This window comes from Pan troglodytes, chromosome 10 (assembly GCF_028858775.2).
Source record: "Pan troglodytes isolate AG18354 chromosome 10, NHGRI_mPanTro3-v2.0_pri, whole genome shotgun sequence".
In the NCBI taxonomy this organism is placed as follows: domain Eukaryota; kingdom Metazoa; phylum Chordata; class Mammalia; order Primates; family Hominidae; genus Pan; species Pan troglodytes.
This window is the reverse complement of record NC_072408.2, coordinates 47061046-47349403: the sequence shown is the minus strand read 5'-3', so window position 1 is coordinate 47349403 and position 288358 is coordinate 47061046. Positions and strand designations below refer to the sequence as shown.

The 288358-nt window shown below is 44.0% G+C and overlaps 7 protein-coding genes, 3 non-coding genes and 2 pseudogenes across 30 annotated transcripts; 4 read left to right on the top strand and 8 right to left on the bottom strand.

Moving 5' to 3' along the window:
* The first annotated feature begins 4569 nt into the window (after positions 1–4569).
* Positions 4570–6741, top strand: LOC466971 (olfactory receptor 8S1). The gene is given in 2 exon segments (XM_054664309.1): positions 4570–5341; positions 5343–6741. Coding segments are annotated over 2 exon segments (930 nt in total). The 5' UTR covers positions 4570–4703; the 3' UTR covers positions 5635–6741.
* Positions 6742–41369: 34628 nt separating this feature from the next.
* LOC466972 (olfactory receptor 8S1) lies at positions 41370–44443 on the top strand. Its single transcript, XM_522372.5, has 2 exons — positions 41370–42142; positions 44281–44443. Exons 1-2 carry the CDS (start codon positions 41370–41372, stop codon positions 44441–44443), a joined length of 936 nt encoding a protein of 311 aa, XP_522372.5.
* Positions 44444–49184: 4741 nt separating this feature from the next.
* On the bottom strand, positions 49185–51561 carry LALBA (lactalbumin alpha). Its single transcript, XM_016924811.4, has 4 exons — positions 51403–51561; positions 50592–50750; positions 50027–50102; positions 49185–49512 (listed from the first exon to the last, which is right to left on the bottom strand). Exons 1-4 carry the CDS (start codon positions 51533–51535, stop codon positions 49452–49454), a joined length of 429 nt encoding a protein of 142 aa, XP_016780300.1. The 5' UTR covers positions 51536–51561; the 3' UTR covers positions 49185–49451.
* Positions 51562–112292: 60731 nt separating this feature from the next.
* LOC100610826 (olfactory receptor 11A1-like) lies at positions 112293–113312 on the top strand (annotated as a pseudogene).
* A 24620-nt stretch (positions 113313–137932) lies between these two features.
* Positions 137933–166723, bottom strand: KANSL2 (KAT8 regulatory NSL complex subunit 2). Of its 8 annotated transcripts, XR_010148321.1 has the most exons (12): positions 166630–166672; positions 166301–166508; positions 165825–166084; positions 164115–164293; positions 163500–163614; positions 156293–156460; positions 153598–153760; positions 152197–152293; positions 147070–147164; positions 144966–145117; positions 139459–139578; positions 137933–138693 (listed from the first exon to the last, which is right to left on the bottom strand). XR_010148321.1 is itself a non-coding variant. In XM_054664306.2 (11 exons), the coding sequence occupies exons 3-11, from the start codon at positions 166073–166075 to the stop codon at positions 138562–138564; spliced, it is 1479 nt and encodes a 492-aa protein (XP_054520281.1). In that variant the 5' UTR covers positions 166076–166084; positions 166301–166508; positions 166630–166686; the 3' UTR covers positions 137933–138561. The 8 variants fall into 8 exon arrangements, 3 of the variants coding, with proteins under 3 accessions (XP_054520281.1, XP_054520280.1, XP_054520282.1); XR_010148318.1 differs by lacking the exons at positions 147070–147164; positions 166301–166508 and adding an exon at positions 143138–144483 and having other exon boundaries at positions 144864–145117; positions 166630–166712; XR_010148317.1 differs by lacking the exons at positions 147070–147164; positions 166301–166508 and adding an exon at positions 144419–144483 and having other exon boundaries at positions 144864–145117; positions 166630–166712.
* Positions 138962–139047, bottom strand: MIR1291 (microRNA mir-1291). The gene has a single exon (NR_035642.1). It is a non-coding gene; the product is annotated as a microRNA mir-1291 (primary transcript).
* Positions 141157–141291, bottom strand: LOC112205144 (small nucleolar RNA SNORA2/SNORA34 family). Its single transcript, XR_002938997.1, has one exon. It is a non-coding gene; the product is annotated as a small nucleolar RNA SNORA2/SNORA34 family (small nucleolar RNA).
* Positions 151961–152097, bottom strand: LOC112205143 (small nucleolar RNA SNORA2/SNORA34 family). The gene has a single exon (XR_002938996.1). It is a non-coding gene; the product is annotated as a small nucleolar RNA SNORA2/SNORA34 family (small nucleolar RNA).
* A 6208-nt stretch (positions 166724–172931) lies between the features above and the next one.
* CCNT1 (cyclin T1) lies at positions 172932–210137 on the bottom strand. Of its 11 annotated transcripts, XM_063784730.1 has the most exons (10): positions 210045–210137; positions 201022–202179; positions 198945–199026; positions 190242–190370; positions 185497–185557; positions 184249–184311; positions 182595–182640; positions 180465–180628; positions 180225–180295; positions 172932–178909 (listed from the first exon to the last, which is right to left on the bottom strand). In XM_063784730.1, exons 2-10 carry the CDS (start codon positions 201177–201179, stop codon positions 177506–177508), a joined length of 2178 nt encoding a protein of 725 aa, XP_063640800.1. In that variant the 5' UTR covers positions 201180–202179; positions 210045–210137; the 3' UTR covers positions 172932–177505.
* Positions 210138–210221: 84 nt separating this feature from the next.
* SPMIP11 (sperm microtubule inner protein 11) lies at positions 210222–248540 on the top strand. 2 transcript variants are annotated; one of them, XM_001160160.5, is made up of 4 exons: positions 210222–210368; positions 241971–242093; positions 247601–247745; positions 248357–248540. In XM_001160160.5, exons 1-4 carry the CDS (start codon positions 210290–210292, stop codon positions 248403–248405), a joined length of 396 nt encoding a protein of 131 aa, XP_001160160.1. In that variant the 5' UTR covers positions 210222–210289; the 3' UTR covers positions 248406–248540. The 2 variants fall into 2 exon arrangements, with proteins under 2 accessions (XP_001160160.1, XP_016779009.1); XM_016923520.3 differs by lacking the exon at positions 210222–210368 and adding an exon at positions 238188–238396.
* Positions 248541–248943: 403 nt separating this feature from the next.
* On the bottom strand, positions 248944–271831 carry ADCY6 (adenylate cyclase 6). 3 transcript variants are annotated; one of them, XM_016923516.3, is made up of 22 exons: positions 271638–271831; positions 265321–266188; positions 260864–261013; positions 260371–260492; positions 260166–260277; positions 259860–259987; positions 259184–259342; positions 258965–259106; positions 258719–258847; positions 258429–258454; positions 258059–258206; positions 257713–257810; positions 257447–257534; positions 257158–257274; positions 256696–256854; positions 256225–256403; positions 255269–255304; positions 255056–255185; positions 254471–254734; positions 253527–253731; positions 251685–251809; positions 248944–251464 (listed from the first exon to the last, which is right to left on the bottom strand). In XM_016923516.3, exons 2-22 carry the CDS (start codon positions 266182–266184, stop codon positions 251339–251341), a joined length of 3507 nt encoding a protein of 1168 aa, XP_016779005.1. In that variant the 5' UTR covers positions 266185–266188; positions 271638–271831; the 3' UTR covers positions 248944–251338. The 3 variants fall into 3 exon arrangements, with proteins under 3 accessions (XP_016779005.1, XP_016779008.1, XP_016779007.1); XM_016923519.4 differs by lacking the exon at positions 271638–271831 and adding an exon at positions 270444–270461; XM_016923518.4 differs by lacking the exon at positions 271638–271831 and adding an exon at positions 269746–269768.
* An 11593-nt stretch (positions 271832–283424) lies between these two features.
* LOC466974 (adipose-secreted signaling protein-like) lies at positions 283425–284325 on the bottom strand (annotated as a pseudogene).
* Positions 284326–288358: the final 4033 nt, after the last annotated feature.

The window sequence follows — 288358 nt, the reverse complement described above, 5'->3', positions numbered from 1 at the left end:
AGGAAGAGGCGCTCCTCACTTCCCAGACTGGGTAGCCGGGCAGAGGGGCTCCTCACATCCCAGACGATGGGCGGCCAGGCAGAGACACTCCTCACTTCCCAGACGGGGTGGGGGCTGGGCAGAGGCTGCAATCTCTGCACTTTGGGAGGCCAAGGCAGGAGGCTGGGAGGTGGAGATTGTAGCGAGCCGAGATCACGCCACTGCACTCCAGCCTGGGCAACATTGAGCACTGAGTGAACAAGACTCCATCTGCAATCCCGGCACCTCAGGAGGCCGAGGCTGGCAGATCACTCCCGGTTAGGAGCTGGAGACCAGCCCGGCCAACACAGCGAAACCCCGTCTCCATCAAAAAAATACGAAAACCAGTCAGGCGTGGCAGCACGCGCCTGCAATCGCAGGCACTGGGCAGGTTGAGGCAGGAGAATCAGGCAGGGAGGTTGCAGTGAGCAGAGATGGCGGCAGTACAGTCCAGCTTTGGCTCAGCATCAGAGGGAGACCATGGAAAGAGAGGGAGAGGGAGACCGTGGAAAGAGAGGGAGAGGGAGACGTGGGGAGAGGGAGAGGGAGAGGGAGAGCTTTTCTTTTATTTTTCTAAGATACTTTTGTTACAAAGAGTATAAAATATGTATGTGCAGTTTAATAATAATTTAAAATGAGCAACCTCAGACTCTGACATTTGTGAAGCAGTCTCTCATTAAGGTTTAAATTACACCTCCTAATAATGTTCATCATTTATTAATTTGCTTATTGGCTATTTAGAAATCCTCTTTTGTAAAAGGACCATTTAACTGTTTTTCCTATTTAAATTTGTATTTGAAATTTTATTACTTATTTGTAGTACTTCTTTTCATATTCTACGTATACCCCCATAACACACATATATACTATATTTATCTGCACTCAATCTTTGGTTTGCTTTTTCATTGTCTTAATGTTGTCTGTCAATGAACAGAAATAATTTTTATTTTATTCAGTCCAATTAATTAGTCTCCTGTTTTAAAAAATAACCCACAAAAGAGTAGATAATAACAATTGCTCATGATGGTTTATTAAAGCAAAAACCACTATAACACTTTCAATATACATTATTCAACTGCGACATACACATATACACATGATCAAAGAGGTATGCATACATTTTTCTATATGGGGATATACATTTTATATATGGGGATATATGTTTTATATATAAGTATGCACTTTATATATTTATATATATAAATCTTATCAAATTTCAAGGAACTCTTAAATATACACATACATACATATATAAATTCTTAGATACATCTATGAATAAATGTTCTAATCAATAGATGAATAAAAATTAAAAACTTTAAATTCCTTACCAACAAGGAAAGCAAATGTTTTAAAAAATTGATTGATTATTCTAAATATCCTTAAGTTATATTTGTTTTGCTTAGTTAATAAGTTGAGCCGGGTGCAGTGGCTCATGCTTGTGATGCCAGCACTTTGGGAGGCCAAGTTGAGTCCAGGAGTTCGAGACCAGCCTGAGCAATGTGGCAAAACCCTGTCTTTACTAAAAACACAAAAAATTAGTTGGGTGTGATGGCGCATGCCTACAGTCCCAGCTACTCAGGAGGCTGAGGTGGGAGAATCACCTGAGCACTGGAAGTCAAGGCTGCAGTGAGCCGTGTTTGCACCACTGTACTCTAACCTGGGAAATGGGAGTGAGAGCCTCTCTCAAAAATAAATTGGCAAGGGACAGTAGGAAATAATCTTTTGCCAGATAGTCTAGTTTGAATAAAAACATTATACCTCATTGTAAATAAATACATACAAATTTTCATTTATACTACAGTCTGTTACTACTTATGACTCTAATAAACTATTAAACCAATACTTCCCTAAATATCCCTATTCTGACCAATCAAACTGTAACAGGTTCCTGTGTAGCCATCAAAATGGATCGATCAAAGAAAATATATTTGAACAGACTTTATGCAAATGAATGTTTGTGAGCTTGTGAACTTTTTTCTTTTTAACTATTTGATCAAAAAATCATTTTTCACAACAAATTTGCCTGAAGGTGATTTCACCTGAGAAGTCCCAGAGAGACTAGGCTTTAGAATGTCAGTTGAAAACTATTTCTTTCCTGCTTGGGGAACAAAACACCATTTTCAACTCCCACTAGATTCTAAGGATTTATATTTAATGATTATAGGCCATTGCATCAATCTAGATGTTCCAAAGGCCACACCTAGGAGATCCCCATTGGTCCTTATAACAATCAATGTTATTAAAGTTCTTTCTTACTAAATCTGACTTCGTATTGTGACTATAGAACATAAAAGCTGTTCTCCTGTCCAACAAAGGCAATCACCTGAACCGGCAACCTTAACATAGCTGCACTGCAGATTGGTTAAACCAAACTATACTGCATATAAATGAGACATTGGTTTCAGAAACAGGAAAACTAAAGGATATTTTAGAACCTTTGAAAAAAGGACCTGCCCTATGGCTATTTAACTTATTAGTGTAGAATTCACTAAAGCATTTTATCATCAATAGGACTTTATAAACTCAACCATGAAACAATATTTTAAAAGTAACCTTCTCCAGTTCATTGTTATTTTTAGCAGAGGCAGCTAAATAAAAATCCTGCAGCCAAGTTGGAGAGAAGATTGCCGTACTGGACAGGATGTACAGGCAATCTGTATTTGGGGCATGGGAAGGATTTTGAGGCTGAGTTTCTAGATAAAGATTTAATTAGTAAAGATTCAGATGTCCCCCTTGGCTGGGCTTTGAACTCATCAGGAATAGCCAGGACCAGGAAACTGATGGGGACATCATAATGAGTCCTATGGGTGACCCAAGGTCAGACTTAGGATGTAAGGCCAAATGTGGGAGTTATGAGTAAACATTCAGTGTTCAAGGAAATAGAGCACTGTTGTAACCCAGACCTGAAGACTCATGAAATACATACTTGAGGGCCATGAGGGAGAACACATTCTGGCCATAAGGGAGAAATCTGGCCATAAGGGAGAAATGATCAGAGAATAGTGGGACAGGACATCCCCCTGTAAGGTAGGGATTACCAGCAGCAGGCATTTCCAGCAGAAACTAGATGCTCAGAGTCCAACTTTGCAGTCCTACAAGATGAATTCCCAACTTTTTTCCTATTGTCTGAGACAGTGGTCCAGAATCTGCAGTACTGCACAGAATCCTGGCTGTTGCTACACCCTATATACCCACTCATGTATTCCTGTATCATGAAATCCTTTCAAGTCTTCCTCTTGCTTACTTGTCCAGAGATTCCAGGCATTCCTGGGATACACATCTTCCCTAGTAATTATATCGAAGATTCCCCTAGGTGTCTACATGAGTCCCAACCAACTTCTCTCCCACTTGTCATGTCTGGAGTCTGCTAGCAATACCTATTAGGAGGAATTACATGCCCTCCTTTCTGAATGACAGCATCCACAGTAACTGCAAAGTGGCTTATCTCTTAAAAAAAAAAAAAAAGCCTCCACACCAAAATAATTCCTCACCTCCTGTTTTTCTTCTAATTGAGGTAATGAGCAGGAGTGGGCTTCTACCAGTAATGATTTCAATGTGATTTTCTTACTAAAGGCACAAAGTAAGAATAACAACAGCAGCATTAGCAGAAACAACTTTGATTTTTGATAGTGCTTCACCCTATAGGAGAATTTATCTGAGTTTTATCTAGACTTACAAACTTAATAAATAATTTTAATAATAACAAATGTCAATGAACAGTTAGGAGTAGGTAGTTTGAAGCGCCTTATATATAATCTCATACTTAATCCTCAAAATCTTACATAGTACTATTATATGCATTTTATATGCTAAGAAATTGAGATACAGAGCTTTGTGTATATTGTACAAGTCATATAGCTAATTAATAGTACAGCTGGAATGTGAAAGTAGTCTGACACAGGAGTCCACTTAGCCATTGATCTGTGTGGCTCAATTATACTCTAAGCATCAGCTTTTCAGAACTACCCATGTTTTACTGAACATGACTTGATTTTTCCTCAGTCTTGAGCGTTCGAACACATTCTTCATGCCAATTAATTGTCTCTTTGATGTTTATTTTCCTAGGTCAATCATATGCTTGCTTTCTCTCTCTTTTTTTTTTTTTTTTTGAGACAGAGTTTCGCTCTTGTTGCCCATACTGGAGTACAATGGCACAATCTCAGCTCACCACAACCTCCACCTCCCAGGTTCAAGTGATTCTCCTGCCTCAGCCTCCCAAGTAGCTGGGATTACAGGCGTGAGCCACCACGCTCAGCTAATTTTGTATTTTTAGTAGAGACGGGGTTTCTCCATGTTGGTCAGGCTGGTCTCGAACTCCGGACCTCAGGTGACCCACCCCTCGGCCTCCCAAAGTGCTGGGATTACAGGCATGAGCCACCGCGCCCGGCCAATCATATGCTTTCTTTAAAAATGTGTTCAAATTTCTTCAATGTATTATCATTACTGACCCCTATATAAATCAAAATTTGAGCTCTCTTCATATTAATTACACTGTTACAATTTCTTGTTTTCACATCCATGTTCTTCAGTGGACCATTTAAAGAGCAAAGACTACACCTCAATCACCTTTATGTTCCATGTGACCGATATGAAAAGAGAATCAGTACCATGAGAAAACTGTCTGGAGTAATCTTGACTTGGCTGCTATGATTTTCCGAGTTATTTCTAGGGAGTAGCCTTTGTAAATGGCCTTGGGGAACCACAGCACCATCACCGAGTTCCTCCTCCTTGGGCTGTCTGCCGACCCCAACATCCGGGCTCTGCTCTTTGTGCTGTTCCTGGGGATTTACCTCCTGACCATAATGGAAAACCTGATGCTGCTGCTCGTGATCAGGGCTGATTCTTGTCTCCATACGCCCATGTATTTCTTCCTGAGTCACCTCTCTTTTGTTGATCTCTGCTTCTCTTCAGTCATTGTGCCCAAGATGCTGGAGAACCTCCTGTCACAGAGGAAAACCATTTCATTAGAGGGCTGCCTGGCTCAGGTCTTCTTTGTGTTTGTCACTGCAGGGACTGAAGCCTGCCTTCTCTCAGGGATGGCCTATGACCGCCATGCTGCCATCTGCCGCCCACTACTTTATGGACAGATCATGGGTAAACAGCTGTATATGCACCTTGTGTGGGGCTCATGGGGACTGGGCTTTCTGGACGCACTCATCAATGTCCTCCTAGCTGTAAACATGGTCTTTTGTGAAGCCAAAATCATTCACCACTACAGCTATGAGATGCCATCCCTCCTCCCTCTGTCCTGCTCTGATATCTCCAGAAGCCTCATCCCCTTGCTCTGCTCCACTCTCCTACATGGGCTGGGAAACTTCCTTTTGGTCCTACACCCGTATAATCTCTACCATCCTAAGCATCAGCTCTACTTCGGGCAGAAGCAAGGCCTTCTCCACCTGCTCTGCCCACCTCACTGCAGTGACACTTTACTATGGCTCAGGTTTGCTCCGCCATCTCATGCCAAACTCAGGTTCCCCCATAGAGTTGATCTTCTCTGTGCAGTATACTGTAGTCACTCCCATGCTGAATTCCCTCATCTATAGCCTGAAAAATAAGGAAGTGAAGGTAGCTCTGAAAAGAACTTTGGAAAAATATTTGCAATATACCAGACGTTGAGTTAAAAAACAAACATTGTTGGCCCAGCACTGTGGCTCATGCCTGCAGCAGGAGGATTGCTTGAGCTCAGGAGTTCGAGATTAGCTTGGCCAACATGGTGAAACCCTGTCTCCAAAAAAAAAAAAAAAAATAGGCCGGGCATGGTGGTGTGCACCTGTAATTCCAGTTACTTGGAAGGCTGAGGGAGGAGGATCACTTGAGCGTGGGAGGTCAAGGCTGCAGTGAGCTGAGATTGCACCACTGCACTCCAGCCTGGGCAACAGAGCAAGACCCTGTCTCAAAAAAAAAAGATTGTGGAAAATTTGGGTCAAGCTGCATACAACATGACACTGGATAAGTTTATAGTAGTAAGTATTCCTGGCTACCCTCAGTGTCTGATACTGCAAGCTGTAAATTAGAAGTGCATGAGAGAATGGTACAAAGTTATTACAAGTAGGACGGTTAACTTTAATCCCTCTTAGTGACAAAGCAAATTATTAAATTATTACCTCAATAAAGTTTTGTTATGAACATATTCATTCATTTTTCTCATTCTAAAACATTCATCTTGGGCTTTGCATTTAGTAAAATCATTAGCGTCGCAAATCTATCATTATTTTTAATTTACTTTGGTGAACACACTAAAAGTCATGGCATTTAATAAGAACACAGTGTCATGGATGCGTGGGAGAGAAAAGTCACTAGATAAGACTTGATGGGAAGAAAGAGAAAGATTTCCAACCGTGTGGCCATAGAAGACATAAACACCTAAGAGAACTTCAGAGAGGGAATCAACATACTGAGGCAGAACTTGGACTCAGATAAAATTCCCAAGAACTTCACTGTGTGTGCAGCTTGGTGGCCAGCTCTCCGGTGCAAAAGATTGCAAGGAGGCTCTGCGGCTCTAGAAACTTCATTCCTCACATGGTCTTCATTCACTGTATACAGGATTTATATTTTTTCCAATTAGCTGATCTTATCAGTGTGTCTTTTCCTTGTAGAGTGCAGGCTATGTACCCTAGACAAATAATCTTGTTTTGACCTCATCTCAAGTGAATCCTGAAACTATCTTTGTCTCATCTTTCATTGTTTAGTGTCAGGTGGTTTGCCGGTTCTAAGGGCACTGAATAACTCTCACGTAATAAACATTTTTTCCTATAAAACAAATGCTTCTGATTTGTTTAAGCTATATTTTACAATTGTCTAACTTACTGTAGTTAACTGAAAAGGTGCAAAAACTATCTACAAATTATTGAATTTATTGAATATTAACTTGCACTTTTCTCAAGCTTCTTTCACAAACTCTCTTCGTTCTAATTGTCAGTTTTAAAAGCTTCTCATGAAAAAAACGTATCTGTTACAAGGGGGAAAGAAGCCTCCGGGACAGCAGTGATTTGCCTCAGCTGCACAAAGGCCAGGCCAGATGGAAGAGACCAGCCTTCACCGAAGGCCGCAGGGAGCCCGGACACCCGGAGCTGAGCATTCCGGTCACGCCTCAACCCCAAGGGGCCTGCGCATGCTCCGCGCTGCGCGCGGCGCCCACGGCCCTGCCCTGATACGCAGGAGCCCCGGGATAGAGAAACCCAGATGAAAACACAAGCCCAGTGAGATGTTGGCCTCCTCATCTGCTACCCTCGCCGTCACCTCTGCGCACCAAGCCTTCTGTCCCGGAGAAGAAGCCGTATTTGGTCTCCTTCGATGGGCGAGACCGGGGCCACGCGGGCACCGTGATCCCGCCACTGCCTCCCGGGGACCCGCCGCTCATCCTGGAGCGGCTCAGGGCCGTTTAGCAGCTTCCGCAGGTGCTGCCTGGCCCCCGTAGACACCAAGCCAGCTTATCAAAATTAAGGCAGAAGGCCCAGCATTCGGTGTCCACACACCTGGACAAGCAGGAATGGAATCCTACAATGCGCAAAAACTGATTGCGAAGTGGCCTGAGGCAGAGTGTTTTTCAGTCAGGGACGTTGAAAGCTGGAGTTGACGGGGTTCTTTATCAGATGGTGGATCCAGAACTAAACCACATCCCCAGGCCACCAGTGGAATGAGCAATTCACGAGATCCTGGGCGCCCAGAAGACAGCAATGGTGCCAGTGCCCCCTCCAGAGCCCAAAGACCAGTACCCTCCAGCCTTCCATCTCAGGGCGCTTCCCAAGAATATGTCCCACCCGTTTTGAAAGCTCCATTTGAGTTAATGGTGAAGAAGTAGCTTCGGTTACATGGTTACATAAGAGTGCAACTTCAGAATGAAGATAGGCCGAGGTCTCACTGATTTCGGTATTTCAGCCTTGACTGTGGGCAGTGTCCAGTTTGAACGGGGAGAGAGTTTGACGTTGGGGAAGTTGACTGTGTTGTCCCCTTCGTTGTGCCGCCATTTGACCAGCCTGTCCAAAGGTACAACGCCCAGTAGACACTACAGGGAGATAGAGAGACACTGCAGCAACCTGAGGTTGTTCTGAGACAAACTTTTATACTTGAACATGGAGACTGCACATGGATTTTGGGTTTGTGCTCTGTAATACACAAAAGCTACAATTAAAGAACATAACCAGTCCCAAAGATAATTTCAAAGAATAACGGCAATTTAAGAGGTAGCTGGAAGTGGGGATTTGACAGTGCTTATTTGACGTTATTTCTCAGAGTTGCAAACTAAAATGTACAAACCGTTAGCATCAGATATCTTGATGGTTGAAGGTTGTTATGACCTTCCTGTACATGAATCTTTTACGTTCCCTTTCCCTTGTAAGAGGTGACAAAACATGGAACCCTAGAATGTGTGAGGAAGCTTGGACATTAGGTATAAGGAAAAACATTTGCAAGCTGTCTGTCCAGGGCCTCTTCCTGTCCTGCAAGGGCTAGTGAGTCTTGGGTGTGTTTAGTTTATTCTCATGTTTGTGTTATTTGGAAAAGTGAATGGTCAATAAATGGCTTCAGATTTATAATAAAATCATTTGATACTAAAAAAATTTCACTAGGAATTTATCCTGAGTAAATCATCATGAATATGCACAAATGTATTTTTACAAAGATGTTTATTTCAATACTATTTATAGAGGTTAAAATTTTTGTAGCAATCGCCGGGCACGGTGGCTCACACCTGTAATCCCAGCACTTTGGGAGACCGAGGTAGGCAGATCACCTGAGGTCGGGTTCAAGACCAGCCTGACCAACACGGAGAAACCCCTTCTCTACTAAAAATACAAAATTAACCAGTCATGCTGATGCATGCCTGTAGTCCTAGCTATTCGGGAGACTGAGGCAGGAGAATCGCTTGAACCTGGGAGGCGGAGGTTGCGGTGAGCCGAGGTCATGTCATTGCACTTGGCAACAAGAGGGAAACTCCAATGCAAAAAAAAAAAAAAATTGTAGCAATCTAGATGTCGAACATGTGGTTTTTGTTACATATATTCTACTACATCCAGAGAAATATTTCATTACACAGAAACATTCATGATATACACTGTTAAGTTTTTAAAAAGTATATCACAACTCAACATGTAAAGTACAATCTGATTTACGTTTTTATAACTATATTTATTTCTGTCTGTATAACTATGTCATTGTAAATTTATCTATCTACCTATCCATGTTTATATCTGTCATTATTGATATTGCCACAGAAAAAATAGACACCTCCAAATATTCATTTCTTAATAATGTACAAAATAAAAAATACCCTCATCTGGCCATTGATATTTCACAAATGGTGTCTCCTCTCAACTGATACTCCAGAATACCCTAAACGCACTATGTCTTCCAAACACAACAATTCAAGGCCTGATTTGCTTTCTTTGGCCTAAGATGAGGCATCAGTTAAAACCCCAAGGTCAAGCTTCCTATGGTGAAGGAGAGTAGAAATAACTGAACCCTGGACTTGAAGTTGGTTATAGTCAGCGCACAGATGTCACAAGAGGATAGTGATTGAGAGAAAGATACCAACAGACCCAAATTCCCTTTAGCATAAGTAAAAGACATTAGATCATAACTGCATGAAGACATGTCTACAATTCTAGAGGCTCAGCAATGGTCTCCCCATTGCAGGGGCAATGCCCTTGAACTTCAATGCTCACATAACCCCACTGCTTACTATACCACCCTTCAGTAAAAAGACCCCATCTAGTCCTTAAGGAAACTCTTCTTGTAATTCTCTCAAGGGTTTTTATGTTGTGGCCTCCAGAAATATGAGGAGAACTTGACTGTATATTGACCCTCCCAAGAAGTATAAATAACTGTTGACAATCCTAGCATATACCTGAGTGCTTATTAATGAGAGATTGAATTTATAGGGAATTTCTGAGCATTAATTTCCCAGATACACCATCACCTTAAGAGGCCTGAAGGCTCCTCCTATAAGACAGATGACAAAAGGGTGCAAATATACTAGAGACAAAACCACGCAAAGTAATAGTTCATGCTGAGGTTTTTCAATATTATTCTAGCTTCATTGCATTATTTGCTGTTTTACTATTAAAGCCTTTGCAAACTATAAAATTTCTTCTGTTCTTTTATCCTCATAAAACATATCACACTTAAAAAGTATGTACTAAACATGTACATTCCAGTTAAAGAATGATTACAAATGAATGTACATGTACCCACTACCCAGCTTTAAGAATTATTCATTTTATTCCAGGCATGGTGGCTCACGCCTGTAATCCCAGCACTTTGGGAGGCCAAGGCGGGCAGATCACGAGGTCAGGAGATCGCGACCATCCTGGCTAACATGGTGAAACCCCGTCTGTACCAAAAATACAAAAAATTAGCCAGGTGTTGTGGCGGGCACCTGTAGTCCCAGCTACTTGGGAGGCTGAGGCAGGAAAATGGCGTGAACCCAGGAGGCAGAGCTTGCAGTGAGCCAAGATCTCTCCACTGCACTCCAACCTGGGCGACAGAGCGAGACTCCATCTCAAAAAAAAAAAAGTTATTCATTTTACCACCCCTCCTCTACTACCCAAAACTAATCACTACCCTGGATTTGTTCATCATTCCCCTTGCTTTGTCGGGGATCAGAACATGATACTCCAAAATGTGGCACTTTAGCATACTGAGTATTTTAAGCAGAAGGAAACAGAAAACCCCAGAATCAGGAAGATCACTCTCTGAACTTCTCCCACCTTTCTTCTTTGAAGAAGGTAATTAGAAAAATTCTCTGACCTATGTCCCCTGAAAGTAGGTCATAAGACCCTCACTCCAGAGGAGTCTTGCCAAGAAGAATCTGAAGCCGTTAACTACCATTAGATCACACCCCTTTGTCCTCCAATCATTCTTCTGTGTGACTGTCCATAAGAATACACAGTTTTCCCTGGGTTTTGGGGTCTTCATTTCTGAAGACTCCAATGTCACATAAAAGTTATATTAAATAAATTTGTATGCTCTTATCTTGTTATTCCATCTTTTGTTATAGGGGTATCAGCCAAGAACCTTGTGATAGATGAGAAAAGGATATTACTTTTTCTCTCTTACAATTTTCTTTAAATAATTTAGTTTTATCTGGTTCTGAAGTTTAGATAAATAAAATTATATTATATGTATTATTGTGACTTGCTTCTTTTCACTCACAGGAAATTATCACCAGACCTAACTATGCTAATTATCAAGAAGACCTAACTATGCTAAATACCTATGCACCCAGATTCATAAAGCAAATATCCTTTTGCTTTAAATTTGCATAAAGCAAATTCTTAGAGACCTGCAAAGAGACTTAGATAACTGCACAATAATAGTGGGAGACTTCAACCGTCCATTGATAGTATTAGACAGATCATCAAGGCAGAAAACTAATAAAAAGATATTCAGGACCAGAACTTGACACTTGATCAATTGGACCTAATACACATCTGCAAAACTCTCCACACAAAAGCAACAGAATATACATTCTTCTCATCGCCACATGACACATACTCTAAAATTGACCATAAAATCAGACATAAAACAATCCTCAGCAAATGAGAAAGAACCAAAATCATACCAACCACAATCTTTCTATAAAAAAAGAAATCAGTACTAAGAAGATTGCTCAAAACCATACAATTATGTGGAAATTAAACAAACTGCTCCTGAATGACCTTTAGGTAAACAATAATATTAAGGCAGAAATCAAGAAATTTTTTGAAACTAATGAGAACAAAGATACAACATACCAGAATATCTGGGGCACAGTTAAACAATGTTAAGAGTGAAGTTTATGGTGCTAAACACCCACATCAAAAAGTAGAAAGATCTCAAATTAAAACCTAACATCACACCTAGAGGAACTAGAGGAACAAGAGCAAACAAACCACAAAGCTAGAGGAAGGCAAGATCAGAGCTGAACTGAAGGAAATTGAGATGAAAAAAGCATACAAAAGATCAATAAATCCAGGAGATTGTTTTTTGAAAGAATAAATAAAATAGATAGACTACTAGATAGAATAATAAAGAAAAAAAGACAAGAGCCAAGTAAACACAATCAGAGATGACAAAGGGCACATTACCACCAACCCCACACAAAAAATATATATATAAAAAAGACTGCTATGAACACTTCTATGCACACAAGCAAAAAACCTAGGAAAAACAGATATGTTCCTGGATGCATATACCCTCCCAAGACTGAACCAGGAAGAAATTAAATCCCTGAACAGATGAATAATAAATTGCAAAATTGAATGAGTAATAAAAAGCCTATGAACCAGAAAAATCCCAGGATGAGGCAGATTGAAAGCTGAATTCTACCAGATGTATAAAGAAGAGCTGGTATGATTCCTACTGAAGCTAATGCAAAAAAAAAAAGAGGAAGAGGGACTCCTCTCTAATTCATTCTATGAGGCCAACATTATTCTTATGCCAAAACCTGGCAAAGACACAACAACAACAAAACTTCAGGCCACTATCCTTGATGAACATAGATGCAAAAACCCTCAACAAAATACTGTCAAACCAAATCCAGCAGCACATCAAAAAGCTAATCCACCATGATCAGATAAGTTTTATCACTGTGATGCAAGGTTGGTTCAATATATATAAATCAATAAATGTGATTCATCACATAAACAAAACTAGAAACAAAAACCACATGATCATCTCAATGGATGATCCATCTCATCCATGGATTTCTCAATCCATCTCACTGGATTCAGAAAAGGCTTTTAATAAAATTCAACATCCTTTCATGTTAAAAACCCTCAGCAAACTAGGCTTTGAAGGAACATACTTCAGAATAATAACAGTCATTTATGAAAACCCATAATGAACATCATACTAAATAGGCAAAAGCTGGAAGCAAAACCAGAACAAGACAAGGATGTCTTCTCTCATCACTTCTATTCAACATAGTTCTGGAAGTCTGAGCCAGAGCAATCAGGCAACAACAAAAGGCATCCAAATATGAAGAGAAAAATCAAACTTTCCCTGTTTGCAGATGATATGATTCTACACCTAGAAAACCCCATAGTCTGTGCCCAAAATCTCCTTGATATGATAAATAACTTTAGCAAATTTCAGGACACAAAATCAATGTACAAAAACCAGTAGCATTCCTGTACATCAACAATATCCAAGCTGAGAGCCTAATCAAGAATGCAATCTCATTCACAATAGCCACACACAAAAAAAAAATTCCTAGGAGTACAGCTAACCAGGGAGAAGAAAGATATTTACAAGAATTATAAAACACTGCTTAGAGAAATCAGAGATGACACAAACAAATGGAAAAACATTCAATGCTCATGGATAGGAAGGATCAATGTTGTTAAAATAGCCATACTGCCCAAAACAATTTACAGATTCAGTGCTATTCCTATCAAACTACCAAGGACATTCTTCACAGAAATTGAAAAAACTATTTAAAAATTCATATGAAGCCAAAAAAGAGTTTGAATAGGCAAGGCAATCCTAAGCAAAAGAATAAAGCTGGAAGCATCACATTACCCAACTACAAACTATACTACAGAGCTGCAGTAACCAAAACAGCATGGTACAGATACAAAAACAGACACATAGATCAATGGACCATAATAGAGAGCCCAGAAATAATGCCACACACCCACAACCATCTAATCTTCAACAAAGTTGACAAAAAGAAGCAATGAGGAAAGAACTCCCTACTCAATAAATGGTGCTGGGATAACTGGCTAGCTATATGTGAAAGATTGAAACTGAACCACTTGCTTACACCACATACAAAAATCAATTCAAGATGGATTAAAGAGTTAAATGTAGAATCCAAAATTATAAACACTCTGGAAGATAACCTAGGATATACCATTCTGGATGTAGGCCTTGGCAAAGATTACATGACAAAGATGCCAAAAGCAATTGCAACAAAACCAAAAATTGACAAATGGGGCCTAACTAAGTGAAAGAACTTCTGCACAGCAAAAGAAACTATCAACAGAGTACAGAGACAACCTAAGAATGGGCGAATATTTTTGCAAACTATGCAGCCAACAAAGGTCTAATATCCAGACTCTATAAGGAACTTAACCCTTTTCCCACTTAGAAACAAAACATGCAACTCGCTGCTGACGCTCATTTAATTTTACATAAACATGCTTTTTGAGACTGAAGCAAATCTGACTGACTTTTAATGTGAAAATAAAATATAAAAACTGTTCTTGGAGTTATTTATAAACAGAACTAACATCAGAATTGTCTGAATTATCAGAATCGCCTATTTTGGAAAAATCTGTTTCATCAAATGAATCTTTGGTCAACAACTGTTAGAGAACAATATTAACATCACACACAGGAATGCTATGTTTTCTAGGATTTGACATTTGCAGCAATTGAGAACTACTATGTTTCATGAATGGAAATACCACTACTAAAAACAGAATGCTTTAAAAGAACAATGTCTTTTGTTTCCAAAGTTGATATACTAAAGCAATGCAAAAATAATAATAAAAGCAAGATATTTGTGGCAAAGTTATCTTGGGGTAAACACTGCAGCCACAAGCACAGCAGGTGAGTATTCTCAGGGCAAACAGGAAAAGGGTGAAACAAATTAACAAGCAAAAAACAACCCCATTAAAAAGAAGGCAAAGCACATGAATAGACACTTTTAAAAGAAAATGACACACGGCCAACAAGCATATGAAAAAATGCTCAACATCACTAATCATTAGAGAAATGCAAATCAAAACTACAATGAGATACCATCTCACACCAGTCATAATGGCTATTAATAAAAAGTCAAAAAATAAAAGATGCTTGTCAGGTTACAGAGAAAAGGGAAGGCTTATACACTGCTGATGGCAATGTAAATTACTTCAGCCATTGTGGAAACAGGCGTGACAATTTCTCAAAGAACTTAAAGCAGAATTGTCATTCAACCCAGCAATCCCATTATTGGATATATACCCGAAGGAATATAAATTATTCTACCATAAAGACACATACATGCATATGTTTCTCACAGCACTATTCACAATAGCAAAGATATGGAATCAACCTGGGTGCCCATCAACAGTAGACTGCATTTTTTAAATCTGGTACATATACACCCTGGAATACTACACAGCCATAAAAAGGAATGAGATCATGTCTTTTGTAGCAACATGGATAGAGCTGGAGGACATTATCCTAAGCGAACTAATGCAGGAACAGAAAACCAAATACTGCATGTTCTTCCTTATAAGTGGGAGCTAAATGATGAGAACACATGGACTCAAAGAAGGGAACAACAGACACCAGGGCCTACTTGAGAGCAGAGGGAGGGAGGGAGGAGGGATAATACTGAAAAACTACCTATTTGGTGACAAAATAATCATACACCAAAGCCCCATGACATGCAATTTATCCATATAACAAACCTGCACGTGTACCCCTGAACCTAAAATAAAAGTAAAAAAAAAAAAAAGATAATGCACCACAATCAAGTGGGATTTATACTAGGGATGCAAGGATGGTTCAAAATATGAAAATCAATAAATGTGATAATATTATATCAACAGAATGAAGGGCAAAAGCCATATGATCATCTCAATAGATGGAGAAAAGAATTTTATAAAATTAAATATCACTTCATGATAAAAACTCTCAATAAACTAGACTTAGAAGAAACATACCTCAAAATAATCAAGGCCATATATGACAAACACAGAGCCAACATCAAACTGAATGGGGAAAAACTGACAGACTTTCCTCTAAGAACTGGAAAAAGACAAGGATGCCCATTTTCACCACTCCTATTCAACATAGCACTGTAAGACTCCTGGCCATAGAAATCAGGCAAGAGAAAGAAGTAAAAGGCATCCACACTGGAAAAGAGGAAGTCAAATTGTCAAATTGTTTCTTAGTTGATGACATGATCTTATACCTAGAAAAACCTAAAGACTCCACTAAAAAACTCTTAGATTTGATAAATGAATTAAAGTTTCAGGATACAAAATAAATGTACAAAAATTAATAGCATTTCTATAGAATGATAGTAATTTAACTAGGAAACAAATCAAGAAAGCAATCCCATTTACAATAGCTACAAAAGTAAAACAAAATACCTATAGTGACAAATTAAACCGAGGAAGCGAAAGATCTCTACAAGAGAAACAACAAAGCACTGATGAAAGAAATTGTACACGACACAAACAAATGGAAAAACATCCCATGATCACAAATCAGAAGAATTAATATCATCAAAATGACCATACTGCCCAAAGCAATCTACAGATTCAATGCAATCCCTATCGAAATGCCAACATCATTCTTCACAGAATTAGAAAAAGCAATTGTGAAATTCATATGGAACCAAGTAGAGCCCAAACAGCCGAAGAATCTGGAGGATAAAGAACAAAGCAGCCCACATCACATTACCTGACTTCAAAATATATTACAACACTATAGTAACCAAACAGCATGGTATTGGTATAAAAATAGACACATAGACCAATGGAACAGAATAGAGAACCCAGAAATAAAGCCACAAATTTACAGCCAACTGATTTTTGACAAAGCCAGCTAGAACTTACATTATGGAAAGGACACCATTTTCAATAAAAAGTGCTGAAAAAATTAGATAACCACATGCAGAAGAATGAAACTGGACCTATATCTCTCACCATATACAAAAATCAACTCAAAATAGATTAAAGACTTAAATTAAAAGACTGAAACTAGGCCAGGCACAGTGGCTCATTCTTGTAATCCCAGCACTTTGGGAGGCCGAGGCAGGCATATCACTTGAGCTCAGGAGTTCGAGACCAGCCTGGGCAACATGGCAAAATGTTGTCTCTACAAAAAGTATAAAAATTAGCCAAGCATGGTGGTGTATGTCTGTAATCCCAGCTATTCAGGGGGCTGAGGCAGGAGGATCGCTTGAGCCCGGGTGGTCAAGGCTGTAGTGAGCTGCAGTGGTGCCACTGCACTCACCCTGGGTGACAGAGCAAGACCTTGTCTCAAAAAAAAAAAAAAAGAAAGAAAGAAAACCTAGGAAAAACTCTTCTGGGCATTGGTCTAGGCAAAGAATTCATGACTAAGACCTCAAAAGCACAAGCAACAAAAACAAAAATAAATAAATGAAATTTAATTAAACTAAAAAGCTTCTGCAAAGCAAAAGAAATAACCAACACATGAACAGACAACCTGCAGAATGCAAGAAAGTATTTGCAAACTATGCATTCAACAGGGCATTAATATTCAGAATGTACAAGGAATGCAAACAACAACAAAAAAACAAATAATCCTATTTAAAAGTGGGCAAATGGCCAGGTGCAGTGGCTCATGCCTGCAATCCTAACACATCTGGACGTTGAGGCAGGAGGATCGCTTGAGCCAGGAGTTCAAGACCAGCCTGGGCAATGTAGCAAGACCCCATCTCTATTAAAATTAAAAAGTTAGCTGGGCATGGTGGTGTGAGTCTGTGGTTCCAGCTACTGGGGAGGCTGAGGTGGGAGGATCACTTGAGCCCAGGAGGTTGAGGGTGCAGTGAGCTATGATTGCACTACTGCACTCCAGTCTGGGTGACAGAGCAAGACTCTATCTCAAAAAAAAAAAAAAAAGTGAAAGAAGGATGTAAATAGATATTTTGCAAAAGAAGACATATAAATGGCCAACAAGTATAGGAAAAAATGCTCAACGTCACTCATCATCAGAGAAATACAAATTAAAATTGCAATAAGATATCATCTTACACCAGTCAGAATGGCTAGAATTCAAAGGACAAAAAATAACTGATGTTGGTGAGGATGCAGAGAAAAGGGAATGCTTATACACTGTTGATGGGAATGTAAATTAGTACAACCTCTATGAAAAGCAGTATGGAGATGATAGATATGTTAATTAGCTCCATTACGGTGATTATTTCACAATGTATACATATATCAAAATATCAGTTTGCATATCTTAAATATATACAATTTTTGTTCATCAATTATACCTCATAAAAGCTGGGGGGAAGGATGTATTGGTGTATTTAATGAAATATTGAAAAGACATTTATTTTTCCTATTTAAGAATGAGGATATACAAGGAGGCTGCATGCCTTCAGACGACCCCTCAGCGCCGTCACTGTGCCTAGGTATCTGCGTTTACATCTCAGCCCCATAGGAATGACCCCACAAAAACACTGAATCTCATTTGAAAAGAATTACAAGTGTTTGGGGTAGGGATAAGTGTCAGAAGGGAGAGGAAATAAGGCAGGCAATCACTGACTCCCTTCTGATCCAGTGATACCATACTATATGTGATACAAGTGGTTTGGGAATAGAATTCAGTAGACATTTCAGAAGGGTCAGGCTTCTCTACTTAACTCTGACTTATTACAATAGCCCTAGAACTCAAGTGGTGGAACAATCAATAGTTTAAGTTAAGTATCCTTTCCCTTTACACAGAAAGTATCCATCAAACTCCAAAGGAAAGGAAAATGGTGGAAAGGCTAAATTAGCATGACTAGCAATCGTGGGAGTTCTCTTGCTGCCACCATTCTTAAGCCTTGGCCTCACCTCTGTTCCCACTCAGGTTGGTCCCTAAAGAGTACATGAAAAGAGAAATGAGAAGTGGACTTGGGCAGAAAAATGAGCATAGCTAAATGAGCTAAATGGTAAGCATCATGTTTTCATTCCCCAAAACATGTCCTCTCTCTTTCTTATCATCATAAGGTTAGTTGGGACCCAGAAAAATGGCAAGTCCCTTGAGAACTTCCCTGCAAAATATGGTGCAACCACTATGAACAAGAAATGGAAGAATGAATTGTACAGGTATAAGAGGTAAGAGTTCCTTTCCTGAGTTCCCCTTAGCCTTAGAATGACAGGGGAAGGCAGTGACTCTACTAGTAGGGCAAGAATGTCAGCTTACAGGCCGGGCGTGGTGGCTCCTACCTGTAATCCCAGCACTTTGGGAGGCTGAGGAGGGCAGATCATGAGGTCAGGAGTTCAAGATCAGCCTGGCGTGTATGGCGAAACCCCGTCTCTACTAAGAATACAAAAATTAGCCGGGCATGGTAACGCACACCTGTAGTCCCAGCTACTCGGGAAGCTGAGGCAGAAGAATCGCTTGAACCCGGGAGGTGGAGGTTGCAGTGAGCTAAGATTGCGCCACTGCACTCCAGCCTAGGTGACAGAGGGAGATTCCATCTCAAAAAAAAAAAAAAAAAAAAAAAAAAAAAGAATGTCAGCTTACGAGAGAGTTAGCAGCCCATTATAGTATACTATAAGACACATATTGCAGCTGTAAGATTAATGATAACCGTAAGGCCCACTCAAACATCTCACAGGACCTACACTATATATGATGATGCAACTTGTCCTAGTAATACTCTGGCCAGAGTTGGAAATCCCCAGGCCACCTTGCATCATACTGCTAAGTGACATATAGTGTAGGCCATGTGTGATATTTGAGTGGGCCTTATGGTTATTGTTAATCTTGTAGCCACAGTATGTCTCTAATAGTATACTACACCCACAAAGGGTCTTATGACCAGAACAAAAGGAAATTGACTTAGCAAATATGCCTTGGACAGCCTTGCCAGCAACTGGATAAGGATCATCTACGCCATGCTAGATTACCAGGAGAGAGAGGGCCACACCTGAGGGCCAGAGGGGATGAGTCACATGTGGAGCAGGAAATCAGCATAGAACCAAGGCAGGCCACCAGTGAGTAGATGCCTGTGGTCACCAACACCACAGTTACTCTAGGGTCAGCATAACATCAACCCCCAATAAGAGACAAGAAGGGGGAAATCTTAATGTATAGTTATGAAACCTTAAATGACTGAGAAATCACAGAATTTTTCACTGAGTTCATACTTAACATGACTGAATTAAATTTTTGCTTCAGACATAAACAGAAGCTTGAAAGATAAATTAATACAGTTTGAGGATTCCTAATCCAAAATTCTCCAAAATTCAAAACTTTTTGAGCACCAACATGAAGCTCAAAGGAAATGCTCATTGGAGCATCTGAATTTTGGAATTTAAGATTAGGGATGCTCAGCTGGCAAGTGTGATGAAAATATTCCAAAATCTGAAAAACTGTGAAATCCAAAACATTTCCCTCCCAAGCATTTTGGATGAGAGATACTCATCCAAAATGTGTATCTCCAAAATGTGTTTAAAAGAAAATCATATTTTGCATACCTGAGTCTGTGGGCTAAAAAATTACAATACACCACTGATCAAGAAAATGCAAGTTAGACCAGGCACGGTGGCTCACACCTGTAATCCCAGCACTTTGGGAGGCTGAGGAGGGTGGATCACTTTAGGTCAGGAGTTTGAGACCAGGCTGGACAAAATGGTGAAACACTGTCTTTACTAAAAGTACAAAAAACTAGCCAGGCTTGGTGGCAGGCACCTGTAATCCCAGCTACTTGGAGGTTGAGCCATAAGAATCACTTGAACCTGGGAAGTGAAGGTTGCAGTAAGCTGAGATCACACCATTGCACTCCAGCCTGGGCGACAAGAGCAAAACTCCATCTCAAAAACAAAAAAAAAGAAAAAAGAAAATGCAAGTTTGTGTTGACATTACCTTTACTCCCTGAGACATCTGTGTCTTTGGACAGGAGACAAAAATGATGAACTACCTAGTGTCTTTACAGATTTTCAGACAGAGTTCGAATTTTATCATTTTGTTGCTTGACTTCCACAATAATCAAGCTATAGATTATGAATTTTAAAAGTGTTACAATGCAGTCCTGCAAAGATAACGGCCTGGTCACACACACAAACCATCGAGGTGCTAAGGCAGCTGACTAAGCCTGTCTTGTATAATAGAATTCACCAGATATTGTGGGGAGAAGATGGAGAAGGCCTTGCTCTTACAGTTAGCTGAGCTCATTACCCATCGCTGATTCCTGATCTGAGGGTGAAGCAGGTCCTGGCATGACCTTATAGAGAGAGGACAGCTGGAACCCATGCCAGGTCTCACTGGACACCTTGTGTGAGACATCCTTTGGCTGTGACATTTCTCCTTACTTGAAGTTACTTCTGTGTTATATCCTTTTCCCAAAGTAACCATAGGTTGGTAAGCATCATTATTTGGGGTCCTGTGAGGGACCAGAAGTGTTTTTGGACTTTGCTATTAAATAAAAATTAGGTGTTTTGGACTTAGCCATTACACTCTGCCTAACTGCTGCCATTAGTTCAGCCAGCCAGCATCATATGCAGGATTAGAAATTTGTCTCCCCAACTCATTTTTAGCTAAAACTATAACTAAGGCATTATTTAGATAGAAAAGGGGTGGTTCTGATAAAGAGGATGAAAATGAATCATTGACACCATGTGGTTGGTTGCCCACTTGCCCTTAGTTTGAAGTAGCACATGCTTTGAAATCACTTGCTGATAATAAACCTTCCCAGTGAGATCTGAAAATTATAAAACTGAAACCTCAGGAGCTAGTAAAATGGATTGGCAGGAAATTTCAATCCGGTGGCAGGTCCACTAAAATTCAGTTCCACGGTTGCTGCATTAGCAAAGATAAAAGGAAACCCAAAGATCTCCTTTGGTTGAGCTTCACCCTCTCTGGCCAGGAGACGGCGCTCCAACCAAAGGAAGCTGGGCAACCATAACCTGACACCGGGCGGTACCTATGAGACTAATTACTACTAAAAAGATATTTAGTTAAGTTGAAATGTATTTCTAATATGTAGGCAATTTTAATTTTGATGTAGTTGTTTAATTTTTCTGTAATTAATGGGCCATTGAAAATTGCATTCTTGTTAATTGTTGGAATTTTCTTACTGGCCTACATGGTAAGTTTTGGTTATTCCTCAGCCATTATATATATATATGCCACCTTTTTATGGCAAAAATTACTTTTTGGTTGTAAAGATGTTTATTCTGTGTTCTTTGCTAATAAAGATTTGTTATCGGCCGGGCACGGTGGCTCACACCTGTAATACTAGCACTTTGGGAGGCCAAGGGGAGCAGATCACGAGGTCATGAGATCGAGACCAACCTGGCCAACATGGTGAAACCCCATCTCTACTAAAATACAAAAAAAAAAAAAAAATTAGCTGGGCGTGGTGGCTCTTGCCTGTAGTCCCAACTACTCAGGAGGCTGAGGCAGGAGACTCACCTGAACCTGGAGGTGGAGGTTGCAGTGAGCCAAGATCATGGCATTGCACTCCAGCCTGGTGACAGAGCAAGACTCTGTCTCAAAAAAAAAAAAAAAAAAAAGACATTTCAAATGCGGCAAGCTGACTGATAATGGAAGAAGGGCAAAAGGAAACATGAAAGTAAGGGGTTGTTAAGTGAAATAATTGAGACATTTTGTAGTGTTAAAAGCAGCTTCCCTTTGAGCCCTTGTTGAAATGGCTCCTGAGGGTTTTAGATCAAGGTGCAGTGTTCCTGTCCTTGAACACTGCTGAGTAGGGAAGAATGTTTGCCAGCTCTTAAGGGAATATTTGGGCTTACACTGGATCTTCAGTTGTCCGCTACCTTTGCAGGGACAGTTCATGGGGCAGCTGCTAGTTCACTAGACTGGATCAAGGGAAGGACGTGTCATACATACCCAGATATGTCTGAGCTCCTGGTTCTGATGTGTTTCACATACAGATTGGTGGTTTCTAATCAAGAGAGTGAGCACATGCTAGTATGACCCTGTAGGGGGAAGAATATTGGAGCTCCCTCCAGGGCCCTCTCCAGGATTCCTTGATGGGAGGCAGCTTTTGGCTGTGATGCATATCCTTACTTTAATGCTGTTGCTACATTTGTATCATTTTTCCTGTAAATCATAGATTTGTAAGCAATGTCATTTTGGGTCCCTGGAGTCTTCTTTATCAATGGAGTCCTGTCTAACTGTCATCATTAGTACAAAAAAACCTCTTACCCTCAGGAAGTCTGCAGTTTATTGGGAGCTGAATAGCAAGTGTGGGGTCAGCAAGGAGGCCCAGAAGGTTAGCAGGGAGGGTTTCTCATGAGCCAAGGGGAGAAACTGTAGGTTAGTCATTCAGACTGCAATGAAGTCTAAATGAGCTAGGGTTATTTTGCCCTAAGCCCATAACCAAAGAGCTTGCTGGGGATTTTGAGAAAGGCGGACATTAGAAGATATCTGGGTTTGAGGAAATTTTTTCTGGAGGGAGAATAAATCATAAGTACTCAAGGACTTGAATGAAGTCTCATAAAACTTCGAAGTGAAAATAATAGATTTTTCTATTAAATAATATAATTAGTATTTAATGGAATAAGCTAATGATATGCAAAATCAACTGAAGATGCAGCATGACTGACCATTAATATATCTAATATTATCTATATCTAACATGAACATGTCCCACCATACTCTCTAATCCCAAGTCCAAGGCTTTCCTGAGCTAAGCTGCAGCTACAGCAATCGGAAGGTGGAAGTGGTAAAGCCCCAGGTCCCATGGGAGTCCTGTCTGCAGCAGCGTGTGTGACCTTTTTTTTTTTTTAATTTTTGTAAGTTTCTTTATTACAAAAATATGTGCCTCTAGTTTTAAGAAAAACCCAACCATAAAATAGGTATAAAGTAAAAAGTTAAAGTCCCCCCCAAAAACCTTGACCATTCACTTAACTGCTTTTCTCGAAAAATACCCATACTTCCAAGATTGCTTGTGTAGCCTTACAGATGTTTTTATGCATCTATATGCAAGTATTTTTGTTTTAAATACAAATTGCAGCATACTATATGAAGTTTTTAACTTGTTTTGAAATATTCTGGTCATCTTTCCTTGTCAGTATATATAAATCTAATTCATCTTTTCATAGTTGCATAGTATTCCACTGAGTATGTCTTAGGCACTTCCCTTCTGTAGAAATTTAGGTTAACTCCAGCTTTTTACTCTTGCAAACCACACTGCAATGAGCATCACTATACAGAACATCATTATACACTAATATCAGTATTATCTATAAGATAAATTCCTTAGACAGAAAAAGATGGTGTCAAGCAGCAGCGTAGGCAGAATCCTTTTTCCCAAATCTCTTCAGCCAATTCTGGGTATTGTCTTTTTAGTCTTCACCAATGTGGTAGAAGAAAATGGCATCTCATTTTTATTTGCATCTCGTTTTTTTTGTTTTTGTTTTTTTTTTGGAGTGGGGGACGGAGTCTCGCTCTGTCACGCAGGCTGATGCGCAGTGGTGCAATCTCGGCTCACTGTAACATCTGCTTCCCGGGTTCAAACGATTCTCCTGCCCCAGCCTCCCGAGTGGCTGGGATTACAGACGCCCGCAAACGCTCTGGCTAATTTTTGTATTTTTAGTAGAGATGAGGTTTCGCCCTGTTGGCCAGGCTGGTCTCTAACCCCTGACCTCAGGTGATCCACCCACTTCGGCCTCCCAAAGTGCTGGGATTACAGGCATGAGCCATCATGCCCAGCCTATTTGCATCTCTTTATGTAAGAATGAAGATGAGTATGTTTACTGGCCATCTACATGTTTTCCTCTCTGAAATGTGCTGCCCATTTTCCTATTGGGTTATCCATCTCTCTTCTTGACAATTTTTGTAAGTTTTCTACCAACCTTTGGTCCAATGTGCTGTAAATATTTGGCCCAATTAACTGCTAAATTTGATTTGTAGTGTTTTCAGCCCTACAGAAACTTTTTGATTTTTTTTTCCTCTTGAGACAGTCTCAGTCTGTTGCGCAGGCTGGAGTGTGCAATGATACGATCTCAGTTCACTGCAACCTCCGCTTCCCGGGTTCAAGCCATTCTTCTGCCTCAGCTTCCCAAGTAGCTGAGATTACAGGCATGTGCCACGATGCCTAATTTTTGTATTTTTTGGTAGAGATGAAGATTTGCCATGTTGGCCAGGCTGCTCTCGAACTCCTGACCTCAAATGATCCACCCACCTCAGCCTCCCAAAGTGCTGGGATTACAAGCGCGACTCACTGCGCCCGGCCCTTTTTGATTTTTATCCAATTAAATTTATCTATCTTTTCCAAGTTGGAGTTTCAGGTCATACCAGGGAAGCTCTTCGCCAGACAATAACTTGGGGAAATTTTTTTTTATGTAACTTCTAAATCATTACTTAAATGATGTCAATAATACTTATATACCAGCACCTATAGAGGCAGCTCCCTTCCAATATCAATATCAATTTTTTTTTTTCTTTTTTGAGATGGAGTCTTACTCCGTCACCCAGGCTGGAGTGCAATGGTACGATCTTAGCTCACCGCAACCTCTGCCTCCTGGGCTCAATGATCCTTCCACCTCAGCCTCCCAAGTAGCTGGGACCACAGATGCGTACCACCATGCCTGGCTAAGTTCTTCTATTTTTGGTAGGGACAGGGTTTCACCATGTTGCCCAGTCTGGTCTAGAACTTCTGAGCTCAAGCTATCCACCCACCTCAACCTCCCAAAGTTAGGGGATTACAGGTGTGAGCCACCGTGCCCGGCAATATAAATTACTTAACAAAAATAAGCCAACTACTCTTTCTCTAAAACTTTCCTATAATCAACTGATGAGCAAGCTCTGTGCCAATTAAATATTGCTTACAACTACTATAATAAAGGTTTAATTTTTTCCCTTAAATTTCTTTTTAAAATATAGAAGTTGAGAAACAGTAACTACCAATAGGTTTAATTTCTAACAAACCCCTCAATCCTTAAACTATCAACAGCATAAATGTAAAATAAAGTCCAACAACTAGATTTTCCCTATTGTAGCTATAATTTAGTCATCTCTACAAAAGTCAATGAATACTTTCTGTACACTTGTAATTTTGCAATATCAGAAAACTGCTTTATGGTGCTATCAACAAAGTATTCTGTTCTTTTCCATTTTAAGAAACTGAAACAAACAAAAGCGTTCTACCTCAAATCAAAATTATAAAATAAGCCTTTCAAGTTAGCATATCAATTCAAACCACTACTTGAAGCTAAATTAAATGGTTAATCTAGCCACCCTCTCTCTGGCGTGTGTGACCCTTTCTATCCGGGGGCTGAACATGGATGTTCCAGGAACATTAGCACTCGGGTGATGGATATACAGCTGAAAGGTTGGTATTGCCCCATGTAAATGCACCTCTCTATCTGACTCCCAAGCATCTAAGGAAGAACTAAAACAGAGGAAGTTTTCCCTGTCTTGAGGATGGGAAAGCATAAGACTGGAGTGCAGAGGTGGGTGCCTGGAAGTGGGACTGGCAACTTATCTGGTGCTACACTACAGGCGGAGATTCCCTTCTCTCATGAGACTGTTACCACTTAAAGAACTGAAATAGCCAGTCTTTTGCCACAATGAGCAAACGAAACAATAGTACAAACAGGCAATGAAAGACAACCATCAAGAGGAATAATCAGAACAACCCCATTAAAAAATGTTGAAGGAGATACACATGGACCAAAACAACTACCATGGAAAAAAATACATATATATATATATAATTTTTTTGAGATGAAGTTTCACTCTTGTTGCCCAGGCTGGAGTGCAATGGCATGATCTTGGCTCACTGCAACCTCCATCTCCTGGGTTCAAGTGATTCTCCTGCCTCAGCCTCCTGAGTAGCTGGGATTACAGGCACCCACCACCATGCCCAGCTAATTTTTTGTATTTTTAGTAGAGATGAGGTTTACCTATGTTGGCCAGGCTGGTCTCAAACTCCTGACTTCAGGCAATCCATCTGCCTAGGTCTCCCAAAGTGCTGGGATTACTGCGCCTGGCCTGAAAAAAAAATATATGAAGAGGAATTACAGATTCAAATACAGCACAATAAAAGGCATCCTGGAACCAGGAGCTCTGATTTTATTATCTTAAAACTCAGACTTCCGGTTTCCACTCAAAAACGCAGAGGGCTAGGCCAGGCATGGTGGCTCACGCCTGTAATCCCAGCAAATTGGGAGGCAGAGGCAGGCGGATCACCTGAGGTCAGGAGATTAAGACCAGCCTGGCCAACATGGTAAAACCCCATCCCTACTAAAAATACAAAAATTAGCCAGGTGTGGTGGCATGCACCTGCGACCCAAGCTACTCAGGAGGCTGAGGCAGGAGAATCCCTTGAGCCTGGGAGATGGAAGTTGCAGTGAGCTGAGATCGTGCCACTGAACTCCAACCTAGGTGACAGAGCAAGACTCTGTCTCAAAAAAAAAAAAAAAAAAAAAAAAAAGTAGAGGGCTGGAAAGATGTCACTCCCACTCTTATTTAAAAAAAAAAAAAAAAGCTGAACAAACTGAAAATCAGCAACTTTTCTTGGACCATAAGAGAACTGAGGTCACAGGGCAGATGGCCATACAGAAATCAATCTGGAGAGGCAGGTTCCTGCAAGGAGACACTGAACCTGAGCATTTGCTTACCTAGGACAGAAGCTGCTGGGTGTTATGTAAAGAAGTAGGAAGATTAAACTGGAAATTTTGACAAATTGCTGGTGACTGAGTGTATGGTAGTATGAGACTTTGAAGTTCCTGAGGGTCACAATCATAGAGGGGTTCCCAACTTTTTCCAGCCTTTTCCTCCAGGAGCTCCATGAGGCTCTCAAGAAAATCTCTCCCCATAGTTCTAGCTGGGGTAGGAGAACAGAAGCCACTGTTAAAGCCTCCCAGACCCGGTTCTCTTGTCTCCCGTATAGAACAAAAGGCTAAACCAGAAGCAGGTAATTCATCAAAGCCCCTACTCTGAGGGTACTGGCGCAATCCCACTGTAGCCAGGAAAACAGATTCAAAACCTTACCCTGAGGAAACTGGTGAATATGTAAAGGCAAAGTTACTAGGATAAGCCCAAACAATTCTGAGAAAAAAAGAACAAAATTGGAGGATTCACATTATCCAATTCTAAGAATTACTATACAGTTATGGTAATCAAGACTGTTGTACCACACATACACAATGGAGTCTATTCAGCCATTAAAAAGACTGAGATCCAGTCATTTGTAACAGCATGGATGGAACTGGAGATCATTATGTAACGTGAAATAACCCAGGCACAGAAAAACAAACATTGCATGTTGTCATTTATTTGTAGGATCTAAAAATCAAAACAATTGAACTCATGAACATAGAGTAGAAGGATGGCTACCAGAGGCTGGGAAGGGTAATATAGGAAATATAGGAAAGCTTATTTCTTTTTCTTTTTAATTTTATTTTCTTATTTCTCTGATTTCTGCCTCAAAAGTATTGCCACGTGGTTACAGGTTATGTTCCCAAGGACATGAAACAAGACGGAGTCCTGTACCCAGTTTGTTACTGATCGTTTTGCTGGGCTGGCTTGAACAGCAGGCTTATGGGGTCCTGGGCCTGCTTCCTAAACTAAGATACTCTTTCTTTGACAGAACCAACGAGAAAGACATGCAAAGCACACCAGATAGTCTACAGCTTACAACCAACCTCACAAATTCTTTGTCATTAATTATAAATTTACAAAGAATATAAACAATGATTCTTTTTTTTTCTTGCCGTTGTATACTGGATTTATTTATTTTTTCTTTTTTTATTATACTTTAAGTTTTAGGGTACATGTGCACAATGTGCAGGTTTGTTACATATGTATACATGTGCCATGTTGGTGTGCTACACCCATTAACTCGTCATTTACATTAGGTATATCTCCTAATGCTATCCCTCCCCCCTCCCCCCACCCCAAGACAGGTCCCGGTGTGTGATGTTCCCCAACCTATGTCCATGTGTTCTCATTGTTCAATTCCCACCTATGAGTGAGAACATGAGGTGTTTAGGTTTCTGTCCTTGCAATAGTTTGCTCAGAATTATTATTTCCAGTTTCATCCATGTCCTTACAAATGACATGAACTCATCAGTTTTTATGGCTGCATAGTATTCCATGGTGTATATGTGCCACATTTTCTTAATCCAGTCTATCATTATTGGACATTTGGGTTGGTTCCAAGTCTTTGCTATTGTGAATAGTGCCGCAATAAACATACATGTGCATGTGTCTTTATAGCAGCATGATTTATAGTCCTTTGGGTATATACCCAGTAATGGGATGGCTGGGTCAAACGGTATTTCTAGTTCTAGATCCCTGAGGAATCGCCACACTGACTTCCACAAGGGTTGAACTAGTTTACAGTCCCACCAACAGTGTAAAAGTGTTCCTGTTTCTCCACATCCTCTCCAGCACCTGTTGTTTCCTGACTTTTTAATGATTGCCATTCTAACTGGTGTGAGATGGTCTCTCATTGTGGTTTTGATTTGCATTTCTCTGATGGCCAGTGATGGTGAGCATTTTTTCATGTGTTTTTTGGCTGCATAAATCTCTTCTTTTGAGAAGTGTCTGTTCGTGTCCTTCACCCACTTTTTGATGGGTTTGTTTGTTTTTTTCTCGTAAATTTGTTTGAGTTCATTGTAGATTCTGGATATTAGCCCTTTGTCAGATGAGTAGGTTGCAAAAATTTTCTCCCATTCTGTAGGTTGCCTGTTCACTCTGATGGTAGTCTCTTCTGCTGTGCAGAAGCTCTTTAGTTGAATTAGATCCCATTTGTCAATTTTGGCTTTTGTTGCCGTTGCTTTTGGTGTTTTAGTCATGAAGTCCTTGCCCATGCTTATGGCCTGAATGGTATTGCCTAGGTCTTCTTCTAGGGTTTTTATGATTTTAGGTCTAACATTTAAGTCTTTAATCCATCGTGAATTATTTTTTGTATAAGGTGTAAGGAAGGGATCCAGTTTCAGCTTTCTACATATGGCTAGCCAGTTTTCCCAGCACCATTTATTAAATAGGGAATCCTTTCCCCATTGCTTGTTTTTCTCAGGTTTGTCAAAGATCAGATGGTTGTAGATGTGTGGTATTATTTGTGCGGGCTCTGTTCTGTTCCATTGGTCTATATCTCTGCTTTGGTACCAGTACCATGCTGTTTTGGTTACTGTAGCTTTGTATATAGTTTGAAGTCAGGTAGTGTGATGCCTCCAGCTTTGTTCTTTTTGCTTAGGATTGTCTTGACAATGCAGGCTCTTTTTTGGTTCCATATGAACTTTAAAGTAGTTTTTTCCAATTCTGTGAAGAAAGTCATTTGTAGCTTGATAGGGATGGCATAGAATCTATAAATTACCTTGGGCAGTATGGCCATTTTCACGATATTGATTCTTCCTATCCATGAGCATGGAATGTTCTTCCATTTGTTTGTGTCCTCTTTTATTTCGTTGAGCAGTGGTTTGTAGTTCTCCTTGAAGAGGTCCTTCATATCCCTTGTAAGTTGGATTCCTAGGTATTTTATTCTCTTTGAAGGAATTGTGAATGGGAGTTCACTCATGATTTGTCTCTCTGTTGGTCTGTTATTGGTGTATAAGAATGCTTGTGATTTTTGCACATTGATTTTGTATCCTGAGACTTTGCTGAAGTTGCTTATCAGCTTAAGGAGATTTTGGGCTGAGACGATGGGGTTTTCTAAATATACAATCATGTCATCTGCAAACAGGGACAATTTGACTTCCTCTTTTCCTAATCGAATACTCTTTATTTATTTCTCCTGCCTGATTGCCCTGGCCAGAACTTCCAACACTATGTTGAATAGGAGTGGTGAGAGAGGTCATCCCTGTCTTATGCCAGTTTTCAAAGGGAATGCTTCCAGTTTTTGCCCATTCAGTATGATATTGGCTGAGGGTTTGTCATAAATAGCTCTTGTTATTTTGAGATACATCCCATCAATACCTATTTTTGAGAGTTTTTAGCATGAAGGGTTGTTGAATTTTGTCGAGGCCTTTTCTGCATCTAATGAGATAATCATGTGGTTTTTGTCTTTGGTTTTGTTTATATGATGGATTATGTTTATTGATTTGTGTATGTTGAGCCAGCCTTGCATCCCAGGGATGAAGCCAACTTGATCATGGTGGATAAGCTTTTTGATGTGCTGCTGGATTCAGTTTGCCAGTATTTTATTGAGGATTTTTGCATTGATGTTCATCAGGGATGTTAGCCTAAAATTCTCTTTATTTGTTGTGCCTCTGCCAGGCTTTGGTATCAGGATGATGCTGGCCTCATAAAATGAGTTAGGGAGGATTCCCTTCTTTTCTATTGATTGGAATAGTTTCAGAAGGAATGGTACCAGCTTCTCTTTGTACCTCTGGTAGAATTTGGCTGTGAATCCGTCTGGTCCTGGACTTTTTTTGGTTGGTAGGCTCTTAATTATTGCCTCAATTTCAGAGCCTGATATTGGTCCATTCTGGGATTCAACTTCTTACTGGTTTAGTCTTGGGAGGGTGTGTGTGTCCAGGAATTTATCCATTTCTTCTAGATTTTCTAGTTTATTTGCATAGAGGTGTTTATAGTATTCTCTAATGGTACTTTGTATTTCTGTGGGATCAGTGGTGATCCCCCTTTACCATTTTTAATTGTGTCTATTTGATTCTTCTCTCTTTTCTTCTTTATTAGTCTTGCTAGCTGTCTATCAATTTTGTTGATGTTTTCAAAAAACCAGCTCCTGGATTCATTGATTTTTTGAAGGGTTTTTTGTGTCTTTATCTCCTTCCATTCTGCTCTATTCTTAGTTATTTCTTGCCTTCTGCTAGCTTTTGAATTTGTTTGCTCTTACTTCTCAGTTCTTTTAATTGTGATGTTAGGGTGCCAATTTTAGATATTTCCTGCTTTCTCTTGTGGGCATTTAGTGCTATAAATTTCCCTCTACACACTGCTTTAATGTGTCCCAGAGATTCTAGTATATTGTGTCTTTGTTCTCATTGGTTTCAAAGAACATCTTTATTTCTGCCTTCATTTCATTATGTACCCAGTAGTCATTCAGGAGCAGGTTGTTCAGTTTCCATGTAGTTGAGTGGTTTTGAGTGAGTTTCTTAATCCTGAGTTCTAGTTGATTGCACTGTGGTCTGAGAGACAGTTTGTTATAATTTCTGTTCTTTTACATTTGCTGAGGAGTGCTTTACTTCCAACTATGTGGTCAATTTTGGAATAAGTGTGATGTGGTGCTGAGAAGAATGTATATTCTGTTGATGTGGAGTGGAGAGTTCTGTAGATGTCTATTAGGTCTGCTTGGTGCAGAGCTGAGTTCTATTCCTGGATACCCTTATTAACTTTCTGTCTCATTGATCTGTCTAATGTTGACAGTGGGGTGTTAAAATCTCCCATTATTATTGTGTGGGAGTCTAAGTCTCTTTGTAGGTCTCTAAGGACTTGCTTTATGAACTTGGGTGCTCCTGTATTGGGTGCATATATATTTAGGATAGTTAGCTCTTCTTGTTGAATTGATCCCTTTACCATTATGTAATGGCCTTCTTTGTCTCTTTTGATCTTTGTTGGTTTAAAGTCTGTTTTATCAGAGACTAGGATTGCAACCTCTGCTTTTTTTTTGTTTTCCATTTGCTTGGTAGATCTTCCTGTATCCCTTTATTTTGAGCCTATATGTGTCTTTGCCTGTGAGATGGGTCTCCTGAATACAGCACACTGATGGGTCTTGACTCTTTATCCAATTTGCCAGTCTGTGTCTCTTAATTGGAGCATTTAGCCCATTTACATTTAAGTTTAATATTGTTATTTGTTAATTTGATCCTGTCATTATGATGTTAGCTGGTTATTTTTCTCATTAGTTGCTGCAGTTTCTTCCTAGCATCGATGGTCTTTACAATTTGGCATGTTTTTGCAGTGGCATGTTTTGCAGTGGAAAGGTACCGGTTGTTCCTTTCCATGTTTAGTGCTTCCTCCAGGAGCTCTTGTAAGGCAGGCCTGGTGGTGACAAAATCTCTCAGCATTTGCTTGTCTGTAAGTGATTTTATTTTTCCTTCACTTATGAAGCTTAGTTCGGCTGGATATGAAATTCTGGGTTGAAAATTCTTTTCTTTAAGAATGTTGAGCTCCCTTTCCCTCTCCCCACGGTCTCCCTCTCCCTCTCCCTCTCTCTCCACGGTCTCCCTCTGATGCCGAGCTGAAGCTGGACTGTACTGCCACCATCTCGGCTCACTGCAACCTCCCTGCCTGATTCTCCTGCCTCAACCTGCCCAGTGCCTGCGATTGCAGGCATGCACCGCCACGCCTGACTGGTTTTCATATTTTTTTGGTGGAGACGGGGTTTCACTGTGTTGGCTGGGCTGGTCTCCAGCTCCTAACCGCGAGTGATCTGCCAGCCTCAGCCTCCCAAGGTGCTGGGATTGCAGACGGAGTCTCACTCACTCAGTGCTCAATGTTGCCCAGGCTGGAGTGCAGTGGCGTGATCTCGGCTCGCTACAACCTCCACCTCCCAGCCGCCTGCCTTGGCCTCCCAAAGTGCTGAGATTGCAGCCTCTGCCCGGCCGCCACCCTGTCTGGGAAGTGAGGAGCGTCTCTGCCTGGCCACCTATCATCTGGGATGTGAGGAGACCCTCTGCCCGGCTGCCCAGTCTGGGAAGTGAGGAGCGCCTCTTCCCAGCCGCCATCCTGTCTAGGAAGTGAGGAGTGTCTCTGCCTGGCTGCCCTTCATCTGAGATGTGGGGAGCGCCTCTGCCCCGCCGCTCCGTCTGGGATGTGAGGAGTGCCTCTGCCTGGCCGTGACCCCATCTGGGAGGTGAGGAGCGTCTCTGCCCAGCCGCCCCTTCTGAGAAGTGAAGAGCCCCTCTGCCCGGCAGCCACCCCGTCTGGGAGGTGTACCCAACAGCTCATTGAGAACGGGCCATGATGACGATGGTGGTTTTGTCAAATAGAAAAGGGGTAAATGTGGGGAAAAGATAGAGAAATCAGATTGTTGCTGTGTCTCTGTAGAGGGAAGTAGACGTAGGAGACTCCATTTTGTTCTGTACTAAGAAAAATTCTTCTGCCTTGGGATGCCGTTAATCTATAACCTTACCCCCAACCCCGTGCTCTCTGAAACATGTGCTGTGTCCACTCAGGGTTAAATGCATTAAGGGCGGTGCAAGATGTGCTTTGTTAAACAGATGCTCGAAGGCAGCATGCTCCTTAAGAGTCATCACCACTCCCTAATCTCAAGTACCCAGGGACACAAACACTGTGGAAGGCCACAGGGTCCTCTGCCTAGGAAAACCAGAGACCCTTGTTCAGTTGTTTATCTGCTGACCTCCCTCCACTATTGTCCTATGACCCTGCCAAATCCCCCTCTCCGAGAAACACCCAAGAATGATCAATAAATACTAAAAAAAAAAAAAAAAAAAAAAATGTTGAATATTGGCCCCCACTCTCTTCTGGCTTGTAGAGCTTCTGCCAAGAGATCTGCTGTTAGTCTGATAGGCTTCCCTTTGTGGTTAACCCAACCTTTCTCTCTGGCTGCCCTTAACATTTTTTCCCTCATTTCTACTTTGGTGAATCTGACAATTATGTGTCTTGGAATTGCTGTTGTCGAGGAGTATCTTTGTGGCGTTATCTGTATTTCCTGAATTTGAATGTTAGCCTGCCTTGCTAGGTTGGGGAAGTTCTCCTGGATAATATCCTGCAGGGTGTTTTCCAACTTGGTTCCATTCTCCCCATCACTTTCAGGTACACCAATCAGACATAGATTTGGTCTTTTCACATAGTCCCATATTTCTTGGAGGTTTGTTCATTTCTTTTTACTCTTTTTTCTCTAAACTCCTCTTCTTGCTTCATTTCATTCATTTGTTCTTCAATCACTGATACCTTTTCTTCCAGTTGATCAAATTGGCTACTGAAGCTTGTGCATGCGTCATGTAGTTCTTGTGCCATGGTTTTCAACTCCATCAGGTCACTTAAGGTCTTCTCTACACTGTTTATTCTAGTTAGCCATTCGTCTAATCTTTTTTCAAGGTTTTTAGCTTCGTTGTGATGGGTTCGAACATCCTCCTTTAGCTCAGAGAAGTTTGTTATTACCAATCATCTGAAGCCTTCTTCTCTCAACTCATCAAAGTCATTCTCCATCCAGCTTTGTTCTATTGCTAGTGAGGAGCTGCACTCCTTTGGAGAAGAGGCTCTCTGATTTTTAGAATTTTCAGCTTTTCTGCTCTGGTTTCTCCCCATCTTTGTGGTTTTATCTACCTTTGGTCTTTGATGTTGGTGACGTACCAATGGGGTTTTGGTGTGGATGTCCTTTCTGTTTGTTAGTTTTCCTTCTAACACTCAGGACCCTCAGCTGCAGGTCTGTTGGAGTTTTCTGGAGGTCCTCTCCAGACCCTGTTTGCCTGGGTATCACCAGTGGAGGCTGCAGAACAGCAAATATTGCAGAATGGCAAATGTTGCTGCCTGATTCTTCCTCTAGAAGCCTTGTCTCAGAGGGGCACCCGGCCATATGAGTGTCAGTTGGCCCCTACTTGGAAGTGCCTCCCAGTTAGGCTACTCAGGGGTCAGGGCCCCACTTGAGGAGGCAGTCTGTCCATTCTCAGATCTCAAACTCCATGCTGGAAGAACCACTACTCTCTTCAAAGCTGTCAGTCAGGGACACTTAAGTCTGCAGAAGTTTCTGCTGCCTTGGATTCAGCTACACCCTGCCCCCAGAGGTGGAGTCTACAGAGGCAGGCAGGCCTCCTTGAGCTGTAGTGGGCTCCACCCAGTTTGAGCTTCCCGCTGCTTTGTTTACCTACTCAAGCCTCAGCAGCGATGCCCCTCCCCCAGCCTTGCTGCCGCCTTGCAGTTTGATCTCAGACTGCTGTGCTAGCAGTGAGCGAGGCTCCGTGGGCATGGGACCCTCTGAGCCAGGCACAAGATATAATCTCCTGGTGTGCCGTTTGCTAAGACTGTTGGAAAAGCACAGTATTAGGGTGGGAGTGTCCCTATTTTCCGGGTACCATCTGTCATGGCTTCCCTAGGCTAGGAAAGGGAATTCCCCAACCCCTTGCACTTCCTGGATTAGGCGATGCCCCACCCTGCTTTGGCTCACGCTCTGTGGGCTGCACCTACTGTCCAACAAGCCCCAGTGAGATGAACCTAGTACCTCAGCTGGAAATGCAGAAATCACCCATCTTCTGCATCACTCATGCTGGTAGCTCTAGACTGGAGCTGTTCCTATTTGGCCATCTTGGAACCTCTCCAACAATGATTCTTATTATCCCTTTTGCCATTTTGCACAGTGAGAGAGAAGACAAAAGCCTGACTGGTAAGAAATTTTTACCCTTTTGCCAGCATATTAGTCTTCTGGGTTCTCTTCCCCCAGCTCAACTCTAAGCCAAACATTTTTAAGTTTTGGAAAATTAACTTTTCCAGGTTGGGAGAACATTATAAAAGAGATAGAAGCCTTTTTAAACCATGAAAGAAGGAAAAACACCATGGAAAGGAGTTCCAGTTAGGGTTGTCAAGAGGTATTGCCTCTTTTCCTATTGGGAATGGTGTTTCCCCTATTTCTTTGCCTTCTCTATTTTCTCTTTCCCTTTCGGCCTACTATAGAAGACATATTGCTCATCCCCAAAATTTTCTCCTGTTTGCAGAGCTGCCTGTTTTAGCTGCAGTAGGGTTTGGCTTAGGAGCAGCATAACATTCCTCCATGAGAAGTCAAATACCTGAGTTAAACTTTGGAAAGCTTCTATACACCTATCAGTGTTATCAGAAAATTGGTCTAAGACTCCTTCACTTGACTAAGGTCTTGCAATGAGAAGGGAATGTGAAGGGGCCCAAAATAAGGGGGACACTCAGATTATTTCCCTGAAAGTTACTTTTTTAATTTTGGGGAACTATTTTCCCTGGGCCTGCCCAATATGGTTGCTAAAAGAGCTGGGTTGATTTTGCAACACTTGCAAAGGTCTAATAAAAAGGCCATGCCCTTGTGCAGAAGAAAATAAGCCACTTTTTCTTCAAAGTTTAAAGGTCAAAGAAGTCCCAGTGCTTCAAAATACACTCCAGGGGAGTGCATGTTGAAGATGATCTGTTGCCCATCTAGAAAGAGAAGTGAGAAGAAAAGCGTCTCCTTCCTTTTGGTATGTGATCCAGGATGGAGAAGAAAGCAGTAGGAGGCATCCCCCAATAATTTTCTCTCCTTGGCTCCTGAATCCCTGGCACCCATTTAAATGTGCCGCCCATGACTGCAGGCATGACCCTCCACACCACGACACCAGAGGAACTATACTTTTGGGCCTTAGTCATGCTGTCCCCAAGAAGTCTTAGTCCTCTGCCTTTTATTTCCCTTTGACCTCCTAGACTTCTGTGGCCTGTGTGTCTTCCAAAAAAAAAAAAACAAAATGGATTTAAAGAAAAACCACTTAATTGGGCAAGCTCCCTTTAAGGTGGGGGGCATGCTAGATTGAACTTTATATGCTATTATGGCTAATACTAAAGCACTTACCCGTAGAAGAATGGTTCTGGTTAACTTCCGGACTTAAAATCCCCTTACTAATTAAGTAGTCTTAATAGGAGACACAATAGGTGCCTTAAAGGAACGTAGAAACCGAATGGCCATTTTCCTGCCAGTGGGACAATATCAAGACTAAAATTTGGCTATGGAAGACATCTTACTCCTAACTGTTAAAAGCAGAGCTTTCCCACCTACAGAAGTAGCAGTAGAAAAGCGCAAAATAGAAAAGTTCCAAAGCTGCAATGTACCGCAGAGAACCAGCAATGTGTCTCATGAAGAGGATTTTTATTTCCACTAGGTAGCTTAGAAATATCACGTGCTCACCAGAGAACTTGTAGCAAGTAACCTCTCCTCAGGGAAAAAGGGGAAAATGCTGTTCCTAGACTGTAAAAATCCTTGCACATTTCACGCAGAGGAAGAGTAAGAGGCCACAGATAGAGAAGGAAGAAGAGTTTTGCAACAGGACAGTTGAGGATTCTCTACCAACACTGGAATGGACTGTCAGAGGCTGCATTCGGTCCAGAGGCATTTGAATCACACCAGGCCCTGGTCTGGAATTCTCAGTTGCCTCAGAACTTTTCCCAGCCTCGCATGGTAGCAAAGTCTCCCTGTAAAAAGAAGCTAGTTCAAACATGGCCAACATTACCAATACCAGTGGGTAATGGGGGATTCTCCATGTTCTTCCCAGAAAGCTTCACATCTGTGTCTTCAGTACGGCAGCCAACGCTAAGCATATGTACTAGGCTGACAGATGCCCATTGATTTATTTGATTTATTCTAATATAGAGGCTAAGAGCACCTCTGAATGATAGAACAGGTTTTAAGCTTGCTTTCATATTCGCCACTCCAACAAAGGCTGTACCTCAGATTCCCAGCCAATGCACCAAAACGATATGGCTCTGATAAGCAGAGGAACACCAGGATTCTTGGTCCCCATGTTAAATTAGATAAAACATCAGGGACACACATGGAGTGGTTTTAAGGAGCAGAGAGTTTAATAGGCAAGAAAGAATGGAGAAGAAAGAAAGAAGAAGCTCCCCGTACAGAGACAGAGGGTGGGGGTCTCTAAAGCCGACAGAAGAGACCCCAAGTGTGGTGGAAACCAGCCAGGTGTATGAAGAGGCTGGAGGAGGTGGTGTCTGATTTGCATAGGGCTTAGGGGATTGGTTTGACCAGGCACGTCATTCACATAGCCCGCGAAAAAAACTGGCCCTCCCACTCTAGCCTTTTAATATACAAAGGCAGGGCACCATGATGTTCTACAAACATGGGGATATGTGGGGGTGGCCTTGTTGCCAGGCCCGTAAGGAGGCAAGGGAAAGAGGACAATGGTGGGAATCGCCATGTTGGGGGGACCCAATTTCTAATGGCTTGCATTTGCATATCAAAGGTTGCACACCTGACATTTGCATATCAAAAGTTGCCAGCCTGGCTCTAAGACAGGAAACATTTCTGGAGCTGCTTTAAAAGAGATGAAAACTTTCCAAGGACCCCTTTTCCTCTCTATCTGCCTAAAATAATTTCTTAATAATTCCTACCACACTGTTTCCAAGAAATGCTGAAGGGGAAGAACATGAGTAGTTTATTCCAGTTCAAGACTTCCCACGAACTGTGGACCAAGTCCAAGACCAGTTGAATGACCTTATTATCAATGATGACTCCTCTCTAAAAGACCCTGTGATCCACAGCAATCAATCCAAATGCAGAGGAGTTTGCTCCTGGGGTGAAGTACTCACATATTTGAGCAGATGGGGTTCTCTTTTGCTGGGGGATTTGGATTGGCTTTTTGGAAGCTAAAATGGTTCCTTAGGGTTAACTAATACTTGCTAAAGCCTAAACTTTTTTTAAATGCAGAAATACAATTAAGTTCTAACTGTTAAGTAAATTTCTCAGTTCAGACTTAAATTTGCATTTCTCCCCATCAAAAAGAATCTCCTCTTTGTGAGAAAGGCTGGTTAGTTAATTAGAAATAATTCATTATAGACCAGTATGTCTTTGGTTACTGAAGTTACAAGGTGGGGATCAGATAAGAACTAGTCCTGACTTTTATAGTGTATTATGTTGAAAATGTTAAATTCTGCTCCTAATATTACATCTGAGGTGATTTGAGAATTTTGTCTTCTTCGGAGGAATCACTGCATCATAGCCATGCCTGTGTGAAGTCTAATGTTTGACCAACCCATAATCCAACTGAACAAAGAGATTGTAACATTATGATTTGAGTGGTGCTTCTCCTCGCTTTGTTAACCATTATAACAATAGTACAATTTTTTAAAACAAAGCTAGATTAGTTTTGGCTTCTTAAACTTTATATTCGGGTAGTTAAGCTGCCATACATGCTCAATGGGAATAGTGTGTAAGTTGAAAATACCGTAAAAAAATTTTTTTTTCAAAGATACTTTAAAACATAATAGTAGACTTGAAAAAATGAAATTATTGGCCACCCTAGGGGCCTCTTGATGATGCAACCCACTGAAATGAGAATGATACAAGGGAGAAGTAGTTGGCCCTGGAGAACCCGTTCAGAATTAGAACAGGCCTCCTGCTTAAGGACCTCTCCAGGGACCTCCCTCACTCTCCAAGGCCTAGAGCTGAGACCAAGTCCCTCTGGCCATTATTATTTGGGGGGTAGATTCAAGGCTTCCCCTTGGACAGAAAGGCTATGGGGATATTTCCTTGCTCAGAAGTTTCACCCCTGCATTCTCTAAAGGAAGGACAAAGCCGATAGAAGCCCACAGAGCCCTCTCCTATCTGTGGCTTTTGCTCCACTCTTGGAAAGGATGCCATACAGGGATCCTCTATTCAGGGCAACTCGTTGGCCTAGGGAGCCCAGGTGAAGGCAAATTTCCTTCTCATTCATATCAATCTTCTCCTAAAACTACCCACTCTGGGAACCCACGAGGGTACAAGTCATGAATCGAGATCAGATTCTCATTGATAACCTTCCTGAGTTAACCATCAAGGGGAGGGGGACTAGCCACTTTACCTTCCTCTGATCTAGACTAAATCCTCTAACTGTCCATTTTACCAGGTGTTCTTTTATTTCTCACCCCTATTTTTGGTCTTTAACTTCCTTCTGATGCACAAAAATATCCAAGTTTGATTTGGCTTTTTCCAAATCTTTTTCCAAATATTCCAAAGAATAGCATAGTCTTTGTGGATGCCCATGTTAAGACCTGAAATTGCAGTGAAAACAGTGGGCATCATAGATTCACAGAAATGCTGAAATGGGAAGGCCTTAGAATGACCGATGTTCACAGTCCTCATTTCTATTCAAGGGTTTCCCCCTGCCTGGCTTCTGTGAAACCAATACATTCATGTGTCATTTCTACTTGGATTGACACAGAACGGGAGAAGGGGCTTCTATTTAGTACCAGAAACACCACAGGAAGACTGTTTCCCCATCTTTTTAATTTCTAAGCTGGTAGTAGGTATATTGACTCACCTGTAATCCCAGTACTTTGGGAGGCTAAGGAGGGATGATCACTTAAGGCCAGGAGTTTGAAACTAGCCTGGGTAATATAACGAGACCCCATCCCTAGAAAAACATTAAATTAAAAATTAAATTAAAAAAAATCTAAGCTGGACTGAGGCACGAGAATAGCTTCAACCTAGGAGGTAGAGGCTTCAGTGAGTCGAGATCATGCCACTGCACTCCAGCCTGGGCAAAAGAGTAAGACTCTGTCTCAAAAAAAAAAAAAAATCTAATCTGGAATGAACTTTAGAAACCATCTATTTTTCTCAGACTTTTTTTTTTTAGAAACTTAAGTGGCTTATGATCTTACAGTGGCTGAGAGACAACTTGCACCATGACCAGGTCTCATAATACTTCTATCAGTCACTCAGACACTCATCATGGTCTGCCACCCAGATGGTCAGCCAAAATGTTTATTGCTTATTCACTATGCCAGTTAGCCTTCCTGTGGTTTGAGCTCGGTTCCTTTTGGAAGTAGAGAATAGCACTTCTCAGCACTCAGGAGTCCCAACTCCCTTCCCTTCCTTCTCCAGACTGAATAATTGCTGCTTTCTTCTCCTTCCTTTCTAGGTCTGATTCTCTGAACATTTCCTCCCCACCTTCTCCACCACGGCCAATAGGTTACTGCCCTGAGCTGGAAAGGACTGAAGCAGCCTGACATGGCAAGGCTTCCTCTGCTACAGAATCTGTCCTGGGTCTGCCTTGAAGCTTTACTGCCAATGCCTCATCCCCAGGCATGCCCTGCCACTGATAACCCACTGGAGCATTCTTTTCAGTTCTTGTCAGTCAAAAGGGAAACCTGAATGCTCCATGGAAGTCAGCAACATGACCACAGTCACTGTGTTTGTTCTCCTAGGACTGTCCAACAACCCTCAGGTTCAGGCACTACTCTTTGTTCTGTTCCTGGTGATTTACCTCTTGACTCTACTGGGGAACCTACTGATGGTGCTGGTGATCAGTACTGATTCCCACCTCTGCACCCCTATGTACTTCTTCCTGAGACAACTCTCCTTCCTGGATGCTTTCTATTCCTCAATTATTGTGCCTAAACTGCTAGAGAACCTTCTTTCTAAGGGGAAGACAATATCCTTCCTTGAGTGTTTCACTCAGATCTCCCTGGTCATATTTTCTGGAGCTACTGAGGCTTGCCTCCTCTCGGTCATGGCCTACGACCGGTTTCAGGCCGTGTGTCATCCACTGTTGTATGTGGTGATTATAAACAGGAGGGTGTGTGCTGGCCTGGTGGGGGCATCCTGGGCCATAGGAATGGGGACTGGCCTAATTAACACCCTCCTCCTGGCTCAGCAGCACTTCTGTGGCCCTAATGTCATCCACAGTTTTGCCTGCGAGCTTCCTCCGGTGCTCTCATTGACCTGTTCTGACCCCTGCGCTAGCATCGTCTCCATTCTCACTACCATGTCAGTCCTGGGCCTTGGCACCCTTGTCCTTTTGCTGGGTTCCTACAGCTGTATCATCATGACAGCCCTGAGGATCAACTCTGCCACAGGTCGGAGCAAGATCTTTTCCACCTGCTCTTCCCATTTCCTTGTGGTCACCATCTTTTATACTTCAGGAGTTCTCAGGTATGTCATACTACACCCCTGAATATAAATGTGGGATATTCCTTACCCTAAGTGGTCTCCGTTGGCAGAAGAGAGCGTTACAAAATAGCAGGACATTCAAAAGGCCTAGGCTCTAGTGCTGGCTCTACCATGGACTAGCTGTATGAATTGTAAAGAATCTATTTTCAGCTGGGTACAGTGGCTCATGCCTGTAACCCCAGCACTTTGGGAGGCTGAGGTGGGTGGATCACTTGAGCCCAGGAGTTGGAGACCAGCCTGGTCAACATGGCGAAACCCCATCTCTACTGAAAATATAAAAATCAGCCAGGTGTGGTCGCGTGCACCTGTAGTCCTAGCTACTTGGGAGGCTGAGGCAGGAGAATTGCTTCAGCCTCGGAGGCAGAGGTTGCAGTGAGCGGAAATTGCACTACTGCACTCCAGCCTGGGTGACAGAGTGAGACTAGGTCAAAAAAACAAAAAACAGAATCTATTTTCTTTCTAAGGCTTCAATTGTCCATTCTGGAAAATGAATTTAGACCAAGATAAAGATTTTTCTACTTCATTAACCTAAGATTTGGGAGTTCGCAAAAAGAAATCAGAGAACCTTTGTTAGATTTTTATTCAGTGTTAGACAAAAAATAAAACCTTTCTTTGAAACATATGCCATCTTTATTTCCTACTGGGAGATGTCGCCAAAGCTTACATATGTTGTAGCAATTTACTAGCCATTTACTATACACAAGCTGCTTTACATCGCCAAGCCAATTTGAGTATCCATCACACTACAAGAGAAATATTATCAACCCACTTTTAGGTAAAGAACCTGAGTTTGGGGAGTAATCAGGTAATTTCTCAGCAGTCCCAGAACAAGCTAGTAATGGAGCCATAAGTTGGACCGAGATCTGTGCCCTTCCTTACCATGCTTCTCAGACATCGACAGCTCTGGCTGCCTAGTCCTCCCTCACCAGGAGACAAAACAATCGATGCCTGTGCTTTCTACTAGTAAATTGAAGGTGGATTTGCACAAATTGTTCAATATTTTTCTCACCTGCCTGTGATTCAGAGAGAAGTCAAGGATGGAAATGGATGGTAAGAATAGTCCAGTACCTGTAGTCCAGTGTCTAGGAAAGAAAAAAAAATAAGTAAAAGAAAGAAAGAAAGAAATAGCCCAGGAGAGCTTAACTGAGCTGTGCTCCAATCTCTTCATCTCCCTTTGTCTCAGTTTCCTCATCTGCCATGAGGGATGTGACTACTTACTTCATAGAAATGTTAGAAAGAATAAGTTAGATGACAAAAAATAACAGTAAAATGACTATTTTTTTTTATAACCAAACACATTGGAACCCACAAGGAACATCCTTGGGATAGTCTATTCCAATAATGATGGTGCCACTGCAAATAAATAATAATACTAGTGCTTCTTTGGAAGATACTCCGAGTGATACTTAGCAAAATGTACCCAAGATTTTAATCTTATTATTTTGGAATCATATTATGTGCTTAACACATTTTTATCTCCCATTTTACCAGTTTTGGCTTCTTTTCCAAACCAAAGAAAAATGCAACTAAAAGGGCAAATGTTTGTTCCACTCAACTTTATACAAATAACAGGCAAGGATTCTGAGGGTAATTCCCAGGGCCATGAAGGTTGGGAATAATGACGATATTTTAAACTAAGTGTACAGTTTTACATGAACAGTCATCACAAGGTGAGAACATTGCGTTTCTGTACTGTTGTGTATAAATAGAAAAATTCCTCATATGATCATCACAGCTATTAAGGAAGAATGCTTTGAAGAGTATGAAATGCTATGGAAATGTATGAAATTATTATTCATTCTATTTTTTTGTTTTACTTTTTATCTGTCCCCAATATTAATTCTGTTCTAACCTGCAGCATTTGATATGCTGCAGAACTGCTTGTTCCTCGGGGCAGCTCCTATAACTTTCTGTGTGAGCTCACTTATGTTTGGAAGTGTTTGAAGGCAGAAATGACTGACTTTTCACAGATCAGCCATTTCTAGATGCTGCCACCAGAGAAAGTCAGCTCTGAAGACCTCCTTTGCAGAGTCTTTGCAGGGGGGGGATGAATTATTGCTGCCAACAGTGAGAATTGTCACCATTGTCATAAGTTGCTTTTCTGTACAATTCCCTTCAAGGTATATGATTCCAGCATCTGGCTCAGCCCTAGAGCAAGTGCTCTCCGTGCAGTACAGTGTGATAACCCCCCTGCTGAACCCCCTCATCTACAGTCTGAAGAACCAGGAGGTAAAGGTGGCTCTGAGGAGGATGCTGGCCAGGAAGTCCAGGCTTCCCTTGTAGCCCAGCGTCCCTGCCTCAGCAGGAGGAAAAGTTATGGGGAAAAAAGGAGGGAGGAAGAGCTATCACCACTCAGCTATCTCAACATTCATCTCTTTCCAAAACAGAGACCTTAGTTTCTCTTCCTCCAATGCCCTGTTCCCAGCCAAAGGCAATGAGGAAACTCTCACAGAGCAGGTAGCACCCATCAGAGGGGGTCCAGTCATTATACAAGAAAATCCTCAGGGCATCCAGGGCATCCTGGCCATTTCTACAGCTAATACTTTTTCCTCTCATTTCTTGCCTTTTTGACCCCTCTTCTTCCTGCCTCTCCCTCTCCCTTTTACTTATGTCTATGCACAAAAGGTAAATCGACCTATCAGACCACTAGCAAATGTCCTTCTGCATTCTGGGATAGTCCCATCTTGGCACTGTGACCCAACTCCTCTTTTGTTCTCATGCCAAAAAGTCCCTGGAAAGATCTACATCCCATAACAACTTAGAAAGAAGTCAAATAGGCTGGGCATGGTGGCTCACACCTGTAATCCTAGCACTTTGGGAGGCCGAGGCAGGCGGATCACAAGGTCAGGAGATCAAGACCATCCTGGCCAATATGGTGAAACCCTGTCTCTACTAAAAATACAAAAATTAGCCTGGTGTGGTGGTTCATGCCTGTAGTCCCAGCTACTCGGGAGGCTGAAGCAGGAGAATTGCTTGAACCTGGGAGGTGGAGGTTGCAGTGAGCACTCCAGCCTGGCAACAGAGCAAAACTCTGTCAAAAAAAAAAAAAAAAGAAATCAAATAAAATAAGAGTGTCTCCTCCTATCTTCATCCTTAACAAGTAGCAGCTAAAGTAGAGCCTAAGCCATGTGTGGTGGCACATCCCTGTAGTCCCAGCTACTCAAGAGACTGAAGCAGGAGGATCTCTTGAACTCAGGAGTTTGAGGCTGTAGTGTGCTGTGTTCACACCTGTGAATAGCCACTGTCCTATAGACTGGGCAACATTGTGAGACCCCATCTCTAAATAAACAAATAAATAAGTAAAATAGTACCTAGCAAACAGCATATCCTCAATAACCATTTGGTGACAAATCAAGCAGTGAAGGAAGGAATGAATGTGGATCACCTGAAGTCTTTTCTCTTGCATGATCCCAGGAAATGGGAGGAGGGGAGTATCCCCCTCTAAAGTATAAGGGTCTTAAGAGAAAAACCTCTAATAGCTTCTGTATCCCCAATATCTAGTACCTCCTGTCACCTAATAGGCTCTTAATTAGTGTTCGATAAATGAAAAAAATGAATGGATGAGAGAGAAGGAGAAGTGGGAGAAGAAACATGAAAAGAAATATTTGGGGCCGGGCGAGGTGGCTCATGCCTGTAATCCCAGCACTTTGGGAGGCTGAGGTGGGTGGATCATCTGAGGTCAGGAGTTCAAGACCAACCCGGCCAACACGGTGAAACCCCATGTCTACTAAAAATACAAAAATTAGCTGGGCATGGTGGTGGGCACCTGTAACCCCAGCTACTTGGGAGGCTGAGGCAGGAAAACTGTTTGAACCTGAGAGGCAGAGGTTGCAGTGAGCTGAGATTACACCACTGCACTCTAGCCTGGACAACAGAGAGAGACTCCATCAAGAAAAAAAAAAAAAAAAGAGGCCAGACACAGTGTCTCACGCCTGTAATCTCAGCACTTTGGAAGGCTGAGGAGGGCGGATCACCTGAGGGCAGGAGTTCAAGACCCACCTGGCCAACATGGTGAAACCCCGTCTCTACTAAAAATACAAAAATTAGCTGGGCATGGCAGCGCATGCCTGTAATCCCAGCTATTCAGAAGGCTGAGGCAGGAGAATCGCTTGAACCCAGGAAGCGGAGGTTGCAGTGAACCAAGATCATGCCACAGCACTCCAGCCTGGGCAACAGAGCAAGATTCCATCTCAAAAAAAAATAAAAAAGATTTGACTTTATCTAATGCAATTCCTGTCTTCACAACAAGATAGGTGTCAGGGAAAAGTAGCAGGGAGGAGAAAGCAGGATAAGAGGAGAGAACAAAACTCTGTATTGCTGTGAACCATTTTGAGTCTTTCTCACACAGAGCTCAGTAAATGGTCTGCTCTCTGAGAGCCACTCCCTGGAGCCTACCCGCTTCCCAATTAGTCTGGATGACTTCAGACCTTTGCTTGGCTTAGAGCTTCATTTTAGGCCTAAGGGAAAGAGACAGAGGTAGAGAAAGCAGAACAGATGCTCAGCTGCCGTGCTGCCTCCTATTCAGCTCTCAAGAAAGTTCTCAGGAAGAGAACAGCAGTTTCCTGTCCTGCTTCTACCCAAATGCCAAGAGAACTGCATCTATCAAGCCTGCTTCTATGTCCAAAGAAAAAGAAAAGTAATCATGTGAGGCGATGATATGTTAATAAGCTTGACTGTGGTGATCATTTAAGTGTATACATATAACAAAACATCAAGTTGTACACCTTCAACATATACAATTTTTATTTGTAAAAAAGGAGGAGGAGGAGAAGGTGAAGAAGACTACTGGCATGTATGTCATGAAGCTGATCCAGCCATACCTCACTGGATAAAGGAGGCAATGTATAGATTTATTGATTCATTTTCTCAAAAGAATTCTTAATTCAGTGGACACCATATTAGACACTGAAATTTAAAAAATGTACAGGCCAGGCACTGTGGCTCACACCTGTAATCCCAGCACATTGGAAGGCCAAGGTGGGAGTTCAAGACCAGCCTGAGCAACATGGTGAAAGCCCATCTCTACTAAAAATACAAAAATTAGCCAGGCATGGTGGCAGGTGCCTGTAATCCCAGCTAGTCAGGAGGCTGAGGCAGGAGAAACGCTTGAACCCAAGACATGGAGGTCGCAGTGAGCCGAGATCGTGCCACTGCACTCCAGCCTGGGCAACAAGGGCAAAACTCCATCTCAAAAAATATATATACATAAGCTAGTGTGGGGAAAATAAGTACAGACTAGGAACAAGAGAGAGTTTGCCTGAGAATTCCAAATGCAGACCCCAAATGCCTTTGGTAGTGTTGCTTGTACCAAAGAACATGGCATTTTGTTTGTTTATTTGATTTAATACATGGATTATTTTACAACTCAACACACTACAATTGAACTGAATATAAACACAAAAAAACTGCTCTGTAGTACTAGTACAGAGTAGGCATCTATAAACATTTGTATCATAACCCACTGTAACAAATGAATAATTGAAAAAAAGAAAAAGATGTCTTTCCTGCCAGTTCCCTGGCTTCTATCTGTTCTTGATCTTCTGACCTCAGGCTGAGGTTCTCTCTACAGATAAATCTCTTACTGTCAATTCCTTCAGCAACGGCTCCTGAAGATCATGAACTCATATACGGTGTACTTGCCCTCACAGGTGAACTTTCCTGTCTTCTCTGTGGGATGAAGGCCAGGGCTGTGGAGCTGAGCAACAATGCGAATGTCATTCTCAGCTCATTCAGAGTGTGACAAATTAAACTGTAGTTTGGAATGCTGGATTGTTAAAGCAGGAAGTGATCTCAGAAAACTATCTAGACCAAAATCCTTATTCTAAGATGAGGAAAATGAGGCAAAGAGAATGGAGACGACCTGCCCAGGTTCAGACCCTCAATAAGTAGCAGAAACAGATTTTAGGACCCAAATTTCCTGATTCTTCTTCTTTCACATATCCCATAATTATTTAAATGAATGAAGTTCTGCAAACATTCTCCTTAAAAACAAGCACAGCACAAGAAGAAATAATGGAGTGGAGGGTCCAAACCAAAAGGTCTCATTTTTCTCAGATTCTTCAGCACCACTGTGCTGACTGTCAAGGTCCCTGTTCTCTCTCTGGTTTCCAGAGACAGGAAGGGTTCCCTTCACAGCTCCTCATGAAGGATAAAGAAATCCTTCAACCCCCTCAAGTCACCCATTTCAGATTCTTGGGTTCCCGTCCATGCTCTTCCTTTTCCCACCCCACATCTCCACTTGTCAAAATCCCACACAGACTTTAAAACCAGCCTAAATGCTCTCCCTTTCAGGAACCCTTTCTTGATTCCTTTTTCCTGACATCCCCTCCAAAGATAAGTTATCTTTCCTTTTCTGAATGCCCAGCACACATTTCTAACCTCTCTCATGATGCTTATAACTCTCTTCCTTATATTATAACTATTTATTAATGTTTATCTTGTCTTTCCCATTAGTCCTTGAGGGAGAAGGCTATTCAGCCAACTTTGTGTTTTTGTTTTTTTTGTTTTTGTTTTTGTTTTTTGAGATGGAGCACCCAGGCTGGAGCGCAATGACGCGATCTCAGCTCACTGCAACCTCCGCCTCCCAGGTTCAAACAATTCTTCTGCCTCAGCCTCCCGAGTAGCTGGGATTACAGGCGCCTGCCACCACACCCAGATAATTTTTGTACTTTTGGTAGAGACAGGGTTTTGCTGTTAGCCAAGCTGGTCTCAAACTCCTGACCTCAAGCGATCTGCCCACCTCAGCCTTCCAAAGTGCTGGAATTACAGGTGGAAGCACTGCACCCGGCCAGTGTTTAGCCAACTTTGGATCCCTCTACAGTTCCTTGAATAGATTAGGTGATCAATAAAAGTTTGTTGCATTGAGTTGGTACAGACAGTAACCTTCACCTTTCTATTGTAAATTCAGCCTACTTCTTCTTCAGTAGAGATGGAAGGTGGCTATGACCTATGGCTTCAGTGTCCACCTACTCATCCTATTTCTTCCCCTTCCCTCCAGGGGGAAAAAAATTACAGCCAGTGACTTCAAAGTGGGACCTTTATTCAAGACAGAGGTGAAATCTGTGCTGTAGTGAAAGTGCCATCGGGGGCACTGAGCAAGGGTCTAGAGCTCAGTGCACCACTCAGGCAGCCCTGGAAAATAGTCTTCAAGAGCTCGGTGATGTCACTACAGGGCCCAAGGCTCAGAGACAGATAAGCTTTGGTGGAACAGAAAGAAACAAACTGAGGTGGCATTAGGGAAGAGGTATTCCAGGAGTGTGGAGTGGGCAGGGGTGCCAAGGACAGCAGACGCTCACAACTTCTCACAAAGCCACTGTTCCAGCTTCTCAGTGCAGAGGGCTTTATGGGCCAACCTGATAATGGAGAAGGGGACAAGGTGAGTTAGCTGTCTGAATCTTGGCTTGAATTTCCATCTACATTCATTCCCAGGAGGGCTGAAGTGGAAGAGTGTGGATGAGAATTACAGAAAGACATTCCTGGCCTGATGTCAAGGGACACAAGCCATCAAGTGGAATACAGTCCATAAAAAATATCCAAGAAAATTGTAGGGTTAAAAAAGAGATGCAATGTTACCAACAGCTTGCTTTAGGGCATAGAACTAAACAAGTGGAATTAGATGTCCAAGTCTAAGTGAAAGGAGGCCTGGGTCTGAGCCCTCCATTAGGCAACCCCTTATTAGGAAAATTGCTACCAAGGAGCGGAGCGAGAGAGGCTTAATAACGGAAACCTGAGTCTCTAGGTAAGCTTTGTTTCAGACACTGTATTCTAGATTAAATGACCAAGAGATAGGGTAAGAGGAAAGGGGTGCTGGGCTAATGGGGTAAGGAGAAGGAGGAGGGGGAAATAGAAAATAGAATAAGGATTCACCAGTAGTCAATTCCTTTAATATCCAGGATCTTCTTGGCACACATTATGTCATCAGTAATGTCATCATCCAGGAACTCTGGCAGGAGTTACAGGGAAAGGATTGAGACAGCTGAGAAGTATTACCCAGAAAGGCACTGAGTTCCCCTAACCCCTGGATCCAGTGGGTTCTCTAAACTCAAGGCTTGTGCCTGTTGTCTTTCTATATGAAAGGACCAATGTGGTAATGTCTAACCCTGGGTAGGGACTTCCTTCATTTCCCTGGGATATCTCTGGAGGAATCATCAGCTTCATCAACTGACTTACCCTGAAAATGCAGACAATCAGATTCCAAGACTCTCAGACAGCTCCGATTGTCTACCACTGAACCTCAAGGAACTGTCTGGGGATTTGATGACCATGAAAAATCCAAACAGCTTCTTACTCAGTACTGCCAATTCAAGTCCCACAATTTTTGTAGAGCCCAGCCAAGGCAATGAAGCCTGAGGTCTGCTTGGCACTAAAAAGGAGATTATCCCAAGGGCAGGCCTCAGAAAAACAGAGAAAGAGGGTTATAGGGGCTACTCACTGTCACAGGAGATGTCACAGATGTTCCTTGAGTGAGGGACCTGGCTGCTCTTGCACCAAAGCTTATTACTGATCTGGAAGAGTCCATATTCCGTGCTTTCATTGTTTTCAACTATGGCTTGTGTGTCATAACCACTGGTGTGAAACATGGTACAGATCACTGAGGGAAAGATGAGAAAGAGATACCACAGAGATGTACAGGATCTGCATAAAGGAGGAACTGTAATTCTCAGACAAAAATGCTTTCCAGCCAATCTCCAAAGATGGCAAAGTTCAGAGTTTCTTGATAAGATGAGATGGAGAATTCCAAAAAAAAATCAGACAATAAGAGAAAGAAAGGATAGGAAAATAAATGGGGCCAGGCACGATGGCTCACGCTTGTAATCCCAACACTTTGGGAGGCTGAGGAGGGCGGATCACCTGAGGTCAGAAGTTTGAGACCAGCCTGGCCAACATGGTGAAACCCTGTCTCTACAAAAAGTACAAAATTAGCCAGGCATGGTGTTGGGTGCCTGTAATTCCAGCTACTTGGGAGGCTGAGGCAGGAGAATCACTTGAACCGAGGAGGCGGAGGTTGCAGTGAGCCGAGATTACACCATTGCACTCCAGTCTGGGCAACAAGAGCGAAACTCCATCTCAAAAATAAATAAATACATACATATATACATACATGAAATAAGAGAGTATGCAAATGAGCAGAAAAGAGGATGATTAGATAATTAAGTAAAAGTGGAGGGGCGAAGTGGAAGAAAGAGGGGATGGAGGAGAGAAGCGTATGAGGAATGGATGAAACAAGGAGGCAGGGAACTCACATTCAGGCAAAGCGATGCCTCCATAACCATCTATGTCTTTCAGCAGCTGGGACAGCTCACATTTTGTAAATTGCTTGGCCAGGATGGCAGGGAACAGGATGCCCACCAGGAACAGAGGGACAAAGAACCTCATTTTGGCTACCCCCAAGAACCTGAAATGGAAGCATCACTCAGTTTCATTTATTTATATTCATACAGAAAGCCTCAGGGGCTCTGGCACCAAGCCCTACATCTAGGAAGAGAATGAAGAGAGACTGGTCATGCCAAGACAGAAACACTGAGCCTGCCAGCTTCCTTCCATAATTCACCCTACTTTTCCTTTCCCTCTCCCAGTATCTAGTCCATACCAGGTATTGTTCTCTGGCCAGAAAGAGTTCAAACCATGATCCTGCTTCCCATTTGGCTTTGTTTATCCCTTTGTTTCTTGTAGGGTTGGTTCTGGGAAGCACTGTCTCTGGTTACTTGAGGAACAAAGAAGGGCATGGGGGCAATATAAGTGAGGCAATCAGAAAATACAATAAAGTTCTATACTGAGCTTCCCCCCTCCCCCCTAGAGACATACAGAATGTGGAGAGGGGGTGTATGTCATCACATGCCACAGTCCCAGGATCAGAGCTGGCACTTGTCCAACCAATCCAGCCATGTAACAAGGCCCAGAATTAGTTCTTTAATATGGTAGCTCATGACTGAAGGCTCAGAAATAGGAATAGAATATGGGAACGTAGACTACAACAATCCGATATAACTTGGATCTTAAGACTTCCTACTTAAGGAAAATGCATAATTGAAAAGCCTGTATGAAAGCATCTAGGCCAGGCACAGTGGCTCACACCTGTAATCCCAGCATTTTGGGAGGCCGAGTCTGGTGGATCACTTGAGCCCAGGAGCTCGAGACCAGCCTGGGCAACATGGTAAAACCCCATCTCTACAAAAAAAATTAGCTGGGCACGGTGACATGTGCCTGTAGTCCCAGCTACTTGAGGGGCTGAGGCAGGAGGAACACTTGAGCACAGGAGGTCGAGGCTGCAGTGAGCCATGTTCACTCCACTGCACTCCATCCATCCTGGGAGACAAAGTGAGACCCTGTCTTTAAAAAAAAAAAAAAAAAAAAAGAAGAATCTAGCTATCCTACGAGCTATTATCAGATTCCCCACCCCTAACCACTCCTACCGTAAATAACCAAATACTACACTGGCATTGAGACATTACATAAATCTAAGACCAATAACTTGTAGACAACCTCAGAGAGTTGGCCACAGAAAGCGGGAAGGACCCAAGCCAGTGGAAAGATTGGACTTTAAGGCTGAACAAGCTTATGTCTGGAATCTCTATAAGGTCAGGGCCCCTGAGCAAGTAGAGTTGAGGATACTAGTTCTGAATAGTTCCTTTAATTTGCTGGCATCAAGCTTCATGTCATGGTGACAAGTAGCTCTTAGCTCCTTCATGCCACCATTCGTCTTCTTTGTCCTCATCTCTAAACCTGATTTCTTCTTTCTTCTTCTTCCTTTTTTTTTTTTTTTTTTTTTGACCAAGTCTCACTCTGTTGCCCAGGCTGGAATGCAGTGGCGCGATCTTGGCTTACTGCAACCTCTGCCTCCCAGGCTCAAGTGATTCTCCTGCCTCAGCCTCCCGAGTAGCTGGGACTACAGGCACGTATTACCATGCCCGGTTAATTTATGTATTTTTAGTAGAGACGGAGTTTCTGCATGTTGGCCAGGCTGGTCTCAAACTTCTGAGCTCAGGCAATTTGCCTGCCTGGGCCTCGGCCTCCCAAAGTGCTAGGATTACAGACAGGAGCCACTGCGCCCAGCAACTTGATTTCTTATGTTTCAGGGAACATTTATCCCAACCAATCTATTTAAGACTTACATACTGAAGGTCTTCCATATCGTTATCTCCTACATGTATTCAGAGTCAGGGAAAAGTCCTCTCAGTTAAATCCTGTCTTCTATACCATGGATAACCAGTATATGAAGTGGCATGAGTGAAGGGAATGTGGAGGATCTTGGTGTGCCAGAAGGGATGAGCAGAAAGTTCTGATAGCAAGAGATACATGTTCAGAAACACAACAGAAGTGGAGCCACTCCATTTCTCCGCATTCCACCCAGAGGCACTGCAAGGGTACACGACAGGAATGGGAATTCTATCACGCTAAGCTTTGTTGAGAATATGGCTGAGGGTGACCTTGAACCATGTGGGAGAGGGAAAGATAAGAAAAGCTAGTCCTGAGGACTAGTCCTTCCAATAGTGGAGTCTTGTGTAAAATGCCTCCTGCCCTAGGCTATTGACTAAGTACCTGTGATAGAGTAAAAGGGTGGGCCAGGGTCTCAAGAATCACAGGGGTTTTCTACACTTTCAGCCAAGTCAAGACCTAAGGCAGCTGCCTGCTTGCCTATCATTTGATTATACCTTGGCCCTTCCCTATAAGCAATAAAAATAAGCATACAGGTCAGGAATCACAACTAAGTGCAGAAAAGAAAACAAACATGTCTCCGGCAAAAGGAACCATTATTTCCCTAGAAATGTTCGTAAAATAGGATAGCTGGGGGTCATCTGAAAAAGAAGATAGAAAGTGTCTAATGGGAACAACTGCAAACATCCAGAGAAAGATGCAGCCTCTTGGAGATTGTCCAAAGGAGAACAATACACAATGATCACAGCACTGAAAGAGGAAGTATGTGGAAAGACGTTAAGCACAGCTCGTGGAAGAAAGCTCCTGCTCAACTCTTCCTGTCTAGGAAGAAAGCTCCTCCAAAATCTCCCTTTCCAGAAAGGTTTACTCAGGGTGCTCTGCATGGAGGTCGAGAGCTGAATCAAGATGGTGAAGAGGCATTTACAATACACTTACCTAGATTTTGTTAGAAATAGACTAGAAAATTATGTTCATTCCCTCAGATGCTGTGGGGAAATATCCAGGTTTCTAAAACCAGAAAACACCTTTTTGGAGATGAACAAAATAAAAATTTTATTTCTAATAGTAAATTTCTTTATTTATAAAATAAAAAGTTCAGGCCGGGCATGGTGGGTCACGCCTGTAATCCCAGCACTTTGAGAAGCCAAGGTAGGCAGATTATTTGAGGTCAGGAGTTCGAGACCAGCCTGACCAACATGGCAAAACCCCATCTCCACTAAAAATACAAAAATTAGCTGAGCATGCTGGCAGGACTCTATAATCCCAGCTACTCGGGCAGCTGAGGCAGGAGGATCACTTGAACCCAGGAGGTGAAGGCTGCAGTGAGCCAAGATTGTGCCACTGCACTCCAGCCTGGGAAACAGAGCAAGACTCCATCTCAAAAAATAATAATAATAATAAAAATAAAATTAAAATGTCTTTATTTCTAAAAATAAAGAAATTGAAAGCATGTGTTTCAAGGCACGTTTTCCATCTGAAACTGTAGTCTGTAGGTGAGTTGGAGTTTCTAGACAGAACCTAGGCCTACCATTTAGAGGGAACACCCTGAGAGCCACAGTCATAATGGCCATTACATCTTACAGTTAATATCCTTACCTTGTGCCTGCAGTGGCTCATGCCTATACTCCCAACACTTTGGGAGGCTGAGGCAGGAGGATCACTTGAGGCTAGGAGTTGGAGACCAGCCTGGGCAACGTAGCAAGACTCTGTCACTACAAAAAAGAATAAAAATTAGCCAGGCATAGTGGCACGTGCCTATAGTCCTAGCTACTGAGGTATGAGGATTGCTTGAGCCCAGGAGTTCAAGAATGCAGTGGGCTTTGATTGTGCCACTCACTCTAGCCTGGGCAATAGAGCAAGACCCTGTCTCTATTTTAAAATACACTTATATCCTCATCTTGTTCTACTTTCTCTCATAATTCAGGAAAATTATCACTAGGTAGACAATGATGCTAGATCTTGAAACCCAAATTTCATGAAAATGTTTAACCAAATTAAAGAGTTAATTAAAGTAATTAAGATTTAGAAAGGGAGTGATTTTTATTGGCATTCTTCTTTTTCAGCTGCTTGTCCAAAAGTCCTTACAAAGTTACTTAGCATTATAGATTCACATTCTATATCCCACACCAAAGGCCTGCTTGCAATTTATATGGGCTTATTTTGGATTGCTATATTTGCATTACTATTTATATCACTGCTTTTATACTTAAATGAACCATTGATTCATTTGTGTGAATTGGGGATAGTATCAACCAAAAAATGCAAGCATGGAAATATAAATCATAACACAAAAATGATTTTAAAAGATACTAACTAAAATAAATTTTACCTTTTTAACTGAATATTAGCTAAAACAAACCGATACACATGTAATTACCAAGAAGCTAACAAAATTTCTATGCAAATTTTAATTGATTTTTCATTTTTAATTCATAAAATGTTTATTTTTAAATAAACATATTTACATAATTTTACCTCAACACCTTTGATAGCATCTTACATCCTATTTTTTGTGAACATGGTAGTTTTTCCTTTTAGGAATGGCTTCCCTTTCTTCCTCCTCATTTCTTCCCTGCCAAACATCATCCTGGCAACTCATATTAACAATCTACCACCGCATTCCCCATAAAGTATTTATTTCACATTGCATGCCTGTATCAAAACATTTTATGTACTCCATAAATATACACAGCTATGATGTACCCACCAAAATTTAAAAAACAAAAAAGAGCCTGTTATTGGTCTATTCAGAAAGTCAACTTCTTCCTGGTTTAGTCTTGGGAGGGTGTATATGTCAAGGAATTTATCCATTTCTTCTAGATTTTCTAGTTTATTTGTGTAGAGATGTTTATAGTATTCTCTGATGGTAGTTTGTATTTCTGTGGGATCGGTGGTGATATCCCCTTTATCATTTTTTATTGCGTCTATTTGATTCTTCTCTCTTTTCTTCTTTATTAGTCTTGCTAGCAGTCTATCAATTTTGTTGATCCTTTCAAAAAAACCAGCTCCTGGATTCATTAATTTTTGAAGGGTTTTTTGTGTCTATTTCCTTCAGTTCTGCTCTGATTTTAGTTATTTCTTGCTTTCTGCTAGCTTTTGAATGTGTTTGCTCTTGCTTTTCTAGTTCTTTTAATCGTGATGTTAGGGTGTCAATTTTGGATCTTTCCTGCTTTCTCTTGTGGGCATTTAGTGCTATAAATTTCCCTCTACACACTGCTTTGAATGTGTCCCAGAGATTCTGGTATGTTGTGTCTTTGTTCTCGTTGGTTTCAAAGAACATCTTTATTTCTGCCTTCATTGCGTTATGTACCCAGTAGTCATTCAGGAGCAGGTTGTTCAGTTTCCATGTAGTTGAGGGGTTTTGAGTGAGTTTCTTTACCCTGAGTTGTAGTTTGATTGCACTGTGGTCTGAGAGACAGTTTGTTATAATTTCTGATCTTTTACATTTGCTGAGGAGAGCTTTACTTCCAACTATGTGGTCAATTTTGGAATAGGTGTGGTGTAGTGCTGAAAAAAATGTATATTCTGTTGATTTGGGGTGGAGAGTTCTGTAGATGTCTATTAGGTCTGCTTGGTGCAGAGCTGAGTTCAATACCTGGGTATCCTTGTTAACTTTCTGTCTCATTGATCTGTCTAATGTTGACAGTGGGGTGTTAAAGTCTCCCATTATTATTGTGTGGGAGTCTAAGTCTCTTTGTAGGTCACTCAGGACTTGCTTTATGAATCTGGGTGCTCCTGTATTGGGTGCATATATATTTAGGATAGTTAGCTCTTCTTGTTGAATTGATCCCTTTACCATTATGTAATGGCCTTCTTTGTCTCTTTTGATCTTTGTTGGTTTAAAGTCTGTTTTATCAGAGACTAGGATTGCAACCCCTGCCATTTTTTGTTTTCCATTTGCTTGGTAGATCTTCCTCCATCCTTTTATTTGGAGCCTATGTGTGTCTCTGCACATGAGATGGGTTTCCTGAATACAGCACACTGATGGGTCTTGACTCTTTATCCAGTTTGCCAGTCTGTGAAATTGTGGCAATAATCAATAGCTTACCAACCAAAAAGAGTCCAGGACCAGATGGATTCACAGCCAAATTCTACCAGAGGTACAAGGAGGAACTGATACTATTCCTTCTGAAACTATTCCAATCAACAGAAAAAGAGGGAATCCTCCCTAACTCATTTTATGAGGCCAGCATCATCCTGATACCAAAGCCGGGCAGAGACACAACCAAAAAAGAGAATTTTAGACCAATATCCCTGATGAACATTGATGCAAAAATCCTCAATAAAATACTGGCAAACTGAATCCAGCAGCACATCAAAAAGCTTATCCACCATGATCAAGTGGGCTTCATCCCTGGGATGCAAGGCTGGTTCAATATATGCAAATCAATAAATGTAATCCAGCATATAAACAGAACCAAAGACAAAAACCACATGATTATTTCAATAGATGCAGAAAAGGCCTTCGACAAAATTCAACAACGCTTCATGCTAAAAACTCTCAATAAATTAGGTATTGATGGGACGTATCTCAAAATAATAAGAGCTATCTATGACAAACCCACAGCCAATATCATACTGAATGGGCAAAAACTGGAAGCATTCCCTTTGAAAACTGGCACAAGACAGGGATGCCCTCTCTCACCACTCCTATTCAACATAGTATTGGAAGTTCTGGCCAGGGCAATTAGGCAGAAGGAAATAAAGGGTATTCAATTAGGAAAAGAGGAAGTCAAATTGTCCCTGTTTGCAGACGACAAGATTGTATATCTAGAAAACCCCATTGTCTCAGCCCAAAATCTCCTTAAGCTGATCAGCAACCTCAGCAAAGTCTCAGGATACAAAATCAATGTACAAAAATCACAAGCATTCTTATACACCAATAACAGACAAACAGAGAGCCAAATCATGAGTGAACTCCCATTCACAATTGCTTCAAAAAGAATAAAATACCTAGGAATCCAACTTACAAGGGACGTGAAGGACCTCTTCAAGGAGAACTACAAACCACTGCTCAATGAAATAAAAGAGGATACAAACAAATGGAAAAACATTCCATGCTCATGGGTAGGAAGAATCAATATCGTGAAAATGGCCATACTGCCCAAGGTAATTTATAGATTCAACGCCATCCCCATCAAGCTACCAATGACTTTCTTCACAGAATTGTAAAAAACTACTTTAAAGTTCATATGGAACCAAAAAAAGAGCCCGCATCACCAAGTCAATCCTAAGCCAAAAGAACAAAGCTGGAGGCATCATGCTACCTGACTTCAAACTATACTACAAGGCTACAGTAACCAAAACAGCATGGTACTGGTACCAAAACAGAGATATAGATCAATGGAACAGAACAGAGCCCTCAGAAATAATGCCACATATCTACAACTATCTGATCTTTGACAAACCTGAGAAAAACAAGCAATGGGGAAAAGATTCCCTATTTAATAAATGGTGCTGGGAAAACTGGCTACCCATATGTAGAAGGCTGAAACTGGATCCCTTCCTTACACCTTATACAAAAATTAATTCAAGATGGATTAAAGACTTAAACATTAGACCTGAAACCATAAAAACCCTAAAAGAAAACCTAGGCATTACCATTCAGGACATAGGCATGGGCAAGGACTTCATGTCTAAAACACCAAAAGCAGTGGCAACAAAAGCCAAAATTGACAAATGGGATCTAATTAAACTCAAGAGCTTCTGCACAGCAAAAGAGACTACCATCAGAGTGAACAGGCAACCCACAAAATGGGAGAAAATTTTCACAACCTGCTCATCTCACAAAGGGCTAATATCCAGAATCTACAATGAACTCAAACAAATTTACAAGAAAAAAACAAACAACCCCATCAAAAAGTGGGCGAAGGACATGAACAGACACTTCTCAAAAGAAGACATTTATGCAGCCAAAAAACACATGAAAAAATGCTCACCATCACTGGCCATCAGAGAAATGCAAATCAAAACCACAATGAGAAACCATCTCACACCAGTTAGAATGGCAATCATTAAAAAGTCAGGAAACAACAGGTGCTGGAGAGGATGTGGAGAAATAGGAACATTTGTACACTGTTGGTGGGACTGTAAACTAGTTCAACCATTGTGGAAGTCAGTGTGGCGATTCCTCAGGGATCTAGAACTAGAAATACCATTTGACCCAGCCATCCCATTACTGGGTATATACCCAAAGGACTATAAATCATGCTGCTATAAAGACACATGCACACGTATGTTTATTGCGGCACTATTCACAATAGCAAAGACTTGGAACCAACCCCAATGTCCAATAATGATAGACTGGATTAAGAAAATGTGGTACATATACACCATGGAATACTATGCAGCCATAAAAAATGATGAGTTCATGTCCTTTGTAGGGACATGGATGAAATTGGAAATCATCATTCTCAGTAAACTATCACAAGAACAAAAAACCAAGCACCGCATATTCTCACTCATAGGCGGGAACTGAACAATGAGAACACATGGACACAGGAAGGGGAACATCACACTCTGGGGACTGCTGTGGGGTGTGGGGAGTGGGGAGGGATAGCTTTAGGAGATATACCTAATGCTAAATGACAAGTTAATGGGTGCAGCACACCAGCATGGCACATGTATACATATGTAACTAACCTGCACATTGTGCACATGTACCCTAAAACTTAAAGTATAATAATAATAAAATAAAATAAAATAAAGAGAAAAAAATCTACCATATGTTAGTCCATATTTTTATCAATTGTTGTATTTATATAAACACATATTGTTTTGCTATTCATTTTAAATTTTTAATCCATCTGCAATTCTGTCTGGGTTTTGTCTTCTCTTCAACTTATCATATTTGTCTATTCTGACACAAATACCTTATTGATTTCATTGCGGCAGCTTTTTGCTATGTTCTGTTGTCTGATATCACAAGTCTTCCTTGTTATCCTCTTTTTAAAAAAAGATTAATTAAACTGTTTATTTTATTTTATTTTTTGAATGTTATGAAAATATTTATTATAATAACAATTCTGTTTGGAAAATTCACATGCATATTAAAAAAGTCCTATTTGCTGTTCACCCCAAATCTACATCGAATTCATTGATTTATCTCTTCCCTCCTCAGTGTAGATTGAGGTGTCCACACTGTAGAGGGGTGCCTTCCAGAGAGCTGGGTGTTCACCCTCCGTTACCCTACCGTTGTACAGGCTTCTCAAACCTCTCACTCCCTCTCACTCATCCCCTTTCTAGGACATTATGGACGCAGCTGCCCAGGACCCACTTAGGCACGCCCATACTCTCTCAGTCACCTTCTGCCTGCCTTGCACTATTAATGCTAATGATTGCCAACATGTGCTAGAGCTGTCTGGTGTTTCATTGTTGATGCCATACATATATACAGACTTATTTTACACCCATTATTTTCAAAAGTAATTTAAGGCTGGGAGGAGTGGCTCATGCCTGTAATCCCAGCACTTTGGGAGGCCGAGGTAGGTGGATCACATGAGGTCAGGAGTTTGAGACCAGCCTGACTAACATGGCGAAACCCCGTCTCTACTAAAAATACAAAAATCAGCCAGGCGTGGTGGCAGGCACCTGTAATGCCAGCTACTCGGGCAGGAGAATGGCTTGAAACAGGAGGCAGAGGTTGCAGTGAGGCGAGATCGTGCCATTGCACTGGGCAACAAAGCGAGACTCTGTCTCAAATAAAAAAAGGAAAAAAAAGTCATTTAAACTTACAGAAAAGTTGTAAAATATTATCATAAGCTCACATGTATCTTTCCTATCTACCCACTCACTGTTAATGTTTTGCCACATTCGCATGTTCTGTCTCATAAACCTATTCCAATTTATTCTTTCATGAAATTTTTAATATATTTTAATCAATTTTCACCAAAAGTCTGTTGAGATTTGAACTGAGATTACAATATACATAATCATGCAGTCAATATACATAATAATTTTTGGAAAACTAACTTTTTATAATATTACATTTTAAATCTCAGGATATATGTAGTTTTCCTTTGTTCAGATCTTATTTTATAGTGTTCTTCATATGATTCAGAGCCTTTTTTATTAAATTTTTTCCTAAATATTTGGCACTTTTCGTTGTTAATGTGAATGAGATATTTTTCTCTTTCCACTTCTAAGTGCTTATAAATAGTACAGAGAACAGATACTTTTTGCAAATGTATCTTCTACACAGCCATCTTGCCAAAATATTATAAATTCTAGTATTTTTTCACTGGCATTTTGGGGTTTCTAGGTTTATAATCCTATCATCCCCGAAAGTGATAGGTAGGCTCTTTCTTTTAATTATTTGCCTTCTAGCAAAGGGAAGCCACCACAAAAGCTATCTGCCTCTGCCATAGCTCAGGGCATAAAATAATTAACAACAACAATAATAGTAATATTCTCCCATAAGAGTGTAAAATCATTGGCCTGTTCTCACTCAGGCCTGAAGTTCAGGCTAACATAACCACATCTAGTCAAGGAAATTCCAAGCTGAGAAAATAAACTAAATTGAGATGTGGAAGAAGCATAAGCAATCCTCCTCGGAGGTCCTTGAAATTTCCACAGATTAAGTTAACTAACCAGGAGCTCAGAAAACAATACCAAACACATCAACCAGATGCATTGACTCACGCCTGTAACCCCAGTGCTTTGGGAGGCCAAGGCAGGAGGATTGCTTGAGGCCAGCAGTTAAAGACCAACCTGGACAACATAGTGAGACCCCATCCTTATTTCCCCAAAATCTAAAAGTTAGCCAGGCGTGGTGGCAAGTGCTTGTAGCCCCAGATACTCAGGAGGTTGATATGAGAGGATCATTTGAGCCCAGGTTACAGTGAGCCATGATCATGCTACTGCACTCCAGCCTGGGCAACAGAGTGAAACTCTGTCCCTAAAAAGAAAATTACCAAACACAAAATGAACTATTATGAATGCAAGTGAGGAGAACCAACTCCCCTCCACTGAAAAGAGCCACCTTGCCCAAGGGACACATTTACTTCCCAGAAGCAGTTCACATCCAGTGGCTGGTTGATGTGGATAGAGAAGCTTGGCCCCCTTGCCTCAATGGAGGACAATTTTTCACAGCCATCCCAGTTCCAGAGGCTCTTATGAAATCAGCTGAAGCTTTGTTATGACTATATCACAATTCACCTTCTTCTGGCCAATCCTGCTTTCTTCAATCTTTCACCTCACAGGTGTTGAGACCACGCGCATTTCCCAGTAAACTTCCTGCACGCAAATCTCCATCTCAGAGTCTGTTACCCAGGAAACCTGACCTAAAACAGTTGGTGTCAGAAGTAGTTCAAGGCAGCAAGCTCTAAAATGAGATTTGGAAACCCTGTGGAAATGGGCTGCCATTCTCCCTGACAGTAACATGACCATGGTATGGTGCTGTCTCTGATACATAGAATACATGAACCTGGGAACCCAGGAGTAGACATAAAACTGCCCTGTTCACCGTCACTCCTAGTGACCTATTTTGGGAATCTGTACTTCCTGTCCCTGTCACGTTGAGCTCTATAGCTAAGAGATATTAGTTCTCAGTTCTAGGAAACATAGTGGGTGTCCCATTAAACTTTAAGCTACAGCTGCAGCTTCACGTTTCTCATGCTAAGAGACTAACAAGCATGAAAGACTCACTATCCCGGAAGGGATGACTAACCCTAATCATCAAAATTAGCGATGAAGAATATGTTTGGCATCCAGGTGATCCATTGTGGTGTCTCTTGGCACTTCCTTGCCCAATTTTTTTTTTTTTTTTTGAGACAGAATCTCGCTCTGTCACCCAGGCTGTAGTGCAGTGGCATGATCTCAGCTCACTGCAACCTACACCTCCTGGGTTCAAGTGGTTCTTGTGCCTCAGCCACCCAAGTAGCTGGGATTACAGGTGAACACCACCAAGCCCAGCTAATTTTTGTATTTTTAGTAGAGACGAGGTTTCATCATGTTTTGGCCAGGCTGGTCTCAAATGTCTGACCTCAGGTAATCCACCTACCTTGGCCTCCCAAAGTGCTAAGATTACAGGCATGAGCCACCATGCCCGGCCTCCTTGCCCAACTATTTTTTTTTTTTTGAGACGGATTATCGCTCTGTCGCCCAGGCTGGGGTGCGGTGGCACGATCTCGGCTAACTGCAAGCTCCACCTCCCGGGTTCACGCCATTCTCCTGCCTCAGCCTCCCGAGTAGCTGGGACTACAGGCACCCGCCACCACGCCCAGCTAATTTTTTTGTATTTTTAGTAGAGACGGGGTTTCATTGTGTTAGCCAGGATGGTCTTGATCTTCTGACCTCGTGATCCGCCTGCCTTGGCCTCCCAAAGTGCTGGGATTACAGGCGTGAGTCACCGCGCCCAGCCCAACTTTTATTGTAAATTATAAACTCAGCAATTACAACCTGAGAAGGGAAAGGTAACCAGGCTTTCAGAACTTTAAGGATGAAGATCTGAGTCAGACCACAAGGTAAGCCACTAGACTAGCAGCAATACTACTCTAGAATAAGAGGAATCTAGAATGAGTAGTAAGGGACAGGTGCAGCCTAGAGACCAGTTGTAGCAGTGGGAGCTGTAATTAATTCCACTGTTAAACGAAATAACAGAGAGAGACCTTCTAAAAGAAAAAGATATTTATTTGGCAATAAGCCTTTGCAATGGGAATACATATGCCATAATAAACTATGTATATATTCAGGGAGGTAAAGGAAGACAAAAGTTTTTAAAGGAAAAATGAGGAGGATTATACACAATTGTTTTGAAATTATTGGCAGGGCATGGTGGCTCATGCCTGTAATCCCAGCACTTTGAGAGGCCAAGGTTCAGGCGGATTGCTTGAGCTCAGGAGTTTGAGACCAGCCTGGGCAACATGGCGAAATCCTATCTCTACCAAAATACAAAACATTAGCCAGGCGTGGTGGTGCGTGCCTGTGGTCCCCGCTACTGAGGAGGCTGAGGTGGGAGAATCTCTTGAGCCCAGGAGGCGGAGGTTGCAGTGAACCAAGACCACGCCACTGCACTCCAGCCTGGGTGACAGAGCGAGACCTCACCTCAAACAAACAAAAACAGAAATGAGATGATTATCCTTGGCTATCAGGGTCAATAACAAGGGTGACGCCAGTTCAAGGCTGAACAGACAGTTACTGGGCAAATGCCTTTGCAGAAGTATTTTTTGTGTAAGTTTGCAATGGACTTTGCAAGGTTGTTGATTGTTGCCATCTCTTGGGATAGTTTTGTTATCAGGCATACAAACATGAGAACCTTTCTGACAACTTTCACACCACTAAACTTCTTTCAATTTTCCCCATGAAAAGACATCACCAAAATCCTGGAAGAGCTACTCCCAGAGCTTATGCAAAGCAAGTGGGTCCAAGCAGCACACAAATGGATTCCAGTGGATGCTACAGTGCACCAACCAGATTCCCTCCACCCCTTTCAGGATTAAAGCAGTGGTTCCCCCAGCTGTTAGGAGAGCTATCTGCTGATAGCACTCAGGTGAATCCCAATCTGAAAATTACTCTCAAAGGGAGAGCCCCTTTGCCTCAGTGAGAGACAAGTCTGCAGGGCCATCTCAGCTCCACAACTCCCCACAAGATTGGCTGAGCACTTTGTTGTGACTGCACCAGAGCACAGCTTGTCCCTGTCACCAGTCCTACTTCCTTCAGCCTCCCACCACCCCACCCCACAAACACACACAGATGTTGATTCCAAAACCACTGTCCAATCAACTTGTACACCAGTCTCCATCACAGAATGTTTCTCAGGGGAGCCTGACCTGTAACAAAAGATAATCACTGCTTTGTGGAGTTAGATATTCAAAATTAAAATGATGGAAAATAGAAGCGTGTAAGTTGGGCAATATTTAGAGTGAAAGTTTCCTAAGGCCTTGCATTCTATAGGGAAATAGTAAAGATAGTAATTCACTTCAGAGTTTATTAAAAGTGCATTATCAAAATTTTCAGGTAAACTAGTAAAATAATAGAAAAACAAAGATTCCAAACCCATATAGAAACAAAATAGAATAAGAAAATAACAAACAAAAAATAGGACTAAAATATCACAAAAGAACTAAAAAACAATAACAGAAAGATATCTGGAAAATCCCCCCCAAATATTGGGAAGTTAAAGGACATGCTTCTAAATAACTAATTGTCAAGGAGGAAACCTCAAGGGAAATTAAGAAATATTTTAAGTGGAATGAAAATGAAAATATAACATATCAAAATTTGTGGGCTGCAGCTAAAGTAGTGCTTAAAAGGAAATTTATAACATTAAATGCCTATATTAAAGAAGAAAAGTATCAAATTAGAAATCTAAGCTTCTACCTTAGGAAACTAGAAAAAAAGAAGAGAAAATTGAACTCAAAGCAAGGGTTTAATCTCTCAATAATTGATAAGACAAGATCAAACCAGTCAGTATAAGATTTTAACAATACAATTAATAAATTTGACCTAATAGATGTATATACAACATTATATCAAATAACTGCAGAATACACATTTTCATAATACAACCAGGACATTAGAAATTGTGAACTTAGCAATGTTTCAGACTTAACATCAGTGACTCCATCTTAGGCTACCGACTCCATGTTGAACTGTTTGATGAATGTTGAGACCCACAAAGGAACTATGAAACACATTTCCTTCACAAACAACCATACTCTTAACAATATACAAGACAAGGAAACTGGTCCTTATCTTTAGGAACACTCTATATGAAATCACCTTTGCAAAAATTATGACAGTGAGAGAAATCTTACATAGCTGACTCCATCCTGCTTCTAACCTTACAAGGTGTCTTTATTCATTCCTGGTGTAGGCCAAGCTAACTATGGGAGCTAAATATATATCCCTAAATGCAGAGGATATTTAAAAAGAAAAGCTGAAAATTATAGTCTAACTTTAGAGACACACGCACAGAGAGAGAGAGAGAGGCTTGCTCTGTCACCCAGGCTTGAGTACTGTGGCACAATCACTGCTCACTGCAGCCTTGACCTCCTGGGCTCAAGTAGTCCTCCCACCTCAGCCTCCTAAGTAGCTGGGACCACAAATGCGTGCCATCATACCCGACTAATTTTTTTTATTTTTTGTAGAGACGAGGGCTCACTGTGTTACCCAAGCTGAGCTCAAACTCCTGGGCTCAAGAGATCTTCCTGCCTCAGTGATAGTGGATGGTTTTGTTATTAGGCATACAAACATCAGAACTCTTTCTGACAACTTTCACACCACTAAACTTCTTTTAAGTTTCCCCATGAAAAAAAAAAAAAACATCACCAGGGCCAAGCATAGTGGCTCATGCCTGTAATCCCAGCACTTGGGAGGCTGAGGCGGGCAGATCACTTGAGGTCAGGAGTTCAAGACCAGCCTGGCCAACATGGTGAAACCTCATCTCTACTAAAAATACAAAAATTAGTCGGGTGTGGTGGTGTGTACCTGTAATCCCAGCTACTCAGGAGACTGAGGCAGGAGAATCACTTGAACCCGGAGGCGGAGGTTGCACTGAGCCAAGATCACACCACTGCACTCCAGATTGGGTGACAAAGCAAGACTCCGCTTAAAAAAAAAAAAAAATCACCAAAATTCTAGAGGAGCTGCTCCCAGAACCTATACAAAGCAAGAGAATCCAAGCAGCAGATATAATCCCAAAGTGCTGGGATTACAGGTGTGAGCCTCACACCTGGCCTATGGTTTAACTTTAAAGCAAAGATGATAACAACCCCTTCCCAAAACTAACCCACTCCTTGCTTGGGGACCGAAACCACCTGTATAAAACTAACAAACTGGCTGCAAGGTTAGAATTATGGTTCAGGAGTCATGTAGCTGGAGGTCACAAGATGTAACCTCCCCAATTGCTCCAATAGGTAACATCATTAAAACTGGTGTTTGAGGTATTTTTCAGACCTTGCATTCTAATGGACCAGCTGGCACCACCCAAACTGGTAACCTATACCAAGAAACTGACTCAACTAGTCCTGTGACCTCCACCCAGGAACTAACTCAGTGCAAGGAGACAGCTTCAACCCCCTGTGATTTCACCCCTGACTCAACCAACAAGCCTTCTCCCTTCCCTAACCCCCTGCCTACCAAACTATCCCTGAAAATCCCTCCCCTCTAAATTCTCAGGGAGGCAGATTTGAGAATTATCTCTTGTCCTTCTCACTTGGCTGGCTCTGGGATTATTAACCTCTTTGGTGCAACACCTGTTGTTCTCAGTGCATTGACTTTTCTAGGCAAAAAGAGATCATCAGGCTGTAGCATGCATATAGGTTTTTCCTAACTGATGCAAATGCACCCTTCTAATAATGGTTAAAGACTTCTTTGCTTAATCCACCAATAAAATAATTTGACAATTTATGTAATCTAAATGAATTCCTATAAATGTGAACCTCCTCACCCCTCTCAGGTGACACAGCCTCTAACTGCTACCTGGGCTGCAACCCTTATTTTAGAGTAAATGCTTATTTGCCTCTGACCTGTTGATTCCTCTTTTTTTTTTTTTAAGGGGTAATGAAATATTCAGAATAACACAGCAGTTAAAACAGGATATATAAGAAAATATATAGCCCTAAATGCAGAGGATCCTAAAAAAGAAACTCTGAAAGTTAATGAGCTAAGTACCCATCTCAATAAATTTTTAAAAAGAAGAAAATGAACTCAAGTATGAAGACGAAGGAACTAATAAAAAGCAGAAAATAATGAGAATAGAAAACAGGTATAGATTTTTTTCCTACAGGAGGGAGGACAAGATGGCCAACTAGATGCAGCCAAGAAGTGCTGCTCCCACCAAGAGAGACCTAATTATCAAGTAAACCACCGTAATTTGGACAGATCTCTGGAGAGAAAAAGCCAAGAGTGGATGGAGAGGCAGCATTGATGCCAAGACTGAAGAGGAAGGAAGCTGGGAACCCTGCACAGGGGACCGGAATGCTAGGGCTAGTTCCACCCGGAAGGGCTCCTGGGAAAGAGGTGAGTGAGGAACAGCTCACTCTTGCCGTGGACATCTGGGATCCTAGCTACAGGGGACCTTGCATCACCCATGGACGTGTGATCTCCCTAGGGAACAGGAAGAGATAGGCCTTCAGATAGTGTGGAGCCTGGGAATTTTTGTGTGCTGGGCGGCTCCAGCAAAGAGCAGCCATAGACACCATCTCCTAGGGCTCCCCATCCCCCTCCAGGAGACACTGGCTCCCACTGACTTCTAGCCTAGAAAGGATAGGGTCAGCTTCCCCATAGGAGTGGGGCAAGTCTGTTCCACAAGCCCTCCTGCCCTCCAGCCCCTCCCAGGGCCCATGCCCAGCTGCCCCATAGGGGTGGGTACACAGTGCAGCCGCCACAGCCCAGCCTCAATGCATTGTTCCACCTGAGTACATTGCTGGCAAACCAGGAGCACATCGGACCTTTCAGCGCAGCCAGAATCCAACCCTAAGTCGTGGGACGTCCGGTGCTTCCAGAGCAGCTCGAGAATACAAAGCCAAGATCTGTGGCCCAAAAGGGAGTGAGGTAGGAGCCCCCAGTCTCAGTGCACTGAGACGGGCAAGACGCATAGGTTCCAGGGCTGGGTGGGAGCAGGATGTACCTCCCTCCACAAGGCCGGTCCAGAAGGGGTGTAACATATCTCCCTATCACAGGCTCTGGCCAAGGGGGCCCCCGTGATCCAAAACACCTAACAAAATAAACATGAGTGCTGTACTAGTAATCAGAGGGAACTCCCCCACGGCCCAGGAGCGGACCTGGTGAGGGGGCCGTCACTTCCTGCCAACCACACAGAGCAGGCCTGCAAACGTGAGGAGGTACAAAACTCATGTGCTGGCTGGGCGCGGTGGCTCACGCCTGTAATCCCAGCACTTTGGGAGGCCGAGGCAGGGGGATCACGAGGTCAGGAGATTGAGACCATCCTGGCTAACACGGTGAAACCCCGTCTCTACTAAAAAAATACAAAAAAATTAGCCGGGCGTGGTGGCGGGCGCCTGTAGTCCCAGCTACTCGGAAGGCTGAGGCAGGAGAATGGCGCGAACCTGGGAGGCAGAGCTTGCAGTGAGCCTAGATCGCACCACTGCACTCCAGCCTGGGTGACAGAGCGAGAGAGACTCCGTCTCAAAAAAAAAAAACAAAACAAAACAAAAAAAAAACTCATGTGCCTGGGTATTAGCCTAGCTACTGGCCATTACTCTTAGGCGTCATCTACCGGATTGCAGCCCAAACTACGACAAGAAAAATTATCCTTCCAATATCTACCTGTGAAACCAAGCCCAAGAATTCACCCACACATAAAGATGCTGTACAGTGCCCTGGCCTTCTGGAGGCATCCAGAAGTGAAACCAACTAAATATACTCAATTTATGCCACAATTAAAGGAACATCAACCCTCCCATATGAGAAAAAATCAGAGCAAGAACTCTAGCAATTCAAAAAGCCAGAGTATCCCCTTACCTCCAAATGAGTCCAATAACTCCCCAGCAATGGTTCTTAAGCAGTCTGAAATAACTGAAATGACAAACACAGAAACATAGAATTCAGAATCTGGATGGCAAGGAAGCTCATCAAGATTCAGGAGAAAGTTGAAACCCAATCCAAGGAATCCAGTAAAGCAATCCAAGAGGTAAAAATGAAATAGCTATTTTAAGAAAGGATCAAACTGAACTTCTAGAGCTGAAAAATTCACTACAATAATTTCATAATATAATGAAAAGTAGTAACAGCAGAATAGACCAAGCTGGAGAAAGAATTTCAGAGCTCAAAGACCAATTCCTTGAATCAACTAAGTAAGACAAAAATAAGAAAAAAGAATTAAGAAAAATGAACAAAACCTCTGAGAAATATGGGATTATGTAAAGAGACCAAATCTCTCACTCATTGGCATTCCTGAGAGAGGAAAGAGAATAAGCAACTTGGAAAGTATATTTGAGGATACAGTCCATGAAAATTTCCCTAATCTTGATAGAGAAGTTGATGTGCAAGTCCAAGAAACACAGAGAACCCCAGATAGATACTATAAAAAATGGCAATCCCCAAGGTACATAGTCATCAGATTCGCCAAGGTCAACACAAAAGAAAAAATTTTAAAGGCAGCTAGAGAGAAGAGTCAAGTCACATACAGAGGGAATCCCATCAGGCTAGCAGCAGACTTCCCAGTAGAAACCCTACATGCCAGAAGAGAATGGGGGCCTATTTTCAGCATTGTTAAAGAAAAGAAATTCCAACCAAGAATTTCATATCTCGCCAAACTGAGCTTCATACATGAAAGAAAAATAAAATCCTTCTCAGACAAGTAAATGCTAAGAAAATTTGTTTCAACTAGCTAGATTAACAAAGAAAACTAGAAGATCCAAATAAGTATAATCAGAAATGACAAAGATGACATTTTACAACTGATGCCACAGAAACACAAAAGATCCTCAGATAATACTATGAACAACTCTATGCACATAAATTAGAAAATCTAAAAGAATGGCCCTCTCCCTCTCCCTCTCCCTCTCCCTCTCGGTCTCCCTCTCTTTCCACGGTCTCCCTCTCTTTCCACAGTCTCCCTCTCATGCGGAGCCGAAGCTGGGCTGTACTGCTGCCATCTCGGCTCACTGCAACCTCCCTGCCTGATTCTCCTGCCTCAGCCTGCCAAGTGCCTGCGATTGCAGGCACGCGCCGCCACGCCTGACTGGTTTTGGTGGAGACGGGGTTTTGCTGTGTTGGCCGGGCCGGTCTCCAGCCCCTAACCGCGAGTGATCCGCCAGCCTCGGCCTCCCGAGGTGCCGGGATTGCAGACGGAGTCTCGTTCACTCAGTGCTCAATGGTGCCCAGGCTGGAGTGCAGTGGCGTGATCTCCGCTCGCTACAACCTCCACCTCCCAGCCGCCTGCCTTGGCCTCCCAAAGTGCTGAGATTGCAGCCTCTGCCCGGCCGCCACCCCGTCTGGGAAGTGAGGAGTGTCTCTGCCTGGCCGCCCATTGTCTGGGATGTGAGGAGCCCCTCTGCCCAGCTGCCCAGTCTGGAAAGTGAGGAGCGTCTCCGCCCGGCCGCCATCCCATCTAGGAAGTGAGGAGCGCCTCTTCCCGGCCGCCATCACATCTAGGAAGTGAGGAGCGTCTCTGCCCGGCCGCCCATCCTCTGAGATGTGGGGAGCGCCTCTGCTCCGCCACCCCATCTGGGATGTGAGGAGCGCCTCTGCCCGGCCACGACCCCGTCTGGGAGGTGAGGAGCGTCTCTGCCCGGCTGCCCCGTCTGAGAAGTGAGGAGCCCCTCCGCCTGGCAGCTGCCCCGTCTGAGAAGTGAGGAGCCTCTCCGCCCGGCAGCCACCCCATCTGGGAAGTGAAGAGCGTCTCCGCCCGGCAGCCACCCCGTCCGGGAGGGAGGTGGGGGGGTCAGCCCCCCGCCCGGCCAGCTGCCCCGTCCGGGAGGGAGGTGGGGGGGGTCAGCCCCCCGCCCGGCCAGCCGCCCTGTCCGGGAGGTGAGGGGCGCCTCTGCCCGGCCGCCCCTACTGGGAAGTGAGGAGCCCCTCTGCCCGGCCAGCCACCCCGTCCGGGAGGGAGGTGGGGGGGGTCAGCCCCCCGCCCGGCCAGCCGCCCCATCCAGGAAGGGGGTGGGGGGGTCAGCCCCCCGCCCGGCCAGCCGCCCTGTCTGGGAGGGGGGTGGGGGGGTCAGCCCCCCCGCCCGGCCAGCCACCCCGTCCAGTAGGTGAGGGGCGCCTCTGCCCGGCTGCCCCTACTGGGAAGTGAGAAGCCCCTCTGCCTAGCCAGTCGCCCCGTCCGGGAGGGAGGTGGGGGGGTCAGCCCCCCGCCCAGCCAGCCGCCCCGTCCAGGAGGGAGGTGGGGGGGTCAGCCCCCCGCCCGGCCAGCCGCCCTGTCCGGGAGGTGAGGGGCGCCTCTGCCCGGCCGCCGCTACTGGGAAGTGAGGAGCCCCTCTGCCCGGCCAGCCACCCCGTCCGGGAGGGAGGTGGGGGGATCAGCCCCCCAACCCGGCCAGCCACCCCATCCGGGAGGGAGGTGGGGGGGTCAGCCCCCCGCCCGGCCAGCCGCCCCGTCTGGGAGGTGAGGGGCCCCTCTGCCCAGCCGCCCCTACTGGGAAGTGAGGAGCCCCTCTGCCCGGCCAGCCGCCCCGTCCGTGAGGGAGGTGGGGGGGTCAGCCCCCCGCCCGGCCAGCCGCCCCGTCCGGGATGGAGGTGGGGGGGGTCAGCCCCCCACCCGGCCAGCCGCCCCGTCCAGGAGGGAGGTGGGGGGGTCAGCCCCCTGCCCGGCCAGCCACCCCATCTGGGAGGTGAGGGGCCCCTCTGCCCGGCCGCCCTTACTGGGAAGTGAGGAGCCCCTCTGCCCGGCCAGCCGCCCCATCCGGGAGGGAGGTGGGGGGTCAGCCCCCTGCCCAGCCAGCCGCCCCGTCTGGGAGGTGAGGGGTGCCTCTGCCCGGCCGCCCCTACTGGGAAGTGAGGAGCCCCTCTGCCCGGCCACCACCCCGTCTGGGAGGTGTGCCCAACAGCTCATTGAGAATGGGCCAGGATGACAATGGCAGCTTTGTGGAATAGAAAGGCGGGAAAGGTGGGGAAAACATTGAGAAATCGGATGGTTGCCGTGTCTGTGTAGAAAGAAGTAGACATGGGAGACTTTTCATTTTGTTCTGTACTAAGAAAAATTCTTCTGCCTTGGGATCCTGTTGATCTATGACCTTACCCCCAACCCTGTGCTCTCTGAAACATGTGCTGTGTCCACTCAGGGTTAAATGGATTAAGGGCGGTGCAAGATGTGCTTTGTTAAACAGATGCTTGAAGGCAGCATGCTCGTTAAGAGTCATCACCACTCCCTAATCTCAAGTACCCAGGGACACAAACACTGCGGAAGGCCGCAGGGTCCTCTGCCTAGGAAAACCAGAGACCTTTGTTCACTTGTTTATCTGCTGACCTTCCCTCCACTATTGTCCCATGACCCTGCTAAATCCCCCTCTGTGAGAAACACCCAAGAATTATCAATAAAAAAAAAAATTAAAAAAAAAAAAAAAAAAAAGAATGGATAAATTCCTGGAAACACACAGCCTCCCAGGATTAAGTCAGGAAGAGACTGAAACCCTGAACAGACCAATATCAAGCTCTGAAATTGAATCAGTAATAAAAAAAAAAAAACCTACCAACCAAAAAATTCCCTGGACCAGATGGATTCACAGATGAATTCTACCAGATATATAAAGAACTGGTACCAATACTACTGAAACTATTCCAAAAAATCAAGGAGGAGAGACTTCTCCCTAACTCATTCTTTGAAGCCACCAACAGCATAATACCAAAATCTGGCAGTGATACGACAAAAAAAGAAAACATCAGGCCAATGTCTCTGATGAAAATAGATTCGAAAATCATTAACAAAATACTAGCAAACTGAATCCAGCTGCACATCAAAGAGTTAATTCACCACAATGGTGAGTTTTAACTAAACCAATGTGGTTTAGTTAAAGCCACAACCAAGCAGGCTTTATTCCTGGGATGCAAGGTTGATCCAACATACATAAATAAATAAATGTTATTAATCACATAAACATAATTAAAAGCAAAACTATATGATCAACTCAATAGACACAGAAAAATCTTTCAATAAAATCCAACATCACTTCATGATAAAAAAAAAAAAAACCCTCAGCAGACTAGGCATCAAAGGAACATACCCCAAAATAGTAAGAGCCATCTATGACAAACCCACAGCCAACATCATGCTGAACAGGTAGAAGCTGGAACCATTCCCCTGAGAACTGGAACAGAATGAGGATGCCTACTCTCACTACTCCTATTCAACATAGTACTGGAAGTCCTAGCCAGAGCAATCAGGCAAGAGAAAGAAATAAAAGACATCCCAATTGGAAAAGAAGTCAAACTATCTCTCTTTGCTGATGATTGAATCTATCTTTAGAAAATCCTAGAGACCCTTCCAAAAGGTTCCTGGAAATGACAGACAATTTTAGCAAGGTTTCAGGATACAAAACCAATGTACAAAAATCAGTAGCATTTCTGTACACCAATAATGCCCAGGCTGAGAGTTAAATCAAGAACACAATCCCATTTACAATAGCCACAAAGAAAGTTAAATACCTTTGAATATAGCTAACCAAGGAGGTGAAAGACTTCTGCAAGAAGACTACAAAACACTGCTAGAAGATATCAGAGACAGCACAAAAAAACATTCCGTGCTCACAGATTGGAAGAATCAATATCGTGAAAATGACCATACTGCCCAAAGCAATTTACAGATTGAAGGCTATTTCTATCAAACTACTAACATTCAGTCCAGGTGCGGTGGCTCACACCTGTAATCCCAGCACTTTGGGAAGCCGAGAGAGGTGGATCACCTGAGGTCAGGAATTCGAGACCAGCCTGACCAATATGGTGAAACCCCATCTCTACTAAAAATACAAAAATTAGCTGGGCGTGGTGGCATGTGCCTGTAGTCCCAGCTACTCGGGAGGCTGAGACAGGAGAATCACTTGAACCCAGGAGGCAGAGATTGCAGTGAGCCAAGATCACACCGCTGCACTCCAGCCTGGGCCACAGAGTGATACTCTGTCTCAAAAAAAAAAAAAAAAACCAACAAACTACTAACATTCTTCACAGAATTAGAAGAAACTATTCTAAAATTCATATGGAAACCAAGAAAGAGCCCAAATAGTCAAAGCAATGCTAAGCAAAAAGAGTAAAGCTGGAGACATCACTGTACTCAACTTCAGCCTATACAATAAGGCTACAGCAACCAAAACAGCACTGTACTAATACAAAACAGATACATAAACAAATGGAACAGAAAAGAGAACTCAAAAATACAACTGCACACCTACAACCATCTTTTCTTCAACAAGGTTAACAAAAACAAGCCAAGGAGAAAGGAGTCACTATTCAATACATGGTGGTGAGATAACTGGCTAGCCATATGCAGAAGAATGAAACCAGACCCTTACTTTTCACAATATATAAAAATTAACTCAAATGGATTAAAAATTTTAATGTAAGACCTTAGACTGTAAAAATCCTAAAAGAAAACCTAAGAGATACCATTTGTGGCACTGGCCTTGGAAAACAATTTTTGGCTGAGTTCCCAAAAACAATTGCCACAAAACCAAAAATTGACAAGTGGAACCTAATTAAACTAAAGAGCTTCTTCACAGCAAAAGAAACTATCAACAGATTAAACAGACAGCCTACAGAATAGCAGAGAATTTTTGCAAACTATGCACCTGACAAAGGTCTAATATCCTGCAGCTATAAGAAACTTAAATAAATTTACAAGAAAAAAACAAATAACCCCATTAAAAAGTGGGCAAAGGGCATGAACAGACACTTCTCGAAAGAAGACATACAAGCAGCCAACAAACATGACAAAATGCTCATCATCACTAATCATCAAATGATTAGTGATGATCAAAACCAAAATCAAAAAATCAAAACCAAAATGAGATACCATCTCACACCAGTCAGAATGCCTATTAATAAAAAGCCAAAAAAAAATAACAGATGCTGGTGAGTTTGCAGAGAAAAAGGAATGCTTAAACACTGTTGGGAGTGTAAATTAGTTCAACCATTATGGAAGACAGTGTGGCGATTCCTCAAAGACCTACAGACAGAAATACCATTCAACCCAGCAATCCCATTACTGGGTATATTACCCAAAGGAATATAAATTGTTCTGTCATAGAGACATATGCACGTGTATGTTCACTGCAGCACTATTCACAGCAGCAAAGACATGGAATCAACCTAAATTCCCACAATGATAGACTGGATAAAGAAAATGTGGTACATATTCACCATGGAGTACCATGCAGCCATAAAAACAAATGAAATCATGTCCTTCGCAGGGTCATGGATGGAGCTGGAGGCCATTATCCTTAGCAAACTAATGCAGGAACAGAAAACAAAATACCACATGTTCTCATTCATAAGTAGATGCTAAATAATGAAAACACATGGCCACATAGAGAAGAACAACACACACTGGGGCCTATTGGAGGGTGAAGGGTGGAGGGTGGAGGGTGGGAGGAGGTAGAGGATCAGAAAAAATAACTAATGATTACTACACTTAATATCTGGGTGGTGAAATAAGCTGTACAACAAACCTCCATGACACAAGTTTACCTATACAACAAACCTGCACACGTAGCCCTGAACTTAAAGGTTAAAAAGAAACCAGGGCCAGGCACGGTGGCATGTACCTGTAATCCCAGCACTTAGGGAGGCCGAGGCAGGCAGATCATCTGAGGTCAGGGGTTCGAGACCAGCCTGGCCAACATAGCGAAACCCTGTCTCCACTAAAAATACAAAAATTAGCCAGGCATTGTGGCTTTCACCTCTAATCCCAGCTACTCAGGAGACTGGGGCAGGAGAATCACTTGAACCTGGGAGATGGAGTTTGAAGTAAGCCAAGATCATGCCGTTGCACTCCAGACTGGGCGACAGAGCAAGACTATGTCTCAAAAAAAAAAAAAAGAAAAGAAACCAGAATAGTCTTATAAACATTAAATAAATTCAGCTAGTAATTAAAATCCTTCTTCAAAATAAATTCCAGTAAATTCTATTATATCAAATAATTAAGAAATGAATAGTTTTAGTATTATATAAAATATCCAACAAAAAAAGAAAAAGGTTGATTTTCAAACCCTTTTTATGAGATTAGCCTAGCAATGATACCATGATCTCAGGACATTTCAAAGGCTATAAGAAAAAATGGAAACCACAGGTCAATCTCATTAGTGAACATTATTACAAAAGTCCTAAATTAAAAACTAACAAACCAAATCCATCAATAAATGAAAAGAGTAACATGTAATGATACTGTTGGATTTGCTCCGGAAATGCAATCTTTATTTAACATAGTGTGATATTGTGGTAAAATAAGAAATATATATATATTTGGTCTCAGTCTCTTTTTTTATTTTTTGGTCTCAGTCTCCAGTTGCTGGCTCACAGCTCCTAAAATCCTTGGAATCTCTGGAGTTATAAGTGTATCTTTTGTATGCTAACAAGGCATGATTAGAGAGTTGGGACTTTCAACCCCACCCCCCAACCTCCAGGGAGGGGAGAGGAACTGAATAATGAGTTGATCACCAATGTTTGTACAGAGGCTTCATTAGTAGTCACGAATGATTACATCATAATATACAGTTATGCCTATGTAACAAAGGTAATGAAGCCTCCATAAAACCCAAAAGGAAATATTCAGAGATTCCAGGTTGGTGAACGATGAGGACTAAGTTCTGATTTTTTAATCTTGCCCACATTTCTACCTCAGGAGTCTAGGGAATCATGTCCTACAAACTATAAATTCTCATCAGATGGGTTTTATTTGACCCTATATATTGTGACTTACTTTTCAGTCTGACTCTGGCATAACATTATGAGACAAGGAAAAAATATTTAACCCCAAAATATATTTCCTTGCCATACCTTGAAATTGCCCTGCAAAGTTTCTTGTGGGAAAAATCCACATTCTATAGAGAATCCCCTTTCCCCTTTGTTTTTCTTCCTTCCTTTCCAGATCCAGGAGATAATCAACTAAGAGCCAGGCACCCTTTTAAGTCCCAACATTTACAACCTGCTCTCTCTGAAGTCTGCTGAGAGCTTCCTCTGTAAAATAAAACTTGGTCTCCACAATTATTTATCTTAACCTGAACATTTCCTTTGGTCCCAGGTCTTCAGATAAACTCAACCAATTGTCAATCAGAAAATGTTTAAATTTACCTATAGCCTGGAAGCCCCCTCCACCCTGCCCTCTTTGAGTTGTCCCACTTTTCTGAACGAAAACAATAATTTCTTAAATGTATTTGATTGATGTCTCATGCCTCCCTAAAATATATAAAACCAAGCTGTACCCCGACAACCTTGGGTACATGTTCTCAGGACCCCCTGAGGGCTGTGTCACAGGCCATGGTCACTCATATTCGGCTCAGAATAAATCTCTTAAAATATTTTACAGAGTTTGACTCTTTTCATCAACAACAAGAACACATCCACTTGCTGAGTGAGTGGCACCCCCCAACTCCACTGGACAGAAGCTCCTGCACTTGCGACTCTTCCATGACTCAACCTACGTATCTCCTCATCTGGTTACTCATTTGTATCCTTTAAAATATCCCTTGTAATAAATGGCCAAATGAAAGTAAAATGTTTCCCTGAGTTCTCAGCTGCTCTAGCAAATTAATAAAAAACTAGGAGGGGGTTGTGGGAGCCCCCAATTTATGGCCAGTCATGTAACCACAGGACCATCCAAATGGCCCTACTTTATTGATAACAAAATGTCAAGTTGCCTTGTATGTGTAACAGCCAAAACCGTGAATCATGTAGTCCGGGCATATGGAATAGAAAAGCTTTGACATCTAACAACACTCAGAACCAATGTTTCCTCCCCATGGAACCAAGAACACCAGAGCATTACCAGAACTTGAATACTGGAACCCTTTCAGAAGTGAGGGGTCTGTTGGCCAGGAATATCCAGACCTAAAATCCACCTAAACATACCTTATCATAAATGGTCAAATTTGAAGCCCTGCAATCAGACCCTGCCAAGCCAACATTCCTCATACTTTTCCTTTGCCCTCCAACCACTTAGGACTTTCCCCAGTCCCCAAATCAAGGACACAAATTTGAGCTGCACTTCCTATCTCCTTGCTGGTTGGCCTTGCAATAAAGCCTTTCTTTTCTCAAAAGCTGGTGTTATAGCATCGGCTTCTATGCATGTCAGAAAACGAGCCTGTTCACTTAGTCAAAAGTATAGATGACAACCTATTACATATGATTAGCATCTGAAGGAGATGGGGAGTCTCATGGGACTGTACCCTCAACCAGTGGGATCATGATGCCACCTCCGGGTAGAGCATGTCAGAATTGAGGTAAGTTAGAGGCTGCGTGCAGTGGCTCATGCCTGTAATCCCAGCACTTTGGGAGGCCGAAGCAGGAAGATCACTTGAGGTCGGGAGTTCAAGACCAGCCTGGCCAGCGTGATGAAACCTTGTCTCTGCTAAAAATACAAAAAATTAGCCAGGTATAGTAGTGCATGCCTGTAGTCCCAGCTACTTGAGAGGCTGAGGCAGGAGAATTGTTTGAACCCAAGAGGTGGAGGCTGCAGCGAGCTGAGATCACACCATTGCACTCCAATCCAGGCAAAAAACCGAGACTCTGTCTCGAATTTTAAAAAATAAAGAGGGTCTTGCTCTGTTGCCCAGGCTGGAGTGCAGTGGTGCGATCTCAGCTCAGTGCAACCTCTGCTTCCCAGGTTCAAGCAATTGTCCTGCCTCAGCCTCCTTAGTAGCTGGGATTACAGACACATGCCACCATGCCTGGCTAATTTTTGTATTTTTAGTAGAGATGGGGTTTCACCATGTTGGTCAGGCTGGTCTCGAACTCCCAACCTTGTGATCCATCCGCCTTGGCCTCCCAAAGTGCTGGGATTACAGATGTGAGCCACCGTGCCCTGCAAAATTCCCAACAGTTTTTTAATGAAATATGACAATATATTTATAAAATTAAACAAATGCATTAGCCAAGAACATCATTGAAGAACAAAGTAAGAATTCTTGCTCTATCAAATATCAAGACAATATAAAGAAATAGTAATTAAAACATGTTAATGATGCAAGTATGGACTAATAACAGACCAATGGAATAACATAGGATAAAAAAGAAACAGACCTACATGTATTTAGACCCTTGAGTTATGATTAAAAATGACAACGAAGAACAGTGGGGAAAGAGTAGACTTTTCAATTAATCATTCTGGAAAATACAAAAATCATACGGGAAACAAAAAGATGTAATCCTTACCTCACAACATCCACACAAATCCATTCCAAATAGATTATAGAACTAAACAGAAAGCAAAATATACTGTTTAGATGAGGCTGGGCACAATAGCTCACACCTGTAGTCTCAGCATCTTGGGAGAATGAAGCAGGCAGATCACTTTAGCTCAGGAGTTCGAGACCAGCCTGGACAACATGGCAAAACCCCATGTCTACAAAAAATTTAAAAATTAGCCAGGTATAGTGGCACACCCATGTAGTCCCAGGTAGTTGAGAGGCTGTCATGGGAGGATCCCTTGAGCCTGGGAGGTCGAGGCTACAGTGAGCAGAGATTATACCACTGCACGCCAGCCTGGGCAACAGAGCAAGACCCTGTCTCAAAAAAAAAAAAAACAAAGATTTTTAAAAATTGGGGTGCTTTGGAAGGCTGAGGAGGGCAGATCACGAGGTCAGGAGATCGAGACCAGCCTGGCCAATATGTTGAAAACCTGTCTGTACTAAAAATACAAAAATTAGCCAGGCATGGTGGTGGGTGCCTGTAGCCCCAGCTACTTGGGAGGATGAGGCAGGAGAATCACTTGAACCTGGAAGGCAGAGGTTGCAGTGAGCCGAGATCATGCCACTGCACTCCAGCCCAGGCAACAGAGTAAGACTCCATCTCAAAAAAAAAAAAAAAAAAATTGACTGGTTGTGGCGGCTCATGCCTGTAATCCCAGCACTTTGGGAGGCCGTGGCAGGCAGATCACGAGGTCAGGAGTTCGAGATCAGTCTTGCCAACATAGTAAAACCCTGTCTCTACTAAAAACACAAAAAATTAGCCAGTGTGGCAGTATGCGCCTATAATCCCAGCTACTAGGGAGGCTGAGGCAAGAGAATCGCGTGAACCTGGGAGGTGAAGGTTGCAGTGAGCCGAGATCATACCACTGCACTCGAGCCTAGGTGACAGAACGAGACTCCATCTCAAAAAAAAAAGGTTAAAATATAGAAAGATATCTTTATTATTTCAGAATAAGCAAAAATTTCTTTAAAACACCACCAAAAGAAAACACTAGCCATAAAGAAAAAGAAAAAGAAATTAATCACATTAAAATATTAATTTTGTTCTATAAAAGGTACTAAAGAAGAGCAAGCCACAAAGTGAAGAGAGACATTTGTAACACATATAATAACTAAGAATTTGTATACTTGGTATCTAGAATATATAAAGAACTCATGTGAATCCTTATTCAAAGTTCCATAAAAATGGTCAAAAGCTTGAACCAGAACTTCACAAAGAAGAAGTTCAAGTGGCAATAAAAATATGAGAGGGAATTCAACCTCATTAGTAATCAGGGAAATGTAAATTAAAACCTCAATGTGTTACCACTATGCATCCATAAGATCAGCCAAAAATTTTAAAGTCTGACAAAACTAACATAATGAGGACTTTCATAAACTGCTGATAGGAGTGAAATTGGTGCAACCACTTTAGAAAACATTTGGCAAATATGAAGATATGCAAGTCCTAGGACTCAGCAATTCCACTCCCACATATGCACACTAGAGAAACTCATGCATATGCCCCAGGATAATTGTAAAAAAAAAAAACTGTTCATAGATGCATTGCTGATAATCCCCAAACCTAATAACCTATTAACCCATTAATATTAACAAATGTCCATTAAGACTATAATAGATAAATTTTGGTACAAGTCCTACAATAGAATATAGCACCAAAATGAACAACAGGCAGCTACACAGGTCACTGATGTATCTTAAAAACATAATATTGAATAAAATAACCCAAGCCAAAAAAGAAAGCATACAGAAAGATTCCAGTTAAGATTAAAAGCAAGAAAAACAAATTATATTTTTATGGATGCATAGTTAAGTGGTACCTTGTAAAGAAATGTAAGGAAGTAATGATTATCTCTAGGCATGGAGAGTTGCAATCAAAAAGGGCTTTCTGGAGGTGTGGCTATACTCCATTAAGTGGCCTGAGAATTTGGGGGCCCATGTGGGATTCCCATTCTCCTCTGGGGAAGGGTCTCTGGTCCCTCTCATAAGGAGACACACCCCGCTGCCTTGTTGCAGTGGCTGCTGGGGCTAGGGATTGAGACCCACCTGGTGTGATGAATAAACCTGGACTCTCAGGAACACAGAAGGAAAAGGCCTACAGATACCACGGTGACCAGGTAACTGTGCACAGACCAATGTAAAAAAAGCTGTGGGGGCAGTGAAGTATTTCCTTGGTGGTCAGGATATCCTTGAGGTTGAAAGTGTGTGAATGAGAGGCACAACTGAGCGCGAAGCGAGTCCAGAGTCTGGATCTGCGGTTCCATGCTCTCCTCATATGACTTATGGCGGTTTGCCTGTTGTGGGGTTTGTACTGACCCATCAATGCTAAGAGGGACCTGAAAATTCCCGTGAGGGAAGTGGCCAGAGAAGGACAAAGCAAAAGCTGAAGAGTGTGAGAAATCTCCAGTGGGGGGTTGAGTCTCTAGAGAAAGAGTGCAAGAAATCTCCAGTAATGGGATTTGAGCCTCTAAGGCAAAGGGTGCAAGAAATCTCTAGCAAGAGAGGTTGAGCCCTGCAAACTCACTTGGGTGCAAGAAATCTCTAGTAAGTGAGGTTGAGCCCCACAGATTCAGAAAGACACCTCCTCCAGGATGGGAAATACACCAAGTAAGACAAAAGATAAGAAAGATTGTAAAAATAATGTACCCTCTGATAGTCCCCTAGGCTTAATGTTAGAATATTGGAAAGATAATGAAAGGATCAAACACAAGAAAAATACAGCAAATGATAAAATACTGCTGTTTCATTTGGACCAGGAAAGCTATCCTTAAACACCCAGTTTTCTGGCCAAAATTTGGATCTGATGAAGACTGGATCTATCAACTTTTAATAGAATATGTCAATAACAAAAGTCCAGTCTCCCAAGAAGAGATAGACTATGCCTTGTGCTGGTGACAGGGACCTGTCCTTCTCTACCCGAAGATAGACACAAGCCAGAGAATGCTTCCCCTAAGGAAGCTGAAACTCTTACCTGCAAGCAATCTACACCTTGGGACCCACTAGACCATCTTCCCCCACCAAATCTCCCTAACTTTCCTCTCCCTCAAGCAGCTGCTACCCCAGACCCTTTCCCTACTCATGTTATTCCTCCCCTTTATAATCCTGAGTGCCATCCCTTCAGAGGACTTCAATGTGAGATAGAGCAGTGCAAAAAGGATATCCAAAATTTCCCTTTCCCCAGTACCTCCAAGGAGTCTGCTCCAACTCTCTTTCCCTTGAGGGAAGTACCCCTCAGAAGAGGAGGCATTGGTTTTGTAAATGCCCCATTAACTAGTTCAGAGATCTGAAACCTGAAAAAAGATCTTAAGCTGCTCTTGGATGACCCCCATGGAGTGGCCAATCAAGCTGATCAGTTTTTAGGACCCCAGTTATATACTTGGGCTGAGTTAATGTCCATCTTAGGTATCTTATTCTCAGGAGAAGAAAGCAGCATGATACACGGGGCCTCTATGACCATTTGGGACCATGAACACCCTCCCAGTCCAAACATCCCAGCAGCTGAACAAAAATTCCCAGCCCAAGATTTTCAATGGGATAACAACAATATAGCCCATTGAGGAAATATGAAAGATCTTAAAGAGATGATAATAAAAGGGATTCAAGAATCAGTACCCCATGCCCAAAATCTTACCAAGGCCTTTAATATACAATAGGGAAAAGATGAAGGACGGATAGAATTCTTAGAAAGGCTCGAGGAGCAAATGAGAAAATACGCTGGCCTAGAATCAGAAGACCCCCTCGGACAGGGAATATTAAGGCTCTACTCTGTCACCAACAATTGGCCAGACATTATAAAGGAATTACAAAAAATAGAAAACTGGAGGCCAGGCACGATTGGTCACTTTAAAAGACAATGTCCCCAATGGGAAAAAGAAGAGAAAGTCATCCCACTTATGGCTTTCAATGAAGACTAGGGAAATCAGGGGCTCTGTCTTTTTTATCTTGAGTCCCACAAAGAGCCCTTGATAAATTTAGAGGTGAGACCTAAACCTGAACTTGTTACCTTTTCAATCAATTCAGGAGCAGCTTGCTCCTCAGTTTGTTATATTCCATCCAGTATAACTTGTTCACAAGAACTTTTTATCTCAGGGGTAAGAGGGGAAGGATTTAAAGCAAAAAATTTAGAGGAGACAAAACTTAAATATAAAAACCGATCAGCTAATATTAAATTTCTGTTAATTCCAGAAGCAGGGACAAGCCTATTAGGAAGAGATTTAATGCTAGAGTTGGGCTTACGTCTGCAAGTTAATCATGGAAAATTTATCCCCTCCCTAAACTTACTCACCACCACAGATGAGGAACACATTCACCCAGAAGTATGGTCAAAAGACAGGAATCAAGGAAACTTACAAATCTCTCTGATTCATGTTAAATTAAAAACCCCTGGGGAAGTAGTAAAGAGAAAGCAATACCTATTCCCTTAGAAGCCAGGATAAATTTAAAACCTGTCATTGAAGGTCTTCTCCGTGATGGGCTTCTCGAACCTTGTATGTCCTCCTATAACACTCCAATACTGCCAGTAAAGAAGCCAGAAGGGTCATACTGGTTACCATAAGACCTTCGAGCTATTAATCAGATAGTCCAAATTACACATCCTGTTATTTCCAACCCTTACACTATTATCAGTAGGAAAGCTAAAGCAGGTTTAACCCTCTTATTCTGTATTTCTTTCCTCCCCCTCTCTATCACTAGTCCCTTATTATTAATGTAACCAAGTCAAGCTCACCACTATTACCTTTCACACTTGCCTTGTTATACCCTGTGGAGATTTGTCAAGTCAAAGGCAACTCTCCACCTCAGAAAAGTATCTCTGTCCTTCCTGGCTCCCCTCAGATTTGGCATTTGTTAACTGGGATAAGCTAGTTTGGGAAAATTGTGATGAAGATTACAGTGTGAACTGGGAATCTTGTCCTCCTAGAGCAGAGCTTCTCTGCCGAAGTTGGTCCAATGTTCTATGGAATACTAAAGAGCAAGGAGGGACCACCTCAACTAGTACTTGCAGTTTCCTAAAACCATATATTCATTTTGCTAAAGGAGTTACTCCTCCCAATTGTCAGCTGAACCAATGTAATCCAGTACAGATTACCATCTCTGCTCCCCAGAGTTCTTTCCCTTCATTAAGCCGTTTCTATTGTACAGGAGCAGAAGTCTCAGGGAACGACTCCATAGGATCCTTTGAAATATGCTTCATTGCTTCCCCACCTCCTGTACCCCCTTCTCCCTCTCCTAAATTCTCCTCTAACCAAACCTTTTTTTGTTATATACTCAGTGATAAAACCAAAGTAGTTGTTGTAGAGGTTAAAGATTTAAAACAAACAATAGCAATTGAAACAGGGTATCAAGATGCAAATGCGTGGCTGGAATGGATTAAATATTCTGTTCACATGCTAAACAAAAGCAACTGTTACGCTTGTATGACAGGCAGGCCAGAGACCCAAATTGTCCCCTTTCCACTTGGGTGGTCCTCTCACGGACTGGGCATGAGCTGCATGGTAGCTCTCTTTCAAAACCCCACTGCCTGGGGCGATGAGTCATGCAAGACTCTCTCACTGCTATTCTCAGAAGCCAAAGGCCCTGCAAGTCATCCTCTGAGAACCATCTGGCCTCCCACTTCTGATGTAATTTCACCTTGTGTCTCGCAAGACAAGGGGAAAATTTAACGTCCCTCAGAAACCTAACTGGGTGCGGTGAAACTAAGCCCTTCCAAGAGCTTACCCATCAGTCTGCCCTGGTTCATCCCCGAACAGATGTATGGTGGTACTGCGGTGGACCACTACTGGGTACTCTGCCCAGTAACTGGAGTGGCACTTTCGCTCTAGTCCAGTTGGCCATCCCTTTCACCCTAGCATCTCGTCAACACAATAAGAGAGATAATCGGAAAAAAAGAAGTGCCCCTCACAGGTCTTTTGACTCACATGTATATATAGATGCTATTGGAGTTCTGCAAGAAGTGCCAGATGAATTTAAGGCCCGAAACCAAATAGCTGCAAGGTTTGAGTCAGCATGGTTCTGGTGGTCAACTATAAACGAAAATGTAGATTAGATAAATTACATCTACTATAATCAGCAGCGATTTGTCAATTATACAAGAGATACCATTAAAGGAATAGCTGAACAATCAGGCTCCACCAGCCAGGTGGCTTGGGAAAATAGGGTAACCCTTGATATGATGTTAGCAGAGAAAGGCGGAGTCTGTGTTATGATCAGAGTTCAACACTGCACTTTTATTCCTAATAACACAGCCCCCAGAGGAACAATAAAAAAAAGCCCTACAAGGCCTTACCTCCCTATCAAATGAGTTAGCCAAAAATTCTGGAATAAATGACCCCTTTACAAGCCTCATGGAAAAATGGTTTGGGAAATGGAAAGGAATTATGACCTCAATATTCACCTCCCTTGTAATTGTTATAGGCGTGCTCATTCTTGCAGGATGCTGTATCATACCCTGTATTTGCGGTTTAGTGTGAAGACTTATAGAAACAGCTCTCACCAAAACCTCCTTTAGTTCTCCCCCACCCTATTCTGATAAACTCTTCCTTCTAGATACCCAAGAAGAACAACAGAGCCGGGATATGCTGAGATGTTTTGAAGAGGAAAAACTATAAAATCAGAGAGGGAAACTGTCAAAAATGATAAATTCCTCTTCAAGAGGCTTTAGTTCCTTGTCCTTTGTTTTTAAGACACATGCTGTAAGATGGGTTTCTAGTTACCCATGTTTCTAGTTACCCATGCTGTAAACAACTCTTCCCATCCTTGCCACACCCTGACATGCCCAGACATGCCTCACACCATAATAGATAGCCTCCCTCTTCCCACCTAGTTAGCTGTATTCAATTTCAATCATTAACCAATCAGGTTAGCTTAGATTGTGCTGTTCAACTCCAGCCAATGGGGAAAGAACACAGCAGTAGGGACTGATTGCATTAGGGATAAAAACCCCTGCCCCTCCACACTCGGTGTGCTCTTGCAATTGTGACTGGCACAAGCTGCACCCTTCTGCAGAAGTAAATTTGCCTTGCTGAGGAATTTTCTGCCTACATGTTGGTTTTCTTTGCAGCACCAAGCACTTGTTTCTAACAAGGATTTTAACCTCCATGTTAAAGGCCTTCTTAAATTCTTATAAAGACCACATAGAGTGTCAGTTTTACATGTTTTTCTCCTATAACTTTCTTTGATTACACCAGCCCTTTAGAAGGAATATTGGAAATACTCATCCAGTCTTACATGGACAGTGTTGTGAATAATAAAAAGGTATTAACATGAAAGTTCTTACCCAAGTCAACCTTCCCATAATGCCTGTAGAAAGGGAGCACAGTCCAAATGAGGGAAGTAGCCTGGAAATTCCAGGCTAGAGCCATCAGAGAGGTGAATCAGGACCCAAGTTAGAGACGGAGACAGTGGAGACAGCACCTGGAACAAAGGAAAAACTTCTGAAAACACAACTGTAGAGGAAGGTAAGATAAAACTCTCTCTTTCTTACTCTAGTCAAGAAGAAAAGCCTGATCTTTGGAGGTAGATGGGGGTACAGGTGAACACTTGTATTAAGAAGACTCAAACTGTGATGGATATATGTCAGAATTTATGGAAAAGAGATTATCAGGCCACTAGCTGGAAAGCAAGAGAGGCCACCAAAGTATGGGGCAAGCATTGGAAAATCAGTACCAGGACCCACAGGTTGGGTCAGAAATAGGTAAGAAAGAGAGATCAAAACCCAAAAGAGAGGTAGGGATGAATGGCAAGTAATAACACGTTAGAATTCAGACAAGGTTGGAAACAGGGTAGAACATTACAAAAGTCAAGAGTCTCTGTGCATTTGCTCTTTGTGAGCACCTCTGGAGACAATAACGTGGGTTCCTACTCTTGAAGAAGTTCTTGCCACTTCCTAGTTAACAATCTTGGGGGCTCTGACAGTTCAAGCTTTCCTCAATCCAGGATGACTTTACCACATATATTTTAACACTGTTATTGAGAGAAAATTTGCATATAATTATATTGTACCTACCTTAAGTGTCCAATTTGACAAGTTTTGATAAATATGTACACCCATATAACACCATAATCATGATGTGGAACATTTCCATCTCTCCAAAAAATTCTTTCATGTTTCTTAGCAGTCACTGCATTCTCTCCTGCACAGGGTAGCCTCTGATCTTTTTTAAATTTGTTTGCTTGTTTTGTTTTGTTGTTTTGTTTTTTAACTTTTAAGTTGAGGGGTACATGCACAGGTTTGTTACATAGGTGATCTTTTGTATGGGGGGGGTTTGTTATACAGATTATTTCAGTGTGTGTTGTTCCCCTGTATGTGTCCATGTGTTCTCATTATTTAGCTTCCACTTATAAGTGAGAACATGCATATTTGGTTTTCTGTTCATGTATTAGTTTGTGTGATGGTTAATACTGAGTGTCAACTTGATTGGATTGAAGGATACAAAGTATCGGTCCTAGGTCTGTATCTGTGAGGGTGTTGCCAAAGGAGATTAACGTGTGAGTCAGTGGGCTGGGAAAGGCAGACCCACCCTCAATCTGGGTGGGCACAATGTAATCAGCTGCCAGTGCTGCTAGAATATAAGCAGGCAGAAAAAATGTGAAAAGAGAGACTGGCCCAGCCTTACAGCCCACATCTTTTTCCTGTGCTGGAGGCTTCCTGCCCTTAAACATCAGACTCCAAGTTCTTCCATTTTGGAACTCAGACTGGCTCTCCTTGCTCCTCAGCCTGCAGATGGCCTATTATGGGACCTTGTGATTGTGTGAGTTAATACTTAATAAGCTCCCCTTTATAGATATAGATATAGATATAAATATAGATATAGATATAGATATTCCATTAGTTCTGTCTCACTAGAGAAACTTGAGTAATAGTTTGCTAAGGTTAATGGCCTCCAGCTCCATCCATGTCCCTGCAAAAGACATGATCTCATTCTTTTTTATGGCTGCATAGTATTCCATGATGAATATGTACCACATTTTCTTTATCCAGTCTGTCATTGATGGGCATTTAGGTTGATTCCATGTCTTTGCTATTGCAAATAGTGCTGCAATGGACATACATGTGCATGTGTCTTTAAAATAGAACAATTTGGCCAGGCACAGTGGCTCATGCCTGTAATCCCAGCACGTTGGGAGGCCAAGGCGGGCAGATCACCTGAGATCAGGAGTTCAAGACCAGCCTGACCAACATGGTGAAACCACGTCACTACTAAAAATACAAAATTGGTCAGGCGTGGTGGCTCACACCTGTAATCCCAGCACTTTGGGAGGCCGAGGCGGGTGGATCACCTGAGGTCAGGGGTTAACAACCAGCCTGGCCAACATGGTGAAACCTCGTCTCTACTAAAAATACAAAAAAAATCCCAGGATTGAGCAATCCTTCCACCTCAGCCTCCCAAGTAGCTGGGACTACGGGTGCACACCACCATGCCCAGCCAATTTTTTTATTTTTTGTAAAGACAGGGTTTCACCATGTTGCCCAGGCTGGTCTTGAACTCCTGAGCTTACGTGATCTGCCCAACTCAGCTTCCCAAAGTGCTGGGATTACAGGCATGAGCCATCAATCCTGGCCAATATTTTGATTAATATAGTTTGTTAGTCTGTTCTTGCACTGCTATAAATAAATACCTAAGACTGGGTAATTTATAAAGAAAAGAAGTTTAATTGGCTCACAGCTCCACAAACTTCACAGTTCCACAGTTCCACAGACTTCACAGTTCCACAGGAAGCATGATGCTGGCAACTGCTCAACTTCTGGGGAAGCCTCAGGTAACCTACAAACATGGCAGAAGGCAAAGGGGGAGCAAGTACTTCACATGGCCAGAGCAGAAGGAAGAGAGAGAGGAGGGAGGTACTACACACTTTTAAATGACCAGATCTCATAAAAATTCTCTCACTATGACAGCACCAAGGGGGAGAGTGTTAAACCATGAGAAACTGCCTGCGTGATCCAATCACCTCCCACTAGGCCCCACTTTCAACACTGAGGATTACAATTCAACATGAGATTTGGTGGGGACACAGATCCATACCATATAATTCTGCCTCTGGCCCCTCCAAATGTCATGTCCTTCTCATGTTGTAAAATACAATCATCCCTTCTCAACAGTCCCCTAAAGTCTTAACTCATTCCAACATTAACTCAGAAGTCCAAAGTCCGAAGTCCAAAGTCTCATCTGAGACAAGGTAAGTCTTTTCCACCTATAAGCCCATAAAATAAAAAAAAATTTAGTTACTTCCAAGATACAATGGGGATACAGGCGTTGGGTAAGTACTCCCATTTCAAAAGGGAGAAATCAACCAAAAGAAAGGGGCTACAGGCCCCATGCAAGTCTGAAACCCAGCAGGGCAGTCATTAAATATTAAAGCTCCAAAATAATATCTTTGGCTCCATGTCTCACATCCAGGGCACGCTGATACAAAGGGTGGGCTCCCAAGGCCTTGAGCAGCTCTGCCCTGTGGCTTTGCAGAGGTCATCCCCTACATCTCCTCTCATGGGCTGGCATTGAGTATCTATGGCTCTTCCAGGCTGAGGGTGCAAGCTGCCAGTGGATCTACCATTCTGGGGGCTGGAGTATGGTGGCCCTCTTCTCACAGCTCCAATAGGCAGTGTCCCAGTGGAGACTCTGTGTGGGGACTTCAACCTGAAAATTTCCCCTCTGCACTGCCCTAGTAAAGTTCTCTATGAAGGCTCTGCCCCTGCAGCAGGCTTCTGCCTGGATATCCAGGCTTTTCCATACATCCTCTGCAATCTAGGCCGAGGCTCCCAAGCCTCAACTTGCACTCTATGCACCTGCAGGCTTAACATCATATGGGAGTTGCCAAGGCTTACAGCTTGCACCCTCTGAAGCAGCAACCTGAGCTGTACCTGGGTGCCTTTGAGCCATAACTGGAGCTGGAGTGGCTGGGATGGAGGGAGCAGTATCCCAAGGTTGCACAGGGCAGTGGGACCCTGGACCTGGCCCATGAAACCATTCTTCTCTCTTAGGCCTCCAAACCTGTCATGGGAGGGGCCACTGCGAAGGTCTCTGAAATGCCGTGAAGGACTTTTCCCCATTTCCTTGGCTTTCAACATTTGCCTTCCTTTCAGTTATGCAAATTCCTCCCCAGAAAGTAGGCTTTTCTTTTCTACCACATGGCCAGGCTGCAAATTTTCCAGGCTTTAACACTCTGCTTCCCTTTTAAATATAAGTTCCAGTTTCACATCATTTCCTTGCTCACACACATGAGCATAGGCTTTTAGAAGCAGCCAGACCAAATCTTGAGTGGTTTGCTGCTTAGAATTTTCTTCTGCCAGATACCATAGATCATCAATCTCAGATTCAAAGTTTCACAGATCCTTAGAGCAGGGGCAAAATGCTGCCAGGTTATTTGTTAACACATAACAAAAGTGACCTTTGCTCCAGTTCCCAGTAAGTTCCTCATCTCCACCTGAGACCTCATCAACCTGAACTTTATTGTCCATATCACTATCAGCATTGGGTCACAATCATTTAACCAGTCTCTAGGGAGTTTCAAATTTCAATCATCTTTCTGTCTTCTTCTGAGCCCTCCACACTCTTCCAACCTCTGCTGATTAACCAGTTCCAAAGTCACTTCCACATTTTCAGGTATCTTCATGGCAATGCTCCACTTCTCAGTACCAATTTTCTGTATTGGTTCATTCTCACATTGCTATAAAGAAATACCTAAGAATGGGTAATTTATAAAGAAAAGAGGTTTAATAGGCTCACAGTTCCACAGACTGTCCAGGAAGCATGATGCTGGCATCTGCTCAACTTCTGGGGAGGTCTCAGGAAACCTACAAATATGGCAGAAGGCAAAGGGGGAGTGAACACTTCACATTGCTGGAGCAGAAGGAAGAGAGAGAGGGAGGAGGTTTAAATGACAAGATCTCATGAGAACTCACTCACTATGACAGCACCAAGGGGGGTGGCATTAAACCATGAGAAACCACCACCACGATCCAATCACCTCCCACCTTCAACACTGAGGATTTCAATTTGACACGAGATTTGGTGGGGACATAGATCCAACCCATGTCATATAGCCTGAGAATAAGTCTAGAAATCGAATACTGTAGTTATCTAACTTTGTTTTCTTTTTCAAAATATTTCTAGTTATGCAAGACACTTTGATTTCCATGTAAGTTTTAGGATTCTCTTGCTAATTTTTACCCAAAAAAAGCCCAATGAATTTTTTATTTGAGGTTATATTAAATATATAGATCTATTTGTGGAGAATTGACTTAACAATATTGAATCTTCCAATCCATTAACATGGTATGTTTCTCCATTTATTTAGGCCTTCTTTTCTTCAACTTTATTTTATATTAAGGGGGTATATGTGCAGATTTGTTACTTGGGTGTATTGCATGATATTAAGGTTTGGGGTATAAATAATCCCATCACCCAGGTACTGAGCATAGTACCCAATAGTTAGTTTTTCAACTCCTGCCCCCTTTCCTTCCTTCCCCCTCTAGTAGTCCTCAGTTTCCATTGTTGTCTTTATGTCCATGAGTACCCAATGTTTAGCTCTCACTTATAAGTGAGAACATGTGGTATTTGATTTTCTGTTCCTGCATCAATTCACTTTAGATAAGGTAGGCCTTCTTTAATGTCAATGTTTTGTCATTTCCAGTGTATAACTCTTACCCACATTTTGTTATATTTATCCATGTGATATTACGTTATTTTAAATAACTTTAAATTTTATTGTACAGTTGTTTTTGCCAGTTAATAGACATAAAGTTAATTTCTGTATATTTACCTTATATTCTGCAACATTCAAAACTCTTCTAGTTCTGGTATGTATTTGTAGCTTCCTTAGTATTTTCTATATACACGATCATGTCATCTGCAAATAAAGAGTAATGTAGTCAGAGTTTTTATTATAAGTGGGTTTTCAAATTTTCAAATGTTTTGCCTGCATTTATGAGTTTTATCCTCTGTTCTTTCATGTGCTAAATAACATTGACTTATTTTTTAAATGTTAAAACAATTTTGCATTCCTGAAATAAACCACACTTGATCATGATATATGATCATATTTTTACATTACTGGAATTAATTTGTTAAATTTTGTTAAGAATTTTTTATCTGTGTTTGTGAAGTATAATCTGCAATTTTTCTGTTTTCATGTCTTTGTAAGGTTTGGTATTAAGATTATTCTGGTCTCAAAAAACAGGTTAAAGAATGTTCTCTCCTACTCTAGTTTCTGAGAGTTTCTATAGGATTAGTATTATTTCTTCCTTAAAATTTGATAAAAATTTACCAGTGAAGCTATCTGTGTCTGCAGTTTTCACAGTGGGAATCTTTTTAATTGTGAATTTAATTTATTTTCTTTTAATATGTAAGTGTTTTTTCTTCAACTTTCGTTTTACCTTCAGGGGTACATGTACAGGATGTGCAGGTTTGTTACATAGGTAAACGTGTGCCATGTTGATTTGCTGCACGGATCATTCCATCAACCAGGTCTTAAGCCCAGCATCCATTAGCTATTACTCCTGATGCTCTCCCACCCCCCACCTCACCCCCTGACAGGCCCCAGTGTGTGTTGTTCCCCACCATGTGTCCATGTGTTCTCATCATTCAGCTCCCACTTATAAGTGAGAACAGGTGGTGTTTGGTTTTCTACTCCTGCATTAGTCTGCTGAGGATAATGGCTTTCCATCCACGTCCCTGCAAAGGACATGATTCTGTTCTTTTTTATGGCCTCATAGTAGTCCACGGTGTATATGTACCACATTTTCTTTATCCAGTCTATTAATGGGATTTAGGTTGATTCCATTACTTTGCTACTGTGAATAGTGCTGCTATGAACATACTTGTGCATGTGTCTGTATAATAGAATGATTTATATTTCTTTGGGTATATACCCAGTAATGGGATTGCTAGTTTGAATGGTATTTCTGTCTCTAGGTCTTTGAAAAACTGCCACAACGTCTTCCACAATGGTTGAGCTAATTTACACTTCCATCAACAGTGTAAAAGTGTTCCTTTTTCTCTGCAACCTTGCCAGCATCTGCTGTTTTGGGTTTTTTTGTTTTTTTGTTTTTGTTTTTTACTTTTTAATAATGGCTTTTCTGACTGGTGTTTGATGACATCTCATTGTGGTTTTGATTTGCATTTCTCTAGTGATCAGTGATGTTGAGCTTTTTTTTAATGTTTCTTGGCCACATGTGTGTCTTCTTTTGAGAAGTGTCTGTTCATGTCCTTTGCCCACTTTTTAATTGGGTTGGCTTTTGTTTTGTTGTTGTTGTTGTTTGTAAATTTAAGTTCCCTGTAGACTCTCAATATTAGTTCTTTGTCAGATGGAGAGATTGCAAAAATTTTCTCCCATTCTGTAAGTTGTCTGTTTAATGATAGTTTCTTTTGCTGTGCAGAAGATCTTTAGTTTAATTAGATTCCATTTGTCAATGTTTGCTTTTGTTACAATTGCTTTTGGCTTCTTCGTCATGAAATCTTTGACCATGCCTATGCCCAGAATGCTATGGCCTAGATTTTTCTTCTAGGGATTTTGTAGTTTTGGGTTTTACTTTTAAGTCTTTAATCCATCTTGAGTTAATTTTTGCATATGGTGTAAGGAACGGACCCAGTTTCAATTTTTGTCATATGGCTAGCCAGCTCTCCTAGCACCATTTATTAAATAGGGAATCATTTCCCCATTGCTTGTTTTTGTCAGGTTTGTCAAAGATCAGATGGTTTTAGGTGTGCAGTTGTATTTCTGAGCTCTCTATTCTGTTTCATTGGTCTATGAGTCTATTCTTGTACCAGTACCATGCTGTTTTATTTACTATAGGCTTGTAGTATAGTTTAAAGTTGGGTAGTGTGATGCCTCCAGCTTTATTCTTTTTGTTTAGAATTGTCTTGGCTATTTAGTCTCTTTTTGGGTTCCATATGAATTTTAATATAGTTTCTTCTAATTCTATGAAGAATCTCAATGGTAGCTTAATTGGAACAGCATTGAATCTATAAATTACTTTGGGAAGTATGGACATTTTCACAATATTTATGCTTCCTATCCATAAGCACAGAATGTTTCTCCATTTGTTTGTGTCCTCTATTATTTCTTTGAGTAGTGGTTTGTAGTTTCCTTTAAAAGATCCTTCACCTCCCTTGTTAGCTGTATTCCTAGGTATTTTACTCATTTTGTAACGATTGTGAATGGGAGTTCATTCATAATATGGCTCTCTGCTTGCCTGTTTTTGGTGTATAGGAATGCTAGCAATTTTTGCACATTGATTTTGTATCCTGAGACTTTGCTGAAGTTACTTATCAGCTTAAGAAGCTTTTGCGCCGAGACAATGGGGTTTTCTATATATAAGATCATGTCATCTGCAAACAAACATAATTTGACTTCCTCTCTTCCTATTTTGAAAACTCTTTATGTCTTTCTGTTGCCTGATTGCCCTGGCCAGAACTTTCAATACTATGTTAAATAGAAGTGGTGAGAGAGAGTATCCTTGTGTCAGTTTTCAAGGGGAATGCTTCTAGCTTTTGCCTATTCCGTATGGTGTTAGCATGTGGGTTTGTCATAGATGGCTCTTATTATTTTCAGGTATGCTCCTTCGATAGCTTGTTCACTGTTTTAAACGTGAAGGGATGTTGAATTTTATTAAAGGCCTTTTCTGCATCTATTGAGATAGTCATGTCGTTTTTGTCTTTAGTTCCATTTATGTGATGAATCATGTTTATTGATTTGTGTATGTTAAACCAAACTTGCATCCCAGGGATGAAGCCAACTTGATCATGGTGGATAAGGTTTTTGATATGCTGCTGGATTCAGTTTGTCAGTATTTTACTGAAGACTTTTACATCAATATTCATCAAGGATATTGCCCTGGGGTTTTGTTTTTTTGTTGCATCTCTGCCATGTTTTGGTATCAGGATGATGCTGGCCTCATAAAATAAGTAAGGGAGGAGTCCCTCCTTTTCAATTTTTTGCAGTAGTTTCAATAGAAATGATACCAGCTCCTCTTCAAACCTCTGGTAGAATTCAGCTGTGAATTTGTCTGGTCCTGGGCTTTTTTTTTTTTTTTTTTTTTTTTTTTTTTTGGTTGGTAGGCTTATTTATTACTGCCTCAATTTTAAAACTCATTATTGGTCTATTCACAGATTCAATTTCTTCCTGGTTCAGTCTCAGGAGGGTGTACATGTCCAGAAATGTATCCATTTCTTCTAGATTTTTAAATTTTGTTTGTTTGCTTGTTTGTTTGTTTTTTGAGACAGGGTCTTGCTCTGTCACCCATGCTGGTGTGCAGTGGTGTGATCATGGCTCACTGCAACTTCTACCTTCTGGGTTCAAGAGATCCTCCTGCCTCACCCTCCTTAGTAGCTGGGACTATAGGCATGTGCCACCACACCTGGCTAATTTTTGTATTTTCAGTAGAGATGGGGTTTCACCATGTTGGCCAGTGGAGGCACTGAAAACGTCAGATGCAGAGGTGGATTTTTTTCTTTTTCTTTTTTTTTTTGAGATGGAGTTTCACTCTTGTCTCCCAGGCTGGAGTGCAGTGGTGTCATCTTGGCTCATTGGAACCTCCACCTCCAAGTTTCAAGCGATTCTCTTCCCTCAGCCACCCTGGTAGCTGGGACTACAGGCATGCACACTACTCCTGGCTAATTTTTGTATTTTTTGTAGAGACAGGGTTTCCCCATGTTGGCCAGGCTGGTCTCAAACTCCTGACCTCAGGTGATCCACCAGCCTCAGCCACCCAAAGTGCTGGGATTACAGGCATGAGCCACTCCAAATGGCATAGATTTTCTAGTTTATATGCATAGTAGTGATTATAGTATTCTCTGATGGTTGTTTGCATTTCTGTGGGGTCAGTGCTGATATCTCCCTTATCACTTCTGATTGTGTTTATTTGAATCATCTCTCTTTTCTTCCTTATTAGTCTATCTATTTTAATAATTTTTTTCAAAAAACCAGCTCCTGGATTCATTGATGTTTTAATGGATTTTTTGTGTCAGTTCAGCTCTCATCCTTCAGTTCAGCTCTTATCTTAGTTATTTCTTGCCTTCCACTAGCTTTGGGGTTTGTTTACTCTTGGTTCTCTAGTACTTTTAGTTGACATGTTAGGTTGTTAATTTGATGTTTTTCTAGCTTTTTGATGTGGGCATTTAGTGCTATAAATTTCCCGCTTAACATTGCTTTAGCTATGTCCCAGAGATTGTGGTACATTGTCTCTTTGTTCTGATTAGTTTCAAAGAACTTCTTGATTTCTACCTTAATTTCATTATTTACCCAAGAGTCATTCAGGAGCAGGTTGTTCAATTTCCATGTAATTGTGTAATTTTGAGTGAATTTCTTAATCTTGAGTTCTAACTTGATTACACTGTGGTCTGAGAGGTTGTTATTATTTCAGTTCTTTTGCATTTGCTGAGAAGTGTTTTACTTCCAATTATGTGATCAATTTCAGAGCAAGTGCTGTGTAGCAATGAGAAGAATGTATACTCTGTTGTTTTGTGGTTGAGTGTGCTGTAGATATCTGTCAGGTCCACTTGATCCAGAGCTGAGTTCATGTCCTGAATATATTTGTTAATTTTCTTTCTCAATGATCTGTTTAATATTGTCAGTGGGGTGTTAACATCTCCCACTATTATTGCATGGGAGTCTCAGTCTCTTTGTAGGTCTCTAAGAACCTGCTTTATTAATCTGGGTGCTCCTATATTGGGTGCACATATGTTTAGGATAATTAGCTCCTTTTTGAATTGAACCCTTTACCATTGTGTAATGCCCTTCTTTGTCTTTTTTTATTTTTGCTGGTTTAAAATTAGTTTTCTTAGAAACTAGGATTGCAACCCCTGATTTTTTCTGCTTTCCACTTGCTTGGTAAACTTTCCTCCATCCCTTTATTTTGAGTCTATGTGTGTCTTTGCAAATGAGATGTGTCTCTTGAAGACAGCATACCAACGGGTCTTATCTCTTTATCCAGTTTGCCATTCTGTGTCTTTTAATTGGGGCATTTAGCCCATTAACATTCAAGGTTAGTGTTGTTATGTGTGAATTTGATCCTGTCATCATGATGCTAGCTGGTTATTTTGCAGACCTTGTTTATGTGGTTGCTTCATATTGTCACTGGTCTGTGTACTTCACTGTATTTTTATAGTGGCTAGTAATGGTTTTCCTTTCCATATTTAGTGCTTCCTTCAGGAGCTCTTGCAAGGCAGGCCTGGTGGTGACGAATTCCCTAAGCATTTGCTTCTCTGAAAAGGGTCTTAGTTCTCCTTTGCATATGAAGCTTAGCTTGGCTAGATATAAAATTCCAGGTTGGAAATTCTTTTCTTTAAGAATGTTGAATATTGGCCCTCAATCTCTTCTGGCTTGTATGGTTTCCACTGAGAGGTTTGCTGTTAGTCTGATGGGTTTTCCTTTGTAAGTGACCTAGCCTTTCTTTCTGGCTGCCCTTAACATTTTTTTCTTTCATGTAGACCTTGGAGACTCTGAGGATTATGTGTCTTGGGGTTGATCTTCTCGTGGAGTATCTTACTGGAGTTTTCTGCATTTCCTGAATTTGAATGTTGGTCTGTCTTGCTAGGTTGCAGAAGTTCTCCTGGATGATATTCTGTAGTATGTTTTCCAACTTGGCTCCATTTGCCCCATCTCTTTCAGGTACCCCAATCAGTCATAGGTTAGGTCTTTTTAAACAGTCTCATATTTCTCTGAGGTTTTGTTCATTCCTTTTCAATCTTTTTTGCCTGTCTTAATCAGAAAGATTGTCTTCAAGCTCTGAGATTATTACTATTCTTGTCTGCCTGTCTTATTTCAGCAAGATAGTCTTGAAGCTCTGAGATTCTTTCCTCCACTTGGTCTATTCTGCTACTGATACTTGTGATACATTGTGATGTTCTCATGTTGTGTTTTCAGCTCCATCAGGTCTGTTTTGTTCCTCTCTAAAACTGGCTATCCTGGCTATTAGCTCCTGTATTGTTTCATTTTGTATTTTGTAGAGGTGGAGATTTGCTCTGTCACCCAGGCTGGAGTGCAGTGGCCTGATCTCAGCACACTGCAACCTCTGCCTCCTGAGTTCAGTGGTTCTCCTGCCTCAGCCTCCCAATTAGCTGGGATTACAGGCAAGCGCCACTGTGCCCAGCTAATTTTTTTGTATTTTGGGTACAGACAGTTTTCATCATGTCAGCCAGTCTGGTCTCAAACTCCTGACCTCGTGATCTGCCTGCCTCAGCCTCCAAAGTTCTGGGATTATAGGCATGAACCACTGCACCCAGCCTCCTATATTATTTTATCTTGATTCTTAGCTTCTTTGCATTGGGTTAGAACATGCTCTTTTAGTTCAGTGAGGTTCATTATTACCCATCGTCTGAAGCCTACTTCTGTCAATTCAGCCATCTCAGCCTGAGCCCAGTTTTGTGTCCTTGCTGGAAAAGTGTTGTGGTCATTTGGAGGAGAAAAGGCCCTCTGGCTTTTTGAGTTTTCAGCTTCTTTGCATTGATTCTTCCTCATCTTTGTGGGCTTATCAACCTTCAATCTTTGAGGTTGCTAACCTTTGAACAGACTTCTTGTGGGGTCTTTTTTGTTGACGTTGTTGCTGTTGTTTTCTGTTTGTTTGCCTGTTTGTTTTTCTCTTAACAGTCAAGCTACACTACTGTAGGGCTTCTGTGGTTTGCTGGGGGTCCACTCCAGACCCTAGTTGCCTTGTTTTTTCCAGTACTTGGAGGTATCACCAGTGAAGCCTGCAAAACAGCAAAGATGGCTGCCAGCTCCTTCCTCTGGAAACGTTGTCCCAGGTGGGTACTGACCTGTTGCTGGCCCAAACACACTGGTAGGAGGTGTCTGGAGACCCCTGTTGGGAGGTCTCACCCAGTCAGGAGGAATGGGATCAGGGACCCACTTAAATAAGCAATCTGTGCCGGGCACAGTGGGCTCATGCCTGTAATCCAACACCCTGGGAGGCCGAGGCAGGTGGATCACGAGGTCAGGAGATCGAGACCATCCTGGCTAACATGGTGAAACCCCATCTCCACTAAAAAAATACAAAAAAAAAAAAAATTAGCCAGGTGTGGTGGTGGGTGCCTGTAGTCCCAGCTACTCGGGAGGCTGAGGCAGGAGAATGGCATGAACCTGGGAGGTGGAGCATGCAATGAGCCGAGATCATGCCACTGCACTCCAGCCTGGGGGACACAGTGAGACTCCTTCTCAAAAATAAATAAATAAATAAGCAATCTGACTGCTTTTTGGTAGAGCAGGTGTGCTGCACTGGGGGGAACCCTTCCTTGTCCAGACTGTTTGTATTCTCCAAAGCCGATAGGCTGGAACAGACTGAGTCAACCAAACCACAAAGACAGCAGCTGCACCTCCCCCCAGGGGCTCTATCCCAGGGAGAGATCAGAGCTTTTTCTGTAGAACCCTAGCTGGAGTGGCTGAAGCTCCCACAGAGAGGTTGCACCCAGTGAGGAAGAATGAACTGGGGTCCCGCTTAAAGAAGCAGTCTGACCACAGTCTGGCAAGGTGGCTGTGTTGCTTTGTGAGGGACTTTTCCTCATCCAGACTTTATATTCTCCAAAACCAGCAGACTGGAATGGCTGAGTCTACCAAACTACAGCAATTATGAGTTTAATTTCTTTTATAGATATAAGATTATTCAGATTTGTATTAATTCTTATGTCATTCTGGTCATTAGCATCTTTCAAGTAATTTTAAAATTTTATTTAAATTGTCAAATGTATTGGCATAAGGTTGTTCATAATACTGCCTTTTAATTCTTTTAATATCTGTAGGGTTTGTAGTGATACCTCTTCTTTTGTTTATTGATATTGATAATTTGTGTTTGTCTGGGTTTAAGTCAATTTAGCTGATAATTTATCAATTTTATTGATTTTTTTCAAAGAGCTAATTTTTTGCCTGTAATCCCAGCAATTTGGAAGGCCAGACCACTTGAGCCTAGGAGTCCAAGACCAGCCTGGGCAACATGGTGAAACCCTGACTCTACAAAAAAATCTAAAACATTAGCCAGGCATGGTGGTGTATACCTGTAGTTCCAGCTACCTGGGAGGCTGAGATGGGAGGATCACCTGAGCCCAAGAGGTTGAGGCTGCAGTGAGCCATGATCATATCACTGCACTCCAGCCTGAATGACAGAACAATACCCTGTTTCAGATTTTTAAAAACTAATTTTTGTTTTATTGGTTTTTCTCCTTTATATTCATTGATTTCCATTCTTTACTATTTTCTCTGTTCTATTTACTCTGAGTCCATCTTGCTCTTCCTGATCTACCTTGTTAAAGTGGAAGTTTAAATTCTTGGTTTTAAATATTTATCTTTCTAACATAAGCATTTAAAGACATAAAGTTTCTTCTAAGCACTGATTTGGCAGCATTTCACAGTTTTTCATATGTAATTATTATAATTTAGTTCAAAATGTTTTCTAATTTCCCTTGTGATTTCTTCCTTTACCCATGGGTTATTTAAACACACGTTGCATGCGAGGCACAATGGCTCATGCCTGTAATCCCAGCACTTTGGGAGGCCAAGGCAGGAGAATTTTTGGGGGCCAGGGGTTTGAGACCAGCCTGGGCAATATAGCAAGACCTTGTCTCTACAAAAAAAAAAAAATTAAGCAGATATAGTGGCACATGCCTCTAGTCCCAGCCACTCAGGAGGCTGCAACAGGAAGATTATTTGAGTCCAGGAGTTTGAGGTTACAGTAAGCTATGATCACACCACTGCACTGCAGCCTGCGCAACGGAGTGAGACTATGTCTCTCAAAAAATCATAATAATAGGCTGGGCGCACATCTATAATCCCAGCTCACATCTATAATCCCAGCACTTTGGGAGGCCGAGGCGGGTTCACGAGGTCAGGAATTTGAGACCAGCCTGGCCAACATGGTGAAACCCCGTCTCTACTAAAATACAAAAAATTAGCCGGGTGTGGTGGTGTGTGTCTGTAGTCCCAGCTACTCGGGAGGCTGAGGCAAGAGAATCGCTTGAACCCGGGAGGCAGAGGTTGCAGTGAGCCGAGATTGCATCACTGCACTCCAGCCTGGTGGCAGAGCGAGCCTCCATCTCAAAAAAAATAATCATCATAAAATACAAGTATGTTGCTTAAATTCTAGATATTTTATTGTTGTTTATTTCTAATTTACTCCCCTTGTGGTAATAGAAAATATTCAGCTTTATCTTAATTCTTTGAAATTTGTTGAGTTTTGTTTTATAGCCCAGCATATGGTCTATTTTGGTGAGAAAGTCTTTCTTGCTGTTATACATGAAGTGTACTATAAATGTCAATCATATCAAGTTGGTTGATAGTGTTTTGTAAGTTTTCTACATACATACTGATTTTCTGACTACTCGTTGAATAAATGCTTGAGAGAAGAACGTTGAAATATCCAACTGTAGTCATTTCAGCTCTATCAGTTTTTCCCTCATTCACTTCATTTTGAAGCTCTGTTATTGAGTCCACACACATTTCAGATTGTTCTACCTTCTTGATGAATTTAACTCGTTATCATTATATAAATTCTTATTTATTCCTAGAAAATTTCTTGTTTGGAACTCTACTTTGTCTTACATTAATACAACCACTACAGCTTTCTTTGTTGTTGTTGTTTTACTTTAATCACCTTGACAAGTACAACTTTCTTATGATAATCATTTTCATGACATAGTCTCATGTTTATATTTATATTTAAAGTTCATTTATTACAGAACAAAACGCTGGTTACCAGGAGCAGGTGTGAGGAGGAAATGAGGAGATGTATGTCAGAGAATGCAAAGTGGCAGATATATAGGATGAACGAATCTAGAGATCAAATGTACATAAAACATGAGGATCATAGGTAATAAAATTGTACTCTATACGGGATTCAAGCTAAATGAGTATATTTTAGCTGCTCTTGCCACAAAAACAAAAACCATGAGTAACTGCATGAGATGATGGATATGAAAATTTGCTTCACCATAGTCAACCTAAATGAAGATGTTTGCCAGTTTCTACTCAGGAGCTCTTGTGTCTGTCTGCAATGCTGCCGCTTCTCAGGTGCTGTAGAAAGCTGCGGTACTGGAGTTCCACCTAGTGTTTGTCTGTGGTACTGCAGATTCTGGTGCTGGAACAAACCACGTTGATCACCTTTGTCCTTAACCAGCCCCAACCTGAGCACCGTTCCTGTCAGTGCTTAAATTTGGGCAGCTCCCTCAACAGCATCTTCATAAGTCAGAATGTTGGGTGCACATTTCACTCCTTTCCCTTCCCAGGAAGAAGTGGAGAGTTGGAGGTTTCCTTCAGATTATGTCATGCCGTGCCAGAGGGAAGGGTGAGTGAATGTCATAAATTTTCCTGCTAAGTTTTGATAGGGTTGCCTTCGCACTCGACTGAGGGGCAAGAACCTATTAACTGGTTTCTGGATTCTTCAAACAGGTTTATATATTGTTAAGTTCATGTTCTCATGGAAGAAAGAGGGTCTGGAATTTTTTATTCTGCCATCTTGCTGATGTCTTTTATCATTTTTCTCTGGTTAGTGGTCACATTTATCTGCTTCTTTGTATTTCTACTAATCGTTCTATTAGATGCTGGACATTATGGATATCCTGTTGTTGCGTGTCTGGATTTTTTTTTTTTTTTTTTTTTTGGTTTTTTTTTTTTTTGAGATGGAGCCTCTGTCGCTCAGGCTGGAGTGCAGTGGCGCGATCTCGGCTCACTGCAACTTCCGCCTCCCAGGTTCAAGCGATTCTCCTGCCTCAGCCTCCTGACTAGCTGGGATTACAGGCGCCCGCCACCACGCCCGGCTAATTTTTGTATTTTTACTAGAGAGGGGGTTTCACCATATTGGTCAGGCTGGTCTCAAACTCCTGACCTCGTGATCCACTTGGCCTTGTTCTAGTAGACAGTTAAGATACTTAAGGTTCAGTTTAATCTTTTCGAGCTCTGTTTTTAAGTTTTGTTCAAATAGGTCTAGATTAGCTTTTATTCTTCGACTGATTTATACCTATACCTAAGGTGTGACCTTTCTGAGATATCTGCTGCATACCCCCAGTTTTCAATGAGATCTCTCCAGCCTGAATGGTTGGAGCTCTAACATCTCCCATTCTGTATGAGTTCTAGTGGTTACTTAACTTACAGCTCCTAGTAATATTCAGCCAAAGTCTCATGAGATTCCTACGTAGGTTTCTGAAATTCTTTCTCACTATACCTCCCTCCTCTTCTGCCCTACAAATTTAAACAATCTCTGCCTCTCCAAACTCTGATCTCTGTCTCCTCAGTTTAGGCCCTCCTGGATTCCAGGTCTGGAAAGTGAGTCAAGACAGAAAAACTAATGTGATGGTAGGACTTCCCTTCTCTAAGGAATTAAGGTTCTGTGCTATATGTTTTCCAGTAGCTGGAAACAGATATTTTATGTGTTGTCCATTTTGTAGTTGTTTACATCAGGAGGACTAGACTGGTACCAGTCACTCCGTCATGGGTGGAAGCTGAAAACCTTACCCTCATTTTTAACTTTCTTTTTTTTTTTTTTGAGATGGAGTCTCACTCTGTCGCCCAAGCTGGAATGCAGTGGCACAAGCTTGGCTCACTACAACCTCTGCCTCCCGGGTTCAAGCGATTCTTCTGCTTCAGCCTCCTGAGTAGCTGGGATTACAGGCGCCCACCAACAAGCCCAGCTAATTTTTGTATTTTTAGTAGAGGCAGGGTTTCACCATGTTGGCCAGGATGATCTTGATCTCCTGACCTTCTGATCCACCCGCCTTGGCCTCCTAAAGTGCTGGGATTACAGGCTTGAGCCACCACGCCCAGCCCCCTCATTTTTAACTTTCTAAAACCTCTACTGTTTTACATTCTAGTGCATATTCCACTCTCTCCATTAACTTCCCTTAATCCCTTCTCAATAAACTATGCAGCTCTTTTGTAGCAGTTGTCACATATTCCATACTGTACCATAGTTAATCTGCAGGCAGATCCTATGTCTTGATCATCCAATAATGCCTAACATGTGTGGAGCTCCAAAACATTTATTTATAAGTTAACCCAATTAAAAAATGGGCTAAGGACCTGAACAGACATTTCTCAAAAGTCATATAAATGACCAATAAATACATGAAAAACTGCTCAGCGTTACTAATTATTAGGGAAACGCAAATTAAAACCACAATGAGATATCACTTCATACCTGTTAGAATGACTTTTATCAAAAAGATGAAAGATAACAAGTGTTGGAGAGGATGTGGAGAAAAGAGAACTCTTATATATTGATGGTGGGAATGCAAATTAGTAAAGCTCCCATTATGAAAAATGATATGGAGGTTCCTCAAAAAACTAAAATAGAGTTACCATACAACTCATTAATCCCACTTCTGGATATATCCAAAGGAACTGAAACAAATATGTCAAAGGAATAGCTGTGCCCTCCTGTTCATTGCAAGATTATTCGCAATAGTCAAGATATGAAAACAACCTAAGTGTCCATCAACAGGTGAATGGATAAAGAAAATGTAACATATATACACAATGGAATACTATTCAGCCTTAAAAGGGGGGACATCCTATCATTTGCAACAGTGTTGATAAATCTGTAGGACATTATGCTAAGTGAAATAAGCCAGGCACAAAAAGACAAATACTTCATGATCTCACTTATATGTAAAATCTAATAAAGTTGATCTCACAGACGTAGAAACTAAAAGGATGGTTACCAGAGTTTGGGGAAAGGGGTGGAGATGGAGGGAATGGGGAGTTGTTGATCAAAGGGTACAAAGTTTCAGGTAGGAAGAATAGGTCTTAGGATCTATTGCAACAGTGGGGTGAATATGGTCAATAATAATGTGTTATTTATTTCAAAATAGGGCATAAATTTCAAATGCTTCACCATAAAAAAAAATGATAGGTAAGTGAGGTGATGGATATGTTAATTAGCTTGATTTAATCCTGCCACATTTATACATATATCATAGTGTATCCCATAAATGTATGCAATAATGATGCATTGCTCAAAAATACTAATGTTAAATAAACGTTTTAAAATTTTTAATTTGTTGAAACACTGAGATACCCTAAAAAGACACTCTCTTCTTTTCAGTTGAAATACATACAAAGAGAATAAATAACCTCCCCTCTTAGTGAAATGTTCACCTATATATAGCTTACAGTCCCTCCCAACCCAAAGATTCCCTGAAAAAAATGGTTAGGCAAATTGTGCTACAGCTACATAATGAATATTATATTATTATTTTAAATGTGGGATATATAACATGCTTATAATAAAATGTTAGGTGAAGCATCAGGATTCAAATTGTACATATGATAATAATTATAGCTATATAAAAAGTGCATTAAAAAACTAGAAATAAATTTTTAATAGCAGAGTTATTATAATGTGTATGTATTGTTGACATATTTTTTTTCATGATCTAAGATTAGTCTTGAAAGACAGTTGGCTTGGTTTTCCAACTATCTTCATGAAGGATGGCTTAGGATGATCAGTTATTCCAAAGCCAAACTTTATTTGTATTACATATCGTCCAACATCTTACTGGATTTAGCTAACAGCCTTATTGAGAATACTAGTTCATGTAGTTATCTACAAGTACATTTTGAAACTAGTTTATCCTGAAGGACTGACCAGGAAGTTTTACTGCTCATATTGAGGTATTATAAGCTTTATTGAGACTTTGTTTGAGACTGAGTCACCTTTTCTACACCTAAGACTCTCTACTCTGCCTCTCTTCTGCCAATGTCACACACTTGTCCAGTTTTTTCCAGGAAGAGCCATGCGAGTCTGTTCCTAGAAAATCTCAGCCCCAGCCCAGAGCCTGTGCTGTCCTCCTCCTGGCCCAGATCTGCTCTCTGCTTGCTATGGAAGAAACTCGGTGCTATATTACTGCAGTGGGATTTCCTATTTACATTTGTCATTCAGCTGCATTTTAGTCTGTCTCCATTATCTTGAAGGGATCTGACCTGGTTTTATGTTAATCTGTGATGTTAAACTATCCAACTAAACAGGACAGAATACCTACAGAGTTATATATCAGTTTCTTCTTGCCTCCTCCCTGCTAAGAGATCAAAGCGGGACCCCAGGGTCCTAACCCAGGCCAGGGTAGAAAGACTGTTGATTTAGCCCTTAGAGGTCACACTGTGTCCAGAGTTGGTTCCTTCCAGCAGGCTTTTGGTCTTGCTGACTTCAAGAATGAAGCCGCAGACCTTCACGGTGAGTGTTACAGCTCTTAAAGATGGTGTGTCCGGAGTTTGTTCCTTCAGATGTGTCTGGAGTTTCTTCCTTCTGGTGGGTCTGTGGTCTCGCTGACTTCAAGAATGAACCCGCGGACCTTTGTGGCGAGTGTTACAGCTCTTAAAGGTGGTGCAGACACAAAGAGTGAGCAGCAGCAAGATTTATTGTGAAGAGTGAAAGAACAAAGCTTCCACAGCGTGGAAAGGGACCTGAGTGAGTTGCCGGTGCTGGCTGGGGTGGCCAGCTTTTATTCCCTTATTTGGCCTCTCCCATGTCCTGCTGACTGGTCCATTTTACAGAGTGCTGATTGGTCCATTTCACAGAGTGCTGATTGGTGCATTTACAATCCTTTAGCTAGACACAGAGTGCTGATTGGTGCATTTACAATCCTTTAGCTAGACACAGAGCGCTGATTGGTGCGTTTTTACAGAGTGCTGACTGGCACATTTTACAAACCTCTAGCTAGCCACAGAGTGCTGATTGGTGCGTTTTACAATCCTAGCTACAGAGCGCTGATTGGTGCATTTTACAATCCTCTTGTTAGAAAAGTTCTCCAAGTCCCGACTCGACCCAGAAATCCAGCTGGCTTCACCTCTCAACACTCTTGATAGCTCATCCCAATGCTGCAAGAACAAGTTATAACATACATTTCACCTTGGGGTTCATTCTGAGAATTGAATATTTATTAAATTAGCTAATCAGTTAATATTTGCTTTATGAATTATAAAGTATTCCATAAACGCTGGCTTTCATTGTGGCTATTTTCTTTTTGGTCACCCAGGCTGGAGTGCAGTGGTGCAATTATGGCTCACTGCATCCTCAACCTCCTGGGCTCAAGCGAAGCTCCCACCACAGGCTCCAGAGTAGCTGGGACTACAGGCATATGCCACCATGACTGGCTGATTTTTTTTTTTTTTTTTTTTTTTTGTAGAGATGGGGTCTTACTATGTTTCCCAGGCTGGTCTTGAACTTTTTGGCTCAAGTGATCCTCCCTCTTCAGCCTCCCAAAGTGCTGGGGTTATAGGCATGAGCCACAGCATTTGGCTATTATGGTTATTCTTATGTCTTGCCAGTCTTTCCCCATTCATAAGGGGGAGGTAATTAGGTTTGAATGAAACACATGGATGTGGTCCCTTGTAGACCTGAACATTTCCCTGGAACCAAAAGATAGATGCAGCTGCTCCAGTTGGCTCCAAACTACATCTCCTCTCCAAGGAGGCTCTTCTCCAACCTGCACAAGGGAGGGGCGCTCTCCTCCTCTAGAAAAGGCAGTTGCATCCATAGCAGCACATACGGAATAGGGACAACTGTCTTCTGTGAGCACCCTAGGGTGTAGGGAGTCAATAACATGTGGAGACTCCACAGGAGAGAAGCAGAAAGTCCACAGAGCTGTCAGGTGGCAGAAGAATTTAGTCTAGGGGTAAAGACGTCCAGGAGAGAAGTTGACTCCAAGCCCAAAGCAGGTCCGCCCCCATCTTCACTGAGCTTGAGTATCTGGCGTTCATATGGGTCAACCCTGCTCTCTGCCTACAGAGAGGACCACCACTGACCCAACCTAAACATACAGAAGAGAGTTTATCATTTTTTTTTGTTTGTTTGCTCTGGGAGGTTCCTGTGGATGAGGCCCATATTTGCCAACAAACTTCTGGAGGCTCTAGGAAGAAATTCCACTTCACCCACACTGACCCTGTCCCCCGAGCCTCATCTTATTTTCAAACCCCCCAAAAAATGCAGTAAATAACAATGGTTAACCCCTTAAGAATCACCTCTAGGAAGCCAGCACAGATGAGTAATCATGGGTTTTCCAGCACCACCACACCCTTGGTCCTTGTTCTGTGAATTAAATATAATTCCTCTTCTTTATAAGAGTCTCTGAAATATTTGAAAACAGTTATCATATTCTTCTATTCATTTTGTCTTTTCCAGATTCTCTACATTCTTCATATATTCCTTGTATTTCACAGTTTTCAAGCCCTAATTCATGATACTCAGGCCGGGCGCGGTGGCTCACGCCTGTAATCCCAGCACTCTGGGAGGCCGAGGCGGGCAGATCACGAGGTCAGGAGATTGAGACCATCCTGGCTAACACGGTGAAACCCCGTCTCTACTGAAAATACAAAAAAGTAGCCGGGCTCGGTGTTGGGCACCTGTAGTTCCAGCTGCTTGGGAGGCTGAGGCAGGAGAATCGGTTGAGCCTGGGAGGTGGAGGTTGCAGTGAGCTGAAATCGTACCACTGCACTCTAGCCTGGGCGACAGAGCCAGAATCCATCTCAAAAAAAAAAAAAAGAAAAAATTCATGATAGTCAACAAAAAGCCCAAATTATTTTCACATAATTGGCTACTAAGTTGGGTCTTACCCTTCCTATGCTTGTGTAACCGGTTGTTAAAATCTACATGCAGATTTTATATGTGCCTCTGTTAAATTCCGTCTTGTTTTTAGTTTGGCATTCCAAAAGGCAAGATTATTTTGAATTATAATTGTTGCTTACAATATTGATTTTCCCTCTTTGTTTCATATCATCTGAAGTTTGATGAGCCATGCATGCTTACTATGCCTATTGAAGTCATTGCTAAAATAGGTGACGAAGATAAGATCTACAACACATTCTCCTTTTCACTAGACAGATTTCTCCAGATTTTTAGTCATTAATGAATAATTTTGGTGTATGGTAGCCAAACTAAAAGTGTTATCTTTTTTCTTTTTTTCTTTTTTGAGACGGAGTCTCGTTCTGTCGCCCAGGCTGGAGTGCATTGGCATGATCTTGGCTCACTGCAACCTCCGCCTCCCAGGTTCACGCCATTCTCCTGCCTCAGCCTCCTGAGTAGCTGGGATTACAGGCGCCCGCCACCACACCTGGTTAATTTTTTGTGTATTTTTAGTAGAGACAGGGTTTCACTATGTTGGTCAGACTGGTCTTGAACTCCTGACCTCGTGATCCGCCTGCCTCGGCCTCCCAAAGTGGTGGGATAACAGGCGTGAGCCACTGCACCAGGCTAAAAAGCGTTATCTCTAAGCACACAGTCATCATCTTTTTATGAAGCTTTACTGAGATTAACATGCCCTTTCTCTGCTCCTTTCTCCTGATTGTTAAATTATTAGTACTGTCAATAAAAGATATTATTATGAGGTTTTACATTAGGTTCAGCATTACAAAGATCCTGGTGATCCCTTATGGGACTTCCAACTATTCTACATAGCATCTATTTAGGAATTTTACCAGGAACCAAGGTCAAATTCATTGGTTGGCAAGGGCAGTGCTTCTAACTTTATAATCATAAGCATTGGCTCAGAGTGTAGACTTCAGAAGTTTCGGGTCAGTTGACTGGTTGGTTGATTTGGTTAGTTTAACTAGTTTCTTCCTTTGCTCCCTCTTTCTGCTAAACCCAGAGTCCTATTTCACTCTCAATTCAAGTCACTCCTTGGCTCTTTAAGAAATCATTAGTATATAGAAGACAGAATATGTTCAAATACATATGAAAGCATTCAGTTTGTTCCATGTCTGTATCCCCATATGACTGAATGTGGGTCTGCATGATGTAAGCCCAAAGCCAAAGGAAAAGGTAGGATCAGGCCAGGAACAGAAAAACCCTCTGTTCTCACTGCCATCGGCTAATGTGAGATGTCACCTTTCTTAACTTCAAAAGTGAGAAAACTCTCTATCACATTGGGCTTTCTGGTTTCTACCTCCTATGCACACACATATTTTTGATTTCCATATCCATTCTTATTTTATGATTCCATCCCAAGCTTCCAATATTCCCTCAACTGTAGGGGATGACCCAATGATTCCTCCTCTATTTTAGTAGTCATTTAAATGTCTCTTTGACTCTAGTGTTAACTGTCAGATGGTGCAAATTTTTCATGGCAATTTGCTGTTGGAAAATTATTGTAATGAATTCATATATTAATTTATTTATTCATTCCACAAAGTCCTCCTATGTGTTTGGTGGAAAGGTAGTGCTGCAATAACTGAGAGAAGGAAACCTACGCCAGAAGAGAAGTTTCTAAAGAACCCACAGTTAGTTAAGATAAACTGAGCATTAGACCTGTATGGAAAATACAAGGCAGGAGAACCAAGATAAACAGAGTGTTTCCAGTTTCCAACAAACTGATCGGAGACTGGGCAAAGTGTGGAAATGGCTTTACCAAGGGTCACCAGGCCACCTGTCCAAAGAAAAAGAGTGGTTTCCCGGGGGGGTGGGATCTGGATTAATTCAGATCTTTCTGTGTTGCATATCTTGCTGAATAGATGATATAGATTGCTCATCTGGATTTCCAAGTCTCATTTTCTTGGAAAGAAAAAATAGTCTGAGATGAGTGGCAGCCTCAGGAACGTGCATGACTTCAGAGTAGGACCAACTCTCCTAGAGGCGATGCGCACACCTCCTACCCTTCCACAGTTCACCAGCTGTGGTCCTCCTGTTGGTGCCCAGCCGGGACCTCCAGGTAAATAGCTCCCTGCGGATTGGAAGAACATTATGCTGCTCTGTAATTTTGACATTTCTATCACTTAAAAAAGGTTTGGGGCCAGATGCAGTGGCTCACGCCTATAATCCCAGAACTTTGGGAGGATCGCTTGAGCCCAGAAATTTGAGACCAGCCTGGACGATATAGGGAGACTTCATTTCTGTTAAATTTTTTTTTAAGTAGCCAGGCATGGTGGCATGTGCTTGTAGTCCCAGCTACTTGGGAGGCTGAGGTGGGAGGATGGCTTGAGCCCAGGAAGTCGAGGCTGTAGTGAGCTGTGATCGCACCACTACACTCCTGCCTGGGTGAGACCCTATCTCAAAAAAAAAAAAAAAATGTGGGTGGAGCAGGTTGGGAAAGCACTGTAGAACAGTAGACCATTCGGGAGCCTTAGAGTCAGGCAAACCTGGGTTCACATCATGACTCCATCATAATGACCTGGAATAATTGACTTGAACAAACGGGTCTTAGTTTCTCTTCCACATCTGGGAGACAATAAGGCCTGTCTCTGATGCGTGCTGTGATGAGTAAATGGATAAGCCAAGCATGGAGTGTGGCCATAATAGTATCTTTGTTAATATTAACTACCTTCCTCTCTTCTCTTGGGCCCAGACCTGGAAGAAGAAGCAGTCCAGTGGTGACAGTGGGAACCAGACCACCTGGCTGATCCTAGTGGGCTTCGGGGAGCTGCAATACCTGGGCTTCCTTCCCTTCACTCTCTTCCTGGCCATCTATGTGGTGACAGTTGGGGGCAATGCCCTCATCATGCTGGCTGTGGCCTCTAGTCGGACACTGCACCTACCAATGTACTTCTTCCTCTGCCACTTCTCCCTGCTGGAGATTGGCTATACCTCCAACGTCATACTATGGCTGTTGCAGAGTTTCTTGGAGGGGAAGGAAGTCATCTCTCTAGTCAGCTGTCTGGCTCAGTTCTACGTGTTTTCCTCGCTGGCTGCAGCTGAGTGCCTCCTGCTATCTGCCGTGTCCTATGACTGTTACTTGGCCATCTGCTGCCCCCTTCACTATCCTGCCCTGATGAGCCCTGGTTTTGTCACTGCCTGGCCGCTGGTGCTTGGTTCAGTGGCTTCTTCTCCTCTGCCTTCACTATGGCCCTGGCAGCACCTCTGTCCTGGCAGCAGGGAGATTGACCACTATTTCTGTGAGTTTGCTCCAGTAGTCAGGCAGTTCTGCGGGGATGTGGGAGTCATGTAGGGAGCTGAAGTCAGCATCTCAGACTTCCTGACACTGGCCCCCTTCCTACTGATTGTGGCATCCTCTGCCTTCATTGAGGGCTGTACTGCAAATACCCTCAGGCCATGAGAGGCAGAAGGCCTTCTTCACCTGTTCCTCCCACCTCACCGTAGTTGGGGTATTTTATGGCACCCTCATTGTGGTCTATGTGGCCCCAACAGAACACATGTCCCCTTGCTTCTAAAGGTCTTCTCTGTCCTCTACACAGTGTTCACTCCCATGGTCAACTCCATCATCCACAGCCTCAAGAACCAAGAGGTGAAGGGGGCTCTGCATAGGCTCAGGGGACAGCTCATCCCAGGACACACTCACTAAGGAGGACAGGACAGCTTTTGGCTTCTTCCTGGATTGATTTCAGCTTAGCCCCTTCCTCAAAGTCTGATGGACTAGAGACCACAGCAATAAAAAGATGGAGACTGTGGGATTGAAAGTGGATGTCTACCAAAATGAGGTAACTGTATTTTCCAATTGGAATTGGCCTCCCTATCCCCAGTGGTAGCAGCTTCCCCAACCCCAGCGACAGCAGCCTCTGTCCCTGTCTGAGGGAATTAATCCCACATTGCCTGAAGAAACTGTAATTGCCTCCCCTGGGGCGGTTCCCATGCAAGACAATGCTGATTCTCCTCAGAACCCATACCCATCACTCCTCTTTGGTTCTAAAACTATAGCTAGACCCAAGTCCCTGCAGGCCTCTAAAGGTGAGCACAAAGCGTGACCCATGAGGACATGCACTACAATCCAAAAGAATTACTTGGGTTTTCTAATTTATACAGACAGAAATCCAGTGAACATGCATGGAAATAGATCTTGAAATTGTGGGATGATGATGGAAGGAACGTAAAGTTGAATAAAGCCGAATGTATTGATACACATTTGTGACAGTGGGAACCAGACCACCTGGCTGATCCTAGTGGGCTTTGGGGAGCTGCAATATCTGGGTTTCCTTCCCTTCACTCTCCCTTCAAGGCTCACTAAAGCAGAAATTCTGCATTTAATGTTGCAGCTTGGGGAACTAGGAAGGATTCTAACAGTTTGTTTAGTTGGTTGACTGAAACATGAACCAAAAGGTGGGATACAGTAAGTGAATTAGAAATGCTGGATCTGCCTTGATTTAATGTAGAGAAAGGATTCAACGGCTAAAGGATATTGAAATATTAGAGTGGATTTGTTACTTAAGACCTACTTACCCATGTGAGAGGGCCCAGAAGACATACTTTTCACTATGACTAAGAAATAGGGAAGCCCCGGCATCCTTGAAGAGCTCTGTAATCTCTCTTCTCTGTAGCCCAGACCTTACGGTGAGGACTGCAGTCACTGAATTGGGAAACCTACATTCAATGGGAGTAACTGCATCCTGAGATGGCAGAGCCCAAGTGGCAGCACTCAACCTCCAAAGGCAAGGTGTACATGGTTGCCACAATGGACAGCAGAGTCAAATCAGCAATCAGAATAGCCGGACTCACACAGACCTATGGCATACTGTTTCTAGAAATGCAATAGATAAGAAGCCTACTAAATTCTTACTTGATCAGAAAAGTTCTAAATCAAGTGAACATCAGCTAAGTTTTTATCAGGGTTATTCTACTAGTGCCACAAGAGAGTTAGATTGGGATTGTGAGAATGAAGGGGAAGTGATGATGAGGGTAACAAGAGGGATTGAGAATCTCAGCCATCCATCTTATTGGTTACAAGAAATGAAACTATTTCAACTTCCCTTGAATATCTTTCTTCATTTTTCTCCATGCCAAACCTACTCTTTCTCATGTAGAGAAACCTTCCAAGGATGGTTTTTCTGTGCTGCCTTCCAAGGATTCTCCTCCGCTACCTTTCCACCTTTTCTCTTGCATGTACCTTGGGATATAGAACAAAAGTGAATATATACAAGTGAGTATTTGGCTGGGAGATGAGGCTGGAAAGGTTGATTGGGAAACAGACTGTGATTGATTGATTACTGGTCATTCCAATTTTAATTCCATAAAATGACACCAAATAATTTTGGATTTATTTGGAATAAAATTCCAAATTAATAAATTTATTATAATTATAATTATTATTTTATTTGGAATAAAATTCTAAATTTATTAATAAATGCATTTAATAAATTGTTGTATATTTTCCATGGGCTAATTATTGCTTAGGACTGGGAGTGCATATGAATTATAAATGATCTCTGACATTGAGGATCTCATAGTTTTTTCAACTCAGTCTTTTTTTTTCTTTTCTTTTTTTTTTTTTTTGAGATGGAGTTTCACTCTTGTTGCCCAGGCTGGAGTGCAATGGCACCATCCAGCTCACTGCAACCTCTGCCTCTCGAGTTCAAGTCATTCCCCTGCCTCACCCTCCCGAGTGGCTGGGATTACAGGCGCCTGCCATCACACCCGGCTAATTTTTTTTTGTATTTTTAGTAGAAACGGGGTTTCACCATGATGGCCAGGATGATCTCGAACTCCTGACCTCAGGTGATCTGCCCGCCTTGGCCTCCCCAAGTGCTGGGATTACAGGGGTGAGCCACTGCACCCGGCCTCAACTCAGTCTTAAAAATGGATTTTCATTTCAGATAGCACTAGTACAGCATAAGTTATGTCTCATCTTTCCCATGGCCTATTGGATGACCCCTCATCATGGAGCACTCTCCCTTTTCTATCCATACCTTTTGCTCTCTCTGACACAGGGATCTGCTTGGTTCAGTGTGGGAGTAACTTGAACACCCAGGCCTTTAATGGAAAAAACTGCTGATGGCAGTAGTGACAACGGGATTTTCCAGCTGAACAACTTCTGATACAAAGACCACAAGCATTCCTCAGAAAATGCCTGCAACCTAATGTGCAGCAGTAAGGACTCTATCCCTCTGAGGGCTGGATGAAGTGGGAGCAGGTAAAATAGGTGCAAAACTGAATGCACTGCTCCCTATCACCTGACTGTCAGCCTGTGCTGGGGAAGCTGAATATGGGGAATAAACAGTCCTCACACTGAAACAAGATCCCACAGAGATCATCCTGACAAAAAGAAGGAAGAAAGACTGGCCCCTGGCTAAGCCCCCTGATTCCCAATCTCCTTTTCATCTTCCTCATTCATGGGTTCCCACCCTTCAAGACATGTTATCTGCTCCTGGTACACACATCATCCCACATACCAGCACTCCAGACATTCTGAGCAGCTTCCCGAACACAAAAGCTCTCCCTAGTCCATCATGTCCTCGATGCCTTCTGGAAGGACCAGTGCTCAGAGAAGGAGTCTAAGCAAAAACAAGAAAACCCAGGCAAAATGGAAGGCAAACCCAGAGAGGAGCTCCAGAGAGAAAGGATTTCTGAATCTCAGGATTCACTTTCCTCTGGGAATTCCCCTCTAAAAATGATCAATAATTCAAAATAGAAAAAGAGAGATTTCCCTCCCCACTCATCCACTTGTCCTTTCAGAGTTTATTGATGATAACATTGGTGATGACAAACTGCCAAGAGGACTGTGAAAGATCCTAAAGTGATATCTGCCTGGTAAGAGGAATGTGAAGGGCAGAGAGTAACTGTTCTGCCAGTGGGGTTTGGTGGGAGAGGGGCAGATAATATCTGGGCTACTGATGTTAGTGGCATCTGTGCTGCAGGATTTGCCATGGGCTTTGGGAGAGGGTTGAGAATGTTCCCCTGATGAGAAAATGAGGCAGAGTAATCATGTGATGCATTCATCCCAGGCATCATGGCAGCACCCACATGCATCCTCTTCACCTGGGACTCTCCAACAGCATAAATTGGCTCCAGCCCGCAAGCCCAACTTTCCCTCAGCTGAGCCCCTTTCAGACTTCTGCCCCTGCCTCTGATCTATACTTTATTTCTCTATCCTTAAGGCAGCCTGGGTAAAACACTGCAAAGCCAAAGATTTGTCTAAATACCTGACCAGCTGTAAGCTGTGAGACTGTTTAAACATGGCTCTTGGAGAAGGTAGACCAGAAGATGGGGTAATTTCTCAAGGTTCTTTGAAGTTCTGAATCTTCCCCCATCTCTGCCTCCAAAATAAAAGTTACTCAAGTTCACCTGTCTCAAGCAGAATGCTTAAGGACTGGGTCAAGATGGAGCCTTTCCTACATGATATAAACAGCTGGATATCCCATTCTCTCCAAGCCCACCACTGAAGTTTCCTATATCTCCTCTGGAAAGATGATTAAGGAAAATTATTGTCTCAGAAATTCCTGAGGGTCATCCAGATTGGGCTAAAATTGACAGCTGAATATGGCATTCTAGATGCTAGCTCTCAAAATGCCAGCTCTTATAAAATTCATTTAGTGGAGAGGGTTAATCTTATTCTCCATCACCAGAAGGAGACTCAAGATGAAACAGAAGGAAATTGTGGGAGAGGTTTGATTTACAGACAGGGAAAGATTGGCAGAATATCAGGGTGATGAGCTTAGGGAAATAACTAAACTGCTGTAAGAAAGTCCCAAAAATATGGTGCTAGACATTTATTTGTCTCTCACAATAGTCTAAGATGGGTAGACAGGCTCCTTTATTCCACAAAGACATTCAGAAACCCAGGTTCTTTCCATTTTGCATCTCCACCATTCTCTTTATTAAAATATCTTTTATTTATTTTTTATTTTATTTATTTATTTTTAGATGGAGTCTTGCTCTCTGTCACCCAGGCTGGAGTGCAGTGGTGCGATCTCAGCTCACTGCAACCTCTACCTCCCAGGCTCAAGCAATTCTCCTGTCTCAGCCTCCCAAGTAGCTGGGATTACAGGCGCACACCACCACACCTGGCTAATTTTTGTATTTTTAATAGAAATGGGGTTTCACCACGTTGGCCAAGCTGGTCTCAAACTCCTGACCTCAAGCAATCCACCCACCTAGGCCTCCCAAAGTGCTGAGATTACAGATGTGAGCCACCATGCCTGGCCACTTTACGTTTTACTTTGGAATGTGGCATCTATCTATTGTCTTTAGGACTCAGCTGAAACTAAAATGAAAAGCGTTTCTCATTTTATCTCCTGATTCATTATCTTTTAACAGTTTATAAAGCACTTTCAGACACTAGATCTTATTTGACCCTTGCCATACCCTCTGTGTTACAGAAATCATTCCCCAATTGGCACTATCACTGCCTTGCTGCTCCTGCAGCTGCCTCCTTCTCTGATGGATTTCATCATTTCTGCTGCTGTTGCTGTCGCTGCTGTTGCTGTCGCTGCTGTTGCTGTCGCTGCTGTTGCTGTCGCTGCTGTTGCTGTCGCTGCTGTTGCTGTCGCTGCTGCTGCTGTAGCTGCTGCTGCTGTAGCTGCTGCTGCTACAACTGCTGGCTCAAATACTTTCCTTGTCTTGTTGGCAACACACCATGGTTAAGTCCCAGCTGAGGGTTCCCAAGTAGGAGAAGGAAGGAGTGGAAGAACAGGAAAATAAAGTGAAGAGGAAATAAAGAGAGGCCAGCTTGTACTATAGCATTAGTGTTACACAGCTCTATACTAGGGCTAATTATCTCCCAAATCTCCTAGAGGAAGTTCTCTATATCTCCACATTCCAGGAAGCAGCAAGGTGGCTCACAACTATCCAGGAATCCTGTCCGGACTGGGCACGGTGGTTCACGCCTGTAATCCCAGCACTTTAGGAGGCCAAGGTGGGTGGATCACCAGAGATCAGGAGTTCAAGACCAGCCTGGCCAACATGGCAAAACCCCGTCTCTACTAAAAACACAAAAATTAGCCAGGCGTGGTGCTGTGGGCCTATAATCCCAGCTACTCAGGAGGCTGAGGCAGGAGAATTGCTTGAACCCAGGAGGCAGAGGCTGCAGTGAGCTAAGATCACACTACTGCACTCCAGCTTGGGCAATAGAGTGAGACTCCATCTTAAAAAAAAAAAAAAAAAAAAAGAATTCTGTCCCTTCCTTGGGTAGAATGAATTATTATTCCCAATTCCTTACCTCCTATGTCAGTGTGATCTTCCAGACCACACATAGGACAGAGTATTATTTCCCCACTACATCAAGGTTGAACTTGGCCATGCAACCTGCTTTAGCCAATGAAATGTTAGCAGATATGACTAAGTTGAAATGAAAAAATGTGCTTGCCTGCTGTCATTTGGCTTCTTGTGCTCTGTGATTGCCAGAAGAGAGCTGCACTCTCTATCTACCTACATCCCAGAATGAAACATTTAGAACAGACCTGATCCCAACCCAAATCCTGGCTCCTAAAGTAGAGTCTCCTCCCCAACCCAACCCATCAGCAATCCACCAGACCCAGGAGCAAGAAAAATAAATGCTGTTGTAAGCCACTGAGTTTTTGGGTGGCTTATGACACAGCAAAGACACTGACAAATACTCTTCCTCACTCCTCTACTTCTCCAAAGAGTCCTCTTTACTCTCCTACCACGAACCCTAACCCCCCTTAATTAGCAAGATTCTTCATTGTGTGCATGCAGATTCTGTACCTCCTTTGGTGATCTGCATTACATTTGGTTAAAATATGTTTACTGATCCCTTACTTTATGGTTAGTTGCCTAGAAAGGGGATTTAGATATGGTCCTATCCTTTGTCCCATTACAAACCCGGGGAGGGAATCTAAAATTCCCACCCAGAATAATCCAACCAGTAACTAATATAAACAGATCCTTAATCAAAATCTAATGCAACTCCTTTCTGCTCCCTACATAAAATCATCAAAGTTGAGAGTGCATACATATTTTTTTGTAGATGTTTACTTTGCACTTAAGAAATAAGGCCAGGCACAGTGGCTCATGCCTGTAATCCCAGCACTTTGGGTGGCCGAGGCGGGTGGATCACCCAAGATCAGGAGTTTGAGACCAGCCTGGCCAACATGGTGAAACCCCATCTCTACTAAAAATACAAAAAATTAGCCAGACGTAGTGGTGGACGCCTACAATCCCAGCTACTCAGGAGGCTGAAGCAGGAGAATTGCTTGGACCCAGGAGGCGGAGGTTGCAGTGAGCTGAGATCACACCGTTGCACTCTAGCCTGGGTGATGAGTGAAACTTCATCTCAAAAAAAAAAAAAAAAAAAGAAAGAAAGAAAGAAAAGTTAATTCTTTTGTTTGGGACACTTCTTTTAACAGAGCTTTGGATGTGGAGTGTTTTCATTCAATCCTAGAAGCACAACATTGTTCTTTTTAGTCTTTTAAAAATCAACTAGGGCCAGCACGGTGGCTCACGCCTATAATTCCAGCACTTTGGGAGGCTGAGGCAGGCGGGTTACTTGAGGCCAGGAGTTTGAGACCAGCCTGGACAACATGGTGAAACCCCATGTCTACTAAAAATACAAAAATTAGCCAAGCGTGGTGGTGCATGCCTGTAATCCCAGCTACTCGGGAGGCTGAAGCACTTAAACCCAGGAGGCAGAGACTGCAGTGAGTTGAGATCGCTCCACTGCACTCCAGCCTGGGTGATGGAGTGAGACCCTGTCCAAAAAAAAAAAGGGCCAGGCACGATGGCTCATGCCTGTAATCTCAGCACTTTGGGAGGCCGAGGCAGGCAAATCATGAGGTCAGGAGTTTGAGACCAGCCTGACCAACATAGTGAAACCCCGACTCTACTAAAAATACAAAAATTAGCTGGGTGTGGTGGTGCACGCCTGTAATCCCAGCTACTCAGGAGGCTGAGGCAGGAGAATGGCTTGAACCTGGGAGGAGGAGGTTACAGTGAACCGAGATCACACCACTGCACTCCAGCCTGGGAGACAGAGCAAGACTCTATCTCAAAAAAAAAAAAAAAAAAAATCAACTGAAGAGTAGCTGAGGCAGCTTTTATGAAGAAAAAACCAGACATCTCACATGTCCAGATATCAAGATCTATTACAATGCTATGGTAATTAAGATAGTATAGTATTGGTGAAAAGACAGGTGAACAGATGAGTGGAACAGAATGGTGACTTTCACAAATATGATCACCTGACAGGACAAAGTTGGCACTGTACTGATGTAAGGAAAGCATGGTATTTTCAATAAATGACAATGATTCGGCTGGCTACCTATGGCTGCTTTTGTTATCTTTTACTCATCTCAAAGCTGTCTGTGGTATTAGAAAAGCAAGAAACATACACATGTCTATGATTGTAGCCAGCAAGACATGAACTTTTCTGCCCATTTAAAGAAACAAAACAAAAAGCAGTAGCAGAGGTAACAGTGGACTTTTTTGATCATCCCCAAATCTGGATGTAAATTGGACTTTGAAGCCGTTTGCCTCAGAGCGCTGAATTCAAACACATGTCCTAAAAACTTGACCTACCTTTTTTTAATGCTGCATCCAAAGAGCAAGAGCAGAGGGAAGGGGGCTGCACTAAAAGAAAAGCAAGCAATAATTTTGCCCCACAGTAGAGACCACCCCAGGGCACAGTGGCCACTAGTAGAAGCGGCAGTTCTCTGGACAGGAAAAACTGCCATTCCATACAGAAGTAATGCTTTGATCTTCCACTATATTATTTTATTGAAAGCCAATAAGCTTTCTTTATTAGGAAGGAGATGCTGGGCACGGTGGCTCATGCCTGTAATCCCAGAACTTTGGGAAGCCGAGGCAGGTAGATTATGAGGTCAGGAGATCGAGACCATCCTGGCTAACATGGTGAAACCCCATCTCTACTAAAAATACAAAAAATTAGCTGGGTGTGATGGTGGGCGCCTGTAGTCCCAGCTACTCAGGAGGCTGAGGCAGGAGAATGGCGTGAACCCGGGAGGCGGAGCTTGCAGTGAGCCGAGATCGCGCCACTGCACCCCAGCCTGGGTGACAGAGCAAGACTCCGTCTCAAAAAAAAAAAAAAAAAAAGAAAAGGAAAGGAAAAGAAGGAAGGAGATTAGGAAAGATTAGGCTTGTTGCTCTCATTTTTGTTCCAGCAACACTGACCTCACAGTTAAAGGGGAAAAAAAGAAAATCCTTGATTCCTTTGCTGATGACTACGGCCAAGAGTAGGGGAAATTTGAATAGAAACTTCACCAGAGACACATGGATGGCAAATAAGCAGCTGATGAAAAGCTGCTCAACTCATTAATCATTAGGGAAGAGCTAATTAAAACTACAATGGAATATAACCACACCCATTAGAATTGTTAAAATTTTAAAAAGGCTGACCATATATGTGTCCCTCCAAAATTCACATGTTGGAACCTAATATCTAATGTGATATTACTAAGAGATAGGGCCTTTGGGGAAGTGATTAAGTCTTGAGGGCTCCACCCTCATAAACTACTTAGTGCCTTTATAAAAGAGGCTTCAGAGAGCTGCCTGGGCCTTCCTTCTCTTCCATGTGAGGACACAGCATTAGTCCCCTCTTGCCCTTCCACCTTCTGCTGTGTGCCGATGCAACAAAAAGGCACCAACTTGGAAGCAGAGAGCAGCCCTCACCAGACACTGAACCTGCCATCATCTTGATCTTGGACTTCCCAGTCTCCAGAACTGTGATAAATAATTTATTTTATTTATAAATTACCCTATCTGGCCAAGCGCAGTGGCTCACGCCTGTAATCCTAGCACTTTGGGAGTCTGAGGCGGGCGGATCACAAGATCAGGAGTTCAAGACCAGCCTGGCCAGCGTGGTGAAAGCCTGTCTCTACTAAAAATACAAAAAATTAGCCGGGCATGGTGGCGCACGCCTGTAGTCCCAGCTACTCAGGAGGCTGAGGCAGAAGAATTGCTTGAACCCGGCAGGCAGAGGTGGCAGTGAGCCGAGATCACGCCATTGCACTCCAGCCTGGGCGACAGAGTGAGACGCCGTCTCAAATAAATAAATATATAAATTACCCTAAAGGTATTTTGTTATATAGCAGTACACTAGACTGAGACCCTAGACCCAAAAAAATGCATATTATATAATTCCATTTATATAAAACTCAAAAAATGTAAACTAATCTATGTGACAAAAAGCAGAGTAGTGATTGCTTTGGAATAGGGAATAGGAATGGGAGAGAGAGGAACTCAAGGAAAGTTTTGGAGTGATGGATATGCTTACTATCTTTATTGTGGGGATGGTTTCATAAGTGTATATATGTGCCAAAAGGTATCAAGTTGTACACTTTAAATAGGTGCAATTTTTTGTTTGACAATTATGACTCAATAAAGCTGTTAAAAAATAAAATTGGTAACAGTCAACCACAAATAAGACAATAAAATATAAATCTCAAAATTGCTCTATGGCTAAAGAGAAAGAGGTTTGACTAAAACTTTGAGTTATATCCAATGAATGTGGAATAAACACATTACAAGAATATGAACTCATATGGGGCACAACGTAAAAATTATCTCATTGATGAATCTATTTGCATTCTTATGCCAGCTCTTCCATTAATTACTTAGTGCTATGAGTTGAATCGTGTCCCCCAAAGAATGACATGTTGAAGTCCTAACCCCCAGTATCTCAAGAATATGACCTGGAAATAGTGTCATTACAGATGTATTAGTTTGGTGCAAAAGTAATTATGGTTTTTGCCATTTTTAATAATTAGTTAAGATGAAGTCATACTGAAGTAGGGTGGGCCCCTAATCCAATATAACTAGTGTCCTTATAAGATGGCCATGTAAAGATAGAAAAACAGAGAGAACTCCTTGTGACAATGAAGACAGAGATTGGAGTTATGAAGCTGCAAGCCAAGGAATATCAAAAACAGCCCACAAACCACCAAAAGCTAGGAAGAGGCAAGGAAGAATTCTTTCATTCCTACAAGTTTCAGAGAACATGGCCATGCCAATACTTTCAGCCATCTAGTCTCCAGAACTGAGACAAATTTCTATTGTTTTAAGCCACCCAGTTTGCTGTTTTGTTATGGCAGCCTTGGGAAACTAACACACTTGGTGTTACTGGTAAGTAGTTAATATTTCTAGGCCTTGATTTCCTCACTTTTACTTAAGAGGGTTGGACCAGATTATATATAAAATTCCTTGGGAAAATTCATTAGTCTCTTATGACCTGGCTACCTCATCTGTAAAATGGAGATAATTATATAACAATGCCTGGCACATGCAAGCACTAACTGTAAGCTGATAATTACACATACCAGTAATAGCAGTAGTGACTCTTTCAGTTCTGGCAATCTATGGCCTATAACCAATCCCAAAGGATATGAGGTTTATATGTCCAGTGAATTCTAGAAACGACAATTCAACAGGAAGAAAAATACCCTACAGTTTTTGGATGAGGGCAAAATAAGGAGTCGAACAACCAGAAAGGAGTCCTAAATAGCTGTAACAAAGGGTCAGACACAGGAAGGAAGGCATTCTCGTAGCAGTAGGTCCTTCCACTTCCTCCACTACTTTACATTTCATGGTAAGCCCATCCCAACTTTACCCGAGCCCCTCCAGGAGTGAGAACACTCTCTCCCATACAGGTTCCTGCTGCTAAGTGGCTCACCCAGTCTGATCATGGTACCACTTTTATTAGATTTTTCTACTAATTATTCAATGCAAATATACACCAGGCACTACACAGGAGAAGGGATACAGCAGGGAGTAAAACAGTAAGTCCCTTATTACAGTTCTAGAGTCTAAAAGGGGAAACAAACATTAAACAAATAATTTTACAAATACTCATATATTACAAATGTGAGGGTACTATGAAGACAAAGGACAGAGAGCACATCCACGTCAGGGGTCAAAGGACAACTCCCTGAGAAAATTAATTCTAAGATGAAACCTGTAGGATAGGTAGAAGTTAACCAGGAATAAGTGTCAAAGATAATTTGGAGGAAACAGGCAGAGAGGAAAGGTATGTGCAAAGCTCTAAAGCAAAGCTTTCCACATTTGTGGAACAGAAAGAAGTCATGAGAGATGAGGCTGGAGGGGTAGGCTGGAGACAGACTGTGTGGCCATCATAGCCCATAGCAAGGAGTTTGATCTTCACCCTAAGTTCAAGGGGGAGTTATTGAAGGGTTTTTAAGCAAAGGAGTAATAGAAGATTTGCATTTCCCAAAGATCACTCTGGCAGCAGTGTAAAAAATAGGTAAGAGGGGTAGGTATGGCTATAAGGATATAATGGAGTGCTACTGTAGCCTTTCAGATGAGACGATTCAATGTCATAGATTAGGATGGTTGTAGACTTGGAAAGAAATGGTTAGAGAAATGCATTGGTAAAATTTTATTGGTGTCAGGGACCTTGGGATGCTGCTTCCAGCAGCTCAAAACCCCACCACAGATTCTGCTGAACAGAATTCTTCTGGAGAATGAGAGCCAGACATGTTAGCCAGGAGAACCCAGAGCAGAAGTCTGCTTCAGAAGCTGTGTCATCTAGAGGGAACCTGAGTTTCTGTACTTCATGATGCTTTTTCGAGCAGATCTAGAGGCTACAGACACTCCTAACAATGGGTGATGTGTCACTGATAAATGACTAGGGACTGGGAGCAGGGAAAGATAGAAAATAGGTTCTTGGAAAGGTATGTGATTATTCTCCAGCCTTCTTTTTGTCACTTTTCCTTCTTCACCAGGTTACTGGGGCCCAACTGAGCTGGCTGAGGAGTAACCCCTGCCCCTTTACAGTGCCTCATCCGTCACAGGTTGTTTCTCCTCCACCTTTCCACCTCTGTGCTTTCTTTCCCTCTCATCTCCCCTTTCCACTCTCACCTCACTTCCCCCGCTTCTCATCTTCCCCCCACTGTCTCCCTGAGTGTAGGGAGATTTCCCCAACCTTAGAGGTCCCCTCAATATTGACAAGACGGGTACTGTCTCCCTAGTCCCCTCTTGTCACTGCAGCCATGGTGGCCTATGCAGACTTGGGCCAGAGGGGACAGACAGATCCTGGTCTGAAGGCAGACTTTTCCCCAGACTACAGTAAAACTGACTGTTGCACCATGCTTCAGCTTTGTGTCCAGCATTTTTTCTGCAGCTGAAGACAGTGACAACAAGCTAGTAATGCTAAAAATTTAACTCAACAAATATTTGTGACCTGCCTGCCTTCCTTCCTTCCTTCTTTCCTTCTTTCTTTCCTTCTTTCTTTCTTTCCTTCTTTCTTTCTTTCCTTCTTTCTTTCTTTCCTTCTTTCTCTTTCTCTCTCTCTCTCTCTTTCTCTCTCTCTCTCTTTCTCTCTTTCTTTCTTTCTTTCTTTCTTCTTCTTCGGTCTCCCTCTGTTGCCGAGGCTGGACTGTACTGCCGTGATCTCGGCTCGCTGCAACCTCCCTGCCTCGGGCTCCCGTGATTCTCCTGCCTCGCCGAGTGCCTGGGATTGCAGGCACGCGCTGCCACGCCTGACTGGTTTTTGTATTTTTGGTGGAGACGGGGTTTCGCCTTGTTGGCCGGGCTGGTCTCCAGCTCCTGACCTCGAGTGATCTGCCCGCCTCGGCCTCCCGAGGTGCTGGGATTGCAGACGGAGTCTCGCTCACTCAATGCTCAATGTTGCCCAGGCTGGAGTGCAGTGGCGTGATCTCGGCTCGCTACAACCTCCACCTCCCAGCCGCCTGCCTTGGCCTCCCAAAGTGCTAAGATTACAGCCTCTGCCTGGCCGCCACCACGTCTAGGAAGTGAGGAACGTCTCTGCCTGGCCGCCCATCGTCTGGGATGTGAGAAGCCCCTCTGCCCGGAAGCCCCATCTGGGAAGTGAGGAGCGCCTCTGCCCGGCCGCCACCCCATCTAGGAAGTGAGGAGCATCTCTGCCCAGCCGCCCTGTCTGGGAGGTGAGGAGCGCCTCTGCCCGGCCGCCACCCCGTCTGGGAGGTGAGGAGTGCCTCTGCCCAGCCACCACCCCGTCTGGGAAGTGAGGAGTGCCTCTGCCCGGCCGCCACCCCGTCTGGGAAGTGAGAAGTGCCTCTGCCCGGCCACCAACCCGTCTGGGATGTGAGGAGCATCTCTGCCTGGCCGCCCCGTCTGGGAAGTGAGGAGCGCCTCTGCCGGGATGCCCCGTCTGGGAGGTGAGGAGCGCCTCTGCCCGGCCACCCCGTCTGGGATCTGAAGAGCACCTCTGCCCGGCTGCCACCCCGTCTGGGATGTGAAGAGCACCTCTGCCCAGCCGCCACCCCATCTGGGAAGTGAGGAGCGCCTCTGCCCAGCCGCCCCGTCTGGGAGGTGGGGAGCACCTCTGCCCAGCCGCCCATTGTCTGGGAGGTGGGGAGCGCCTCTGCCCGGCCGCCCATCGTCTGGGAGGTGGGGAGCGCCTCTGCCCGGCCACCCCGTCTGGGAGGTGAGGAGCGCCTCTGCCCGGCCGCCACCCCATCTGGGAGGTGACGAGCGCCTCTGCCCGGCCGCCCCGTCTGGGAAGTGAGGAGCGCCTCTGCCTGGCCGCTGTGCAATCTTCCAAGTGTGAAGTGACAGCCTTTCTGCAGGTGTACCCAACAGCTCTGAAGAGACAGCAACCATCGAGAACGGGCCATGATGACGATGGCAGTTTTGTCGAAAAGAAAAGGGGGAAATATGGGGAAAAGAAAGAGAGATCAGATTGTTACTTTGTCTGTGTAGAAAGAAGTAGACATAGGAGACTCAAAAAAAAAAAAAATTGTGAGCATTGGCCATATACATAGCTACCAGGAATTCATTATTTATCAAGGATAAGACCAATGCCATCACAGTTCTGGCACACCATAGGGAATAATACCTAGCATACTTAGAACACTACTAGCTTAATATAATGAATAATATATTCATTCATATCAGGTTCATCTATATGTCAATAAATGCTCAAATACAAGGCAAGTGAGAAGCAGGTGAAGGACTAAAGAAAGAAAAGTCATGAATAGGATATATGCTTAACAGGGATACCTTCTTAAGACATATGTCATTAGGCAATTTCATCATTGTGCAATCATAGAGTACACCTACACAAACCGAGATGGTATAGCCTACCACCCACCTGCACTCTATGGTATAGCATATTGCTCCTAAGTTACAAATCCGTACAGCATGTGACTGTACTGAATACTATAGGCAACTGTAACACAATGGTAAGTATTTGTGTATGTAAACATAGCAAAACATAGAAAAGGTACACTAAAAATACCATATTATAACCTTGTGGCACCACCATCACATATGTAGTCCATCCATGACCAAAATGTTATGTGGTGCATGACTATATGCTTTAGGTAGCATGTGGGTGCAAAATGAGTTACTCCACACTAAGACTTGTACAAAACACATGCAAAGTTACTTTAAAAATATAAAACAGCCCTAGGCCAAGATTTGACTGAAACATTTATTGATATTAACATTTTCTTTTGGTTTGTGTGTGTGTTTTTCTTTTTTAAGAGGTAGGGCCTCGCTCTGTGGCCCAGGCTGGAGTATAGTGGCATGATCATGGCTCACTGCAACCTCAAAATTTCTGGGCTCAGGCAATCCTCCTGCCTCAGCCTCATGAGTAGCTAGCACTACAGGTGCACAGCACCGTACCAGGCTAATTTTTTTCTTTTTTTTTTCTTTTTTTTTTTTTTTTGTAGAGATGGGGGTCTGTCTCTCTATGATGCCCAAGCTGGTCTTGAACTCCTGGCCTCAAGTGATACTCCCACCCTGGCCTCCCACAGTGCTGTGATTATAGGTGTGAGCCTCCATACCCAGCCAGTTTGTGTATTTTTGATAGCCCTAGCATAACCTTTTGGTTTCCTAGGGTAACGCAGCTAAGAGTCAGACGATTCTGGCTCACAAAATCTCAGGATAGTATATTGCTGTATAATAGCTGCTGGACACCATGAAAAATAGGACATGGTCCAAAGTGTCCCCCCACCACCCTTTTCTTTCTTTGAGACAGAGTCTCACTCTGTCACCCAGGCTGGAGTGCAGTGGCATGATCTTGGCTCACTGCAACCTCTGCCTCCCAGGTTCAAGCAACTCTCATGCCTAAGCCTCCCAAGTAGCTGGGATTACAGGTGCACACCACCATGTCCAGCTAATTTTTGTATTATTAGTAAAGACAGAGTTTCACCACGTTAGCCAGGCTGGTCTCAGACTCTTGAACTCAAGTGATCTGCTTGCCTTGGCCTTCCGAAGTGCTGGGATTACAGGTGTGAGTCACCACGCCTGGCCCCAAAGGATCATTTTTTAACACACACACACTGATTGCAGAAAACAACATTCCCATTACATCATTTCCACCCTTTTACTATTACCATGACATTCAAGGGTAATAAAGGAAGAAGCCTGATACTGCAACCTTATACCTCATTCAGAGCCTCTAGTCAAAGTCACTTCCCTACCTGTTTCTTGTCACCTGGGCATCCTAAGACATTTTGCTCCACAAGTTAGCATGTGGGAATTCCCTCCATGCCTGTCATCAACAAATCAAAACAATATCATAGAGCTGACCTATCAACAAGTGAAAGGTAAGGGGATGAGCATTCTAAAACAAAGGAGTACAAACTGTTACTAGGTCCAGTGTTTGAGATAATGAAAATCTACAGGCTTATATTTTTGTAAACAGGAGAATAAATCATAAAATTTATATAAATGGCTACCTACAAGGTAAGGGAAAGAACGGACCAGAAATACAAGGGATAGAAGTTATTCTTTAAAACAAATGAGCACTGAGGTTATATTTTAATTCTATCATCTTACTGTTCTTGAGAATGGAGATGGTCAGCATGAAAAAAATGATGTACAGATATAAGACAGAAGAGGTTATGTTAAAGTCCCTAGTTCTGAATGTGAAATGTCATTATGAAATTATGAGGCATTATATCTATCTCTGTTCACTGAAAAAGTGTAGAAACAATGACGATTATATCTGCAATGGACATCCCTAGCACTGAGATTGTAAACCATCATTTCCTATTAAAAAGAAACCAGAGCTCTTGGCCAGGCGCAGTGGCTCACACCTGTAATCCCAACACTTTGGGAGGCTGAGGCTGGTGGATCACAAGGTCAGGAGATTGAGACCATCCTGGCTAACACAGTGAAACCCAGTCTGTACTAAAAATACAAAAAATTTGCCGGGTGGGGTGGCGGGCGCCTGTAATCCCAGCCACTAGGGAGGCTGAGGCAGGAGAATGGTGTGAACCCGGGAGGCGGAGCTTGCAGTGAGTCAAGATCACGCCACTGCACACCAGCCTGGGGGAGAGAGCGAGACTCCATCTCAAAAAAAAAAAAAGAAAAAAAAAAAGGAAACCAGAACTCCTTGTAGAAATGGGTGATTCTGGCTTTCGAGTAGGAAATGAACAAGCCTAAAACATATTGACGTTTAAATTGCAAAGCCTACTGAGGCCACATCAAAAGGACTCAGACGTGAACTGAAGAACATCTCCTTGGGCAAAAATAGGACAATGTAGGTACTAGTAAGTTTGTTTTTTTTTTTTTTTGAGATGGAGTTTCGCTCTTGTCACCCAGGCTGGAGTGCAATGGCACAATCTCGGCTCACTGCAACCTCCACCTCCCGGGTTCAAGCGATTCTCCTACCTCAGCCTCCCAAGTAGCTGGGATTACAGGCGTCCGTCCCCACACCCAGCTAATTTTTGTATTTTTAGTAGAGATGGGGTTTCACCATGTTGGACCAGGCTGGTCTCGAACTCCTGACCTCAGGTGATCCACCCGCCTCGGCCTCCCAAAGTGCTGGGATTACAGGCATGAGGCACCGCGTCTGGCCTTTCATTATAATTTTTAAAACTCTGATTACTTTTGAAGGTTGCTAATGACCCAATTCATTATTTTTGAAAAATAGTAAATAAAGAAAAAGGGTTAAGTATTGTTATGGTTTGAATGTTTGTGACCCCAGAAATTCCTTAATCTTTTTTAATATTAATTTGTTTGCTAATCTTCTTTTTATCATTCCAATTTTAGTATATGTGCAGCCGAAGCGAGCATCCAAAATTCTTATGTTGAAATCCTAACCCACAAGGTGATATTACTAAGAGGTGGGGCCTTTGAGGAGGTGATTAGTCATGAGGGCTTTGCCTTCATGAATGGGATTAGTGCCCTTATAGAGACCCCAGAGAACTAGCTAACTAGCCTCTTCCACCATGTGAGGACAGAGCAAGAAGATGCTGCTGGCTAGGCTCGGTGGCTCATGCCTATAATCCCAGCACTTGGAAGGCTGAGGCGGGTGGATCATGAGGTCAGGAGTTCAAGACCAGCCTGGTCAACATAGTGAAACCCCCTCTCTACTAAAAATTAGCCAGGCGTGGTGGCGGGCACCTGTAATCCCAGCTACTTGGGAGGCTGAGGCAGGAGAATCGCTTGAACCCGGGAGGCAGAGGTTGTGGTGAGCAGCGATCGCGCCACTGCAAGACTCTGTCACAAAAAAAAAAAAAAAAAAAAGGTGCTGCCTTAAGAAAGTAGACCCCCTTGCCAGACACTGAATCTGCTAATGCCTTGATCTTGGATTTCCCAGTCTTCAGAACTGTGAGAAATAAACTTCTGCTGTTTGTAAACCACCTAGTTTATAGCATTTTGTTACAGCAGCCTGAACAGACTAAGTATTTATCCTGCTTTTCCTATGCAAACTATACCACTGGGTATCCAAATAATGGATAAAGAGAAATTTCTTCAGTTTTCCAAATAATAGATAAAAAAGAAATAAATTCACAATATCACCATTTTACAACACCTAATGAATCAATAGATCTCAGCAATGAGCATCAAAAGGCTGCTACCAGCACAAAAAGAGACAACCAGACATTACATGCCTCCTGACAGAAGACACCACCACCTATGAAGATCACACCTCTGGACCCAACTGCCAACTTGCAGGAAATACCAACAGAATAACATGTTAAACTACAGTATGGAGGTGCAATCTGCTAAATCCAGACTATGAAAACTATACAGGAACAACCACCTATTTTCTCCAAAACAAAATTAGGAGAAAGAGAGAAACCTATAGATTAAAAGAAACTTATAAGGCATTATCATCAAGTCACCATATTGTGTGAACTTCATTTGAATTATAACTTAAATGATCAACCTACATACATATTTACATACATACACACAAAAATATGACAACTAGAAATTGGAAAACTGACTCAATACTTGATATTAAAGAATTATTGCTAATTTTTAAAGTATGATATTTGTGTATCTTTTAGAGATACATAACAAAATATTTACAGATTAAATGATACATCTGAGATGTGCTTCAAAATAATACATACAGGAAGAAAATGGGTGGCCATGAATTGATGTCAGAAGAAACTATCCAAGAAGGCAACAAAAAGATGAAAAATTTCCATGTAAGAGGTATAGAGTGAGAAGATATTTAGCACTGATTTAATCAGAATCTCAGAGGGAGACAGAAGATTCTGGCTTGGACTTCCAGAACAATACTAAATAGAAATGTTAATAGTGGGCAAACTTCTCTTAATCCTGATTTCAAAGAGAAACTTCAAAAAACTTGCTGGAGTAATTTTTGTAGATACTATCAGGCTAACAAACCTTTTCTACTCCTAGCTTCACTAAGTTAAAAAAAAAATCACATATGGTTACTAAATATTATTTTTAAAACCCTGCATCTATTGAGATTACTTTTCTTCTTTAATCTCTAATGTGTTGAAACACAGCTATATAAAATCTTTATTTAATATAAACAATTGCTGTACTGTATTAGAGATCTGAAAAATTACAAAAGGAACACTGCAGTATCACAGATTAGTAACTAAAGGAAGCAGCTACCACCCTATGGCAAGGGAAACAAAAGGAAAAGTTTGAAAGAAAGGGCCCTGCAGACCTGAGACTCAAATTTTGAGAAACGGTTGCTGCTTGGCTGCTAAAGGTACCTCAGGATCTCAGAAGAGGAGCTTGAAGGAGGGACCCCACACATCTGGGACTCTGACCTTTGAGAAGGAATGCTGGCTGGCCGGTACTGTACATCTGAAGAGGCACAATGAGGGTGGTTCTGGGAGTGCAGAAAAAAACTGCAAACTGGAACCAAGTGATGCTGTCAGAATGAGGAGTTGTTACTGAGAGAATGCTGACAGAGACAGAAAGCAAAGAGAAGGAAAGTGTCCCGGGCCAGGTATGGTGGCTCATGCCTGTAATCCCAGCACTTTGGGAGGTCAAGGTGGGTGGATCACTTGAGGCCAGGAATTCAAGACCAGCCTAGCCAACATGGTGAAACCCATTCTCTACTAAAAATACAAAAATTAGCTGGGTGTGATGGCAGGCACCTGTAATCCCAGCTACTCAGGAGGCTGAGGCAGGAGAATAGCTTGAACCTGGCAGGCAGAGACTGTAGTGAGCCGAGATGGCACCACTGCACTCCAGCCTGGGCAACAAAGTGAGACCCATCTTGAAGAAAAAAAAAGAAAAAGGAAAATGTCTCTTCTAGCCCTACAACCTGCCTTTACAACCTGCCTACCGGCCAGCCAGCTGGCAAAGGAGAAATGTGATTTGCAGAGTTCTAGTCCCAGCAAACAACAGTGTAAAAACCAGCACAACACTCCTTTAAAAGAACCAAGTAGGATAATTTGCTATACCAGACAGAAATCATCACTTATTATAAAACAAAAGTAATTCTAATAGTGTAATGTTAACAGAGATACAAAAACAGACCAATGGAAACCAACAGAGAGCCCAAAATCAGACCATTTGACAAAATTGGCACTGCATGGGAGCAGAGAAAAACCACGTGACAGACAGTCATATGGGAAAAAAAGAATTGGATCTCTACCTCCCTTATACCCAAAAACAAATTCCAGCTGGGCATCACGGCACACATCTGTATTCCCAACTTCTTGGGAGGTTGAGGCAGAAGGATCACTTGCGCTCAGGAGTTCCAGGCCAGCCTGGGCAACATAAGCAAGATTCCCCACCTCAAAAAATAAAATAAATTGGTTAAACCCCTATGGAGAACTAGCTTTACATTATCTAGTAAAGCTATAAATACATCTACCCTATGACCCAAATTACACTGCTGGGCATCCCACAGAGATATGTAGGCACATGTGCAACAGCTATATACATGTTCGGTTTTTTTGTTTTTTTTTAAAGCGACAGGGTGTTTGTATCACCCAAGCTGGAATGTAATATCACCCAAGCTGGAGTTAAGATCACAGCTCATTGTAACCTCAAACTCCTGGGCTTAAGAGATCCTCTCATCTCAGCCTCCTAAGTAGCTGGGACTACAGACACACGCCACCATGCCCAGCTTTTTTATTTTTTATTTTTATAGAGACAGGGTCTCACTATGTTGCCTGAGCTGATCTGGAACTCCTGGACTCAAGCAATCTTCCCACCTCAGCTTCTCAAAGCACTGGGATTATAGGTGTAAGCCACCGTGCCCGGCCCTTAATATACAAAAATATTAATGACTAATTCTTGAAATATCCAAAACTGGAAACAATTGTCTCTCAACATTACAGTGAATAAATAGTGATGTAGTCATATAGTAAAATTCTACACATAGTAGAATAATAATAGTGTAGTAAGTCCCAGTTACTCAGGAGGCTGAGACAGGGGAATCACTTGAACCCAGGAGGTGTAGGCTGCAGGGAGCCAAGATCGCACCATTGCACTCCAGCCTGGCAACACAGCAAAACTCTGTCTCAAAAAAAAAAAAAAAAAAAGAAAGAAAGAAAGAAAGAAAAAAAAAAAAGAAAAAAAGTAGTAAATTTCTATATATAGTAATGAAAATAAATGAAAACATCTTTATGTAGACAAAGAGGATGAATCTTACAACTTTGCTGGAAGGGGAGCAAGGCAAAATAATACAAGCCGTATAGGCACTGCTACTTCTAATAGTAAGTCAGCAGATTAAATATTTAACTGTAAACATGAAGACTGAGTTACTATCTTGTCTACAGAATCGTACTTTTCCCTTACAAATGAATGAACCTATAGACATGGCTGGATTTGCTATTTTGCTTGTATTCATTCAATGTCAGCATTAACTCATCATTGAAAAACTTGGATGAAGTGATGCCTGAGCTGAAAAGAGAGAACTTATACTTTTAAAATAATAAGTTACCATTTTCTGAGGGTTTACATGTTTCTGAGTTTCTAATTCTTTGTTTTTCACTTTATCTCACAATACTTCTAGGTGAGTGTTACCCCTATTACACAGTCGAGAAAACTGAGGTTCAGAGAGGTAGTGATTCAAAGTCACAAAGTTCTCAGAGTAAGTGACAAAACCAGGATTCAATCCAGGTCCTTCTGAATTCAAACCCCATGTACTTGGCTACATTTCAATGTTTCCTTTTCAAATAAATCCAAGAATGGCTGGAGAATAGCCTGTAAGAGAAAGAACATTTCAGGATGACTGCCCGTAGATAAATATGATCAGATTATGAAGTCTTAAATGCCATGCTAAAGCAGCTGGTTGTTTTGTTTTTTTCCTGACAACAATGAGGTGTAACTGAAGGCTAGGGGTTGCCATAAGCAGTGAGAGACAGGATAAAGTTTTCAAGATCATTCTGGCTGCAGTACGGATTGAAAAAGGGTGAGACTGAGAGACCAACTAGGAGACGACTGCCTTTCTCAAGAGAAAGGATGAGGGCCTAAACCAGGAGTCACACATGAAGCATAAAGAAGTGAAGCAGGCAGGTTTTCTAAGACAGTTCCTTGCTGGCTGTCAGTTTTGGTAGAGGGGTCATCCTTAACAACTAGAGACCTCTCTCCAGTCTTTGCAGACATCCAGAACCAACAGGTCATGTAAACCTTCTCACGCGATTGCTTCTGATCACAGCTGGGAAAGGTTCTCTGCTTTTAAGGAGTCATGATTATATTGGGCCCACCTGGATAATCCAGGCTCTTCTCCATCTCAAAACCCTTAACCTTGACCACATCTTAAGTTCTTTTTGCCATTTTACAATAGCATACTCACAGATCCCAGGGATTAGGATGTGGACATCTTTGGGATGATTATTCTGCCTATACAGTTGGTACTCCCTCACACAACTGTAACTGAATTAACACGTGCAGCAACCCTAGCCTGAGAAGGGTATGATTACCAAAGGCTCAAGACTTGCCAGGAATTGAGGTAGGTTCACACCACCAGGCAAACCAAGACCTACCATCGTAATAACTGAGGGAATTTGGAATGTATAGTAGAGTGGGGAGATGTGATTACCAGTTGCAGCCCCCAAGACAAACTGTAGCTATGAGGGCTGTAATTTGTACCCCTAAGTTTCTCCTTTAAAAGGCCCCCAGGAATCACAAACATGCATGGGAGAAGTGGATCTGACAAAAGGCTGCAGCCATGGAGGTATGCCGCCCCGATTTCAAGAGAATGAGCTGCAGTTAACTGACAGCTTCCAGCATCCTAACCTTTGGATCTACCAAGGTATCACACTTCCCTCAGGTTGCTGCCAGTGACTGAGCACAACAAGGGTATTAGGCCATTTCTTCTAACAGACCTTTGTTTAGAGACTCATTACCAGGGCCAAAACTTTCTCAGTAACATGGTGCAGCCTGAGGCCCCTCCTACCCCCTCTTCCTGTTTTCTCTGCACCTAATGAGAGCCAGAACCTTGGAGAATGGTAGCCAAACATAGCCTTCCCAAAACTCACCACAGCTGAGTCTGCAAGCATGCGTGGCTATCAGAATTTCTGAGGCACTAAGAGTAGATTCCCTGGCCCTCATTCCCCAGAAAGTGCTGACGGGCCTATTAATTTACTTTTTAGCAATCATGCTGGGTGATATATATATGCTAGTGGTCTGTAAATTACATTTTTTTAAACAACAGGAAGAGGATATCTGAGCAGTCATGTTCAAGCTCATAGCTGTGTAAGAAGTAACGTTTGTCTTAGCTAGGCATGATGGTACGTAAGTCCCAGATTTAAGAGGCTGAAGCAGGGGAATGGCTTGAGCCCAGTTTGAGACTGCAGTGAACTATAATCATGACACAGCTCTCCAGCCTGGGTGACATAGTCAGATCACATCTCAAATATAAACAAACACATAAATAAAAAGTAATGTTTGTCTTTGTGGATAAAGTATAAAATGCACTAGACTAGGCTAGGCATGGTGGCTCACACCTATAGTCCTAGCATTTTGGGAGGCTGAGGCAGGCAGATCACCTGAGGTCAGGAGTTCGAGACCAGCCTGGTCAACATGGCAAAACTCCATCTCTACTAAAAATACAAAATATAACCAGGCATGGTGGCACATGCCTGTAACCCCAGCTACTCGGGAGGCTGAGGCAGGAGAATCATTTGAATCTAGGAGATGCAGGTTGCAGTGAGCCGAGATTGAGCCACGGCACTCCAGCCTAGGTGACAGAGCCAGACTCCGTCTCAAAAAAAAAAAAAAAGTACTAGACTAGAGAATCAAAAAAGCAGTGGGAACTACAAACTTAAAAAGAGTATCACTGGAAGACCCAGTAAAGGCAATCTCCCCAGTGGTTCATCTGATGGGCCTTTTGTGAGTTACTTTCAACCATTCTCTGAATATAAATGCTTAAAGTTAAGATGATGGTGTAACTGTAAGCCATTCTGTGCCCATTTCAGTTCTTATAGAAAGTAATCTTTTGCCCTCCTTGTCATAATGCAGTATAGAAATAGACAATTTCTAGCATAGGTACCTCAACCCTAACTGAACTTCTATTTTAATCCTGCTCTAAGATTCAGTGTCAAAACGATCTTGACAATACCTATCTATGTCTATCTTAGTGATCCAGCATCAGGCCCAATTTCTCTATGTTTTAAGTATATTCCTACCACTAGAGAATTCTGAGATGGTATTAGCATTATTTTTTTTTAAATAATTATTTAAAATTTAAAAATATAGACACAGGGTCTCACCACATTGCCCAGACTGGTCTTGAAGTCCTGAGCTCAAGTGATCCGCCTACCTCAGCCTCCCAAAGTGCTGGGATTACAGGCGTAAGCCACCACGTCTGGCAGAGATGGCATTGGCATTAATCGTGAGAAATGGGAGTGGGTGTAGGAGACACAGAGTGGAGGGTAAAAAGAAGAAAGATATTTGGAACTGATGGGCTTTAATAAGTCCTGCCCCTTTTCATTTACTTCTTCCTTCAAAGCAAAAGCAAAATGAGCTGCTGAAGATTCATTTACTTCTTGGGATGGAAGTATCATCTGTCCCAACTTCCCTTTCCCACCAGAAACAGGTCCCCAAAACCGCAAAAAAGAGACTATATTCTCAAACAAAACATGCATTCAATTCAGGTTGACTGTTTGATATTTTCATAACATTTTCTTTAACATTTAATAGAAACTATATACAATAAATTTTTACTATATTTTACATAAGATAGCAACCACAGAAATTTACATAAGTTAAAAGCAAGATGGATAAGGAGGACCCAGTCCTGTGGGCTGTTTTCTCAGAGGATAAAAAGCCAGAGTTCACCAGGGAAAGGGGTTAAAGACTGCCCAATTAAGTAGAGGTGAAGAAAAGCTAAACTGCAGGTCTTCAGATAGAGATAACCGATATTAGGGCCATCAGTATCTCAAAGACACCACTCACAAAGACAGCTCCCACCTAGCTACTTAAGTGGATTTCTATCCATGACTTGGGAAATCCCATTACAAAGATGTCACTTTCCTTTTAGGTATAGTCCCAAATAATCCCAGAAGCTTTGATAGGGATTATCTCTCTTTCTCTTCCTTGCCCTGAATGGGAAGAAACCCACAGTCCACGTCCTCAAAATTTGGCTTTACGTTTGACTATAATACTCAATCCAGAAGAAAAACAAGGTAGTCTGGGTTGCCTGTGTTTTGTGAGAGATGATCAGAAATACTTCTTTGAAGAACGAGAAATTTAAATCCACCAAAGTAAAATGGTTCCCCAAACTATCAACTAATAGAAGTGGGTTCTGGCTTCCCATTTGCAGTAGCCAATCCACTCTGAGACAATGGTGTAGAGGCTTTCTCAGAATTTCGAGATCCCTGGGATCTGCACCCATCTCCAGCCATCTGCATCTGGCCCTGTTAAAAGAAATAAAGGCACTTCAGTTAGAAATTCATTCACTGTGGTCTGAAGTATGAATCTGACTTATCAGTGGCCACTTATACTAGCAATAAGAACAATACAACAGAAATTAATTCTGGACAGATGCTCTTCCCATATTAGCTATCCTAGTCCCTTGGAAGAGCCTATTCCTGAGCCTCTTCCAATGGGATGGTGAGCTGTAGGTTGTTTCTTCCAAATGAAATAGCCATTCCCTGCTGAGGTCCCAGAACAGCCAACAGACCACAGGAAGACAGTCCTTTAGGCCTCTGCTTGAAACCAACAGCCACAGTACAACTGCTGGTCTTCAGTCAGGGCCACTGGAATTCTACCCAAGGCTCACGGACAGAACTCAAATCACATTACTTTACTGGTCCTTCTACAATGAGAACAATTTCAGTGATGAACTCTCCCTCAGAAGGTATGATTTCCCTAGATTCCTTGTCTCAAGGTTTTATTTAAATAAATGTATGTCCTACTCTGGGATATGAGGATCACGGGCCATTAGGTGTTCTAAGAGCCCATCTGGAGAACTACAGCAACAAGGGTACACAGGAGCAGAGTAGGGCATTTTTAAAAGTGCTTTGCTTATATGGTATTCAATGAGTGAGAGACATGTGGAGCATCTTTATACTAGTGATGACACCCCACTCCCCTCCAGGAGCACATGCTATCTAGCAGGGAACCCTCTGCCTGGCCAGGTCACTACATGAGGGAAACAGGTGGGACTGTTCTTCACTTGCCAAAATATCCACTGGGTCTTCAGCAATTTCTTTGACTAAATGATCTTCAAGGGTTAGTGAAGGATCAAAAAGCAAAGGTGAAGGAGGACACTGCATACCATCACCCACAACATCCAAGTCCTAGAAAAAAGAGAAAAGCCCATCAGCAATACCAAGAGAAACAGTAATAAAGTTGGCGTGTTTTTCAGCAAACTTTAAAGCAATACTCTGCTGTCTCCCTCAACCCTAGCCTACCTTTAATAAAAAAAAAATTTTACAAGAATGTCCAACAAATGAAACAAGATCCAAAAGCACTGAGAGCTTTTGCTGCCAAGTGTAAAACATAGACCAATACAGTAGATTAAAAAACAAAATTCTGGCCACCACACCTGTAATCCCAGCACTTTGGGAGGCCGAGGTAGGCATATCACTTGAGCCCAGGAGTTCAAGACCAGCCTGGGCAACATGGTGAAACCCCGTCTCTACAAAAACTGCAAAAATTAGCCAGGCGCGGTGGCACACACCTGTAGTCCCAGCTACTCTGGAGGTTGAGGTGGGAAGATCCCTCGAGCTTGGGACGCAGAGGCTGCAGTGAGCTGAGACTGCGCCTCTGCACTCTAACCTGGGTGGCAGAGCCAGACCCTGTCTCAAAAAAAAAAAAATTCTAGGAAAATTCACAGAAACACAAAGTAGAAACGGAGAATAGTAGGGAACAGGGGAAAGGGAAAGGAGAGAGTTACTGTTTAAAAAGTACAAAGTTTCTGTTTGGGTTGATGAAAAAGTTCTGGAACAGAAAATGGTGATAGCCGTACAACATGGTAAATGTTCATAACACCACTGACTTGTACACTTAAAAACGGCCAGGTGCAGTGGCTCATGCCTATGATCACAACACCTTGGGAAGCCGAAGTGGGAGGATCACTTGAGGCCAGGAATTCAAGACCAGCCTGGGTGACACAGCAAGACTCCATCTCTACCTACCCACCTACTTACACACATACATAGGTTAAAAGAGTAAAATTTTGTTATGTATGTTTTACTACAATTAAAAAAATATTTTTTAAAAAAGCATATTCTCTGAGGCTACCTGTAATGAACATGTAAGTTCACCAGTGATTAATTTAAATATGAACAATGCTACGTTAAAATTAAATATTGCTGGGCAATACAAGATTGCCTGATTAATATCCTAACAGCCACAAAGCAAGCAAACAAGCTCCAACAAGGGAAAGGGAGAAGGTAGGAAGAAAGGAAGGACGACAGAAAACTCACAGTTCCTCTGAATGGCTAGGAAATATTATTTTGGTTAAGTCCCTATCCCGACAGAGCAACAACCTGGTTTTTTTTGTTTTGTTTTGTTTTTTGAGACAGAGTCTCGCTCTGTCGCCCAGGCTGGAGTGCAGTGACGTGATCTCGGCTCACTGCAACCTCCGCCTCCTGGGTTCAAGTGATTCTCCTGCCTCAGCCTCCCAAGTAGCTGGGACTATGGGCGTGTGCCACCACGCCCAGCTAATTTTTTGTATTTTTAGTAGAGACAGGGTTTCACCATGTTAGCCAGGATGGCCTCGATCTCCTGACCAGTGATTGGCCCACCTCAGCCTCCCAAAGTGCTGGGATTACAGGCATGAGCCACCACGCCCGGCCAACTCCCTGGTTCCTAAGCCTAACATAGTTTTGCTCTGTAAAAAAAAAAAAAAAAAAATGACATTACATTCTAGACTATGTTTCTTCCAACTGAACTGGCAATTCGCATTGGAATACTGAATAGCCAACAGACCACAAGGAAGACATCACTCTTAGCTCCTGTTTGAAACCAACAGCTACAGCAAACCATTGGTCTTGATTCAGGGCCTAAGGCAATACAAACTCAAACAATATATCAAACTAACTTTGATGCCACTGCTTTTCAAGAGTCTGGTGCTAAATTCTCCTTCTTCCTAAGAATTAAAAATATCCAGGAGGTTTGTACCCCCCTATGTTTAATCCAGTTTATAGATGCTCCGTGTTTCTATTCATCTAGCTTCACGAGAAGCTTAGTTCTATGCTTTTAAATAAATCTAAGAATTTGCAATCCTTTCCCATTTGTTGGTGTGCTAATCACCAAAAATGAGAATCACAACATCTTCACATTAAAGAATATATATAATTTAAAAATCTACTTAAAGCTGCTCAGGCCGGGCGCGGTGGCTCACGCCTGCAATCCTAACACTTTGGGAGGCCAAGGTGGGCAGATCACGAGGTCAAGAGATTGAGACCATCCTGGCTAACATGGTGAAACCCAGTCTCCACAAAAAATTACCAGCCTGGCCAACATGGTGAAACCCCATCTCTACTAAAAATATAAAAATTAGCCAGGCGTCTTGGCACATACCTGTAGTCCCAGCTACTCAGGACACTGAGGCAGGAGAATTGCTTGAACCCAGGAGGCAGAGGTTGCAGTGAGCCGAGACTGCACCACTGCACTCCAGTCTGGGCAACAGAGCAAGACTCTGTCTCAAAAAATAATAATAAAATAAAGCTGCTCAATTTAAGCAGAAACATAGGGCACAGGATACACTCAACCTACCATTCATTTCAGGTGAGTTGGAAACTTCTGTACTACCCACAGAAACCAGTGTTCTCACACCATTAAGACTATAAATCTGTTTTCTCCCATTCTTTTACTATGTGCAATTTGTGTGTGTGTGTGTGTGCGTGTGTGTGAGACAGAGTTTCGCTCTTGTTACCCAGGCTGGAGTGCAATGGCAAGATCTTGGCTCACTGCAACCTCCACCTCCTGGGTTCAAGCGATTCTCCTGCCTCAGACTCCCCAGTAGCTGGGATTACAGGCGCGTGCCACCACATCCAGCTAATTGTTGTATTTTTGGTAGAGACGGAGTCTCACCATGTTGGCCAGGCTAGTCTCGAACTCCTGACCTCAGGTGATCTACCCGCTTCGGACTCCCAAAGTGCTGGGATTACAAGCGTGAGCCACCGCACCCGGCCCATGTGCAATTCTTACATAAACAATTAGCTTGGAATGGGCACGGTGGCTCACGCCTGTAATCCTAGCACTTTGGGAGGCCAAGGTGGGCGAAACACTTGAGGCCAGGAGCTTGAGACCAGCCTGGCCAACATGGTGAAACCCTGTCTCTACTAAAAATACAAACATTAGCCAAGCACGGTGGGGCGCACCTGTAATCCCAACTACTCGGAAGGCTTAGACCGGAGAATCGCTTGAACCCAGGAGGCAGACGGTGCAGTGAGCCGAGATCACGCCAATGCACTCCAGCCTAGGTGACAGAGCGAGACTCTGTCAAAAATAATAATGACTAGCTAGGAATTATTTAAACACTGAATCAAAAGGCATCCAAATCTCAAGATAATAATGAAATGTGTATGTTTTCAGAAAAGGCTTTTCTCATATATACAAAGTGTTATCTTTTATAAGATTTTAAATTGGGAAAAGGATCCTAAAATAAGAAAATCAGCAAAAATGCCTATTAAAACAGGAGTGTTTTAAAAATTGAAGTATCAGGATATAAAGAGAATCCATGTTTTCAGCTGGGCGCGATGTCTCATGTCTATAATCTCAGCACTTTGGGGAAGCTGAAGGGAGTGGATCACCTGAGGTTAGGAGATCGAGACCAGCCCGGCCAACATGGCGAAACCCCATCTCTACTAAAAAATACAAAAATTAGCCAGACATGGTGGCACACACCTGTAATCCCAGCTACTCGGGAGGCAGGAACAGGAGAATTGCTTGAACCCAGATGGTGAAGGTTGCAGTGAGCCGAGATTGTGCCACTGCACTCCAGTCTGGGCGACAGACCAAGACTCCGTCTCAAAAAATAAATAAAGATAAAATAAGAGAATCCACGTTTTGTTACTATCTCCAAAACCAGCAATAGAGAATGAGAGAGAAGGAACTCAAAAGTAGTAAGATTAAGGTGTTAAGTTACTACTTGCCAACCACCCTTGCATCAAAGCACAGAAAACAAGCAAATATCCAGAATGAACGGCTGTGTTTTTACTCATATTAATATCTGATGCCTAGTCTTCCCACAAGTAAAATCACCAAAGTTATCATTAACAGTTATAGGCCAGGAATGGTGAATCATGCCTATAATTCCAGCACTTTGGGAGGCCAAGGTGGGTGGATCACTTGAGGCCAGGAGTTAGAGACCAGCCTGGCCAACATGGTGAAACCCTGTCTCTACAAAAAATACAAAAATCAGCAAGGCCTGCTGGCGCACACCTGTAGTCCCAGCTACCCAGGAGGGTGAAGCACAAGAATCACTTGAACCCTGAAGGCAGAGGCTGCAGTGAGCTGAGATCACATCACTGCACTCCAGCTTGAACAACAGAACAAGACTCAGTCTAAAAAAAAAAAGCCAAGTTATAGTGGCCAGGCACAGTGGTTCACACTTGTAATCCCAGCACTTTGGGAGGCCAAGGTAAGAGGATCACTTGAGGCCAAGGTAAGAGGATCACTTGAGCCTAGGAGTTGAAGACCAGCCCATGCAACATAGGGAGATCTCATCTATACAAAAAATAAAAAATTGGCTGGGCATGGTGGCATAAACCTATAGTCCCAGCTACTTGGGAGGCTGAGGCAGGAGGATCACTTAAGCCCAGGAGTTCGAGGCTGCACTGAGCCATGATCATGCCACTGCACTCCAGCCTGAGCAACAGAGCAAGACCCCAATTAAAAAAAAAAAAAAGTTATAAAAATGATAACTAAGCTGGGCGTGGTGGCTCATGCCACCGACAGAAACTCTGTCTCAAAAGTTCTTAACAGTATATTCCTTAATAGCCAGAAAGTAGAAACAGCACAAATATCCATCAACTGATAAATTTTTAAAGCGTGGTATTTCCAAACAATGGAATATTCAGTCACAAAAAGGAATGAAGTATTGATACATATTATAGTATGGATAAACCTTGAAAACATTATGCTAAGTGAAACAAGCAAGACACAAAAGGATACATATACTATTACATTGATATGAAATGTCCGGAATAAGCAAAATCAGAGACAAAAAGTAGATTCATCGTGGCCAGGGGCTGGGGGGAGAAGAAAATGAAGAGTGTCATAATACGTACTGAGTTTCTTTTGGAGATGGTGAAAACCTTCTGAAATTAGTGGTGGTAGTTGCGTAACTTTGTGAATATACTAAAAATCACTCAATTATACACTTTCAAAGAGTGCAATTTATAGTATGTAAATTGTATCCCTAAAAAGGTATGGGAAGAGTCTGGAAAAAAATATAAGGTAGGGTAGATTTCTCTAAATGAATATGCTAACATATAAATACAACTATACGTATATATCACTTCAAAAACTTTGTCGATTCTCCTAACCACAAAGACTAACCTATTCTCACCATTAATAAATAAGGCTTTGTCTCAAGGGCCTGAACCAGAGCAGAGCTTCTCTAACTTACATCACTGAACTCCAGAGGTAAACTCTCAGTGGGCTGAAGCTCAGCAGCACTCAAGTACAGATCCATGGGGCCGGCTTCCAGATCGTCTGGCACAGACAGTACCTGCTCGGGCTTATACATCTGAGGAGGCAACTGGAAATGCAGTGGGCAGCAGGGATCCTCAGAGAGGCTTACAGGAACAGGTTTGTTGCAGGGTACCTCTTCAGATCCCTGGCAGCACTTGAAGAGAACCTGATTCGTATCCTGACAAATATCTGTAGAAAAATGGTCAAGGGAAATAAAACACAATCTATCGAAAGCGTAAAATACAAATAGCATTGTCTGCCACATAAAACTCAAGGTCTGGACTATATAAGATAAATTACAACTACATTTGATACAGAATACCAAATGAAGTTAGCAATTTTTAAAGTTACTTCTCAAAATAAATGTCATTTACTAGCATCAAATTCTAGCTCTACCAGTAATTTAAAACTTGTCCCCAACCTCCTTTTCAAGATCCTGGTCATTTAAACTAGACACCATCCCATTCTCCCTTAAGCAAGTAGCAGTAACACTCCTAGGAACACACACGTATTCAGAAGAAACATGTAGTGGCAAATGCAAATAGCCTTGAAAATGCCCCTAAACAGCCCTTCCAAAAGAGTCAAGCGATACAATGTCTCTGCTCCCTTAGCAGACTGGCAAAGTTTGCAACAATTTCTTGGACCTCGTTTCCAAAGATGATTACATGATAAATTCATTTAAAGCACCACTGGAATAGGGGGAAACAGAGCTCTAGTAAAAGTCACTAGGTATCATATCCTAACAAGAAATTAAATATACATGCCTTTTTTTTTTTTTAGGGGAGTGTGCTAGTACAGAGGAATCCTTTTATGATCCTAAAGGAAGAAGAAAATTTTGCGTATGAAGGCCCATTGAAAAAAAAAAAGTATTCTAGAAACACTCCAAGGACTCTATTAACAACTTTTGTTAAAGGTAGAAGAAGAAAAGGGCTATATTTCCAAGTTAGCAAAGAAGCTCTGTAGGATGAATCAAAATTGAGATGATTAGATACAATAAAATTCAAGTTACTTTACAAAACACATTTTATGCAAGTGCTACTATTTCTTGAAATCTGTTAACTACCTGGTTATTTTCCTAGATTAATAAACATTATTTTAAAATTTGACTTATTTTTAACCAGAAAACACAATTTTTCTTAAACTGATAGTACCTGAATTATGGAGTTATAATTTTCAACTCAAAACTTTTATGGTAATTTTTTTAAATAAAAAAACTAACAATTATAATTTTTAAAACCATATAAACTTCCTTGAATAAAGCTATTTCTTTCAATGCATACTTGGAAATAACTAAACTCTCAAGCAGGGTGTGACAACTGTGGCACTACCAACACTGTGGGCCAGGTACATCTTTGTTGGAAGAAGGATGTATAGCAGCATTCCTGGCCTCTATCCACTAGCTGTCAGGAGCACCTCCATCTGAGTTATAACAACCAAAAATTTCTCCACACATTGCCAACTGGAAAACAAAATGGCCCCCAGTTGAAAACCACTACTCTAAAGAAACAGAAGATAGTACAAGGCAAACAAATATTTATTGAATGATCAAATGAATAAACATATGAATCTAATGGGAATCATCAGATTTGCACTATGCGCTTAAGAAAATCTAAGCAATATCTAATGTGCTTAAGAAGCCCACTCTTAAATTATTAATATTTAAAATATTATCCATTAAATGTTTCAACCAGAAATTTTTTTTAGACGAAGTCTCGCTCTGTCACCCAGGCTAGAATGCAGTGGCGTGATCTCGGCTCACTGCAACCTCTGTCTCCTGGGTTCAAGAGATTCTCCTGCCGCAGACTCCAAAGTAGCTGGGATTACAGGCACCTGCCATCACACCCGGCTGATTTTTATACTTCTAGTAGAGACACGGTTTCGCCATGTTGGCCAGGCTGGTCTCTAACTCCTGACCTCAGGCGATCAGCCCGCCTCAGCCTCCCAAAGTGCTGGGATTACAGGCGTGAGCCACCACGCCTGGCCAAGAACTTTTTTTTATTGGAATTCAAAGGACTTTCACAAGTCTCTTATGTATTTAATACCACAATATCCTAAAAAAGGACTCCCCCCATCATCCTCCACCCACCACTTTCCTTTCAGATGGGGCAAAAGAGGTAAAAAGAAGGGAATGGTTAACCTACAACTAGAGTCTGGGTCCTTCACTTTCAGTTGAGTGCTGTCTCCATTAGACCACAGTAAAGAGTTAACAGGTCACCAATGGCAGTCGCATCTTTCTCTGGGATAAGGACTTAAGGAAGGGTAAGTGACTTAGGCAACTATGGAGTGGAAAGGAAAGAGCATAAAAGGAAAAAAAATACTTCCCTTCTCTTTTCAAATACATTTTCAATTTTGCTTTATATTTATATTTTAATAAGCTATTTGACTACAGTATTATAATATCTAAAATAGTCCTTAGTATCTGTAAACTGAGTTTTTTCCCTTATAAAAGTAATTCATGCTCGCCTTAAAAAACCAAAAAATAAAAGAACAGTGAAAAAAGGGCATTCACAACCACACCATGCACAAATTATCACATTTCTGTATTGTTCCCTTCCAGTATTTGGTTTCATGCAATTTCAGACACCGTACAGAATTCCATATCCTGGAATGTCACTATCATTTTGCTGTCATTCATAAATTCTGTTAAATATATTTAATGCCTGAAAATATTCCACACTATGTTGTGTCATTAATTTATCTCCCTATTCTCCAGCTCTAAAAATGTTAAGGCTGTCTCAAGTTGGAAGAATATTTCATGTAAAAATATTGGTCTGCATTTGATTATCTCCTTAAAATAAATTCCCAGAGGTAAAAATTACCATATGAGGAAATATGAATTACTGTCAGATTGCTTTCCAAAAAGCTTTTATCTATTTATATTCCCACTGGCAATATTTAGAAGAGTCAATTTCACCATACTCTCACCTACTTTTGAAATTCACTGACTTATTTTTGAAAAATTGCATATTTTAAATTTTATTTTAAAACAAATATATGTACAAATATCAATTTTATAGATTTTTAATTTTCCTTATTTCCTATTTACAGTTGACCTTTAAACACCACAAGCTTGAACTGCACGGGTCTACTTACACGTGCATTTTCTTCTGCCTCTGTCATCCCACAGACAATAACACTTCCCCCTCCACTTAACAAAAAGACCATGAGAATAAGGACCTCTATGATAATCCACTTCCATTTAATAAATAGTAAATATATTTTCTCTTATGATTTTCTTAGTAACACTTTTTCCTAGTTTATTTTAATACAATATATAAGACATATAAACATATAAAATATGTGTTAGGAAGCTATGTTGTTGATAAGGCTTCTGATCAACAGTAAGCCATAAGGCTATTAGCAGTTAAATTTTGGGAGAATCAAAAATTATATACAAATTTTCAACTGTGTAGGGGGTCAGCACCCTAACCCCATGAATTGTTCAAAGGCCAACTGTATTTATAGTGAAGATACACACTTTTAACTATTAGCCTTTTTTTTTTTTTTTTTTTTTTTTTGAGACAAGAGTCTCACTCTGTCGCCCAGGCTGGAGTGCAATGGCACGATCTCGGCTCACCGCAACCTCCGCCTTCCGGGTTCAAGCGATTCTCCTGCCTCAGCCTCCCGAGTAGCTGGGATTACGGGCGCCCATCACCACGCCTGGCTAATTTTTGTATATTTAGTAGAGACGGGGTTTCGCCATATTGGCAAAGCTGGTCTCAAACCCCTGACCTCAGGTGATCCACCCACCTCAGCCTCCCAAAGTGCTGAGATTACAGGTGAGAGCCACTTTGCCCGGCCCTATTAGCCTTTTCTATCTTCTTTTAAATCTGCCCATAGCCTTTGCCCAATTATGTTTTAAGCAATTTTTTTTTTTTTTTTGACACAGAGTCTCGCTCTGTCGCCCAGGCTGGAGTGCAGTGGCGCAAAACCTCAGCTCACTGCAAGCTCCGCCTCCCGAGTTCATGCCATTCTCCCACCTCAGCCTCCTGAGTAGCTGGGACTACAGGCGCCCACCACCGCACCCGGCTAATTTTTGTATTTTTAGTAGAGATGGGGTTTTACACCGTGTTAGCCAGGATGGTCTCGACCTCCTGACCTCGTGATCTGCCCGCCTTGGCCTCCCAAAGTGCTGGGATTACAGGCGTGAGCCACCGCACCCGGCCTTTTTTTTTTTTTTTGAGACGGAGTCTCACTCTGTTGCCCAGGCTGGAGTGCAGTGGCGTGATCTCCTCTCACTGCAACCTCCACCTCCCAGGTTCAAGCAATTCTCTGCCTCAGCCTCCCGAGTAGCAAGGATTACAGGAACCCGCCACCATGCCTGGCTAATTTTTTTTGTATTTTTAGTAGAGATGAGGTTTCACCATCTTGGCCAGGCTGGTCTTGAACTCCTGACCTCGTGATCCACCCATCTTGGCCTCCCAAAGTGCTGGAATTACAGGTGTAAGCCACTGCACCCGGTCTTTTTTTTTTTTTTTAGAGACAGGGTTTTCCTCTGTCTCTAAAAATTAGAATGCAGTGGCATGATCCTAACTCACTTCAGCTTCAAACTCCTAGGCTCAAAAAATCCTCCCAGGTAGCTAAGACTACAGTCACATGCCATGGTGACCAGATAATTTTTCTTTCTTCTTTTTCTTTAGAGATGAGGTCTTACTGTATTGTCCAGGCTGTAAGCATTTATCTTTAGAGTTTTTCATTACTTTGCACAACCATTTTATATATTAAGAACAATAATCTCTTATCAGACATCTGTTGTAATTAATAAATTAGTAAAATATTTAATAAGCAAAATAAAAATCAGCTTCCTGTCAAAAGACTAAGAAGAGGTTCTCCTTCTCCTCTCCCTATTAAAGAAAATAAGTGGCCGGGCGCGGTGGCTCATGCCTGTAATCCCAGCACTTTGGGAGGCCAAGGCAGGCAGATCACAAGGTCAGGAGATCGAGACCATCCTGGCTAACACGGTGAAACCCCATCTCTACTAAAAATACAAAAATTAGCTGGGTGCGGTGGCAGGCGCCTGTAAACCCAGCTACTTGGGAGGCTGAGGCAGGAGAATCGCTTGTACCCAGGGTAGCGGAGGATGCAGCAAGCTGAGATCGCGGTACTGCACTCCAGCCTGGGTGACAGAGTCAGATTTTGTCTCAAAAAAAACAAATAAAGAAAATAAGTTTTAATTTCCAAATATTTGGCATTTCTTGCCAAGCAAATGAAATCCAGCAATCCTATTTAATTAACAAATGCTTTTACTGCAAAATTTTTCTCAATGCCTATAATAAATAAGCACTTTCACAATTCAATCAACAACTCAAAAAGGTTTGAAGGCCCAATACCAAATGTAGTCCTTTAACAGAATCAAGAGACATTATGATGGTTCAAAGGCAAATTAATTGAAAAGAAGAAAAAAAAAGCATCTCATTTTTGGAAACAGCAAACTTCTAATTTGAATGATGTTTAAAGTATGCAAGTTAGAGGCCAGGCACAGCGACTAAGTGTTACCACAAAAGAGTCAAGAGACTGGGCATGGTGGCTCACAACTGTAATCCTAGCAGTTTGGGAGGCTGAGGCAGGCGGATCACATGAGCTCAGAAGTTCGAGACCAGCCTGGGCAACATAGTGACACATCCTCTCTACAAAAATTAAACAAAATTAGCTGGACGTGGTAGCACGTGCCTGTAGTCCCAGCTACTCTGGTGGCTGAGGTGGGAAGATCGTTTAAGCCCAGCAGATCACGGCAGTGAGCCATCATCATGCCACTGCACTCCAACCTGGGCAACAGAGTAAGACACTGTCTCAAAAAAATTAAAAAAAGAAAACTTTTTAAAGAGCCAAGTTTCTTTTTTAAGTTTATAAAGGCCAGGTACAGTGGCTGATGACTGTAAGCCCAGCATCTGGGGAGGAAAGGACTGGCAGACTGCTTAAGCCCAGCAGTTTGAGACCAGCCTGGGCAACATACTGAAAATTGCCTCTACAAAAAAAAAAAAAAATAGGCCAGGTGCAGTGGCTCATGCTTGTAATCCCAACACTTTGGGAGGCCGAGGCAGGCGGATCACTTGAGGTCAGGAATTTGAGACCAACCTGGCCAACATGGTGAAACCCCATCTCTACTAAAAATACAAAAATTAGCCAGGCGTGGTGGCACGTGCCTGTAATCCCAGCTACTCAGGAGGATGACACACAAGAATTGCTTGAACCCAGGAGGTGGAAGTTGCAGTGAGCCAAGATCACACCACTGCACTCCAGCCTGGGCGACACAGCGAGACTCTGCCTCAAAAAATATAATTAATAATAAAATAAAATAAATAATTAGCCAGGCATGGTGGCACACATACATAGTCCCAGCTATTCAGAAGGCTAAGGTAGGAGAATTGCTTGACCCAGGAGTTAAGGCTGCAGTGAGCTATGACTGAGCCACTGCACTCCAGCCTGGATAACAGTGTGAGACCCTGTCTCAAAAAACACAAATAAAAAAATAAAGGCCGGGCACAGTGGCTTACTCCTGTAATCCCAGCATTCTGGGAAGCCAAGGCGGGTGGATCACCTGAGGTCAGGAGTTCGAGACCAGCCTGGCCAACATGGTGAAACCCCATCTCTACTAATAATACAAACATTAGCCAGGTGTTGTGGTATGTGCCTGTAATCCCAGCTACTCGGAGAATCGCTTGAACTCGGGAGGCGGAGGGTGCAGTGAGGTGGAGGTTGCAGTGAGCCGAGATCACGCCATTGCACTCCAGCCTGGGAGACTAGAGCAAAACTCCATCTCCAAAAAATAAAAAATAAAATAAAATACAGAAGTGAGGGCCCTAACCACACAAAAGGATAATACTAGAAGTTCACAGTGCAAAATCATCCTTTCAATTGGGGTGGAAAACCCACAGTAATTTTTTAAGTTTATAATTAGATTTAACAGCATTAGGATCCTAATAAGCAAGTTAAATCAGAAACCTTGAGACAATTACAAATATTTTATGTATATTTTGGGACCCAAGTATTAAGTCTATAAATAAATATTAGCCCACATCTATGAAAAACGACTCATGTTTCTTTCTAATGAATTGACCATTACATTTCCAAAGTTATGAAATGGCCAACAGACCATAGAAAGACAATTCTTTAGGCTCCTGCTTGAAACCAACAGCTTCAGCAAACTGCTGGCCTTGATTCAGGGCCAAAGGAAAACAAAATCCTTCAATTAAGCAAACTAGCACAGAGATTCCCACTAGTCTTCAAACTAGCAAATCACAGCCTTAACAGGCAGAGTAAAAAGATACGGGTAAGGCAGTGTCTGGTCATTGGAAGAGACTGATTGGAACAACGAACATCATCCACAAAGGCCAAGCACCTCTGACTGGAACGAGTGGTATGGGCCTAAAATGGAAAAAGACAGATAAAATAGACCCACAAAAGAACATACAAACAATTACGATGAAAATAGTTATATAAGAAAAGCACATCCTAAAGGCTAGAAATTTAACATTTAACAAAAATAGATTCACCAATATCATGCAAAAAACAAAAAACTTTAAAACCTAGTGCATGAGTCAACCTCAATCCCAAATACACCTCTCCATATTCTAAAAGTGTGATATAGCCTATTTAACACAAATTTTGTCTTTTACCAACAGAACTCTTTGAAATTGCAGCCTTAAGTGGAATCTCAACAAATGAAACAAAATTACTCTTACTGAAACAGAGACCAAGGGTTTGAAAAACACATTTAAGAATGATCACTTAATTCTTCTTCCTATTAACCTTACTTCCTGACATTCAATTGCTCCTATTCTACCTTCCCACATTTTAAAACAAGATTCCCAAGCAATTTAGACTTAACTTGTGCTTATTTCTGAACTGAAGAATATCTGAACCAAGGACTTAGAAACTTTTCCCAACTACTCAATATGCAGATGAGAATACTGAGGCCCAGAAAATTTAAGCTAACTGTGCAGACACAGAGCTGGTCAGTGGGGACTCACACTAGAATCCATGTCTCCTGACTTCAAGCTAAGTGCTTTCACTATAACCCACGTGCAAAAAGTCAGATTTCAGATCCAAGACTGGACATAGGATCCAGCCTGACCAACATGGAGAAACCCCGTGTCTACTAAAAATACAAAATCAGCCAGACATGGTGGCACATGCCTGTAATCCCAGCTACTCAGGAGGCTGAGGGAGGAGAATCACTTGAACCCAGGAGGTGGATGCTGCGGTGAGCCAAGACGGCGCCATTGCACTCCAGCCTGGGCAACAAGATTGAAACTCTTGTCTCAAAAAAAGACTGGACATAGTGTTTTGACAATTACTCTAACCTTGTAAATAAAGTGAACATGACCAGGCACGGTGGCTCATGTCTGCAATCCCAACACTTTGGGAGGCCGAGGTGGGTAGATCACGAGGTCAGGCATTGGAGACCAGCCTGGCCAACATAGTGAAACCCCCAAAAATACAAAAACATTAGCCGGGCGCATGGTGGTGGGCACCTGTAATCCCAGCTACTCGGGAGGCTGAGGCAGGAGAATTGCTTGAAACTGGGAGGCAGGGGTTGAGAGATCTCAGTGAGCCGACATCGCACCACTGCACTCCAGCCTGAGTGACAGTGCGAGACTCCGTCTCGAAAAAATAAAAACAATAAATAAAGTGAACGTATATACCTTAAAGGTATACACACAAATTACCTGTTGGGCGGCACCATCTGTGGCCAGCATTCTCCGTTCCTTCAACTGCCTATGCAGTAAGGCTTCCACTCCATAGCGCTGGCGGTATCGACGCAGACATTTTAATCGCTTTAAGTTCTCTCGTTCTTTGGCCAAAAGTCCCTCTGGGCCAGTCAGGAGACTACTGCCTAGAGTTACAAGAGTCAAGATGTTATTTGCCAAGCAATCCATCAAGGTTACATCTCCAAGTCAACAAGTAAACAGGAAAATCCTTGGGCGTAAGATAGGCAGTTTCAAAAGCAAATGACCCCCAATCCAGGTACCAAGACAGAAATAAATCTAATTATAGTCATGCACTATATAACCACTTTTTAATCAATCATGGACCATACATACTATGGTGGTCCCTAAGATTATAACAAAGCTGAAAAAAAAATTTTTTTTTTTTTTTTGAGGCAGAGTCTGGCTCTGTTGTCCAGGCTGGAGTGCAGTGGCGCAATCTTGGCTCACTGCAAGCTCCGCCCCCCAGGTTCACGCCATTCTCCTGCCTCAGCCTCCTGAGTAGCTGGGACTACAGGTGCCCGCCACCACGCCCGGCTAATTTTTTTTTTGTATTTTTAGTAGAGACAGGGTTTCATTGTGGTCTCGATCTCCTGACCTCGTGATCCGCCTGCCTTGGCCTCCCAAAGCGCTGGGATTACAGGCATGAGCCACCGCACCTGGCCAAAGCTGAAAAATTCTTATTGCCTAGTGACATCATAGTTCAACCCACACATTTGTGGTGATGCTGGTGACCAAACCTACTGCACTGCCAGTTATATACAAGTCTAGCACAGGCTGGACACAGTGGCTCACACCTGTAATCCCAGCACTTTTTGGGAGCCCAAGGCAGGCAGATCACCAGATCAGGAGATTGAGAACATCCTGGCCAACATGGTGAAACCCCATCTCTACTAAAAATACAAAAATTAGCTGGGCGTGGTGGCATGCACCTATAGTCCCAGTTACTCAGGAGGCTGAGGCAGGAGAATCGCTTGAACCCGGGAGGTGGAGGTTGCAGTGAGCCAAGATCACACACTGCACTCCAGCCTGGCGACAGAGTGAGACTATATCACACACACAAAAAAAATCTAGCACCTACAATTATGCACAGTACCTAATACTCGATAATAAACAACTATGTTACTGGTTTATATATTTACTATATTTATCCTTAGAATGTACTCCACTCTATTTATTAAAAAAAAAAAAAGTTAAATGTAAAACAGCCTCAGGCAGTTCTTTCAGAAAGTATTGCAGAAGACATTGTTATCATGAGATGACAGTTCGCTGCATGAGATTGTCCCCGAAGACCTTCCACTGGGACAAGATGTGGAGGTGAAAGACAGTGACACTAGGCCCATGTAGGCCTAGGCTAATGTACGTGTTTGCATCTTAGTTTTTAACAGAAGTTTAAAAGGATTTTTTTTTAATTAAAACTAGAAAAGCTTATAGGGATATAAAAAAAAATTTTTGTACAGCTGTACAGTGTTTGTGTTTTAAGCTAAGTGTTATTACAGAGTCCAGAAGTTTTTCTTAAAATTTTTTTTTAAGTTTATAAAGGCCAGGTGCAGTGGCTCATGCCTGTAATCAATCCCAGCACTTTGGGAAGCCACGGTCGGAGGATCACTTGAGCCCAGGAGTTCAAGACTAACCTGGGCAACATAGCGAGACCCTGTCTCTACAAAAATTTAAAAATTAGCTGAGTGTGGTGGTGCATCTGTAGTCCTAGCTACTCAGGAGGCTGAGGCAGGATAGCCTGAGTCCAGGAGTTGAAGGCTGCAGTGAGTGAGGACCACGCTACTGCACTCTGGCCTCAGTGACACAGCAAGATTCTGTCTCTTTAAAAAAAAGCTTATAGGCCAGGCGCAGTGGCTCATGCCTGAAATCCCAGCACTTTGGGAGGCCAAGGTAGGGGGATCACTTGAGGTCAGGAGTTCCGAGAGCAGCCCGGCCAACATGGCAAAACCCCTCCTCTACTAAAAATAAAAAAATTAGCCGGGCATGGTGGAATGTGCCTGTAATCCCAGCTACTTGGGAGGCTGAGGTGGGAGAACTGCTTGAACCTAGGAAGCAGAGGTTGCAGTGAGCTGAGATCATGCCACTGCACTCCAGCCTGGGCAACAGAGCGAGACTCCGTGTCCGTCTCAATTAAAAAAAAAAAAAAAAAAAGTTTATAAAGTAAAAAAGTTACAGTAAGCTAAGGGTTAATTTATTATTGAAGAAACTTTATAAATTTAGTACAGCTTAAGTGTACAGTACTTATAACGTCTAAAGTAGTAAATAATAATGTGCTAGGCCTTCCTGTTGACTCACCACTCACTCACTCGCCCAAAATAACTTCCAGTCCTACAAGCTCCATTCATGCTAAGTGCCCATTTTTAAAATCTTTTATGCCATAATTTAACTGTACCTTTTCTCTGTTTAGATGTGTTTAGGTACACAAATACCACTGTTACAACTGCCCACAGTATTCAGTACAGTAACATGCTTGTACAGGTTTGCAGCCTAGGTATGTTGCAGGCTATACCACCTACGTTAGCGTGAGTCACTCTATGAAGTTTGAATGATAAAAATCACCTAACAACGTATGTATCCCCATCATTAAGTGACACATGACTGTACTACCAAATTCACATGTTAAACCCACAACAGCTTGTTGGAACTGGCATAAAACTTGCCTAGAGCTTCATGTTCCACTTTGCGATTATGTAAGTATCGGCGCTTCTTCTCCTTGAGCAGATGCTGAAGTCGTTTAAACTGATCAATATACAACGACTGCAAACGAATTAGCTTTTCACGCATAATCAGGGCCACTTCTTCTGCCGTGTAGACACCAGCGTGTCTGGAATAAAACAGAATTCAGCAAAGCATAAGAAAACAATAATAATAAAACCCAAGTTTGAAAGAGTAGAGATGTCAGACTAAGTTTGTTATTTAACAAGTGGTGACATCATCACCTTAATGTTTTTGCAAAACATTGTACCATTCAAGTTGTTATTAAATAAAACAAAAGAGAAAATCTCCAAGAAAGAATACTAATCTGTGATTTCCCAAAATGGGGGAAGGAGAAATGTCTTATTTTTCCCAGCTATTTGCATTATGTTGAAAAGAAAGTGAACATGCGGAACACTTTAAACTTTTATTAATCTACATTCTTAATGTTTTGATATGAAATCATCACTTACCAGTCAAGACAGCTTTAAAGTGTTCAATTCATTAACATGTATCTTTCACATATACATACATATATATATATATATATATTTTTTTTTTTTTTTTTTTGAGATAAGGTCTCACTCTTGTCACCCAGGATGGAGTGCAGTGGTGCAATCAATCACAGCTCACTACAACCTTTGCTTCCTGGGCTCAAGCGATCCTCCCACGTCAGCCTGCCGAGTAGCTGGGACTACAGGTGTGCACGACCCCACTTGGTTAATTTTTGTATTTTTTGTAGAGATGGGATTTCACCATGTTGTCCAGGCTTGAACCCCTGGGTTTAAGCGATCCTCCCGCCTCAGCCTCACAAAGTGCTGGAATTAAACGCATAAGCTACTGCACCTGGCAATATATTTTAATTAAAGCACTAAAGATACCAGTATCAAATAATTTTTTTTTTTTGAGACAGTCTTGCTCTGTCACCCAGGCTGGAGTGCAGTGGCACAACCTTGGCTCACTGCAACCTCCGCTTCCCAGGTTCAAGTGATTCTCCTGTCTCAGCCTCCCAAGTAGCTGGCATTACAGGCACCTACCACCACGCCCAGCTAATTTTTATATTTTCAGTAGAGATGGGGTTTCTCCATGTTGGTCAGGCTGGTCTTAACTCCTGACCTCAGATCGATCTTCCAGCCTCGGCCTCCCAAAGTGCTGGGATTACAGGCATAAGCCACTGTGCCCGGCCAAAATTTGTAATTGTTTAAAAAATATAGGCCTATATTGGAGCTCATATGGACCCTCAAATAACTAGTCAAAATGGGCTATACCCTGTCCTCAGCTAATTTTCTTGACAATATTCTCAAAATTCAGTACCCTAGGTTAACCCTTAATTGCCAAAGATCTGGCACGGATCCATATCAACTTGATTAAGCTTTGCTGCCAATTATAAACTAAAAGAATTTCTGGCCAGGCACGGTAGCTCACACCTGTAATCCTAGCACCTTGGGAGGCCAAGGCAGGCGGATCACCTGAGGTCAGGTGTTCAAGACCAGCCTGGCCAACATGGCGAAACCCCGTCTCTACCGAAAATACGAAAATCAACCAGGTATGGTGGTGGGCGCCTATAATCCCAGCTACTCGGGAGGCTGGGGCAGGAGAATTGCTTGAACCCGGGAGGCAGAGGTTGCAGTGAGCTGAGATCGTGCCACTGCATTCCAGCCTGGGTGACAGAGCAAGACTCCATCTCAAAAAAAGAAAAAAAAAAAAAAAGAACTTCTAAAAGTTATGCTAGTGATTAATATATGGAAGACTGTTCTCTGGCTCTGATTTATGCAATCAAAATTAAGAGATGAGGCCAGGTGTGATAGCTCACGCCTGTAATCCCAGCACTTTGGGAGGCCGAGGCAGGCAGATTGCTTGAGCCTGGGAGTTCAAGACCAGCCTGGGCTGTAACATGATAAAACCCTGTCAATACAAAAAATACAAAAGTTAGCTGGGCACGGTGGTGTATACCTGTAGTCCCAGATACTCAGGAGACTGAGGTGAAAGGATCACTTCAGCCTGGGAGTGGGAGGCTGCAGTGAGCTGAGATGGCACCACTGCACTCCAACCTGGGTGACAGAACAAGACCATGTCTCAAAAATAAATAAATAAATAAATAAGAGAATAACTTTGAATTTTAAAAATTTTGTTTCACTCACCGTCTGATCATTACATAAATACAAAGAACAAGCTATATACCTTAAGTTTCATACTGAGTAAAAATTTTATTGAAAAGGCAAAACACATAAATTACATTAATTTTAAGTCAAAAAATTATGCTTTATTACTTTTTCGTTTTTAAGACAGAGTCTTGCTCTGTTTCCCAGGCTGCACTGAAGTGGCACAATGTTGGCTCACTGCAACCTCCGCCTCCCGGGTTCAAGCAATTCTCATGCCTCAGCCTCCACAGTAGTTGAGATTGCAGGCATGTGCCACCACACCTGGCTAATTTTTTTATTTTTTGTATTTTTAGTAGAGATGGGGTTTCACCATGTTTCCCAGGCTGGTCTCAAACTCCTGAGTTCAGGCAATCCACCTGACTCGGCCTCCCAAAGTGCTAGGATTACAGGCGTGAGCCACTGTGGCCAGCCTATGCTTTATTTTTAAAAACTAGCTGTTAAGGCACTGAAATACACAGAATATACAAAATTAACTTTAGGACTGAGAGCAAGTAATTTCTGCCAAAATTTCTTCATAAATATAAACAAAAGCCAATATTACCTGTGTATAAGAGGTACTTAACTATACTCTGAAGTAAAAGTGAAAAGAAATTAAGAAAAATCAAAACATGGTTAATAAAACCAGCAAAGGGCCAGGTGTGGTGCACAAGGCCAAGGTGGGTGGATCACTTGAGGTCAGGAGTTCGAGACCAGCCTGGCCAACAAGGCAAAACCGCCTCTCTACTAAAAATACAAAAATTAGCCAGGTATGGTGGCAAGCACCTATAATCCCAGCTACTCGGGAGGCTGAGGCAGGAGAATCACTTGAACCTGGTAGGCAGAGATTACAGTGAGCCAAGATCGCACCACCGCGCTCCAGCCTGGGCGACAGAACGAGACTCTGTCTCCAAAAATAAAAAATTAAATAAAATAAACAAATTAAATAAATAAATAAAAATAATAAATAATAAAATAAAATTAATAAAAAATAAATTTAAAAATAAATAAAATAAAATGAAACCAGCAAATTACAGAAATGACAAAAGCTAACAGACTATCAGAAAATGTGAAAAGGCTTTAAAGATACATAACAGTTGGCTGGGCACGGTGGCTCAAGCCTGTAATTCTAGCACTTTGGGAGACCGAGGTGGGCATACTGCCTGAGCTCTGGAGTTTGAGACCAGCCTGGGCAACATGGTGAAACCCCATCTCTACTAAAATACAAAAAAAAAAAAAAAAAAAATTAGCCGGGCACAGCGGCGTGCGCCTGTAGTCCCAGCTACTAGGGAGGCTTAGGCAGAAGAATTGCTTGAACCCAGGAGGCGAAGGTTGCAGTGAGCTGAGATCGTGCCACTGCGCTCCAGCCTGGCAACAGAGCGAGAGTCCGTCTCAAAAATAAATACATAACGGTTTCACAAGGTGACTAAGTTACATCTTCAGAAAAATGGGTTATGCCTACATTAACCTGTCTGTAACCTAAAATACTGAGGCCTTAACCTAATATAGAGTTTGTTAAAATGAAATTCATTTTTTGAATACTGAAAATGAGAAAAATAAAAATTGTTTTAAAAAATTAATTTCACTGCACCCTGTCAGAAGAGAATTTAACCAATGGTCTGGGACTGAAATGTACTTATCTGAAGCCATTACTATTAGAAGTTATTAGAAATCATTTGGTGGGGGCAGTAAGCAACCTACTAAATGAATGCCGGCTGGTTCATGTAACAGATGGCTCATTTACTTAAAGATGAATGCGCCAGACTTTCAGAGCTGGACATTAAAATTATGTACTAATTCCCCTTGCTCTGGTATGCACAAATTAAAGTCAAGGTTTTATTATTAGCATTCATCTTCAAAAAAGAGGGTCTCACCTTATATTCTACTAAATAGTCTCTCTTATAAAGGGCATTCTCCAAATTTCTTTATTTGGAAAACAATGATGAAGATTCAATAATGTGAAATAACCTTCAGCCAAACAAGTTTTGGATGTTTATAGAGGTCATATGATACAATTATTATTTAAAAAAGGGAAATGAAGATTTAACAATTACCTTTAGGATAAAATTTCTTAAGTATTAGATGTTGTAGACAAGCTTTTATTTATTTTTTCTGTGTGTATGAGATAGGGTCTCCCTCTGTTGCCCAGACTGGAATGCAGTGGCACGATCACAGAGCCTCGACCTCCCAGGCTCAAGCGATCCTCCTACCTGAGCCTCTCGAGTAGCTAAGACTACAGACCACGTGCACCACCACGTCTGGCTAATTTTTAAATCTTTCGTAGAGATGGTGTCTCCCTATGTTGCCAGGCTGGTCTCGAACTCCTGGGCTCAAGCAATCCTCCCACCTCGACCTCCCAAAGTGCTAGGATCACTGGGTGCACTGGTTCGTCCCTGTAATCCCAGCACTTTGGGAGGCTGAGACGGGCAGATCACCTCAGATCAGGAGTTCAAGACCAGCCTGCCAACATGGAGAAACCCCGTCTCTACTAAAAATATAAAAATCAGCTGGGTGTGGTGGCGGGCACCTGTAATCCCAGCTACTCGGGAGGCTGAGGCAGGAAAATCATTTGAACCCGGGAGGCGGAGGTTGCAGTGAGCTGAGATCGCACCATTGCACTCCAGCCTGGGCGACAAGAGTGAAACTTCGTGTCAAAAAAAAAAAGTGCGAGGATTACATGCGTAAGTCACTATGCCTGGCCATAAACAAGCTTTACTTTTAACAAAACAATTAAGTAAGTGGTTACTTTGAGAGAAATCATATATATACTAACAGGAAGTTTAAAAAATCTATGCCAACAATATTCTAGTTAGGATCAAGTCTCTAGCAACATCATAAACAATATAAAAGGTGCCCTTTGTGTAACAAGCAATTGAAGATAAATGTGGTTAAACTATTAGATGATTCAAAAAGTGATCCTATTGATGACAAAGACACTGGTGCCCTAAGATAAAAATTCTTAATGAAAAGAATTTTACTCAGTGGACATACTACTAAATTACTATATTATTAAATATAAGAAGATAGTAATATGTAATCATATTATAAGGAGACACTGAACAACTCTATTTACATGCCTAAAAATGCATAAATTTAGTGGGTCTAAATTTTTTTAAACAATAATCTCACTGAGGAAAAATAACGAAAGCCTTATACTTAGTTGCCTAATAGCTGACCATATTTGGGGCTTTATTTTCTCTTCTGAACATGTTTCTTCTAGGACAGAGTGACATCAACTGCCTAGTACTTTCCACATTTGTATTTCTCATAAAATGACCTGGTATTTTGGTTTATACAGCAGCCTCCTGTAAGTTAAATCAGCATCCATGTGCCTCCTAGAGACTGATCCACTCTAGATTACTAACAAAATCAAGTTTCTCGACCTTAAGCTGAGTGTTTACCACACCAAACGACACTCCCTTTGTAACCCTAGAGAGCATACATCTCTTCAAAGCAGCAAGTTTGGCCATCTAGAACCACAATGGAAAAAAAAGGAATGAAGCTGGGCCTGATGGCTCATGCCTGTAATCCCAGCACTTTGGGAGGCCGAGGCAGGTGAATCACGAGGTCAGGAATTCAAGACCAGCCTGGCCAACATGGTGAAACCCCATCTCTACTAAAAATACAAAAAATTAGCTGGGTGTGGTGGTGGGTGCCTATAATCCCAGCTACTTGGGAGGGAGGCTTGAGGCAGGAGAATTGCTTGAACCTGGGAGGCGGAGGTTGCAGTGAACTGAGATCATGCCACTGCACTCCAGTCTGGGTGACAGTGCAATACTCCATCTCAAAAAAAAAAAAAAAAAAAAAAAAAGGAATGAATATGTTGGTTTAAGTTACTATTTGTGAGAGAATCCTGCGAGAGAACAGACATTCCCGTTCCAACTACTTAGATGGGTTTTCTAAACTAGTACTTCCTGAATAGTTGACCACAGTGAGATTACTCAATAGAAATGGATGAAATTATTCTACTCAGAAAACGTAACCCTAACATATGGCCATACCATCCGGAACATGCCCAACCTCCTCTGATCTCAGAAGCTAAGCAGGGTCAGGAGAAAATGTAACCCTAAATGACTTCTTATAAACCAAAGAATCCAAAGTAATGAAGAAAATGCTATTGCAAGAACAAAAGCCCAACAGTCAATCTAGAAATTACCCCTTCCACTATTTACAGTCCCTCTACATAAACTGTCAGTACAAAGTGTTAAGACACAGAAGTCAGCAGGCAAACATTTTTAAAAACTAAACCCAGACCTTGAGACACAGAAATATGAGACTCCAGAGTGGTAATGTTTTTATGCTTCTACAACTCCTACGGTGATGATGGGTTAAGTGAAGAGCAGAAGCTTACTAAGATATAAACCTGATTAAGATATACTTTTGGGTTTCTAAATCGGTTTCTCTTTCTTAGGCATGAAACCAAACTCTTGAATACCTTTTTATTCTTCTTTTTAAAAAAAAATCCACACACAAAAAAACACTAAATGCTTGAGCTGATGAATATGCTAATTACCCTGATTTGATCATGACACAAGGTTTACAAGTATCCAAACATCACACTGTACCCCATACATTGTACAATTGTCAATTTAAAACAATATATAACTTTAAAAAATTTATAAATCCCATGAACACGACATTTTGCAGAAGTATTCAACTACAATCACATTATTCCTGAGGTTTAGGCCAAGCACCCATTCACAACCATTTTCTCTTCTCTAAACTGGTCTGACCATTTCTCAATCCACCTCCCACACTCCCATGTCTAAATTTCCTGTTTTCTCCCCTATACTTTCTCATACGTAGAATTTGGTGTTCAAACTTTTTTTAAATTACAAGGCTTCTAAAAAAGAATCATCCTGCCTTGAAGCAAGACGACAATGAACCATGCCACTTTTATATACAGAACCTCTCACTGCTGACAAATAGCTGTCTTCAACCCTCCTAGGTTACTAATTTATTAACAGCATGCAGCGCTACATTCCATATACTAACTACATTTCAAATGCCTTATGTGGAGTTACAACTTACTTTAGGGGATCTTCTTGATCACTGTCTATGCTATCAGCTTCACTGTCAGGGTCACCTCTCCATGTCTGATCCACAGTAATGGGTTCCTGCTCCCCATCACTCCAGCTGTCTTCATCTGAGGCAAGGAAGGGAGAGCAGCCATTAAGACTTCCCACCTCTGTAACTCCACCACACAAAACTAGATTACTTATCAACCCAAACCTTGAAATTTTAAAAACAAAAACAAAAAAAACACTTAGTACAAAGGTACTGGCAAATAAAAACGCTTTAAGAAAATACAACCCAAGTAAGATTACTTACAACATAAATGAGTAAACCATGCCCTCTCAAACAGAAAAATCAACTTAAAATTACTGTTTCCTGAAATTACCTAACAAAGCTGCTGAGCATTAAAAAAGCAATGAAAGAAATGGTCACCAACTCAGGAAAGTAAACCTAGGCAAACACTACTTCAAATTCAAAAGAACTGGTAAACAACAAAGCAATCCCGGCATTCTCACCAAATTCCTGATGAATTAACAATACTGCCAAATAGTTCAAGGCATTGTGCTAACCCAAAATAGTTCCCCCTTAACTTTCTTCCTCCTTTTTCATTGCAGGAGAGAAGGTCCTTACCTAGTATTCGGCTGGCTTCACTGCGACTACTTTCTGGAGTCTGAGACCCCAGCTCTGTCTTAGCATATGAGCTCAGCTGGCACAGGAGTGTTTCACCCACAGGCCCTGGGTTGGTCTTCTTCATTTGAGCGTGAAGTGCCAGGGCATTCCTACGGACATGTTCAGCACAGAAGGACACCCTAAAGAGACAAAACATTAATATTTTATAAGTTCCTTCTTGAAAGCGTTCAATAATGTTCACAGTCCCTAATCTTTAAATCATTTTTAGGGAATTAAAATGACTATTACATTCATTTCTAAAAATGCAAGTCAGAGGAATTTAACTGGCCCAAGGTCAACTCATTTGACTTTATTAAAGGGAAATAACAGGACGGATGAAGTGGTTCACCCCTGTAATCCCAGCACTTTGGGAGGCTGAGGCAAGGGATTGGGTCTTGCTCTGTTGCCCAGGCTAAAGTGCTGTGGTGCAATCATAGTTCACTGTAGCCTTAAACTGCTTGGTTCAAGCGATCCTCCTGCCTCAGCCTCAAAGTAGCTAGAACTATAGGCATGCACCACTGTGCCCAGCAAATTTTTTTTAGTTTTTTGTAGAAACGAAGTCTATGTTGCCAAGTCTGGTATGGAACTCCCAGGCTCAAGTGATCCTCCCACCTCAGCCTCCCAAGTAGCTGGGACTACATGTCCACGCCACTATGCCCAGCGAGTTTTTTAATCTTCTGTAGAGACGGGGTCTCACTGTATTGCCTGGGTTGGTCTCCAACTCCTGGCCTCAAGTGATCCTCCTCCCGTGGCCTCCCAAAGTGCTGGGATTACAGGCATGAGCCACTGCGACCAGCCAGGGACACAATTTTAAAACTACAAGATATGTAAAAAATTATCTAGTCAGGTTATGTTTTTGCATGGATACCTTTGCATACATGATGAAAACTATAAAGCCCCTTACAGAAGAATACACACATATATAACTTTGCATGTTATTTAACAAAATTCATGGACAGCCAAATAGAGCCACACACCCCTCCATTAAGAAGAATTTTAGGGGCCAGGTGCGGTGGCTCACGCCTGTAATCCCAACACTCTGGGAGGCCGAGGCGGATGGATCACCTGAGGTCAGCAGTTCAAAACAAGCCTGGCCAACATGGTGAAACCCCGTCTCTACTAAAAAGTACAAAAATTAGCCGGGCATAGTGGCGCACGCCTTAAGTCCCAGCTACTTAGGAGGCAGGAGAATCGCTTGAACCTGGAAGGAGGAGGTTGCAGTGAGCAACACTACACTCCAGCCTGGGGAATAAAGCAAGAATCTGTGCCCACCCCCAAAAAAAATTAATTTTAGGGCCGGGCGCGGTCGCTCACGCCTGTAATCCCAGCACTCTGGGAGGCCGAGATGGGAGGATACCTTGAGACCAGGAGTTCGAGACCGGCCTGGTCAAAATAACAAGACCCCATCTCTCTTAAAAAAAAAAAAAAAAAGACTAATTTAGAATATGCCTTTATTTTACAGATAAGGGAAAAGAACCAAAGAGGTGAACTAAGTAATCCAACTCAAGGGTCTTTCCAGTCTTCACCGTTTTTTCAGTTTTCCAAGGATACAACCATAACCCCAAATTTACAAGGACAAGATCTCAAACGCGGCAGCTATGCTGAAGCCCGCATCATATCACATACCCCCTCGCTTTAAGACAAACGACATATATATCTATACATATATACCCATCTTTCTTCTCTGGCTTTGGGGCAGCATTGGGACATCTTTTTCCATTCTTCGTCGATATATAACTACACTGCTTGAAGGGTGCATTCTTGTCTTCAAGGATATGCTTAATGCAAAACTCCTGCCCCTCCAGACGAGGGTGAGAGCATGGACGATGAGTGAATGCACAAGACAGAGGTTCCTGAGACCTGGGCACTGGAGTGATCCTCCCCCGATTGGTTGGCAAGACGTGAATCCGAATCCTGTTCATAACCAAAACCTGCGGGGTCAAACGAAAGACCAAAAAGCCCTTACCCTTCCCGAAAATTCCTGCTCCACACAGATCGCGCGGGCAGTTTCCAAAGGACATGCAGAAGTCGTCCCCGTAAGGTACGCTCCGTAAGTCCCCGCCGCCCTCCCCAAGTCTCCACAGGCATCTGTGGCTTTGCCTCCCTTTAGCGTGTCCCTCCATGCCCGGCCCCACCCCGAACCACACCACGCTGAATGTATCTTCAGGACTCGCACAGCTGCAGCACGAAGGGAAGCGACAACACCAGCCCCATGCGGCGGCCACGCCGCCTCCCCGCACGCCGCCTTTGTCCCGGCCTGCCTCAGAGCGCACGACTGGGCCTGGCCTCGGAAGCCTATGCGAGCGCCATTTTGTCCTACGGCTCCGGTCACCGGAGATCCTGGCTCCTGGAAGCCTGCAGGAAGGAGACTGACTCTGACACTGCTTTGAGGCGGAGTAGCAGCTCTGAGCTGACAAAAAGAGCGAAATAGCAGCCCAACTGCAAGAGCTTAGAGGAAAGAGCACCGCCATCTTACCTCGGGAGCTGCGCTGCGCCGTACTCTGCCGCGCCGCTCACCCTCCTCTAGTGGCGCCAGCGGCTCCCAGATCGGCCTCGCCCCTTTCCGGACTCCTGGCTACTGATTGGCTACCGCTCGTATGACAGGGTGTCGCCATTGGCCGAGACCAACTACCTATCGTGTCTGGGAGGGCGGAGCGCTGAGAAAATGCGAGGTTGGGGTGGCTAAGACAGACTGTCTGTCAGCAACTCCGCCCGGAGGAGAGTGAGCCGGGGAAGGGGGCGGAGAGCGGGCTGCGGGGCGGGTTGCCAGCTAATATTTTTCCACCTTGCAGCGTGGCTCGTTTTCCGGCTACTTTTGGACCCTCAGTCTGTGGTCCTAGGCTGCTGTTCCCTCACCACTGTACACAGCTAGTATAAAATCAGACAGACAGGCCGGGCGCGGTGGCTCACGCCTGTAATCCCAACACTTTGGGAGGCTGAGGCTGGCAGATCACCTGAGGTCGGGAGCTCGAGACCAGCCTGACCAACATGGAGAAACGCCGTCTCTACTAAAAATACAAAATTAGCCGGGCGTGGTGGTGCACGCCTGTAATTCCAGCTACTCGGGAGGCTGAGACAGGAGAATCTCTTGAACCCGGGAGGCGGAGATTGCGGTGAGCCGAGATCGCGCCATTGCACTCCAGCCTGGGCAACAAGAGCGAAACTCCGTCTCAAAAAATATATAAATAAAAAATAAATCAGACAGAGGCCGGAGGATCACTGTTTACACATAAAAAGTCTTTAGCTTTCTTTTGTGAACAGTTCAATACATGTACTGAACATTTGGTGTAGAGAACACTGAGAAACATTTTTTGGGTGTTTACTGATTCTGGGAATTACATGTACAAAGTCATTGAATTTTTCAAAGCAACCCTAAGAGGTACAGGTTAGTATTATGTCCATTTTACAGATAAGAGGACTGAGGAACAGAATGGGACCATAGCTATTAAATGGGAAAGGAAGACGAATTTGAACCCAGCCCGCATTCTTTATCCCTTATTGCCTCTTATATAGTAAAGAGCATTGGACTGAGAATAAGGAAATATTTATTCTAGTTTAGGGCTGCTTCTCATAACTGTGTGCCCTGTCTTTAAAATTCCATGCTAAATAATGCAGGTATCATAAAAATGACAGACACAATACCAATCATACCATCTTTAAGGATTTTTAGTTTAAAAGCATCTTTCTTTCTGTCATCTCCACCACTTGTAGAAATGATTCCTAGCTTTCTTCCCATAACCCTTGTAGACATTTTTTGCTTTCTAGCATCTCTTACCTGCTCACTGTCAGTTTAAGAAAGATGTTTTATCCATGCCTAACGAGCAAGTGAGCATGAGTCCCAGTGGAAGTGAACATAAAGATTCTACAGCCCTCAAGAAAAACACTAAGGCTGGGCGTCATGGTTCACCACTGTAATCCCAGCACTTTGAAAAGCTGAGGTGGGAAGATCACCTGAGCTCAGGAGTTCGATCCCAGCCTGGGCAATATGGAGACACCTCATCTCAAATAAATAAATACATACATACATACATACATACATACATACGTACATACATAAATACACTATAGGACCGATAAATTATTTAAAAAAAAAAAACCTTGGGGGTTGTGCTGTTTCCAGAGACCAGAGCAGCCCTAGAAGAAGGCCTGAAATTCATTCATTCAACGAATATTTATTGAGCACCTAAGTGCCAGGAGAGAACAAGGAAGATAACCCTGCTCTCTTGGAGTGAACATTCTAGGATAGGTTTGGATTATGGATGCAATACAAACATAATATTAATAACAATGATTTATATACATAAGCAAACAGACCAACCCTCAGGAGTACGAAAAAAAGATGTTTTGTTATAAACACCCTATAATTAAAAAACAGCCAGAGGCAGTCATGTCACAGAAAATTTGGGAATCCGAATCTGCAACCAAATGTAGTAATATCAAAAAGCAACATTAAAACTACTGTAGTGAACAATATGAAGAGACACAGGAATAGATGGGGAAGAAACAAAAGACTTTCTTTCAATGAATTTACTGAAGGTCTTAGTTGAAAAAAGAATCCTTCTTGTAAGTCCAAGACAGACAAAACATTACTATTTAGAACCACTTCTTTTTTTTTTTTTTTTTTTAGCCGGAGTCTTGCTCTGTCGCCCCGGCTGGCTGGAGTGCAGTGGCGCAATCTCGGCTCACTGCAACCTCCGCCTCCTGGGTTCAAGGGATTCTTCTTCCTCAGCCTCCCCCCCCAAGTAACTGGGACAACAGGTGTGAGCCACCACGCTCGGCTAGTTTTTTTATATTCTTAATAGAGACAGGGTTTCACCATATTGACCAGGCTGGTCTCCAACTCCTGACCTCGTGATCTGCCCACCTCAGGCTCCCAAAGTGCTGGGATTACAGGCGTGAGCCACCATGCCCGGCCTAGAACCACTTCTAAGTGAAAGGAGGGAGCAGATATTAAGAGCTCAAGATGTCAGCAAATTCTTTGTTCTATTTAACAAAGTAGATGGCTTTTTTTTTTTTTTTTTTGAGATGGAGTCTTGCTCTGTTGCCCAGGCTGGAGGTAGATGGTTATTTTTAATTCACTGAACACTTTGTAGCTATTGAAGAGGTTAAAGTAGACCAGAAGCTATTTGTAAATAGGGATTAGGAAACTAGAGTTTGGGGGGCTAATCCTAGAGAAAAGTGAGAAAAAAGATGAAAACGGCTGGGCGCAGTGGCTCACGCCTATAACCACAGCACTTTGAGAGGCCGAGGCGGGTGGATCACCTGAGGCGAGGAGTTCAAGACCAGCTTGGCCAACATGGTAAAACCCCATCTCTACTAAAAGTACAAAAACTAGCCAGGTGTGGTGGCATGTGCCTTAATCCCAGCTACTTGGGAGGCTGAGCAGGAGAATCATTTGAACCCAGGAGGCAGAGGGTGCAGTGAGCCAAGATTGTGCCACTGTACTCCAGCCTGGGTGACAGAGCAAGACTGTCTCCAAAAAAAAAAAAAAAAAGTTATCAAAGACCTTCACCTTGCTAATTCTAATGAAGTTTTCAGGCCTCATCTTATTAGACCACTTTGCAATGTCTAACACACTTGGCCACTCCTCCTCCTTAGAACTCCATACTCTTTCTAGATCTCCATACTCTTCCTAGTTTCCCATCTACATCAGTCACCCACTCTCTGTCTCGTTTCTCTTTTCCCCAATTCTAAACACTGAACATTTCTATTTTCTACTACTACTTCCTTAGTTATCTCACTCTGTTTCATCCCATTCATAAGCTGTTATCTCCCAAATGCATATATCCAGCCTGGATCCCTCCTTTGAACTTGACTCTCTAGTCATCTGTCCAGTAGGCATCTCCACTTGGATGTCTAATTGGCATTTCAAATTTAATGTTAAAGCCAACCTCCCGCTACTCCCGCTACTCCCGTAGTCATCTCTACCTGAGTATATGACAACCCCAACCTTCCAGTTGGTCAGGACAAACACTGGGAGTTATCCTTCACTTCCTTCTCTTCTACCTCATAGCAAATCCTATTAGCTCCATCTTCAAGCTGTATCACTTCTCGGCTGAGCAAGGTGGTTCACACCTGTAATCCCAGCACTTTGGGAGGCTGAGGCGGGTGGATCACCTGAGGTCAGGAGCTCAAGATCAGCCTGGCCAACATGGTGAAACCCTGTGTCTACTAAAAATACAAAATTAGCCGGGTGTGGTGGCACATGCCTGTAATCCCAGCTACTTGGGAGGCTGAGGCAGGAGAATCGCTTGAACCTGAGAGGCGGAGGTTGCAGTGAGCTGAGATCGCGCCCTTCCATTCCAGCCTGGGCAATAAGAGCAAAACTCCATCTCAAAGAAAAAAAAAAAAAGATACATCACTTCTCATTACCTTGGGTACTTCCAACCTGTCCAAGCCACCCTCATCACTTACCTAAATTGTGAGAGCTCCTTGCCCTTGACTCCTATAATCTATTTTCAACACAGCAGCCCAAATGAACATTTTAAAACCTAAGTTGGATGTCATTTCCCTTCTCAAAACTTTCCAATAGCGTCTGTTCCATTCACTGTCTTTATACAGGGTCCTGTTGTATCTGGCTTTCTATTGCCTCTCTAACCTCATATCCTGCTACTCTCCTCTCTCCAATACCCCCTCCCCACTCATTCCTATACCAGCTACACTGGTTTCCTTGCTATTTCTCAAACATACCAGCATATTCTCACCTCAGAACCTTTGATGTCTCACGTTTCCTGGAATGATCTTATCCTAGTTATTCCCATGACTTGCTGTCACCTCCTTCAGGTCTTCCCTAAAGGTCATGAAGCTTCTGGTCATGAAGCCTTCCCTAGCCACCTTTTTTCCAATTCCCACAGCCCTAGTTACCTAAACACCCACACGTGTGCTCACACACACACATGCACACACACATCCCTATCCCCTATTCCCTGTTTTAGTCTCCAAAGTGCTTATTATGGCCAGGTGTGGTGGCTCACACCTATAATCCCAACAAGAGTGAAGGAGCCCCAGACGGGCAGATCGCTTAAGCCCAGGAGTTCAAGACCAGCCTGGACAACATAGGGTGACCCCATCTCTAAAAAAATTAGCCAGGCGTGGTGGTGCACACCTGTAGTCCCAGTTACTCAGGAGATGGGAGGATCACTTGAGCCTAGGGAGGTCAAGGATGCAGTGAGCCGTTATCTCACCACTGCACTCTGGCCTGGGAGACAGTGAGACTTCGTCTCAAAAAAAAAAAATCTTTTTAAAAAGTGCTTATCACCACCTAACATACTATGTTTTACTTATTTGTAAATTCTTTCAAGGCAGAATGTTTGTTTACTGCCATATTCCCATTAGTACAGTCCACAGCACTTAGTTTTGTTTTTTTTTTTAACTTTTTTTTCCCGAGACTGGGTATAGATCTATAGCCCAGCAGGAGTGCAGTGGTCAATCATGGCTCACTGCAGCCTCCAATTGCTGGGCTCAAACAATCCTCCCTCCTCAGCCTCCCTAGTAGCTGGGACTATACACTACTGTGCCTGGCTAATTTGTATGTCTGTGTGCAGAGATGGGGTCTCACTTTGTTGCTCAGGTTGGTCTTGAACTCCTGGCCTCAAGCAATCCTCCCACCTCAGCCTCCCAAAGTGTTGGGAAGTAGGTATTATTTTCTAAAGAAGGAATGAATGAAAAGCAGGGGAGTGCTTCAAACCACACCAGAATTCCTAAACTGTCAGCATCTTCCTATTCTGTCAGCAACTTCTGCAAGATTTCCGATTTCATATTCTTTTCAGGAGCGGTATACAGTTTGTAAAATTAGCTACCTTATTTTAGAAAACAGGAGAAGAAACGACTCAAGTGACTTTTCAGAAGTATCATTATTTATTTTTTTCCTTTTAAAGCTTTCAAACTATATCTATTACTAACTTTGTGTAATAAGTATGGAGCACTTTAGCATAAAAGTTCTTTATTTTCAGTGTGGAATTTACAAGAGTTACCTTGTAAATGTGGTTTTATTACGTCTCAGGATGAGTATTCACTATCAATTTTTCCAGGCACTACCAAGAATGTTTTTTTCTTCAAAGTGTATTTTCTTCCAGATACAATGCTATGTCTGTACTAACATGTCAGGCTTTTCAAAGAACCACGTATACAATTATGAATCATGTTGATAATGCTTGCTAGATAAGCAGTACATGCTGCCATCATCTGTTAGTGCTATAATTTTTTTTTGTACAAGTTACTCTTCCAGGTATTCATGTAACAATACAGAGTGAGGGTTTTTTTCTTCCCTTTGACTACAACATACTTTATACTACTGGGTTTACTGATCGACAAATCTTGGGTCTTTCCAATGGACTCAATTCCCACAGGATCTTGCACAATAAGAAAACAGACTAATACCAAAATTGAAACAAAATTGTAAACATATCAATAAAATTACAGTTAAAGACTAAGGACTAGGCTGGACGCGGTGGCTCATGCCTGTAATCCCAGCACTTTGGGGGGCCGAGGTGGGTAGATCACCTGAGGTCAAGAGTTCGAGACCAGCCTGGCCAACACAGTGAAACCCCGTCTCTACTAAAAATACAAAAATTAGCTGGGCGTAGTGGTGGGTGCCTGTAATCCCAGCAACTCAGGAGGCTGAGACAGGAGAATCGCTTGAACCCAGGAAGCAGAGGTTGCAGTGAGCCGAGATCACGCCACTGTACTCTCCAGCCTGGGTGACAGGGCTAGACTCCGTCTCAAAAAAAAAAAGACAAAGGACTAATTTGAGGACAGTACACATAAACAACAATCAAATGAGTGTTTTACCATTAACATTTATTGATGGGATGGATAAATACAGATTGAGAAACATACTTGACAGCAAGATATCAAACTGATAGCCAGACTATAAAATGTATACATCCTTTTTAAATTTTTTGAATTTTTTTACAAAGAGCCCTTACTATAATGGTCACTTACCTCCTATCATTCACATAACAGCAGTAGATATCCCAGGGGTAGCATCCAGAGCTGAGGTGCCCCAAGGAAGACAGAGGCAATGGCAGAATAATATGCTGAGAAAGGACTCTTAAGAGCAATACAAAGAGAACAGACAAAAATCTCATCACAAAATTGTACCTGAGTGACAGATTGGTAAAGTGTTTTACTTTTTTTTTTCTTTTCGCTCTTTGGTCTGACAAGAAAAGAGTTTTAGGTGTGTGAAGTAGGGTGGGAAAAAAGGTCAGTTTCAAATTCAGTAACATATGGTAACACTAAGTTAGGCTGCTGCATTCTTTTCTTTGGGTACTTAAGCCAGCTGGCACTTCCACTTTGTAACCAATTACATTATGATCAACAACTAATCAGTTAGTTCCTCAGCTTCAACTGAAGAGTTCCTGATTACCTGATGAAGGACATACTTGCTCTGGCTTCAATTAGCATGCTGTCAAGCATCCCTCTCCACGCTTAACATGGCAACACAAAACCCAAGAGTCCTTCTCTTTTTTTCATTAGCCATGAATACACACTCACAAAGGGGAAGAGTAGACACTGCTTTTAGTAAACGTCCTTTTTCTTTACCTCCCTTTTCCAATGCCAAGTTCATATGAAAAACTTTAGAAACATTAAAATGGAGAACTCTCCCACCCAAAAAGTAATTCTCATTCCAGACTACTCTATCAGGCAGGATTACTGTACCGTGCTTGTTTCAAACTCACATCCACGGAGGGATAAAAAGACAAAATAAAACTTGACAGTGTGATACAACATGAAAATCTCCTAAACCATCAGGAGCAAACACTCAGTTAAAAGCTGGGTGTTAACAAGCAGCAACTCAAGAAACTTGGGGAGGTATCAAAGTCACTGAAAGCTTACTGGAACCTCGGAGGGCTATTTCTCACCATTTGATGAGTTGCATAGACTGCTTAAATTCTCCCAAGACCAAAAGAATAAAATTTGTATTTCAACTTCAAGATGTTCTAGATTCTCTCTTTTCTTAGTATTAGTATCAAAATAACTCATAAACAAAAAAAATTGTAAATATTAATCAGTTCCCAAAATAACGGAAACACAGATATGTTTAAAATCCAACCATACTGGGATAGACAGGGCCCCTCTACAATTGCCTTTACTTGGAAGCCATGTATGTGGAGGAGTATGCATTTCAATATGGAGAATTAAGTAGCAGAGGTTTAAGATAACTCAGCAGTGATGTCACCATGATTTTATTTCCATATCCTAATCCATTGCGGTTTGCAACTGGAGATTTAAAATTTTTCTGTCAACACTGGTAAAGCCAATAATACTGAACTATGTAGTATACACTAAATCAAAACACTAAAATCATTTTTAAAAAGGAAGAAAAAAGTTGAGGCTCTCTGATATGGACATACACTGATTCATGAATGGGAAGACTAGACTAACACCTAAGTATTTTCTAAACTCAAAAGCGTAACTGATACTTCAGAAGACCAATTTGGATCGATGCTTCACTACAGTTCAGCTAACAGCAACACAGGTATCTGATTAAAAGCCTTAAGGACAATCCACAGGTATTTGTTTTTGCCAACACGAGTCTAGCAAAATTTTAGGAATGAGATTTACAGAAGCTGAGGCTCCAGGCCTACTTATCACCATCACTTATTTTTGACAGTCTAGGTTACATGGAGAAACAAAAAGCCATGTTTATCAGACTAACTTTGGATGTATAAATCTCATTTCTCACCCTTTGAAGGTACAAGGATAGGAAAGACACATAGAGCTCAGAAACCACACAGCCCTTAAAAACCTTAAGTTTATGGAATTTGGACAATACACATGCTAGTTGACAGGCACATCTGTTAACCCAAAAACAAAGCAGCAGCTTCATGCAGAGCCCACAAGGAGCTTCATGACATATACATAGATCTAAAAACAGACACTGTACGTATCTTAAGACAGTACCAGGAGGCATTAACACAGAAAGGTCTCTAAACTGACCTATGTCAGCAATGATCTACTAGTGCAAAGGCCAGACTACACGGCACAAAGCAACTCTTAGGCCCTAGTAAGCACTTTTCTCTAGTTCACTCCTGGCAAAGTTCTAAGGAACTTTACTACAGTACGGCCATGGATAACTGCTATGAGGCCAAATGATTATGTGCCTCTGTGGTAAAGGAGTGCATGTGATTAGAAAATATGTGACATTTGATGAGAGTAACTAAAAGCTGGAAAAGACATTTTTCAAAATCAAACCAGTGATCATCAATTCCACAAAGATACAGATGCAGACTAAACGGCACATTCCCTTTTGGAAACAGACTCCAACAAACAAAATCTAAATAAATAGAAGCCCTAAATGTACTAAACCACAACTATATATCTACCAATTATCTAACACAACATAGAAAATATCAAGGGGAAAGAGGAAAATGTCATCTATAAAGTGAAGTGACACTCTAAGTCAAGAAGTATTAATGATTTACAGGTCAACAGAGAGCTCCTCGTTTTATACCCAGCAATGGCAGGAACTCTAGACAGTTCAAATATGCAAGATGCAGGGCACTAACCCACCGTCAGTTAATGTTTACTCCTGCCTACAAATTCCTTTCTATATTAGGCCAAGTACATCATCAATTCCAACAGCCACAATTTTCTTCCCAACCTGTTCCTGGCAAGTAGCAGCATAAGTACAACTCCTGTCTCCCTATGACTTCCAAATGAAAAATAATTCGACCTCTCCCTAAAAAATACTTGGCATGAAGTAAGCCGCAATCAAATCACGAAAACAAACTCAAATTGAACCAGCTGTTCCAGAGCTAAAAAAATGCAATGAAGATCAAAGAATATCTCATTAAATGATCTCTGGCTAGGTAGTTTTCAGTGGTTAGACAACTAACTTAGAATTCTTTCTAGCCAAGATTTTCTGAAAGATTTCTTTATTAAAAATGTTCACTCCTAATATCTGGGATAATCAAGCCTCCATAACAACAGGACTCTTGACCTATTTTTATGAAGGACTTAGAAATCTTAAGAACCTCGATCAAGAACCTAAAGCTACCAAAGATGAACAATCTAAACATAATAGTATCCATTGGCTAGCTAGGCTTTGCTCATTCTCATGGCACCAGTACTGTTAAATTCACAAGCTCCAATCTCAAGTCATATAGGCTGCAAAAACTTGAGGATGTAGCTGTTTCCCTTCGGATATACACATAAAAAGCATGTCTTACATTTATAATGTAATTTTTAAAACAATGTTCTAAAACTTCCAAATCACAATTTCATTGTTTTTAGTATCCTCTAGCTTCTCCCATATGGTTTGGGCTTTCACAGGCAGGATATACATAGCACATTCCCCATCTCTTAGAGACCTTAAGACTGCTCTCATTTGAACACTTTCCCAAAGCCTCACTTGAAAAAAAAGACACACCCAATTCTGTAGGGCAGAAGCTGGCCTTGCTCGCCAACCCTCCTTCCTCAACCCCATCTCTGTTTTGCACAAAAACAAAAAAAGGGGTAAAAAGGAAGTTCTCATAATGAAGTTAAGAGTCAGGGTGTTGGCTGTACTTGCCCAAACTACAAATTAGAGGGCTACTACTCAATTATAACATAAAGAAAGGGAAAAATACCATGTCAAATACATGCCTCTTCCTTTATGTTCTCAAGGCCAACCATGTTTTTCTCTAGTAGACTGTTGGAAAATGAAAACGGTAAGGAACAGGGAGGGAAGATAAAACATTATTTTTAAACACACACACTTAAAAACACACATACCCACACTTACATACACACTTAAAAGTCTGAAAAAAGTGGCCTGAGCCTATTTCAGAACTCCTAGCCAAAAACCTAGCCTCCCACCCACCCTCACACATTCCCACCCACCAGGAGTTACTGCTATGTATCACATACACACAGCAAAATCCCTATCCCCTTCCCAATTATATAAAAAAACTAAACAGATAACTTACTTTCTTTAAATTATTTTTTTAAGTCTATTAAAAGATTTGACGTTTAAATACTTCCTCTCTTCTGATATATTAAACACCGAAAGGATCCACAATTGTCTGATACAACAAACCCTCCATTTTTCAGCTCTGGCAAGAAGAGGGAAGACATCAACTCCAATCAACCTAATTAGATGGTGGAGAGGCCTAGAATTCAGAATGTGTCCTTAATCCTTCACAGCTTCAACACCTCTCTAATACCAGTAAAAACTGTAAGAAAATAGTTAAATGCATGAGACAGCAGATATATAGCCAAGGCCTTCTACCACCCTCCTAACTATGTCTCAGTATCAATTTATCCCCTAGTCCAAGGATGACATATTTCATAAGTAATTTTCTTAGTCCAAAAAAAAAAAAGTATGTGTTTTTTTAAAGAAGTTTTTTTCTCCTCTTCTTTTTCTTTTTTTACTTAGGAAGGGGTGGAAGTGGTGGAGGAGGTTCTGATGGCAGAGGTGGTGGCCGGGGTTTGTCTGTATTGCCGGATCTCGAGGAGATTCCACCAGCCCGAGGATTCAGATAGTCACTATAAGGACGAACAAATTCAAATGCAGTGGGCTGAGTGGGCTGAACACCCTGGGCACTGAGCAGGGAGTGAAGCATATTCACAGTGTCTTGATAGTCTATTGTCTGGGTCGTGTTGTGACCATTGGCCCCAGTGGGCCCTTTATCCAGTTTTGAATGAGGGACACGAGTTTTACAGCTGGGCTGTGAAAAGGAAAGGCCACTTGTGTCTGAGCTATGCCCAGGCATCTGAGCCATTGTAGGAAGTGAAGGGAAGGAGAAATTTAGGGAAGAGGATTTAGTACTCTTGGCAATCTTGGCTGGATGATCAAACACAGCCCCTCCAGTCTCTTCAGAGGGTCCCCTTTTACGAGTAGAACTAGAAGAGGAAAAAGAACTAGACAAGCTATAGGTTTTATGTGCTAAGTTGCTTGTCTGGCTACTATGTTTTGGATCACCAGGACGTTTGTTCCCAGTACCAACTGGAAGTTGGGAATGAGAGTGCTTGTGTGAGTGGTGATTATGATGATGATGATGATTAGATGGGTGAGTCTTGTGCTTTTCTTTGTGCTCTCGGCTCTTTGTAACACTGTCCTCTACAGAATTGTGCTTATCAGCTGCAGCATGGACTTTTATGCGCATTTTTATCTCCTCTGGTTTTGAAGACGCAGCTTTATCTCCACCTGCCACTGGGATTCTCATTTTGAGAGCTGTTTTGTCAGCCTTTTCCAGAAAAGGCCGCTCGGGGTTTTCTGAACCCTCTATGGGCATTTTTAGAATGACTGAAGAATGGCTATCATGATGAGAAAGGAGATTCTGCGCAGCATATGCATATTGTGACTTCACATTGGCTTCCATGTTCTCCAGTTGCCTCTTCTGGGCAGCCAATTCTTCTGCATGCTTCGCGCGGTATTCTTTCAGTGACACTTTAGCTGATGGCACACTCTTACTATTCTGCTTCTGGGAAATAAATGCATTTGAACCATCCTGTGGTAAGGAATGATCAACTCCTGTAAGTGCTAAATTCTCACTAGTCCGATGACCCTGAGTAGGTTCTAGTTTGAAAGAAGGTTGGGAGGACAGCCAACGCTTGCCCGGCAACATCTCCACACTGGTTAAGTTGCTGGATGACTCTTCGGAGACTGGCAGGGAAGGCACTGCACTTGTGGTAGAAGTTGACATGCTCATTAAACCTGCAATGGTTGTGTCTGAAGAGCTCTGGGAAATCATATTGAGGATTGTCTGCTCTGAAGTCTTTTCATCTGTTCCTCGGTCATCTGCTTTTGTTTTCTTGGCAGCCTCGCATGCCTGCAATGAAGCAAATAGCATCTCTTTACTTAGGTAATTTACTAAATAAAAAAACACTGAGATGAGTAGATTGTACTTGCAGCAACACTGGAAGTTCTGGATAGGCCACAGGCAGGAGGCTATCCTAACATGAAATCCAATAAATATTATCATCAAGAGAAGATTTTAAAACCTTCAATTAAGAGTCATAGCAATCTATCCAAACGTTACAAAGCAATAATAACAACAAAGAATCTATGCTTATCTAAAATTCATACATGAACATCCATGCCTTCTGCTTATGATTATCGTTAGTCCATAACTGAATTCTAGAAATTTTGGTGAGGTTTTATGCTAAAGTAAAAGATGTGCTCTCAAGCCTACTTCTTTTTTGTTGTTACTGTTGTTTTTTGTTTGTTTGAGACAGAGTCTCACTTTGTCATCCAGGCTGGAGTGCAGTGGCACAATCTCGGCTCACTGCAACCTAACGTCACGAGTTCAAGCGATTCTCCTGTCTCAGTCTCCCAAGTAGCTGGAACTACAGGTGTGCATCACCATGCCTGGCTAATTTTTGTATTTTTAGTAGAGACGAGGTTTCACCACGTTGGCCAGGCTGGTCTCGAACTTCTGACCTCAGTTGATCTGCCTGCCTTGGCCTCCCAAAGTGCTGGGACTACAGGCGTGAGCCACCATGTCCGGCCTCTCAAGCCTACTTCTAATCTCAGGCTTCTAAGAGGCAAACTCACTCTCTGCCACTCACTCAACTCAGGAGAATGAAATTAACTTTTTCTGTCTGGATTCAGGAGAAAACAATGGAAACATTTTAAAACAAGTTTTATATCTGACAGAAAAAAAAGGAATGATTCCATTATTCCTGAATAAGACTTTGACAAGTATTTGAAATACAACTTCAGACTACAACCTATAGAAAAACAGAATTCTAAAATCCATTTTAAAAGTAGGTAATGTCAAACACAAAACAGTGATACCGGCTCTAACCTTGTAATTCTCTATCTTGCCTCTACCAGAAGCCAATACTCTAACTCAGAGAAGCCATGTTTTTTCCCTACCAGTTTCCACACAGAAAATACTGAACCAGTGTTACTGCTCAAATGATCATATCACAGGAGTTACACAATGAAAAGCAAATCCTGCTATCCCATAGAGACACTGACTTTTACAACAGTATCCAAGGTATGAAGTAGAAATCATGATTACTGTGTAACTATAAAAAGGGCAATTCCAAACCTAGGGTACATATTCAATACTGGTATATTCACTGGTGCAGTCAAAAGAAATTGATTTTGTTCCACAAGCTGACAGTAATGATTCTTACCCTCCAATTCCAAATGCGTTTGAGCCTGTTGGGAGTTTTCTCCAAAATCTGTAGAAACTCATGTGTCAGTTCTACAAGTAAAACAGAACATTCAAGAAAGACTGAGAGAAACAGAAGTAATGAAACAAGAATAACCTCAACTACTAACTAACTATTTTCATCTGAATCAAGTCACCTTTGGCCAGCTATGTGACAGATCAACAGCAAGTGCTTTTCAAGGTCCCTTACTCTAAAACTTACCATCTAAAAGTTCCAAGGTCACAGTGGCGTCAACATACTCCCACCAGTGCTTCCCGTCAGTTGAGACTGGGATCTCCCAATTGGACCACTTGCAAGCCAGGTGAATGCAGACACAGGCCACCACAGGAGGTGTGTACTGCAGGCTAAATGTGGTCAAATGCAGGCTGACATCAGAGGGAAGAAAACAGAGAGTGTCATGAGCTCTCAATTCTCAGCCCAAAGCTAAAACTCTCCATTATTTAAAAAAAAAAAAAAAAAGGCTTAAAAATAGACAGGAGAGTAAGAAGGGTAAGAAATACGCAATGCTCTGATCTAGCACTCAATATAATTTCCTATTAACCCACCTGTTCAGGTAACAACATTTTAAAAACTCTTGAATTACACATCACTTAATCTACACATTGACCAGAGCCAAAAAAAAAAAAAAAAAAAAAAAAGGAAAAAAGGAAAAAGGCTGGGAATTCAAGTTCTTTAAAACATTGACTTCTGGGCCAGTATTCAAGCCTAAGTCAATATTTATTACCTATTATCCTGAGACTAAGCTCAGATCCTAAGGAAAATTGTAAGCTTTTTCGTCTGTGTAATCCGTAAATCAAAAACTTAAGGAAATATCTTAAAAATAATTTGTCTCTCACCAATCATAGTTCTGGTCTATTTAAAATAATAAACAGACAACTACTCTCTCAAGTATAAATATGTTGGTTTATTTCAAAACTTTTTCGTAACAGGCTATAAAAATGAACTTCTTAGCCCTGACAGTTACTAGGGATATCATTGGTTTCCATTAACTAACAATGTTGGGCAAGTCATTTGGTAATACAAGTTATGTACTAATCATTTATTTTTTTTTAGACAGAGTCTCTCTCTCTGTCACCCAGGCTGCAGTGCAGTGGGGCAATCTCGGCTCACAGCACCCTCTGCCTCCTGGGTTCAAGCAATTCTCGTGCCTCAGCCTCCCGAGTAGCTGGTACTACATGCATGTGCCACCTTGCCCTGCCAATTTTCGTATTTTTTAGTAAAGATGTGGTTTCACCATGTTGGCCAGGTTGGTCTCGAACTCCTAGCCTCAAGTGATCCACCAGCCTCAGCCTGGGATTACAGGTATGAGCCACTGTGCCCAGTCTCATTTACGTTTTTTAAAAAGGGAAGAAGGAAAAAGACTGAAACTCTTAACATCCATAAGTGCCCATTGATTGATAGAGGGGGAAGAAAAAGGAATATTTTAAAATATAATTATTGGCCAGGCACAGTGGTTTACACCTGTAATCCCAGCACTTTGGGAAGCCAAGGCAGGCGGATCACTTGAGGCCAGGAGTTTGAGACCAGCCTAGTCAACATAGCGAAACCCCATCTCTACTGAAAATACAAAAAAATTAGCCGGGCATGGTGGCGCCAGTCTATAATCCCAGCTTAGTGAAGAGGCTGAGGCCGGAGAATCACTTGAACCCGGGAGGCAGAGGTTGCAGTGAGCCAAGATCGCACCACTTCAGTCCAGCCTGGTAGACAGAGTGAGACTCTGTCTTAAAAAAAAAAAAAAAAAAAATATATATATATATATATATATACACATATGCCTGTAATCCCAGCACTTTGGGCGGCTGAGGTGGGCAGATCACGAGGTCAGGAGATCGAGACCATCCTGGTTAACAAGGTAAAACCCCATCTCTACTAAAAACACAAAAATTAGCTGGGCGTGGTGGCGGGTACCTGTAGTCCTAGCTACTCGGGAGGCTGAGGCAGGAAAATGGTGTAAACCTGGAAGGTGGAGCTTGCAGTGAGCTGATATTGTGCCACTGCACTCCAGCCTGGGCAACAGAGCAAGACTCTGTCTCAAAAAAAAAATAATAATTTAAAAATATATATATATATACACACATATAATTATTGCAGAATACTCCAAATTAGATTTTCAGTCACTATCATGCAGAATTGAGTAGGTTATCAAAAAAATCAGTACTAAATAATTACATAACCTTAGAAAATTAAAAAGTACCATGGAAATTTAAAGTACAACATGAAAACTGTGCAGAAAAATCAACATTCACCAGAGAATTATCTATAGCACACTGTATCAAACTCAAGTAAAGTCCTATACCAAAAATCGAAGAGAAAAAAAATTAAAATATAAACCTGTTGGTTGCCATGAAGTAAGAAGTCTGTGCTAAGTCCTTGCTTGCTAAAGAAAAAAAATAAAAAGTCAGGGGTGGGGGAGGAAAAAAGTTATTAGTTCCATTCATTCTCAACAAATATTTAGTAAGCATTTAATATTTGCAAGGTACTGTGAATATAGTGGCAAATGAGACACACATGGTCCCTGTAAACCTAACGTTTACATTCTGCCAAAGTAGACAGATTAATGATTTTTAATTTTAACATTAATAACTATGCTGCTTCCAGATCTAGGTACTCAAGCTTTATTCTGCACACCACATATCTGAGGTACTTGTTTAAATGCAATTCTTGGACCTGCTCCCTAAAATTTAATTAAATGTTTGGAGAAGGGTGCAAGCATTTTTTAACAAGTAACCCAGAGATTCTGATGTAAGGATTCACTGAGAAACACTAAACTACAGGATGAACTAAGATGATCTAGAAGCAAGATCAGAATCTAGAAGACTTTGACATATTTGGGAAAAGTGACTTTTGCTGTTAAGAAAGTTTTTAATTAAGGCTGGGCACGGTGGCTCACGCCTGTAATCCCAGCACTTTGGGACGCCGAGGTGGGTGGATCACCTGAGGTCCGGAGTTCAAGACCAGCCTGACCAACATGGAGAAACCCCGTCTCTACTAAAAATAAAAAATTAGCTGGGGTGGTGGCGCATGCCTGTAATCCCAGCTACTCGGAAGACTGAGGCAGGAGAATCGCTTGAACCCGGGAGGCGGAGGTTGTGGTGAGCTGAGATCGTGCTACTGCACTCCACCCTGGGCAACAAGAGCAAAACTCCGTCTCAAAAAAAAAAAAAAAAAAAAAGTTTTTAATTAAGTAGCCCTAATTAAATTAAGATTTAATTAATTAATCCCCAAATCATCAAATAATGTAATATATTACAATGAAAAAATTTAACTTCTTCCAAAACAAACTGTTCTGGGTGACAAAGCAAATTTTTATCTTCCTCAGGACATAGTCTTCTCAATATTAACATACACCCATCTCTAGTCTTATCCTTGTGCAATATAACATTTTAATACTTTCAAATATAAAGAACTCAGGAAAATTTGGGAATTTTCACATGAAACACATATTAGTAAAATGTAAAATAAGACCAATTATCAGTTTGGCCTACAAAATCATAAAAGGCACTTAAAGGCACAATAGTGTTCAGATATTCTTGATACTAAACTAAATAAGAGAGTTTCATTCAATTATACCTAATATTGTTAAATTAGAATTAAAAAGAAAAGTTCTGCCAAGGGATTGTATATCATGGAAAGTCCAAATAAATTCTATATGATCCTCTAGGTGGCCTTTAATCAACCCCAGAATTAAAATAAGATCACCCACTCCTCACAACTTTCATAAAATTTCTGTTAAATAACTTCACAAACTGCCCAACTTTGACAAACATTCTCAAGAGGTTAGCTCTCTTTAACTAGAGATCATCTAAAAATATTACTTGTAAGAACCCAACAAAAAAACATCAAGTCAGAACAACTCATTTTGATTTAAGCCAAGTAGGCCTTTAAATTTAGCCAAAGCAGAACTGTTATGTATTGTCCACCACAAACCACAACCTCTAAATGGGAAAACAGCTTGAGATAGTCTTCATAAGTTGGGATTCCTTACCTCGAACAAGTTGAGTGCACTTTACTACATGAGTATGTGGGTGATCAATTGTTAGTTCAAAGCCTTAAAAGAAAAAGTAATGGGTTAAAAAACTATTAAGAAGTTTACATTTTACATATTATTCTAAAAGGATAACTGATTGTAAATTACACCTTACTGGTTTCCACATTAAAATATTAATAGAAATTTATTCCACCAGAAAAATATCATTGTCCCATGAAATATAATTTGAAGATATTTTAAGAAAAAAGTTAACTAGAGGCTGGGCGCGGTGGCTCAAGCCTGTAATCCCAGCACTTTGGGAGGCCGAGGCGAGCGGATCACAAGGTCAGGAGATCAAGACCATCCTGGCTAACACGGTGAAACCCTATCTCTACTAAAAATACAAAAATTTAGCTGGGCGTGGTGGCGGGCACCTGTAGTCCCAGCTACTCTGGAGGCTGAGGCAGGAGAATGGCGTGCACCCAGGAGGCGGAGGTTGCAATGAGCCAAGATTGTGCCACTGCACTCCAGCCTGGGCGACAAAGCAAGACTCCGTCTCAAAAAAAAAAAAAAAAAAAGAAAAAGAAAAAAGTTAACTAGAATAAATTAACTTGAGAGAGAAACTTTGAAGAACTCATCATATATATATATATATATGTACCAAAAAATTGTGTCTACGCCAATAACTTTGACGTACAACTCATGAAATCTTACCCTACCTAGAAAAGAAAAATGATAGCCCAAAAGAACCAGGAAAAAAAAAAAATCTGTATTTTCATATTTTCTAAACTTCTAAAGGCAGCCTATGTGATGAAAATAACAGATAATAACACAATATCATCAGAGTTGCCCATGCAACCACTAAAGCTTAAGTTCCCCCACTTTCACTCTGCTGTTCTAAACACTAGTTACCAATTTTAAAAACAAATGCTGTTACAGGCCATAACAATCCACGGAAGGAAAAACATTCTTTAGATAGTTTTTATAATTTTTGAGGGTAAAAATCACCAAAACTTAAAAAGCAAATAATGAACCCTAGAATGAAAAAAATAATAACCCACTGGCTGCTGTTTCAAAGGTCAGCTGTACTACCTGCATTCACTCTATGGAACAGGTCAAAGCTAAACTCAGGTCTACAACCTCTATCATCTGGAAACAGAGGGACACTACAAAAACTTTCCCAAGAAATATTCTTCCTATATAGCACTTAGAATCAAATCATTTTATTGCATAATTTTAAAAAGTTTCAAAGGAAAATAAACTTACCTAAAGTCTGCAAAATTATGCTTTCTAAAATGACCAGATCTTGAACTTGTTGCAAATAAGCCTAAAAGTGAGAAGACAGAAATTATTCCCTACAAAGGCACAATATATAAAGTATAAACAATTCTAACAATCCCATCCAGGGAAACCAAAACAATAAAAGGCATGAGTGGAGTTAGGAGGTAGAGTTAAGAACTGAAATACAATCTTTTTTTTTTTTTTTTTTTTTTGAGACAGAGTCTCCCTCTGTCACCCAGGCTGGAGTGCAGTGGTGTGATCTCGACTCACTGCAACCTCCACCTCCCTGGTTCAAGCAATTCCCCTGCCTTAGCCTCCCAAGTAGCTAAGATTCCAGGCGCGCGACACCATGCCCGGCTAATTTTTTTGTGAAATACAATCTTTATCCCTTATGCCCATTCAGTACACATTTTCTTTAAAAAATAAATAAATAAGTAGTATGCTGAGAGGTAACAGTTTATATATGGCTACAGAAAAAGCACCATATATTTGGTTCATTTTTAGGTTAATATTTAAGTTTTATGGTTCATGTGATTTAGAGATAAGAAAATTAAAAGTATGTATTTTTTGCTTTTCTTTTTTCTTTTTTTTTTTGAGTTGGAGTTTCGCTCTTGTTGCCCAGGCTGGAGTGCAATGGCACAATCTCGGCTCACCACAACCTCTGCCTCCCGGTTCAAACAATTCTCCTGCCTCAGCCTCCCGAGTAGCTGGGATTACAGGCATGCACCACCACACCCAGCTAATTTTGTATTTTTAGTAGAGACGGGGTTTCTCCATGTTGATCAGGCTGGTCTCAAACTCCCAACCTCAGATGATCCGCCCACCTCGGCCTCCCAAAGTGCTGGGATTACAGGCGTGAGCCACCGCACCCAGCCTTTTTTTTTAGAGGGAGTCTCGCTTTGCTGCTCAGGCTGGAGTGCAGTGGCGCGACCTCGCCTCACTGCAACCTCTGCCTCCCAGGTTCAAGCGGTTCTCCTGCCTCAGCCTCCCGAGTAGGTGGGATTACAGGAGCCCACCACCACACCCGGCTAATTTTTGTATATTTAGTAGAGACGGGGTTTCACGATATTGGCAAAGCTGGTCTTGAACCCCTGACCTCAGGTGATCCACCCACCTCAGCCTCCCAAATTGCTAGGATTACAGGCATGAGCCACCGCGCCTGGCCATAAAGTATATATTTTTCAACATCACCAAAATACATTTGCAGAACCTTCCTACAGTACTGTAAGCATTTAATACCCAACATTTGGCTCCTATTAGAACTTCCCCTTTGGGGCCATGCTAGGTTTCTAAAAAGTAACAGAAGAGTTCAAAGGAAAAGGTAATAAGAAAATTCACTCAGATCTTTGTGCCAGCCAAAGCTATAGCCACTAGCCACATGTAGCCATTCATCACTTGAAATGTAGCTAAATTGAAACGTGCTATAACCATAAAATACACTGGATTTTTTAGACTGTTAAAAAATAAAGAATGGGCCAGGTGCGGTGGCTCACGCCAGTAATCCCACCACTTAGGGAGGCCGAAGCGGGTGTATCACAAGGTCAGGAGTTCAAGATCAGCCTGGCCAATATGGTGAAACCCTGTCTCTATTAAAAATACCAAAAAATTAGCTGGGTGTGATGGTGGGCGTGAACCTTGGCTTGTTCCATAGAGTGAATGCAGGTAGTAATCCCAGCTATTCAGGAGGCTGAGGCAGAGAATTTCTTGAACCCGGGAGGCGGAGGTTGCAGTGAGCTGAGATCGCACCACTGCACTCCAGCCTGGGCAACAGAGCGAGACTCCATCTCAAAAAAAGAAAAAAAAACATGTAGCTAGGCATGGTTGCTCACACCTGGAATTCTAACACTTTGGGAGGCCAGTGTGGGAGGATTCTTTGAAGGCCAAGAGTTCAAGACCAGCCTGGGCAACATGGTAAGACCCCTATCTCTACAAAAAAATAAAAATTAGCTGGGAGTGGTGGCATGCAGCTATAGTCCTAGCAACTTGGGAGGCTGAGGTGAAATGATCACCTGCTCTTTATGAGAATCTAATGCCTGATGATCTGTCACTGTCTCCCATCACCCCTAGATGGGACCATCTAGTTGCAGGAAAAGAAGCTCAGGGTGGCCGGGCGCAGTGGCTCACGCCTGTAATCCCAGCACTTTGGGAGGCCAAGGCGGGCGGATCACAAGGTCAAGAGATCGAGACCATCCTGGCTACAATCTTGCCACTGCACTCTATCCTGGGCAACAAAACGAGATTCTGTCTCAAAAAAAACAAAGCTAGCTGGACGTGGTGGCTCACGCCTATAATCCCAGCACTTTGGGAGGCTAAGGCAGGTGGATAACCTCAGGTAACGAGTTCGAGACCAGCCTGACCAACATGGAGAAACCCCGTCTCAACTAAAAATACAAAATTAGCCGGGCGTAGTGGCACATGCCTGTAATCCCAGCTACTCGGGAGGCTGAGGCAGGCGAATCGCTTGAACCCAGGAGGGGGAGGTTGCGGTTGGCTGAGATTGCACCGTTGCACTCAATCCTGGGCAACAAGAGCAAAACTCCAACTCGAAAAAAAAGTTAAAAAAAAAACTAGTGAAACTACTCATTTAAGGATCCATAACAAAAATGTATAATAATATTTTTCAGCCAGGTGCAGTGGCTCACGCCTGTAATCCCAGCACTTGGGAGGCCAAGGTGGGCGAATTACTTGAGCTCAGGAGGTCGAGAGCAGCCTGGGCAACATGGTGAAACCCCATCTCTACAAAAACTAGCTGGGCATGGTGGCGCACACCTATAGTCCCAGCTACTCGGGATGCTGAGGTCAGGGGGATCACTGAGCCCGGGAGGTCAAGGCCGCGGTGAGCCATGATCACACTACTGGACTCCAGCCAGGGCAACAGAATGAGACCCTGTCTCCAAAAAAAAAAAAAAAGAATATTTTTCATAACATTTATAGTGATGAAAAGCTAGAAATTATCTAGACTTCTTAATGGAGAATGGTTAAAACTACATACATTCACATATATATCATTAAATACTAGCCAGACATTTTTAAAAAGTAGAGAATCCATCAGATGGGAAAATATTTGGGATATAGTAAGCAAATGAAAACAAACCAGAGACAAAATACATGCACACATAGCTATTTTTAGAAAAGAAGCCACAAATAACAGTGGTTCATTAGTATACCTGTGCTTCAGTTGTCTATATAACAGGAGGTCCATGGCCTGTTATGAACTAGGCCACACAGCAGGAGTTGAGCAGCAGGTACGAGTGAGTGAAGCTTCATCTGTATTTATAGCCTCTCCCCACCATACATATTGCCACCTGAGCGCCGCCTCTTGTCTGATCAGCAGTGGCATTAGATTCTTATAGGAGCACTTGGAACCCTGTGGTGAACTGCCCATGCAAGGGATCTAATTTGCTGCTCTTTATGAGAATCTAATGCCTGATGATCTGTCACTGTCTCCCATCACCCCCAGATGGGACCATCTAGTTGCAGGAAAAGCACCTCAAGGTGGCCGGGCACAGTGGCTCATGCCTGTAATCCCACCACTTTGGGAGGCCAAGGCGGGCGGATCACAAGGTCAAGAGATCGAGACCATTCTGGCTAACATGGTGAAACCCCGTCTCTGCTAAAAATACAAAAATTAGCTGTGTGTGGTGGCGCACACCTGTAGTCCCAGCTACTTAGGAGGCTGAGGCAGGAGAATCGCTTGAACCCAGCAGGTGGAGGTTGCAGTGAGCCGAGATTGCGCCACTGCACTCCAGCCTGGCGACAAGAGCAAGATTCCGTCTCAAAAAAAAAGAGACGCTCAGGGCTCCCACTGATTCTACATTATGGTGAGTTACGTAATTATTTCATTATGTATAACAATGTAACAATAATAGAAATAAAGTGAACAATAAACGTAATGTGCTTGAATCATCCCAAAACCATCTCCAACCCCACCCCCTGTCCATGTAAAAACTGTCTCCCATAAAACCAGTCCCAGGTGCCAAAAAAGGTCTGGGACCATTGGTCTAGAATATATCTGAGAGATATTTTCTTCTTGAATTTTTCTGTATTTTCAAATTTTACTGCAACAAATACAAAACTTTCGCCATAAAATGTATGTGTTTTGTTTTTCAGACAGAGTCCTGGCACTGTTGCCTGCAGTGGTGTGATCATGGCTCACTGCAGCCTCAACATCCCATGCTCAAGCAACCCTCCCACCTCAGTCTCCCAAGTAGCTGGGACTAAAGATGTGAGCCAGCATGCCCAGTTGTTTTTGTTGTTGTTGTTGTTTTTCTTTTTTTGTAGAAATGGGGTCTTACTTTGTTGCCAGAGCTTGTCTCGAACTGGACTCAAGCAATTCTCCTGCCTCAGCCTCCCAAAGTGCTGGGATTACAGGCATGAGCCACCACATCTGGCTTTTTTTTTTTCTTTTTTTTAAATATAGAGACAGGGTCTTGCTATGTTGTCCAGGTTGGTCTTGAACTTCTGGCCTAAAGTGATTCTCCCACCTTACCCTCCCAAAGTGCTAGGATTACAGGTATGGTGAGCCACCATACCTGGCCTGATTTTTTTACTGTTAAGAAAAACACAAACACTAAAATATTCTTTTAACAACCCCAATCTAAACTTCAATAAATCGAAGTTATAAAATTAAGTTGCATTGAAATACATAAAGATCCAGGCATGCTTGGGAGTAGGGGAAAAAAAAGAAAGGAAAAAAATTAAGAAAAACAGATGTGTAACTAATCTCCTACCTCACTTCTAGTATCAGGAAGGGATTCCTGAGGATGGAGACAAGTATGTGCTACCTTGATGACATGTTCCAATTTTTTGGGCTGCTCCTCCACTTTAGCTGCTAGAAACAAGGCTGCTGGAGCCACAGACTGAATGGAGAGAAAATAAATCATATTTATTATCAATTTACTCATTCATAGAGTAAGGTAGATCTAAAGAGGAGCTAAGTCTCAAATCAAGTTATTTGCTTGCCACAACTTTGTCACCTCTTTACCCTTCCCCACCCCCCGCCGCTTCTACCATCTTCCCCTCTCCTACCCATTAATCCATCTCCACTTCCAAATACCAATTCTTTGACAAACTGTCATTAAAAGCTGTCTATGGGAGAAGCTACTAGATGTAAGCAGACAGTTTTCTATTTAAAATGAGATTCTTTATTAAGTTTGTATCAAATCACTCAATACATTTTTTAAGGAGTAAACTGAAATGTCCAGAATACGCAAATCCATATAGAGAAAAAGTTTAGTGGTTGCCAGGAGCTGGGGGGAGAGGAGTATAGGAATAACTGCTAATAGGTGAGGAGTTTTCTGGGGTGATGTAAATGTTCTGCAATTAGACTGTGCTGATGGTTGCACAATTTTGTGCATATACTAAAAACCAGTGAACTATATAATTTAAACAAACGAATTTCATTGTACGTGAATTATATCTCAATTACTTATACATATCAAACCTTTCAAAAATACAAAGCATGGCATTATATGCAAGACATTATTTATAGAAAGCATTAAGAGGGAAAAATTGAAGTCAATATAAAAGTAGATAACAAACTTTATAAAAGATTAGAGCAATATGACATAAATGTAGCCTGGTGATCTTGGAAACTTCAGGAAATAGAACTTTTCTTGAATATTAAGAACATTTCAGTGACTCAAAGATAGTAATGCTAAGAGCTGTATTTCACCAGGAGTCAAAGAAATACATAAATAATTTTACAGAATTTAAATATATATTTCATTTTACTGACTAGAACTGATATTCTAATACTTATTTGTAACCCTGATGTCACCTATGCTATACTTTTCTAGAGTAAGTTTTTCTCCACAAATTCAACTCATAGTATTCATTTCAGACAAGACCATAGGAGACAAAAATAATTTAAAACAAAATTTTTTTAGGCCAGACACAGTGGTTCCAGCCTATAATCTCAGCACTTTGGGAAGCAGAGGCGGGGGATCACTTGAGCCCAGGAGTCCGAGACCAGCCTGGGCAACATAGTGAGAGAGACTCCATCTCCATACACATACAGAAAAAACGGTTTTAAGTAAACATAGTGATTCTTTTCCTTCACATTTGTTTCAGATGAATATGAAGCATACTATACATATATTCCTCAGACTTTAGGATAAACAAAACAGGATCAGAGAAAAATGGATATGAACAAAGGTATGGTGATCTAGGCGTAAAGCACATTTTCAATACTAAACTGAGTAGTTAAATACATTAGATAATCGGATGTGGAACACTAGATTTTTTTTCTTTTTTCTTTTTTTTTTTGAGACAGCATCTCACTCTGTCACCCAGCTGCAGTGCAGTGGCGTCAAAATCACAGTTCCACTCAAACTCCTGGGCTCAGGAGATATTCCCATCTCAGCCTTCCAAGTAGCTGGGATCACGGGCACACGCCACCACACCCAGTTAATTTATTTTTATTTTTAATAGAGATGGGGTCTCCCTACATTGTCCAGGCTGCTCAAACTCCTGGGCTCAAGTAATTCTCCTGTCTCTGCCTCCCAAAGTCCTAGGATTACAGGTGTGAGTCACCTCACCCAGCCAAGATTCTTAACAAGAGTGACACTAAAGATTTTGAAAAATATAGTTTAAGAAATGTTTATGATAAATGTATATAACTACTATGTACCCATGATAATTAATAAAAATAAATTTTTAAAACAAAGTAATATTTAGAAGGAGTAATCTGGTGGTAGGTAAAACTAGGAGAAAAGGATGGGATACATTAAAAGTTAATTCAGGCTGGGTGTTGTGGCTCACGCCTGTAATCCCAGCACTTTGGGAGGCCGAGGTAGCGGATCACTTGAAGTCAGGAATTCAAAACCAGCCCGGCCAACATGGTGAAACCCCATCGCTACTAAAAACACAAAAATTAGCCGGGCGTGGTGGCACACACCACCACTCAGGAGTCTTGTAGTAGGGTAGTCCCACCTACTCGGGAGAATTGCCTGAACCCAGGAGGCAGGGGTTGAAGTGAGCCAAGATCATGCCACTGTACTCCAGCCTGGGCAACAGAGCAATACTGTCTCAAAAAATAAAATAAAAGTTAACTTAAATAATAATTTAGGCATTAGGACATAAAGTTTAGAGCACTTTGGGAGGCCAAAGCAGGAGAATCACTTGAGCCCAAAGTTCAAGATCAGCCTGCGCAACACGGTGAGACCCTATCTCTGTTTTTTAAAAATTATTTTAAAATATAGAAAAAAGAATTTTAAAAAGTTTAGAGTAGGCCGGGCGTGGTGGCTCACGCCTGTAATCCCAGCACTTTGGGAGGCCGAGGCAGGCAGATCACCTGAGGTCAGGAGTTCAAGAACAGCCTGGACAACGTGGTAAAACCCCATATCTACTAAAAATACAAAAATTAGCCAGGAGTAGTGGCGCATGCCTTTGGTCCCAGCTACTTGGGAGGCTGAGGCAGGAGAATCGCTTGAACCCAGGAGGTGGGGGTTGCAGTGAGCCAAGATCACGCCATTGCACTCCAACCTGGGCCACAGAGCGAGACTCTGTCTCAAAAAAAGAAAAAAAAAAAAAAAAAGTTTAGACACTAGCAGTAGAAATAAAGGAAAAAAGAAACACAGGCATCACTTCATAAAACTAATAGGGCTGCACTAAATATATGTACATGTACTTGCATACAAAGAAAAAATTCTAATGGGATATACTCTAAAATGTTAACAGGATTATCTCTTTATTTCCTGTCCGTCCCCTTCCAATTTTTTGATAATTTAAAAAGTATATATTTATAAGGAGAGGAAAAAAATGGTAACATTATAAAATTAGCAAGACTTTATAGGCTGGGTGCAGACTCTTGCCTATAATCCTAGCACTTTGGGAGGCCAAGGCAGGAGGATCCCTTGAGCTCAAGCCTGAGCAACATAGCAAGACCTCATCTCTACAAAAAATCAAAAGGAAAATTCACTGGGCATAGTGGCACTGTAGTCTTGGTAAGGTGGAAGGATCACTTGAGCCCAGGACATGGAGGCTGCAGTGAGCTATGATTGTACCACTGCACTCCAGCCTAGCCTAGGTGACAGAGTAAAAACCTACCTTGGGGTTGGCGGGGACTATAACTAACTGAACAAAGGGGAAAAGGACAAGTCAAAGACTACGGTTTTAAGCCTATTAGAAACTAAAAGTATGGCATAAACTAATAAAACCAAAATAAAACTAAACTAAATTATGGCACCACTGCACTCCTGGGCAACAGAGGGGACTCCGTTTCAAAAACAAAGAACTAGATAAATGTTTCTTGAGGTAATGAATATTTGTTGTTTGTTAGGGTGGAAAGAAAAGGACCCTCACCTACAGTGCTGGAAACAATGTATAATCTTTCAGTAGGGCAAACTGACACTACAAAAATTTTTATACATTGTACACTCTGGGCACAGCAATTCCACCTATAGGAACTTGTATTAAAATGCTTATATAAGTGCACTATATATGTACAAGACTATCCCATGAAACATAATGTACAATATAATCCCATGAAACATAATGTACAATATAATAAACTAGAACAACAACCCAAATAGCTATCAATAAAAAGCTGGTTAAATAAACTACAGTAACTACACAAATACCATGTGGCAAATTAAAATAAGAAATCCAAAAAATAATAAATGGAAGTATGGAAAGATGTCCGATACATACTGTTACAAGATAAAGGCAAGCTGTGCAACAGTAGCATAGGAAGATATGATTTTTTAAATAAAAATACATCAATGCTAGTTTATGTGCACAGAAAAATGTCTGGGTCACTATAAACCAAACATTTATCAATGGTTATCTCTGGGTGGGATTACAGAGTAGTTTTCACTTTCCACATACATTTCTGTACTGTCTTAATTTTTACCATGGGAATTTATTATAATATCTTTGGGTTTCTTCTTTTTTTTTTTTTCTGAGATGGAGTCTCACTCTGTCACCCAAGCTGGAGTGCAACGGCACGATCTCAGCTCACTGCAACCTCCACCTCCCGGGTTCAAGCAATTCTGCCTCAGCCTCCCAAGTGAGTAGCTGGGACTACAGGTGCACGCCATCATGCCCGGCTGATTTTTGTGTTTTTAATAGAGACGGGGTTTCACCATGTTGGCCAGGATGGTTTCGAACTCCTGACCTCAAATGATCCACCCAACTCGGCCTCCCAAAGTGCTAGGATTACAGGCCTGAGTCACCACGCCCAGCCTCTAATACCTTTGTAATAAGAAAAACACACACACACATACAAAAATGCCTGAGGACTTGACAGGATATATAACATATCAATGCCACATTGATTATTAGGCCACACTTAATGTATTAAGTCCTCTCACATTTAAATTTGGATTCATCACAGCTAAACTTAGAATTAGCATGTTAAAAGGTGATATTAAATCTGGAATCTGTTGATTCCAAAATGTGCCTAAAATCAATCCTCTAAAAAGGATCAACAACTTCAAATTAATCAGTGGATTTTGAAAACGGTCATGACATCCAAAAGAATATCCCTATACTAGCCAGGTGCAGTGGCCCATGCCTGCAATCCCAGCACTTTGGGAGCCTGAGGTGGGAAGACAGCTTGAGGCCAGGAGTTTGAGACCAGCCTGGGCAACAGAGCGAGATCTCCCGTCTCTAAAAAATAAATATATATAAAAATGTTTGAAAGAATATCTCTATATTGGATAACTACCAGATCATCCATTCATTCAATAAGTTTACTGAAACTGCTTTAGAGAATATACAGAAAAGGGAATCTCTGTCCTTGTTAAGCTTAACAGATAAGAAATAAAAAGATATGGCCTGGCACAGTGGCTCATGGCTGTAATTCCAGCACTTGGTAGGCCGAGGCGGGTGGATCGTGAGGTCAGGAATTCAAGACCAGGCTGGCCAAGATGGTGAAACCCCGTCTCTACTAAAAATACAAAAATCAGCTGGGTGTGGTGGCAAGCGCCTGTAATCCCAGCTACTCGGGAGGCTGAGACAGGAGAATTGCTGGAACCCAGGAGGCAGAGGTTGCAGTGAGCTGAGATCGCGCAACCACTGCACTCCAGCCTGGGGGAAAGAGAGAGATTCCAGGTCTCAAAAAAATAAAAAAAGATATAACTTAAAAGATAAGGCTGGGCGCGGTGGCTCACACCTGTAATCCCAGCACTCTGGAAGGATGAGGCGGGCAGATCATAAGGTCAACAGTTGAAGCCAAGCCTGGCCAACATAGTGAAACCCTGTCTATACTAAAAACACAAAAATTAGCTGGGTGTGGTGGCGGGTGCCTGTAGTCCCAGCTACTTGGGAGGTTGAGACAGGAGAATCGCTTGAACCTGGGAGGTGGAGGTTGCAGTGAGCTGAGATGGCGCCATTGCATTCCAGCCTGGGTGACAGAGTGAGACTCCATCTCAAAAATAAATAAATAAATATATAAATAAATAAAAGTTAAAAGGAGGGGAAAATATATATTAACCTATACATGAAGAGTGGACAAACTGATTTGAGATTTTTTTTTGATTTGAGATTTACTTCACCCCAAATTTCGTCTTTATCATAATAAAAGGGAAGAATTATAGAAAACCTTCAGAACTGGCAAAACGGCTAGGAATTTCCTCTTCAAATTTCACTTTTTAACTACTCACTACCTTCTATTCTGGTGCTATCAGATAGCCTCGTTAAATGCTAACAGGCTTCTCTCTCTTTTAATAAGAAGGGTATACTCCTTGCAATCAGAGCCAGAGCAAGGCTCCAGGGCATGACTAGAGGTACAGGGGCTAAGGGCAGAAGAAAGCCAACCTGGGTGGACCATCAGCAAAAATCTTTTTCTTTTTGTTTTGAGACAGAGTCTCATTCTGTCGCCCAGGCTGGAGTGCAGTGGCACGATCTTGGCTCACTGCAAGCTCCACCTCCTGGGTTCATGCCATTCTCCTGTCTCAGCCTCCCAAGTAGCTGGGACTACAGGCGCCCACCGCCATGCCCGGCTAATTTTTTTTGTATTTTTAGTAGAGACAGGGTTTCACCATGTTAGCCAGGATGGTCTTGATCTGCTGACCTCGTGATCCGCCCATCTCGGCCTCCCAAAGTGCTGGGATTACAGGTGTTGAGCCACGGCACCTGGCCCACAAAAATCTTAATTCACAAATCCAAAAAGTTTCCTGTGCAGTTACTCCCAATACTGTTTCTGCCAGTTTCTTACATTTCAGGAGCTATGTCTAGCTTCATAAACTCTCTTTCTACAGCATTAAAAAAGTAATAATAAATCTGAAAACCCACCATTCTAAGGATACGAAATAAGCATCCTCAAAGGCATAACCTTTTTCTTTTTGAGACGGAGTTTCGCTCTTGTTGCCTAGGCTGAAGTGCAATAGCGATCTCGGCTCACCACAACCTCGGCCTCCCCAGTTCAAGTGATTTCCTCAGCCTCCTGAGTAGCTGGGATTACAGGCATGAAACACCACGCCTGGCTAATTTTTGTATTAGTAGAGATGGGGTTTCTCCATGTTGGTCTCAAACTCCCGACCTCAGGTGATCCGCCCGCCTCAGCCTCCTAAAGTTGTGGGATTATAGGCTTAAGCCACCGTGCCCAGCAGGATAACCTTTTTCTTAAAAAAAAAAAAAAAAAAAAGCAGTGAAATACTCGACTCACAAATCCATTTGAAGTATACAGCCGGTGCGGTGGCTCACACCTGTAATCCCAACACTTTGGGAGGCTGAGGCGGGCAGATCACCTGAGGTCAGGAGTTCAAAACCAGCCTGGCCAACGTGGTGAAACCTCGTCTCTACTAAAAATACAAAAATTAGCCAGGTGTGGTGGCACATGCATGTAATCCCAGCTACTTGGGGGGCTAAGGAAAGAGGATTGCTTGAATCTGCGAGGCGGAGGTTGCAACAAGCCAAGATCGTGCCATTGCACTCCATCCTGGGCAACAAGAGCGAAACTCCATCTCAAAAAAAAAAAAAAAAAAAAAAAAAATCAATCCATATGAAGTACTCATCAAGTTTATCCCTATTACCTTGGCGTTTTATTAAGTAAATACAGTCCTTCCTAGAACTGGGATATCACTATGCATTCAATTCCAAGTCATTTATAATAATGTTAAATAGGACCATTTCAAATAGCTACACTGAAAAGATCACTATTTATAATTCTGTACGAAAAAAAAAATTTCTTTATTAGTATAATTTTATTCTTCCTGTTCTTTGTAAAATTTTTTTTACCTTTTTTTTTTTTTTTTGTAGAAACGGGGTCTCACCGTGTTGCCCAGGCTGGTCTCCAACTCCTGGGCTCAATCAGTCCTCCCACCTGAACCTCCCAAGGTGCTGTGATTATACATAAGAATGAGCCACCATGCATAGCCTATTTTTCATGTTCTTAAAAGTCATCTTCCCAGTTATTATTACATAATATGCTTTCCCCTCCAACTGCTGACTGGAATTTTATCAAAGGCTTTTGGAAAATCTAAGTAACTTACATTTACTTCTTTTGCTGTGACCATATTTTATTTTTATAAACTACTTCAAAATTAATGCCAGGAATGGTGGCTCATGCCTGTAATCCCAACATTTTAGAAGGCGGAGGCAGAAGGATCCCTTGAACCCTCGAGTTTGAGACCAGGCTGGGCAACAAAGGGAGACCCCATCTTCACAAAAAAAATTTTTTTAATTACCAGATATGTTGGCAGGCCTGTGGTCCCAGTTACTTGGGAGGCTACGGCAGGAGGACTGCTTGAGCCCAGAAGGTTAAGGCTGCAATGAGCCATAATCAAATCACTGCATTCCACCATGGACAACAGGGCAAGACCCTGCCTGTCTCCCTACTCCAGCAAGAAAAAGAAAGCTATACCTAAATTCCACATGATTTCCCCTTTAATGTTACTCCTCCAACCCCAAAATGTTGACTTTAGATGTCTGATAATCTGTTTTTTGGGGGTTTTTTTGAAGACAGGGTCTCACTCTGATGCCCAGGCTGGAGTGAAGCGACTCAATCTTGGCTCACTGCATCCTCAACTCCCTGAGTTCAAGCAATCCTCTTGCCAGCTTCTGGAGTAGCTGAGACCACAGATGCATACCACAACACCCAGCTACTTGCTTTTTGTTTTTGTTTTTGATATTTTGTAGAAATGAGGTCTCATTATGTTGCCCAGGCTGGTTTTGAACTCCTGGGCTCAAGTGATCCTCCCATCTCAGTCTCTCAAAGTGCTGGGATTACAGTTGTGAGCCACTGCACCCGGCCTAATCTACTTCTTTAGAGAATCGTCATGGATGTACTAAATCCACTAGACAAGTAGACACTTAACAGGAAAACTGAAAAGCTGGATTCAGAACAGCAACACAGCACATAATGGAAGTGATCAACCCTAAATTCTAAAGTTCAAGTTACAGTTCAGTAGCAAAGACCAACCACAAATGGAATAGGTAGGTGGAATCAATCACAAAAGGATTATATCATATAAAAAAATTATACTTACATTTCCAGGGAACTGTGTGAAGGACTGAATCATGTAGAATCGATGCATGTATACTATAGCAGTGTTGATAGTCAATTGTGAGCTGAAGTGTTCAAGTTAAGATCCAAAAACAGGCAGGTATAATTCTGGAAAAGATAACCTCTCCCTCCCTCCCAAAAGGATGAAATGGCCAAGCAAGTATATACTACTAAATGAAAATCATACTTATCTCTCCAAATCAAAGAATATGTCTGTTTTCTTTCACCAAATTATTAATCGCCAATTGACACTTAGCATAATGCCTTACACATAACAAATATTTAATATAAATGTACTGAATGAATAAACAAACATCTCAGGATGTATGAATCTAGACAGATTTTTTTTAAAACTATATAAGGCGGCCAGGCGCGGTGGCTCACACTCTGTCGCCCACACTGGAGTGCAGTGGCACCATCTTGGCCCACTGAAACCTCTACCTCCCAAATTCAAGCGATTCTCCTGCCTCAGCTTCCCCAGTAGCTGAGATTACAGGCGCCCACCAACAGACCTGGCTACTTTTTGTATTTTTAGTAGAGACATGGTTTCACCATGTTGGCCAGGCTGGTTTTGAACTCCTGGCCTCAACTGATCGACCTGCCTTGGCCTCCGAAAGTGCTGGTATTACAGGCGCGAGCCACCGCGCCTGGCTGACAACCTTAATGACAACACACATACAAAAAGGAAAGCATTTTAAGGATACACTGAAATAGAATTTCGAACAAAAAGATTTAACTCCATACTGACAGGATGCTTAGGAAACAAACTTGGACATCAGCAGGAAACAAACTGGCGATAAAACAGACACCCATTTTGAGATGAACACACCCTTAAGATATACACATTACTGTCAGCCACACATTTAAATAGAAGCTGCACCCAAGAAAATTTTCACACGCAGAGTGGAAAGAAATTTAAAACTATACTAGTTTTCTCCACCACAAAATAAGTGTATTTCCTGACAAACAAAAATATGTGGGAGAGGTTACCTCATTTTTTTTTTAAATTTTTTTTTTCTGAGACGGAGTTTCACTATTGTTGCCCAAGCTGGAGTGCAGTGGCGCCATCTCGGCTAACTCAACCTCCGCCTCCCGGGTTCAAGCGATTTTCCTGCATCGGCCTCCTGACTAGCTGGGATTACAGCTGCCCGCCACTACGCCGGGGTAATTTTTTGTATTTTTAGTAGAGACAGGGGTTTAATCATGTTGGCCAGGCTGGTCTCGAACTCCTGACCTCAGGTGATCCACCCGCCTCGGCCTCCCAAAGCGCAGAGATTACAGGCGTGAGCCACCGCACCCAGCCGCTACCTCATTTTTGAAATAGAAAATGAAATACATACCATCACTCTAAGTAACTTAAGGACCCAGTATTTTGTAAACTATTTAAAACATTAGATTCGTGGGTATCCCCTACAAACGTAAACTAACATCTTTCCTCTGAAATTCTATAAAACAGTAGCTACTAATTGAGCATCTGAATGCAAAGCACTGTGCTGGACACAGAATCAAACACAAGAGGTATTATCCCATTTTATAGACAAGACGGCCAAAAATTTGAGAGGTCACTTAAACAACTAGTAGATGAGGAATGGATTTTGGACCAAGGCTGAGGCATTAATTCTAGTCCACCCTTTATAACACTTTCAGGTACTGAATTTCTCGAAATTTACACACTAGGTTTGGGAGGCAGCCGTCAACAGAGAAACCTCTGCCAGACCTAGACCCCTAGGGCACAGCGGAAAATGGGAATCTTAACGTCACCAGAGCAGATCAGAACACAATGAAGACAGAGTTGGAAGGGCTGGTTAAAACACAAAGCCGGGAAGGATACGAATTCCCAGCAAGGTTGGCGGCACGGGTGAGCGAGCGGGAAATCAACTCTGCCTCGCTTCCCTAGCGCGAACTGAGTTTCAGCCCGCCCCATCGTGGGCTCTCCCAACTAGACATCCAGCTTCTGCCCACCTTCTTCCCCACTTTCGTCCCCCCCAAGAGCCTGAGACCTGGACGCCAGAGCATGGCGGGACCAACTCCAAGGCCGAAGGCCTAGGCCACAAGGATACACGTTAAGACGCTGCCCCATGTCCTGAAGCAGATTGGCCGCCTGCTGGCGATAAGAAAGTTCTTTATCTGGGTCCACGCCAAAACGACGGGATGGGCTATTTTCCAGCTGTTCTCGAGTGAAATACCACCGTTTGTTGTTCTTCCTCTCTCCCTCCATAGTGCTTCAACCAGAAGGCAGCGGCGAAGGCTGCAGGCACTTCCCAGCGTCACCTAAGAGGCGACCCACATCCGCTGTGCGGGGGCAACTGCGACTTGACGAACTTCCGCTAAGCGTCGACCGCCGGGTTGTTACTTGCCTCCGTAGAGGAAGCAAAAGTCAAAGGACCTACTTCCGGAATGCACCTCGCTACACCCCGTAGCCGGGTTAACAGCCAATATGCGACCAGAAAAAACCTTGAGGCGAGGACGCAGGCGCGTCACGTGACCGTTGGGCGGTGGAGTGGGGTTAGAAGTTCTCGCTTAAAAACCGTGTATCTTCCCGCGAGAACCGGATTGAGCGTTGGCGCCCCGGGTCAGGCTGCGAGGCCGCAATTGTAGTGGGATGAGGCGGCCGCCCACGCGCCGCTTGGCGGTTCTTACGAGAACTTTGTTTGTGACGGCAGTGGTGATGTAAAATGGGGCAGATGGGCCGGGCGCGGTGGTTCACGCCTGTAATCCCAGCACTTTGGGAGCCCGGAGCGGGCGGATCACGAGGTCAGGAGTTCGAGACCAGCCTGGCCAATATGGTGAAACCCCCGTCTCTACTAAAAATACAAAATTAGCCGGCGTGGTGGCGCGCGCCTGTAGTCCCAGATACTCGGGAAGCTGAGGCAGGAGAATCGCTTGAACCCGGGAGGCGGAGGTCGCAGTGAGCCGAGATCACGCCACTGCACCCCAGCCTCCAGCCTGGGTGAGAAAGCGAGACTCCGTCTCAAAAAAATAAAATAAAATAAGTAAAAATGTGGCAGATGAACTTGAAAGAGAAAGTAGGTGAGGCTGTCAGAAACTGAAAAACAGAATCAAATGGTGGGGCTCTTTCGTATATCGGAGCATAAAGCAACTAGAAGGCTGTTACATTGTTGGTAGCAATGTAAAATGCGACAACCCATTTGGAGAGGTAGCTTTAATGTGTAGCCAAAGGCATGAAAACATTCTCACGTTGTTCGCCAGTGATCCAACTTAAAGGAATAAAATGAAATTAATAACATTAATTAAGAGCTTACATGTCCCGGGCACAATACTGACTTAAATATACTGTTTCATTTATTCAGCACAACTCTAAGAGGTAATTTTTAAGTACGTTTGCGAATGGGTGAACTAAAACTGCCCCTTGAGTGTGGAAAGCCTCCACCACTACCCCTCACTTGCACAGATTAGCAAGTTCTTGCCCTCTGTCAAGATATTTCCCAGCTCCTTTGCCGGGCGCGGTGGCTTACGCCTATAATCCCAGCACTTTGGGAGGCCAAGGTGGGTGGATCACCTGAAGTCAGGAGTTCGAGACCAGCCTGGCCAACATGGTGAAACCTCATCTCTACTGAAAATACAAAAATTAGCCAGGCGTGGTGGTGCACGCCTGTACTCCCAGCTACTTGGGAGGCTGAGGCAGGAGAATCATTTGAACCCGGGAGGCAGAAGTTGCAGTGGGCCGAAATCGCGCCACTGCACTCCAGCCTGGGCAACATTGCGAGACTCCTTCTCAAAAAAAAAAAAAAAAGATATATCCCAGCTCCAGCCTCTGATAACTGTTTGGTGCTGGGCAAGATAGTTAACTTCTCTATGCCTCTTTTCTGTGATAATACCTATGTTTTAGATCGTGAAAGGGAGTAAAGATTTAATGAGTAAAAAGTATTTATAATAGTACCTAGTACTTAGAAAATATTCAGTAGCCCTTATTGTTATAATATTTGTTACATTGTATTGAAATTGAAGGCAAGAGCAATGCCTTCATTTTTGTATGGCACTTACCTAGTAAAGCCCTGGCCCTAGTAAATAGTCCATAAATCTTTGTCAGATAAATGTGCAAAACACCCACAATACAGAAACTGAGGCTCTGGGAGTTTGCCCTCACTACACCACTAGTAAGTGTAGATCTTAAATCTAATTCCATTGATCTTTCCATTCACGCAAGCTGTATTCCTGCTTTTCTGGAACCATATTCAGTTTACCTCGATTAAATATGGGTAATTTTAGATAGATTTGGATAATATTAGAATCCTTCATCTTGCTTTGATAATATTTTGGGTTTTGTCATTTCTAGGCATGGGTGATCTTACTATGCTTGATTGTCATTCATTCTCAGAAGTATTTCCATTCAGGTCACCTCTGCCATATACTGCCTGTAGTTAGTATTAGCTCCATTTTACCCTGGAGAAATTGAGGTTCAGGAAGATTTAAATGACTTACTTCTAGTTATAAAGTAAAAGAACTTGGGATTTCAAATTTCTTCCCTCACAGACTCTTTACTATTAAGAGAATAAGCACTTACAAAATAGATTTTTTAGTAGAATAAGCACTTTTTCAGTTATGTAGTCATGTATGTTATCTTTTAAACACCTGTATTAGTCCGTTTTCACGCTGCTGATAAAGACATACCCAAGACTGGGCAATTTACAAAGGAAAGAAGTTTAATGGAGAACTCACAGTTCCACGTGGCTGGGGAAGCCTCACAATCATGGCGGAAGGCAAGGAGGAGCAAGTGACATCTTATATGGATGACAGCAGGCAAACAGAGAGCTCGTGCAGGCAAACTCCCATTTTTTTAAAACCATCAGATCTCATGAGACTCATTCACTATCATGAGAACAGTACAGGAAAGACCCACCCCCATAATTCAATCACCTCCCACCGGGTTCCTCCTACCATATGTGGAAATTGTGGGAGTTGCAATTCAAGATGAGATTTGGGTAGGGACACAGTGCCAAACCATATCATTCCACCCCCAGCCCCTCCCAAATCTCATGTCCTCACATTTCAAAATACAGTCATGCCTTCCCCACAGTCCCCCAAAGTCTCAACTCATTTCAGCATTAACTCAGAAGTCCACAGTCCAAAGTCTCATCCGAGACAAGCAAGTTCCTTCCACCTATGAGCCTGTAAAATCAAAAGCAAGTTAGTTACTTCATAGATACAATGGCGGTACAGGCATTGGGTAAATACAACCATGCCAAATGGGAGAAATTGGCCAAAACAAAGGGGCTACAGGCCCCATGCAAGTCCGAAATCCAGCAGGGCAGTCGAATCTTAAAACTCCAAGATGATCTCCTTTGACTCCCTGTCTCACATCCAGGTCACACTGATCCAAGAGGTGGGTTCCCATGGTCTTGGGCATCTCTGCCCCTGTGGCTTTGCAGGGTACAGCCTCCCTCCTATCTCCCTTTCCAGGCTGGCATTGACTGTTTGTGGCTTTTCCAGGTAAATGGTGCAAGCTGTCAATGGAGCTACCATTCTGGGATCTGGAGGACCATGGCCCTCTTCTCACAGCTCCATGAGGCAGTGGCCCAGTAGGGATTCTGTGTGGGGGCTCCAACCCCACATTTCTCTTCCACACTGCCCTAGCAGAGATTCTCCATGAGTGCCCTGCCCCTGCAACAAACTTCTGCCTGGGCATCCAGATGTTTCCATACATCTTCTGAAATCTAGGCGGAGGTTCCCAAAGCCCAATTCCTGACTTCTGTGCACTCACAGGCTCAACACCATGTGGAAGCTGCCAAGGCTTGGGGCTTGCACCTCTGAAATCACAGCCCAAGCTCTGTGTTGGCCACTTTCAGCCATGGCTGGAGTGGCTGGGATGCAGGGCACCAACTCCCTAGGCGGCACACAGCACACATGGGGACCCCGGGCCTGGCCCACAAAGCCATTTTCTCCTAGACCTCTGGGCCTGTGATGGGAGGGGCTGCCATGAAGGCCTCTGACATGCCCTGGAGACATTTTCCCCATTGTCTTGGGTATTAACATTCAGCTTCTCTTTAGTTATGCAGATTTCCTCAGAAAATGGGTTTTTCTTTTCTATCACGTCAGGCTGCAAATTTTTCAAACATTTATGTTCTGCTTCCCTTATAAAACTGAATGCTTTTAACAGCACCCAAGTCACCTCTTGAATGCTTTGCTGGTTAGAAATTTCTTCTGCCAGACACCCTAAATCATCTCTCTCAAGTTCAAAATTCTACAAATCTCTAGGATGGGCAAAATGCTGCCAGTCTGTTTGCTAAAATATAACAAGAGTCACCTTTGCTCCAGTTCCCGACAAGTTCCTCATATCCATCTGATACCACCTCAGCCTGGACCTTATTGTCTATATCACTATGAGGCTTTTGGTCAAAGCCATTCAACAAGTCTCTAGGAAGTTTGAAAATTTCCCACATTTTCCTCTCTTCTTCTGAGCCCTCTAAACTGTTTCAACTTCTGCCTGTTACCCAGTTCCAAAGTCACTTCCACATTTTTGGGTATCTTTTCAGCAACACCCCACTCCTGGTACCAATTTACTGTATTAGTCCATTTTCACACTGCTGATAAAGACACACCCAAGACTGGGCAATTTACAAAGGAAAGAGGTTTAATGGAGAACTCAGAATTCCACATGGCTGAAGGCAAGGAGGAGCAAGTCACATCTTAAGTGGATGGTGGCAGGCAAAGAGAGAGCTTGTGCAGGCAAACTCCCATTTTTTAAAAACAATCAGATCTCGTGAGACTCATTAACTATCATGATAACAGTGCAGGAAAGACTTGCCCCATAATTCGATCACCTCCCACCAGGTTCCTCCCACGACATGTGGGAATTGTGGGAGTTACAATTCAAGATGAGATTTGGGTGGGGACATAGAACCAAACCATATCAATAGCCAAGATCATTTATTCCAGATTCCTGTTGTCTAATTTTCTGACCTGTGCTTGGTTCTCCACTTAATCTCTTGGATTAATGACTCCATATTCAGTCTGCTATCTTGGTTAAGTATGCCACTCTTTAGGGCATACATTAACCTTTAGATACATTACTCTTAAAGAATAATTGACAAAATCTTAAACCAGAGGAATTTTCCTTTTTTAAAAAATGTAAATATTACTCCATTTCTTATAAGCCATACCTATAGGGCTACTCCTCCTATTTACTAGAGACTAGTCTTGTTCTGGGTATAGGATTCTACCATATTTCATGGTGTTTTGGGTTTGTCTGTTTTTTTGTTTTGTTTTGTTTTGTTTTGTTTTTTGGATGGAGTTTCACTCTTGTTGTGCAGGCTGGAGTGCAATGGTGTGATCTTGGCTCACTGCAACCTTGACCTCCTGGGTTCAAGCAATTATCCTGCCTCAGCCTCCTGAGTAGCTGGGATTACAGGCATGTGCCACCATGCTCAGCTAATTTTGTATTTTTAGTAGAGACAGGGTTTCTACATGTTGGTCAGTCTGGTCTCAAACTCCCGACCTCAGGTGATCCACCCACCTCAGCCTCCCAAAGTGCTGGATTACAGGTGTGAGCCACCGCACCTGGCTCAAGTTTTGTTTTTATTATTTTTAAATTTTTATTTTTTCTGTGAAACAGCTTCAGAAGGTCCTAAGGATGTGCGCCCCTCTTTTTGTTTTTAGAGATGGGATCTTGCTATGTTGCCCAGGCTGGATTCAAACTCCTAGGCTCAAGTGGTCCTCCCACCTCAGCCTGCCAAATATCTAGGACAACAGGCACATGCCACCACATCCAATTAGATAATAGCTTTTAAATACTGGAACAATATGTCAAATTTTTGTGCTAGCAACAATGTAACAATGTAATGGCTTTAGACATGACATACTTTTTTTTTTTTTCTGAGACAGACTCTCACTTTGTCACCCAGGCTGCAGTGCAGTGGCACAATCTCGGTTCCCTGCAACCTCACCTCCCAGACTCAAGCAATTCTCCTGCCTCAGCCTTCTGAGTAGCTGGGATTACAGGCCTACACCAACACACCTGGCCAATTTTTGTATTTTTAGTAGAGATGGGGTTTCACCATGTTGCCCAGGGTGGTCTTGAATTCCTGGCCTCAGGGGATCCAACCACCTCAGCCTCCCAAAGTGCAGGGATTACAGGCGTAAGCGACCACGCCCAGCCAGACATGATACAGGCTTTAAAACTTAATCTGAATTATTAACATTTTCTCTATCACTTCCTTAAGTTCAGACAATCAACTAAATGAATAAATCAAGCTTTGTAACATTTGCCAATTTCTGTGATATAAATCCTCCCACCATGCCTGATTTCAATATGCCCATATGACATCACTGATCATAAAATTGGGAAAAGAGGCACACACCATCACATATTATTTTCTCCAGACAGATAAAATAGATAGGGCGTTCCAGTTTCCAGTCTGACAGGTAAAGAGCTTGGAAGTCATCACTCCCATTTTCACAAGAAGGAAAAAGCCAAACAAACTGAAACTTAACAACCCTTCTTAGACCCTTCAGAGAATCAAGGTTCCAGGGCCAACCTTCACCCCAAAATCTGGAGAAACATTTGGACTCAAAATAGGTGGAACACAGAATCATGACTTAGTTGGAGGAAAAGCTACTACTGGAACCAGCAACTGGTAGAAATACTTATAGGGCAATTGACTAAGTGCTGGAGACTGAACATGGACTAGCTTGAGATATTTTTTTAAACTCCTAGAGACCCAGTGTTAAGCAGTCCCCCACATTTTTGTGAGTTTTGCTTCCAACAGGGAGAGAGAGAAGTTAGCCATTTTGAAATACACCCAGAGCATTCTGTGCTCCTTAACAAAGGCCTGCCTTCAAGGGAAACTGTTGAACACAGCCTAACCAATGTGGGAGAAAGGATATACCCAACAGAAGCCTCCTCTTGTCTTCCTGTTTCATGTGAGAGAGGGAAAAAATGATACAGTTGTGAAGGTTACAGCCCAGGGATACACGTGCAATAAAAGACAGACCTAATAATAGAATTATGGAATCCTTTCCCCCCATCCACCTTAATAGGGCTCCTGTATAATAATGGGATTACAACTGAAAAAAACTGCAAGGCCCAGACCCTATTTCAGGAAGAGTCTCTAAGGAAAGTCAAAGAGCAAGGGAGGCAAAAACAAGGACACCAGAGGAAATTTTAGCATCTAACACTTACAGCTATAGCAAACAGTAAACACAACCTAATTCCTAGCCATATAAACTCAAAACCTGACCCTTACCCAATACATAATGTCCAACTTAAAACAATTATATGGCATGCTAAAATGTAAACAAACTATATATACATAATATATAATATGTGTATATATATATATTATGTGTGTGTGTATATATATATATATATATAAAATCTAGAAAGACAAAGCAAGGCCAGGAGCAATGGCTCACGCCTGCAATCCCAGCATTTTGGGAGGCTGAGGTGGGTGGATCACCTGAGGTCAGGAGTTCGAGACCAGCCTGGCCAACATGGCAAAACCCCATCTCTACTAAAAATACAAAAATTAGTTAGGCAAGGTGGCAGACACCTGTAATCCCAGCTACTCAGGGGGCTGAGGCAGAAGAATTGCTTGAACCCAGGAGGCGGAGGTTGCAGTGAGCTGAGAACGTGCCCCTGCACTCCAGCCTGGGCGACAGAGTGAGACTCCATCTCAAAAAAGACAAATCAAGCATCAGAACCAGACTCACATATGGCAGAAATTTTGGAATTATCAGACTGAGATTTTAAAATAACTATTAACATGTTAAGGACACTAATGGAAAAAGAGGACAACATTCAAGAACAAAGGGTAACGTAAGCAAAGAGATGAAAACTCTAAAGAATCAAAAGGAAATGCTAGAAATAAAAAACACTGTAACAGAAATGCAGAATGCCTTTGGTGGGCTCATCAGTAGACTGGGCATGACAAAGGAAAAAAATCAGTGAGATTGAAAATATGTCAATAGGAAACTTCCCAAACAGAAAAACAAAGAGAAAAACGAATGAAAAAAGAGTGGCATATCCAGATGCAATGGAAGTAAATAAACTCATGAGCATAGATAAGAGTAAAATAATCAGGAAGAGATGAGTTGTTAGTATTTACTACTTTTATTTTATTTTATGACAAGATCTGGCTCTATTGCCAGTCTGGAGTGCAATGGCACAATCTCAGCTCACTGCAACCTCCACCACACAGGCTCAAGCCATCTTCCCACCTCAGCCTCCCAAGTAGCTGAGACTACAGTCATGTACCACATCCAACTAATTTCTGTGGGTTTTATTTTTTTGTAGAGACAGGGTTTCACCATGGTGCCCAGCCTGATTTCAAACTTGTGAGCTCAAGAGATCCATCTGTCTCGGCCTCCCAAAGTGGTGGGATTACAGGTGTGAGACACCACACCCAATGTACTACCTTTATTTTTAATATAACATTCAATTGTAAGTTTAGTTAATTTGATTTTTAATAATGCCTTGTTTAACAACCAATTCACAAAATTAATGAAAATTTAACAAGCTTTCAAAAGTCACTATGGATTGGCACACCACTGCTGAAACAAAGACTCATTGAAAGTATCCTATTCAGATTTCTTTTTTTTCCTGAATATAAGGCTGGATAACTATTAACATTTAAATACTGGTGGGGCGTGGTGGCTCACACCTGTAATCCCAGCACTTTGGGAGGCCGAGGAGGGCAGATCACTTGAGGTCAGCAGTTCAAGACCAGGCTGGTCAACCCTGTCTCTACCAAAAATACAAAAATTAGCCAGGTGTGGTGGCGCGCCCCTGTAATCCCAGCTACTCGGAAGGCTGAGGCATGAGGATCTCTTGAAACCTGGAGGCAGAGGTTGCAGTGAGCCGAGAAGGCGCCATTGCGCTCCAGCCTGGGCAACAGAGGGAGACTCTTAAAAAAAAAAAAAATTAAGTTTCCATTATGTGTTGAACACCGTTCTAAGGAAATATGCATATATTATCTCATTTGATTCTCATAACTGTCAGATATTGTCATTGTCATTTTTTTAATTTAAAATTGAAAATGGAGGCTTAGTTAATCTATTCAAAGTCAGACACCTAGAATATGGCATAACTAAGATATGAGCCCAGGTCAGTGCTCTTTCTACTCACTGCCTTCTGAAGCTTACACTGGAAGACTAGGTCAAGAAAAGGTGTACTGACAATTGATTCCTCCATTTTCCTGAAGTTATTTAGCCCACTCCCACTCCAGCTCCACTGTGAACCTATAAATCCTGTGCCTCATTAGACAAAGGGAGTGTCAGTTGTGGTAATTCTTAGGACATTACCATGGTTACCAGGCACAGAGTCCAGTGCCCCAACCTGGACGTTCCAGAAGAGGCCAGGGAGGATCTGAGATGGCCTTCTTCAACTTGTATCTATTGGGATATCAAAATTCCTTTCAGAACAAGAAAAGGAACACAACTGAAGAAACAAGTAAGGGGAATATAGGGTAGAGGGTTAGAAGGGCCACTTCTTTACCTAGATGCTTCATAGCCACTTCCTAAATATTTATTTTCCTACCTGGGGTTAGAGATTTATCCTCCAAGGCCAACAGTTACACTAGTTAAAATTGTGGAATAGGGACAATATCCTTTCAGCTTTGCTCTCCTGTCATTTAATATCCTTATTAAGACACACAATTTGGGCCAGGTGCAGTAGCTCACATGCAATTCCAGCACTTTGGGAGGCTAAGGCAGGAGGATTGCTTGAGTCCAGGAGTTCAAGACCAGCCTGGGCAACATAGTAAGACCACATCTCTATGAAAAGTTACACAAATTAGCTGGGTGTGGTGGTGCATGCCTGTGGTCCTAGCTACTTGGGAGGCTGAAGTGGGAGAATCACTTGAGCCCAGGAGGTCAAGGATGAAGTGAGCCATGATCACACCACTGTACTCCAGCCTGGGCGACAGAGCGAAACCATCTCAAAAAAAAAAAGACACACAATTTGTTCAACCAAATAAGTGTATTCTTAGTCATTCGTTTGCTCATTTAACCAACATTTGTTAAGCACCAGGCTTTATGTGCCTGGCATTATGTTGGTGACTAGGGTTAAGACCTCTGCTATAAAGTGACTATCTGATGAGAAAGATAAGTGTGCAAACAAAAATTGCAATATATTGTATGATTACATTAAATATGGAATGTTCTAGAGCCACTAAGAAGGAAGTACCTGATACTATTGGATTTGGAATAAGAACGGGGGAGTGGAGGATGGGGGAATCCTTCAGAGAAGACTTCACACAGGAAATGCTTCCAGAACTGGGTGTTAAAGGATGATTGGAGTTCACTAAAAAGAAGGGGATGGCCGGGTGCGGTGGCTCACGCCTGTAATCCCAACACTTTGGGAGGCCGAGGCGGGCAGATCACGAGGTCAGGAGATCAAGACCATCCTGGCTAACACGGTGAAACCCCGTCTCTACTAAAAATACAAACAATTAGCCGAGCGTGATGGCGGGCGCCTGTAGTCCCAGCTACTTGGGAGGCTGAGGCAGGAGAATGGTGTGAACCCGGGAGGCGGAGCTTGCAGTGAGCTGAAATCAAGCCACTGCACTCCAGCCTGGGCGACAGAGCGAGACTCTGTCTCAAAAAAAAAAAAAAAAAAGAAGGGGATATGACAAAGGAACAGAGACCTAAGAGAGAACCATATTAAGTGAATTCCAAGTTCGTGGGTACAGATAAAGGGTAAAGTGGAGAGGTGCTGGGAGGCAGACGTTGAAAACTAGGAAGGGGCCAGATAATTGAGGATGCTGTTAGCCATGCTAAGCATTTTAACTTTATAGACAGCCATTGAATTTTTAGTAGGCAGTGAGCAGATCTACATTAGATTCAAAATGCCTAGCCATGCCTCACACATAATAGAGGTTGCATAAATATTTGTAGGGTGAATGGATGAATAAATAAGTTTGAATAACTGTAAAACAGGAAGCTAGGGGAGGCTTTACAGGAGATATGACAATTGATTTACATCTTAAAAGATGAATTGTTGCCGGGCACAGCGGCTCACGCCTGTAATCCCAGCACTTTGAGAGACTGAGGCGGGCAGATCATGAAGTCAAGAGATCAAGACCATCCTGGCCAACATGGTGAAACCCCATCTCTACTAAAAATACAAAAAAAGAGCCAGGCGCGGTGGCTCACGCCTGTAATCCCAGCACTTTGGGAGGCCGAGGTGGGCAGATCACGAGGTCAGGAGTTCGAGACCAGCCTGACCAACATAGTGAAACCCCGTCTCTACTAAAAATACAAAAAATAGCCAGGCGTGGTGGTGTGTGCCTGTAACCCCAGCTACTTAGGAGGCTGAGGCAGGAGAATTGCTTGAACCTAGGAAGTGGAGGTTGCAGTGAGCTGAGATTGAGCCACTGCACTCCAGCCTAGGCAACAGAGTGAGACTCCATCTCAAAAAAAAAAAAAAAAATACAAAAAAAATTTGCTGGGCATGGCGGTGCATGCCTGTAATCCCAGTGACCCAGGAGGCTGAGGCAGGAGAATCGCTTGAACCGGGGAGGCAGAGGTTGCAGTGAGCCGAGATCGCGCCACTGCACTTCAGCCTGGCAACAGAGCAAGACTCCGTCTAAAAAAAAAAAAAAAAAAAAAGATTGTAAAGAACAATCTTACACAGGCCTCCATTGGTCATTCTCTGTCCTCTGCAATTCCATCAAAGAAGTTCTGTTTTACTATCCAGCTTCCAGGCAAGATTTGTACAAAGGGTACCCCTGATGGACCTTAGAGACTCCTTAATATCCTTATACAAGCCCTTCCCCTCCCAACCCCAACTGGGTCCCAGCATTATGCCATGGGACTGTTTTTATCTCCAAATAAAGAGGAGCTCTTCTCTACCCTCTTTCAGAAAAACAAACTCTTTGAGAAACCTACAAATTTCCCTTTTTCCAGGCCAAGATTAAGCCTCTCCTGGCTGCTCCAATCCTACCTACCCCTACTAGATAGAATTCTCTCACCATGAAGAAACTGAGTGTACAGCCGACCAGTTGTCCTACCCAGTTAGCTACTTAAGCACTGTTGAACAAGACTTGATACTGATCCAAAGAGGCCTGGGCATCATTTCTTTATAGGCTAGACAAAGTGGAAGATTTTACTTTATAAAAATCAGAGCCCTCTGTGGGATGACAGAGAAGTATCCCGATATCATCTACTATCTAAGTTTTCTCATTCTGGTGACAGAAAATCAGAGGCAGGAGGTTTGGCCAAACCTGTGGAACGTAAGGTTAGAGGGAAGATTGAACATCAAATATGACACCCCTACTCCCTGCTTGCTTCCCCTCCACCCCAATTTTATACCCTCCAGTTACTCTCGCAAAATATGGACAAAGGATTTCAACTTGCCAGTTTCTAATTAATCCATACTTTTGTTGGCTCAAGCACTTTATAATAAACAACTACTTATTATGCAGTATACCAGGCACTGTACTAAGCACGCTACATGCTTAATTTCATTTAATACTCTAACATTCCTGTGAAGTAGGTATTACTGTTCCCTTTTTATCAGTAAGAAAACTGAGGCTCAGGCCGGGCATGGTGGCTCACACCTGTAATCCCAGCGCTTTGGGAGGCCGAGGCGGGTGGATCACCTGAGGTCAGGAGTTCGAGACCAGCCTGGCCAACGTGGTGAAACTCCACCTCTACTAAAAATACAAAAATTAGCCAGGCATGGTGGCACATGCCTGTAATCCCAGTTACTCAGGAGGCCGAGGCAGGAGAATTGCTTGAACCCAGGAGGCAGAGGTTGCAGTGAAGCGTGATCGCACCATTGCACTCCAGCCTGGGTGACAAAAGCAAAACTCTGTCCCTGCCCCCCAAAAAAAGAAAAGAAAACTGAGGTTCAAAGAGGTTAACTTACTTATGCAAGACCACAGCAATAGAGCCAGAATTTGATTCCAAATTGTCTAACTTATCTGTCTGTGCTCTTAAACACATTATTTATGAGGACAAATGATGCAGGTCTTTTTCCTGTAAGCAGGCCACTGTACAAATGATTGATGGTCAGCCTTTCTAGGTGAATCTGTTAACCCCCAAACCCTGAATTCAAATGTCAGTTGGGCTTTCATAAAGAATTACTCACGGCCGGGCGCGGTGGCTCATGCCTGTAATCCCAGCACTTTGGAAGGCCAAGGTGGGCGGATCATGAGGTCAGGAGATCGATACCATCCTGGCTAACACAGAGAAACCCCGTCTCTATTAAAAATACAAAAATTAGCCAGGTGTGGCAGCGTGTGCCTGTAGTCCCAGCTGCTGGGGAGGCTGAGGCAGGAGAATGGCGTGAACCCGGGAGGCGGAGCTTGCAGTGAGCCGAGATTGCGCCACTGCCCTCCAGCCTGGGCGACAGAGCGAGACTCCATCTCAAAAAAAAAAAAAGAATTATTCACTTCTCCCCAGCAAGTGGTTCTTAGGAGCTCACCATTCACTGGCGCTAAATGGTAACTTTGCTAATGGCCAGAATTGTTGACTTAACTACTGTATAGAGTCAAAACCTTGCAGCCTCCTCCCATAACCCCTGGGTAACTTCCTGAGAGTTAACAACATTCTACAACTTCAGAACAGTGTTCTGCAAGAGAAAGAGTAACTGGATGGGTTCTTTCTGACCCCTCATCTCTCTCCCTCTCTCTCTTACATACACACACATCTGCATGCACGTCAGAGAATCATATAGTCCAACTACTATATGCAAATACCAAAACAATAGTTTGATTTGTTTCCTGTGTTTAAAACTCAAACTTTGGCCAGGCACAATGGCTCACAACTGTAATCCCACCAATTTGGGAGGCTGATGCGGGCAGATCACTAGAGACCAGGAATTCAAGACCAGCCTTGCCAATATGGCAAAACCGCGTCTCTACTAAAAATACAAAAATTAGCCAGGGGTGGTGGCACACACCTGTAATCCTAGCTACTCTGGAGGCTGAGGCACGAGAATCTCTTGAACCTGGGAGGTGGAGGTTGCAACGAGCTGAGATTGCGCCACTGCACTCCAGCCTGGGCGATAGAGTAAGATTGTCTCAAAAAAAAAAAAAAACATAAAAGCCCCTCAAACCCCATTGGGGTTATTGTTGAAAACTCAATATAGGAGTTCAAACATATTCTTCCAAAGAAAATAGGAATTTTCCTTCTGGGACAAGAATTTAGTGAAATCACCATTTGACATAGCAACCAGTTACCACTAATCCCATCCTTCTGAGAGATATCTTGAACTAAATGTGACCAATTTGTTGCTGGGGTCTGGCTCACCTAATCAGCACCTACAAATTCCTACCAACTACACACCCCTGGCATAATCTTGCTACTAGGCATCAAGCTAGCAAGCTTGAATCAATTAACAAATACTATATGATGAAAGTTGAGGCCTGGCACGGTGGCTCATACCTGTAACCCCAGCACTTTGGGAGGCCGAGGCGGGCAGATCTCCTGAGGTCAGGAGTTTGAGACCAGCCTGGCCAACATGGTGAAACCCCGTCTCTACTAAAAATACAAAAATTAGCTGGGTGTGGTGACGGACGCCTGTAATCTCAGCTATTCGGGAGGCTGAGGCAGGAGAATCGCTTGAACCCGGGAGGTGGAGGTTGCAATGAGCCTAGCTTGTACCATTGCACTCCAGCCTGGGCAACAAGAGCAAAACTCCATCTGAAAAAAAAAAAAGAAAGTTGAATGTAATTACAGTAGACTCATCACAGTCTAATCGTTTGTGAGTTAATTTTTTAAAAGATTAAATTGTGGCTGGGAGCGGTGGCTCACTCCTGTAATCCCAGCACTTTGGGAGGCCAAAGCTACTCAGGAGGCTGAGGCATGAGAATGGCTTGAACCTGGGAGGCTGAGGTTGTGGTGAGCCGAGACCGTGCCATTGCACTCCAGCCTGGGCAACAAGAGCAAAACTCCATCTCAAAACAGAAAAGTTCAGTGTATGTCTTCTCTTGATCCACAATTTAATCTTTTTTTTTTTTTTTTAGACTGAGTCTCGCTCTTTTGCCCAGGCTGGAGTGCAGTGGTGCAATCTGGGCTCACTGCAACCTCTGCCTCCCGGGTACAAACAATTCTCCTGCCTCAGCCTCCCGAGTAGCTGGTATTACAGGCACCTGCCACGCCGCTTGGCTAATTTTTGTATTTTTAGTAGAGGTGAGGTTTCACCATGTTGGCCAGGCTGGTCTCAAACTCCTGACCTCAAGTGATCCTCCCACCTCGGCCTCCCAAAGTGCTGGGGTTACAGGTGTGAGCCACCAAGCCCAGCTCACATAATGAACTTTAAATTTTACTTTGACTTAATATAGTAGTCCCTCCTTATTCATGGTTTTGTCTTCCAAGGTTTCCATTTTTCATGGTTGACTGTGATCCAAAAATATTAAATGGAAAATTCCCAAAGTAAATAATTTACAAATTTTACATTGTATGCCCTTCTGAGTAGAGTGATGAAATTTTGCACTTGGGAAAATCCCACTTGGGAAGAGAATCATCCCCTTGTCTAGCATATTCACTATCCACCTGTTACTGCTTGGAAAAAATATATAGTGTATATAGAGTTTGGTACCATCTGAAGTTTCAAGTATCCTCTGGGAGTCTTGGAATGTCTGGAATGTATACCAAGGATAAGAGGGGACTACTGTATGTGTAAATGCAGATTCTTTTTTTTTTTTTTTTGAGATGGAGTGTCTCACTCTGTCGCCAGGCTGGAGTGCAGGGACTCAGTCTCCGCTCACTGCAACCTCCACCTCCCAGGTTCAAGCGATTCTCCTGCCTCAGCCTCCTGAGTAGCTGGTACTACAGGCACATGCCACCACACCTGTCTAATTTTTATATTTTTTAGTAGAGACAGGGTTTCACCATGTTGGCCAGGCTGGTCTCGAACTCCTGGCCTCAAGTGATCCTCCCGCCTCGGCCTCCCAAAGTGCTGGGATTACAGACGTGAGCCATCCCCCGCCCAGCCTATGTGATATATATTTATTTATCTATTTTGGGTGTTTTTTGTTTGTTTAGAGACAGGGTCTTGCTCTGTCACCCAGGCTAGAGTGCAATGACACTATTATAGCTTACTGCAGCCTCAAACTCCTGGGCTTAAGTGATCCTCCCACTTCAGTTTCCTGAATAGTTAGGAGTACAGGTATTGTGATATTCTAAGCAGAGCCCCACCCCGCTAATTTTTTTGTAAAGACGGGATCCCACTATGTTGCCCAGGCTGGTTACCAACTCCTGGCCTCAAGGAATCCTCCCGCCCCATCCTCCCAAAGTTCTGGGATTACAGGAGCAAGCCACTGTGCCCAGCTTCATTCTGGGTTTTATATATTGCCTTCCCATTACGACAGCTAAGAATTTAGCTTTCTTATACCACACACTTTCCATCCCCCACCCTTTTTCCAGTATAGGTATATCATAATTTTAGGTTCAAGATAGGCAGAATTCTAAGAATTATCCTCAATAAACCTTGCCTGTGTGTAATCACCTCCCCTTTGAGTGTGGGTAGAACCTCTGAAAAACTGAGATACCACTCTGTGATTGTTAATTTATATGGAATGAGGGAGAGTATCTGAATGAGCTTTATCTAATCACATAAACTCTTTAAAAGCAGAGAGTTTGGCCAGGCGCTGTGGCTCACGCCTGTAATCCCAGCACTTTGGGAGGCCAAGGCGGGCAGATCACTTGAGGTCAGCAGATCAAGACCATCCTGGCTAACATGGTGAAACCCCGTCTCTACTAAAAATACAAAAAAAATTAGCCAGGTGCGGTGGCGGGCGGCTGTAGTCCCAGCTACTCGGGAGGCTGAGGCAGGAGAATGGCATGAACCTGGGAGGCAGAGCTTGCAGTGAGCCGAGTAGCGCCACTGCACTCCAGCCTGGGCGAAAAAGCAAGACTCTGTCTCAAAAAAAAAAAAAAAGAAGAGGAGGAGGAGGAGGAAGGAGGGGGCCACATGTCAAGAAATGCAAGTGGCCTTTAGGAGCTGAGAGTGGCCTCTGGCTGAGAGCCAGCAAGGCATCAGCCCTATAACCACCAGGAGCTAAATTCTGCCAACAACCTGAATGAGCCTGGAAGTAGATTCTTCTCTACAGTCTCTAGATAAGACCCTAGCCCAGCCAACCTTGATTTCAGCTTTGTGATACTCTAAGCAGAGAACTCAGTCAAGCCAGTCCAGCCTTCTGACCTACAGAACTGTGAGATTATAAATAGATGTTGTTTTCAGGCCGGGCGTGGTGGCTCACACCTGTAATCCCAACTCTTTGGGAGGCCGAGGTGGGCAGATCACCTGAGGTCAAGAGTTTGAGACCAGCCTGGTCAACATGGTGAAACACCCTCTCTACTAAGGTGGCAGGTGCCTGTAATACCAGCTACTCAGGAGGCTGAGGCAGGAGAATCACTTGAACCCAGGAAGCAGAGGTTGCAGTGAGCTGATATTGCACCATTGCACTCCAGCCTAGGCAACAAGAGCAAAACTCCATCTCAAAAATAAATAAATAAATACAAATCAATAAGGCTGGGCATGGTGGCTCACACCTGTAATCCCAGCACTTTGGGAGGCCAAGGAGGGTGGATCACCTGAGACCAGCCTGATCAACATGGCTAAATCCCGTCTCTACTAAAAATACAAAAATTAGCCAGGCGTGGTGACACATGCCTGTAATCCCAGCTACTCGGGAGGCTGAGGCAGGAGAATTGCTTGAACCCGGGAGGTGGAGGTTGTAGTGAGCCAAGATCATGCCATTGCACTCCAGCCTGGTTGTCAAAGGGAGACTCCCTCTCAAAATAATAATAATAATAATTAAGAAATAAAACAAAAAAATAGATGTTTTCAGTCACTAAATTTATAATTTGTGATGCAGCAATAGAAAACTAATATGATATTAAATCAGTAGTCTTGTAGTCTTACAACTATGTAAAAAAGTTTCACTGCTAAGCCAAATAATGTCACTGTAACTTTTCCTTTCATTTTTCCTATCCCTAGAGACTTTTTGTTTATCCCTAGAGTTAAGAATTCCTGGCCTGGCATGGTAGCTCACGCCTGTAATCCCAGGACTATGGAAGCCCGAAGTGAGTGAATTCCTTGAGCCCAGGAATTAGAGACCAGGATGAACAACATGGGAAAACCTCGTCTCTACTCCCCAAAAAAACACACGAAAATTAGCCAGGCGTGGTGATGCATGGCTGTAGTCCCAGCTACTCTGGAGGCTGAGGTGGGAGGATTGCTTAAGCCCGGGAGACAGAGGTTGCATTGAGCTGAGATTGCCCACCACTGCACTCTAGCCTGGGCAACAGAGTGAGACTCTGTCTCAAAAAAAAAAAAAAAAAAAAAAAGAATTGACATCATGTTTTCATTTGTTGGTTCTATATGTACTGATTGTTACTTCTTTCCCCAATACTTCAACAGCTCTGCCAAAAGCCCAATGATATTTTTTCAGTCACTCAAAACACAGCAATCTGTCAGTTCCATTTTTTCCCAAACTGCCTATCCTACTGTAGTCTAGACTGTTCATTCTCAAAGCCTGTTGCATAATTATTGTCCTGGGACTTGCTTTTGCCTCTCTCCAAGGTAGTATTCCCTGTTTCCTGGATCGCATGTTTTTTTTTTTTTTTTTCTTGGCTTACTCCCTCCTGTTCCTGCAATATGCCAAGAAGCTTTATAAGAATGCATAGGAGGTATGTTTATGAGTCCAGAATGGCCTTATTCTATACCCTCACACTTGATTGACAGTTTTTCCAGATAGGGAATTCTAGGTTGAAAATCATTCTCTGAAAATTTTGAAGCTATGTTTTTATTGTCCTCTAGCTTCCAGTTACATTCCTTTGTATGTAACTAATTCATTTCTTTCTGGAAGCTTTTTTTTTCTGAGATAGGGTCTTGCTCTGTTGCCCATGCTGGAGTGCAGTGGCACAATCTTGGCTCACTGCAACCTCTGCCTCCTGGGCTCAAGCGATCCTCCCACCTCAGCCTCCTTAGTGGCTGGAACTGCAGGCACACACCACCATGCCTGGCTAATTTTTTGTATTTTTTCTAGAGATGGGGTCTTGCCATGTTGCCCAGGCTGGTCTCAAACTCCTGCAATCAAGCAATCTGCTTGCCTCAGTCTCCCAAAGTGCTAGGATTACAGGCGTGAGCCACTTCGCCCGGTCTCTGAAAACTTTTGATTTTCTTTTTGTTCCGTAGTATTCTGAAATTTCAAAATGATGGAATTTATTGTAAGTCTTTTTTCATTCATTGTTATGAACACTCCATGAGCTCTTTCATTCTGGAAATTTATGCTTTCCATTTCTGAGAAATTTTATTTTAATTTTTAATTTTTTTTTTTTTTTTGAGATGGAGTCTCACTCTTATCACCCAGGCAGGAGTGCAGTGGCGCGATCTCAGCTCACAACAATGTCCGCCTCCTGGGTTCAAGCGATTCTCGTTACTCAGTCCCCCACGTAGCTGGGATTACAGGCGCCTGCAACCATGTCCGGCTGATATTTGTATTTTTAGTAGAGACAGGGTTTCTCCATGTTGGCCAGGCTGGTCTCGAACTCCCTACCTCAGGTGATCCACCCACCTCGGCCTCCCAAAGTGCTGGGATTACAGGCGTGAGCCACCGTGCCCACCCTTAATTTTTAATTTATTGCTTCCTTTATTCTTTTTCAAACTACCATTTGTCAGCTATAAAGTCTCCCAAATTGATCTTCTAACATTAATCTTGATATTATTATCATTATTATTAATTACTATTTTCGAGACAGGGTCCTGCTCTGTCACCCAGGATGGAGTGCAGTGGAACGATCATGGCTCATTGCAGCCTCAACCTCCCAGGCTCAAGCGATGCTCCCAGCTCAGCCTCCCTGAGTAGCTGGGACTACAGGTGCAGGCTACCATGTCTGGCTAATTTTTGTATTTTTTAGTACAAACGGAGTCTCCCTATGTTGCCCAGGATGATCTTGAACTCCTAAACTCAAGCAATCTGCCCACTTTGGCCTCCCAAAGTGCTGGGATTACAGGCGTGAGCCACCATGTCTGGCTTAATTTTATTTATCTTCATCATCATTATTATTATTTATTCTTTGGAAGGCTTCCTTAATTTTATCTTGCAACCTTGTGTTAATTAGCTATTGCTGTATAACAAATTACCCTAAAATATACAGGCTTATAACAGCAAATATTTATTATTTTACTGTTTCTGTTAATTCAGAAGCAACTTATCTCGATAATTCTGGCTCAGAATCTCTCACATGGTTGCAGACAGGATGTCAGCAGGGGCTGTAGCCATATAATGGTTGGAGATTGGGTGGGGGCTGAAGGAGCCATTTCCAGGATATCTGGTGGCCCCAGTTTCTCTGTGGGTATTGACAAGACACCCCAGTTTCTCACCATATGGGCCTCTCCATAAGCTGTTTGAGTATTCTTATATGGCACCTAACTTTCTTTCTTTTTTTTCTTCTTTTTTTTTTTTGAGATGGAGTCTCACTCTGTCCTCCAGGCTGGAGTCCAGTGGCGCGATCTTGGCTCACTGCAAGCTCCGCCTCCGGGGTTCACGCCATTCTCCTGCCTCAGCCTCCCGAGTAGCTGGGACTACAGGCGCCCGCCACCACATATGGCACCTAACTTTCTTCAGAGCAAGTGATCAGAAAGAAGGGAGACAAAATGCATTTTTATGACTTAGTCTCAGAAGTGACTGTCACTTCACTTTTTCTATTTGTTAGAAGAGAATTACTAAATCCAGCCCATACCCAAGGGAAGGGGAACTAAGCTCCACTTCTTGAGGGGAGGTATATCAAAGGATTTGTGGAAATATGTGAAAACCAGCACACCTTCATATCAGAACATTTTTTTTTTTTGCTTTTTTTTCTTCATGAAGAAGATAAGAACATTTTATCTTGGTTATTATATTTTAATTTCCAAGGACCATTTTTGGTCCTCTGATTTTCCTTTGTTATATTTTCTGTCTTTTCTCCATGAATATATACTTTATTTGAAATTCTCTTCTTTTCCTTGCATTGACTCTTTTTCCCTCTGAGCCCTTTTTCCTATGAGTTTATTTTGGTCTCTGTTTTTCTCAGTGATTACTCACCTCAAATAACTAGTGATCCTTGGCTTTCCATTCTGATTTAAGGGTAAGAAACAAAAAAAAAAAGCTAACTAGAAGCTGATGGAGGGAGTTGTCCATTATGGGCTTCATTCCAGAGCTTTCCTCTGGCTCTCTATAATTTCTCCGGGGAAGAATCCTATTATTCCTTCTCTGGGTATTGGTTATATGTTTATCTACTAGCATGCTGCAGCTAGGACAGAAGAAGGTATTGAGGGTCTTAATTTTGAGGATCCTGACTTTTTTAACTTAATCACCAGATTTTCTGTCCTATACCTGTGCCAGCTATATTAGTCAGTTCTCACATTGCTTTAAAGAATTACCTGAGACTGAGTAATTATAAAGAAAAGATGTTTAACTGTCCCATGGTTCTACAGGCTGTACAGGACGCATAGCAGGGGAAGCCTCAGGAAACTTACACTCATGGTGGCAGGCAAAGGGGAAGCAGGCATGTCCTACGTGGCTGAAGTAGGAGAAAAAGAGAAGAGAGAAGGGGTGGGTGGGTGGTACTATACGGTTTTAAACAACTAGATCTTGTGAGAACTCACTATCACGAGAACAGCAAGTGGGAAATCTGACCCCATGATCTAATCACCTTCCACCAGGTCCCTCCTCCAACACTGGAGATTACAATTCGACACGAGGTTTGGGTAGGGACATAAATCCAAACCATATCACCAGCCTTCACAGTGAATCCTGTGATTCCTCAGATGAATTAGCTCAATTCTAGATGTATCCTCCACTACAGAAACTTAGGTAATAACATTCTTTACTCTGTTAGGTTAATTGCCACCCTTCTGTCCACTTTGCATTTTCCAAAAGATATTTCTACTGAAATATCTCATATGCTCTTATATCCTTGACCACTCTCTTTGCCCTTGAAGGTTAATATCATTGTGATTATGATGATGATGATGTCATTTTAGCAAATTTGGGAGGAAAAGGAAATAAAGCCAATAAGGTCAATCTACCATTTTAAAAAACTTTTCTTGTTAATGTAACTTCAAAATTATAGAAATTGTGTAAGACTTGTAAAAAGAATTTCTCTACACCCTTTACCCAAGTTAACTCATTGTTAATTTTGCCACTCTCTTTTTTGCTTTGTCTCTACTATAATATCTATTTTTTCTCAGATAGTTGAGAATAAGTTGCTCATATTATATCTCTTTCCCTCTAAATAAGCTTGTATCTCCTAACAACAACTCACCATGTAGGTATCAAATTCAGCAAATCTCAACACTGATACAATGCTGTTATATAATTACCTACAGTGCATTTCTCAGTTTTGCCAATTGTTTCATAAATGTCTCTCTTTTTTTTTTTTTTCAGACAGGGTCTCACTCTGTCTCCCAGGCTGCAGTGCATTGAGGTGATCATGGTTTACTGCAGCCTTGAGCTCCTGGACTCAAGCGATTCTCCCACCTCAGACTCCCAAAGTGCTGGAATTATAGGCATGAGCCACCACACCTGGCCAACTTTTTTTTTTTTTTTAAGAGAGGAGATCTCAGCCTGGCCAACGTGGTGAAACCCAGTCTCTGCTAAAAATACAAAAATTAGCCAGGCATGGTGGCCGGTGCCTCTAATGCTAGCTACTCAGGAGAATGAGGTGGGAGGATTGCTTGAACCTGGGAGATGGAGGTTGCTGTGAGCCAAGATCACGCCACTGCACTCCAGCCTGGGTGACAGAGTGAGACCCAATCTTAAAAAATAAAAATAAAAGAGATGAGGTCTCGCTATGTTGCCCAGACTGGCCATTAATGTCTTTTAGAGCAAAATTTTTCCTTCCAGGATCCAGTTAAGGATCAAGCATTGCATTTAGTGAGCATGTCTCTTTAGTCTCCTTTAATCTGGAATAGTTCCTCCACCTTCGTTTCATGATATTGACTTTTTTTTTTTTTTTTTTTTTTGAGACAGAGTTTTGCTCTTGTTGCCCAGGCTGGAGTGCAATGGCTCACCACAACGTATGCAGTCCAGGTTGAAGCGATTCTCCTGCCTCAGCCTCCCAAGAATTACAGGCATGTGCCACCAGGCCTGGCTAATTTTGCATTTTTAGTAGAGATGGGGTTTCTCCATGTTGGTCAGGCTGGTCTCAAACTCCCAACCTCAGGTGATCCACCCACCACAGCCTCCCAAAGTGCTGGGATTACAGGCATGAGCCACCATGCCCGGCCAATATTGACATTTTTGTAATAGTATAGGCAAGACATTGTGTAGAATATTCCATAATTTGGATTTTTCTGATGTTTCTCATGATTAGATTGAGTTTAAACATCTTTGGCAGGAATAAGCGACATTATATCTTCAGTCCATCATATCGGGAGGCTCATGATGTCATTTGGTCCCATTACTGGTAATGTGAACTTTGACCACTAAAGGTGTAATTATTGGTTTTCTTCACTGTCAGGTTACCATTCTTCTTTTGTAACCAATAATTTCTGGTAAGATTCTTTGGAAAAATGTAAGTATTCTTTTTTTTTTTTTTTTTTACAAGGTGTCACTCTGTTGCTCAGGCTTGAGTGCAGTGGCACAATCACAGCTCACTGCCTTGACCTCCAGACTCAAGCAATTCTCTAACCTCAGCCTTCCAAGTAGCTGGGACTACAGATGCACACCACCACACCCAGCCAATTGTTTTGATTTTTAGTAGAGGCAAGGTCTCGCTATGTTGTCCAGGCTATTCAAATTCCTGAGCTCAAGCGATTCTCCCGCCCCAACCTCCCTAAGTAGTGGCATTACAGGCGTGAGCCATTGCACCCAGCCAACTATCCTATTCTGCATCAAACTTTCACCCATTGATTTTAGTATCCATTGATGGTTTTGTGTGAATCTGTTATTTCTGTGATAATTGCAAAATGGTGATTTTCTAACTCCAATCCATTTTAACTCAAAGTTTACTACAATTTTTTAAAAAATTTTTTGTAGACACAGGGTCTCACTTGTTGCCCAGGTTGGTCTCGAGCCCCTGGCCTCAAGCAATCCTTCTGCCTGGTACAAGCACAGATTACAGGCATAAGCCACCTCACCTAGCCCCCAGCTTTTAAGTGACCCACCTTTTCTGAGTTTTTCCAAAACATTCAGCTTCATTTTTCTTTTCTTTTCTTTTTTTTTTTTTTTTTTTGAGACGGAGTCTCACTCTGTCGCCAAGGCTGGAGTACAATGGCACAATCTCGGCTCACCGCAACCTCCACCTCCCAGGTTCAAGCGATCCTCCTGCCTCAGCCTCCCGAGTAGCTGGGATAACAGGCGCCTGCCACCACACCCGGCTAATTTTTGTATTTTCAGTAGAGACGGGGTTTTACCATGTTGGTCAGGCTGGTCTCAAACTCCTGACCTCGTGATCTGCCTACCTCAGCCTCCCAAGGTGCTAGGATTACAGGCCCGTGCCCGGCCTCAGCTTCATTTTTATAAAAGCCTCTGCCAGGCCAGGCGCAGTGGCTCACACCTGTAATCTCAGCACTTTGGGAGGCCGAGGCGGGTGGATCACCTGAGGTCAGGAGTTCGAGACCAGCGCTGGACCAACATGGAGAAACCCCATCTCTACTAAAAATACAAAATTAGCCGGGCATGGTGGCTCATGCCTGTAATCCCAGCTACTCAGGAGGCTGAGGCAGGAGGATCACTTGAACCCAGGAGGCAGAGGCTGCGGTGAGCCAAGATCCTGCCGTTGCACTCCAGACTGGGCAACAAGAGCAAAACTCCATTTAAAAAATAAATAAATAAAAATAAAAGAAAAGCCACAGCCCTTTTTCTCCACACATATTCCATCAGTTCAAATATTTCATTTGTCTGGGTGTAGTGGCTCACGCCTATAATCCCAGCACTTTGGAGGCTGAGGTGGGCCAATTGCTTGAGCCCAGGAGTTCAAGACCAGCCTGGGCAACATGGTGCCTGTCTCTACTAGAAACCCTGTCTCTACTAAAAATACAAAAATAAGGCTGGGCGTGGTGGCTCATGCCTGTAATCCCAACACTTTGGGAGGCCAAGGTGGGCAAATTACTTGAGGTCAGGAGTTCAAGACCAGCATGGCCAACATGGCAAAACCCCATCTCTACTAAAAAAAAAAAAAAAGTCAGGCGTGGTGGCAGGCACCTGTAGTTCTAGCTACTTGGGAGGCTGAGATGGGAAGATTAAGGCTACAGTGAGCCATGATGGCACCACTGCACTCCATCCAATGTGGGTGGCAGAGCAAGACCTTGTCTCAAAAAAACCTAAAACTAAAAACAAACAATCAAATATTATTTCATTAAATTACAAAATTGCAGGTACATGGTAAAACTAGCATAAATTGTCGGGAGAGAAGGGGAATCACAACTCACTTTTGGCAAGCATGAATTAAAACTTGAGAGGCTGGCCATGGTGGCTCACACCTATAATCCTGGCACTTTGGGAGGCCAAGGCGGGCAGATTGCCTGAGCTCAGGAGTTCAAGACCAGCCTGGGCAACGTGGTGAAATCCCATCTCTATTAAAAATACAAAAAATAGCCAGCTGCTGTGGCTCACGCCTGTAATCCCAGCACTTTGGGAGGCCAAGGCGGGCGGATCGCCTGAGGTCAGGAGTTCAAGACCAACATGGTAAAACCGCACCCCTACTAAAAATACAAAATTAGCTGGGCGTGGTGGCAGGTGCCTGTAATCCCAGCTACTCAGGAGGCTGAGGCAGGAGAATCACTTGAACCCGGGAGGTAGAGGTTGCAGTGAGCTGAGACAGTGCCATTTGCACTCCAGCCTGGGGAACAAGAGCAAGACTTCGTCTCAAAAAAAAACAAAAACAAAAAACAAAAAATTGGCCAGGCACGGTGGCTCATACCTGTAATCCTAGCACTTTGGGATGCCGAGGCAGGGCCGATCACCTGAGGTTGGGAGTTCGAGACCAGCCTGACCAACATGGAGAAACCCCATCTCTACTGAAAATATAAAAATAGCCGGGCGTGGTGGCGCATACCTGTAATCCCAGCTACTCAGGAGGCCGAGGCAGGAGAATCGCTTGAACCTGGAAGGTGGAGACAGTGGTGAGCCGAGATCGTGCCATTGCACTCCAGCGTGGGCAACAAGAGTGAAACTCCCTCTCAAAAAAAAAAAAAAGTGTGGCACACGCCTGTAATCCCAGCTACTTGGGAGGCTGAGGCATGAGAATCGCTTGAAACCAGGAGGCAGAGATTGCAGTGAGCTGAGATCACGCCACTGTACTACAGCCTGGGTGACAGAGTGAGACTCTGTTTTCCAAAAATAAACAAACAAACAAAAGACTTGTGGGCACTTGTGGGCTGGCCAGGTGCGGTGGCTCACGCCTGTAATCCTGGCACTTTGGGAGGCTGAGGTTGGCAGATTGCCTGAGCTCAGGAGTTTGAGGCCAGCCTGGCCAACATTGTGAAACCCCATCTCTACTAAAAATACAAAACTTAGCTGCATGGTGGCACACACCTGTAATCCCACCTACTCAGGAGAATTGCTTGAACCCGGGAGGCGGAGGTTGCAGTGAGCCAAGATCGTGCCACTGCACTTCAGCCTGGGCGACAAGAGTGAGATTCCATCTCAAAATAATAATAATAATAATAATAATAATAATAAAGAAGAAGAAGATGGGGGAGGAGGAGGAAGAGGAAGAGGGGGAGGAGGAGGAGAAAGAAGAAGAAAAAGGAAGAAGAAGAAGAAAGAAGAAGAAAAAAGAAGAAAGCAGAAAGAAAAGGAAAAGAAAAGAAAGAAAAAGAAGCAGCAGCAGCAATGGTAATGTACAAAAGAGGAAGCCATAGATCAATGTAAATATAAATGAACAAACCCACTGGCAGATCAAATTTAAAAATATATTAAAGAGGCCGGGCGTGGTGGCTCACGCCTGTAATCCCAGCACTTTGGGAGGCCGAGGCGGGTGGATCACGAGGTCAGGAGATCGAGACCATCCTGGCTATCAAGGTGAAACCCCGTCTCTACTAAAAATACAAAAAAATTAGCCAGGCTTGGCGGCGGGCGCCTGTAGTCCCAGCTACTTGGGGTTGGGGGGATTGAGGTAGGAGAATGGCTTGAACCCAGGAGGCCAAGCTTGCAGTGAGCCGAGATCACACCACTGCACTCCAGCCTGGGGGGCAGTGTGAGACTCCGTCTCAAAAAAAAAAAAGAATAAAAAGATGTTTCTTAGCATAATAAACACCTCCCACCTCACCTCACATCATACACAAAAATAAATTCCAGAGGCTGAGGCAGGCAGTTCATTTGAGGTCAGGAGTTCGAGACCAGCCTGACCAACATGGTGAAACCCCGTCTCTACTAAAAATACAAAAAAATTAGCTGGGCTTGGTGGTGCATGCCTATAGCCCAGCTACTTGGGAGGCTGAGGCCGGAGAATCACTTGAACTCAGGAGGCGGATATTGCAGGGAGCCGAGATTGCGCCTCCCAGCCTAGGTGACAGAGCAAGACTTTGTCTCAATCAATCAATTTCAGATGAATTAGAGAGTTCAATAAATAAAACTACAGAAATATTAGAAGAAAACATAGAATATTTGCATATTCTTAGCAGGGTTTTGCAAATCTTTCTTTATTAGACATTAAGCCCAGAAGCCTAAAAGAAAATATTGACAGTTTTTACTAAAAAATTATTTAATTGTGTATCAAAAGACATCATAAAGTTAAAATCAAGAGAGACACTGAGTGAAAATATTTGCCATATATAGATGGGTGTATATCTACACACACATATACTCACATATATAAACCCATACATACTTATATATTCGTATGTATAAATCATGTACGCAATAATATTAAGAATATATAAAAAGCTTCTAAGTAAAGCACCAAGCCAGACTCCCCCTCTAATCCAACATCAATTATTTATTTATTGGGAATTGATTGTGCCAGCCACTGTGTAAGACACTGGAAATACAACAGTGATTAACACAGACAATAAAACTAGTAAATAAATAAACAAGATACAAATTGTGCCGAGTGCTAGGGAGAAAATAAAGGGGCAATGCAATAGAACAGAAGTCCTAAACTGCTGGCCTGGGGGCCAGATGTAGCCTGATGACATGCTCAGCTTGCAGAGTGCTTTTTTAAAAAAAATTTAGACCAACATCTAAAAATCCAGAGATTTTATGTAAAACCAACATTTCTGACTTCTCTTTAAAAATTAGATTTGGGGGCCGGGCACAATAGCTCACACCTGTAATCCAAGCACTATAATTCCTTTTTTTTTTTTTTTTTGAGATGGTGTCTCACTCTGTTGCCCAGGCTGGAGTGCAGTGGCACGATCTCGGCTCACTGCAACCTCCGCCTCCCAGGTTCAAGCAATTCTTCTGCCTCAGCCTCCTAAGTAGCTGGGATTACAGGAGCCTGCCACCACGGCCAGCTAATTTTTGTATTTTTAGTAGGGACGGGGTTTCACCATGTTGGTCAGGCTGATCTCGAACCCCTGACCCCGTGATCCACCTGCCTTGGCCTCCCAAAGTGCTGGGATTACAGGCGTGAGCCACCATGCCCAGCCTATCCAAGCGCTTTGGAAGGCCAAGGTGGGTGGATCATCTGAGGTCAGGAGTTTAAGACCAGCCTGGCCAACATGGCGAAACCCTGTCTCTACTGAAAATACAAAAATTAGCTGGGCATGGTGGTGCATGCCTGTAATCCCAGCTACTCGGGAGGCTGAGGCAGGAGAATCACTTGAACCCGGGAGGCGGAGGTTGCAGTGAGCTGACCTTGTGCCACTGCACTTTAGGTTAGGCAACAAAGTGAGACTCTGTCTCAAAAAAAAAAAAAAATTAGATTTGGCCACACTGGCCCTAAACTGTGGCTGTAAATGACAACAAACAGCTAGAATAAAGTAGCAGCTTCCCCTTCAGATGGTACAGTTTTCTTACCCAGCTTGCTTTACTCATAAGCATTATCTGCCTGGCCCTTACGGACAACTGAGTTTGAAAGTGCCGTAATGAGGAATAACTTGGAGAGGCCCACTTTATTTTACTTTATTTTTTTAACTTTTATTTTTTATTTTTTTTTTTGGAGAGGCAGGGTCTCCTTATGTTGCCCAGGCTGGTCTTAAACTGGGCTCAAGTGATCCTCCTGCCTCATCCTCCTCAAATGCTGAGATTACAGGCATGAGCCACCATGCCCAACAAGAGGCCCTCTTTAGACAGAGAATTCAATGAATTAATGTTTAAGCAACAGCCTGAAGAATGAGGAGCTTGTCATGTATAGAGCTAAGCCTAGGGCTTCATCTTCATAAGAGCAGATTCAAAATCGAGAAAAAATTCAAAGCCAAAACTGTAGCAGGTTACCTCCACCTCCCACTTTGATCAGACTGCTTTCATTGCATCCCAGCCTTGAAATTCATCTCCCAGTTCTGACAACCTTTTTAATAGTGCAGACCCTAACATAGCTATGCACTGTGCCCATCATCCATGATCTCATAACAAAAGAAACCATAGAATAGTATTTCTAATGCCACTATCCTTTTCACAAAGACATTCAGGCAACTTGGCTACCCTCTGCCAAGTTTTGCTTCAACCATATCATTCAATCTTCCACCTGAAAATTACATTCAATGGTAATTTTGTTCTATTCCTAGTATTTTCTTGAAGCCACTTGAATTGCCCCAGAGTTGAAGTCTGTGCTCACATGGCCAAGCTGTGAGACACATAGGCTGACTTCTGGGAGTTCATTATAAGGCCATGAAAAGTGTTGTGCTCCAGAGACACCTGTCGAGACAAAGGTGACTGTATTTGGCTTTTATCTAAGATGTTTAGTCTTCCTAGAGTGATGAGTACCATAACCACAGATGTCAAGTGGGAACTCAGGGCAGCCTGACAATCCTATCATATTCCCCTAGTCACTCTCCCAATCCTCAAGTCAACTATTTCACATCTCCCTCCTTGAATCTCTGAAGCCCCTCTCCCATTCTCACTCTGAGCTAACTTCCTTGCTCCTTATTTCACTAAGAAAATTAGAAGGAATCAGAGACTTTCCATCATCCCATTTAACATTCCACTCCATTCCCTCTGGTTCAATGAATAAACTGATTCCTTTTGTGTACTGGAGCCCATCCCTTCTCATCTACTCAAAGATTTTGCTCCTAAAACTATCATCTTCTCCCTCAGGATTCTCCTTCTTTCCAGATCATTTCCATCAGTATACAAATATGCTATAATCTCTTTCATCTGGCAAGGGAAGGGCAAGGGAAGAAACCTCCCTTGACCATGTGGTCCCCTCAAGTTATTGCCCTCATTTCTTTCTCCACCGTCCTCTCCCCACTACCATCCTGATTATATCAAAATTCCTGGAAAGAGAAGTTTATACTCACGGTCTAGGAAAAAAAAAAAAAAAACCATGCCAATTGCCCCTGCTTTAAATTCATGATCACCAAACTCAAGCGGGTCTTGTTGTCCGCTTGAGTTTAGTGATTATCGCTGCCCAGAAGTTCAAACTACATTTCCTGGTTCCATTCACTCTCCTAGTCTCCTGGAGGCCTTTTCCTACCTTCTCCTGTTTCTTCAAATGTCCAACACCTCCTCCCCCATCCTCATTCTCACATAATGAGTTGCCTTCTATTTCACAGAGAAAACAGAAGCAATTGGTAGATAATTTCCATAAGCTATCACAAACCACATCTATCCATCTACCTGCATCTGTGCCCATATATCTCCTATTATCATGAATGAATGGCCCACGCACCTATTAAGACAAACCCCCTCCATTTTTGACCAGATCCCATTTCTTTTTGCCTTCTCCAAAACACCACTCCAATAATTCTTCTCACTCTTGCATTAATTTGTCCATCTATAATTTCCTCTTCTGGCTGAGCCCAGTGGCTCACACCTGTAATCCCAGCACTTTGGGAGGCCAAGGCGGGTGGATCACTTGAGGCCAGGAGTTCAAGACCAACCTGACCAACATGGTGAAACCCCATCTCTACTAAAAATACAAAAATTAGCTGGGCGTGGTGGTGCACGCCTGTAGTCCTAGCTACTTGGGAGGCTGAGGCAGGAGAATCGCTTGAACCTGGGAGGCAGAGGCTGCAGTGGGCTGAGATCATGCCACTGCACTCCAGCCTGGGCGACAGAGTGAGACTCAGTCTCAAAAAAAAAAAAATCTTCTTCCATCTTAAAACCCCTCATTTCCTATTTCCCTATTCCCCGTAGACGTAAGAGTTGTCTGTTTTGGCTGGGCGCGGTGGCTCATGCCTGTAATCCCAGCACTTTGGGTGGCCGAGGCAGGTGGATCACTTGAGGTCAGAAGTTCAAGATCAACCTGACCAAAATGGGGAAACTCTGTCTGTACTAAAAATAAAAAATTAGCCGGGCATGGTGGCATATGCCTGTAATCCCAGCTACTCAGGAGGCTGAGGCAGGAGGCAGGAGAATTGCTTGAACCCAGGAGGCAGAGCTTTCGGTGAGCCAAGATCATGCCATTGCACTCCAGCCTGGGCAACAAGAGTGAAACTCGGTGTCAAAAAAAAAAAAAAGAGTTGTTTTTTCTGTCTCTGGTTCTTCTTCTTCTTCTTTTTTTTTTTTTCCAGATGGAGTCTTGCCCTGTTGCCCAGGCTGGAGTGCAGTGGCGCAACCTCGGCTCACTGCAAGCTCTGCCTCCTGGGTTCATGCTATTCTCCTGCCTTAGCCTCCTGAGTAGCTGGGACTACAGGCACCCGCCACCATGCCCAGCTAAGTTTTTGTATTTTTAGTAGAGATGGGGTTTCACCATGTTAGCCAGGATGGTCTCGATCTCCTGATCTCGTGATCCGCCCGCCTCGGCCTCCCAAAGTGCTGGGATTACAGGCGTGAGCCACCACGCCCAGCCTATCTCTGGATCTGCCATTCTGTCTTGAGCCCACACCAACCCAGGCACTTGCCATCACCACACCATTAAAACTGCTTCAGGCTGGGTGCAGTGGCCCAGGCCTGTAATCCCAGTACTTTGGGAGGCCGAGGCAGGAAAATCGCTTGAGTTTAGGAGTTTTAGATCAGCCTGGGCAACAGAGTGAGACCTCATCTCTACTAAAAATCAAAAAAATTGGCTGGGCATAGTGGCACGCACCTTTAGTCCCAGCCATCAGGGAGGCTGAGGAGAGAGGATTACTTGAACCCAGGAGATTGAGGATGCATTGAGCTATAATCACACCACTGCACTCCAATCTGAGCAACAGAATGAGACTCTCTCTCTCTAAAAAACAAAACAAAACAAAACCCTGCTGTATCCATTTACCAATGACTCACATATTGCTAAATTAAACGGTAAACTCTTAGTTCTCATTTTATTTAACATATGGGCAGAAAAGTGCAACAGAGCTCAGATGGTTCTGAATCCTGGTACTGCTGAGGTTGCTTGAAATATGTGGCTAGCTGGGAAGGGTTTGACCTTATGGTCCACCACGGGGAACATGCCTCCTACTTTTCTATTACCTCAGAACTGGTTTGGGAAATTCACAACGTGGGGCAGGGAGATTATGGGTAAAATACAGCATTCTCTTCGTCTCCTAGCAAGCCCACATCTACCTTGCTTACCCTGGTCTTTCTCATCCCAAATTCTATGTCCATTAATTCAGGGAACCCACAGTTCCTGAATCTCCAGTCACCCTTTTCCACAAGCTAAACAATCTTGAAAGACTTTCATTTGTCTCCAGAATGGTTCCCTGGTCCCAGTTTCTTCCTGGTTGATTTCACCTTGTTAATACATTCACTCAAACTGCTTGACACCTTTCTGTCCATCTGGTTTTAGCACTTCAACCATTCTGTGGTTCAAATCAGCCACATTCCTTGCCTGGTCCCTTAGCTAGGCCTTTAACAGCAACTATAAAAATGAACCTATTAATAGTCACACTTTTCATTCTTAACACTGTTACTATCATGATATTTTTAAGTCATTCACAATTTTTCCTTGAAGAACGATAGGTTTTTTTTTCCTCCTAGTGGGTGTGAGTGTATTAACATTCAACTCAAAAGGGCCCACTCAAGCTTTCCTTATTAGAGTCATAATGAAAACTCACAGAGGTGAGTCAACACGTGTAATCAAACATTCTGCCAGTCCCTGCCTCCTTCCTACCTCTTCCTCCTGATAAAGAATCAAAATAGAAAAATCGAAGAGGCAAATGGGTGTGGGGAACATACTTTGGTCTATCCTTGACTTCAGAAACTCAGTTTAAGCCAGGTGCAGTGGCTCATACCTGTAATCCCAGCGCTTTGGGAGGCTTAGGCAAAAGGATCACTTGAGCCCAGGGGTCTGAGACCAGCCTGGGCAATACAGTGGGACCCTGTCTCTACAAAAAATTAGTCAGGTGTATTGGCGCATGCCTGTAGTCCCAGGTACTTGGGAGGCTGAGGTGGGAGGATCACTTGAGCCCAGGAGGTTGAGACTGCAGTGAGCCATGATTGCACCAGTGCATTCCAGCCTAGTGACAGAGTGAGACTGACTCAAAAACAAAAAGAAACTCAGTTTATCAAGTATCCAAAGATGTTCAAATTCAGGAGGCTAACTCACACTAAGCAAATTCATAGTGCCTCAGTTTCCTCACCTATAAATGGAGACAATAATGTCTGCCTTATTGTAGAGACTTATTGTAGAGACTGCACAGTAAGTAGAGACTTATTGTGGAGAGGCCAGGTGCGGTGGCTCACACCTGTAATCCTAGCACCTTGGGAGGCCGAGACAGGCAGATCACCTGCGGTCAGGAGTTCAAGACCAGCCTGGCCAACATGGTGAAACTTCATCCCTACTAAAAATACAAAAATTAGCCACATGTGTTAGCGGGTGCCTGTAATCCCAGCTACTTGGGAGGCCGAGGCATGAGAATCTCTCGAACCTGGGAGGCGGAGGTTGCAGTGAGCTCAGATCATGCCACTGTGCTCCAGCCTGGGCAACAGAGCGAGACTCTGCCTCAAAAAAAACAAACAAACAAACGAACAAAAAAAGATGTATTGTGGACATTAAATAAAATAATGTATGTAACGTACCTAAGACCTAGCACATAAAACTTTACAACAGATGATGGAGGAAAAGTTATAAATCATATGTAAGTTCACTATTTACATATAGAACATATACCTTTCCTGTGGCTAGAATACCTTTGTCCACTACTCAAGACATACTTGCCAGGATAGGATACCTGGAAAACAATATTTTTAACCATAAGATTCCTTGAGGTACAAAAAACGCTGGCTGGCTTCAAAGGATATTTCATCTAGGCCCTGAAAGAGGCTGGTCAACTCACTGCCCACAGAAGAGCACCCCGACCAGTGACCAGAACTCTCATGTCTACCAGTTGGGAGATTCCTGTCCCTCCCAGGCTCACCCTTCCTCTTTCTAATACTGGTTGCTCCTGCAGATTCAGCCCAGCTTCCAGGGTTCATTTACCTTCTACTCTGGAGTCTTGAGTGCCCAAGCTTTCCCTTCTGTCCTGCCCAGGGAAGCACAATCCTGTATCAGTCCTTTCCTTTGCTGAATCTCTCTCAACACCAGCTTTGAACCCTGCTCTCCTATTTATTCTTTTTTTTTTTTTTTTTTGACAGAGTTTTGCTCTTGTTGCCCAGGCTGGAGTACAGTGGGGCGATCTCGGCTCACTGCAACCTCCGCCTCCCGGGTTCAAGCGATTCTCCTGCCTCAGCCTCCTGACTAGCTGGGATTACAGGCACATGTGACCACACCCAGCTAATTTTTTGTATTTTAGTAGAGACGGGATTTCATCGTGTTGGCCAGGCTGGTCTCGAACTATCGACCTCAGGTGATCCACCCACCTTGGCCTCCCAAAGTGCAGGGATTACAGGCGTAAGCCACTGTGCCCGGCCATCCTATTTATTCTTAGCTTCATACCTGACACTCCTCTTGGTCCAGGAGGGCCCTGTTCTTTATTCTAGACAAATTCCCTCTAATCTGGCCCTTCTTTGAGAAAACTCCTTGCCTTGTTGTATGAAAATCTTGTGTCAGCCTAGCTCTCACCATAACACAAGTCCAGGCACCCAGAACACTGTTCATTGACCGGAGTCACAGAGAAAATCTCTGCGAGATTTGGGTGGTAGGGAAAGATTATGCCTGTTCTTGTCTTGAGACAATTGAGACAAATGACCTCTCCTTGCCAGACTCTCCAGTGACTACCCTCTAGCCACAGACATGCTGACCTTCAAGCTGTGCACATCCAAAGGGCCTCACTCCAGCTTATCCCACTGCTGCCCTTATCATTTCCCTTCCCTGAGGAATTCACTAATGAGTCCTCAGAGTTGCTCTCATTTCCAATTCCAAATGAATTTCTTTAAAGAAAGGCTCAACCTTGAGTTTCTGGTAAAAGCTGAACTCGTCTTACTTACGTTCTCATTTCCTGGATCCTGTTAGAGGACACAAAAGGTAGTCTTCCCAAGCCTGGCTGGAATGTCTTCTGCTCAATCTCCTAGTCTCCTTGCCTCTCTGAGCTGCCTCTTTGGTGAACTACCTGTTAGGAGACAGCTGGAGATCCCATTCTTAGACTCCAGCAGAGGGCACTGTTGCTCTGGCTTTTCTTTACTTTTTTTTTTCTTTCTTTTTTTTTTTTTTTTTTCTTCTTTTTTTGGAGACAGTCTCACTCTGTCGCCCAGGCTGGAGTGCAGTGGTGCAATCTCGGCTCACTGCAACCTCTGCCCCCCCGGTTTCAAGTGATTCTCCTGCCTCAGCCTCCGGAGTAGCTGGGACTATAGGTGTGTGCCACAATGCCCGGCTAATTTTTGTATTTTTAGTAGAGACAGGGTTTTGCCATGTTGGCCAGGCTGGTCTGGAACTCCTGACCTCAAGTGATCCACCCGCCTCAGCCTCCCAAAGTGCTGGGATTACAGGCATGAGCCACTGTCTCCGGCTTTTCAAACAGGAGCATAAGTGGCACAATTCAACCAAAAATGAATTGGCCAGAGCCACTGAGCCCCTCTGCCTTTCCAAACGGATAAACCTTCTGAAGTTAGAGAAATGTACCTTGGGGCAGAGTGTGATGGCTCATGCCTGTAATCCAACCACTGTGTGAGGCCGAGGCAGGAAGATTATTTGAGCCCAGGAGTTCTAGACTAGCTTGGGCAACATAGCAAGACCCTTTCTCTACAAAAAAAAATTTTTTAAGTAGCCAGGCATGGTGGCACATGCCTGTAGTCTCAACTACTCAGGAGGCTGAGGCAGGAGGATCACTTGAGCCCAGGAGTGAGATGAGGTCTCACTTTCTTGCCCAGGCTGGTCTAAAACTCCTAAACTCAAGTGATTCTCCTGCCTCGGCCTCCCAAAGTACTGGGATTACAGGCCTGGGCCACTGCACCCAGCCTGAGGCATTTTTCTTTTAGACGGAGTCTCGCTCTGTCACCCAGGCTGGAGTGCAGTGGTGTGATCTCGGCTCACTGCAAGCTCCACCTCCCGGGTTCACGCCATTCTCCTGCCTCAGCCTCTCGAGTAGCTGGGACTACAGGTGCCCGCCACCATGCCCGGCTAATTTTTTGTATTTTTAGTAGAGACGGAGTTTCACTGTGTTAGCCAGGATGGTCTCGATCTCCTGACCTCGTGATCCACCCGACTAGGCCTCCCAAAGTGCTGGAATTACAGGCGTGAGCCACCGCGCCTGGCCTGTTTTTCGTTTTTTGAGGCAGGGTCTTGCTCTGTCACCCAGGCTGGAGTGCAGTGGCACAATCACAGCCCACTGCAGCTTCAACCTCCTGAACTTCAGCGATCTTCCCACTTCAGCCTCCCGAGTAGCTGGGACCACAGGCTCGTGCCACCATACCTCAGCCTCCCAAAGTGCTGGGATTATAGGCATTAGCCACCATGCCTGGCTGCAAATACCCTAATCTAGAAGGTAGATTTCTGGGAGGCACAAAGGTAGACTCTTTCTAAAAATTCTTCAACCTGAAAACATTGTGGCCAATCAGCCCCAGTTGCAACAAACAGAGGCAATGGGCAAAGTAGTGAATAACTAAGATTGTGTGACCACCCCCGAGTCACAGGGAAACTTGTAATACTGAGAAATCTGCACCATTAATTTGGAGGGATGGAACATCCACTCAAGTACTTTTATATGACCCTACATGTCCTTCATAGTCTATTCAAAGCATTAAAGGTGGTTTTATGGCAACCCCCAATTTGTGGCCCAGTTCTAGAAGCTATTTAGGGTATTTCATATCTACTTATCAACAAAGACCATGCAGAGCATGGCATTAACTGGGTGGATGAAGGACCTCTGTTGTGTCACCTACTGACAGAATAATTGATTCATCTACCTTACCACAGTGGAGTTTGGTTATAAAGAGCTCATTGCGTCCCTCTACCCAGAACATGCCCTTTCCCAATAGCTGTGGCATGATTCTTTCCAAGCCCTGCCCCCTTCACCCCAGGTACCTTCCAAACCTTGGCAGCTTGGGGAAGTTATGGGTTATCAAGAATATCTCCCAGCTTGCCAAAAATGGATGCAAGGTGTATGCCAATTGGTGCTTGATTCCATAGGAAGGCATCCAGGTGAGTGATACTGTCCAGCACACCTCCAAGCACACACTGACCATTCATATGGGAAGCCGGGTCCATGCTACTTGGACATGCTGAGATAATAGAGAACATCATCTGCCTATACCCTTGACAATCAGCCTGAGGCCTCGGGAACAGACAGATTTCCTAACTGTCACTTGAGCTCAGACCAATAATTATTCTCAGTCTAGACTGGCCACTAGGAATATGCTTGTTCTTTCTCCTCAGTTTCTTTCTTTTTTTTTTTTTTTTTTTTTTTTTTTTTGAGACAGAGTCTTGCTCTGTTGCCCAGGCTGGAGTACAGTGGTGTGATCTCAGCTCACTGCAAGCTCGGCCTCCTGGGTTCACGCCATTCTCCTGCCTCAGCCTCCCAAGCAGCTGAGACTACAGGCCCCTGCCACCACACCTGGCTAATTTTTTTTTTGTATTTTTAGTAGAGACGGGGTTTCACTGTGTTAGCCAGGATGGTCTCCATCTCCTGACCTCGTGATCCGCCTGCCTCGGCCTCCCAAAGTGCTGGGATTACAGGCATGAGCCACCGTGCCCGGCCTCCTCAGTCTATTTCTATTTGTCCAAGGACATCCTACCACCCCTACCTTGCCCAAATTCAAATACCAGCTCAATAATATTGCTTCCAGGAAATGGCCTCGTTGCTATAACCTGTGATGAAGTACAAATCAGCCCCGTGGTTCAGTCCAGGCTTCCAGAACTTTATATGCTAACCAAGGCTTCAGTACTGTTGCTTCTCCAAGTCCTCAACTGTACAGGGAGGGGATTCAAACTGTGCCCCACTCTGGTGGTACCATTATTTCAGATAGAAAATGTTAAAAGAGATTTAATTGGAAGGCAAACGAGAGAGATGAGGGACAGAGATGATGAATGAGTGAGGCCAAGCCAGGAAGAAAAGAAAAAAGCAGGAGCTGGGGAAGAACTCCAGAATAGAAGTGGCATCTCCGCACTCCACCAGAGATTAGTCAGCAATCCTCGGCAATTTCCAAAGAGAATGGTAAACTAATCCAGTTCCTGACAAGCATCCATAATCATGAAAAATAAAAATTTGAGGAATGGGATGACTTCTGCTCCAGGAATACAGAATCGAGGCACTGAAAACGTCAGATGCAGAGGTGGATTTTTTTTTCTTTTCTTTTTTTCTCTTTTTTTTGAGACAGAGTTTCACTCTTATCTCCCAGGCTGGAGTGTAGTGGTGTCATCTTGGCTCACTGGAACCTCCACCTCCGGGATTCAAGCGATTCTCTTCCCTCAGCCACCCTGGTAGCTGGGATTACAGGCGTGCACACTACTCCCGGCTAATTTTTGTATTTTTTATAGAGATGGGGTTTCCCCATGTTGGCCAGGCTGGTCTCAAACTTCTGACCTCAGGTGATCCATCCTCCTCGGCCTCCCAAAGTGCTGGAATTACAGGCATGAGCCACGGTGCCCAGCCAAGAGCTGGATTTTACTCTGCATTTGAGACTGGCTGGAGGAGATAGGGAAAGGGGCCTAGCGCCTTTTTGGCTTGTGTGACAGAATGGATGGAACAGCCAAGAGACAGAAATCTTGAAGCCACCCTAAACAGCTTTCCTTTTCTCACTCCCTCACCAAGTCTTGCTCTTCTGAAAGACTTAAAAAAAAATTAAATTTTTTTCAAACTCATCCTCCCTTGCTCAGGAGTCTGAGATGCAAGCCAAATCTAGCCTGTTTAAGCAGTATATGAATGTATTAAAAAAAATATTGGCTGAGCGCAGTGCCTCACCCCTGTAATCCTAGCCCTTTGGGAGGCGGAGGCAGGTGGATCATGAGGTCAGGAGTTCGAGACCAGCCTGGCCAATATGGTGAAATCCTGTCTCTACTAAAAATACAAAAATGAGCCAGGCGTGGTGGTGAGCGCCTGTAGTCCCAGCTACTTGGGAGGCTAAGGCAGAAGAATTGCTTGAACCCAGGAGGCAGAGGTTGCAGTGAGCCAAGATCACACCACTGCACTGCAGCCTGGGTGACAGAGTGAGACTCTATCTCAAAAATAAAAATAAAAATAAAATAAAATAAAAATAAATATATATATGTATATATATGGGACCAGGTGCAGTGGCTCACACCTGTAATCCCAGCACTTTGGGAGGCCGAGGCAGGAGGATCACATGAGGCCAGGAATTCAAGACCAGCCTGGCCAACATGGTGAAACCCCATCTCTACTAAAAATATGAAAATTAGCTGGGCATGGTGGCACACGCTGGTAATCCCAGCTACTTGGCAGGCTGATGCAGGAGAATCGCTTGAACCCGGCAGATAGATGTTGCAGTGAGCCAAGATCATGCCACTGCACTCCAGCCTGGGTGACAGAGCAAGACTCCATCTTAAAAAAAGAAAAACTATATATATGTGGGGCTGGATGCAGTGGCTCATACCTGTAGTCCCAGCACTTCGGGACACTGAGGAGGGAAGATCGCTTGAGCCCATAAGTTCAAGGCTTCAGTGAGCTACGATTGCACCACTGTACTCCAGCCTGGGTGGCAGAGGGAGACCGTCTTAAAATACATAAATAAATAAAAAGAGAAAAGAAAATAAGAAAATATTGGGAAGCACGTAAAAGCTGCAGTAGGAATGGAAAACTACACATGGTGGATAGTAACCAGAAGCAATGCTCAGAATCATGCCATAGACCTGGTCTGTCACAGACACTACTACATTCAATGCTGTGGTGGACACTACTGGCACCAAGGATGCTGGGCCCTGAATACTGCTGCTGGAAACAGGATGCAGCTTCACTGCTGTCACCTCCTGTCACTAGCGGATAACTTTATATGGCCACTGCTTCCTTGCAACCTTCTTTGATTCAAAATCTGAAACGGATGTGTTTGATTGGCCTAGCCAAAATTCTTTGTCCATATCCTTGCTGAAAGAGAGGTTGGATAAGGAAGAACTAGTCTATTCAGCCTCTATTGTGAGATACAGGTTTTGCTTCATAGGGAGTGATTCCCAAACATAATGAATGCTAGGTAGCCACTATAATACACCACCTTACCAGCCCCATCTCCTGTCCTTCTCCTCTTCACCCAGCACTCGAGGCTCCAAATCAAATAGCTCTCTGATGCCTTTCTAATGCTTCTAAACACTTGTCATTCTGCTGTCTGAAATGCTCTTCCTGATTCTACTGTAACCTACCTCCTTCTTTTCCTCCAAGACTTAGCTCAAACATGACTTCCACTATTAGACCATTTGAAGTTCTGCAAATATGCCAATCCCAGGAAAGGAATGTCTACCCAGATAAGGACCTTTTTCACTTGGACTAACCCTAAGTATGTGTCCAATATCCTGATTCCAGAAGTTGGCCTCTTAAAATCCAGGAGTCAGGGAGAAGCAAGAGAGTGGTAAGGGAGGTCTTGTGATCACTGTGTTCTCTCTCCCTCCCCTCTGTCACAGCCATGGTGATTGGATTCCTGAGGTCCTGAAAATTGGATGTGAGTGGCTAGGAGAGATCCCTGCCATGCATCTGGTTAGCATGGAGACCAGGGAATCAGAGAATCAAATAGTCATTTGCCAAGTACTCAGAACGAGTCTACTCTAATTTCAGACCAGAAGGAACCAGAGCCTACTAGGCTTCCCCCCATTATCTCAAAAGATGGGAATTATTCCGTGCACCAGAATAGCCACACAAGATACCACGAAGCTGTCCGGAAGGTGTTGTTGAAGACGTGTAAGTACCTTGGGGTGGGCATCATGCTAGGAGAAAAAAAGATATGTCTGAGTTCCTAAAGAATGGCTGGGATGAGGCCGGGCTTGGTGGCTCATGTCTGTAATCCTAGCACTTTGGGAGGCCGAGGCAGGCGGATCACAAGGTCAGGAGTTCAAGACCAGCCTGGCCAACATAGTGAAACCCCATCTCTACTAAAAATACAAAAATTAGCCAGGCATGGTGGTGCATGCCTGTAGTCTCAGCTACTCAGGAGGCCTTGAAGCCGGGAGTTGGAGGTTGCGTGAGCCAAGATCGTGCCACTGCACTCCAGCTTGGGCAATAGAGTGACACTTTGTCTCAAAAAAAAAAAAAAAAAAGAATGGCTGGGATGTGGTTGGGTATGGTTATCTGGCAGGAAAAAAAAAAAAGAGCGAAGAGACTGAGAGGAAGAGGGAGAAAGTAGACTTGGTGGGGTAAGCACGATATGATAAAATGAAAAAAAAAAATTTTTTTTGAGATGAGTCTTGCTCTGTCACCCAGCCTGGAGTGCAATGGCGCCATCTCAGCTCACTGCAACCTCTGCCTCCCAGGTTCAAGTGATTCTCTTGCCTCAGCCTCCTGAGTAGCTGAGATTACAGGTGTCTGCCACCATACCTGGCTAATTTTTGTATTTTTAGTAGAGGTTGGTTTGTCCAGGTTGGTCTCAAACTCCTGACCTCAGGTGATCCACCCACTTGGGCCTCCCAAAGTGCTGGGATTACAGGCGTAAGCCACCATGCCCATCAATGAAATGAAATTTGAATTAGACTTCGAAGCAGAAGATCCATGTTTGAGTCCTAGTTCTGCCTCTTTTTTGATGTTTCACCTTTTCTTTTCTTTTCTTGGAAACAGGATCTCATTCTGTCACCCAGGCTGGAGTGCAGTGCTGCAATCATAGCTCACTGCAGCCTCGAACTCCTGGGCTCAAGTGATCTTCTTGCTTCAGTCTCCTGAGTAGCTGGGACTACAGGCATGCACCACCAAGCCTGGCTAATTTTTTAAAAACATTTTTGTAGAGAGGGAGTCATGCTATGTTGTCCAGGCTGGTGTCAAACTCCCAGGCTCAAGTGATCCTCCCACCTTGGCCTCCCACAGTGCTGGGATTACAGGTGTGAGCCACCACACCCAGCCCATTTACCTTTTATCAACCTACTCCCTCATTGGTTTTGCTGTTGTTGTTGTTTGTTATTGTTGTTTTGAGGCAGATTCTCACTCTATCGCCCAGGCTGTAGTGCAGTGCTACGATCTTGGCTCACTGCAACCTCTGCCTCCCTTGTTCAAGTGATTCTTGTGCCTCAGCCTCCTGAGTAGGTGGGACTACAGGAGTGCACCACCACCCCTGGCTAATTTTTGTATTTTTAGTAGAGACAGGGTTTCACCATGTTGGCCAGGCTGGTCTCGAACTCCTGATCTCAGGTGATCCATCTCCCTCGGCCTCCCAAAGTGCTGGGATTACAGGCGTGAGCCGCCACTTAGGGCCCTTCATTGGTTTAAAGGCAGGATGTTGGGGAGAGAAAATGCCTGAGCTATTGTTTTACTAATCTTTCAAAATTATTGGGAGAAAAAAGTATATTGTATATTATCATGCATTATCCCTTTGAGGAATAGTAAGCACAAGCTTTGGCATTTTATTGAACTGGGTTTAAACTGCAAACAAATTCTGTGACTTTAGGCAAGTTCCTTTAACCACAACCTCTCTGAACCATCTGGAAATGGGAATAATACTTTTTAGCACTATTGTCAAGAGAGAACATGTACATTTTAAAAAGCATGTAGCCAGCCTGGGCAACATGGTGAAATCCCATCTATAAAACATACAGCTGGGCACAGTGGCTCATGCCTGTAATCCCAGCACTTTAGGAAGACGAGGCGGGCGGATCACTTGAGGTCAGGAGTTCGAGACCAGCCTGTCCAACATGGCGAAACCCCATCTCAACTAAAAATACAAAAAAATGTTAGCCGGGCATAGTGGCAGGTGCCTGTAATCCCAGATACTTGATAGGCTGAGGCAGGAGAATCACTTGAACCCAGGAGGCAGAGGTTGCAGTGAGCTGAGATGGCACCATTGCACTCCAGCCTGGGGGACACAGCGAGACTCCAAAAAAAAAAAAAAAAAAAATTCGCAGGGCATGGTGGTGCTCGCCTGCAGTCCCAGCTATTCAGGAGGCTCAGGTGGGAGAATCACTTAAGCCTGGCAGGTCAAGGCTGCCATGAGCTGTGATAGTGCTACTGCACTCCAGCCTGGGCAACAGAGCAAGACCCTGTCTTTAAAAAAAAAAAAAAAAAGCATGTAGGACATCAAAGCATGATGTAAGCTGATAAAAAATACAAATAAAAATAAACATCACATAGTGTATGATGCCATTTATATAACATTCTTTTTTTTTTTTTTTTTTTTAGATAGGGTCTCACTCTGTTGCCCAGGCTGAGTACAATGGTGCAATTATAGCTCACTACAGTCTCAAATTCCTGGGCTCAAGTGATCTTTCCACCTCAGCCGCCTGAGTAGCTGAGACTACAGGCATGTGCCACTATGCCCAGCTTTTTTTTTTTTTTTTTTTTTTATAGAGACAAGGTCTGGCTATCTCCCACACAGAGCTCCTCCTGCCTCAGCCCCACAAAGTGCTGGAATTACAGGTGTGAGCCACCATGCCAGGCCTTATAATACTCTTATATGACATTCTTATATAACACTCTTATAACATTCTTTTTTTTTTTTTTTTTTTGAGACAGAGTCTCACTTTGTCGCCCAGGCTGGAGTGCAGTGGCGCGATCTCAGCTCACTGCAAGCTCTGCCTCCCGGGTTCATGCCATTCTCCTGCCTCAGCCTCCCGAGTAGCTGGGACTACAGGCACCCACCACCATGCCTGGCTAATTTTTTGTGTTTTTAGCAGAGACAGGGTTTCACCGTGTTAGCCAGAATGGTCTCGATCTCCTGACCTCGTGATCTGCCCACCTCGGCCTCCCAAAGTGCTGGGATTACAGGCGTGAGCCACCCCGCCCAGCTTTTTTTTTTTTTTTTGAGACGGAATCTTGCTCTGTCGCCCAGGCTGGAGTGCAATGGTGCGATCTCGGCTCACTGCAACCTCTGCCTCCCAGGTTCAAGCGATTCTCCTGTCTCAGCCTCCTAAGTAGCTGGGATTACAGGCACCCGCCACCATGCCTGGCTAATTTTTGTATTTTTAGTAGAGACGAGGTTTCACCATATTGGTCAGGCTGGTCTTGAACTCCTGACCTCAGGTGATCCACCTGCCTCGGCCTCCCAAAGTGCTGGAATTACAGGCGTGAGCCACTGCATCCGGCTCTTATAACATTCTTAAAATGACAAGATTACAGAAATGAAGAACAGATCACTGATTTCCAAAGCGGGGCAGTGGGGGAGGGTGGCTATAAAATGCCAGCTCCAGGATGGGTGGTGATGGAACTGTTCTGTATCAATATATTCAATATATTAATATCATGTTGTGGTAGTGTACCATAGTTTTGTAAGCTGTAACCATTGTGGGGAAGAGTAAAGGGTACACATGATTTCCCTGTTTTTGTTTTTGTTTTTAATAGAGACAGGGTCTTGCTATGTTGCCCAGGCTGGTCTTGAACTCCTGGGCTCAAGTGATCCTCCCAAAGTGCTGGGATTACAGGCATGAGCCACTGCACCTGGTTTCCCCGTATTATTCATTACAACTGTATGTGAACCTATAATTATAACAAAATTAAAGTTTAAAACCTAAAATACTTTCAGAAATCAAAACAGGCACATGTGGAAAGAGGGGTAGTAAGTTATTTCTAATAGCAAAACTTTAATATTTTTCCATTTTTATCTATTCGAGACAGAATCTTGCTCTGTTGCCCAGGCTGGAGTGCAGTGGCACAATCATGGCTCACTGCAGCCTCAACAACCTCCCAGGCTCAAACGATCCTTCCCACCTCAGCTTCCTGAGCAGCTGGTACTACAGGCGTGCACCATCACACTGGGCTAATTTTTGTATTTTTTGTAGAAATGGGGTTTCAACATGTTGCCTGGGCTGGTTCTGGAAGTCCTGGGCTGGAGTGATCCATCTGCCTCTTAAAGTGCTGGGATTACAGGTGTGAGCCACTGCACCCAGCCTCTAATAGCAAAACTTTTTAATAGCTTATTATTAATTAATAGAAAAATAAGCCAAAAATGTAACATCTACTCAATGAATTATTAGGGATTTTTAAAAAATTATTATAAACACCATATAGCAATCCAGAATATTAGGCTATAATTCTAAGTTTTAAAAATATACAAATTTTATACTGGTAGAATTAGACTTATCCAAATAAATAGTAAAAGTACTTTTTTTTTTTTTTTTTTGAGACAGTCTCGCTCTGTCGCCCTGGCTGGAGTGCAGTGGCACGATCTCAGCTCACTGCAACCTCCATCTCTCGGGTTCAAGCAATTCTCCTGCCTCATCCTCCTGAGTAGCTGCGATTACAGGCACCCCCCAAGATGCCCTGCTAATTTTTGTATTTTTAGTAGAGACAGGTTTCACCATGTTGGCCAGGCTGGTCTCAAACTTCTGACCTCAAGTAATCCACCTGCCTCGGCCTCTAAAAGTGCCGGGATTACAGGCATGAGCCACCTCACTCGGCCAAAAGTACTTTTTTTTTTTTTTGAGATGGAGTTTCCCTCTTATTGCCCCAGCTGGAGTGCAGTGGCACAATCTCGGCTCACCGCAACCTCTGCCTCCTGGGTTCAAGTGATTCTCCTGCCTCAGCCTCCTGAGTAGCTGGGATTACAGGCATGCACCACCACGCCCGGCTAATTTTTGTTTTTTTGTTTTTTAGTAGAGACGGGGTTTCTCCATGTTGGTCAAGCTGGTCTCGAACTCCCGACCTCAGGTGATCTGCCTGCCTCGGCCTCCCAAAGTGCTGGAATTACAGGCGTGAGCCACCGTGCCCAGCGCAAAAGTACTTTTTCAAACAGCATCAAAGTCTGATATTATTACAAAAATTTAAGAATATTTAATACCACATTTAGAACATAATAGGCACTAGATAAATTACATCTATTAATAGCATCTAAATGTGAGGTGGTATTAGTTAGGTTTCAGAGAATTACTTGGAGTGAGCAAAGGAAGCCATTTTTTCCAAGAGGAGGGAAGAGAATGAGGATGATTAAGCCAAGAAGAAAGAAAAATAATAGATCAGTGGACCCCATCTTACACATTTCCCAAGTGGGTTGACCACTTGTTTTTCTACCATCTTAGCACTTGGGGAAAGCTCTCTTGGAGATGGGCTTACTAGCAGCAGGAAGAACCAAGACTGATTCATTTGACCATGAAGGGTGTGAGATGCTAGAATCCGGAAGTGAAGCAGGGTGTGGTGACCACACTCCCAGGACCTCTCAGCACCTGGTCCGGCCGAGCAGTTGCTGGGCTGGGCTGGGCTATTGCTGCCCTGAGGCAGAACAGTGAGCAGAGAACTTGAAGGAATTAGATAACCTGCCCTTCCCCCCACCCATTCAGTTCCCAATCAGGTCTTCAGAATCCCCTTGACTGATGCTCAGAACTTCAGCTTCTGGTGGTCCCATGATCCAGGAGTGCGTCCAGAGGAAACCATGCCATGGATCCGGAGCCCACGCCATTGTCTCATAAAAAGCGCGATGACCAGGTTAGGCTGGGACGGGTAAGGGTGGGGAGGTCAAGGGAAGTACTCCTTCCCTTCACTTTAATTCTTAGAGATTATTTCATCTCCGGTCAGTTAGGGAATTAGGAGAGATTTGAGTCTTACCAGAGAAAACTGGCCCCAGAATTTGGGCCGTGATGGCATTCAAAGGAGTTAGAGATTTGTCTGTGTCTTTGTGTTCCTCTTTGTGGGTGTGACTTCTGAGCTAGTGCAAAACAAGTGTCCATAGTAATCCTGTGGCAGCCCAATGCTGCCTTCATCGCTACCTCTCCACCCCTCAAATCACCATCCATTGGCAGTAGCCTCTGCCACCCAGGTTCAAGCAATTCTCCTGCATTAGCTCCTGAGTAGCTGGGATTACAGGCACCCGCCACCGCGACCGGCTAATTTTTGTATTTTTAGTAGAGACGAGGTTTCACCATCTTGGCCAGGCTGGTCTTGAACTCCTAACCTTGTGATCCACCCGCCAGGGCCTCCCAAAGTGCTGGGATTACAGGCGTGAGCCACCGTGCCCAGCCTCTTGGGAGCTATTTTTAAGGATCTCCTGCTCTCCAGCCTGGCCTGGCTGAATCTGTCTCTGAATCTCTTCTTTCCAGGTTTATGGATCACTCTATTCTCAGTGACAGGACCTTCAGTCTGTATTAAGAAGATATGGCTGCAGAAAGACAAGATGAATTGTGGCAAGAGTGCAGAGGGGGAAAGAAGGAGGTTTCCCAGTTCCGATGGCTGACTAATGGGAGGAGGAGATGGAGAAAGCACAGTAAACAGACTGGACTAAAAGTTGCTTGTGTGCACGGGGGGAGCTGTGGGGTCAGGGTGGGAGTGATTCCAGTGTCCAGATTGTTGTGAGAGCTGGTGTGTGGGAGATTCCTGAATAAGCCAGACCTTGGAGTGAGAGGTCTGTGAGGGGCCAAGGCACTGGAAAGAACCGCAGGCCTCATGCATGGCAGGGGTCACACACAAATCTGGGAAGGCACACACTGGAGCTCATGATGCTGAAAGGCCTTGAGTAGTCACACTCTGAAGATACTGCAGCTTCTCCTTAGCAGGGAGAAAGCCACAGGAAGTCCTCTGACCACAGACAAGAGGCCCACGGAGCCCTGGGGCAGGAGGTCGCCTCCTACACCAGGCTCTGTCACTTCTGACCCACCCAGGGCCCAGAACAGCTACAGAGAACAGAGAATTTTACAAAGAGTTTGATTTTATTGATATTTAAATATATTAAATATTTCACTGAAATACATGGTTCACCATCCTCCCCCACCACCACAGTGGTTACATTATAAAACCAAAGCCCACGGCCTCCCACCTCCTGACTCCTCTACCAACTGGGTGAGGAAAGGGACAATGGTAGCCCAGGGGAAGGGCATGGCTGGCACTGTGGTACGGGGAGCCAGGGTGTGGACAGGCCCTCCCACCTGGCAAGAAGCAGAGACAAGCCACCCAAGGCTGAGGTCTTCCCACTCTGATCTACTTATACCCTCACCCCTACCCCATGGCACCAAGTAGTCTCTTCCTATCCCTTCCTATCCAGGGATATGGCTGGGGACAGGGGAGTAGATTTTCTGTCTGGAAAACAAGTCTTTTCCCCTCCTTCTGCCATGACTAATAAAGTACCTGATGGCCCATTTGGTTGATGCATGAAGATGCCCAAGGGAGGCATTACCCAGAAACCAGGCCTCCACAGGGAGCTGGTGTCAGAAGGGGCATGAGGAGGGGCAAGTGCACTGCCTGCCCCTTCCACTCCCAAACCTAGCAACTCTGGAAACCCTTCTCCTCTGCCTCTCTAGTCATTTCCAAGACAAAGTGATCTTCAAGCAAAATTCAGGCTAGTGCCTTTGGCTTAAATAGGTACAGACAGAGAAACTGAGGCACCAACAAATTCAGGCCAGAGTCAAGGAGGTTGCAGGGAAAGGGGTAAAAGGAAGGCAAAGACAGGAAGGGAATCTAGAGTTCAACCTCCTAACCCTTCTGCCAGCCCTCAAGGCTTCACAAGGGGCTGGGGAGCTAGAAACATGCTAGACTCAGGCTGAAGGCTGGGGAAAGCCAAGTTTAAGGTTCCTCTTCCCCACCCCGTAGTACCAGTATCCAGGTCCTCAGAGGGATTCCATGCTACCCCAGCCCCAAAGCATACCATGTCCCAGGACACTATCTGGGGAAGCCAGGAAATTCCTCAGCCTCTGTCCATCAAACCCCAGACAGTTCAAGTGCTGGCATGGAGCACTGGGGCTTAAGCAAGCGCTTGGGTCCCTGCCACAGACAGGGAGAGTCATGCTGCACACATGGCCCCCAAACGGCACTTAGGGATTTGGCACAAAAAGGACTCCTCTCCCTCCTTTTGCTACCACACCCCATCCCACTCCTGTGCAACCTGGGCATCTCTCTACATCCCCTGAAATAAAACCCTGCTTTATTCCCAGAAGACAGAGGCCCACAGGAGAGAGGCAACCTGGGGTGGAGAGCTGAGGAGCAGGAGCACAAGGACTCACATAGACCTGGAAAACAGATATGCACACAAAGACCAACATGCACACACAGTTACACAAACACACGGGCCCTCCCCAACACCAGAGACTTGGGAGGGCAGGTTTGGGATCAGGGTCATCTTTCTCCATGCCCTGACCCTTTTCTATTTGGCAACAGAAGAGGAAGAGATGCTCCATGCCCCCTTGCCAGCAGACAGCAAGAGAGCACTGGGGCAGAGTGACCTGATCTGGACCCCGACGGGGTCCTCAGATCAGAGTCTGGCACTGCCCCAGCCCTGGCCAGCCTGCTCTTTGGCACCTGCAGGTGAACTTCCAGCTCCTGACCTGACATCCCCACACACAGGCTTGCTCTCTGAGCATTTTTCACAGTACCAGTGAGGCCAGACACCCCGTTCCCTGGAGCGTGCAGGAACTGGGGCTAAATCTAAGCTGTCAGAGGTCCCTTTGTTCCCCTTTGGGGACAGATCATGGGACTAAGATTTGGCACATGGAAACATTCTCCTGAAATATGGCCAAAGCTGGCTCCCCAGAGCTTCTCCCTCCTCTGCTCTGTGCATAGGAGGGACACCTGGCTGGGGTGGGGAAGTGCCCAGGACCAGTGCTGGGGATGCAGGTATTGCAAAGGCAAGCATGGAATAGGCACTCCTCATGCCTGTCTTTGTACAAAATATTGTACAAAATATTCCCAGGAAAAAAGAGGGAAAAGAAGGGCTCAGCCCTGAACCTGCTGCCCAGACAGACAGGGAAGGGTAGGCATGGCAAGCTGCCATTTTAATCCCTCAGGCAAGAGGCCTCCCTCTGCTTCTGCTACTGACCCCTCCCCTGCTCCCAAAGGCTGGAAGATTGGAGAGGGAACAGCCCTACCCCAAGTAAGAAAGAAAGTCACTTGCATAATCCTCTTGGTAGGTAGCCCCTTGTTTTCCAGCTTGAGGGCAGACGAGCATGACCCAAGCACAGCCTGCTGGGATGTTCCCTTTTGTGGTTAGCAGGGTCTGGAGGCTCAGTGCCCCCTGCCACAGCTCCACCCAGTGAGCACAGAGTCCACTCAATGCCCACCTTGGTCCCTTCAGCTGAATTTGTGGCTGGGCCCTGTTAACTGCTGGGGCCCCCATTGAGGAAGTAGGTGGTCATCTCCCCCTTGCCCTTCACCTTGACCACCCCTCGACACTCCAGCTGGTAGCCCTTGGCAGCTAGAACCTGGTACAGGTCCGTGGTCACCTGGGGGAGTGGGAGGGGAGCCCGCTTAGCCTGGAATCCTTCCTGCTGCATTTGCAGGGGCCCAGGGGTTCTCTAGTCAGGCTAGCTCCCTTCCCCCAACCCCTGCCCCACCATACACAGAACACTAGCCACCCTACCCCTGTCCTAGCAGACTGCAGAGACACCTGTGGAAGCCCTCCGGGCCCATGTTCCTCCCAGCCCCTGCTCATATCCCCCTCACCTGGATTCGGTCGGGGACCCCCGTGCTGTCCATACGACTAGAGACATTCACTGTGTTCCCCCAGATGTCATACTGTGGCTTCCGAGCCCCGATGACACCTGCCACGACTGGGCCCATGTTCAGCCCTGAGGTGGAGAGAACAGCAAGAGACTAGCGGATGCTCCAGGGTAAACCCAGGGAGTCATCCCACCTCCTGGCACCGGTAGAAGGACCCAGAGAAAAAAATGGAAAAAGGACAAGTCTCCTGGTTGTAAAGAACAATCTAGTTCAAGACGAGCCTGGCCAACATGGTGAAACCCTATCTTTACAAAAAAAAAATACAAAAATTAGCTGGACAATGGTGGTACATGCCTGTAGTCCCAGCTACTTAGGAGGCTGAGGTGGGAGAATAGATTGATTGATTGAGCCTGGGATTTGAGGCTACAGTGAGCTGTGATTGTGCCACGGCACTCTAGCCTGGTACAGAGCAAATCCCCATCTCAAAAAAAAAAAAAAAAAAAAAAAAAAACCCAAAAAACAAATAAAAATACCCAAAGACCTGAGCACCTCAGTTTAGGAGCTCCCCTGAGTCAAGACAGCCATGCTATAACAGTAATCTCCTGAATGCCTATTCCATGTCAACCACTCTAGTAAGCATTTTACCTGGCTTCATCCTTTCTTTTCTTTTCTTTTTTTTTTTGAGATGGAGTCTTGCTCTGTTGCCCAGGATGGAGTGCAGTGGCACAATCTCAGCTCACTGCAACCTCTGCCTCCCAGGTTCAAGAGATTCTCCTGCCTCAGCCTCCCGAGTAGCTGGGATTACAGACATGTATCACCACACCCAACTAATTTTTGTTTTTTTTTTTTGGCGGGGGACGGAGTCTCGCTCTGTCACCCAGGCTGGAGTGCAGTGGCACCATCTCGGCTCACTGCAAGCTCCGCCTCCCGGGTTCACACCATTCTCCTGCCTCAGCCTCCCGAGTAGCTGGGACTACAGGCGCCCACCACCACACCCGGCTAATTTTTTGTATTTTTAGTAGAGACGGAATTTCACCGTGTTCGTCAGGATGGTCTCGATCTCTTGACCTCGTGATCCGCCTGCCTCGGACTCCCAAAGTGCTGGGATTACAGGCGTGAGCCACTGCGCCCGGCCTGATTTTTGTTTTGTTTTGTTTTGTTTTTTAGTAGAAAAGGGGTTTCACTATGTTGGTCAGGCTGGTCTTGAACTCCCGACCTCATGATCTGCCCACCTCGGCTTCCCAAAGTGCTGGGATTACAGGCATGATCCACCGTGCCCGGCATGGCTTCATCCTTTCAACACCTCTAAAAGGTAGGTATTATTATCCCCATTTTATAGATAAGGTAACTGAAGCTTAGAGAAGTTAGAAGACTTCTCAAATAAGCCAGTAAATGGAGCAGCCAGAATTCAAACCACATAGTCCATCTCTAGTAGCCATGCTATTAACCACTCCCATCCACCAGTTCATTTGAGAGGAAATACCTCTTATTGGACTGGTCACAGATAAGGACAGAAGTATTCAAGTTTATATAAACCTGATTTTTAATCCCAGCTCTGCCACTTACTAGTTGTTTGACCTTGGGCAAGTTATTTAATCTCTCTGAGAGTCAGTCTCTATCCAATGAAAGGCGATAATAATATCAGGATTAAAATATGCTTAAAAATTTATAGGACAGTGCCTAATGATCTCTGTTCTTAATATCAGACTTGATATAGGAGGTCAGAGGGAAGAAAACCCCACAGGAGCCCTGATGGGAAATCTGTGATCCCATCCCCAGCCTATAATCCCAGCTTCACCCGGAAAAAGTCCTGGGAAAACCTGCCAAGCAACAAAGCCCTCTTACCAATCTTCATCTGGAAATTGTTGAAGGAGTGCTCATTGATGTGCTTCATCTGCTCCATGAGCCGCATGGCGTAGTCAGCCAGGGCAGTGATGTGGGAGCGGCCCACCTGATCGTAGGTGCTGGCGTTCAGCCCTGAGGCAGCCATGTAGGTGCTACCAATCGTCTTGATCTTTTCCAGCTGCCGGAACCGCTCCTCGCTGATAATCTGAACAACACAAGGAGACCTGGCTGTCAAGGCAAAGACCCCAGACCCAGCCCTGCCCCAACACTCATTTCTTGCCACGCCTTGGCTGCCTTCCCCACTTCCCTGTCTCAAGAGCCCCCTTCCAGCTGCTGCTATCAGTGTAAGACTGAGGAGCTGGGAAAACAGGCAGCCTAGGACTCCAGGCAGGACTTGGGCATACAGCTTCAGAAGGTCCCTCCAGTAGCTCATTCACAGAACACAGACCCACAAGTGCAATATTAAGCAATTTCTCCAATCCTTACCTTTTGGGATACTGAGTCCCAGAGTGAGCAAGTGACTTCCCTCCAGAACAGTGAACAGCCCATTCCTGATCTGGATGTTCAGGACACTACCTCACATTTTGCTTCAATTTTCTCTATTCAGAGGACCATCTTGCTTGGTTGGTCTCATGAGGTTCTGTTCACAGACTATTGCCTTCTTCTTCAGTGACATCCACCTGGTACCTATCCTATCCCCCTACAGATCAAGTCCTCCCCTGCTCCCCAACAGTGATGACCCTGCCCCACTAGGGCTGACCCCCTTGCTGCCTCTGACACCTTCATGGGTTCTTGCCTCTGCCTCCACTGTGCATACCCTTACCCCTGATGACTCTGGGTCCCATCAAATCTCTCTTTCTCTTCCCAGTTCCACTCACCCATTCCAGTCCCTGGTCTCCAAGTACCCCCCATTCTCTGCCACCACCAGCCAACTGGAAAAGTACCTCATCAAAGTCAGCGATGATCTCGTTGAGCAGCCGCAGGCACTCGACACCCTCATTGTTTGCCTCTAGCTCCACATAGAACTCAGAGAAGTTGGCAATGGAGGCAAACATAACAGCCACACACTCACACGACTGATAGTAGAGTTCATCATTGCGGCGCTCCCGGGCCAGGAAGTGGGCCGCCACGTCCTTGGGCAGAATGTTATGCAGCAGCCTCCGGTTGTATGCCTGTAGCTCCTCCATCTCCTCCTTCTCCCCTGTTGCCTGCGGACACCACACCCATCACCCATTGCCCGACATTCACAAGGGGTAGGTGTGGTGGCCAAGGCTTGGAAGTGGGGATCAGAGGGAATCACATAGAGGAAGAAAGGCCCAGACAGATGAGGCCTAAAGAACAGGCAAAGGGGTAAAGGCGGCAGGTAGAGGATGGGGCAGGGAGTAAGGGATGGGCACAGAGAAGGAATGGAACCAGGGTGGGCCTAGGTACGGCCTGAGCCTTAGCCAGCTAGCACGAGATACATTTCTGGCCTGGCCCAGGCTCCGCCCCTAAGTTCCTCCTCTTCCCCCAAAGGCCCACACAGTCACCTGTAGTTTCCAGAGGAAGTCTAGGCGGGCAGTCGACTCCACCTGCTGAGCATGCAGATACAGCGCCAGCGCAAACACCAGCAGAATCACAGGGGTCATATATTTGAGGGCCACCCTCCCTGCAGCTGGACTAAGGATAAGCAGAGACATGCTTGGTGTCTGAAGGAGGCATCTAATGGCTCTACCCTTTGCTGCCTCGGAGCCCTCACTTACCAGTCCAGCCCATCAAAGGTCTCATTGGAAGAAGCCCTGGTAAGAAGATAGAAGAGACAAAGTCATCAGTGCTTCCTGGATTGCTGGGTGGGCACATGGAAGGGGAGACAAGAGACTGCATTTACTGAGCACATACTGTAAGTCAGGCATTGGGCCAGGGCTTTTACTTACATTAATTAACTCATTAAGAGTAGAGGTTAAGAAAACCTCTGCTCTTAGAGACTCCTCTACTTACCAGCTATGTGACCTGAGACAAGTCGCTTAACTCTCTAAGCCTCCTTCCTCATCAGTACAACAGGGATCAGATCTAAATAATGTATGTAAAAGGCTTAGCACAGTGCCTGCCATATAGTCAGCCTTCCATAAATGTTAGTTACTATAATCTTTACAACTACCCTGTGATTTAGGTGACATTGCCATTTTACAGATGAAGAAATTGAGGCTCGGAGAAGCTAACTCACCTGTCTAAAGTCACACAGCTAATGAGCAGCAGAGCAGGGATTCAAACCCAGCAGACACCAGAGGCTTTTTCTACTACAACAAGCTATGGCCACATATCAAAGGAATGGGGTTTTGCAGAGGAAAAGCCAGTGTCCCAGGCAAAGCCCCCAAGCAGGAATCAGAAGCTTTGGTTCCTAACCAGAGCCCTGCCACCAAGCAGCTGTATGTCCTATGGGTGGTTAAGATGGTGGATGTGAAAGCACCATGCAAATATAAGAGGGAATTTTTTTTTTTAATGTCTAGCCCAAAGACACAAGGATTTCCCAGGACTAGGGTTTCCTTGGGGGTAACTATTTGGGGTCACATGCTGGGAGCTCCTCCATCTCCTCCCTTTCCCCCACAGGGGAGTTGTGGCATTCCAAGGCACAAGGGGCATGGGCACCAGAGAGGCTCACAGTGACCTAGCAAGGTGAGGGAAGCTCCTGGGGTATTAAAGGACCTGAGAATAAACTCACAAGCCATGGACGCCAAGCAGTAGGTCATAGTTGTCAAAGATGGTGGCTGGGGGACCCAGCAGAAGCAGCACCAAATAGATGAGCCCCAAGACAAAGATCATGGCCAACTTCCCGATGCTGCTGATGTGTAGGAAGACAGAGCTGGCCAAGAGACTCAGCAGCATGTTCCCGATGAAGTACTGTGGGGGTGGCAGAGGCAGCGTTGGGTGAAGGCAGAGGCCACAGCACCCTTGGGCAGGGAGAGCCCTGCACTCTCCTGCCTGACCTAACCTTCCCGCCACACCCCTCAAACCCCCATATCCTCCACCCTCCATGCCCAGCCCCTACAACACACCAGGGCCCCTGGTTGCTCCTAGTGTGGGAGACTCTGGTGAGTTCCTGGGTCCCCAGCGCCCATCACCAGGCCTGGCACAGAAGGGCCAATGTCTGTGCCAGGACAGCCCCCCCACCGCCTGAGCACTGCTCGAACACCTCAGGAAAGCTGCAGGTGGGCATGGTGCCCTCACACAGGGGAGCATCCAGGCCCAGAGAGTAATTGAGCTGCTGCAGGTGGCAGGCAGTGATGTCAGCAGGTGTTAAATTCAGCATCCGGGCTGCACAGGTCCGTATGGGGGTGTGGTTACAGGTGAACTGCAAAAGTGGAGGGGTATATCAGGGTAACCAAGGAGGGAAAGGGTTGCAAGGTACCTGGTGAAGCCATGTACCCTAACCTGGGCTGTGCCCAGGTACCTTATACCCCATGGGCCTTAGTACTCACTCAGGGATGACAAGAGGTTGGGAGAACAAGGAAGGAGAACCGGAGTTAACCTTCCCCTATTCTGGGAGGGGGCTCCCTGAGGGCAGAAAATATGTCCTTTTCTCCTCTGTACTCCCAGTGTCCAGGACAGTGCTTGGCACAGAGCAGAGGTGGGAGAATTCCCACTGGACCCTTACCATGTTGGCAATGGCAGAAGTAAACACAAGCAGGACGGAAAAGATGCCAACTGCGGTGCTATGTGCCCGTGAGCGGACAATGCTGCGGGACAGACGTTGCAGGGCCTTAGGGAACAGCTAGAGGCATCAAGAGACCAAGAGTTGAAGGTTGTATCAGCCAAGGAGGAATGGCAACCAGGGATGGGGCCCAGTGGAAGAGGCATGGCCTTCTCCCTCTCCCCATGTGACCTCCTCCCTGTCTGGAGTCCAGCCTGCCCTCCCCAACAGCCTCAGAAATCCCCTTACGTACAGAACCACAGGAGTACACGGCACAGATCAGCACGGCGATTAGCAGCAGCAGGAAGATGCTGGCATAGATCCCAAGCATCAGGGTGGAGCTGGGGCAGAACAGGGCCAGAAAAATCATTTAATTCTGGAAGATCTGGGCATTCTTGTCCCACCCTCTGGAACAAGCAGGGATGCAGGCTCCAGGGATTGTGGGCTTGTGTGGGTATTTAGGAAGCTTCTGGGAAGTGGTGAAGAGAGAAGCTAAGAGAGGAAAGGCAGGGCTCTCACTGTGGGAAGATGAGAAGCTGGATGAAGCAGATGAAGCAGAAGACCAACAGGGCACAGGCAACGTAGGCTCCGAAGCGGGGATCCACCTTCCGGGAGTACTGAGGGAGAGGAGGCTGAGCTGAGTGCTGGGCCCTCCCTAAGGAAGGCAGGGACAGCAAGGACAGGGCACTACCAGGGGTCTCAACAGGGAGGAGATGCATTTGGCTCAACTGATGAAATCCCCACCCTGCTCTGTGGTCCCTTCTCCATGCCCCAGAAACACCTGTGCCCTCACCTGTGCTCAGCCTTCCCTGCTGCGACCTGCCCCTCCCCCAGCCCTTGTCCTTCTGCCCTGTATCCCTCAAACCTTCTTCTCAAGATCCTCTCTCTGGAAGGTGAGCAGAAACCGGCGCACATGGTCCTTCCGCAGCTGATCAATGCTGCGGGCATCGATGGCACGGCTCAGGAACTCATCCACCTCATCCTCAGGGTTCAGGGCATCTTGGGTGCCCCGGCTGAGGGCAGGAGACATGGTTTCACCAGATGCATGGGCATGGCCATGTGAGAAACAATGAAAGGAAAGGTATGGACAGCACCTGAGGGAGGGAGGGAGAGCCAGGGGGGTGGCTCCTGCTCCCACACAACACTCCTAAGGTCAGGGAAAAGGAGGATCTCGGCTCCCCCCAGCCCCATCCCAGGGTGCAAGTGCCTTCTCCCTCCTCAGTAACCTGACTTACTTGTCTTTGCTGGAATCATCAATGCCCTGGAGAAAGGGACAGAGTGTGGAGTGAGGTGAAGGGCCAACAACCTTCATCTCTGCAGCTCCTTCCCCCACCCCAACACTGTGCTGAGGGTGTCCCCGTCATATCCTCTGGGGGCACTGGGACCCGAGATGAAATCTTCTCACTGCCCCAATACCAGAAAGCATACATGGAAATGGCAGTCACAAGAAAGGACAGGGTCAGGGACAGGGTATTGAGGGAGCTAAGAAAATGAGGCCCTAGGTCTGGTGCTGAGGGCCCCTCACCATCTGGCGGAAGGCCTTGGAGTCCTTGGTCCGGGAGAAGGCACGATCAGGCACCCAGCGCGGCATCAGCCCTTCCATGGAGTTGGCCCGAGTCCGCTGCAGCTTGGCCAGCATGGCCTTCTCCTCTTTCTGTGCGGGCAGCATGGGTACAGGCTCAGAAGAGGGGCCCAGAGGAGGCCTTGGCCTGCTCCTCCCCATTTGTCCCTCTTCTTGCTCCCCTGCCCCCAGCCCTGCCCTGGCCCTGACCCGTTTCTGGCTGGCGCCCAGGATGAGGAAAGTCTCAATGTGCTGCTCCTTGAGGTACGCGTTGCGCTCGCCACCACGGCCTGGCTCCACCTCGTAGTCCCCGTTCAGGTACTGCAGTGTTGCCCGAGTGATGTGGATGCGGCTGTATGTGGCCAAGAGGGTGAGACCCTGGCTCTCCCACCTTGCCCCCATCCCCCCCACCTGGACCCCCCTACTCACCCAGCCCGGCCTCCTGCCTCCATGTGGTTGGCCAGGGTCACATCATTGGACCACACATCGAACTGCCATTTCCGCAAGCCAAGGACGCCGCAGTGCACGCGCCCGCTGTGGATGCCCACGCGCATGTTCACATTCACACCTGTCACCTCACGTACCAGCCTGGGAGGATGCAGCCCCAGATCAGCTCCTGGCAGTCTTCCCCTCCCCCAGCCCACAACCCAGGCCCTTCACTCCTCTCAGGGCCCAGCAGGCAAGGACAGACCCAGATGCAGGGGACGGGAGCACAGCCTTGGTTGGACATGAGCAGAAGGCTGCATGGGGCTCAAGGACAAATGTTAAGGCTGTGTTCAACAGCAGGGGCCCAGCAGCATCTTATGGAACTGAGCTAGGAGAAGAGGAATCACTGTTATCCCCTCTGGCCTGCACAGATGGCATTCCCTCTAGCCCAACTCCCCTACTGCATAGGCTCTCCCGGCCCCATCTCGGCTGGCTGGGAGTCTAGGGGTCCACATGGGTCTTTGCACAGGTTGGAGAAAGATTCCCCTTCCCAGTGACAGACAGACCTCAAAGACAGAGAAAGCCAAAACTGAGGAAATCTCCTGAGGTCTCATCAAAAAGTAGGAGCAGTCTGGGGCACCCGCAATTCCAGGAAGCCTAGGAATGGGGCACTGCTTACGAGATGGCCTCGATCATGTCTACCCCCATCTCCACACAGCAGTGGGCATGGTCGGCCCGGGCCTCCGGCAGCCCTGACACACAGTAGTAACAGTCCCCCAAGATCTTGATCCTCAGGCAGTGATTCTCCTGAATGGGAAGGAGTTGGAGGGAAGGGTAACCTTTACTCTCTTGCCCACCCAGCCTGCATGGCCCACCACCCTCCATGCACAATCTATCTGCCCTCAAATCCCCAGCTGCTGCCAGCAAAGCTATGCTCTCACCACGGTCAACACCCAGGCCCAATCCCAAGGCCCAGCACCCTCACCGCAGCCAGCTTGTCAAACCGGGCAAAGAGCTCATTCAGGGTCATGACCAGCTCCTGCGCGGTGCACTGGGATGCCAGGCTGGTGAAGCCCTCAATGTCTGCAAACAGGATGCTGTAGATGACAGCAGAGGATGAACAGAACACATAGCCCTCAAAGACTTCCAGACCCCCCGCCCTGCTGGGCATCCTCCTACCCTCACCCTACCTGACATTGTCATGCTTCTGTATGTAGATCTTGTGGAACATCATGTCTTCTTTTTTTGTGTTGATGTCTTCTTTCATCTCCATGGCAACGTGCTGGGGCAATACCGACAGCAGCAGCCGCTCCTAGCCCAGTGGTTCCAACAGGGCATCACTATACTCTTGGCCTCACATTGCAATCCCTCCTGGTCTCTCCACATCACCAGAGCCCTCCTAGACTTCTCTGAAGACCTGACCTTCCCTTCTGGACTGTGGCCTGACCTTCCCCCATCAGAGCCCCCTCTGACCACCCTCCATTGAGCCCCCAGATGTGCTCCTGTCTACGCCCTCCTTCCCTTGGACAGGACAAAACCCCAGTATCACAGGGCCTCTGTGACGCACAACCCAGGGGAACCATCACACTGTGCTGCACGGAACTGGACAAGGCAGCAGATCCAATGTGCAAGTTATCTGGGGGTAAGGTGGGGGCAGGCCCTGGTCACGGGGAGCAGCCCCACCTGCTGCCGATTCTCATGCTGCAGGTGGAGCCGGGCCTGGATGTAACCGCGGGTCTCCTGAAAGGCCTGGCGCTGAGACACCTCTGCTGGATAGTGTGTGCAGATGCCAATGACGTTGGTGCAGAGGAACAGCAGCACATTGGCACCGAGCTGCAGGAGGTGGCAGAGGCAGACGGTGACCATCTCCTCTGCCTGCCCCCCCAAACACACACACACATTCACACAACTTGCTAGGTTCTCTGAGGAAGGAAGCCAGGGTCCTGCACCCTGTCTGTCCCCAAGCTACTGCCACCCCTGCAATATATCTCTCCCATTACCCACAGGACCCCAGATCCCAGCCAACTGCCTGAATCCTCCATGACTAGAAATGAGATATCTTCACAGCTTCTGGAAGCAGAAGACCAACTGGGGCCAGATAAGTCATGGGGCCCAGCCCCAGCACCCTGTATCTCCTGCTCCTCAAACACCCCACACACAAGACAAACGCTGCTCCTTTTGCAGGTGCTCCTCCTTAAGGACAGCACCCAGGAGACCTGAGCTCTACATCCTCCTGTGAGTGACCCAGGACAAGTCACCTCCTCTCTCTTGGGTTTGCTCATCTATAACCCAAAGAGGAAGAATGAGAAGATCTCTAAAGCCTCTCCCTGACTTGACATAACTTAGTAACAATAATCACCATTGTCATTATTATTATGGTAGCTAGTTTGTTGGCTGCCTACCATGTGCCAGGATTCTGTAGGTGTCTTCTATACACTGACTAACACATTTCTTTTTTTTTTTTTTTTTTTTGACAGAGCCTTGCTCTGTCACCCAGACTGGAGTGCAGTGGCCTGATCTCGGCTCACTACAACCTCCGCCTCCCAGTTCAAGCGATTCTCCTGCCTCAGCCTCCAGAGTAGCTGGGATTACAGCCACCTGCCACCATGACTGGCTAATTTTTGTATATTTTTTTAGTAGAGACGGGGTTTCACCATGTTGGTCAGGCTGGTCTTGAACTCCTGACCTCAAGTGATCCGCCCACCTCGGCTTCCCAAAGTGCTTACGGGCATGGATTACAGGCATGATCCACCGCACCTGGCCCCTAACACATGTCTTAAAACTCTGTGAAATAGGTAACAATATCCCATTTTAAAGGTAAGGGAATGAGGCACAGAGAGGCCAAGTAACTTCCCCAAGATCACACAGCTGTTAGTGGCTAGTGTGAGACTTGAACCCAGGACAATCAGATTCCAAATCCTGTGTCCTAATCCTACTATCTATCTACTGCATTCCATACTTTGTAGTGCATTCCAGGTTTCCAAGATTCCTACTCACTCTACTGAGTCAAGCTCTCAAGCCCAACCTCAGAGCCCTGGCTTGAGAGTCATCAATTCTACTGATACAAAGGATGTCCCCTAATTGGAGATGGGGTCCACCATGCCTGGCCACCCCTCAAGGTATAACTCCCTCTGACACTCAGCCCTGCCAGGCCCTAGGCCTAGGGCCCCACCCTAGGAATGTTCAGCCCCCAATCATCATCAGCAGCACTGGCTAGAGAGCAAGTCTAAGGGAAGCTGGCCTCAGTGATTCTGGAAACTCAGGAATTAACCTGAAGCTTGCGGCTCCACCCCAGAGTTGGATGGGGCAGGGTTCTGGTTTAAGGAGAAGGGAGAGAAACAGCAGAAGCACTTCCTGGAAGCCAGAGGTTCTGGGCTCTAACTTGAACTAGAACTAGTCCTGCAAAATTGGGCAGGTCACTTAAACTTTGGGACCTCAGTTTCCTCTTGGGTAAAACTGAGGGGGAGGCCTGGCTCACCCCTAGCCATTTCCAGCTCCAGCCTCTGGGATGGGCCTCCTAGCTTCCCTTCCCAGTCCAGCTCACAGGCCCAGGATCAACTAGGCTGAGCTCCCCCTCCCAGCAGCAGGGGTGAAGAGAGGGGCACACTATCTCCCTTGGGGGTTTCTAAGAATAGCCCCCAGTGGGGGAGAAGGGAAGGGGGGCAAACCAGGCAACTTCCCTTCCTGGCCCCAGGAGCCCAAGAGGAAAATGTGAGTCACGGTGGAGGGAAGGGGAAGGGGGACGAGACTGAAATAACTCCGTACACACACATCCCTATCTGACTGTGAGAAAAAATGGATGCCAGGGGACCGGAGGAGACTCCAAGCTGGGCCTGGGTCACTGGGTGACACTGTTCAGTATGTCTAAATGAGTGGGTCGGTAGGGGACAAAGTCTCCTTCCTGTGATTGTGAGTAGGGGTGGATCTGGGAAGGGGCTGCCCAAGTAGACAAGGAAGGAGGCCACAAACCCCACCTGTCTAGAAACCCACATACCCAAATGGGCACAGGGAATGTTTCTCAGCCCAGAGGAAGTTGTATGGGCAGCCCTGGCCCCAAGGACTGGCACAGGGGCAGCAGTGAATTTCGCCACTGCCCCAAGAATGTGCCTATCGAGATCCACTACATGAGGCTGTAGCCAGACACTCCTGGGGAGACGGGCACAGTCCTGGCCTCCCTGGGACTGCACCTCCCCAGTCAGGCACTGGGCCTGGCTCTGGGCACCATGCCAGTCGAGAGCAGGGAACAGATGCCCACCCAGCCCATGCCTGGCCAGAGAGGAAGGGGGAAAGGAGACACCACCTCTAAGCTCCTTCCCCAGGAGGGCAGTCCAGCCATAAAGCCCTGGTTGAGAGCCACCCTGGAAGAGAAGCTTTGGGGCGGAAGGACCTGGCCCTTTAAGATGTCTGACAGTGCCCTAAGGGCACGTGCTCCACAAACAAACGGGCTATAAAGTTACTTTTAAAAAGGTACGTTCTGGCATTCTGGCCGGGTGCTGTGGCTCACGCTTGTAATCCCAGCACTTTGGGAGGCCAAGGCGGGTGGATCATGAGGTCAAGAGATCGAGACCATCCTGGCCAACATGGTGAAACTTGTCTCTACTAAAAATACAAAAATTAGCTGGGCATGGTGGCGCGCTCCTGTAGTCCCAGCTACTCAGGAGGCTGAGGCAGGAGAATCGCTTGAACCTGGGAGGCGGAGGTTGCAGTGAGCTGAGATCGCGCCACTGCACCACTCCAGCCTAACGACAGAGCAAGACTCCGTCTCAAAAAAAAAAAAAAAAAAACCACAAAAAAAACAGGTAAGTTCTGTTCTGCAGCACAGGCTGGGTGGAGAAGGGCATCATGCCAGAGAACCTAGCTTCTCACCCTGGGATCCCCAGGCAACTTCCTCTCTGTGCCTGAGGCAGGGTGGGCAACAGGCCACAAGCCTTCAAAACCTTGAGCAAGACAGCACTCTCTAGTTAGGGTCCAGTGGAGGACCAAGGCGCTGTGCTGATGGCGGGGCTGTGCCTACAGCAGCGCCTGAAGGACCCTGGCCTCTGCTCCCTGGGCAGGGGGGTAATAGGAGATGGCAGATCCACAAACTAACGTCTCTCTGAAAGGGACTTCCCAGAAACCCCTTCACTGGGTACCATGCCTTCCAGCACTCCCCACACCTCCCTGCCCCCAGGTGTGAACACTGCCCAGTCGGGTTCTACTCCACTCTAGGAAAGGGTGGGGCCCCAACAGCAACATGAGCTAGATGCTATTTTTATTCCAGCTTTGCAGACTGGGAAACTAAGGCTGGGAGAGGTGAGGCTAGTTGTCTAAGATCCCACAGAAAAGAATACAGCCCACTGGATAAGCAGGTCAGCCTACAGCCACTCCACACGGAGCCGCGGAATCCCACCTCACACACACTTGGAGCCTGGAGGCAGCAACAGGCATGGACAGAGAACCTCAAGGAAAGGCACCCAGGTCCCTGGTGCCCAGCATGGGGAAGGTGGGATACGATCAGACTTAACGCTCCTCTCTTCAACAGTCCAACCCCATTCAAACCACATCCAGCCCAGAGAGAACTGACCCCAGCTCTTCACCTTCCCTGTCCTCCCAGAAGTGGCCTTGGTCCAGGAAAGAGGGGACTCCTCTCTTGCTGACAACATCCAAAACCTGCTCTATACCTCCAGATCACCACCTAGAGCTGCTCTTCAGGGATAGCACCAGCGCCTCAGTCTCTGGTGTCAACTTGCCTGCTGAGATGCTAAGGCCTGGACACAGCCTGCACTGCCTTTTCAGCCCCACGGTGGCCCTGGGGCTATATACCACACCCCTGCCTCCAGCCCCACATTCTGTCTCTACAGACTGCACTGTTTCAGCGGGCTAAAGAGCCGGAGACTGGGGCCCATGGTGACAGAGTTCAGGCTTGGGTCCTGGGGCCCTCCCTCCCCTCAGCAGTGCCCTCTACCCCAGATCCCACATGGAGGCAGACCCCTCAACCCTAGCCTCCCACCTCCTGCTCCTCCTCCCAGATACAGCCAGACATCCCTGCACCCAGCTTCCACCCATGACTCACCCGCCCTTCCTCACTAAGCCCCCAGCTGCTTATGAGGTGAGAAATTCCCCACCTGCTGCCCTCCATCCCTACCTCCCTGGCCACCTACCTGCTTCCAGAGGAAGGCATCACCACGGTTAAGTTGCCAGGCCAAGATCAAATGCAAGGTGGAGAGGCCCAGGCCGCTGAGGACGGCAGCCCGCATGCGGATGGGGAGGAGCGTGTAGGCGATGTAGACAAAGAACACAGGGCACCAGAGGCCCGCAGAGGGGCTGCGCGGGTCTGCTGCGAGAGCGCCCCCGACCTGCACTGCCGCCAGGATGCCCAGCACCACGTAGCTCACCACCCACATGGAGTCCTGGCGGAAGCTATGCCGGTTACACACCACCATGAGCCCCACGAACAGGGCGGCGGCACAGGCCAACAGTGCCACATAGGCAGGGTGAGGGCGGGCGGGTGCGGCGTGGAAAGCCAGCAGCACCACTGTGAGCAGCACCAGCACCGCCATCAGCAGCGTCAGGCTGCTCTGGTTCATCTGGAAGAAGTACCGCTGGTACAGGCGCTCCAGCTTGGCCGAACGGAACTGCTTCGACTGGAACACCTGCACCAGACGGCGCCAGCAGGATCGCCCACTCCTGGGCACCGCGTCGGGCGCCACCTCAGCCGTCCCGCCCGCTGTCGTTGTCACCTCGGTATCCTCGAAGCCCAGGGCCACTGCCCGCAGCCCCAGCTCCTTGCCCTTGCCTGGGCCGCCCCTCCGGATGAAGGCGTCATCCTGCCAGGGGCACCGAGGGGGGCCCGCAGGGGTGGGGCTGGGTGGCTCTGCATCCCGGAGGCAGCTCATATAGCGGGGCGTGCAGAAGCCACCTGCCCGAGTGCCACGGCGCCGCGAACGCTTCTGCCCATTGCGTTCACCCCAGGCTGTTTTCCGTTCATCCACTTTAGGGACCAGGAGGCCACTAAACCATGACATGTTGCTGGTAGGGAAGGAAGGAGATAGTATTAGAGACCATCCAGTAGGAGTGGTATTAATACCACCATCACAGCCACTGCCACCACTAGTAGCTCATTACCTAAGCACTTCCCACTGACAAGCTATGAGTTTCATCCTCATACAATTACTTGGAGGTAGGCAACAAGGGTATCCCCAATCAACAGGTGAGAACCCAAGACACAGTCAGGACAAGAAACTTGCCCAAAACCAGGCACAGCGGCTTACACCTGTAATCCCAGCACTTTGTGAGGCCGAGATAGGAGGATGGCTTAAGGCTAGGAATGTGAGAGCAACCTGGGCAATACAGCAAGACCCTGCCTCTATTAAAATTTTAAAAAATTAGCCTGGGCCAGGCGTGGTGGCTCACGTCCGTAATCCCAGCACTTTGGGAGGCCCTGGCAGGTAGATCACAAGGTCAGGAGTTCAAGACCAGCCTGGCCAAGATGGTGAAACCTCGTCTCTACTAAAAATACAAAAATTAGCCGGGCGTGGTGGCGGGCACCTGTAATCCCAGCTACTCAGGAGCTGAGGCAGGAGAATTGCTTGAACCCGGGTGGCAGAGGTTGCAGTGAGCAAAGATCGCGCCATTGCACTCCAGCCTGGGTGACAGAGTGAGACTGCATCTCAAAAAAAAAAAAAATTAGCCTGGTGTGGTGGTATGCACCTATAGACTGGGCCATTCAGGAGGCTAAGGCAGGAGGATTGCTTGGGCCCTGGCGGTGGAGGCTGCAGTGAGCCAGGATTGTGCACCACTGAACTCTAGCCTGGGCAATAGCCATAGCCTGAAAAAAAAAAAAAAAAAAGGAAGGAAGGAAAAAAGGAGGGAGGGAGGGAGAGAGGGAAGGAAGGGAGGGAAGGGAGGGAAATAAAATAAAATAAAATACAAAGAAAAGAAAAGAAGAAAGAGTTGCCCAAAGATCCAGCAGCCACATAAGTGAGAGAACCACGATTCTAAACCAGGTTGTCTGACCCCAAAGCCAGTATACTTGAAAATTTCCCTAAAAGGCACTGTTCGTTGGTGGTCACAAACTCAAGTGCCCAAGTCAATGAGTGAAGCAGCTTATGGTTCAGAACTGGGAGGAAAAGAGTTCACACCCTGTGCATGGGGCAGGCACCACCCAGCAGCTGTAGACTGTTGCCACTGGGTCCCAGTGGGTCCCGATCTGATTTTTCTCAACAGAAGCAGAAGAAAAAATCTGGAGTTTTTTTTTTTTTTTTGAGACGGAGTCTCACTCTGTCACCCAGGCTGGAGTGCAGTGGCACGATCTTGGCTCACTGCAAGCTCCGCCTCCCGGGTTCACACCATTCAGCCTCCCGAATAGCTGGGACTACAGGCGCCTGCCACCATGCCCGGGTAATTTTTTCTATTTTTTAGTAGAGACGGGGTTTCACTGTGTTAGCTAGGATGGTCTCGATCTCCTGACCTCATGATCTGCCACCAGCTAACAGTGATAATCCTAAGGCTCTTCAGCTTCCTCACTGCACCCCAGTCACAAGAACCTCTTTGCTGTTTCCCAACACACCCCACACAGGCCAGCCTGGGACCTCAGTGCCTGCTGTTCCCTCTGTCTGGAACAAGAGCTCCTCCAGGTCACATCCCAAATGTCCCCTTATCAGTGAGGCTCTCTCTGACCACCCTATTAAAATAGCAACCCCCTTTCCTGGAGCTCTCTATCTTTTTCCCAGCTTTATGCTTTTTCTCCATAGCTCTAATCAGCAACTGCCATTCTATATATTTTTCTTATGTGTTCATTTTCTGTCTCTCCTGACTGGAATGTCAGCCTTATGAAGGCAAGGATTTTGACCTGCTGTGCTCACTGCTGTATCCACAACCCTTAGAAGGACCTAAACAAGTGTTCATTGAGGCCAGGTATGGTGGCCCACACTTGTAATCCCAGCACTTTGAGAAGCCGAGGTGAGTGGATCACCTGAGGTCAGGAGTTCAAGACCAGCCTGACCAACATGGTGAAACCCCATTTCTACTAAAAATACAAAATTAGCCAGGCATGGTGGCGCATGCCTGTAATCCCAGCTATTCGGGAGGCTGAGGTGAGAGAATCGCTTGAATCCAGGAGGCAGAGGTTGCAGTGAGCTGAGATCACACCATTGCACTCCAGCTTGGGCAATAAGAGCGAAACTCCATCTCAAAAAATAAAATAATAATAATAAATGTTCATTGAGTAGATGGATGACTGGATGGATGGACGAATGATACTCCATGCACTTTCTCTATGCTTTAAACTGTTCAAGATCTTTTCACATCCCTAATTCCATCTGATCTTCACCAAAACCCTGAGAAACTGGTCCTGTTGCCCCCTGGGGCACAAGACAAATTTGAAAGGAAAAATATATATAAACAAAAACTGAGGTCCATGGCAGTTTTATATGGCTGGCCCAAGTTATAGAGATCATGGTAACCAAATCAGTCCCAGATCCCACATTTCCTGGAGGAAATGTCATGAACTGAGGTGGGAGGACTCCATGATGATACCTTTAATGTGACTCCTGGCTGAGCCCAGGTCAGAATAAGATGAGGCTGAAAGCACTGTCATCCATGCATGCCTGTGTCCCCACCAGGGCCACACTGCTCTATGCTCACAGAGTACCCTGAGGGGTCCCTTGTAATTAAACCTGCTGAGTTAGCAGCACTGACATTTGTACTCACTCGGGGACAGGATGGAGGAATACTCAGCACTTGCCCCAGGTGGCCATAGAATGAGAGCTCAAGCCAGATGGGCAGCGCTTGAAGCAGACACCCAGGGACCCACAAGCAGAAGGCAGGCTGGGGAATTCTCTGCATATCCCAAACCTCCCATCCCTGGGTCACCCTCAGCCAAGTTCTGTCGGCACCCCTTCTCCTATATCCCACAGAGCAGCATGTCCTTCAACCTCCTTTTGTTTTTTGGTTTAAGACGGAGTCTCACTCTGCCCCACCTAGGCTGGAGTGCAGTGGCACAATCTCAGCTCACTGCAACCTCTGCCTCCTGGGTTCAAGCAATTCTGCCTCGGCTTCCCCATAGCTGAGATTACAGGCACCTACCACCACACCCGGCTAAATTTTGTATTTTTAGTACAGACAGGGTTTAACCATGTTGGCCAGGCTGGTCTCGAACTCCTAACCTCAGGTGATCTGCCTGTCTCGGCCTCCCAAAGTGCTGGGAGTATAGGCATGAGCCACCATGCCTGGCCCCTTCAACCTCTTAACATCACCAACAGCACCATCTGGAAGGACAGATCAGGAATACAAGACTTTTGGTCAGGCTGGCATTTGGAAAAGGTCACCAAAGAAAGCCTTGCTCTTCAAAATACTTCATTAGAAGCATGATCTTTGGCATGAGACCAGGGTTCCAAACCTTAGCGTGATTATTTGCTAGCCGCACTGCCTTGGGCAAGTTATTTAACCTCTCTGTGTCAGTACCTTCATCTGCAAAATGGAAATGATAATGGTCCTCAGGAAAGAATCTAATAATGCCTGTCAAGAAGTACACACTTGAAAAATATTAGTTCTTCTCCTCACTCTACAACACTTTAAACCCAAACCTCTGTCAGCGTCAAGAGATGGAAAGACGAGAAAATCATGAGCAAGAGCACACGTCTTTCTAGCCAGTCAGATGCCTGGTTCTATCAGTCGCTGTGTCCTTGGCTGTCAGTCCCCAGAGCTGCTGGAAACAGAGCCCAGAGTGAGCAGGTTTCCCACCACCATCCACCACCCACAACATTTTGCTTCAGCCTCCTCCATTCACCAGTCCCCTTCCCTGTTCTTATCTCCCCCCACACACCCCCCCCCCGACCACCACTGGCCCGGACCTGTTCCCAAAGGACTAGTTTCTGGCCATGTTCCAAGCCCCCTGGAAACACATCCTAGCATCTGGCTCATACTCACAGAGAAAGGGGCAAATGCTATCCAGGAGAATGCATGACCCTCCCAGGAACACTCTGACCCCCCCAAGGGGTTAGCTTCAGAGCTATGTAATTGTCCAACCAACTGCAACCATCCCACCCTGGGCTCCACTCCAGGCACTGCCCATCCCGCAGAACTTGCCGGCCTCCCAACATTTCTGGCACCCCATGCCAGACTGGTATGGCAGGGAACAGGGTAGAGCACTGTTCCAAGCCACAAAATTTCTCTATATGGTCCCCCAACCCACTTTGTCCAGCAACCCATCACTATGAGCCCTGGGAGCACAGACCACCTCCCTCCTCCCCAGAGTCAGGCTCCTAAGCCTTGTGCCTCTGACCTTCTCCTCCCCTGAGTGTTGGTCCATTTGCACTCTCACAGATCTGCTGTTCTTCATACCACCAGCTCCCACAGCCACAGCCATGTCCCATTCAGCCTGGCAGGCCCAGGCTCAGTGCCTCCCAGACCTCAAGTCCCTCCCAAACCCTGATCAGGCTGAGACCAGAGTTTGGAACCAGCCAAGGCCAAGGCCCAGCCCTAAGGATGGCTCTGCCCACTGCCTTGCCAAGCCTTCCTGGCCACCTCCTGTCTATCCCATCCCCAGGGCCCATCTGCCCCTGCCCTCCTTGGCAAAAGGAGGCTCCAGGGGATTAAAAACGACTTCAGAAAGTTCATGGTAAGAGGCACTGCCCAGGCGGGGCCCAGCAGTGCCAGCACCACCCACCATACTCGGACGTGGGCCTCGATTCTTCAATTCTGGGCCTTTCCAGATGTAGAGGAGCGTACCCAGGGCCTGTATCTGTCGGTCCAGTGCCCGCTGCCGCCTTCTCCCATCCCCAGTCCTCACTCTCCCTAAAGATTACAGAGGGCTCCCACATCACCCTTTACTATGCAACCCCCACCAGGTCCCTCCAGCTCACAGGGGTAATCTGGTAAGAGGATATGGGCAAAGAGGCTCCCACGCCTGATTCCACCTCTAGCCTTTCAGTCGAGCCCCAGAGTCTGCTTTGAATAAAGTCAGCTCCCCTGCCCATCCTGCGGCAGGCCTTGGAGGATGTGGGGAGCCGACCCCACCCCTTTCATTCCCAAGGTTTGGGGTGAGGGGAAGGAGAGGGACTCCCGCAGACAGAGGGCATCCCTCCCTCTGCCCAGGCCGGTTCCTCTCCCCTAAATGGAATCTCCCCCAAACTCGGAGACACCCCACAGCCCCGCAGCAAAAAACTCAGACCAGCCCCTCCCCCAGTACGTGCCAGATCCTCCTGGCCTCCGGGCCAGCCTGGAACTCGCCCCGTGGAGGGAGGCAGGCGGCGGGCGACGGGGGTGGCGAGCGCCGGACCTAGGAGTCCTCGATCCCACTGCCTCCATGACTTCCCTTTGCCAACCCCAACTCTCTCGGGCAACACTGCCGAGACGACCCGTCCCAGGCTTCGGCGCCCCCACCCACAAACTCTTGTCGAGAGCCGCTCGGGTGCGTTCCAATCCCGGCGCACCGGGAGCCCGAGCGGCCACTTCCCCCAGCCCTCAGCGCGCTCACCTGCCGGCCCGGCTCCGCGCCTGCCCTGGGCCCCCGCCCCGCCGCCCCCGCGGGCTCCGGCCGGCCGGCCGGCCGTCCCGCGGTCCTCCGAGCCCGCGCGTCCTGGCCGTCCCGCCCGCCGTCCGCCGTCCGCCCGGCCCTCGCCCCCTCCCGAGCTGTCCAGCGCAGCCGCCCTCTACCCCGGATCCAGAAGTCCCCTCCCCGCTGGCTCCCGGACTCCCCGCCTTAAAGGCACAAGCTCCTTTTGTCTGGGCATCCCCCTCCCCCTCCCCAGAAGTGGGGGCCGAGTTGCCCACTCCCCTTCCTAGCAGCGGGGTAGGGGCGGAGGAGGCCAAATAATGGGACCCCTCCCTCCGCGCGCCCCCTCCTCTCCTCCGGCCGCTTCCTCCCCCAGTCCTGGGAAGACAAGCAGCTACTGTTCTGGGATCAAGACCCCGCGGGGAGGGGACCTCGCAGCCCGGTCCCCTTCCCTTCACCCCGGCCGCCTCCTCCGGCATTCCTCTCCCGCCCTCACCCCGGGGGTCCCCGAGCGCGCCCGCAAACCCACCCCTCACGGCTACATCCCCCGCCCCGCCCACCGAGGGTCGCCTTCCTTCCTGTCAGGGTCCCAGGGGTTGGGCCGGCGCCCCGCGCCCACTCTTCATCCCCACTTCCTCCCTGCCCCTGCCCCTGCCCCAGCCCCAGCCCCAGCCCCCACCTAGCCATTCCCGCCCTGCCTGTCACGGCCCTGCGCCCTCCCGCGGGAACTCAGTTTAATAATTAATTAAGCTCTCATTCCACAAGGCGCCAGGTGTGTGCGGCCTGCTTGCCCGCACACCACTTCTTTCCTCTTCCCCCCAGCCTCTGGGGCAGCGGCCCCGAGGCGAACCTCGGGGCCCAGTGGAGGGACCCAGGGAAGGGGCACTCTCCCTGCCGCCCCCACAACCCCCCGCCCTACTCTCTGGGAGCCCCTTCCCCGCACCTGCCAACTTGCAGCCTCACCCCCAGGCATCTTTTACCCAAAGGGCTGTGCTTCTCTGCTGGGGGTTGGAGGGGCTACTGGGGTGCATTGCTAAGTGCACGAACTGAGAAACTGGGACTTTAGTTATTTCCAGCACGGAGCAGCTGCCCAAGTTACCTGGGAGATGGGAAAATCGTGTGAAAGCTGGTTAACCCTTTGAGGATTAGAATAATGGTGGAAGCAGAAAGGAGAAGGAGTTTCACTCCAGGATGTACGTAGATGAGTGTGACTTTAGAGGGGGTGCCATTCTGGAGCTGGGAAGAAGGCAGCCTGCCTGGCTTCCTTTTGAGGCCCCCTCTCCATTCCCTCAGTCAGATCTCTAGCTCCTCCTTCCAATTCAGCCCTTCCCCAAGCAGCCTATTCCCCACCCAAGATCCCAAGACCTAGATATCTGAAGATGCTTCCTCCTCAGGACCAGCCCTCCCTGCAGTCCTGTACTTCAAGGCTCAAGTCTTGTCCACTCCAAATCACCACTGGGATTCCTAAGTCCAGGACAGAGCTTCAGGCAAGGAAAAGAGAAGAGTTGGGAAAGCCAGTTTCCAACATTTATCAGCCACGTGTACCTGCAAACTATATACCTTGGGTAAATCGTCAATCTCTTGAAATGGGAATAAAACCATCTGCCTTGTCTTTCTTACAGGGTTTTCAGAATCAGATAGAGAAATGTTTGTTATAATGTTTGAAAATGGGAAAGTGGTACTTTCTCATTTCTCAGTTGTGCAGGCCTGGCCTGCAATTTGATCTTTGGGGCCTCTTTGCCTGACTTCTCACTTCAAAATTTCCTTAAAAATTGTTTTTGCTGGCCGGGCGCGGTGGCTCACGCCTGTAATCCCAGCACTTTGGGAGGCCGAGGCGGGCGGATCACAAGGTCAAGAAATCGAGACCATTCTGGCCAACATGGTGAAACCCCGTCTCTATTAAAAATTAGCTGGGCGTGGTGGCGGGCACCTGTAGTCCCAGCTACTCGGGAGGCTGAGGCAGGAGAATCGCTTGAACCCGGGAGGCGGAGGTTGCAGTGGGCCGAGATCACGCCATTGCACTCCAGCCTGGGAGACAGAGCGAGACGCCGTCTCAAAAAAAAAAAATTGTTTTTGCTATCAAAATTTCCTCTTCAAAATACCTGAATCAGGTTATCTACCACTTACGCTTAGAATAATGTGCTCATGAGCCACATGGGGAAAATGCAAAAAACAATTGAGATAAATATGCGTTAAAAAATGAAATTTTAGGCCAGGTGCGGTGGCTCATGCCTGTAATCCCAGCACTTTGGGAGGCTGAGGCGGGCGGATCACGAGGTCAGGAGATCAAGATCATCCTGGCTAACACAGTGAAACCCCATCTCTACTAAAAACACACAAAAAAATTAGCTGGGCGTAGTGGGGGGTGCCTGTAGTCCCAGCTACTCTGGAGGCTGAGGCAGGAGAATGGCATGAACCCAGGAGGCAGAGCTTGCAGTGAGCCGAGATTGTGCCACTGCACTCTAGCCTGGGCGACAGAGCAAGACTCCATCTCAAAAAAAAAAAAAATTAAATTTTAGCCGGGCACGGTGGCTCATTCCTGTAATCCCAGCACTTTGGAAGGCCAAGGCAGGCAGATCACGAGGTCAGGAGTTCGAGACCAGCCTGACCAAAATGGTGAAACCCCGTCTCTACTAAAAACACAAAAATTATTGGGGAGTGGTGGCGCGTGCCTGTAATCCCAGTTACTAGGGAGGCTGAGGCAAGGGAATCGCTTGAACCTGGGAGGCGGAAGTTGCAGTGAGCTGAGATTGCGCCACTGCACTCCAGCCTGGGCAACACAGCAAGACTCTGTCTCAAAAAAAAAAAAAAATTAGCCTAGCGTGATGATACGTGCTTATAGTCCCAGCTACTCAGGAGGCTGAGGCAGGAGAATCGCTTGAACCTGGGAGGTGGAGGTTGCAGTGAGCAGAGATCATGCCACTGCACTCCAGCCTGGTCAACAGGGCGAGACTCCATCTCAAAAACAAAGAAATTTTGTATTTTGGAATGGAAGACCTTGTCCTTCATTTTATTTTAAAATGAGAAAAAAAAAAACTGGACACCATCCAAGTAAGCTGGAGAAATATGCTAGGGGTCCTTCTCTGGGCACTATAAATCACACTGGCCATCTCTACCCCAGCGTGTGATTGGTGTGTTAGTCTGGCGTCCTGCATTCCATTTTCAGTTCCTAAAGGGCAGGCCACCATCAAATCTATTTCTAGCACTATAGAATATTAAGACTTTTCTTTTTCTTTTTTTCTTTTTGTGAGACAAGGTCTTGCTCTGTTGCCCAGGCTCACTGCAACCTCCACCTTCCAGGCTCAAGTGATTCTCCTGTGTCAGCCTCCCGAGTAGCTGGGATTACAGGTGCCCACCACCACACCTGGCTAATTTTTGTATTTGTAGTAGAGAGACGGTTTCTCCATGTTGGCCAGGCTGGTCTCAAACTCTTGACCTCAGGTGATCTACCTGCCTCAGCCTCCAAAAGTGCTGGGATTACAGGCGTGAAGCCACCGTGCCTGGCCTTAGAATCTTTTTTTTTTTCTTGAGACCGAGTTTCGTTCTGTTGCCCAGGCTAGAGTGCAGTGGCATGATCTCTGCTCACTGCAGCTTCTGCCACCTGGGTTCAAGTGATTCTCCTGCCTTAGCCTCCCCAGTAGCTGGGATTACAGGTGCATGCCGGACATGAATATTAGAGTCTTAAGTTCCGACAGGGCAGGGCCACCATCAAATCTATTTCTAGCACTACAGAATATTAGTACTTTTTTTTTTTTTTGAGACAGGGTCTTGCTCTGTTGCCCAGGCTGGAGTGCAATGGCACGATCTCGGCTCACTGTAACCTCTGCCTCCTGAGTTCAAGCGATTCTACGTCAGCCTCCCAAGTAGCTGAGACTACAGGTGCTTGCCACCATGCCCGGCTAATTTTTGTATTTTTAATAGAGACAGGTTTCACCATGTTGTCCAGGCTGGTCTCAAACTCGAGCTCAAGCAATCCACCCGTTGTGGCCTACCAACGTGTTGGGATTACAGGCATGAGCCACCGCGCCTGGCCAATTGGAAGGTTTTAACTCTGACAAAGAGAAGAAAGAGAGAGGCAGTCAGCAGGAACTGTATTTCTCCACGTCTAGCTTGCTTGATCTCAACGACCTTTTTTTTTTTTTTTTTTTAATAATACAGACCATAGTCACAAGAGTGATGTATTTTCAATCTCTCATTTTCAGGAAGAGGAAACTCTTACAAGCAGAATGTACTATATGTAAGTGTAAGCTTCACACAGCCAAAAGTGTATCTGGACAACACTCTATACATAAGCAGTGTTGAAAACACCCTGCAATGTAACTAATGGATAGGCTTGAGTGCCCTGAGCCTTCCTTGGGTTGTTTGGGTTACAGCTAAACTAGCCTCTGCCTACGCCCTTTTACAAAGCAAAGATTCCTTTTACAATGCAAACAACCATTCCCTAGCGTTTCTGTCTTAAAGATCAAAAGTCTGCACAATTTGGCCAGGCGCGGTGGCTCACGCCTGTAATCCCAGCACTTTGGGAGGCCGAGGCGGGAGGATCACCTGAGGTCAGAAGTTCGTGACCAGCCTCAACATGGAGAAACCCCGTCTCTACTATAAAAATACAAAATTAGCCGGGCATGGTGGTGCATGCCTGTAATCCCAGCTACTCGGGAGGCTGAGGCAGGAGAATTGCTTGAACTTGGAAGGCGGAGGTTGCGGTGAGCCAAGATCGCGCCATTGCACTCCAGCCTGGGCAACGAGAGCGAAACTCCGTCTCAAAAAAAAAAAAAGAAAAAACACCAAAAGTCTGCACATTTTATTTTCTGAAAGTAAGAAAGACATATAAAAACAATTCACAGCTGGGTGCGGTTGCTGGTACCTGTAATCCCATCACTTTGGGAGGCCAAGGCGGGCAGATCACCTGAGTCAGGAGTTTGAGACCAGCCTGCCCAACAAGGTGAAACCCCATCTCTCCTAAAAATACAAAAATTAGCCGGGTATAGTGACACGCGCCTGTAGTCCCAGCTACTGGGGAGGCTGACGCAGGAGAATAGCTTGAACTCGGGAGGCAGAGGTTGCAGTGAGCCAAGATTGCACCACTGCACTCCAGCCTGGGGAACAGAGTGAGACTCCGTCTCAAAAAACAAAACAAAACAAAAAAAACACATTCATTCAATCTAGCAAATATGCCTTGTCCATTTCACTACCCCTAACATCACTGCTGCTACCACCACCACCACCATCACCACTCCAGAGACTCACAACCCCTTCTACTTCCAGGGTTGGAATAGGCTCTGGCCAACTCCATTTCCACCGCCACCACCACCACTACCCTTGAGAATGGGCTCAACTCCAGGGGGATACAAAATCCCTTCCCCATCCCCTTAGATCCATTATTCATTCATCCCATAAATATTTATTTATTTATTTATTTATTTATTTATTTATTTATTTTTGAGATGGAGTCTCGCCCCGTCACCTACTCTCGCTACTGTGTGTTAGGCACTCTTCTATTAATAGGTGCTGAGGATACAGTAATTGAACTCAGCAGACAGAGTTCCTAGTCTCATTAAGCTTACCTTCTAGTGGGAGGAAACAAGAAATAAATGAATAGATGAGGCTGGGCATGGCAGCTCACACCTGCAATCCCAGCACTTTGGGAGGCTGAAGCACAAGGATCACTTGAGCCCAAGAGTTTGAGACCAGCCTGGGCAACATGGTGAGACCCCATCTCTACAAAAAAAATTATTTAAAAACTTATGAAAAAATGATGAGCCAGGTGCAGCGTCTCATGCCTATAATCCCAGCACTTTGGCAGGAGGATTGCTTGAGCTCAGGAGTTTGAGACCAGCCTGGTCAACATAGCGAGACCTCATCTCGACTAAAAAATTTTAAAAATTAGCCAAGTGTGGTGCTGTGCACCTGTAGTTCCAGCTTACTCAGGAGGCTGAGGCAGGGGGATCACTTGAGCCCAGGAGGGCAAGGTTGCAGTGAGCCTTGATTGCACCACTGCACTCCAGCCTGGGTGACAGACCGAGACGCTGTCTCAAAAAAAAAAAAAAAAAAAAAAAGAATAAGCTGGGCACGGTGGCTCATGCCTGTAATCCCAGCACTTTGGGAGGCCAAAGCAGGTGGATTGCAAGGTCAGGAGTTCAAGACCAGCCTGGCCAACATGGTGAAACCCCATCTCTACTAAAAATACGAAAATTAGCCGGGTGTGTGTAATCCCAGCTACTCAGCAGGCTGAGGCAGGATAATTGCTTGAACCCTGGAGGCGGAGGTTGCAGTGAGCTGAGATCCTGCCACTGCACTCCAGCCTGGGTGACAAAGCAAGGCTCCATCTCGGGAAAAAAAAGAAAAAAGAATAGATGAGAAGATAGTTGATGATAAGTGCTATGATGACAATTAGAACCCAGGATCGATAGGAAGTGACTGGGGGAGAAACCTAGGTATGGCTGTCAAGAAAGGTCCCTATAAGGAAGTGCTATGTACATGCAGACCTGAATGACAAGGAGTCAGCCATGCAAAGAATCTGGGTAAAGAGCATTTCAGTCAGAGGGAACAGCTAATGCAAAAGCCCTAAGGCAATAGCAAGCTCACGGTGCTTAAGAAACAGAAAGTCAGTGAGGCTGAAGCCCATGTGTTGAAGGAAGAAAGTATAAGATGAGGTCAGAAAGGGAGGCATGCCCTAGCTAGTGGAGAAGCTCTTAGGCCAGGGAAAGGAGTTTGGATTTCATTGAAAGTGTAATGAGAAGCCTTTGGAAGGTGTTAAGCTCAGAAGTGGCACGATCTGATTTATGGTTTTAAAGGATCATGGTAGCTGCTGAGTGGAGAATAAATTGTGGGATCAAGGGATGCAAGGGAAACCACTTAGAAAGCTATTATAGTGGTCCAGGTGGAAACAGTGGCTTGGACAAGGATGGTGATAGAGGGCGGGGCTGCTGAGAAGTGGAAGGACTCAGGAAATGTTCTGGAGTTGGAGTACCCTAATGACCTGCCTTGGCTCTCTCTGCATGGTTTATGCATATCAAATAATTATCAACAGTCGACAAATATTTATTGAGTTCCTACCACGTCCCAGGCACTGTGCTACGCACTGGAAGTTACAGCCCAGAGGAGAAGGCCCACTCCACCTCCTTCTGCCCTACTGCCATAGGAGCTCTAGTTTGAGGAAGCTACTGCCCATCCCAACCTCACCCCATTTGCAGGGCGAGAGGCACACCCATTACCCCACCCTACCCACCCCTGCACTCTATTCCAATGCCGATCTGGAACTGATGGGGTGGGGGCAGTATTTACAGTTGGAGAATTGATGCCATAAAAAGAAGAGTCCAAAGTCCTCTTAAAGGTCTCAGAGCAAAGACCAGGAGAGCCCAAAGCTTCCAGAGTGGAGAGGGAGTACAGCTAGGGCCATGAGGATGAGGCAACTCTTGGTGCCCACACCACTGCTAGTCCTTCTCTGGGTTTCCAGAGCCCAGACTTCCTCAGTCTTCACTATCCCATTCCGCCAGCACCTATTCCCTCGTCCCCACCTTAGTAAATGTCTGGGTCTTGTATGCCCTCTGGTGGCACAATCATGGCACTGCAGCCCATAGTTAGTTCCCGACTTTTCACTACTCAATCTGTAGTCTTCTCTGGCTCACGGCTCCTAGGGGCAGTATGGGAAATTCTGGAAATCAGGGAAGGGCTGGAACACTGGTCTCTGGGTGTTGGAGGGATGAGCGCACCCTCCATCTAGTTTTATACGCAATGCCAGATTCGTCTTTTATGAGTTGAATTAACCATGTTTGAGCACCTACTGTGAACTGATCCCAGTCACCAACCCGCTGACCCAAGCTCAGATGACTGGCCACTCCTACCAAAAGCTTAGAGTCTGGAGCTGGGGGATGTGAAGAAGCAAGAGCGGTTTAGAATTCATTCTGCTTTCAGCAGCAGTGTCAGAAGCCCGAACTTGACCCTCCTATCATTCCTGCTGCCTAATTTCTCTTTGTTCCTGCCTGTTTTTTACGCCTTATACTCTTGCCTTTCTATCAGTTCTGTGAGCAAGTTATTCACTATCCTTCCAACAAATGTCATTTCTGCTCACATTAGTTGGAGTCTGTTTCTGTTTTTACAATCAAGATGACTGGTATGTTGGGCAATTCATCAAGCCTTTCTGGGCCTTAGTTTCCCCCTTAGTAAAAAAGGGAGGATAGCAATGACTTCCATGCGCAAGGCCATTTTTATTAAACAAGTGTATTAGTTCTCTATTGCTGCGTAACAAATTACCACACATTTAGCAGCTTAAGGCAACACACGTTTACTGTTTCATAGTTCCTGCCTATCAGGAGACTGAGCATAGCTCAGTGGGGTCCTCTACTTCAAGGTCTCACAAAGCTACAAGCAAGATGTTAGCTGAGGCTTCAGTCTCATCTATGGTTGGAATAAGGAAGGATCCAATTCCAAGCTCATGTGGTCGTTGATAGGATTCAGTTCCATATGGGCTGGGCTGCTGGACTGAGGGCCTCAGGCACCTTTCCCTTAGGCCTCTGCCACATGGCAGCATGTCTTCATCCAAGCCAGCAAGAAGAGATTCCGCTAGCAAACAGAAGTCAATGGTCTCTTATAGCCTCATTATAGAAGTGCTGTCCATCACCTTCTGATGGATCAGAAGTAAGTCTCTAGGCCAGCCCACAGTCAAGGGGAGGGGATTACTCAAGGGCATGAATACCAAGACATGGGGATCATTTGTGGCCATCTCAGGTTTGCCTGCCACAATGTGGTAGCTGTTAGTCATCTTTCAAGGACTCCTCAAAATGCCACTTCCTTCTTGAGGGCTTTTTAAATTCTTCCCCCACCCAAACCCATCAAAGTTAACCCCTCTTACAAATGATGAAACTTGAAAGTGTGCTGGATATTAGATGGAATTATGTTTAATTGTGTTAGGGAAGGGTAATGTTATTTTTTTATTTTTTTATTTTTTTTTGAGACGGAGTCTCGCACTGTCACCCAGCTGGAGTTCAGTGGCAGGATCTCAGTTCGCTGCAATCTCCATCTCCCGGGTTCAAGTGATTCTCCTGCCTCGGCCTCCTGAGTAGCTGGGATTACAGGCGCATGCCACCAAGACCGGCTAATTTTTGTATTTTTAGTAGAGACAGGGTTTCACCATGTTGGTCAGGCTGGTCTTGAATTCCTGACCGCATAATCCGCCCGCCTCGGCCTCCCAAAGTGCTGGGATTACAGGCGTGAGCCACCGCGCCCGGCTGGGTAATGTTATTTTGACACTAAGAAATTCCCCCTAATTTTAACATTTATTTATTTATTTAAATTGACAAATAAAAATTATATATATATACGTAAATTGTGTACAACATGTTTTGAAATATGTATACATTGTGAAATGGCTAAATCAAGCTAATTAACATATGCATCACTTCACATGCTTATCTTTTTTTTTGGTGGTGAGAACACCTAAAATCTACTCTTTTAGCAATTTCAAGTATAAGATGCATTGCTATTAACTCTATTCACCACGTTGTGCAATAGATCTCTTGAACTTATTCCTCTCGTCTAACAGATTTTGTATCCTTTGGCCAACTTCATTTCGGCCCAATCCTCCCACTCCCCAGCCTCCGGTAACTACCATTCTACTTTTTCTACAAGTTCAACTTTCTAAGATTCCACATATAAATGAGATCATGGCCAGGTGCAATAGCTCATGCCTGTAATCCCAGCACTTTGGGAGGCTAAGGCGGGCGGATCATGAGGTCAGGAGTTCGAGACCAGCCTGGCCAACACAGTGAAACCCCGTCTCTACTAAAAATACAAAAATTAGCCGGGTGTGGTGGCATGCACCTGTAGTACCAGCTGCTTGGGAGGCTGAGGCAGGAGAATCATTTGAACCCAGGAGGTGGAGGTTGCAGTGAGCCAAGACCACACCATTGCACTCCAGCCTAGGTGACAGAGAGATTCCGTCTCAAAAAAAAAAAGAGATCACATGGCATTTGTCTTTCTGTGCTGGGCTCATTTCACTTAGCATAATATCCTCCAGGTTCATCCATATTGCCATAAATTGCAAAATTTCATTCTTTTTTATGGCTGAATATTATTACATAATATATATACTGTATACTGCATTTTCTTTATCCATTTTTCTGTTGATGGACACTCAGGGTGATTCCATATCTTGGCTATTGTGTGTGTTGTTTTTTGTTTTTTTTTCTGAGACGGAGTCTTGCTCTGTCGCCCAGGCTGGAGTGCAGTGGCACAACCTTGGCTCACTGCAACCTCTGCCTCCTGGGTTCAAGCAATTCTCCTGCCTCAGGCTCGTGAGTAGCTAGGCACTCGCCACCACGCCAGGCTAATTTTTGTATTTTTAGTAGAGACGAGGTTTCACCATATTGGTCAAGCTGGTCTTGAACTCCTGGCCTTGTGATCTGCCTGCCTTGGCCTCCCAAAGTGTTGGGATTACAGGCATGAGCCACTGCGCCTGGCCTTTTTTTTTTTTTTTTTTTTTTTTTAATAAGGACAGATCTTGCTTTGTTGCCCAGGCTGGAGGGCACTGGCTATTCACAGGCATGATCATAGTGCCCTGCAGCTTCCAACTCCTGGACTCAAGCAATCCTCCTGCCTCAGCTTTCCAGATTAGCTGGGACTATAGATGTAAGCCACTGTGCCCAGTTACTATATCTTGGCTATTGTGAATAAAGCTGCAATAAATATGGGAGTGCAGATATCTCTTCAACATACTGGTTTTATTTCTTCAGATATATACCCAATAGTGGGATTGCCAGATCATATGGTGGTTGAAATATGTTCTTTCTGAGTGATACTACTGAAGTATTTCTTGGTGGACTATCATGATGCCCACACTTTTCTTTAAGATATTTTACTCAAAAAAGAAAAAAAAAAAAAGGCCAGGCATGGTGGCTCACACCTGTAATCCCAGCACTTTGGGAGGCCAAGGTGGGTGGATGGCTTGAGGGCTGGAGTTCAAGACCAGCCTGGCCAACATGTCGAAACTCCGTCTCTACTAAAAATACAAAAATTAGCTGGGTGTGGTGGTACACACCTGTAACCCCAGCTACTCAGGAGGCTGAGGCACGAGAATCGCTTGAACCCAGGAGACGGAAGATGTAGTGAGCCGAGATCACACCACTGCACTCCAGACTGGGCAACAGCGCAAGACTCCATCTCAAAAGAAAAAAAAAAAGATATTTTAGAGTAGTAAGGAGAGGGTCATAGGGACATCCTCCCTTTTACTCCCAGTTTCCTTGGCTAAATAGTTGCCATGGAAAAAGTAGATTTTGCTCTTTCCAGAAGTGGTCCAGGAAGCCAGCTCTGTATATGTGTGTAAGAGGTGAGAGAGACTGAAAAGATTAACAATATCAAACTTTCTCATCTCACAAGCCTCAAAGGGCCTGTATGTGAGTGCAGATAACTGAAATCGGTTATCTCCCTGATCCTTGCCGGCATATCACACAAATGTTTGGGAGTAACACTGGGGACAAGGGTCGTCTCCCCCCGACCCCGCCCCCACACTGGAAGTTTTATTTCTTTAGGATTCTATCCCAACCAGTCGCTTAAAAATCAAGTAACACAGACCTGAGGGGTAGGAGCTGGGGACTGCACCTCCCTGCTACTCATGGAGGACAGCAGTGCGAACGAGGGAGGGACAGGAGAGGTGGCTGAAGCAAGGCAGCAGCAGAGGTAACGGGGCCACGACCTCAGAGAACCAGCTCCGTCCTCTCCCAGACCCTGGCTGGAGCCCCTATGGCTTGGGGTGGGGAGTGGGAGTACCCACCCCAGGCCCTCCCCTCCCTTCCTCAGACAGCCTCCTTGAGGGCTCAAGCCATTTCTTCTGGCAGGAGACTGAGGCACACGGAGAGGAGGAAGTGGAAGAGGAGGATGCAGGAGAGGCAGGGTGGTGGCTTGAATGAAGGCAGAGGTGACAGGCGTGGGCAAGGCCACTCCATCCCACCCACTCGGGCCTCAGTCAAAGCCATGCCAGTCGCTGTGCTCCGAGTGGTATTCCAGCTTGGCACCCACGCATTTGACACCGTCCAGCAGCATGCACGTGCCATGGCGTCAGTCCATGATGCAGGCTTGCACCTCCCGCGCACGCAGGTGCTGGTGCCACCTTCCCAGACTAGCAGCATCCCCTCTTTGAGGACCCCTTCTTTGTGCGCCTAGTACTCGCACTTGACACTGTAACCTTCAGGGAAGGGTAGGACGCTGAGAAGCTTCAGGTGCAGGCTGGGGACAAGTGCCTGGCGGACGTCCTTGCTCAGCCTGTGCACTGGGGCGGAGCAAAGGTAATCTCATACCTGTGCAGGATCTTCAGGAACCTTGACCAGAAAGCTGCTGTCCCTCTCCTGGATGACCATGACCACCGAGTCCTGCAACTTCTCATCAAAGTGGACGTGGCTTTGGGAGCCCTCTGCATCGTGGCCTGTCACAAAGTGGATACTCCGGAATCTGGGCTTGCTGCCTTTGTTGGCTGCAGCCATGGACCCCCTCCCTGCCACGCAGCTTCCGCAGGACCAAGCCACTCATGCCCAGCAGCCTCCCATGCTCCGGGGACAACAGCAGGAGCCTTGCAGGGTGCAGCCCGGGGCGGACAGGGCAGGGACGACCGCTGAGGCAGCGGCAGGGTCTCAACGCTGAGCACAAGGAAGGGAGCAAGGCTCCTCTTTTAATTTGGTTTTCAGTCAGTTGGAACTCAGTCCTTAGTTTAGGACTGGAGCTTGGGAAAAGAGAAGCGAAGAAGAGGAAGATTTTCAATTACTACTGGGCTTGCTTCAGACTGGATCCAAGGCTCACTGCCTTTGCAGCAAGGAGCAGGAATTGCCTAGTCACGTCATGCAGTCATGTCCCCAGGAAAAACATGAACAATCACAGCTTTTCCTTTCTGGGCCTCTCCTCTTTGTTTTGTTTGTTTGTGTTTGTTTGTTTTTTTAGAGACAGGGTATCATCGCTGTTGCCCAGGCTGGAGTGCAGAGGTGCCTCGAGCTCCTGGGCTCCAGCGATCTTCTCCTCTCAGCTTCCCAATTAGCTGGAACTACAGGCAAGTGCCACCATGCCTAGCATTTTTTTTTTTTTTTTTTTTTTTTTTTTTGAGATGGAGTTTCCCTCTTGTTGCCCAGGCTGGAATGCAATGGCGCGATCTCGGCTCAATGCAACTTCCGCCTCCCGGGTTCAAGCGAGTCTCCTGCCTTAGCCTCCCGAGTAGCTGGGATTACAGGCGCTTGCCACCACGCCCCGCTAATTTTTGTATTTTTAGTAGAGACGGTGTTTCTCCATGTTGGTCAGGCTGGTCTCGAACTCCCTACCTGAGGTGATCCGCCTGCCTCGGCCTCCCTAAGTGCTGGAATTACAGGCGTGAGCCACTGTGCCCAGCCACCTGGCTAATTTTTATTTATTTATTTTTTTTGAGATGGACTCTCGCTCTTGTCGCCCAGGCAGGAATGCAATGGCGCGATCTCGGCTCACTACAATGTCAGCCTCCCGGGTTCAAGCGATTCTTGTTACTCGGCCTCCCAAGTAGCTGGGATTACAGGTGCCCTCAACCACGCCTGGCTGATATTTGTATTTTTAGTAGAGAGGGGGTTTCCCTATGTTGGCCAGGCTGGTCTCGAACTCCCTACCTCAGGTGATCCACCTGCCTTGGCCTCCCAAAGTGCTGGGATTACAGGCATGAGCCACCGTGCCCGGCCTATTTTTTATTTTTGAGACGGAGTCTCGCTCTGTCGCCCAGGCTGGAGTGCAGTGGCGCGATCTCGGCTCACTGCAAGCTCCGCCTCCCAGGTTCTCACCATTCTCCTGCCTCAGCCTCCTAAGTAGCTGGGACTACAGGCGCCTGCTGTCACGCCTGGCTAATTTGTGTGTGTGTGTGTGTGTGTGTGTGTGTGTGTGTGTGTGTGTGTGTGTGTATTTTAGTAGAGACGGGGTTTCACCATGTTAGCCAGGATGGTCTCGATCTCCTGACCTCGTGATCCACCCGCCTCGGCCTCCCAAAGTGATGGGATTACAGGCATGAGCCACCATGCCCAGCCCGCCTGGCTAATTTTTAAAATTTTTTTGTGGAGACAGAGTTTTGCTCTGTTGCCTAGGCTAGTCTCAAACCCTGAGCTCAAGCAATCCTCCCACCTCAGCCTTCCAAAGTGATGGGATTACAGGTATGAGCCACCACATCTGCCTCTGCTCTTTGTTATCCTCATTTCTCTCCTTCTTTCTAAGGTCACATCCTCCCTGATTAAGAAAAATACCACCGGCCCGGCACGGCGGCTCATGCCTGTAATCTCAACACCTTGGGAGGCCAAGGTGGGTGGATCAGCTGAGGTCAGGAGTTGAAAACCAGCCTGACCAACATGGCGAAACCCCGACTCTACTAAAAATACGAAAATTAGCTGGGCGTGGTAGCATGCACCTGTAATCCCAGCTACTCAGGAGGCTAAGGCAGGAGAATCGCTTGAATCTGGGAAGCGGAGGTTGCAGTGAGCCGAGATCATGCCATTGCACTCCAGCCTGGGCAACAGAGCAAGACTCCGTCTCAAAAATAAGAAAAATGCCACAGACGCTGCCTTAACCAAGTGATCGAATTTAAGAGTGCCAAAAATGGGACAAACCGATATCATATGCCCCCAATGTGAGGCACTGGGAAGGACACAACATCACCTACGTAGTATTCTTTTTAAGATGGGAGTCCTGCCCTGTCACCAGAGCTGGAGTGCGGTGGCGCGATCATAGCTCACTGCAACCTTCACCTCCCAAGTTCAAGCAATTCTCCTTCCTCGGCCTCCCAAGTAGCTGAGATTATAGGTGTGCACCACCACACCTGGCTAATTTTTTGTATTTTTAGTAGAGACTGGGTTTCACCATGTTGGTCAGGCTGGTCTTGAACTCCTGACCTCGGGTGATCCGCCCACCTCGGCCTTCCAAAGTTCTGAGATTACAGGCGTGAGCCACCTCACCCGACCACCTATGTGGTATTCTTACCAAGAATGTTTAACCTGAATCGAGGAAACCAATTGAGGGACACCTCTAAGACAATTAGCCTGCATTCTTCAAAAATATCAAAGTTATGCAAGAAAAAAATTGGGAAACTTTAATAAGACTAGAGAGACACAATTAAATACAACACATGATGCTTTATCAGAGCCCAGATTTTTTAAAAAAAACTATAAGGACATTATTGGGACACTTGAGGAAATGTAGATTAGATAATGGTATATCACTGTTAGATTTCCTGAGTGTGATAATTATCTTGTGGTTATGTAGAAATACCCCTGTTCTTGGTAAATACCAAATGAAGTCTTTAGGAAGGAAGTTAATGTCTGCAACTAACTCTCACATAGTTCAGCAAAAACACACACCTACATAGTGATAAAGCAAATGTGGGATAATGTTAACAACCAGTGAATCTAAGTGAAAGGTTTATGTGTTCATTGTATTATTCTTGCAACTTTTCTGTAGGTTTTAAAATGTTCATGGGTAGGCACCATGTAATCCCAGCACTTTGGGAGGTTGAGGCGGGCAGATTGCTTGAGCTCAGGAGTTCCAAACCAGCCTGGGAAATAAGGCGAGACTCCATCTCTTTCTTAAAAAAATTAAAAATTAAAAAAAATGTTCAAGGCCGGGCATGGTGGCTCACGCCTTTAATCCCAGCACTTTGGGAGGCCAAGGCAGGCAGATTACTTGAGGTCAGGAGTTCGAAACCAGCCTGGCCAACATGGTAAAACACTATCTCTACCAAAAATACAAAAATTAACTGAGTGTGATGGCACATGCCCATAGTCCCAGCTACTCAGGAGGCTGAGGCAGGAGAACCGCTTGAACCCAGGAAGCGGAGGTTGCAGTGAGCTGAGATCACGCCACTGCACTCCAGCTTGGGCAACAGAGTGAAACACTGTCTCAAAAAAAAATATTTTTAATTAATTAATTAATTACATTTTTAAAATGTTCAAGATAAAAAGGGAGATGCCAAGCGTTCACAGTTTTTATGCCAGCAGGAAAGTACTCCAAATGAGGAAATTAACAGTGTACTATGATTCCTCTACATTTCATATTTCCCATGGACGTAGGCATAGGGGGAAGAGTGAGTATCTACCTAACAGGCACTCTGAGAGTTAAGTGCCAGCAAAGCAGGGGCACTGAGTAATATTTATTTAGAAATAATGTGATACTTGACATTTTCCCCAAAATGTCAAATTTGTCATGGAAATTTTCAGAACATTTTTAGCATTCTTAAATTTTTTTTTACAGTTGAATTGTTTGTTGAATTAAGTTGTTTTCAACTGCATGGGGATCATCGTAGTCTCTTGAGTTCTTAGTGCATCTAAAAGTCTTTAGCCAGGCATGGTGACACACACCTGTAGTCCCAGCTACTCAGGAGGCTGAGGCAGGAGGATCGCCTGACTTCAGGAGTTTGAGGCTGCAGTTAGCTATGATTGCACCACTGTACTCCAGCCAGAGTAACAGAGTGAGACCCTGCCTCAAAATAAATGTTTTTGAAAATAAATAAAAGTCTTAATGTACCCCATACCCATCCTGGCAAACAGGCTGGGAGCTGGGAGGCAGGGAAACTAGGAGACTGGAAAATTGTGAAAAGCCCTTTGGAATTGGGCAGCAGTTATCTAGGAGGCAAGACACACAAAGGACCCGAGTCTGAGAGTCCAGGGAGTGAGAATGGAAACTTTACACTTCAGACAACGCTGAGCTGTTTTAGAGTTCATGTATTT

Excerpts from the sequence above, each read along its gene's own strand:
- LALBA (XM_016924811.4), bottom strand. The coding sequence starts at position 51,535 with ATGAGGTTCTTTGTCCCTCTGTTCCTGGTGGGCATCCTGTTCCCTGCC. Across the intron at positions 50,751-51,402 it reads AGGCATCGCTTTGCCTGAAT|TGATCTGTACCATGTTTCAC; the intron begins GTGAGTTCCCTG and ends TCTTTCCCTCAG. Across the intron at positions 49,513-50,026 it reads ATTAAAGGAATTGACTACTG|GTTGGCCCATAAAGCCCTCT; the intron begins GTGAATCCTTAT and ends CTCCATTATCAG.
- ADCY6 (XM_016923516.3), bottom strand. The coding sequence starts at position 266,184 with ATGTCATGGTTTAGTGGCCTCCTGGTCCCTAAAGTGGATGAACGGAAA. Across the intron at positions 258,848-258,964 it reads TGGGCGCCAGCCAGAAACGG|AAAGAGGAGAAGGCCATGCT; the intron begins GTCAGGGCCAGG and ends CTGCCCGCACAG. Across the intron at positions 256,404-256,695 it reads CCACCTGCAGCTTTCCTGAG|TACTTCATCGGGAACATGCT; the intron begins GTGTTCGAGCAG and ends CCACCCCCACAG.
- LOC466972 (XM_522372.5), top strand. The coding sequence starts at position 41,370 with ATGGAAGTCAGCAACATGACCACAGTCACTGTGTTTGTTCTCCTAGGA. Across the intron at positions 42,143-44,280 it reads TATACTTCAGGAGTTCTCAG|GTATATGATTCCAGCATCTG; the intron begins GTATGTCATACT and ends ATTCCCTTCAAG.
- KANSL2 (XM_054664305.2), bottom strand. The coding sequence starts at position 166,075 with ATGAACAGGATTCGGATTCACGTCTTGCCAACCAATCGGGGGAGGATC. Across the intron at positions 156,461-163,499 it reads GATCAAGAAGATCCCCTAAA|ACACGCTGGTGTCTACACGG; the intron begins GTAAGTTGTAAC and ends GTTTTATTCCAG. Across the intron at positions 138,694-139,458 it reads AAGACCCAGTGGATATTTTG|GGCCAGATGCAGATGGCTGG; the intron begins GCAAGTGAAGAA and ends TTCTTTTAACAG.
- CCNT1 (XM_063784730.1), bottom strand. The coding sequence starts at position 201,179 with ATGGAGGGAGAGAGGAAGAACAACAAACGGTGGTATTTCACTCGAGAA. Across the intron at positions 190,371-198,944 it reads TCACACAGTTCCCTGGAAAT|TCTGTGGCTCCAGCAGCCTT; the intron begins GTAAGTATAATT and ends CTCTCCATTCAG. Across the intron at positions 178,910-180,224 it reads AACGCATTTGGAATTGGAGG|GCATGCGAGGCTGCCAAGAA; the intron begins GTAAGAATCATT and ends GCTTCATTGCAG.
- SPMIP11 (XM_016923520.3), top strand. The coding sequence starts at position 238,309 with ATGGGTTATCAAGAATATCTCCCAGCTTGCCAAAAATGGATGCAAGGT. Across the intron at positions 238,397-241,970 it reads TTCCATAGGAAGGCATCCAG|ACCAGAAGGAACCAGAGCCT; the intron begins GTGAGTGATACT and ends CTCTAATTTCAG. Across the intron at positions 247,746-248,356 it reads ATAAAAAGCGCGATGACCAG|GTTTATGGATCACTCTATTC; the intron begins GTTAGGCTGGGA and ends TCTTCTTTCCAG.